Here is a 288,358-nt window from a genome sequence, read left to right on the forward strand (position 1 = left end):
CCACAATTGGAAACTGGGCATGATATAAAAAAGTGGATCCCAAAACCGGGGTCTGGCCTGAAGGCCAAGTGGGTTCTTGGATTTTTGTGCAAGAAAGAATTCAAGAGTAAGCCAATAGAGTCAGGCAAAAGCAAGTTTATCGAGGTAGAAAGAAAAAAAAAAAAAAAAGTGGCTGCACCATAGAGTAGGGGCTATTTCTCAGAGCAAGAGTAACTCTGTGTGAGTTTCCAGAGTCTATCTTATGTTTTATATTAAGCAGAAGAAGGATTATCCTTAAGATTTTTGGGAAAGGGTTGCAGAGTCCAAGGAACTGAGGTTCCCTCCTCTTTTTAAAGCTTATAGGGTAACTTCCAGGAGTTGTCATGGCAATTATAAACTATCATGGAACTGGTGAGTTTCCTTTAGCATGCTAACACATCATAAGCAGGGTATAATGAGCAGTGAGGGTAACCCAAGCTCATTTTTCCTGGCCATCTGGGTTCTGGCTGGTTTTGGCCAGCTTCCTTATGTCTTCCTGTTTTATCGAGACCTTGGTGCAGATCTTATGACTCTATCGAGTGGGGCTGTTGTTTCCCTATCTCAGGGAGCACATTGGAGAGTTTTCCATTTTTTAGGGTGTTTAGTCTGAGCGAAGACCACAGTTATCATTAAGGTGGGTAGCTAAAATTCTTATGAAAACTCTACAGTCTTGATGGATTGAAGAACCAGAAGACTAGGGCAACCACAGCTGCTAGAAAAAGATGAGGAAAATCCTAGAAAAGAGAGCACAAGAGAACATGAACCCCAGTTTAGTATCTGGGCCAGTAAGTGGTACATAGTGCTGGAAGTCCTAGCCAGAGCAATGAGGCAAGAGAAGGAAATCAAGGGCATCCAAATGGGGGCAGAAGAGGTCAAACTATTGCTCTTTTCTGATATGATCTTATATCTAGAAAACTGCAAAGATTCTGACATGAGACTACTAGAGTTGATAAACAAATTCAGTGAAGTCTCAGGTTACAAAATCAATGTACAGAAATCAATAGCATTCCTATAAGCCAAGAACAGTCAAACTTAGAACCAAATCAAAGACTGAATATCCTTCACAATAACAACAAAGAAAATAAAATACCTAGGCATATATTTAACTAAGGAGGTAAAAGACCTCTACACAGAGAACTACGAAACACTGAGGAAGGAACAGCAGAGGACATAAACAGGTGGAAACCATGCCATGCTCATGAGTCAGCAGAATCAATACTGTTAAAATGTCTATACTACCAAAAGTGACCTACAGATTCAATGCAACCCCTATTAAAATACCAACATCATTTCTCACAGATCTAGAAAAAATAATTCTATGCTTCATATGGAACCAGAGAAGACCCTATATAGCGAAAGTGATCTCAAGCAAAAAGAATACATTGGGAGGCATCAATTTGCCAGACTTCAAGCTATACTACGAGACTATAAATAACTAAAACAGCATAGTACTAGCACAAGAACAGACACATAGACCAATGGAACAGAACTAAGGACCCAGATATACAATCATCCTCATATAGCCATCTAATCTTTGACAAAGCAAACAAAAACATACACTGGGGAAAAGAATCCTTATTCAATCAATGGTGCTTAAAAAATTAGATAGCCACATGTATAACACTGAAACAGGATCCATACCTTTCACCTCTCACAAAAATCAACTCATGGTGGATAACAGACTTAAACCTAAGGCATGAAACTATAAACATTCTCGAAGAAAATGTTGGAAAAACTCTCACAGACATTGGCCTAGGGAAAGAATTTATGAAGAAGATCCCAAAGGCAAACACATCAACAACAAAAGTAAATAAATAGGACCTGATCAAATTAAAAAGCTTCTGCATAGCCAAGAAAACTATCACAAGAGGAAACAGACAACATACAGAATGGGAGAAAATACATGCATATTACACATTGAATAAAAGGGCTGGTAACTAGAATCTATATAGAACTCAGGAAAATCAGCAAGAAAAAAAATCAAATCAAACAACCCTATCAAAGAGTGGGCAAAGGACATAAACAGAAACTTTTCAAAAGATAGACTAATGGCCAACAAACATTTGAAAAAATGTTCGACATCTAGTCATCAGGGAAATGCAAATCAAAACCACAATGAGATGTCACTTATCTCCAGTGAGAATGGCTTTTATCAAAGTCCCAAAACAATAAATGCTGGTGTTGATGCAGAAAGATAGGAACACTCACACATTGCTGGTGGGACTACAAACTAGTACAACCTCTGTGGAAAGTAATATGGAGGTACCTGAAAGAACTACAAGCACTATCTATTTGATCCACCAATCCCATTACTGGGCATGTACCCAAAGGAAAAAAAGACATTCTATAAAAAAGACACCTGCACTAGAATGTTTATAGCAGCACAATTCATAATTGCAAAGATATAGAAAAAACCCAAGTGCCCATCAATACATTAGTGGATTAATAAAATGTAGTATATGTATACCATGGAGTTCTATTCAGCCACAAAAAACAATGGTGATCTAACACCTCTTGTATTATCCTGGATAGAGCTGGAGCCCACTCTACTAAGTGAAGTATCACAAGAATGGAAAAACAAGTACCATATGTACTCACCATCAAACTGGTATTAACCAATCAACACTTATGTGCACATATAGTAGTAACATTCATCGGGTGTGGGGCAGGTGGGAGGGTGGAGGAGGGGACGGGTATATTCACACCTAATGGGTGCAATGAGTACCGTCTAGGGGATAGACAAGCTTAAAGCTCTGACTTGGGTGGGGCAAAGGCAATATGTGTAACCTAAACATTTGTACCCCTATAATATGCTGAAATAAAACAAAACAAAACAAAACACAAATAAGACATGTTAAGTAAAGTTAGTTTATTTTAGCCACAGTTCTTCTAATATAAGCTGTACGTAAATACTGATACTGAGAAATATTTGGAAGAATTACTGTGAGAAGTCAGAACATCATGCCTTCCAATCCATCCTCCATGAACTTCTTATAAAGTGCCATAAATTTGGCCACAAATGCTTCCAAGTGATAAATGGCTTTGCTACCCAGCTGTAGACGATGTTCATAATAAGCTGCCATCTGGGCCACTTCTCCTTTCAGTTGCCCATCACAATTATGTAACAATTCAGAGAGAAGTCCCTAAAGAAAAAGAGTACTCATTTTTTAAAAAAATTAGCTCAACATGCTTTATTTCTCTCATTCACAAAAAGAAGTAAAACTTAAGTTAAAATCATTTTCATATACCTGAGATCTTTAATTATTGTATGTGAACTAGTAGTCTTCATCCAAAAGCAAAAAAGGTACTTTTTCCTTAATGTGAAAATGTGGTGGCTACCTACGACATTCCAAATTCCAAGTGCAAGGAATACAAAGATGCTTACCACAGCGCTATTTATAGTAATAATAATTATCTGTAGACAACCCTAAAGTTCCACCAAGATAGGTCACATTCAAAATACTACGATAGTCATACAATTGGAATACCACTCATCCACTAAAAAGAAATCTGGAAAATCTGTAGTCATGAAACAACATCCATGCTATAATGCTGAATGAAAACATGGTACAGAACACTTTGAAGTTTTGTGAAACCACACTTACATACTTGTTTCCATGTGAACAGAACTGTGGGCTGTTAAAAGTAGTTTCCCTTGTAGAAATGGAAGGGTGAACTTTCACTCTTTTCTTTGTATATTCATATCACTTAAATTTGTTCATGTATTACCATATATAACTTTAATAAAAAGAAACAAAAAACCATGATTCCCTAAATAAATAAATCGTGCTAGCCAGATAGTTGACATATCAAATCTTAAGCAACAGCTTAAAATATCCTATATAGTCTGGACTCTGCCTATCACTTTAACCCCTTTCCCCAAGTACGGAGTCTCAGTGTGAAATGCCTGTTCCTCAGCTATTTACATGGTTCCTTCCTTTTAATCTTGATCTCAGCTTAAACATATCTTCTTCAGAGAAGCCAACAATGGCCTTGCATAGCCCTGCCCTCCATTATTATCATTTTGCCTTGATATTTCCTTTATAGCACTTACAACATTCTGAAATCCTCTTACTTTTTTACTTGTTTCCCATTCCACCCCACTAGAATATAACTCCCCAAAGGCAGCCCCGCTTCTTCAGCACTCCCTGAATCATGTCTGGCACACAGAAGAGGCTCAGTAAATACCTGAGGAATTAATGAGCTAAAGAGAGAGATGTCAATGTATCTTGGTACTGTAAAAATCCTGTAATCACATAGCCCAAGTCCAAATCTATGGTCATAAACAGGTCAAGATGTGAAACTGGATTACCTTCATTATAATCTCAGGAGGAATACAATGAGTTAGAAGCTCATAGAGCCTTCCACGAACTTCAAGGAGCCTATATAAAACAAAATGATTGATATTTTATGAAAAAAGGGATATTTTTCCAAGTATCTATTGTGCTGCTTTATGAATTAAATGAACAATCCAATACACACACATTTTCTTAGTTTGTCACACTTAGGACACACATATAAAAGCTTCTCTCAATTTCAGTTCATTTTTCAAAAAGACAATCTTCAGAATTCTTTTAATGTGAGACATTTATATTCAGGGTTATTAATTATATCAAAATACCATGAAAATACCAGATAGAAATTAAGACTTCATGAATAGCAAGAGTTGAGCCTATTTACAACATGGGATTTAACAAACTTTAAAAAAAAATCAAGTAATTTATTTTTTTCTCCAGATAGGTAATACCTAAAACATCTAGAAAATGGTCATGAGAAGATTAAACAATTACTAGTCCATTACACAAGTGACAAAAGATAATATAGGCGTAAGATACAACATAATGTCACTGCTTAGACTGCACAGTAATAAAAGCAGTATGGCAGGGACACAAAGCTGTCCTGTCATAAAAGGGGCAAGACAAGTGGTTACAGGTAAGCACAGCACCAGGCTAAGTGAATATGAACATTCAAACTTCTTCTGACCCTTAACTCTAGGCCCTTCTCATCATTATTTTTGGGAGGGAAAAGGGTAAAGGAGGAAAATATACATACAACATTTTAAAACAGCAAGAAACAGAGGAAATTAAAGTTCCAAATACACATTAAACAAGTATCTTTATATCTTACTGTATCTTTACCTACCCCAAAAGGAAAAAACTGTTTTGAATTTTTACTACACTACTACAGATATTCCATATTTCAGATAAATCAGATTCATGAAAGATTTCTTAAAAGTAGAAGTTCGGACTCCTTTCCTGAGATTCCAGGAACATGAAGCCCTGCCACATTACAATTAAATAAACGTGAGCACCTACTATGTGCAAGACACTGTTAAGAAATAATTCAACACAGTCCTCGCACCAGCTCTGTGAACGGGGGATTATCCCCATTTTTTTTTAGCTGAAAAAACTAAGGCTTACATGGTTTGAGTAACTTGACAAAATTGACCACAGCAAAACATGATTTAAACACAGATTTGTCTTACTGCAAAGTCTACACCCTTTCCTATGCCTGCCAAAACATTTAACACCTTACTTTGTACTAGGTTCATTGTTATACACTATTAATTCCTCACAACTATGCTGTTTTACTGAAAAAATGTGAAGTTCAGCAAGGTTAGGTTTTCATCAAGACTCATGCAGTTGAGCCAGCATTTTAATTCAGATCTGACTCAAAAGCTCATGATTTCTCTGACATCTTAAAAATAGAAACCTAACTATTAAAGTATAAAGTAATAAAAACAAAAAATACATGGTATGCAATTATTTTAATATATGCATACAGCTTATTTCTGAAAAGGTGATCCAGGATCTATTTACCTACATAACTGTGATACAACCACACTGCATATGTCTGAAACATGTTACCATGTATGTCATGTCACTCTGAGTTAATTTCTTATATTACTTAGTTTCAAAAAATTAATATATTCTACATTTAATATGTCATTATTTCTTAATAAGCTTGCAAGTGATTACGGGTACAAATTCTTCTATTAGAGCAACATGAGTATTCTAGAACTACTTCTGTCTCTTAATAACTTGAATGTCCCTAAACAAGTTATTTAATCTCCCTAAACCTCAGGGTTCTTTTAAATTTACAAAGTATAGATGGTAATATTTCTTCATAGGACTGTTACATGAAGTAAATGAGATAACACAGTGTAACGGCTGACATAATCATTAAATACTACCTGGTATTCAAATTAGAAAATTATGACTGTTCTAAGATCAAACAAGAATCAAGACTAAAAATATTAGAGCAACACTAAGTGGTCAAAAATCAGAAGCAGTCATTTGGCACTATGTGGGCCAATAATCAGAAAGATACCAGACTTCCAGTATTTCTGGCCAGCCCCAAGGCTGGAATTGAGCAAAATGTGTATTTTTTTATGTAGCACAATGGAATCAATTCCCACAATTGTTATTTGAACAGGAAACAGCAGCACCTCTTCTTGCACAATTTCAATTATAAGCTGCCAAAATGTTAGAAAATTGGAAGAAATTAGTAAGCAGCAGCTAGAAGAATTAAGTAAAGCAATAATGAAAGTTTTAAAAATGTATGTGATAACTGTCAAATATTACATCAAGTACTTAAATCCCTTAAAAGTAGGAAAGTTCTACTACCAAGTTTTCTTCTTTAAAGTCGTAACAAAAAGGAGAAAGTCATCTTCAGTATGGAAATATTTCATAAAAGTAAAAGGCTCTTACGACATGCTTTGTTTGTATTTTATCTGTTTAACCAGTGAGATTTCCTCTGATTATTAACATTTAACAAAATGGAATGTACACCTTTTCCTAAAAATAAGGTTTATTTTCTGATGAGACTACTTATGTTTGGCACTTTTTAGAAAAATATGAGTTTCTTCAACTAAAATAATCATGAGAATTCAATGGAAACCCTAATAAAATACTAAGTACACATTATGTCTGATTCAATATCTACCAATAGATACAGTAGCCAAAGAACAGGCTATAATCCTTTTAAAGAATTTCTTATAAAAATCAGAATTCATCAGATCTATCACCCAAGAAGAGAAACACGGTATATTCCTCTCATCATTATTTTCATCGAAACCAGGGAAGCTTAAATTCTAGTGGTTACACTCGGTCTATTAATATAACCTAAAATGATCAACTATGCTAAGGTCCAAAGATGGTTTCTCAGTTCTGACAGGCAACAAGGATATGAGATTGCACTTCAGTGAGCCTGAAGCACCCTCTCCATACTTTCCAACGGTAGTGGAGCTTAACGCTGACATTCTTGGTTTGGAAGAAAGCAGACTGTCCTTCTTAATCAAAGCTGCCATAAATCAAACAACTAGTGGTTATTTTCAGTGTAGTCCACCACTGAATAACAGAGCCACAGAAGTAATGGAAACGACTTTGTAGCAAATGCACCAAAAAATACTTCCTAAGTACCAATGGCAAATACACAATACTATCCTTAATAGAACCTACTATCATCCGCAAATCTCTTTTCTAGTTTTCAAACCATTATCACACAATTTCCTTTGCTCTTCACAACGAAGGCAGAACTATCCTTGGCAGGGTAATAATATCTTCAATATACAAATGAAGAAGATGAAAATCTGAAATGAAGTTACCTGCTCAAGGACACTTAGCTAAAAATTAGGATAAGAACTAGAAGCTTGACTCATAGTCTGGTATCTTTTCAGCACATGATACATCAATTATAAATTATATATTGTTCTTTACTATATTAGAAAGCTAGGCATATTATGCTATGTGTTAATATTAAGTCATCTGAGATCCTGAAAGGAAAAATAAAAAATCCAAGATTTAATATAAATTCCACTCATATGCTAACCGCTTAGGAAAAGCCATAATACCGCATACCAACAACTATTCTGAACCACTAAATTTCTGAAATTAAATTTTAGCTTTTCCTTAAAAGTTTAATACTTAGATTCGGGATTCAACTGGTGCCAACATAAAACAGTTTATGTGTGTACTATCTTGATCAAACCTTTATCAGCATCATTTTATACTGGTTACCTCTGCGGAGTTTGCTGACTGACAATAGCATTTGCAGTCTCCCTCAGATACACCTCCCAATCTGTCTCAGGGATTTCTTGATCTGCAGTAAAAGGATATCTACACAACAAAAAGAGGACACAAGAAATTAAACAGAAGCATGCTTATGTCCCAGAATGTTTTTTGTGGTATGTGACCCTTCCACTCACTGTTGTACTCTGCAGGCTTCACACATTAGCAGAGCTTTTCTGAGATTTCTACAGGACTTCTCTGCAAGTCTATGAGCCAGTTGTGAGGGAAGAGTCAGGCCTTCCTTCTTGCACACAGTAGATAATACATGACAAATCTACAAATAAAATAATTAACAGAAATGGGCAATCTGTCAAAAAGTACATTGAGGTAATTTCTGTTAACATCTTTATAAATCCATATAACTATATTACTCTCAGAATTTTTACAAGTGAAACTTATGTACTTGACCATTCTTCATCTAGCACAATGTCACATATTATCCCTACTTTGCAAAAAGTCTTCCAAAATGTATTAACAGCAGAAAACCTTTTTAATGTGAGAAATTAGAATTTTTACTGATAAGTGTTAAAAATGATAGAGAAAAAATATTTATATATAAATGTTAGATTTTGATTCCCCTCCTAGGGACAAAGTATTCATATTTCATCTCTTTGCAAAATCTATTTCCTTCATATTCCAGTCTCCTCCTCCAGCCAATTAAGTCAGCTTGAGGAGGAAGACACTAAATAACTAGCCATTACCTAGTTTAGAATTCATAATACCTACTTGTTTAAGGTAAAAGATGATTTAAAGAACACTTTCTATATATTGGTATATGGTATTTACTACTATATAAATTGGTTTGTGAATCTACTAATGGTTTGCATCCAGGTCCACAGATGATCCTGAATTACTTATGCACTTGACTATGTTTTTATAAGAATAAACGTGACGGCAATGTACATAAAATACTCAGAGAATCTGAACTGAATTTTTTCTGAAAAGTTTAACTTGACTTACATCTTCAATGCTGGGAGCAGGCACACGAACTGCCAGGCATCTACTACGAATAGGTGGTATCACTTTGGATGTAGAATTGCAGCACAAGATCAACCTGCAGGTGGACATATACTTTTCCATGGTCCTACGCAAGGCATGTTGAGCATCTTTGGTGAGTTTGTCTACTTCTGTCAATAATACCACTGAGTCAAAGGGAAACAAAATAAATTTTAACTTGAGTTCAAACTTCCGTTTGTCTCTTTTCCCTGTTCCTCATTATTCAGAGTGCAATTTTAAATAATAAGCCTACTATACTCTTCCCTTTGGAAATGACAAATTAAAGTTATATATAGTAAAATTAATGTATTTTTATTTTTAAAAATTCTATAGTCAAACAAGACTAAGAAACATTAGGTTAAATGAAGTTAAACAAGTTACTTTGTTGTAGAATTCATTGCAGGCATTTATTATTATTATATGTGCAAACTTACCAAGACAAGGATATACCATGCTGCATTTTCCCAAAATACTTTATCTCAGAAGCACATTTCTATATGACATTTTTAAATCTAAAATCTTAAATGTCAAAGGAATATAATTTGAAAAACAGTGGTAGAAGAGATGTAGGTCAACTAGGCATAAAGACATCAGGCCACTTGTAAAGTAAGATTCTGCCTGGCCAGTCAAAGATCGGCCTTAAAGTGGTTCAGGAATAATATGTAAGTGGGGACTAAATGCAACTGTTGTATTTTTCATTATATTAACAATTTTTTCTAGAAGACAGTAGTGGCAGAGTGTAGCATTTGAATCTCCCCCATAAAAACAAACAAAATAAAGATTTCAAGACCAAAGACCCATAGACATCCATATCAAAACTAAGTGACAAGCTTTACCTAAGAAATCCTAAACATGAGCAAGTGAGAATAAGCAGCTAAAACTGAAAAGGCCCACAAGGTATCAGCATCAGTGTGGGGAAGAGGAACAGAAATCCACTAGGTTTTTGACAGCCCCTAGGAAAGGAGAACCCACAAATTGCCCACAGGACACAATGGAAAGCATCATGGGGCCAATTTGAAAGCAAAAGTCTTAAAAACAGGAGAGAGATTGCAAAGAGTCCAATTCACGGGTGAGAGCAAGGGAACATTGATGCAGTATGGTTTGACAGAGCAGTAGACTCAGAAAATAACCAAATGAAGCTCCCTTTTAAGATGATGCTCTACAATGAGAAGAAACGGAACTCAAATTGAAGAGAATAGGAAAAAGAGAGACAAAGGACTGAATTCTAATGTAAGCAGTAGGAAGGAAGATGGAAGACAGAGCTCAGAACACAAACTCCCATATTTTATCACTTTGTATAAATAAAACAAGGGGCAGCTCTAGAGCCTTGGACCTTGAAAAATTCTCTGGCGTTCCCCTTTCTAAGATTATAGGAAAATTCAACTTTTAATAAAATGATTAACAGAAAAGTAACCATGGCTGAACTGAAACAGAATTATAAGAAAAAGAAGCACAGGAACAGAATAACATCTTTCTGAGTACAGAAAAGCCCAAGTATTTCCTAAACTGTTATTTATTAGTTATTGCTCTTTTTAAGTAACAGTAAACTTATTGTAAGAACACTTAGCTTTTTCCAAGATGTTAATCCGATTGTACCTGAGTGTTGAAATACTGTTCATTTTTAATGACCCTAAAAACATTTGATTTTTAAAAGTTTGTAATTATAATTAGGTGATATTAATTTTAATTATAATTTTAACCACAATTATTATAACAGATCTTCAACATTTTTCTTGTAACAGATTAAGAATAAGGGCACAATACTTCCTAAATATTTATATATATATATACCATTAATTTTATTTTGTGTAGTGATGCTAGAAAGAGTGACATAATTAGACAAGAGCAAGTATTTAGAGCTATACAAATTGGAAGAGAAAAAGTTATCTATTAACAGATGTTATGAATATATATCTAAAAAACCCCCCAAAAAACAATGGAAAAACTATTATCAACTATTAAGAGACTTTAATAACATAGCAGGACATAACATGATAGAAATGTCAATAACTCACACATTACATAAAACAGAAAATATAAGAAAATCTCCATCTATAGTAGCTAAAAATAAATTCATAAATTTAAATTTATTTTGAAATACGGAAACTGAGGAAAGATAAGAAATGGACTAGGAATATGCACAAGCAGTTCACAAAACAATAAAAATGAGCAATAAAAATTATCACATTCATTAAAGAAAAAACACTGTTTTTTCTATTCAAATTGACAAAGATTACAAATAATTATCTGCAGTATTAATAAATGCTGGGGAGAAATGGGCACTCACAAACACTGTTAGTGGTAGTATAAGTCTATACTACCTCTTTCAGATTCAGAATTTGGCAAAGTACATTAAAAGCATTAAATGTTGGAATATTTATCATCACAAAAGCTCACCTGTAAGAATGAATGTACAGAAAAAATATTGAAAGGCAAAGATCAAATTGTTAATAGTAGTTGTCTATGGATGATGGGATTATATCAGATTTTAAGGTTTTATTAATCTAAATATTTGATAACAAACATAAGAGGTCTGTCCGCAAAGTATCTAGCCACGTAATATGAAAAATAGAGGCATTTACTGAAGAAGATACAAGATACAAGAAACACTGTACATAGGACAATGAAACTTCCACCCCCTTCAAAGTAGGCACCTTGGGACCTCATGCAGTTCTCCCAGTGTCTCTTAACCTAACCCAGACACATTCATTCTCAGGTGTTCTGCTTGTTGCGGGCCTTCCAGAACGTGGATCACTTTCAACAGATTCTAGGCCATCTTTGAAGTCTTTGTGCCACACTTTTGTGTTGCACTCATTGCATTGTCCCTGAAAACCTTCTGAATCATCCAAATAGTTTCTGTGGAGCAATGTTCAAGCCTAACACAAAATTTGGTGCAGATTTGTTGCTCTACTCTCTCAGTCATTTTGAATGAATGGCCTCACAGCACACATGTTCACTGAACATGTTCACACATGTTCTAGCACTCCACTGACTAATATAGTGAATTAGTGAATTAATACAGTGTCATTATTGTTATGCACACGTATCCAAGTCCACTCTCCTTGGCTGCTAGGTTATACCCATGTCATGTAAACTGTTCTTGTTATATTAATGATGGCTGGATACTTTCCAGACAGTATAACTTAGGTCATAAGACCAATAATTTTAAAATCATGTGTATTCTTATTTTAAATTAAGTATTTTTCATTATTCATCTTGTTCTAAAATAGCAAATGAGTGGCACAAATAGTCCTCTTTTCCACGAAATTTAAATCTACTAGACTATTAAATTCCCATAAGCACAGAGATTATGCATTTCTTCTTCACTTTCATAACTCAAAAAAAAAAAAAAGAGCACTAATGTTTGGCAGACTCATAAAAAGAAATCTTTTTATCACATACCTTTAAAATCTCTTTGAGAGTTTGTTTCAAGTTGCTGTGATTGTGCCACTGTTTTCAACATCTCCTGAATTACTACCCGGTCACTATTTCCAGCATCACTACACGAAACAAAAATAAGGTGCATATATGTAAATATTTAGAAAGTATTATGCTCTTATTCCTAATCTACTATTATAAGAAAAATGCTAAAGATCTTAAGTAGTTAAAATCTTAATCAAAAGTGACATTACTAATTACAAATATAAACCTGTAAAAGTGAAATATTTTAGGGTCATTAACAACATTCCAATTGGATTAATATCACTAAAAACACTAAACATGTTCTTACATTAAATTTACTGTTAACATAAAAAGAATAATAACTGATAATTAGCTAACAGTTTGGCAAACATCTTAACATTTCTGTACCCACTACAGAAAGTTAATACCTAATTACAGTTATTTTCTGAACTGTAATTATCAAAATATAAGAATAACTCTTTGAAACAAATTCAATCCCTATTCCTTTTCCCTATCGCCCAATTAGTAAAGGTCTGAAAGAGAACAAATCTAGAGAAGTCTGTTTCCAGCACTGGCATGGAGTTGACTCAGGGACTTAGCTAGGGGATGGGATAAGCAAACTGCTCAAGATACAAAGTCAGAACTCTGTAAACTGTTGACTTATTGTAGCATCTGTACTTCACAGCTGCTCCCCATAGCTTGCATCCCTGCTTGAGCTTTGTCTCCTGCCCCACCAACCTACCCTGTGGAAAAACTATCTTCTGTGAAACCGGTCCCTGGTGCCAAAAAGGTTGTGGACCGCTGACTTACACCAATATTATTGCTCTGGCACTTAAGTATCTCTCAAACCAAGAGAAGTCACCTGGTCAATTTAGTTTGAATGGAAGTTAATTTCAAACAATGAGCTTATTCTCCAACTGGCTATTCACTTCAGAGGAACTCAAAATGAGAAAAAGAGGGCAAAGCAATCAACTTTATTTTCCCAAACCACCATTAAGTTTTTAACAAGTCACTATTATTAGCTCAACATACCTAGGATGTCTCTTTTATGATCATTTTCATAGTCAAGAATCCAAAACATTTTCCATTTATCTATAGAATTAATACTCCCTCTACTTTTAGGATTAGACCCATTCCCACCAACCTTATTTCTCTTAATTTTCTTTGACATACCTAGGGAAAATAATATCTGTTAGGGTTGTTTTAAGGACTAAATAGTAAAATAATCCAAGTAAAGTTTCTCACACATTGCTCACTACAGACCACCACATACACATCAGTTTATAAAATAACTGTTCCTTCTGCTCCATTCCATCTTTTCCCACTCCTTGAAACGGATGTTCCTTCTTGCCTCTATGCCACTGCCCACAATGTTGCTTTAACCTGAAAATGTCCTCGATTCTGTTCTCTTTCAAGAATATATCCAGCCCCATAGAACCTTGAAGCCTTATCTAACTTAGCTCCCAGAATAATTTCTGTACCACATAGTACTTAACTATTGTCACACAAGCTTTCAATGCCTCCCCAACAAGATCTTATTATATCACATACAAAAAAGAGACATTGTTTGGTGGATTATTATAACACCTTCTAATCAAGAAATTCAAACGAGGAGTGTGGCAAAGAAAGATCTGGCAACCCAAATTCAGTTTCTAAAAATTTACTACAGACATAAACTTTGTAAACACACTTTGCTCATCAGTATTGAATGAGTCAGTATCATTTAACAATAACTTATTAACAATTCAATGTGCTTTGTGTAAAACAATGACCTCTGTAGAGCAAGAAAATTTAAACCTATTGTTGAAATTATTTGACAGAGAAAACACAATGTGAAGGCTCTAGGCTCACTATTTCAAGCAGGGCAGCTATACTTTTATTTGTTCTATATACTCTGCTTCCATATATATGATTTTATTTCAAGAAAGGATTCTAATCTTTCTTATAACAAAGTCTGAACACCATTTTTCTAAATATGCTGATTTCTATATAGTAGCAGTTTACCTGGTATTAACTTCAAGGTGGTAATTACTTGCAATGGTGCTGATTTCGATTTTTTTTTTAGATGGAGTCTGTAGGGGGGAAAAAGATTTTTTAAACTTTTAATCCTTTTTTTATATTTTCATTGTTTTATTATATACCCAATTTACACTTGCTAAAAAAATAAAGCTTGAGACAACCACCATTAATTAACATTTTAACTTCTTTTAATCCCATTCTTTTCTTAATGTGCAGATAAACATGATTTTATGTAAATCAGGTCATATCACACATCCTGTTTTTATTGTGATTACCTTTTTCTTTTCTTTACATCCAGAAATCCCCAAATCCTCCCTGTCACCAGATCATCATTGTAAACAATCTGCATATACCCTTTCACAGCCTTTTCCATGTTAACACAAAAATAAATATATTGATATGGAGTATCAATGTTTCTTATAAAAAATAAAAATTAAAAAAAGAGGAAACCATATACATTTCTCTGTTTTGCTTTTCTTACTTAACAATGTATCTTGGCAATCCCTCTCCGACAAATGATGTAGTGTTATAGTTGTATATCAACCTATAGCATGGATGTTCCAAAGTTAGTCATATTCATGGACATTTTGTTTTTTGCTACTTAAACAATTCCACAGTTAACATCCTTATACATATGTTTCATGTACTGCTTTCATTTCTATGGAAAAGGTTCTAAGTAAAGATTTGCTGGATTGAGGGGGATGTGTTTTCTGAACTTTATATATGTATATAATATATACATGTTTGTACATATGTATAGACCAGTCTGTTTTCCAAAGAAGTCTAACAATTCACTTTTCCACTGGCAACACTGTTCCCAATCTTCCCCATTTATAGGTTTAATAATGGCATTCAATTTTTCCCAAAATTCCTCTCAAATATTTTATGACAATCTTTCATTTTTTCTATTGATTTTATGTTAACGTTTGTGATACCAACTTTTTTTTTTTTTCCGGCATATTATGGGGGTATAGATTTTAAGGTTTCAATAAATGCCCATTTCCCCCCCTCCCAAAAGTCTGAGTCTCCATCATGACCATCCCCCAGATGGTACACATCTCACTCATTATGTATGTATATACCCACCCCCCTCCCCCCTCCCACCTGCCCAATACCCTATTACTGTAGTACCTATGTGTCCACTTAGGTGCTACTCAGTTAATACCAGTTTGCTGGAGAATATATCTGGTGCTTGTTTTTCCATTCTTGGGATACGTGATACCAACTTTTAAAATTCGTATATCCAAGTATCTATTTCTTTTCTTCTATAGTTTCCATGATTTCAATTAAAAGGTATTCTTGACCATAGGCAGTTCACATAGTCTAAGAAATTTTACTCTGAGATATTTAGTGCTTTAGGTCTTTTATTAATCTGGAATTTGTCTTTAGAAATCATAGGTCACAGGGATTCAACTTTGTTTTCCTCCAAATAGATAACTAGTTATACTGGCACATTGTGCTGGCCTATTGTTTTGTACCAATTTGAAATAGACCCTCCATCATATTTCTGGGCTCTCTATTCAGTTCCCCTGGTCTAATTCTCTATTCCCATATCGATATAATATTGTCTTGATTACAATAGCCTCAGAATATGATTTACTATCTGGTAACACAAGCCCCATTTCACTAAACTTCCTTTCCATAATTACTTTAGCTATTCTCAGAAATGTATTTATCCATATGGACTGTAAGATCATTTCATACAATTATAAAAACCATTTGGATTTTAATTAGAAATGTCATTGAAATGTATACTATAACTTACAGCAAACATGCACTTTTAAATATTAAGCCACCTATCTGAGAACATATTGCATCTTTCCATTTGATCAGCTGTTTTTTGTCCTTTTATAAGATATTACAGTTTTCTTATCACAGATCCCACACCTTTCTTGTTAAGTTTGCCCCTACAAGAATTTCCACCAAGATGTATAACTGGCACCTTAAACTCAATATATCTAAACATAAGTTAATCAATATCGGCCTAAAACCCAGGTATCCTCCTGAAGATTCTCTTAATACAACTAACATCCACTTAGCATGTTTTTTTCAATGACTAATATGTATAAGACATTCTATCAGTGGCTATGAAGGATTTGAAAATGAGCATGACATGTTTCCTACATAAGTTCAAAACAAATACAATCTGAAATAAAAGATGTATAAACAACTATAATCAAGGCAAAACAAAACACATTACTAGAAAAAGTATTATATAAACTAGAGGTTGTGGAAGAAAAATTAATTCTGATGGGGTAGGGGGAGGAAGGAAACATTCCAGCTAGATTTTAATCATCATCCATTCAGAAAGAACATAAAAAACGTACTACATGGTATGAGGCTGGAAAGGTCAGACTGGGCAAGATCATGGGAAGCTTCTTCACATCCCGGAGCCTCATGCTTCCTGTCCCCACCAGTTGCCCAATCTTTATGAAGTCACTTGATTGCATGCTTAAAATTTTTCTCAAAACCATTTCCTTTCTTTCCATCTCCACTGTCACTTTCCGAACAATAAACTTTAGAAACTTGAGTTCTAATTCCAGCTAACACATCATCTTACTAGATAATCTGAAATGAATCTCACCCTTTGTATTTTACTCAAAACCACCTGTTGCTCATATTTCGTCTCCAACATAAATGGCTTTGGTCAGGTTATATATCAGTTCTATCTATGAATCAGTAGCTCCCAATCCTGTGCATCAGGATTACCTGTGAAATTCTTATTTAAATCATACACTAAGCAGCAACTGGGGGTGGGGGATAAGAGATGCATATAACCATAATTGAAAATCCCTGCAATAAATATTTGGAAAGCCTCAAAATGAAATGCTTACTGTGATGGTCTCATGTTCGATTCTCAATTTTTCCACTCCAACTCCATAAAGTTCACGTAGAATACACATAATTCTTGTTTTTTTTCCAGCACCTGACGGTCCATACACTAACAGATGAGGAAAGTCACCACATTGCACCTGGAAAAAAAAGGAACAAGGCATCTTTCCATAGTTAAACTGAATCTAGCTAGTACCAAACTACTTGTTAAGTATCAAATATTTTGTGTATCCATCTACATACAAAACTGTAAATTCAAATATATGTATTTTTTTAAATAAACTCTGAAATGTTGATCATTCCCCAGCGCTAATTGTATATTACTTACATACATAACATAGTACATGTCAAATACAACACTAAATTCTAGAAAATAGGAAATGCCAAACAAACCTGGCTATCAGAACCTCCAAGAGAACTTTTTAAAACAAAGGACTAATTGATTACTGGACACTATTAAGCATGAGATTAGGATTCTATAACTCTAAAATTGATGCCTTTCTTAGTTTAGACTCCTAGAAACTGGCCCTCTGATAAGAATTGAGTGTATATGTTTTACTTGGGAGGTAAAGGAAAACATCATAGGATGTGAAACAAGGAAAGTAAAGCAACCAATAGGACTGTGTTAGCAAGTTAAATACCACTCTAGGCATCTGGGCTTAATCCTGCTGGAGAAACTCTCAAAGTCTGCATAAACACACATCACAGTGTTAACCCACCTAACGGGCGGGGAAGCTGGAGTATGATACTCTCTCATAAGTCCTTTGTTTGAAGCCTGTTTAGGAAAGTGGATGGGGGAAGAGGGTATTAATTCCCAGATGTTTCAGGTCTGCTTAGGGAGTGTCAGCAAGAGAAAAGCCCTCAGGCAAAGCACAGGTGTAGAAAGTTGGAAGTTAGTACAATTAAGAGTTAAGAGCAAGGACCCAAAGAGGGGAACTGACAGAATCTGCCACATTACAGTACAAGACAATATGTTTTCCAAAAGCTTCCCAAGTGATTCTGATGATGTCAGGTTTGGGAAGCAGTACTATAAAGGATATAAATCTTGTGAGGCAAAAGTTCTATAAATAACCATTACAGACTAAATAAATATCTTAATAGAGCCACTTACTACAGTGCATTTTAATACCTTGTAAACTCATCCATCTCTGGCACTGAAAAAGAAAAATCTCAAGGAAAGAAGTGATTCACCTAATATAATGCCCAGAAAATAGTAGGTGCTTCACAAATACTTGCTGTTTTTGTTCTTAAAATTTAATCTAACCAAAGGAATAAGTTACACTCTAAATGTTTCATAGTTGTATTAAGTTAGAGATTAAACAGTAAACAGATGAATATTCTTAAGAGCAAATTTATTAACATATAAGACCAATATATTAAATTGTTGTCCAAAATATACATTCCAAATTCTCTTCAACAAAAGTGGCCATAGAAAATAAAATAAGATGTATTCTTTGGCTAAGAAAATTGAAGTCAAAGCTTGTGTTAGAAAATGCAATTTGTCTACAAATGAAGTATTTAAGTATACTGCTGTAATAGATTTATTTTAAATAAGTATAGGCATAATAGCAATAATTTTAAGAGACCCCTCCCCCCAAATTCTTCAATCTCACAACACTATCAACTTTTGTAATGACTTTTACATAGTCTTTTATTATTTCTCATTTTTAAAAAGCACTTAACAATTTCTGTAATTCTGAAAAAGGTCGATATGGGAAGACCACAGTGGTGAGCAAAAATATTTTCATCGGCATCTTATATTACTTTCAGATGTGTAAAAGAAGCAGACTAGATGGCTTCCACAGACACTAAATATTATTAACTTATTCTCAGGATGCTTCTTTCCTCTCTGTTCCCTATAAGATTCAGTTTGCTTTTCACAAAACACGGCCATCAGATACTTTTATCAACTACAACATAAAAGCAGGCATCAGGAGGGGGGTGATGTGGGAAAACCTTCCATAAAGTACTAAACTCAAGGACGTCCACACATTTGAGAATTAAAAATGACTTTGGCAATTAACAGACATTTACGACACCTTCCCGGTAAATGAGGACACTGACACCAAGAAATTTTTGGTAAGCCTGTTTAAAAGTACCTCAGATGTTGCTCTCTGCTAAAAATCCTCCAATGGTTTCCCATCTCACTCTATCGAGTTACTGGATGTGCACCCCCACTCCCACCTCAACACAACACACCCCATTTCCTATTACTCTTCCCGCTGGCTATTATCTGGCTACACTTGGATTCCTGAGGCTCCTAGGACCTGCCGTGCACACTACTGCCCCAGGGATTTTGCATTTGCTGTCCTCTCTACCACTTCCACTCTGCTCAGATACCTGTATTTCTAACGACTTCCTAACTTCTTCAAGTTTTGGCTCAGATGATACTTCTCAGTGAAGGTTCCTTTGTTTAAAACTACAACCCGCCCCTCACACTCTTTCCCCCTTTCCTGCTTGCCCTTTCTTGGCAGCATTTACCACCTTCAAGTGCGGGCGGACCCGCGCCGCACTGTTCTGAGAGCGCGAAACCCCCGAGCGAGCGCCGCCCTCTCCACCTCCCGGCCCCGCCAACTCACCAGGTTGCGCAACTGGGCCGCCTGCTCCTTGTGGTAGTCCAGCCGTCCCAAGGAGCAGGGCCGGTACTTGTCCACCCAGAGACTCATGCTGCTGGAGCTCCCGGGATCAGATACTTGAAAATCCCGCGCGCGCTCCCCGCTCCCGGACTCGGAGACGAGTTTCCAGCGAGCGCCAAATCTCGTGACGTCACTACCGCACGCGCGAACAGCTGAGGCGGAAGAAGTACGGAAACGGAATGGGGACATAATTAACCGCCGCGTTGGTGCCATGCAGGCATAATGTTCATTGTTTTATTCAATTATTTTCTCTTTGTTCTCACCTTCTGTGATATTCCAGAAACTATCAAGCAGAATTGAAAATGTGGTTCTTTTTCTGATCCTCTTGGCGTCAAATCCGGATACCTCAGAGAAACCACCTTCTCAATGTATTCTATTCATTCATTCATTCACTCAATTGGTTTGAACAGAAATTTACTAAATATCTACTAGGTGTCGAGCTCTGCCTTGGAACTAGAAAATATCCAAGTCGGAGTTTCTCTCAATACAACTATATTAAATAAAATATAAGATCTGATATTCATTATCTTTTGTTACTTCCATTTCTCAAGATTCTAGATTGAAAAGCAAAAGATTGAAAGCAAAATAATAAAAACAGCATGAAAAACTACACAAACGTGGACTGTAGGGTAGAAGACATGGGGTTAACATGCTATTCAAAGTCCAGAATATTCAAAATCCCTCTGATTAAAATGAGAAAACTGTAAAACCCTCAGGGCTTAATATCCTTAATATTCTGTGTATTAAGCTCATACACAATTTTTATAATGCCCTTCAAATTGCACTTCTCTGAATGCACTTTACTAGTTATACATAATATTAATTCCTTATTTAATTGATGCTTTTATGTGTTGTTCAAAACCCTAAATCCTGTCATTTTATTGCTAGGTCTTATAAGGGCAGGAATTGATTTCCAAACATGTTTAATAACCTTTCATTAAGGTACCTTTTCTTATTCATTTATTAATCAAGAATTTATTGTGCTCTTCATATTAAATGGGTTACTCCTGTGGGCAGGATTTTATTGAGCACAATCAATAATACCACCAAGTATAAGATATGGTCCCTGATCTCAAGAAACATTCTAAAACAAACCTGAAAGCCTTCTGCCTCACGATCTTTGCAATTACTGTCTCATTAACTGCATTTGTCCAGTGGCAACAGAGCTGAGTCCCTCAGCTCCTTGAGGATGTTTGCTCAAGTATCATCTGCTCACTGAGGCTTCCTTGACCATGCTGTTTATTTATTTATTTAGAGACAGAGTCTCGCTTTGTTGCCCAGGCTAGACTGAGTGCTCAGGCTAGACTGAGTGCTGTGAGCTAGACTGACGCTCACTGCTGTCAGTCTAGCCCACAGCAACCTCAAACTCCTGGGCTCAAGCAATCCTCCTACCTCAGCCTCCCGAGTAGCTGGGACTACAGGCATGCGCCACCATGCCTGGCTAATTTTTTCTATATATATTAGTTGGCCAATTAATTTCTTTCTATTGATAGTAGAGACGGTGTCTCACTCTTGCTCAGGATGGTTTCGAACTCCTGACCTCAAGCAATCCGCCTGCCTCGGCCCCCCAGAGTGCTAGGATTACAGGTGTTAGCCACCGCGCCAGGCCCATGCTATTTAATACTGCAAAAATTTCCATGTTTTCTTTGCTTCTCTCCTTTTGAATTGGGATGGAGGAAAACTGTTTGAAGTGAGAAGGTAAAGGAAGTCAGAAGCAATGACTGAAGTGTCATATAGGTGAATACTGGAATCATGAAAAATGACAAAGGAAATAATTACTGAGAGGACAAAAGAGAACCAGCTGCTAGAATGATCAATGATTTGGCAGGAATGACCATAAGCATGACAGACAACATCAAGGATGTATGGCTGATGGTGAAGTCTGAAGGCATGAGCTTCAAAGTTCTGGAGGTTCTAAGGAAGGAGAAATAGTGTGGAGGGGACAAAAAGGCACAGTAAAGATACGTAGGTCATCTAGGGTTACCATATTTTGCAAATAAAAATATAGGAAGCCCAGTTAAATTTGAATTTCAGATAACTTTTGATATAAGTATATTCATGACATATTTATGCCAGAAAAAATTCATTGTTTATATGAAATTCAAATTTAACTGGGTTCTCTATATTTCATCTGACAATCTTACTCCAGACTCAAATATATGGAATGTGAAGGATTGCTACACAGGAAGTAGACTCCTCACGAAAGAGCCAAAAGATGAAGGAAGTGTTCAGAAAAGAAGTTATGACTATAGAGCCTGGGTTGGTGAACTTTAATAACTCTGATCCTTGGGTTCCTTAGCTTGAAAATGGGGTTAAAGAAACCTGCTTTTCATGGTTCATTTGAGGATTGAATAAGGTAATGTAAATTCCTAGTACATAGCAGACACTCAATAATTTGTGGTTATATGTTATTGAGAAGAGACATATCCCCAAAGTTCCAGGATGAGAGGACATGAAAACAGATGGTAAGATGACAAAGAGATTAAATCTTCACTTACCTGGACAAAAATGATAAAACTGCCATCTTGTACCCACAACTATATTTTCCAAAGGTACTCAAGGTGCTTTATTTAGCTGAGCTCATCTGCTCCTAAACCTTGGCAGTTCATCCCACTGCACTTTTCTGAGGGTAAACCTGTAATTATTGGTTTTAGCTACAATCCAGAGTAAAACCTTTGCCAGAATTTTGGTTCTGTTAAGAGAAATAATGAGGCAAATAGTTCATGATCTCAAGAAGCTAAGAGACCAATGGGGGGTATGATTTTACATCCCCTTTATCCTGTACTTGAAACAACACTAAAAATAAAATAAAATTACCACTTTGGCTTCACTCACTTTGGCTTGTGAGTTTTCTTTTCTTTTTTTCTTTTTTGTTCATATCTGAGCAGATTTGGACCTCCCTTTTCAGGGAGCAGACCCAAAACATATTGCTGGCCTCATAGCCTCTTTTTCAAAGAAGGTGTTCTTGCTCTTTTTTCTTATAATTTATTCTATGATTGGCAATGACAGTATTCAATCATGATTCCATTCCCTCATTCTAGGCAGGACGAGTGAGAAGATTCCTCTCTACACATTAGAAATAACATTGAATATTATGTTGAGAAAAATTTTGAACAGATTTTTCATGGGAATTTTAAGTAATGTCACATTTCATTTGTGGCAATAGTATGAAATTTATCTTTCTGAAATAAGTGAGCATTGATCTTAATGCAAACAACTTAAAAACAAAGTGCAAAACAATCAAAGAGGGAAAGGATATGTAAAATTCATGGTAGTCTGTGGCAGAGGCAATGTTATGTTCATGAAATCTCTTTCCAGTTCCTCCTGGGCACCAGGGCACTTTTCCCAGCTTTGCCTATAGCTAGAGAAATTCCACATGGGCAATCATGAGGCTGAGCTCTGGCTAAAGGAGTCCAGGCTGCAGGAACAAATGACACACATCATTTCCACACCTGTCCCATAAAATCTCCTTGTGCTCCTCTGTACTTTCTTTGCTCCTTGGCCAGCTTAATGCAAAGACCCCAGCAGAGGACTCCAAGGTTCTGGGGGAGAGTTGAGGCAGAGTTGAGGCACTAGGAAGTAAAATGGGCTCCTGTGTCTTAGCTGGAGCTTCCCCTCAAAAGCAGAGCAGATATTTATTGGGTAAATGTTCACATGGAAGCACAGGGGGAATCTAGGGGAGAAGAAACAGATGAGGAAGTAAAGCCAGTGAAAGGGTTTGTGATCAAGGTCACCTCTGTGGGCAATACTTCTAGGAACTTTCTAAGGGGTATAAGAATACTTATTTGAATTGTCTACCATAAACTCCCATACCCTATTGGTTGAGGTTTTCCCTTGAGGATGGTAATTGCCTACAAACTCACATAATTCTGTACTGGGCTTATGTACTGAGCAGGGTCCTGCTGGAGCTCATGCCATCAAATAAGCCATCAATCCTAAAACTGTTTCTTATCCATTATCCATTTCTGTTATCTATTTCTATATCTGTTTATGTTTTCATTCTCTAAGTAAACAGGTAATACTGGGTTGGTATGCTGCATATTAAATTCATATATAATATTAAAATACTGCAAGATATTAAAGACTGACTTTTATAATAATAATTATAAAAGAAATAATAGCCATGATTTAACAGAGAAATTGACACATAGCAAACAAGTATTTTTCATGTGTAAAAACCAAAATGGCACCTCATTAAAATACGAGGGCCCTCAAGTTGAGTGTGGAGGCAGTTGTTCTTTGGCAGGTACCCCCTTGCCCCTCTGAAATTGGCAGGTGCATAGCTTCAAAAATGAAATCTAAGAATTCAAACCCTATAGGTCCAATGAGGGCAACTTCAGCCAAATGGTATCAGAATATTCTTTTGTAAAGTGTCCGTTCAAGAGTTTTTGCCAATTTTTTAATTAGATTGCTTGTCTTTTCCTTACTGATTTGTTCCCTTTTCAAAAATATGTATTGTAAATATCTTTTTTCTATATGTGGCTTGGCTTTGAACTCTTTTAATGCTGTCTCTTGATGATCAAAAGTTCTTAATTTTAATGTAGTCCAGCTTATACTGGTTTTAAAAATCTGTGCCTACTCCAAAGTCATGAGAATGTTCTACTGTGGATTTTTCTTTAACCTTTATTGTTTTGCTCTTCCATTTAAAATTTTAAATCCACTAGAATTTATTTTTTTGTATAGTGCATTGCATAAAAGATCAAGACACTTTGTTCCCCATGTGGAAATCCAGTTACACCAGCACTATTTATTAAAAGACCTTTTTCCACTGCATGTATGGTCAGGTCACCTTGTCCTAAATCAGGTGACCGCACATGTGTGGATTTGTTGCTGAACTTCCTGTTCTGCTCCATCTGTCTATTTGTCCATCAATGCGCAGATACCACACTATCTTGATCAGTATAGCTTTATAATAGGCCTTGGTTTCTTGTAGTTTGACTTATCTTATTCTTACTATTCAAGATTACCTTTGCCAGATTTTGTCCTCTGAATTTCTATATAAATGTTAGAATCAGCTTGCCAATTTTGCAAAAATCTTGTATGAGATTCTGCTTGGGATGGCTAGTTAGAGGCATTGAATTCCATATTTGAACATTGTGGATTTCACCTTGTTGGTTTTCAAAATCATAAACTATAAATTGTTCCACTTGAGCATGTGACAAATCTATCACCTATTTTACTCAAGGAAAAAAAGGGCCTCTATCCCCTTGGGACTCTGTGGCTCTTGTTACTGATATTACTATCATCATGTTTGAAAAAGGACTAATCTATAGCATCTGAGAGATGGGCCTTGAACACAGGAGATCCCATACTGGGGCAAAGCAAGAGGATTCCCCAGAGCAATGGTGACAAAATAGTCCCAGGCATGAGTGACAGAGCAATCTTGGAAAACAACCCATCCAGGCATAAGCAAAAGAACGACTGCCCCTGAGAAGATGAAATTAATACCTGATGTGCTTGCACATACTGAGATGAGATTTAGTTCTATGTAAGAGAGTTTGGAAATAAATTAGCAATAAGTATGTTAAACACTAAGCCAAAGAGAAAACAAGACAATTACTAACAGCAGGTAACATAAAAGGTATATAGAGTTGTCCCTTTATATTCATGAAGAATTGGTTCCAGGACCCCCACAGATACCAAAATTCATGGATGCTCAAGTCCTTTATATGAAGCGGCATTGAATTGGTATATAATCTATGCACATTCTACTGTGTATTTCAAATCATCTATAGAATGTGTATAATACCTAATAAAATGTAAATGCTATGGAAATAGTTGTTATACTGTATTTTTATTTGTATCATTTATTGTTGTTTTGCTATTTTTTATTGCTTTTTTTTCCAAATACTTTTGATCCATGGTTGGTTGAACCTGCAGATGTGGAACCAGGGGATACAGAGGGCTGACTATATAAGGAATATATAATATATAAGAAAGGAAATATTGTAACGTTATATCATGTGGCTCAACAGTGAACAATATTGACATAGTTAAAATAATGTAAACATCATATATTAATATTTATCTAAGCAGAAATTATGACATAAATGCACTGGAAAGATGAGAATAGGGGAAGAGTGCATGGTTGTGAGAGTGGAGTGATGTAGGAGGGGTGAGGCCTCTTCTTCATAGTAGGAAATCAATGGCTAAACTTTCAAAATCAAAACAAAGCAGTGTTAGTATGTTATTACACAATCAAAATATTATGAAAATATAGAATTGACACCAACACACACACACACACACACACACTGAAAGAATTGAAACTGTTTTCTCTGGGAAGCAGAGATGAATTGGCCAGAAACAAGGGGTAGGTGTTGGGGAATGACATTACACTTTCCTGGTTTAAGAATTAAATATAGTGAGTAATGTACGTGCTCTGCCCAAAGCGTTTGAGAGTAATGTGTTCCGGACATGGTCCCTGTGACAAACAAGGTTGCTGCCTAGAGGCATAACAAAGGACATGAGTTTCTGCAGCAAGGCAAGAGCTGCCCAGCCCCACGACAGTGGGGGTCTGGAGGCTACACAATAAATACATTGTTTCTTTGATTGCTGCTTAGCCCCATAAGATGGCTGGTTAGTCAATGATGGGTAAGATCCCTCAAGGGAGGGGCGACCTAAGACAAGCACAGCCGCAGGGGATCAGCCTAAGAAGAACTGGGGAGGAAAAATGCCGCCTGTGGCTGCCTTGCTCAACCTTGCTAATCTCGGTCTGTGATCTATGCCTGGTGCCTAGAGCAACCACCTGGAAACCTTGAGTCAGGGGACATCTGTATCCTTAAGGCTATGTGTTCTAGAATTTATGGCCATTGCTGTAATGCCTGGGTGGTCACGTATAAGGAACTAACTTTAATTTTTTAAAGTATAAAAATAAACAGACCTGGTGCATTCATCACTCGAGTCTTGTAACCATCTTTGTATGTGTCTGTGTGTTTCTTTATGTTCTATGTTCATCTCCCATTCTGCAAACGGGCCACAGCAGTAGGGAATGTCATTTGTTAATAAGAAGCCTTATGGAACCTTTTTGACTCTTTTTACTTTTGTAAAAAGAAAGTTAAGTAAAAAATTGAAAAAGATTAATTCAAAGTGAACCCAAGGAATATATCAACCTCTGCTGCCACATGTAAAGTTATTTATTTCAGTAAGAGGTTGAAAATAAGATTTGGAGAGAGCCCTACATAATCAGGTAGGTCAGGAAAGACTTCTTTCGGGCAGTAACATTTAGTATGAGGCTAGAACAGTGAAATGGACCATATAGGGAGGACAGTGTATTTTAGGTTTATCCTAAAAATAAAAAATCGCATAGGCCTGAATGGGGAAGTTGCTGGGCTTGTGCTGAAAGGTTTGAGAGCAGCACACACAGAGGAGGAAGGAAAGGGCCTGGACAGGCCAACAAAAAGATTGTGTTGGGTGGCTCTCCTAGGTTTTAGTAAGGATGTTTTAGCCTATCTCCTGGGTTTCCTCTTATTATTGCACAGGTAGCATCATAGGATTCAGCTAGTTTTTCCCAGCTTCAACATTCTACAATTCTAAAATGTTGATCATTTTTCCTAGGGATTTTACATGGAATTTCATTATAGCTCTCTGCCAGGAGTCAGGCCAAGGATCAAACCAGCCCAGGCTTTGTCCCCTGCCTCTTTGTTGGACTTTGGGCAAGTTCCTTTCTCCAACTTGTTTTTATTTCCATACCTTAGTATATGATATTTATTTCCTCTTTCTTGATTTACTTTTTACTCTTTGCCCATCCTGGACAGTAGTTCCTCTATGAAATCTCCTTCGTGCCCCCAGGAAGGCTCAGATGTTCTTTCTTATGCTTCTTGCACCTTCTACAAATACTTATGTTGTCATTACTACATAGATTCACAATCAATTATTTTTATGTCTAGCTCCTTTAGAAAATCAGTGGTTACCATGCCTTATTGAATACAAAAATATCTGAATTGCTTTTTAGAAATACAGATTCCCAGTTCCTGCTCCAAATGGTTCTAATTCAGTATGTCCAGAGTGAGGTTGCAGGTGTCTGTCTCTTTTAAAATCATCAAAGCCTTTCTGACCTGTCAGCAAAGTTGGAGCATCACTGCATTATGTTGTTGTCAAGTTCCTTGAAGTCCATCTTTATAACCCTAACATCTATCAGAGTGCCTGGTACTGTCAGGACTCAATTTATATTGAACAAATGGATGAATGAATGTTGGGCTTAATTGGGTTATGGGAATAATAATATTTTGATTAATAGAAATAGGGCAAACCAGAAAAGGAATTTATTGGGGCATGAGAAAAATAATGAATCTGCCTTTAGACTTGTTAGGTGGAGACAATCAGCAGGAAGCTGTGACTGTAGAGATACTGCTTGGGACATGTAGGCTTAAATCCATGCACATCAAGCAAATGGGTGAAGCCTAGGAAGTTGAAGAAATTTCCCAAACTGTGATTGTAGAGAAAAAAACAGAATCAGACTAATAGTTGAACCCAGGGAATCCTCACCCTTAGCAAGTGTGAAGGATGGAAGAAAATAATATAGCAACTAATACCACCATAATAACTAATAGCAATGATCATAATAGTAATAATAAGTCTAAAAATTACTACCTTTATGTAGTACCTATTTTTTTCCAGTCTTCTTGTCAGATACTCTGTATGCACATTAAATTTTCACTAAAAGCCTAGAAGGTAGTTTATTCTTATTCTCACTTTGCAGATGGAAAACTGAGCTTCAGAGAATTTAATTAACATGCCCAAATTCATACAGCTCACACATGGTGGAAAGGCAGAGAAGATGCTAGTTTTGATGTACTTTGAGGGACCAGTTTCAGAGATGTGATGGAGCAGAAACCAACAACACTGTGTCTTGGCTGAGTAGGCTCTAGACTCTCTGTGGCACCCCTCACCCACAAATTAATCTACAGTTGCTATCTATGTTTTGCATAGGAAAAGGGGGTCTCTCATGGACTTGGACAGAGGAATAAAAGTATAGGATATACTACGGAGAGGAGCAACAAGAGCTCAAAAAGAAAGCTCTCCTGAAAGGAAGCAAGAACCCAGCATTACAAATCAGGGCTAGCAGCCAAAAAGCCATTTTCCATAGAGCAGCAAAACCTGGTGTAGGTCATACAAGTAAGGAGTCCAACTCATGGCCGAAAACCTCAGTGTGATCATTCAGACCCAACAATAGGCAACGACAAAGCTGCAGCTGGCAGGCAGCATAGGGGCAGCTGCCCTCCCCACACTAGACTCCGTGCATGAACGGTGTGTCATGGTCTCTGAAGGGAGTTAAGGTCGAGGATACAAGCTAGTCTGGCTGTCCATGTGCTCACACCTTTCTGCTTTGCTAGCTTAGGCACCTCCATTCAGGGGCTTCTTTGCGGGGGGGCCTTCAGTCATGGCCCTCCTCCACTGAGACCCCCTTAATGGGCAGGAGGGAGAGAACTTTGAAAAGACTTTCCTTTTGGCTTACTATTTTATTCAACAATTCTGACACCTGGCAGCTCAGCCCTCTCCAGTTCAGCTCAGTCTTGACAGTAACTAGGCCCCATATTGCACACTCCAAAGCACCTAAGATGTAGCAAGGAGAGCAGAGTTGCAGCTTATAAGAATGTAGAAAAGGGGCTCTGCAAAAACACTGGACTTTTGACTGGAGTCAAGCAAGTGGCATTTGGATATTCTGGGTATAGTGTCATTAACATGTCAATGTTAACAGGATGATATGTCATGTCTCACTGTTACCTTGGACTGGGAGCTCCCCAATACAATGCAGCTCGGATCCTAGGGAGGAATAGGGCCTCATTCCTGGGTCTTCTGTAGCCTCCCTGAATGAAACACAAGCTTTATTCAGGCTGAAAAGGACCTAGCCCTAGACTCTCAAACTGCTAGGTTGAGCAAAATTTGTTTGCTTTTGAAGTTTAAACATCCCAGGGCTTGCTGCCCCAACCTTTGATCATTTGTCAGCTCTAGTGGAGTCAAGTTAGAGCTTGCTTTCAGTTATCCATGGCTTCTGCAGGGCAGAGCCGGCATGAATAATTGAAAGGCAGAAATAATCCAGAGGCTCTTTTTCAATCATTTGTTTCAGCCTCTTTCTTAAAAGTAGTAATGTTTAAATCATTAGCATTTTGTTCCCTTTCCTGCCTCCTGCCATACATCTGGTTGTAGCAATAAACAGTGACCAGGTGAGTTCTACAGCCATTTTCATTTCTTTCTTTCTGTAGGTGCTGGAGAGCAAGGAGGAGCCTGACTCTCTGCAGTCTATGGAAGTATATGGCATGATGCAGTACATGATCTTCATCCTTACATTCCTACCTTTGCCAGGTCATATTTCAACCATTCCAAAATTCTTTTTGCTAAATGTTAGGTGTTTAACCACCTTAACTCTTTTTGTATTTGGCAGGGTATGCATAAGTAAATACACACATAATCAATACATTGCCAATGCAAACAGAAGACAGCAAATAACTGGAAGAAAAACGTGGAAAGGCCAAGGATATGGCTCAGGTATCATCTTGGTAATGATCTCTTTTGAAAATGGGAAGTGATCGCTACATTTGATAGGAGAGGCCATTCTTCTGATGTGGAATTTTTAAGGTCATAATAGTCTGAAATTTTCTCAAATCGAATCATCCGTTTTCAGAAACTCAGTGATGAGCAGGCTGGTAATGGGAACAATGTAAATATCAATGTAGTTATTTAGACAATAAGAATTACAAAGTATTTAGAGAGACTGTAAATCTGTTGACACTAATTTTCTACTTATGATTTGTACTTCCTCCTGATTTGGAATTTAGAGATCCATGGTGAAAACTACAAAGTGATTAATTGAAAGATGAAAGTGTATTTTTTTCAATTTTTACACTTTTAACTGAACAAGACAGAAAGACCCTAACAAATGGGGTAGATGGAATAAAAGATAAATACATTTGTGCTAAATTAACAGTTGTTATTTCTTTGTCTCAGTATCTCTTGTCTACCTCATTAAAAAGGAAACCCAACAAAGACTTGAGGTATTTTTATGGTCACTTTGCAAACCAAAGAATATTTTTTATTATTTTTGGCAATCATTTCATCTACTGTGAATGATCAAAATTGTTATAATAAAAGATGCATATGTTTTGAAGTGATCAGTTGACCAACAACCCCAACAAGCTGCTGTGGATTCCTAATAGCTGATAAACTATCCGTAAGTCTGTCACTCTGGTTTAAAGGTTGGTAGGGTTTTGCTTGTTTTAGTTTTACAAAAAATGTGTAATATGAGAAAATGCGTTTATCTATGTTTTACACATTTGAAGATTAATCAAGTTTTTCCATAAAAAATACCTTACCCACAAATGATATTCAGAGATAGGAAGTAAAGCACATCAGACCATTTAAGAATTTATTTCTACAATAATCTACTATATCGAAATTAATTCTCTTTTCCATTTCTGAAGGTAAAGGCTCAGAAATCCCTTTAGCTTTATCCATTTTAAGAGGTAGACAGTATGTTTTGCAGCCAATAGTTATAATCCTATGAAATATGAAAGGCTTTTATTAAAAACAATGTGATTATACAAGTGAAAGTACAAAGATTAGTAATGACTTCTAACAGAATCTATTACTTTTCCTTGTATTCTTTATATTCTTCCTTTATAACTCTAATACTTTCCAAATATTCTGCTGAGTTTATTATCCCTCTTATCTCCCAATTTAGGAGTGATTAGATTTTGTAGAAACCACTTAACCTGTAGAGAGAATTTTGAATTGTCATATCGTTTCCTATGGTGCTTTTAAATATTAATCATTAAAAATTTAGTTTCAAAAAGCAGTCTATTTATTCAGCAATTTGAGGGCATTTTTAGATATTTTCGTAAGAACCCTTAGTATCTTGAAATTTACTGACTATATTGCTATTTGTCCAGAGCCGCAGCTCCTGATGGCTGCCACAACCTCACATAGCCAGCCTGAGATGGATGCCTGGTCATGATGGGAGACAGAAAGTGCATACTTTCTGTTCCTTTGACATGACGTAGCTCCCAGACCCTTTACTGCCTTCCTTATATGGTTATCCTTTGCCTCTTGCCCCCAGACCCTTTATTGCCTTCCTTATACGTTTGTCCTTTGCCTCTCGGAGAAACCCACCGAGCTACTGGCATATAAGTCTGCACTCTGTTCCTAATAAACGAGACTTGATCAGACTCCTGTCTTGTCTCCATTTCTTGTGTCTTATGCCTTTCCCAGGTCCCACTCCCTCCTCCGAGGACCCCACTAATAACTGGTCCTGCGGGTCGGGACGCTATTAATTTTTATAACAAAAAATTTTCCTACAATTTATATGTTGCATTTCATTGGTGAAACTAGATACATTCTAAATGTTTTTTATTCTGAAAAACAGCAACTATTCAATTCAGAACATGGCTTTTATGGTGTACAATTAGCCTTGTTCATCTACCTTTGAATATGTGTATTAAAAAAAAGAAAGTTAATTTAAAAGTAATTTATATTTAGACACATACATTTTTATAAACTGTTTTATTTAAAACCATTGAAAACCATAGCCAGTATAGCCAATTTAAAATAATATCGATCATGCACTGATACCATGTTACCCTTCTCCAAAATTACAAAATTCCAACGGCTTTAAGTAGGTTAGGCAATCTGCTATAAAAACAGATCCCACAAGGTATAATGGCTCAAAAATAATAGAATTTTATTTTTCACTTATATAAGGCAAAAATGATTCATCCTGAATAGCAGGTGCCTCTCCTACAAGCAACACAGAGTCACAGGCTCCTTCCAGTTTCCAAGGTCACCTGCATGCTTGTCTGTGATGGGGTTCAGAACATGCTACTCCAAAATATGGCACCTTGGCATATTGAATATTTTAAGCTGACGGAATTTGAGAAATGGCAGGTGCAGAAAGAACTCTTTGCTCTTCCCTTGGAGCAAGTCATAAGACCCTCATGTGAGAGGGGCCCTCTCCATTCCCGGAGCAAAGGAGCATTCTTATCTCCAAAGAGGAAGGGATGCTGAGAGGAATCTGAGCAAACAGGTCTTGCTAAGTTTCCCCAGTTTACTACTCTTAGTTCATCCTCCTCTTAAAATATCACATTTTCACAAGTTTCCCCTATTCATCAAATCTAGTATAAAAATGCTTAGGTTTAACCTTTTCTTTGGGTCTTCATTTCTTTAGAAAGGCTCCCACGCCACATACAATGTATACTGAATAAACATATATGCTTTTATCCTATTAATCTGTCTTCATCAGTTTTAGTTATAGTCAATTAATCTAAAATATGCACAAGGAGATTTTTGTTCCTTCTCTATATCTACATCAAGCCAATGGAAAGGCAAAGTGCACAGGGGATCACCTACAGAAAGTTTGGGCAAGGACTGGCAGGGGCATATATCATGTCCCCTTGTCTAGACTTAGTGACATGGCCACATCTTCCTTTCAAATGGAAGCTGGAGAACATAGTGTACCTACATGTTCCAGAATAAGAGAAAAAGGGCTTAGAGAACAGATAGCCAACCTCTGCCACACCAAATATTTGTAACTGTGCATAGAAGGCATGATCTTTGCAAAGACTTGTTTAATGCTCTATGAGAAATAAGACATCTAATAGAATACTAGATTTATCATCGGAAAATTCAAGCAAGAATGTGCTAATTTTAACATATAAGCACCAACTTTTAGTTAACATTAGAATGACCTTGATAGATCATCAGTAAGTAGCCCTTAGTCAGATATAAAAGTATGTCTATGTGCCTAGAGACCATTTTGTAACAGAAAGGCTTGAATTTTAGGTCAAACCCAGCTTTTCTTGAGGATCCTTGCAATCTTTAAAGGAACTAGCAGGCAACTATATATGAGAGACACTAAAAATCTGTGTGTGAGAGAAAAAAAATGTTACCATTAATTGCATTTTTATTGTGCCAGGCACTGTGGTAAACATTTTACCTCCATTGTGGGTAGGTATCATTTTATCCACATTTTACAGATGAAGCAACTAAGGTTTCAAGATGTCAATTAAGGATCCCGTAACTAATGATGGGTAGAACTTGGTTTCAAACTGAGGTACATCTACCTGTACAACTCAGGTGCTTAACCACTACATATTATCTTGGGAATTCAACTCAGCATGTGTTCACTCATATGCATGAATATTCTATACATGTATCTTATTTTTTTAGAGGCTCCAGAGCCATTACATTGCTTTATTTTCTTGATAATTCATATCTTCATATATGTAAGCCTGAATTTTTGTGGTTAATATTGGCCTTGAATTTTAGGGTAACCCAGGTGGAAACATTCCTGCCAAGGTGTCAATAGGGTAAAAGGAACCATGGCCAGGTGGAACTGGGAAGCTTATTATTCAAGAAATAGACATAGTTGAAAGGAGGAAAAACTTCACATGGGAGGCCCATGGTGTTCATCTTACCCAAAGGTATGCTTTTCTCCATAGTGGCTTCCTTGGGTGTCCCTCTAAGGCCAAACAACATTAGATGAGGGCCACATCAAGGTGAGGTCTGACACGCACTCTCCAATGCCTGGCCAAGACACTAACTGTGCTCTCCCTCTCTTGCTACTCATTTCCCCTTTTTGTCTCACCTTCATGGGTCTGAAGACAGAATTGAGTCCTTTGTCTTTTCTTTCAGATAAGTAATTTCATTTCTTTGAGGCAAAGTAGAATAATGCAAGATTTTAAAAGTCTAACTCCTTTGAGAGCCTGAGCCTTTTTTAAAAAAAAGTTGTTCTGTTCTAAATCCTACTGGGTCCAACCCAGTACAAGGGACAAAAGGGCAGCCTACAGGGCTTCACAGGAGACAAATTCCCACAAATTGCTTCTTGTTTTGCAGCTCCTTCTACTTCCTCTTGGCATACTTTCTGACCTTTCTACCCACTGATGCTAGCCTGATGTGCATGGATATTTTTGTTTTCTTACATCTACTGCCTCCTTTCCTTTTTGTGTACATACATGTGCGTATATATATATGCTTAGGCTAACTATAATTATATATATTATTTGCTGGTTTAAAAACAATTCCTTTAAATATTGTTTTCTTTCTTTGACTTCATAGATTATAAGTTAAAATTATTTTCAGACTTTCCTAAGGGAAGAGCACCTAAATTAAGTGGACCCACTGACAATTTCAGTTAAGGTTTAGATTCCAGACAGTCCTTTGAGGGAAGGTTACACCCCCTACCAGTAGGGGCATTGGGATAGAATAATCATTGGGATGAAGAAGTTGTGAAATGTATCTATGAAGTGGTGCCATTTGAGTTGGGTCTGATATGATATATGTTTGTGTAAACCCCGCACAATAAGGCTATAAACACAAAGGTAAGAATGATGATGTCCCAAAAATAAATTGGAGTTCTAAGAATAAGGACAAAGGAGAGAGGAAATATCCAGTAGGCAACTATCAACATCTGCCCAAATACAGAGTGAGGGTGAAGAGAGTGGGGTAGAAAATTAGGCAGGTACTGGGACAAAAGGTCTTTTGTACCTTGCTGGAGAATCTGGATTCACATGATGTGATTTGTTTTAGAAAAAATATAACCTAATGTGGGTAGATGACAGATTGGAACAAGTAGACACTAAAGCTGGGAGACCAGTTACATACTATGAACATCTAGTCGTATGATGACACAAGGTTTTTCTATGACAATGGAACTAAGCAGAGATATTTACAAGATACTTAGATGGAAACCGTAGAGTGTTTATGTATAGGGGAGGAGAAAAGTAATTGTCAAGAATTTTTCTAAAATTCCTTGTTCAAATGACTAAATCATAGTAAAGTTATTTACCAAGCTTCAAAAGGTCAAATGCATTTTAAACAGATAGAAATGCTCCTAAATTTTTACCTTGTGTATCATAAATTTAATATTATAGCCAAGACCTTTAGTTGAAGTTGTAAACACTGAAGAACGTGAACTATATCACCTTCATCCCTTTTCTACTTTCACTTAGGTTTTGTTTTTGTTTTTGTTTTCAAGAGATAGGGTCTTGCTATGTTGCTCATCTGGTCCACAACTCCTGGGCTTAAGTTGTCCTCCCATGTAGCTAGGACTATAGATGTACACCACTGTGCCTGGCTCTACTTTCACCTATTGGTAATTTGAATTTCAATTTTCACATGACACATTAAAATCAAAATATTACAGCACCACTGAATGTAGAACAGCTATGCCAAGCAATCATTTCAAAGAAAATTTGCTTTTACTCCCCAAAGAAGTAGTTACTAAATGATCATTTTTTCCCCAAGAATGTTAGATTTATTAAATGGGAAAGTAGAGTTTTCCATGGCTGTCACTGTCATTCCCCGAAGTAAAAGCTCTACTGCAGCAGAGATTACAGAACCTTTTATTAAGCATTCGAAGGCTACTTCCTAAAGATACAGATTATAGTGCCCCACAGTGGTCTGCAAAGTAAACTAGAAGTCTTCTGCAAACTTTTAGACACAACAAAAGAAAGCCCATTTATAACACTATACAACATTTTTTTCCCCTAGGACTGCCATAACAAATTACCACAAATATGGTGTCTTTAAACAACAGAAATGTATTTTTTCACAGTTTTTCTGGAGGCCAGAAGTTTGAAATCAAGCTTAGATGCAGTGTTGGATTTTTTTCTGGAGTTTCAGAGGCAAACTCCTTTCCCTGCCTCTTTCCCAGCTTCTGGTGGTTGCTGGCAACCCTTAGCTTTCCTTGGTTTCTAGAGGCATCACTCTAATCTCTGCCTCAGTCTTCACATGACCTTATCCTCAGAATCTTCTCCTATGTTTCAAATCTCCCTCTCCTTTTTCTTATAAAAACACTAGTCATTGGATTTAGGGCCCACCCAAAATCCAAGATCATCTCATCTTGAGATCTTTCACTTAATTATATTTGCAAAGGCCCTATTTCCAAATAGGCTTTTGTTATGCCTCAGGGGCCCAAGGCAGTAAGACCCAATCGTGAATTGATTGATCTAATCATGAATCGAAGAGAAGTAACAAACCTCTATTGAAAATGAATGCTGGAAACTCAGACTTGTGGGGAGAGGGGGAAAGGGCATTTATTGAAATCTTAAAATCTGTACCCCCATAATATGCCGAAATAAAAAAAAAAAAAGAAAAAGAAAATGAATGCTCTCCGAGTATACTATTCAGATATATTTTTTAAAGATGGATTTGTTTTTATATTTTTTTCTACATGCTGCATTTTTCTACCTAAAAAATTTTTTTATTAAATGGTTTAAAATATATGAAGGGTTTTGCAATTGTTGAATCATCATTAATTTTTTTATCCTAACAGCAATAAATCAAAGAAAGAAAAAACATTGCCCACCTTGCTTGCCCACTTCTCTTCGTTGCAATTTTATTCACTAGGTGACTTTTCCCTGAACAGTTCCATATTTTTAGTTAAATTTTATTTACAGTTTTGAGATAGAAACCTCTGAACCATGGCAAGGGCAAAAATCACCTGAAGTTCTTTGAAGACTCTATAAAGCAAATGTGTAGATCTGCTTGACAGCTTAATCATGTTAAACACACCACTAAAACTAAGCTTTAGCTTTACAATAAAAATTTAAAAATTCTTTTGAAAGGAATTAAAGTAAAAAAAAATTTCCATGTTGGTAACTTTTGTCTACGGATCTCTCAGTGGCTGACAATAACATACAACAACACAATTTTATATCATAAATGATTATTACTAATCAAAAATGTAAGTAGAGATATTTGAAAGAAGTTAAATGCAGATTTGGCATAACTGTTTTTAAAAAATTTCTTCCTATATTGTATAGTTAATTTTACTCCAAAATATTCCTAAAGTCCCCACTTGAGCTGAGTACTGTTTTCAGGATACTGTGAACAGACAGGTAAGTTCCCTTTGTCCATGAGAATGTCATTCTAGTGGGACAATACACACAATATATAAGCACCAGGATAATTTCACTTATCGATGAGTACAATAAAAGCAATAATATAAGGTAATAACATTGAATGTGACATGGGTGTGGGGTGAGAAATGTCTGCTTCAGCTAAAGTAGTCACAGAAGCCCACCTTGAGGGATTTTGCTAGAACCAAGACTGAAGGATAAAAAGACACTGTTAATACTGCTAAAATCATTCACGTGTCCTCAGTGAAGCCAAATTCTTTCACTGTCATACTAAGCACAAGCAACCTAAAGGAAGAAGCAATTATGCTTAATGGTTTCAGGACAAGATTTGAAGCCAGAAAATTTATTTCCGAGCTGATGACTCATCATAGTTCTGACTTCATTTTATTTGTATGGTCAGAAACCAAACAGGAGCATTCCAGCCCCCGGACTCTGGTCCTTTTCCCAAGGCTATTTTATCCTATCAGTTCTGGCTATAAGAGAAACCACATCTCAGAAGAAAATATTTGGAAGTATTAATAATAATTTTAACTAAAATCCTGGGGAACCCTTTCTCAAATCTGCCTTTGTTCTCTTTTTCTAACCTACAACCTGTATGTAGTTTCATATGTTACCAAGTCTTTTTGTGGTTCCTGAAGTTTGGAGAGATTGATTTAGAAAAGCTTGGAAGGCAGGGAGGATTTAAAACAGAGCCACATTTTTGGTAGAGAAACAGAAAGAGACATTCCAGTTCATTACCTCATCTCTCAGTTCTGGAAAAAGGTAGTCTGGACAGACCAATCCTGCAGAATAATTAACTTGAAGTTATTGCCAGGTTTGTACCTTATGTTGGAGATCACGTTTACTGTTATTTTTTAGTTCCCTTTCTTCTTACTTTTTAAAATCAAATACTTAGCTACAATTTACAGACCATAAAATGTATGCAAGGCATTCAGGGTTGACACATGTACACTTCTATATAAATGACACACAGTGAAGATATAACGTGTTGCCAACACTTTACCTTGTGCTTCTTTCTGTTCCATTCCTGTCCCTCATCCTCAGTGCCAAGAACACTGATCTACTTCCTATTATATAAATTTTTCTTTCCTACAGGATCATATAAACTGAATAATACAGTATGTGGTCTTTTGTATCTGGCTTTTTTCTCTTAACGTGATACCTGAAGATTTATCAGTGTTGCTTTGTGTTTCAGGAGTCCTCACTTTTAATAGCTGAGAACTATTCCATCGTATAGATATACTACAATTTGCCTCTTGATGGACACTGGGGTTGTTTCCAGTTTTTTGCTAATATGAATAAAGATGCCATTAACATTCAGTTACAGGACTTTTGTTGACATATGTTTTCATTTTTCTTGAGTAAATGTCTGCGTGGAATTGTCAGGTTGTAAGGTTAAGTGTATATACAACTTTATAAGAAACTGCAAAATAGTTTTCCAAAGTGCTTGTACCATTTTGCATTCTCACCAGCAATGTATGAATGTTCCAGGTGCACCCACCTTTACCAACATTTGTCATTGTATGTGTGTCTGTGTGTGTATGGATATATAGCCATTTGGGTGTGTAGTGGTATCTCACTGTGACTTTCATTCTCATTTCCCCCATGACTAATGATATTAAGCGTTTTTATGTGATTATTGACAGTTCCTATCTTCCTTTGTGAACATTCTAAAAAAATCTTTTGCCCATTTCTTTGGGTTAATTCTTTTTATTGAATTATAAGAATTATTTATGTACTGTGGAAACAGTCCTTTGTGCATATTGCCTCCCAAAATGCGGCCTGCTTTTTCATTTTAGAAGTCATATCAAGTATCTTCTCAGACCATAATGAATAATGCTAGAAATCAATATGAAGAGGAACTTCCAGAAAATATGCAAATACATAGAAATTAAATAACATGCCCCTGAACAACCACTGGGTCAACAAAGAAATTAAGGCAAAAAATGAAAACACAACATACCAAAACCTGTGGGCTACAGTAAAATCAGTGCTAAGAGGAAAATTTATAGCATTAAATACCTACATCAAAAAAGTAGAAATATCACAGATTAACAACCTACATTGCACCTCAAAGTACTATTAATAGAAAAATAAGAACAAACCAAATCCAAAGTTAGCAGAAGAAAAAACAAATAACAAAGATCAGAGCAAAGTTAAATGAGAGGCCAGAAAAGCAATACAAAAGATAAAAAAAAAAGAAAAAGAAAAGTTGGTTCTTAAAAAAGATTTAAAAAATTCATAAATTACTAGCTAGACTAACAAAGAAGAGAAGAGCCAAATAAACGGAATCAGAAATGAAAGAGGAGACATGATAATACCACAGAAATACAAAAGATCATCAGATACTATTATAAACAACTATACACTCAAAACCTAGAAAACCTAGAGGAATTGGATAAATACTGAGAAACATACAACTCTTGAGATTGAACCAGGATGAAACAGAATGCCTCAACAGACCAATAATGAGTAGCAAGACTGAATCAGTAATAATAAAAGAAAAACCTCCCTACAAAAAAAAAAAAAAAAAAAAATCCCAGGACCAGATGAATTCACAGGCAAAGTCTACCAAAACATACGAAGAATAACTAATACCAAGCCTTCTAAGATTTTTCCAAAAAATTGAGGAGGAGGGAATCTCCCTAACTCATTCTCTGAGAGCAGTAATGTTAATTTTCAAAAAACAGAAGAGTTTATTTTTTTCTATTATGTTGCTGATTTTTCACTTTTTTCTTGTCATATCCCTAATTTGTAAATATTAAGAAACTAAAAAAATATAATTTGCAGTAATAAATGTGCTAAATATTAAATGGTGAAAAAAATATAGCATTGAAGGAATGTTCAGTAATAACTGCCTGTTTATTAGTTTTCTGTAGCTGCTGTAACAAATGACCACAAATTGAGCAACTCAATTTCTTATTAAGAAATTAATTAATATTTCTTAATTAATAAGAAATTAATATTTCTTGATTTATTATTTAATAGTTCTGTAGATCAAAAGTGTTATCACAGCATGGTTCCAGTGGTTCTCTGGTTCAATATCAGAAGGCCAAGATCACGGTGTTAGCAGGGCTGCATTCCTTTCTGAAGATTCTGGGTATGAATCCATTTTCAAGTTCACTCAGGTTGTCGGCAGAATCCAGTTCAGTGCAGCTGTAGGACTCAGGTCTCTGATACCTTGCTGTTTGTTGTCTGGGGGTCATTCTCACTTTCTAGGGTGCGCCCATATTCCCTGGCCCATGACCTCCTTCCAATCTTACAATGGTAGTTGCATCTTTGTCAAGGTCTCCAAGTCCCTAAAGAGAACATCTTTAGAATTCTACCAACCACATTGCCGAAACAGTGTCTACAGTATGTGGAGAGAAAAAGTTAGATTCCACAACAGTTTGGAACTAGGAATCCCAAGAGGATGTTTACATTAGAAATGAGGACACCAGTGCTATCATAAATAATCACATCAATATTAAATATTAGCTTATAACTTAGAGACTGTGGAGGAGGTAACAGTTACAGACATTCTGCATAGGTATCTTATCAAATTGTCACTTTTTACTTCTCTTTAATTGCTGTCATATTGCATGTAAGAAAGGAAATCTTTTTAATTTGCCTTTTTTCCCTTAGCAATTGATTTGATGGATACTCTAAACAACTATTTGTTAATAATTTTTGTCTGCAAATAAATAGGCCTAATGAATCTAAGATATTTATTGAGAAATTGCTAACAGTAGTAATATAAAGAAATCATAACAGAAACAACTATTGAAATACTACAAATTGTTTCTTCTCTTTTACACTTTCTCCCTATTTTATATCCTTTCATCTATTTGTAAAGTAATGTAGTATATGTGAAAGGTGTAAGAAAATATATATGATGTTTTAATTGTTAAGTTGCTTTATTAGTCTGCTAAGACTGCCAAAACAAAATACCGCAGGACTGGGTGGCTTAAACAACAGAAATACATTAATATTTTTTCTCAGTTATGGGGGCTGGAAGTCCAAGATCAAGATGCCAATGGCATTGGGTTATGGTGAGGCCTCTCTTACTGGTTTGTAGATGAAGGCTTACTGTGTTCTCACATGGCCTTTTCTCTATGAGGGTATAGAGAGAGGTCTCTCTCATGTCTCATCTTCTTCGTATAATTACACACCAGTCCTATTGGATTAAAGACCCAATCTTTTGACCTCGAATAACCATCTTTACCTATTTAAAGGTCCTATCTCTGAATATAGTCACATCAACCTTTGAGGTCAAAACTACAATGGTAAACCCATAAATGCCTATGGGCTACTGTAATTAAAGAACTATGCCCTAAATGCCAGTAAACATTGGTGGTAAGACTCTGTTCAAATCATACCAAGAAAGCGATATCATGACAATTTCTGAGATAGTGTTCTAAATTACTTCGATCAAATAATGCTGGATTCCCATAGGATCCACACTATCCTGAACATAATTTGGAAGATACCAAAACTAAATATCATGCATTAATACTAATTTTAAATTTAAAAAAGAAGGAAAAGTAAGCATAGTCTAGAAGAATGCAATTACTTTTTAGAAAGTAGCAATTACTTTATAGAGCAGTTAGAAACTCAATACTTCAAAGTGCATTAGAACATAAAAGCGATAACTTCTGCCCCAGTCAGATGTCTCCAAGGGAAGCTCTCTTTAGTGTGTGTTCTTTATTAGGCACATTCATCTTCATGCCAATCAATGCCACCAGTTGATTTTAAACTCCATGGTAACAGTATTAACTATTAGAAATACCAAGAGTAGCAATAAAAATAATAATTATAATAAATGCCTGCTTGGGGGAAATTTTCAGCTCCTTCAGAAGTTTGATTTCTTCTTTGTCTCATGGAGGCAAATTATAATAATTGTTTTGTCAGTTGCTACTGGAGCTCTTTTAACTTCATACCACATTCGCTCAGAGATTCTAAGTCTAACTGCCACTCAGATAATGTTAATTAACTGTTTAGGGCCCTATAGGGAGCTGTTGCTTTCTGATTCCTTCCATTCAGTCATGTAAAATAAAATTCAGTGTTCCCTTGACACAGCACTCCTCCCATCCCACAAGGCACTGGGGTTATTTCTAATCAGATATATTGAAAAAATATTAACTGTTACAACAGCAATGAGATAGTAAAAACTGTATACATAAATGCAAGAGATTGGAGGAGTCTACATATAGTGGGTTTCCTATTTAACAATAATTGATGATTCTTATATAATTGAGAATTAAGTCTTTATCAGTTGATGGGATTCATAGGGAATAATGGATAAATTGTTGTAATTTTAAAAAATCTCATCTACCCTTTAAGCCAATGAATAGCTGTATAGAAGCAAGAAGTAGTAATATAGGTCAAATGGTAATAAAACAAAAAAAGAAACTTCTAGAAATTCCCTTCTCACTAGGAGCTTTGTAAAAACAGGGGCAGTGTCTTTCATGTTTGTCAACACTGTGTCTCCCGACACAGTGTTCGATATGCACTCAGCATGCAATAAATGACTATTGAATGATTAAAGGAAAGGTACAATAACTATCATAGAAAATATTTCCGTAGTGATTTTGACACAATCTTACCTTGATGCTTTATTTCCATCTGTACATTTTTATTATAGTAAAAAATGAAAAGATGGGTTAAAAAAGGATGAATATAACTGTTTTCTCTATTAATTACACATGGTATTTGGGAACAACACTGTGCTAGGAGTCAGAAAACTTACAGTGGAATGGCCCTATCCTTGTCATGATGTGACCTTGAACTTATCAATATGTGAAATCCAGTTGAACCACTGGCAAAAATGAAGAGAATAACATCTAGCAAGAGTTTATTGCAGGTGAAGTAACTTTAACAGAAAAATACAATCATGAAATACATATACTGCAATTAATAAGAGAAATATTATTAGACTATGTTGTGTTTGTACAGTACTCTAGCATTTACAAAATCCCTCCACTTTTTACCACCTGATTTACTCACAATACTATAAGAAAAATGTAACTCATCCATCAAAGAAAAATATTTTAGCCTTGAGTCATCTAAAAGAAAACATAGGCATTTTTATTTAAGTATAATTACATACCATATCATTCACTCATTTTAAGTGCAAAATTAATGGTTTTTAGTAAATTTACAGCTATGGAATCACTGCAATCCAATTTTAGAATATTTTCATCTCCCTGAAAAGATCTCTTTTCTGCTTGCAGGCACTTCTCGTTCCTACCTCCAGTTCTCAAAAGATAAAAACAACAAACAAGTTTTTAATATAAGTATGCTCCAGATATTGCATGGGACATACTTATATTAAAACATTTTTCATTATCTGAGGTTCAAATTTGACTAGACATCCTCTTTTTTATCTGGCCGTCCAGATAAAAAGCATGAAATTTATTTTTAAAGTATTGGTTATAAATTTATACATGCTTATTCACAATCTCTTTATTAGTAACCAAAAATAAGCTTTTATAAGATAGATGACCAATGACTTATGTGTTTACAATTTTTGCTACATAAACCACCATTAAGACAACCAAGGAGTTCTAAGAGCAAATATTTCTAATGAAACTAATCCTCACATCATTTTGAGATGTGAGAGGGTTACCAGAGGACTCCAGGCTGGAGGCCAGGTGGGGTGATATTATGGGATGTTGCAAATGTTTATGATTCTATCAGCGGTGCCCTGAGGCAGTACATTTCCATCTTTGGCATTCTTTAGGCATTTGTGCATTTTAGAATTAGCTGCAGCACACTGTATATTTGCCACATCTAGTGAAGGTATGACCTTCACTCAGTGAGGAATCTGTTCAGGGACTAGTGAGTGTCAAACCACATGAAAGTCACCAAGGAAAGAAATCATTCTGTTTTATTCTCATCACCATGGTACTGGAGACCTGAGCTCACAAGCAGGGACTGTTTAGTAGCCAGAGACCTGGTTTTTTTTATGTCCAATAGAAGCTTCAAATGAAACATGAATGTTAGGTTTGGAAAACTAGTCCAGACAAATGTGGGGTGAAGAATATTCTATTGTGGTAGAATTATTTTTAGTTTCTATCATGGGGTTCCTCTTGATTTCCCTCGTTTGACAATATCATCTAGTCATTCAGTCAATCTGTCAACAAATACTTCCTGTGGATATGGTTTGAGTGTCTACCATGTGCTAGCTGGTAGGATAGGGACACAGAGGTTCAAAGATTATGTTTGTTTTGCCTTTGTGGTCTCAGTACCTAGCTCAGTACCTGGTAAGGTCAGCATTTAATTCATGTGCCAAATAAATGAACACACTCAGCAATAAATAAGATGGAAGCAGTTCTTACCCTCAACAAGAGGACAGCCTATTTTATTGAACTTTGTCAGAAAAGTTTTGAGGCTCAACAGAGAAAATCAGGCCACAACAATCTCTGCAGTTCTAGCTTTTCCTCTCTTATAGCCTTTTGCTTTCATCTTGAATGCTAAACACTCTTGATTTCCCATTATAGACCTCTGGCCTGAAATGAGAAGCCAAAATACTAAATGTTTCCTCCTAAGATTAGAAGTCGAGGTACTATTTCAGGCTGCAAGGGTCAGTGAAGGTTTCTCTCAAGAAAGGAAAATTGTGCCATTTGTGGAGATGGAGCTGCAAATCAGGGCACATGATGCAAACAAAAATCCAGAGGCAAAAAGGCTGAAATCAATGAAAATATGATTTTGTTCTAGTATGAGGCATAAAGTGTTTTCGATAATCAGTTGGGCACATTTGTGTGCTTTATTTCTAAGTTCTCTGTTCTGTTCCACTGATCTATGCATTTATCCCTCTGCTGATAACTTACTGTCTTGATACTGCCATATAGTCTTACAATCAGGTAGAGTGATTCCTCTACTTTATTCTTCTTTTTCCAAATGGTTTTATCTAATCTAGGGTTTGTGCCTTTTCACATAAATTTTAGAATAAGCTTGCCTTTGTCTTTAGAAACCTTGCTGGATTTTAATAGGAATTACATTAAATCTATAGAATAATTTGAGCTAAAATGCTTTTATATGTATGAAATAATTTTATCTCCTGGAGACCCATGGTAAAGTTCCCATATTGATAGCACACACACACACACACACACACACACACACACACACACACACATTAAATGAGAGCTGGGCAGGTTTCTTCACCAAGTAAAGCAGAGATGGCTACAAAACCCTTTGAAACAAGGATGACCCAGAGCCATGGTTCATATCAGAAATGGAGTAAGAAATAAAGTATTATAATGGGATGAAATGCCACATCCTGGGAAGGGTGTCAACATAAAGAACTTCTTGTCTTGGCAGTAGGTTACAGCTGATCTCAAGGTGGCATGACCCACTCCATGGGGCAATCTCATCCTCCACAAGTTCACATCTAATTTTCCTCAGACTGAGGAAATCATTTAGAAATGGCAATTTTCTTTCTTTTCCCTAGCTTATAATTTTATTTGCACTACATGAAAGTTTCATTTAGATCAGTTTATGGTAGAGGAGTGTTCTGACCCTCTAAATCCATGAATTAAAACAAAACAAAACAAAACAAAACTCAGACAGTGGCAAAACAGCACAATACTAAATTTACTATTTCAAACTAATGCAAGCTACTGAAAACTCAGGTATATAAGAGTCTAAGAGTCTTAAATTATTGGTATTTTATTATTATTTCATAGTTACTAGTATCATTCAATATTTAGTTACTATTATCTGTCATGAAAAGGACAATAGCTTGGTGAGAACATAAAATGGTGCAGCTGCTATATATATATATATATATATATATATATATATATATATATATATATATATATACAGCTTCCTTAAAAAATAAAAAAAAATAGAGTTACCATGTGATCTAGCAATCTCACTTCTAGGTATATATCTAAAGGAATTGAAAGCAGAATCTCAAAGAGATATTTGTATGTCCATTGCAGCATTATTCACAATAGCCAAGAGATAGAAGCATCCCAAATGTCCATCCAAAGACAAACAAAAAAAATATGGTATATCCATATAACAGAATATTATTCAGCCATAGAAAATGATATCCTGTCACACACTACAACAGGGATGAATGTTAAGGACAATTAAAATTATCCCAAATGAAATAATCCTACTGAACTGCACATTTAAAATAGTTAAGATGGGAAATGTTATGTTATGTGTTTTTACCACATTTAAAAATATAGGACAACAGTAGTTATGCTGAGACTCAATACTTTCATAGTTATAAGAAAGAGAATTATTGTAGGTTTAACTTTTAAAACTTATCTCCATATACAGTAAGTTTTGTTGTAGATTGGACAAAGATTATTTCCAAATTTGCATTGAAGATTGATGCTAAACATACATCAGTATGTTCAAAGCCTAAAAGGGAGAGTTATTTAAAATAGATTAAATGATGTGGAATAAAATTTCCAAAAGCTGTAATTGAAAGTGTCAGAAATATTAGCTTTGAAACAAGTAACATTTAATCACATAGATTATACAGAAGCATAAATTTTTGTAGGTTGTTTTCTTCAATCAAATTTACATTTAATCTGCCAAGACCGTTCATCAGTTTGGCTGTCTGGTACCAAGCAGCTTGTCAGAACTTATAAATTCAAACTGCCTGCATTAGGAACAGGACATTTCCTTTAAGCACAAAGATAATGAAAGTTTAATTAGAATATTTTGTGATCACAAGTGTCTGAGAGTGGTAAGAATAAAATAAAGGGTATTTTGTCTATCTGTATTTCCTTAGTTACTAAGTTAAAAATTATAATCATTTATGCCCATAAAATGGCTTTAAGGACCACTAAAATGTAAAACTTTTCAGAGTTGGACACTTGCAAAAGGAGAGAATGTGACAGTCTACCCAGAGGGAAGCCATGAGATCCACAGGAGCTCTCCTCAAAGGGTGGTTTGAGAGAGGTCACTTGTGACCCTTTGGTGGACTTGCTAAAAGAAAGAACCCTTGTACGGATGCAGGCTTTGGCAGTTCCCTCAGCTTTGCATTAAATCCCAACTCCTCTTCCCAGCTATCCAGGGAATTTGTTTTCAATATGATCAGGTTATGAAGCGACCTCTCATCTTGACTTTATTAGCATCATAGAAGGCTGCTGCCTCAACAGCCACAAGTACAACTAGGTGTGGTGATTGATGTCATAATAACAAATTGTAATTTGGTATATGTGTATTTATTTGTGTTCTTTTTCATGATACAAGTGCTGCCAGGTACAGTGCAAATGTCATAAGGAATATTAACTGAGAAATGTGGGCAAATTTGTGCAAAGACAGAACCTTCCTAGAATATGCATCTTGGGCTAGTGATGACAGTGACATGGGTAAAATTGTCATAGTGATTAAACATTTGCCACACCCCGATGATAATACACTTCTGCAAAAATGCCTTAGTGGATTTGTGCCTGCATATGTGGGGTCAAGGCACAAAGTACTTGGCATAAATTGCTACCATTATTTGGTGGATGAGAAAGCATTTCCTTGGGAATGGCTCTGGAAGTGATCATGATATCACTACCAAGCATGCATGGTGAAGCCATGCACTCACGAGGCATGGTGCTATTCACCAAGTAGTCCAAACATAAAGGAAAACATCTCTGTCCTCCACACAGAGAAATACATACCTGAGGAATCAGATTAAAAGTATCGTGAAGATTCAAAGAAAGAATAAATTACTTCCTTTTGAAATTATTTCATAAAAAATCCCTGTATTATTCTTCACTGCTAGGAATCTGTGTCTTGAGCCAAAATATATGGTACTTACAATGCTTTACAAACATAAGAATGGTGATCAATAGTTCCCTGGTTCCATGCAAATTTTCTCTACTGACTGAGAAATCTAATTACTTCAGCACCAGGGCAGGAGAAATGTTATTCATAAGCAGAGTACTGTGTGGTGATAGTAAGGGAGACCAGGAAAGCACAATTAGAAAGTAGAATTCCTTGTTATTGTAACTGCAGAACCGGCCAAAACTGGGCCTGCTCTGTTGATAACAAAAGGTTGAGTTACCTTGTAGTTATAACAAAACCAAGAACTACAAGTCATGTAATCCAGGCATGTGCAAATAGAAAAAGCTTTGACCTCTAACGACACCTGGAACCAACAATTCCTTCCCTTGGAACCAAGAAGACGAGGACATGACTGGAGCCTGAACCCTGGATCTCTTTGAGAAGCAAGTGGTCCGTTGGCCTGCAAGATCCAGGGTTAAAATCTACTTCAACATACCTTACCATAAATGGCCAAATTTAAAGCCTTTAAATCAGATCTTGCCAAGTCAACATTCCTAAGTCCTTTCCCTTGTCCTGCAAGTCCGTAAATTTGCCCCAGATCCCAAATCAGGAAGACATATTTGAGTCTGCTCCTGTCTCCTTATTGATCATTTTTGCAACAAAGACTTTCTTTTCTCAAAAGCTGGTGCCACATAGTATTGAGTTCTGTACACGTTGGGCAGTGAGCCCATTTGCTCAATAACATTATTAAACATTGCTCCCCTGTTCCCTGTGCTCGAACAATTCCCTACCGCTCAAATGAAAGTAAGAGAATGAGTTTAGCAGATAGCTTCTCTCAGTAACAACGTGGGTCAGTCCAGACAATAATAGGCTTAGGGGTGGGTGCTAGGGTGGTTTAAAATGAGTTAAGTCCTGGTTGCCTTAGAGTCTAAGATGTCTATGTGCCATCCAAATGCAAATGCAGGGGAAGAGCTTGAATATTATCATCTAACCAATGGAGATCTGAATAGGAAGTATAGATTTTGGTACTGAGAGTAACTGATGTCACAAATAGTGGCAAGTGTAGACAGAAGTTAAATATTTATAGCTATTGTCAGAAGAGCTACCGACTGTAAGGAGACATAGTTTTCCATGAGGAAGGGCAAATGGTTGAAAGGTGGCATGGAGGTTAAAAAGTTTGCTGAGATTAAATCTTCCCCTGAATCTCTGCAGGTTGGAATAATAGCCCCAAGCCATTTTCAAGGGCCTGTTAAAATTCAGTATCTTCAAGGGAAAGTCAGTTTCAGTTAAGGTAAGAGGCACAAGGGGTTTCCAATAAAGAAGTTAAGAATGTGAAAGATTTCTTTTACTGCATTAAACACTCCAAGGCACAACAGGAGCCTTTCAAAGGGGAAAGGGGAGATGAAATGGAAGGGAAGAGAAGGGAAAGGAAGGACAAAAGAAGTAACATTTTTTAGCCAGGTGAAAGTATTCACAGGACAGCATGTGCAGTGAGATTGTGAGAAAGCAGGGAAGCCCAAAAGGCTTATAATGCTTCGGATGGCAATGTAAAGCATGGTGGGATTTTCCAGCTTCAAGATTGCCAAAAGAACTTGTCCCACCAGATCCAGTCTAAGAAAGGCACAGGCCTCTCTGGAAGGAGTTAATAATTTTGCCTGGCGGAGGTGTTTCAAGGGATTTGTATTTCAGGTGAGTGACAACCGGTTAACTTGTTTTTAGGACTTCCTCAAGCATCAAATACAGTAGCAGCCCTCAGCAGATGGGAGGTCTCCATGGAAGCCACCAATGGGTGGCACTCATAAAGTTCTGTCACAATGTCAACATTCCCTTCTCTTTTTTTACTCATCTACTTTGTTCTATTTATTAACACATTAACTGTCATGAGAGTTGTATTTAACTCACTCTAGTTTTGACAGCAGGGGCTCATGAAGCATATATAAAATCTTATTGATATTTTTACAATTAATATTGACAATTTAATTCTAAAAACATGGATTAAATGAATAGAAGTCAATGAATTTCATTTTTCTATTATTGTTTGCCCTTAAATTACACTTGAAATTTTTATTCTATTTTCATAATAAATCACTGTGGCCCTAGGGAAAAGTTTCTGATTTTTGTGTGGCAGCCAATATGTTAAATAATAAATTTTTAAAAGAAACAAACAAATAAATATTTGTTGAAAGTTTATAGTTCCAGGTAGCCATCTAGGGCTTGAAGATACAGAGATAAATAAAGCACACTTCCTGCCCTCCAGATGCTCAGAGAAAAATAATTCTAGTATAGTTGTATCAATCAAAAAAAAATGCTCCAAGACAGCCATGAAAATGAGTACTTGCTACCTGGAATAAATCAGAGCCAGTCAGATATCAGCTTTTGATAAGCAAAAATTTTAATAAAATTTTAATGAAAGAAATATCCCTTGGCACTATTCTCCACCTACTGCCTATCATCACTGTTCATTGTTGTCAGGTGTAATATTGCTAAGATATTAAGTGAGGAAAGGGCAGTATCCCATGGTGTTGGGGATAGAATTTAGAAAAAACATATGCATAAATATTTCACTCATGGAAACATCAGTGTTTAAGAACAAAACTTGCTGTTTTAGCACCTACTTTCTAGTCAGACCCTCCCTCACTAGGCAAGGAGAGATCATGTTCCTCCACGGAGGCCAGGCCCTTCTCTGCCCCTCACAGGTCATGCCTGCTCCATCCCCTGGCTCCATCCTATACCTGCTGTCTTCTCAGCAGCCAACAAGTGTTGGTGGAAAATCCAGCCTATGGGCTCACCTACCCTTCTTCCCAGGATGCACAATGACCTCTCACCAAAACCAGTTTCTCACTAGCATATGATTGCTCTAGCCTAACACTCAAGAAGGAGTTTCAGGCCTCATTACCAGGGCAAACATTAACTTGCTATAATTTATTCATTAGACATGATCTAGTGCCTCCCAAGGCAGGGAATTCAATATGTATAAGACATAGTTCCTTCGGAAAAAAATTGATGATGGGAAAGGATCAAATAGTCTCTGAGAGATAAAGAGTGTTTAGAGAGTAGGCATGAGACATGGAAAAAATCATTTGGTTTACTTTCTTCACCATTTAATAAAAGCCTAGTAGCTAATGACATAACCTTTTCCCTATCATCACTGACAAATGGAGCCTGGTAACTATAAACCAAGCTCTACTTGCATGATTATATATACAATATTTACCACATAGGAAGACACCATTCATTCATGTATTAATCATATGTATAGATATATTCAATTCTGAAACTTAAGAGTATATGACTATATTTCTCTTAATGAATATTTGTGTGGGTGGTGAGATCTGTTGCTACTAGTCTCTGTTTATTTCTTGCCTGTTTCTTCAGCATTCCCTGAGATTCTATAAGCTTCTCTATAATCTTCTAACAAATTAATTTCAGTCAGAGTCAGTTTCTGTTACTTTCAACCAAAGAATCCCAAATGATACCACAGGTAGCTTCCAAGGGCAGCTAGAGGACTATGTGGCTGCTAGTGGGAAGAGAAATGCCAAAAGCATTGATATATAGAAGTTTCAAATATGAGTCCCAAAGCATAAGTCTTTAGGACAGACAGTCTAAATGGCAGTCACTGATTTGTGACAGAGATTCTTCTCACTTAGACTCATAGAAGCACAAATTTAGTTACTTAATGATAGGTAATAATGGTCCTAAACATGAAGAAGTCAGGTACAGCATAATAAAAGGGAAATGAGGTCACTGTCACGAGAGAGGGACAAGTAAAGTGCTATGGAACTAAGGAAAGAGACTGTCTATAGTTGGAGAAACCAAAGAGACGTCTCAAAGGAGACAACATTGAGCTAAGTGATAAAAAGAATTTGCAGCTGAGGGAGTAAGATAAGCAAGTAAGTCACAGAAGCTTGAAAGTGGGGACATTGAGCAGCTGCTAACTCAGCTTTATGAAAGGTTAGGGTCAGTGATAGGGAGCAGTGGGAAGTCAAGGATGGAAAAGCTATTTGTTTCTAGAAGTAGGAGGCAAAGAGTTTTCATCTCTAGTGTCTACCCTAATTAAAGTCTTGGAATTGCCTGTGACACAATGTGCAGATAAAAACTCTGATGCTCTGTCCTAGGTCAGTGGAAAACAGTGTGAAGATTATTCATGGATTTCTGTAATAGGCCCCGAAGCAAAGTGGAAAAGGGAAGTGGAGGAAGGTGTGCTGTGTGTCTGTCCACCCAAGGACAGGTTGTGAGGAACCTTAAACATCAAGCCATGGCCTGGATTTTCTGTGACCCACAGGAAGTAACTGAAGGTTGTTGTATAAGGAAAGGCCTCTACCAGAACACAGCTGGGCCAATAGACTGGTAGTGGAACACATGACAGGTTGAAGGAGAGAATGCCAGAGGAGACATGCACACGTGAATGCATGTACCCACTCACATAAATAGACCAGTGGACCAGAATAGAGAACCCAGAAATAGACCCACACAAATATAGTTCGCCAACTGATCTGTGAATGTGTGTGTGTGCGTGCACGCGCATGTGTCACTAAAGTGGGCACAGGACTTTCCATGCCATTCTATTAGTTTTCAGTTTGATCTACTAAGCTTAGGTATCTAGCTTTAAAAAAGTGTAAAGGGGCTCTTTTCTCATGACAATATGCCTTTTAGGGAGTTTTAAGAAATATGGCATGGCTAATATTGGTTTTTAACTGCCCTCTCTGGAGGCCATTGGAATAGGGGTTAGACATCATATCCTGGAAGTGTGTGGTCTATGATAGACACCTGGCAGGTGCTCAGTAAGTGGTAGCTTCTTTCACCATTATTTCTATAATTAATGCTTTGGTGAAGCATTTCCACTCTCTTCAAGGTATAGTAGTCCTCCCTTATTCACAGTTTTGCTTTCCATGGTTCCAGTAACCTGCTGTCAATTGCCATCTGAAAATATTAAGATATTTTGACAGAGACAAGACAGTGATGACATTCACATAAGTTTTATTACAGTATATTGTTATAATTGTTCTATTTCATTATTAGTTATTATTGTTGATCTATTTTTTTTTTTTGCCTAATTTCTAAGTTAGACTTTATCATGGGTATGTATGTATAGGAAAAAAATAGTATATATAGGGTTTGGAACTATCTTAGGTTCAAGCATCCATTGGGGGTCTTGGATCATATCCCTATGGATAAGGGGGGGCTATTATAGTCTCATAGATCCCACATCTCCTGCAATTATTATTCTTGTCTTATTACAGAAATATTTGTCATCATTTCCAAAATATCTGATGTAAAATTTAGAAACCTAATTGGACATTTTATGGAAAGTTGGCACTTGTCCTTATGGCTGCATCAGAAAAAGGAGAACAAATGGTTTGAGAAGAAAGAAAGAGAAATTTACTATTTTTCCAACAAAGAAGAAAAAATGGTAGACTTTGTCTCAAAATCCAAATTTCCTGAACCTTAGCAGAAATACAGAGCTTATAAAGGGAGTGCCCTCAGTTCTAGGCTATTGTGATTAACCAGTCTAATCTTCCTATCTCCATCAAAGACAAAGCCCTCCTGGGCCCACCTTGGGGGCTGGTGTAGGCCTGGGATAAGAACATAAGGTCTTCTCCCTGCTCCTCCTAACCACTGTCCTGAGGCAGGGATACAGGTTTTAGCTCTCAAAAAGGAGCAGAGGGTATTTTAAAGAGACAGAAAATGTTTTTGCTATTTTTTCAGGACATTTCCTCTGCTATATATTCCTCACTCTCAATTTTACACTTCCATATCTATGGGAGGAGGGGTGACTACTCTGTTACAGATACAATATTCCCTAGCAGCAGACTATAATAAGTGGCTGGTCCTAGCCATGGTGCTATCAAAACTGTAAGGAGTCTCAGCCTAGATCCAGTTGCTTGTTTAATTATTGAGACAATGAGGATTGCCAAGGAAGAAAGAGATTTTAATGCAAAAGACATCTGTCAGCAGAACAGGAGAAATAGTCTTGAATTTGTCTCCCTGACCAACAGAGATCACCAGCTTTTTAAGGAGGGCCCATGTGCATTGGTGCATGTTGTGGGATGGTGATTCTTGGCATCAGGAATCTTGCTCAGAGGCCTCCGGAGGCTCAACTCCTTTGTCTTGTAAAAGTTCCACCATTTCTGGGAAACAACTCAAAAAGTTCAAGTAGTTAGTTAAGGGTAGGCATTATAAAAAAATATGGGGATCATGGAAATTTGTTCATAGAGTTGGTTACAATGGCAGGTAATAAACATATATCTCAGTGTATAGGTTCAGGGTACAAAAGATGTAATCATTTATTTTCTAAAATTTACCTTAATTTTTAACTTCCATTCCATCAGTTCCCAGCATGTAGTAAGTACTCGGTAACTATTCATTGAATGAGTATACGAATGAATGAATGAATGGATGAATTGTTTAGAGCAAAACTAAAGGCCAGCAAGTTCAACCTCCTACCCATTGCATTAATCCTCTTTAAACCATCCTAGTTTTTGTTACCTTTGAAACTATTTTGATATCTTACTGTAATTGTAGCTCATAAGAAGATCCTGTTTCCTGGTCTACCAAGCTAGTCTTGACTTTAAATTTTCTAACCTATTGTCAGATTTCAAATTACAATTTTTGTTTCAGGAAATACAATTCCTATATGTTATTTCTAGTGTTGCTTTCCTACCTAGCCTATGCTCATCACTTTTGCTTTTCTTCCTTACTTTTTTATCCTCTAAAGCTTTGGAAGAAAGTCAAGAGAGAAGCTGTCCCTGAGTGAATGCAACAGAGAGCAAGGAGAAAGAAATATCCCAAAGCAATCTTGAAAGACAGTTTTTGGAATAGCAGTGGTCCCCAACCTTTTTGTCACCAGGGACCAGTTTCACGGACAACAGTTTTTCCACGGATGGGGTTGGGGGGTGTTGGGGGTAATGGGAGTGCAGAGAAGCTCAGGTGGTGATGTGAGCCATGGGGAACGGCCGTGGCCTGGTTTGTGATGGACCAGTAGCAGTCCGTGGTCCCCCGGCAGTTGGTGACTACAGCATAGCACTGAGTACAACCCAGCTGTGCAGGGAATTGGGCCAACAACCTGTGTGGCCTCTGAGCTGGCTGCTTTTTCAGAAGATGGAAAAGCCCAAAAACGTAAGGGTTGAAGAGTCAGCACAGGACACTACACTGATCAGTGTATTGTATTGTCACAATAATGAAGTCTGTCATCCCAAGTCATAGGTCCTTACTGGGCAATTCAAACTTGATCCCTACACATCAAGATACCATATGACTTAAGTCTGTGGCCTTTGGCAGCCTTTGATTTGGAGAGGTCAAGTAATAGCAGGAATCAAGTCCTTGCTAATCTGAAAATATTGAATAACAAAAAAGAAGCCAGTTAACTTGAGGATAGTTTTTAAGAATTTTTTTCACAATCATTCTGCCATGTGGTTTAGTACCATGCTTTTTAAAATGTGTGAGTTGCAAATGAGTTTCTAAACTCAGCAGGAGACAAACTCTCCCCAGGTTCATTTCAAACAGCCTGAGAGTAAAGGCCTCAGATTTGAAGTGTTAAAAACTAAATTTGCCACCTGCCTAGGACCTCAAGGTCACGCTCTTTGGAAACTCTTTTTTTTTCTTTGAAATATAATCAGGACACATTTTATCCCCAAATTACAACTGTAGACACAGACTACAAGAGGTGACGGTACTTGCTCAATGTCACTGAGGTAGGCAAAGTGCACAAACTCTACCTAGACTTGCTGATTATGTGGTCTGTTTTCTCTGTATTTTTGAACTCAAACTTGTTTCCTGTAGCACCTCTTATCTCTCCCAGGAGAAGGGGTTGCAAGGATAAGGACAAATAGAGGAAGACTGTAGAGGAAATTTTTTCAATTACAAGTGAGAATGTCCTCAAATTTAGAAACATCTAGCCCTTGTGTTGAATAAAATGATCAAATTCTGGAATTTAAATTCTATAAACTTTTTCCTTAAGTCTGTTTGCAAAATAGGTAACCGCAGTTTTATACGCATCAGAGGGCTCTGAGTAGATGCTGTCAAGGTATTATTCTTTTTAAACCACCTATTTCCTGGTTTGTAGCACAGCGTTAAAATGATTGATTGAACAAATAAGTTCATAGTGGTTGAGGAAAAACAACACTTACCCGGCTGAACCAACTACAAATCATACATCATTTTCTAGCATTAAATCCTTTGCCTGTTTTGAAAATAAAATAAAATAAATAAAAAATAAAAAGCCACACACTTACAATTCTTAATGATAACACAGAGGGAAACAGGTGATTTTTAAATCAATCCAACACTGATTTTTTTTTTTCTTAGAAGCAATTCCCAACTCAAAGGCTTCTGTAATGGTGAGCTGTGGGCTGGATATCTCATTTCTCCTTTTCAGGCTACTCCAGCAACATCTGCAGTAGTACAAACACATCTTTCATCCTTAATACACTTACAACTGAAGATGAAAAAAAGCACAATGCACTGCTATCAAGATACTCGCATCATTTGTCTTGAAATGCTATTGAAGATCATGACTTTAGCCACCTTGTACAGAAGACTTTTCAAGTCACTTCCATACACATTCATTAAGGACCCATATTTTCAGGTTGTGCAGCAGAGACACAGAGATGAATGAAACTTAACACAGAGCCTGTGCATTTTATTTTACAGCTGGGGAGATATGAGAGATAGATATAAGGAAGAAATGACAATTCAGTGTTATAAATGCAAGAACAAGTGTGCATACAAGAGACAGAGAAGAGGTCCTGGGAGGCGGGGTGGTGGTGGCTATTACCTATTTGGAGAGCTCAGAGGAGACGGCCCAATGGCAGAACCGGACTTTGAAGAAGCAGTACTTCTCATGGTTAAGAATTTGGCTGCGGATGGTCTGGGCAGAGGAAGCAACCCCCACATGTTCAGCACCATGGCCAGAAGCAACTGGAGGTTGCTGGGATCTAAAGGAAGAAGATGCAGGATGTCAGTCCTGATGAAGTGGGAGGTGAAACAGAAAGGAGCATTTTAAAAATGGCATGAAGACTGAGACCTTTGTTTATTCAGATCTTCTAAAAAGGAGCCAGACTTTCTGTCTCCCTTTTGAAAATCTCCCTGATATTTATCCATCCAATGTCTCCCTGATATTTGGGCTGTGCCTACCAGATGGGAAAAACTACCAAATAATAAAGGCAGAATTGTTTTTCCCAATTACATATATTTTTATATTCCATCTTTGAAGACAGCCTACCAAACTGGAGGTTGGTGTGGCCTAGGGATAGAGTACTTCAGGCAGGTCTGAGTGCAATAACTGATTGTACCCTGTGAATCCTGGCTGGTTACTTAAACCTTTGTTTCCATTTTTCTACCTGTACTATGGTTGCTATGGAAATTAAATAACATGTAGTTACCACAGTGTCTGGAGTATAACATCAGAATACAATAACCACTGCTACAGTTATTATCTTTATTGGCAGTTTCTTAGCATATATTGCTTTAGTGTCAATAAATGAACCATCTCATTATAAATCCTCCCAAACAAAGCCAATGTCAAGTAGGTTGGATAATCCATGAGCAAGCAGCACCCCTGGGAACCCTGGAATGAACTAAGAAAAGACACAGGGTCCTGAAGAGAGGGCTTTACTCCCAACTTACTCCTTCACCTGCCTCCAGTGGCAACTCTCTCAGCCTCCTCAATGATTAAGTGACACAGCCCAGAGGTTAAACAAGTGTTCTCATAAACTCCCGACTGTGCATATGGGAATTGTGGCCTCTCCTGTCTTAGAGGCACGCTTGCTTTGAGAACATGAAGCCAGAGTTGTTGGGTCGGCTACCTCATACTGCCCTCTGCAGAGGCATTTGGTAAAGCCTTGAGCCCGAACTCCAGAATACCATGAAGATAGCTTTATTAGCAAGGACTGAGAATATTTATTCCCTCCAGAAATATTTTCTTAAACAACCTGAGCTATTTATTCAGTATTGCATCTTAGAAGCAAATTAGGTATCGAAGTGAAAGTACCCTAATGGGACTATCAGAGCTGATTTCCCAAGAATGAAGGATTTCTTCCGAGTAGAGAAATGAAAATGCCTCAGGCCTCTGTTCCAATATGAGAATCATATGTTTGTGGATGAGAATCTGTTTTCTATGAAATTGCTCCGGAGTTTTTATAGTGGTAACTTCCATAATTTCTATTTTGAAAAGCATGTCAGTCTTATTAACTAGAGGATACCTGGATATCTGTCAGAGATGAAAATGCCTTTATCATTTTTGAGTATATTCTGCATTGCCAAAATGTGTATCTCAAGCCGCCCCTGCCAGCTCTTTCTCATTACATTCTGGGGCAATGTTTTCCTACTGTGCTTGCAGGCTGGAAGCATGAGGTCACTGGAGAGAACCAAGCTCCAATCCCAAACTTCATTAAAAGTAATTTCTGAGTTATATACGGCATTGCTTAGCCACTAGATCTCTGCCTCCCTAGTCATAAACAATCAACAGGTATTTTGGGGGTGTCTTATTTGTGCACAGAACTGTTCTAAGTACTGTGCAGAATGCCAAAGGAAACTATGCTTTTTGAGATTAAGAATCATGTAGTGTTATTGGGGAAGGGAAGGTCACAGAAATTAGCATACCAAACCAAGTGCAAACAATAGAATCAAAGCAATGGCTGAGTAATGCAGCAAAAATCTATGAAATCTAGAAAATGCAAATACTTGCATCACTGAATTGGATTCCTCACTGCATTTGATCATATTCTTATGATTTTGATTTTGAGTCTCTAAGACCCAAAATATTCTTGAGAATTTGTTAAACCTAAATGTAACACACTAGTTTTGTAAAACTATTGTAAATTAGCCATGGACATCACCATAAGACTATGGCTTCAGAAGATCCAAAACCAGAAATCTAAGGAGAACAATCATAGTACAAACATGATTTTGCACATATGGATTTCACTTTTTGTCTCAGGAACATTTTTTTGTTTTGTTTTGAAAGCCCAGGCTGATTTTTCGAGCACTGTAGAGAAATGAAGGATCATGACCAAGTTCCATCAGACAGATTTGCACCTGCATCCATTTACAAGCAAACGATTCCATTTGCATGCACAAATTGAGTAATTAGGCAGCTAACTCCAAGATCAGCAAACGTAAATGCTTATTAGCCCACCAGCAAATTGATGCTCATAAAAATTTCCAATCATAGCTTATAGTCCAATTTCTTTTCACCTTTCAAATAATGGCAATATTCTTATAATTCCCAAGTTTTCATGGCTTGGGGTTTTTTTCCCCAAATAAAATAACTATCTGAAGTGTTAATACTCCATAAAGTTTTCACTGTTTCAAACAAGGATTGAAATAACTTCTAAAATTACCAAAAATGATAAATTTCCCACAAAATTCATTATTGTACATACATTAGTGTATATGTTCACATAGATACGTATATGTATGTATTTGTATGTGCATTATATAATATACATATATACACTATATATTTTTAATTGAACTTTATTACTGAAATGGATCTTACCACTTGCTCATTCCCTTATTTTTCATACTATAAAACTAAGAAGCAGAATAAGAAAATGCCTCTAGTTAGTTGCACAGCTAACTAGATTTGATTCTAGGTCTCCTGATGCATTCTATTCTATTAGTCTATTCCTTCAGTGTCTTCTTAGGAAAGACAGAATATCTGAATAACTCAGAAAGTTAAAATCAACATATGCAAACAATTTTCTGAAATTGTTTAAATGAATTTTTCCTTCTTATCTTTTAACAAGATAAACTAATTGAAAATTTGACATAATTTGACAGTTGGAACAAAGTTTAGCAGTTAGGGAAGTTGCAGTTGTCAGACTGTATGGATGTTTGGGTCTGTAAAATTTCATACAATGTGTTTCCAACCTTTATTTTGCCAATAGGGACACTTAAAAAAGTGACTATAATTCATTAACACCATAATTCCTGAAAGAAAGGATATTCTAGTGCCAAAAATAAAAAATAAGAAAAAAGTATATGATCTTAAAATAAAGGATTATTTTATAAATCAAATAAATTTAATTTTAAATAAAACTATGTAAATAAAGTTTATATAAACACATTTTTCTCAATCTGTTGTGGACAAGTTAGGACGTTCTTTCATATGTTGAGCCAAGACCTAACTTTCTAGAATTTTTACCCTTATTTGTCTGTACATTCTGGAAGAAATACTATTAAATAGTACCAATGTGGTACCAGTCACATACAAACAAGTCCACTGTCCGATCATCAGATACTTAGGTAAGCACAGCATGGAGGCAGAGGAAACCAATATTTGTAAAAAGAATCCATGTCTTAAAGGACAAAGAACAGACAAAAAGATCTAAATGATCTAAATTCCTGAGGATTTCAGAAAACTTCTGACAAAATTCCATGCCAAAGGCCATTTAAATAATCATGTCATTATGATTTTTAAAGTGATGACAAAAGCAGAACTACTTGAGCACTGTGTCACTGACAAAGGTAATTTTATACATATTATTTTATGTGTCATTAATTGTGTAGGGTAGGAAAATATATTTTTCCTCCTATCCATCTTAGGTTCTTTGGCTGGGGCCCCTGTAACAAAAAGACAGTTTAACAAAAGAAAAGCCTACAAATTTATTTTATGTAAGTTCTTTGTGCTAAGGAAATTTCATAGGGAAATTAAGACTCAAAGAAGTGGTTAGCTTTGACGAAGAGTGGAAAGTCATAGAAAAATGTGACAGGACAAAGGCTGTGAGTGAACCAAGGGAAACTCAGCCAGGCCTGTTTGTTCAGATTCCCTTTGTGTCCCTTTGTCTTCAGAGATAAGGATGCTTCTTTCCTCCAAGTACAGGGAGAGCACTTCTCACTCATATAAGGGAGTTATGACCTGCTTCAGAGGAAAAGAGTCGGGGAAAGTCACAAAAAGTCCTTCCTGCACATGCTGTTTCTCAAATTTTTCAGCTTAATACATTCCATATGCCAAGGTACCATGTTTTGTGGTAGGCTGTCCTGAATCTCATCACATACATGTATTATTATAAGAGTTACATATATTATTACATATGTTAGTTGGTAAATATTCTATGTATAGAGTCAAATCAGAACTATTTTTTCTAATTAGAAATAACAGGAAACAATGGGTTAAAGGAGTGCTTTTTGGGATAAAGTGAAAGTGTGAGATTCTTCAGATATCATAGATTTTAACCCATATGTCTTTGCTCTTGCTGTTTCGTTTGCCCAAAATGACTTTTATCTGCTTATAAACTCATGACAAGCCTGATTGTCACCCTATCAGGTCTAATTAATTAACTCATATCATTTGTACTTTACACATAAAATCATTATTGCACTGGCTGCTGAGTTTGGTTTATATGTTTCTCTGGTATACCAGGAGATCCTCAAGGGGTAGAACTGAATCTTACTATTTTATATATTTTTTATCTCATCTCAGGTTATATGGTACTTTCTTCAGGAAATCTTCCTGCTGGTTATCGTAAGTATTGGTACATTGTTGGGTGTTACTTCAGCACTCAGCATCATAGCCATCCTTATAACTCTTGTCAAACTCTATCGTAATTATCTCACTACTTGCCCTTTTTACCCACTAGAGAACAACATCTTCATGGAAAATAGTAGAAACTCATTAAATATTTGTGATTAGCAAAGTGACTCACACATAGAAATTACTCAATTTTTTACACATCATTGTTAATAGAAGTGCAATATTTTATGGATTTCCTGGAATTATTTCTGCAGGTACAGCTAAATGTGGACATTTAACTGTCACCTCAAGTCCAATGGTAAAATGCATCATCACCTTTCAAAACCATTTTCCCATTCAATTCTCCATTTCTGTCAAGATACAATCCTTCTCCATGCCACCTATGTCTTAGTGCTCTAATTTTCCTCCCTCTCCTCAATCCCTTCCTACTTAATCTACTTTATACACTGCTCTCCAATCAACCTTCCTAAAACTGCCACATTAATCACATTAATCCCATGTGCAAACCTTTAATAAATCCTCATTGTCTATAGGAAGTGGGGCCTGATTCAGACGGTCCTCCTTCCCTTTGAACATTATCAACTATTTCTCCTAATCTTGGTTTTTGCCAGCTGCTACAGTTCCAGTGGGCAGGAAGATGACAAAGAAGTGGCAGAGGGAAGGCATGGTGAAAGGGACAGGTGAACTACTTCCTCAAGGACGATGCCATAGGAGCTGTTAAAAAATATTAATTGGGACCCTTTAGGCTGAGATGGCTGCAAAGCCCTGGCTTCCTACTGATGCAACTCCATGTAAGTAGTAAAACAAAACCTAAGCTTAACCAATCAGAAACTAGGGCTTTCCACTTTAATCAAGCAAATATTTTCTTTGTCTTGTTTTTGCAGATACCTCATAAAAGTTTTCCCTCCACACCCCTTTGGTGGAGCCCAAACCATTTGTGGTTTGACACCACTGAATTGCTGTCAGCTCGAATAAACTTTTTAACATTTCAGTGTATCTAAACTTTAATGTGCCTAAGTCTTTTAACAGATTGAGGTGAAGATTTGGGGTTCCCAGTAGAAAGCTGGTGAGACACATTTGGGGTGAAAGTTAAGGTAAAACAGGAGAAGGAGTAGGCTTCCTCACACGCATGCACATATACGTGCACATGCACACACACATGTGTACACACACAGACACAATGATGAGCAGAGTGGCACTGGGCTGCGAGTTGAGAACAAAGCTACATCCATCCCATGTCAGCCAGTTAATCTTCCTGGTACACAACCAAAGGCAGAAACTAAGCCGCCTCATCCAGGAGTTGGGGATGGGGAATTCTGACAACTCAGGGAGGAGAGCAAGTGGGGCCTCATTGACCTGATCCACCTGCCCTTGTCCATCTGATCTTAACTCGTTTTTAAGCAACTTTTATACTTTAAATTGTCCAAATATTATATTCTCATGTAGACAATTTTAAAAAGAATAAACAAGAAAATAAAGATTCTTCAAATATATAGAGACACATATATGAATATATATCTTTTCTACATTAGAAAAATCATCCTAGACATCAACTTTAATGCTCCATGATATTCCACTAAATGTATTTAACTAGTCCTCTGTTTATTCATATTGATGTGAATATCTTTGTGCATAAATGGTCATTTCTTAAAGGTAGGTTCCTACAAGTAGGTCTGTGTTTCAATGGATGTGAAAAACTTTAAGATTCTTGATACATATTGTTAAGTTTCCCTCAGACAGCTCATACCAATGTATGAACCCACCTGTCTTCCTAGCACCAAGTGCTGTCAACTACTACCATATTAACTATCCCAACCCGCACTCACAAATAATATCAGGCAAAGAAGAATCAGTAGATATTTGTGAGAATAAATTTGCACAGAGGAGAACAACCAAGATAAATAAGCAGAACAACTAACTCTGGAGAAAACAGATGTAGTTCAGAGGCTAGAAGGGAGTTTTAAAATTTCTTATTCATAGCCTCAGAGAAATATGAGAAGATATTGAAACCACAAAACTATAGGCTGTGATCAAAAAGGAGCAATCACAGGAAAAGACATTTCTTGGTAATTAAAAACATGATTCTAAAATTAAAAATTTAATAGAAGTATTGAGGGATGCACTTGTAGAAATTTCTCAAAATATAGAGCAAGAGGAAAAAGGCAGAAAATCTGAGTGGCTTGTTGTTTGGTCTAGCCTGTCTTAACATGGAAAATAATAACACAGCTTTCAGAAACTGGGGTGGGAGAGGAGTGGGAAGATGGAGGGAAATATTAGGATCAGAAATGTCCACATCTTAAATCAATGGGGAAGAAAGTGATCAAATCAAAGAAGAGAGGCTTGAATATGTTACTTAGAGTTAGAAAGGAAACTGCCAGGAGAACCCAAACTACTGGTCATCAACAGAACTTGAGGTGAGCAGAAGAGATGGAGGAACATAAGTTAAATTCTCCTTTCATATCATTAAGACAAAAGATGTTGCTTGTAATTATGAAGAATTAAAGTGATTTTGTGTTCTTTGTTGTTAATAGCGGTAACTACCAGAAATGTTACAAACTAAAATTGTTTATTTTAATTTAAAATTATTGCTTGTTTATTTGTACTTTTCCAGAATAAAAGATGTATTATAGTCTTCTATACTGTCGGAATCTTTTCACCAGGTTCATGTAATCATATTATAAAAATGAAAACCACACGTTGAAAAGACAAGGTGACACACCAAGCTTTTCCAAACATGCAAGTCTACATTTATCCTGCATACAGAAGCTAAGGACCGGGTGTAGCTTAGGAGGCAGTTAGTGGAAAGAAAGTTGTGGGTTAGCCTTGGAAACCTTTACTCTCCATTTATTTGCAAGAGACCCTTTGGGGGAGCTTGGGAAGATGCTAAGAGAGTGTGAATCTGAGCTGGTGGGTATTCAAGTAAGACCTGCAGTTAGGAAGCATTATTTGAAGAAGGGGACAGGGAATACATTTTCACGGCACCACACAGAGGGGGTGATTGGAAGGAAGAGCAGATAGCATAGCAGCAGATTAAGCTGGAACTGTTTGGCAAAGGATGTTGAAAGTGACAAGAAGGTGGAGATTTAACTACAGGTTCTCCTGTCAAAATTTCTTGAAGAGAACATGAGGATAAATTCAGCAGATAAAATACTTTTAAAACATGGTGAGTGCGATGCATACCACCTGGAGGCTGAACACGCTTGAAGCTCTGGCATAGTGTCGTGGGGGAGGGGGGAAGGGGCAAGTTATGTAACCCTAACAATAATTGTACCCCCATAATATGTGGTAATAAAAAATACTTTTTAAAAAAAGTTGTCTAGCTTTCTCTCAACACATTGCTTATTTGTTATGTGGTCTTCTGATGATGACTTGCCCCCCACTCCTTCCCAGAAATAGTTATTCTTTTTTAAAGATATTATGGCCCATAAGACTATTCAACCACGATTTCAAATACACATATATATTCTGTGAATTACTCCTCCGCAGGAAGAAAAATCTCTGTCTACTGCCTGCCCATACAGAGCTATTCTACTAGTAGTTCAATATAGTGCGATCATATATGTAGGAACACTTTTTGTTACATATTTATTATGGTTATTCATATTATGGGAAATTTCCTATAGCATCAGTGTCCAAAGTAACTGAGGAGGAAACCACATTCTGGCTATCACTGTACTCAAAATATGTTATGTATACTTTGGACAAACATTCTCTTGCCTATTGACCAGAGCTCCCTTCTTTGATTTAGCTATCTTATTGAATAAATGAAATGGAAACAGTTTAAAAACATCTTATATCTGCTAGAAAGAGTATATCCTGGTAGAATGGGGAAGTACCTTCCTTGAGGAGACTTGGAATTATATTTAGAATCACTTCCCTTTTTTTCCCCAGCACCTGCATGTGTTGTTTTCACATAGTACCACCTTTCCTTCCTACACCCAAGGAGGGAGAAAGAGATAAATGGGAGAAAATGGGAGAAAGAAAAAACCTAGTAATTAGTTCTTCTGCATTTTCAAACAGGTATTTGCAAGCAACCAGAGGTTCTTCCTAGAAACTGTTGGCAGCAAAAGGAAAGGGCTCGTCCTCAGTCCTCATCTCAGAACTTCCAATGTCTCATTCCTTTACTACAGCTGCTATCAAACCCAAACACTTCTAAATAAAGCATCCTTTCAAAGTTTACTCTTGTACTGAATTAAAAATAATGAACTAGTTGTATAGAATTGTTTTAAAGGAGCAGTACCATGTGTAAGTAATCCAGAGAATAACAAATTCCAATTAACATGAAAATTTGCTAAACTACTGGGTAATTTCTTTTAGTTTGTTATATTACCTGGAAGACTCTAGATATATTAGGTACAGAGAAACCAGATAGAGGATAGTTTTTCAAGTACTTTGTTGGAGTTTAGAGTTTAGTTTCTTTGCTTTTATTTTTAGAAACAGTGTCTTGGTCTGTCACCTGGGCTGGAGTGCAGTGGTGTCAGCATAGCTCACTGCAACCTTGAACCCTTGAACAAAAGATCCTCCTGCTTCAGCCTCCCAAGTAGCTGGGCCTATAGGTCACCTATAGCCTATAGCCACCACACCTGGCTAAATTTTTAATTTTTATTTTTTAAAGACTGGGTCTTGCTATGTTGCTCAGGCTGTTCTTTGCTCTTTTATTAAGCATCTGTAACTCTGGAACATAGTGGTCCCAGTAGCCAAGTACTACTAAGAATCAACCTTCCAGAAAAATTATAATGAGATAAGGAATATCTGAGAATAGTGAAATTTGTAGCATGTATGTTTCTACCAAAATTGGCACCTACTGGGTCTCACCTACTGAATTTCTTTTGTTTCTTCACCACTACCTCTCAACCCTTTTTCTAAGATCTTAAATATTACATTATAAACTCGTTTCACCACACTGTACTCTTGTGGACCCTAGTGTGGCATCTGCTATAGCAAAAGTGGCTTTGGAGGAGTTTTCTTGGATCTGGGAGGAGGTAGCACTGGAATTGGTTGAATGGCTGAAGCTCACGTCAAGAAAATATTAACACGACAAGCAGCACAAGTCTCTGGGAAAGTGAATCCCACTACGGCCTGGAGAGCAGCAAATACGGGGGTGCCCAAGAAGCCAGGGCAGCTTGAAGGAGCTGAAGGGGAATCAGTGGAAAAAGATTGATGGTCAGCAACCTGGAAAGGCAGAAAACAAAGTGGAAAAGAAACACATGAAGATGATAAAGCACAAGATGGAGAAAATGAAGAAAAACAAAAAACAGTGAGAAGAACAGGACAGTGAAGTTAGTGAGGATACCAAATCAGAGGAAAAGGAGATGGAAGAGAACAAAGGAATCACTGATCCATGTAAAGAAAGGGTGGGTGATATCAGGAAGAAGAAAGTAGAACATGAAATTTCTGAAGGAAACATTGCTGCAGCCGCAGCAACTGCTCCTGCCTCAGCTACTACCAAAGCCAAGCACCTGGCTGCCATGGAAGAGAGAAAGACTGGTCCCTGGGAGCCCTCCTGGTTGAGACTCGTATGAAGAAACCAGAGATCAAACTTCGACATTTTGAGGAACTGGAAACTGTCATGGACAGAGAGAAAGAGGCTGAAAGTAAGGAATAATAATAATGCAATATAAATTATGAAAATATATTAGTATATATTAATATTATATCTTATATAATAATACAATATACAAAATAGTAACAGTGGATTTTTGATAATTAAACTCTGACCACTTTTCATAAAATACAAGTTAGACAAAATAAATGGAAGCCTATTGTGTTGGTCTCTGTAAAAAAATAATAAAATCAAATTCTGGAGAAATTGTCTTGAATCTTCAAGGAATATTATTGATCAATTTTTAGAATCACAGCATTCTCCTGTTGATACTTTTTATTCTTCCACTACTATTACTAAAAATAATTTGCACTGAGAGATTAAGTTTACACTCAAAGACTTACTAATGCCAATGAAGGGCAGAAAAAACAATTATATATTTAAACTTTTTCTTTTCTAGCTAAAAGGAGGAAGGAGTGTTTAAGAAAATAGGCTCTGGAAATGGACTGACTTGGTTCAGACCATGGCTCCATAGCTTATTAGCTGTGTGACCCTGAGCAAGTAACCTAACCTCTCTGCCTCAGTTTCCCCATCTTCAAAATGAAGACTACACTAGTTCCTACAGTATAGGCCAATTGGGAGCTAAACAATATAATACTGAAAAAATGCTTAGCTAGTTTCCTGTTCCTAACTGATATTATTTAACTATTTTAATCCTCCATTCTCTCATCTGTCAAAAAGAGAATACTTATTTTGACTAACTTAACATATTGATCTGAACATTAGAGAAGATAAAACACCACATTGCTTGATACATTATAAACCCCCAATAAATAGTAGTCATAATTTATTGGCCTAACTTTTTAACAAAACAGCAGTTGTAAATCCAAATATGGTGTCTTCCAAATGAACTTCAGAAACACTGCCATCTAGCGACGCATCTAAGGCTCCTCCCCACTCTGTTCCAGAAGCTAGTTCTATGACCTTTCATTGTTTCTGCCTTGTTGATGAAATAGGCTCTGCTCAGTCCTGTGAAGGTGCACTTTGAAAAGATCGGGCCCTGCTGGCCTCCACTGCCTGCCACAGGCTCAGGGAGCTGGGAACAAAAGGAGGGAAAACACGTGAGAGGCAGCAGCCCTGTGAGTACTTAGGTTCTAACAAGCCGTTTACTTCTCTCGTGTTCATGTTGACTCAACTGTGGACACAGTGTTTCCTTAAGCAAAATCAACGTGATAATAACGAAAAATCAACAAAACAGTGCAGCACACGAATTAGCTGGGGCATTACTGTGCAAAGCTATAGTATGGTAAGATGGGTTTGGGGTGGAGCGCAGTTAAAACAGCCAAGGAAGAGCCGTGGCAATTAAGCAGCAGATTACAGGTGGCTGGGGGCCAAGGGGCGAGGGATTATCTCGGCTGCCTCGACCACCGGCTTTCAGAGGCATTTGTGTGTTCCTGGACTAGAACAGAAATTGCCCTAAGACAAACTGAGCAGGTTGGACCTCATCTACAGAGCAAACACAGAACGGTGATAAATAAATGGTGATCTTTGCATCCTGTGCCTGAATATCACCTGCAATATTTTCTTAGTTTTGCTGCTTTTTGCAGGCAAGCACATTTGGGTAAAGTATTCCTCAGGCTTTAGACACTGAGGAAATTTCCCAGTTTAATGAGGACTCTTCAGAATCATTTGCTTCAATTACCCAGATAATGCCAGTAAAATTAGAGTAGGGATTAAGACACAAGTCAGGCCTCAATTGCATAGGTTTCTATTTCTACGTTCTGCTTGACCTTTTAGTTCGGACTCTGGTCTCCGAATCGTGGCCCCATTCTCACATCTTGAAGAAGCCTCAGCTGACCTTAATGAAGTCAGATTTTTCAGCATTGTTATTGAACCAAGCTTTGACTTTCATAGCACTTATCATATCACATTACATTTATGTGACTGATCATTTGATTCATGTCTCTTTTTCCCACTTGACTGTAGTAAGCGCTGTGAGAGCAGGGCTCTGTCTAACTAGGCTTTTGCATAACATCGCATGTCCACACTCAGCACAGGCCTGGCACCAGGCAGGTGCTGAATAAATGAGGAAAGCCGGATCATTCATTGCTGGCAGTAAGTGTTCCCCAGAGCTACATCAGTGACTGAACAGAAATGGATGTGCGATGTGGTAAAAGACCTTAGGACCCATTCACTGTCCATCTGCATACTAGTTAAAAAATGACTCTCTTGCAGAGGGATCAGGGGTCCTCCTAGGGAGAAAAACTGGAACTACCGTGCCAGAAGAGGGACAAAATTCATTTTGTCAGAACAAGGGAAAGTAATACCTCACTCCTCTTTCTCTCTAAAACCGGGCTTTATTTAGGGTTTATGTCAAGGGCAACGACTTATTTCTCCTCTAAAAGTAAATTTTGAATTCGATTTAAATGGTCAAAATTCAATTTTATATTTGTGGTATGAGATCAGCTGATATAGAGGCTTTAGAGAAAGGATAAGATCATTTTGCCACTTCCTACTACATTTCTACTTCTTATACATAATCATGGTCCTGAAAAATCATCTTACACATTAATTTGAATTGAAATGAAACTCCTTATCTGGTTTAGGAAAAAGAGCAAGATATGTCTTTCTATGTAATTATATGAAACAACCTCAGAAAATGCAAAGTCAAATAGCTTGATTTTTTAGAGTTTTCAAATTAAAGAAAAAGACAAGCTTGGTAAGACTGGGAAATATATTCACTGACAAGTCTATTTTCCCCCTGAAATTTAATTAAATGCCATTTTATAAGTCTGATATTAAGAAAATAGTTAATGTAGAACAAACTGCTTTCAGGTCAGCACTCAACATACGTAGAAGTCAGGTTTTTCTGCACTGGTAGAGGGAAATGGGATAATGAGGAACAAAAACCATAAAAAACAACAAGGAATTTCAAAAAATAAACCTCAACAAAATATCTATTTGTTTCAAGATTGCATATTACAGAATTTCAGTTGTAGCCTCATTCTTTCGATTTGCAACAATAATATTAGGCCTCTGCTATTCTTATCTGTGTTGCCCAAAATTCACCAGGTATTTTTAGTATGATAATATGGAATGGAGAAATCAAAGAAATGGTCCTTTTCTCAAAGAGATTACATTCTATTTCCATGAGCAGCATATTGCATTTGTTATTGCAGAAAAGGAAATTGATCTCTTACTCTATAAAAAGAAAATAACGTTTTATTTTCAGAATATTTTTGGTTAAGAGAATTAATTTAATCTGCTTTCATAAGTGGGTCAAGGGGAACGTGGAAAATATATACATATATACACATATATTCTTTTTAACAATCAATTTTCTTGATACAGTGGTATATTATAGTGCATTTTTGAGGGCTATAGTGTGTTATGGAATTTTTTAAAAAACTCTACTTCCTTCCAACTAATGAAATACTTATAATGGAGTCAGATAAAATTAAGGGGGAAATTAAACATCTGACAGCAATAGTTTTACACATTTTGTTTGATTTAAGGAGTACAATGATAGTCTGGTTGTCATAATCTAGTGGTTGGAGATTAATTTTAAACACTCTGGCAGCCATAACTAATAAGTAATGTCCAAAACAGTTCCAATAGGCTCCAACAAACATGATTTATATAGGCTTAGGAATTTTAGAAAAGAAATATCTATTGCTCAGTAATCAACACAGGACCTTGTACTTCACCAAGCCCCATTATATGTTGGTTTCTAAAAGATCAGATCCATGTAATCACTCATGTTCTTCTTCAACATGTTCTCCTGTAGAATATACACAGAAACAAGAATTCAATAAATCAGAATCTGTTCACTGAGGTCTAGCATTCTACCAATCTCACCTCTTACGTATGAGTTTAAGATCATTGTGACATCTCAATAGTATGCATTTTATTTCTTTTTTTTTTTTTGTAACTAGATTCTTTAAAAACTATGATGTGATGGCTTTTTAGATACAGCTAGGATTTATAGTCCCCTTGTAAAAAGTGTTTGCTAAGCCATATATCTGTACAATCTGCACTTTGAGATTAATGGTACTAATTATATGACTGATGTACTTTGCAGATTAAGTGAAATCATGTCAAAATAATGACTTTAGGTCATTCCTATCTGGCATGTTCTGAGTAATGTAGTTATTTCCATTTATATTTTATGTATATGTTTCATTGTCACCACATCTTGGTGCATCAATCACTGGTGCTGTCTTAGGGAAATAAAAGGAAATAGGTTAAGAGTCAATGTTGATAAAGGAGGTCTAAAATTAAGGGTCTTACAAATGTTATGGCAAACAGATTTCTGTTTCAGAAAGTCAGATTGACAAAAATAATTGAGGGGAGAAGATATTATAGAATTCACATCAAAGAAGAAAAATTATAATTACTTACTCACCCTACATTGGTGATATAAGTTAAATTTGAGTTCTTGCTAATTCCCTCAAGGACCAGGCTTTCTCTTGGTTACAATATACATAGATGTATTCCTAAGAACCTATATACTATATAATCTAAATCTGTACAATACTAAAATGTATCATAAATACACTAAGGAAGTAGGTTTCCCATCCTTCCCAAAATGATGTGATATGCTTGTGTCATTTGGGTGTTGCAATTTGTTCTATAGTATATCACAAGGAATTTGTTACTACTAACAGCTAAAGTATCAAGGCTTGTGAATTATATACTTAAAAAAAAGTTATGTGTATGCAATATTTTCCCCATAATAAAATCACTTCAATTAATTTTCATTTGACAGTGCTTCCTTATGTGGGACACCCTTTTCTGAAAATGTCATCCTTTTCTGAAAGAGTGAAATTTCAGCCACTTATTGGGAATTGTCCTAATCCATAACCTATGTTTGCCAAGGCTCAAGTGGTTGATTTGTTAGTGTGTTGTTTATAGTTATGGTGTAATACTTAAGTCATTGTCATGTTTCACAATCCCTATAAAATTGTTTTTGACTTTTTCAAGATCTAGGTCTACTCATGGGGGTATGCTGGGAATGTGAATGCCAAGGCTCATGTGCATCAAGGTGGAAAAAGAAATTGAAATGAATGCTGTCAAATAATTATCCATTCTTAAATATTTTTAAAATCACAGAATTTTCTCTGATCCCCAAGTGAGGATTAATTGGCCCTGGATGTGAATGTGTGCTCATATCTACCATGGCATTTGATCACTCTACCGTTGTAACTGCTTGTTGACCTGTCTGTGTGTGGATGGCAGCAGTGTCTTACACATGCGACAAACCCAATAAGTATTTATTCAGTTAATAACTTTGATAAAGTTTGATCAAAAAATTTATATATATATAATGTAGATTTATTCAAAAGCAAAATATGGAGTCAATTAACTTTACAAATTCCTTGACAGTATGCTTATCAGATGTGCTTAAACTTATATTACAAAAATTTGGTTTGAGGAGTCCACCCATTGCATGCACTCTCTTTTTTCTTAAGCCTAGTCTTTTGTATTTGTACTTATTATTAAGGAAGTCAAACTCTTTATTAACATTAATTCAATTTAATTTAACCAACTTTGTTGAGCTCCTACTTTGTGCAAGGTTCCATGCTGTATGATAAGAAAATATGATGAATTAGACACAATTCCTACTCTTAAACATTGTATGTACCAATAAATAATGATAAAATAGCATGAGAAGGGTAATGATATATATATATATGTGTGTGTATGTGTGTATAGGTATATGTTTGTGTGTATATATGAAATATGCAGTTAGCATAGAAGAGTGAGGATCAAGTCTACTCAAAGAAGTTCTGGAAGTCTCCCTGACAGAAGCAGCATCTTGGCTGAGGCTTCAGTGTAGGTGAACTGTAGTAGGTGACTAATGAACAAATTATGGGGAAGGTGGAGGAGAGTACCATCCTGGGCACATATAAAAGCATGGGCACAAGCTCTGAGACACGGATCATCATAGATGGAGACAGATGTGGAGTGGAGGTGGCAGTGTGTGGTTAGAGAGGCAGACAAGGTGCAGCTTACATAGGGCCAAATATGACCCTATGTAAAGAGCTAGCACTCTAAAGAGCTAGCACTAAAGAGCTAGCACTCAACTCCACAGCCAAGAGTTCTAAACATGAAAGGGACACAAGTATATTTCTGTTTTAGAAAGCCTATTTGTGTGGCAGGAGGATGGATGATCAGAGAATGAGAAGATGATAAGGCAGAATTTTTTTTTAATAAATGCTGGACAATGCCACAAGGAATACAGAGTAGGAGGTGGATTTAAGAAAGATTCATGGAGCAAATCAGCAGAATTTGGAGGTGAATGGCTGTGGGGCGTGGGCATGAGCATTATACCAGGCTAATAGCATCTTATTAACATTTCTGACATTCTCTAGACTAGTTCTTCTGCACCTCAGCTTCTCAAGAGAATCACCCGAGGAGCTGTTTAAAACTTCAAAGCCAGGCCGGGCGTGGTGGCTCACGCCTGTAATCCTAGCACTTTGGGAGGCCGAGGCGGGCGGATTGCTCAAGGTCAGGAGTTCGAAACCAGCCTGAGCGAGACCCCGTCTCTACCAAAAATAGAAATAAATTAATTGACCAACTAAAAATATATATTAAAAAAATTAGCCGGGCATGGTGGCACATGCCTGTAGTCCCAGCTACTCGGGAGGCTGAGGCAGTAGGATCGCTGAGCCCCGGAGATTGAGGTTGCTGTGAGCCAGGCTGATGCCACGGCACTCACTCTAGCCTGGGCAACAAAGTGAGACTCTGTCTCCAAAAAAAAAAAAAAAAAAAAAAACTTCAAAGCCCAGACACATGAAGTCAGAATCTATGGACATAGGAGCCCATGTCATTGTGATTCCAATGTGCAGTCAAGGATGAGAAGGACTCTTCCCCTAAGTTATATGTGAAGAAAATGAGACCTTGAGTGACCCATGGGCAGAAACTGACAACACTAGGAAATAGAAAATACTTATACTTCTTAAAACAGTGACACTCAAGATGATGACAAACTAATTAGAAAAACATAATACTTCTAAATGTAAAGTCAGAGAACATATACAATATAATTAATGCTAGAAGCACTTGCTGAGTCACAGGAATTCAGAGAAATGAGTTAACTCTGAAAAAAATCATTCAAGGAGGAGACAAGACTCAAAAAATGTAAACTTTAAATTATGAGTATTTTCAAAGGCAATGAATGACATTTCATAATCTTTTACCAACAATCCAATTAATTCTGACAGGTATGCACATAAGTTATTTAGTATTGCTTTTACTAGGGAAGATTTAATAGATTCAGAAGGAACTACAGACTTTGCACAATTTTTAGTCATAAATCAAAATGTAGATATAGTCATTTTACTCATGGAAAGATTAGGTCAATTGGAGAAAAAATCCAATTAACAGTGAAGCAAGATGAGTTATTGTTAACAAGCTCAGGCAGTTGTGAAAAATATTCTTTCAAAGTGTTTCTTCAGAAAGAATAGATAATCCATTTAACTGGCATATTGATAATATTCACTGTGCCTACACATAAATATCACAAAAGTACAAATTTAGTTGATACTCAAGAGTTTATTTTGAGAATCAGGAAAGACCAATTTTCCATGATAAAACAATCATTAATCATCCCATAACTATCACTCCTTCATCCCTCCCTCCTTTCTACATCCATTGAACTTGGATTTCATCTTTTCCTATGATATCGCCCACATCTAGTTTTGAGTTTTAGATGTCTAGGTACAATCCACTTCACTGTACACTCCCAGAAACACCCACTCTAGTTGAGAGGGTCCATGGTGAGTGGCTAAGGGCATGGACTCTGGCTCTATCATTTATCAGCAAGATGATCTTAAGCAATTTACTCAAAGTTTCTCAACCTCTGTGTGTTTCAGTTTCTTCATCCCTAAAATGAGAATAATAATAGGACCTACCTCAAAGGATTGTAGTGAAGATATTTCAATCAGTTAATACCTGCAAAATGTTTATAAAAGTTCTTGAATACAGCATGTACCCAATGAATATTGGTTATTACTATACTGTCCTATGCTAGAAAATATTCAATATATATTGGATGGAAGTATTGTTGGATAGACAGACAACATGGGAAAATAAGATAAAAGAATAACAATATTCACTACAACCAACAGGACTTGGTTTTTTATCTGATGACCTTCAAACTTGCAGTGAAATTCTACACAACTACTATAACCTCTCTTCAACCTTGATGGCTATAAAATAATCATATTAATACTTTCTTCCCCTATTCAAACTGACATGAAGATTCATTCTATAATATTTCATTGAAACATTTGAAGATTGTGTTTTGCAGGTGTAAAACATTATTTTTCAATATCGTAGTTTCTGTCCAAGGCTTTTCAGAAGGAACAGGAGGCGTGCTTCTGATGGAATCCTCAAAGACTATAAAGATAATACTGTATCCTTTGTTCAACTTGGCAGATTTGGAGTGTCATGAGTGCTAATTGTCTAATATTGAGTTTGGCATCTTCAAAAGCACATATAGTGAAGACAAAATGCAGAACTTGTCCGGAGACTGTGGTGAAAAGAACAAAGGATTGTGACAGTACCTTTTAAGGAAAGTGGCATTGTCCTGCCACATATTTAAAAATGTCCAAATACAACAAGCCTATCTTTCATGACATTGTTACCTATAAAAGCATCAAAGTGATGCCTGGTTGAATTCAAAGTGATCCCATTTCTAAGATCAAGATCTTCAAGAGAAATAAACACAAGGGTTGTGGAAGATGTGTAATGTACAACCTGGAGGAATAAAAATGTATGTCAAACATTGATTGATTAAGTAATTTCTGCAAAATCTGCACCTAAGAGATACATCACAGGAGCTGAGTTATTGGAGGATAATGTCCCAGACCTTGTGGAAGCTGCACAAGCTTTGTGAATTTACAACTCACTGAAAGAAAGAGTGGAAAAGAACTGCTGGGAGAAAATCTACCATTCCATTTATGTGGCTTGATAAATTGTGATTTGTGGAAAGTGTTTATTTCAAAGCCAGTGTGTTTTATTTTATGAATCTCTGGGTTTGCCTGTCACATTTAGCCACATGTTGTGCTGAGGAAGGTGAAGGGGAGCTGCAAGAGCTCTGTCTGTTTGCCTCCCTGATGCAGAACGGCCCAGCTAGTGCATTGCACACTGAGTGACTTATCTCCCATTGGAAGACTGCTGTCACTTCAGGCCTTGATCTATACCCCGAATCTTTGAAAAATGATATTAAATTATTCCAAATGACAGTTTCCATTCACTTCAAAGGCTTTTAAATCTAACAGGAGCCTTAGAGATCATCTAGTGACAACCTTATTTTATAGATAAAGAAATAGAGACTGAGAAAAACTATGAGCCTTGGCCAAGATCACACAGCCAGGTGGCCCTGGTCAAGTCAGGACTGGATTCTAGTGCCTTGGACCCAGACCAACATCCTACCCCTGTTTGAGCTAATGTCTTCTTCAGTTAGGTTAGATAATGCTATTCATACTACACTTGCTTGAGTACCTATACCTATATTTATTACCTGGAAACAACTTAGGGCATTAGGAAAACTCAAACACACAAACAAAAAACAATAAAACACTGACATGTGTGGCATACTTGCTTATAATAAAGATATGGGCAAAAAGCCTAAAATGTGGGCTGCTCTGGTAATTTGACCAAAAATGTTAGTTCTCTACATAAAACATTCTTGAGTAAGAAAAGGGATCAGTGTAAAAGTGATGTTTGCAAACATTTCAAACTCATTTGGCCTCATCTAAAATATTTATAACACATTTCAAAATCTCATTTTATTGGTATATCACTGACTTCCTTATGATTCAACCAGAACACATGCGTGGTCAACCACAAGTATTTCTTTCATGTCTATTATGAACCCTTTAACCTTTTAATCTTCTCTTTTTTTTGAGTCTCACTTTCTCACAAAGTCTCACTTTGTTGCCCAGGCTAGAGTGAGTGCCGTGGCATCAGCCTAGCTCACAGCAACCTCAAACTCCTGGGCTCAAGCAATCCTACTGCCTCAGCCTTCCGAGTAGCTGGGACTTCAGGCATGCGCCACCACGTCCGGCTAATTTTTTTTTCTATATATATTAGTTGGCCAATTAATTTCTTTCTATTTATAGTAGAGATGGGCTCTCTCTCTTGCTCAGGGTGGTTTCGAACTCCTGACCTCAAGCAATCTGCCCGCCTCAGTCTCCCAGAGTGCTAGGATTACAGGCGTGAGCCACCACGCCTAGCCATGAATCCTTTAATCTTATTCTCAGTGATAAGCAAAAAGATACTCTATGTGTGTGTAAACTTGCAATGCAGCTTTAGCTTAAAAAAAAAGAAAAAAATTTATAACCCACCAAAGATTACATTTAGGTGTCCACACAAAATGCTTATTAAGAGAAAGCATTGACTTTCTGGTTTCTCTCTCTCTCCATATATATATATGTGTGTGTGTGTATATATATATACACACACACATATATATATCTGTTTAGATATATAATATATATTACTTTCAGTTTCCGTGACATACTAAACTCCAACAATACTCTGTGTGTGTGTATGTGTGTGTGTGTGTGTGTGTGTGTCATCTCCCTTGACCTTAGCTTTGTTACTGGAGCACAAAGTAGCCAAGGTACCAAAAAGTAAACTTTTCTTTGATTTGGGAATCTTAATCCATTAAAGCTATTTAGAAGCTTAGAAACCCTTGGATGAAACAATCTCCCAAATAGTGAAAGAAATAACCTTTTGTTATTATTTCCAAGTTTCTTTATGAAAAGGCAATAGTAAAGTAAAATCCTAACAGTGTGGTCCACATATCACTGCTTCTCTCTAACCATTTTCTATTTTACTATGAACTCTATGTTTTCTATTTTGCTACTTTGAAACATAAATAGGCTCATCATTTCTTTCAATACTGCCAATGTTGGTTATTATTGTTTTGTTTTATCTTTGGCAATCCAACAGCAGGAACTCAGTGGAGGACATCCTTATATTATAGGTCCTCTTATCAAATGGAGCACTTAGTGAGTACTTATTTCTTAGAATGAGCACCCACTGTGTGACAACCCTGTGCTACATGGTTGGATATGACATGATTGCTGCCCCCAAGAAGCTTAAGTCAAGAGAAGACAGTGAAAAGCATTAAGCCTCCAGGGGATGAACAAGTGGGAGTTTTAGGAGAAGCTGGTTTTTTCTCTCTCTAAAGTATCAAGGGGGCAAAAATAATTTGGGTTACACGGATTGCTTTTATAATGCTTGAGTCATGATTATAAGTGTGCCTGTCACACAGATAGTATTCACTGTACCTGTGAGGCAGGTTTTCACCTCTCCCCTCCTCTTCCCTACCCCCTGCTTGATTTCCATTGAGTTTTGCAACAATTTGGATGGAACTAGAGCCCATTATCTTAAGTGAAGTATCCAAAGAATGCAAAACAAACACCACATGTACTCAGTATTAAACTGGAACTAAGGATGAGCAAACATGTGCATAGCGGGAAGTAAAACTCAAAGGAGAAGCTGTTTTAAAGAGAGTGAGTGCAAAATTCATGGTGAGCGAGTTTGTCTAGGTCAACCACAGGACCACATTTGTTTATACGAATGCCTTGGGCTTCTGTTACTTTTTCTCATTACTTGGCACTGCTGACCAGGCTGGCAGTGAGGCTGGTTCAATTTGTAGTAAATTGTCCATTTCTGCATAAAAGAACAATGGGGCAGTAAATTTCCTTCCTAATGTTTGGTTACCCCTGTCCTTTACATGGTAGGATAGCAGTAGGCTCTCTCCCATCCACATCTTGCAATGCTCCCTTCCCTCTCATGGAGGCCTCTGGCCTGTGCTTATGCAGCAGAGAAGATGTGCCTCTTTTTTGTCGAGTTGGGTCACCATGTTCTCTGTAGGTGTGTGGCTCATCACAATGCTTTATACTTGCACTGATGCCTTTTTTTGCACAAGATTAAAAATGCACGTGTAGCACATATCATTAATCCCCAGTGTCAGTTAACTGAACTGTGTGTGTGTTTATGCAGCTGCTGACTCCTGAGACACCCACTTGGAAAGGAGACAAAAGTTCTGAATGTACCTTTTTGTAATTCAGTAAATATACAGAGTCCAATTTAAAAAAAAAAAAGAAATTAAGGGTTTTCAACTCAGCAGCCTTGCCCGCAGGGGCAGTGGCTGTGCACACACAGGCCAATGAAAAGATGTCTGTTTCAAGTATCCTCTTGGAAGCAAGAACCAGTATTTGGAATGTAAGAGGCATTTGTTCTTTAAAGAAAACTGGAGTTTTGTGGAAATGTAATACTTTGTACTCATTTTTTTAAAAAAAAATTTACAAGTAGCAAAATCTGGAAATAATTTATTTTGTAGTGTATCTTTCCAACTGGAGGTTGCAGTATCTCCCCCACCCTAGGGACTTCCCTGTTCTACCCAGCTGCTCTGATCCCACCCACTTCCTGCCTCTAATCCTCCTGGGGGGCTTCCAGCTTCCACTCTACTTCCTCCTGCTGGCAGCTGGGTAACTACAGTTCACAACATCTCGACTGACTAACCCAATCGTCCTCTGAGGGAGATAAACATGGAGGAAAGGTCCCTATGACAGATGATGGAGTGTGGAAAATCCTACTCTAAAATATAGCGTTTTGGCATAGTGACTGCTTAAATCTGAAAGAAATTGAGAATACCTCAGAAGCAGGAAGCTCTCGCTCTTCACTTACCTTCTCCCACCCCTGCTCTCCTGCAGTGGGCCATAGAAACTGAAATCCCCTGTCCCTTCCTCCTCTGAAGTAAGCTGTAAAACCTAGGAAAGTCACTCCCTGAAGACCCTTGTATGACAGGTGTCCTACCCTATACCTGGAGGGAAGGAGTGTCACACGGAGAAACCAAAATGAGTCTGAACAAACAGGTCTTGCTAAGTCCCCCCTGCTTATAACCACCAAATCATTCCCTCTTGCCTCCAACCATACTTCTACATGACTGTCCACAGTTTCACTGGGTCTTTGGGTCTTCATTCCTGAAGGCTTCTATGTCACATAAAACTGATATTATTAATAAATAAATGTGTTATGCTTTTCTCTTGCTGATTTGTATTTTGTTATAGGGCTCTCTGCCATTTTGACAGGTGAGTCAAAAATACTACTTTTTCTCCTCTGCACAGATGAGGAAGCTGAAACTCAGCAAGAATCAGTGCCTTGTCCAAGAACCCATCTTTTATGAAGGATGCTCCAGGCATCCTGAGCACCCACGCAAGGAAAGGGGAGGCCAGGGTTCATGGTGCAGCCTAATTGGTAGGAAATGTGCGGAAGTTCCTCCAGGAACCAGTCAGCAGTGGTTGCAGGAGAACTCTTAGCAATAACTTCTGTGGCTGGACGGAAGCTTCTACCCTGGAGGTGGGGGGTGGGGGGTGGGGAGAGGCTGTGTGAGTGCTCCCACCAAGCTGGCCCCACACGGCCACCTCAGCACCAGTTGTCGCCTTCAGTCTTGAAAGAAGCTTCCAGTTTCTGGTTAGTTTGTTCTCAAGGATGAGGTGTGAGGGGAATTCTGTTGGCTGTGAAAGATCAAATCCATAGTCATTAAAATGTAGGAGCCTTGTGTGTTGGCGGAGGCTCCGGAGCAGTGTCATCCTCCCACCCTTGCTCCTCTTTAAGCACCTACTATTTGACAATGAATCCCGGAATTTCCTATATGGCTGCTTTGGACCCTAAACAGGTTCAGCGTTTCTTATTTTGCCCACTCTATAAACTTTTATTGAGCCTTTACTCTGCTGGGCACTGAGTTTGCAAAAAGGTAAATAAAGCACCATCTGAATCTCTTCCTTTCCGCAGTCTCTTCCCATGCCCTGAGAGCTCACAACTTAAAGATTTCTCTAGCTTTCTTTCTCCTTTCTGGTCCAGTGGAGCTGTCCTGGGGCCTTACCCAAGGAGGTGGTCCGGCACACGCCCTGATGAGACGGTGGAAGCTGAGTTTCTGTTCGTGGGGGACACGGCTCTACCCAGTCCGTGGGACATGCTTAGAGAGGGACGGGGCACGTGCCGAGCAAGCTACTGGCTGAGACACCTGGGAGGGCTGGAGCCACCAGGGAAGGGCCATTTCCAGCAGCCCAGAGTTGAGCTAATGCATGAGGTGCTGGAAGCATTTCTGGGTGAAGCTGGGGTGATTGGGCAAATGCAGGACAGCAGAGTTTGTACAGAGGAATTAGTCTTGGGCTTTCTGATTTCTTGGCCTGCAAAAAGGTTAACAGTGTACCACCCACACTTACTTACTGCATGACACCCTACCCAGCTGGGAGTTGCCTCCACTCCTATGCCCTAATAAGTCTCTTTGCCACAGGGCAGCCAGAGGAGCCTAAAAATGCACCAAGCCCCTCCCAGTACTTCTACCTGCTACTTGTTACACTTGGAATGAAACCCAGCTTTAACCTGGACACCACAGCCCTGAGTTATTAAATACTTGGCCCTCTTCAGCTTCCATTCTGTCTCTTGCCACTGCCCTGTCCCCTCCTCAGCTGCTCTGGGTCCTGGCTGCCTTCAAACAACCCTTGACATTTTCTTTCTCATTTCTTCTCCCTGCTACATGTTTCTTGGTTGGATTTAGGACTCGATTCAGGTCTCACCTCCTCAGGAGCCCTCTCTGACCACTGCACTCTATGATAATAGCCACTGCCCCCTTTGTCCTCTTCCCTGTGTCATTACATATTTCATAGCACTTATCACCATCTGAAATGCTATTCTATACCTGTTTGTTGCTTGTCTCTCATACTCGCTAGGATCTGAGCTGCACAGAGGCAGGGCCATCCTTCTTGATCACTGTTCTATCTTCAATGCCCAGGACAGTACTTGTGCATAGGAGGGGATCAATAAAAGTATGTTGAATAAATGTACAAGTTAACTAACTTGGAAATTCTGTGAGGCTATATTAAAAAATTAAGTCCAGTGAGAGATTTGGGTTTATACGTATGATCAATCACAGAACAACCCAATTGCATGTGCTGTGCTAATCCTGATGCCAATTTTACTTTACCTCTGACTAACCAGATAATCTAGTGAGATTAACTGTCTTAGTCTGTGTTGCTATAAAGGAATACCAGAGACTGGGTAATTGATAAAGAAAAGAGGTTTATTTGGTTCCGCAAGCTGTATGAGAAGCATGGCGCCAACATCTGCTTCAGATGAGGGCCTCAGGCTGCTTCTACTCATGATGGCAGGTGAAGGGGAGCTGGAGTGTACAAAGATCACATGACTAGGGAGGAAACATGAGACAGAGGGGAGAGAGGTGTCAGGCTCTTTTTAACAACTGCCTCTCAGGGGAACGAATAGAGTAAGAACTCACTCACTACTGAGCAGATGGATGGCTGGATGGCACAAAACCATTCATGAGGAATCTGCTGCCATAACCCAAACACCTCCCATTAGAGCCCACCTCCAATGTTAGGGATCAAATTTCAACATGAGGTTTGGAGGGTCAAATATTCAAACTATAGTATTAACTAAACAAATACTAGGAAATCAATTGATTCAATTTTTGGTAAGTACTAAAAAGGTGACTTATCATGTGTCATTAAATTCAATAATAGCAACTTTATCTCTTCTGGGGAGGAGAAAAGGCTTCCCTGAGGAAATGACTTCTAAGCTGAAGCCAGAAGGGTAAGAAGGGGTTTTCCAAGTCAGGGAGAAGAGATGAACCTTCCAGGAGGGGAGCAGTATGTGCAAGGGGACTGAGGTGGCTTGGAGTTTAGTATATTGGAGAAATTGAGAGATCTCATGTGGCTGGATGCAGAGAAAAAGCAGGTAGGACAGGCAATGAGACTGGTGAAGCTGGGAGGAGCCACTGGTTGGACCAACACAGCCCACTGAGAGATGTAAGGGAGGAGTGACATGATCAAATTTGCCTTTTCAAATATCCATTTGTATGTAGTGTGGAAAGTAGATTGGAACACGGCAATACTGGAAGCAGGAAGACCAATTAGGAGGCTATTGAAGTAATCAAGATGAACTATCATGACAGCCTGGAGAGTCAATAGCACAGATGGAGAAATATTGAGTAGATTCTAAAAATGACTAGGAGGTAAAATAGATTGTGTTGGTGACTGATTAGACATGGGAGAGTGGGCAAGAAGTAGGTATTAAGAATGATTCCTCTTTGCTATGAGTGGGATTGTGTCCACTCCCAAATTCACATGAGGTTCCAACCTACAGTCCTTCAAAATGTGAGCCTTTTTGGAAATAAGGTTTTTGCAGATGTAATTAGTTAATCTAAGATGAGCTCACACTGGATTTGGTGAGGGAGCCCTAACCTAGTGTGATAGGTGTTGTTATGAAGGGGAAATTTGGACATGGACATATCCCCACTGGGAGAACACTATATGAAGATGAAGGTGGGGGTGCGGGTGATGTACCTGCAAGCCAAAGAATGTCAAAAGATTGTCAGCACACCTCCAGAACCCAGGAGAGAGGCCTGGATAGCAGATTCCCAGTCCTCAGAAGGCAGCAAACTGGCAGTCACTTTGATCTTGGCCATCCAGCCTCTGGAACTGTGAGACAAAGGACTGTTGTTTAAGCCACCTGGTTTGTGGTACTTTGTTACAACAGCCCTGGAAAACTAATACACTCTCATTTTCCCAAACCACGCCTCCCACAGAGTCTGTGCTCAAAGACAGAGGACAGGCATAAAGATGCCTTTCTTCATCTCCTTCACTCCCCAAAATCTGTCCCTACCAAAGACCTTCAGCCAGCAGATTGAGGAATCAAAGGCACAGAGTGGAGTATAACTCATCTATTCATCTATTCCTTTGTCTAGAAATACTCATTCAACCAACATTTCTTTGGTATCTACACTGTTTCAAGTGCTGGATAAAACTTGAAGTATTGAAAGGAAGCACTTGTTTAGGGGTGGCCAGTAAAACTATAGCCAAACTCTTGGATTCAGATGGACAATGAGAATATTTGGCTGAACTTCAAAAAAGCATTCCTAATAGTAAAGGCTATTATTGTTCAAAGAGCTTCCCAGAAAATGTGGTAATAATCCCATAGTTTGAGTCAGAAGATATTTTGCTGGACAGAACATTCAATAGTACACTTTGGGGAACAATCTTAAATTATAAAGGCGAGAAGGCAGGACAGGATTACTTCATTGTTTCCATCCATAGTCACTATGAAAGCTCCTTATGGAGACTTCACGACATGGGTGGCCAAATTATAACCACTGAATGATACAGTGGAAGATGAATAGAAATGTCATGACTGTTTTTTCTATCCCTATTTCCAACTTTTATTTGCCAGCCTTCTCCTCTGGGCTTTTTTCTCCTTAGCATTTTTAGTCAATACTCTCCATTTTTCAGAGTTTTGTGTTTGTTTGTTTTTTAATTGTCTTTGTGTTTAAATTGCAGGAGTGTTAATTAAGATATAGAAGCTACAGACAGTCCAGTCACACTTATTTTGGTGTAGCTATAGAAAGCAGTCTTTCAGGTACAAACACACTGCCAAGAAAATCTGTCCAGTTCCTGGTGCCTTTAAATGTTTTAATAAGTGTCGCCTCCCATTGTTAAAACAGGAAATTAGCAACAAGATTACTCTCTTATATTTTCTTTTGAAATGCCTACATTTTGTGTGTAAGAAATGAGTTTTAGCTTCCTGGCAACTTTTAAATTGCTTCCTAATCTACTTCTGCATTTCTAGGTGTCTCATTGAATTGGAAGTGGAGGGCAACCTAATTAGTCCAAAGCAAAGAATGAGAAAGCTTTGAAAAGGTTGTTCTCTTCCAGCCAAATTGGCTCACCCTCAAATATCCATTGATGTCTGATGGGGCAAAAACAACCTCCTCCTAGGAGAGTGTGAAAATTGGTCCCCATCAAAGGGAGCCCAATACCGTAGTGCACACAAACTCAAATGGGACCAATCTTTATTTGTTCTCATGTCCATAATGGAGGCACCAGGCTTGTAAGACACTGGGTCTGGTGTGGTACCTCCAAAAAGGCCCCATCCTGTGTTTTCGGATTAAACGGTTATTTCTACCTCGTATGCACCCAGGACTTGGTTTAAGGGTCTCAGATTGCATAACACTGTATGAAGAACAGTTGAGGCAAGAAATCATTTCTTACGTAACTTTTGTTTCTGGGAAGACTATCCCCAATCCACTGACCATGCCATCAAACCCTGGTTCTTTTCTTCTTTAAAATCCTGATCCTCTCAGTCAAATGTCCAGCAAAAAAGTCCTTTCCTCCTTTTTCTGCCACTGAATACAGCAATTCATCAGATAGAGAGCATGAAGGAGGCCACAGAAAGCACAGCCCTTAGCAAGCGAAGTGAACAAGAAGAGAGAAGATTTGGAGCACATGAGTATCTGTATTTCTTTCATTGTTGTTTTGACTTAAGAACTTAAGAGGCTGCAGCAAGTCACTTTTAAATAGAACTATACATAAGGTACCATCATTGCTGCATAAATCTGTGGATTCCATTCCCTTCTTCACTCCCTCCAGACACATCCAATAAAAGGGATCATACACTTGTCTCTGGACTTTCATCAGCTATGGGGGAGGGAGAGAATCAGAGATCCTGGGAGCATGTGGACATTGGGGTAAAGGTATGCAGCAGTTTCCTATTGTTGATATAATAAATTGTCACGAATTTAGCAGTGTAAATAAATGTGTAAAAAATACACATTTATTAGCCCACAGGCCTGTGGGTTAGAAATTCAGGTTGACCTGGCTGGTTTCTCTGCTTAGAGTCTCACAAGGACAAAAGCAAAGTGTCAACAAGTTGGGGTTTTATTAAGAGGTTCTGGGGAAGAATCTGCTTTTGGTTCCATTCAGAGGTTGCTAGCAGAACTCCGTTCCATGTGGTTACAGGAACTGAGATCCCTTTACCTTGCTAGGGATTCAATGCTTCGGATCTCTCTTGCTTCTTTTTCTATCTTACGTCTCTTGCTTTCCTCTCTGCTGCATCTTCCTGGCTGATTATGCCACTTTACTCTTCTGCTTTTAAGTGTTTGTGTGATTACATCGGGTCTACCTGGGTAATCAAGCAGAATCTCCCTATTTTATGCTTACAGAGCATGCTTATGATCAGTTGAGTAGCAACCTTAATTACATCTGCTATATGCCTTTGCTGCAGTGCCTAGATTAGTATTTGATTGTACAACTAGGGTCTTTCAGGGATAACTTTAGAATTCTGCTTCCACAAGGTACACAATGGGGGCATGGCCTTGGGCCATGTGTATATAACAGGATGTCAAACCAACTCTTCTGCTGTCTTTAAAGATCAACAGAGGCCCCAAAGATGGAGAACCAAATTGTAGATGCAGAACATGAATTTTTGGGCATGTGTTAGGCAATTACAAAATGGGTTTAGCCCATCACCCATTCCTGTGAGAGATGAGTTCACTGGGAGTGAGAACTTGTTTTGGAGAGTGTTGTCAATGTGCTGTGCATTCTGAGCCCACCAGCAACCCTAATGAAGGGGTGAGACATGCTTCCTTCTACCTCCAGCTAAGGGAGTGTGGTTTCAAAATATCTATTCAGAGAGCCTGACACTCATCCCCTAGAACTGAGGAAGGCAGAAACAAGTATCTGAAGCAAGACAGAAAAGTCAAAGATGAGAGGCTTCCATGACCTGATGAAGAGGGAAGGGCCACAGCTACCTAAATGAACGGTCTGTACTTCCAGTGTTTGGTGGGACAAGGAAAGATACCTTGGGTTTCCCAAGGGCCAGGAGTGGACTTAGGGGAGAAAACCAGTCTTGGCTTTTTTTATTAATGAAAGGGTCTCTGTTCAAGAACACCTTTTAAAAGGGAGATGAGGTGGTCCAATAGAGGAAGCAGGTGATTGAGGGTAAAGAGCTTCAGCAGGCATGAGAACATATAGGAAGAGTCAACAGTCCTACTCTGCTGACCCTGAAGAAGTGGTAAAAGAAAAGCAAGAAGATGTGGTCTGAGCCAACATGAGCAGGAAGATGGGGGATATTTTGCCTTGGAGGAGAGTTTGTGATTATGTGATCATTATACTAGACTGCCCTGTACTAGAAGTACTAGGGTAATTCCCTAAGATTTCATCTAAGAGTAGGAAAAGAGCCATTCAACACAGGAAGTTTAAAAGAGAATGGTGATAAAGAATAAAATTGTTTTTCTACCATCTGGAATCTAGCTTGTTCAATAAAATAGTCACATGTTATATGTATCATTAATTATTAACATGACTTATATACTGGAATCATTATTTTGTGATGAGATCACGTTTTAGCTTTGTCTCTGCCTATGTAAATAATATCTGTTCATCTAACTGTGTGTTTTAGTCATCTTTGAGCATCTCCTGAAAATCATCTCTCTATTGCTTTGGGCAAGAGCCAAGATAATTCTATGTCTTTTGGCTCTAGATTTGAAATATGTAGTCTAAGGGAAGGTGAATAAAATGATCTCTACAGTGATTTCCAGCTCAACAGTTAAAATGAACCATAGATTTCTTCAAGGTCTCTTTGCCTTAGTTTGTAGGTTAGTTGTCTAGTTAGGTTTGAACCTGATAAATTCACTAATTGCTCTTTTCCCTTCACGGGGCACCTGGTTCCATATAGAGACAACTCAGGGAATAATCTCCATACTTAATCTCTCACACTCATCTGTGATCACTGCTTCCTGAAAACCATCTTTTACCAGGGTTCAACCTGCTTTTTTTTCATTTGCCAAGAAATGAAAACACCCATGCCCATCTCACTCGCCCATCTTTGGTAACACCCACGCTCATCTCACTCCCCTCCCCAATGCCAGAGGACTCACTAAGAGAGGATGTCAGTGTAGTCTTGTCAGAAACATTCTATCATTGCTGGAGATCCCAGAAGAATAAACTCTGGGTAAAAGAACACTGACATCAAAGTAAAGCTCAATTTATACACCATAGCAATTTTTAATAGCTATAAACCTGACATGCAAATAGAATATTTTATGGCATATCACTACATTTAAATTAAAGTGCTTTTAAATAGAATATGTGATTTAGAACTATAAAAGTGCATTTTAGTTGTCCACAAATGAGATTTTAAAGTACTTAGAAGTATCAGGAATATAAAATGCAAGTGATTAGATGAATTATGCTGGGAAAACTAATACTTAATTTAAATGGCAATAATTATATAAAGAGTAACTATGTAATATTAAGACAAAATTCCATAAACTATGCACAAAACCTATTTCCATAAAGTTGTATCTTGTATAGGCACATTGTTATGTTTTATATTAAATGGTATCATTACAAATGGTGTGTGATCATGCAATTGCATGTGACAGAGAAGATTTGGGATCTACAGCTGTCTTTGTCTTCTTCATATACTTCCTCACCCATTATCATACAAGACATTGTCATCCGCGGATCTCTGACTTTATACTCAGTGTGGACCATGCCTTTTCTAATTTGTTCATTGTCTTACTGGCAACCCATGTCTATCTGCTTCTGTTTTATCTGAGATCAAGAGCTTAAGGTTGAAATCTGGAGGGCCTTTCTCAGTACCTTTTTCTTGCTTTGGCCTTGTGTGAGCTCATCAAATGACCCCACTGCAAGTCTTTCTCTTGACATCAAGTTCGAAGGAACAAATCAGTGAAATTCCAAGATCATGGACCTCTCAAAAGACCCAACAGTGGTATTTTTTTCAGGAAGACAACAAGTCCATCCTGGCCATTGGATGTTAATGATGGCTTTAAAGGATGGTGTGAAACCTGCTCAAGACCATTATATTAGAAAAATGTCAATAACTACTGAAGTACTGTTGTCAAGCTACAAAGCAAGATTGAGACAATAATTTTAATAAATGCCTCAAAAGAAGATTACAGGGAGTCGTGAAAGTGTTTCATGAGGCGACTCAACTTGGTTTAGGGGGTCAAAAATGCTTCTCTGAAGAAAGGACATCCAATCTGAGACCTGGAAGATGTATAAGTTCTCCAGTATGAAGGAGAAAAACATTCAAGTCTTCTAAATCAAGAAAGGAAATGAAATGAGGAAGCTATAGGCTAGTAGGGCATAAGAGAGGGAGAGAATGAGTGTTAAGCTAAAGCAAGAGAGGTCAAGATGTTGCAGGGTGACAATTAGGATGAGGCAAGAGTGGATGTGGAGAGAGAGTTTAGAGGCCATTATGATAATTGGGGCAGATATGATGTTGTCTTAGACTAGGATGGTGGCAGAAGAAGACAGATGGACGTTTAGACGGTACATGTAACACTGATGATGGATTGTCTATGGTGGGTGGGGAAGAGGTGGCTCTTCCTGACTTACACATGAGTGGAGGGCAGCACCACTCATTGTGCTGTGGTCACTAGGAGAAAATTGAGTTCCTGGTGATGGAAGGAGGAGATAAGCTTTAGGTTCACTAAGAGTGAAGTACCTGGTAAGTATCCCAGTAGCAATATTAAGTCAAGTACTGGCCTGATGAAAGATCTGGACCAGGAATGTAAATTTGATGGTAATTAATTGAAAGATATTATGAGAAGCCCAGGATATATGAGGGACCCTAGAGAGAGCATATATAGAATGAAACAGAATTTTAAAAAAGAATAAAACCTCTTACCAAGGTATAAGGGGCTGCAGTGCTTAAAAGCAGGATAAAAGATCACATGCTGGGAAAATCAGAGATGGTTTTCCAGGATAACTGTTGTATCCCAGAAGCCAAGGAGATAGAGAGTATCACAGATGAGAAAAATCACTGGCATAGTATAATAAGGCAAGTGAAATGAAGTGAAGGCTAAAAAGGTCTTGTCATTTAGAGACATGGAGGTCTTTGGTGATTTTAGCAAGAGCATTCAGTGAATAGAATGAATTGCTTCATAATAGCATGAGTTATTAGTGCTTGAGAGCTGAGGAAATTCAGAATGTAGACAACTCTTGAGTTGCTGTGACCAATGTCCAATTTTGCCCAAGACAGGGCCAGTTTGCCCTGTTGTCCTGGAGAAATTATTAATTGCTCCCTCTTCCAATTGCAAATGTGGCCTGGCTCGAATGATAAATTATGCCCTATGTAAGCACTGGGGAAGGGAGGCAGTGGAGGAGGAGCTGGCATGGAGTAAAATCCTGAGTTCTCTGCTACAAGAAGGTGGCAGCATGGAGCTGGGAGCAAACCCACAGCCCTTAAAACAACTTCTGAACCTTGGGCAAGTTTGTTTAAGTCCTCTTAGGTTTTTTTATGTTAAGTACTTACATATAGTGCTCAGAAAATATGAGTTTCTTTCTCTTGTTCCCTGTAACTTGTTATTTTACCCATGTTGTATGGTATGCCTCATCTCCTTCCCTCCCTTTTCCTTTCCCTCCTCTCTCCTCTTCATCCTAAAATAACTAAAACACTTTGTGGAAAGTGTTTTATATTTCTAATGAAGTACTCTGTCTATGTGACCTGTCTCACTCTTGAGAATCACTGGTGACCTTGGTTTCTACCCTCTTATCCTAGCTGGGCAAACTTATTAATGCCCAACTCATTCATGTCAGTACATTTCAACTGGCACTGCTTTAGTGTTTCTTGCACCCCATGCCAGGAATGCTGAGAGGCTCCAGAGAAGGATATGATGTGATTATTTTTCTCAAGAGAGTCTTTTTCAGGAAGACAACACACTGTTCATAACACTCCTGCTGTTGCTATTCCTACTACTTCTGCCTCCGGCTGCCACTTATGGAGCATCTTAGATACCCTGGGCTAGGCAGCTAGCATATACAATTGCATGAAGCATTTAGCTTGTGCAAGGTAATGTTACAATAATTCAGTTTTACAAATGAGGAAAACTGAAGTTAAAGGAGTTTAAGCAAACTGCTCAGAATGACACAGCTTATAAGTGTCTACATGGAGGTCTGAATCTTGATCCCTCTGACACCAAAGCCCATGATCTTTCCATTTCTCAATGAAAAAAAAAAAAGCAAATGAAATGCCATTTCAATATTTCACAATTAAAAAAATAATGTTCTATCTGTATATACTGTTTAAAATGTTTAATTAGAAAACAAAACAAAATCAATTTCTCAAAAGGTAAAATTGGCTCTTATCATATGTCAAATAAGTAGCAACCATTAATGAAGTCAAAATGTGTACTTGCCGAGCAGACATTAAGTGCTAGGGGTGGGTGCTTAGGAAAGAGAGAGTACTCACCGCAAACCAAAGGCATTGGTGAAGGCCATGCCAAGAGGTGGGCCTTGCATGGCCTAGAAGATTTGGCCAGTACATTCATGCAGGTGATTATCTAAGATGGGCTATGTGTTCTACAAATTATTAAACTAGAAATGTTTCCCAAGGAATTGCATGTACATATTTCCAGAGTCCTTTCTCTCCTCAGCCATGACTATTTAAAGCAAATTTCACTTCAATGCTCTTGAAGTCAAATTGGACAGACTCAGCCTTGCTATATTCTAACAGCTCCAAGCTTACTGGACAAGAACTCTCAACTTCAGAAGCACAAACAGGTGCTCAGGGTTCAAAATGACAGAGTTCACTGAACATTATTTGTTTTCAGTTCCTGCCTCTAGCACTGAAATGGCACAGCCTTTAGCATGATTTAAAGTGTCTACTTAGGGAGCTTGCTGAATAATGTTTGACTTTCATCACTACTGAAAGGGTACTTAAAGCACAGCCCCCACAACTGTGTCATCTTCTGCAAATCAAGGTTGATTAATAACAAGATCTCCTCACCCTGGCATCGTGCCTTTCATCTGAGCAAGACTGAAGCTATTCCTGGAAAAGATCCAGCTATTTTTTGCTGCAGTGCTAGGGTGTACCAATATAGCAGGGGCAGGAAGGAAGGTCAAAGTTAGCATTTGAGTTTGGATTGTAGGAAGGGAGAAGATTGAAATCAGTCCTATGAAAATCCAGTGTGAAGGTTCTGCATGCTTGTGGCCCAGGGCTGACATGAGGGGTGGGGCCAACATCACGCTTTCTCTGTCCAGCCAAGCAGGCACCATTTCAGAAGCAGGCACCAGCAGGCTTCTGAAAACAACCTTATGGAAACTGTTGATATCATTAGTGGGTGTGGTTCCGGGCACTTTTCCCACCTTTCTTCTGAAAACAAGCAGGCTATTCATCTACATAAGAATTTCCAATCTATGCTCTGTGGAAGCATAACATGGATCTGCAGACTATTTTGAATATGGAGTTGAGGCTATAGGAATTTTTGTAAAGATTTTTTCTTCTTCACAATTTACATTGATAGTAAATGGACATTTTGAGGGTACATTTAACACTTTGCTGATGGATTGTCTATGGTGGGAGGAAGAGGAGGTTGTTCTTGACTTACATACACACTTGTGTGGAGAGCAGAACCATTCACTGCACCAGCAGTCACTATAAGATAATTGAGTTGCTGGGGATGGGAGGAGGATGGGTTTCAGGTTTACTAAGACTAAAGTACCTGGTAAGTATCTGATAGCAATACTGAGTCAAGTACTGACCTGGGGCTCAGATGAAAGATCTGAACCAGGAATGTGAATTTGATGGTAATTAATTTAAAGACACTATGAGAAGCCATCGGGTTAGATGAGGGTCCCTAGGTAGAGCATATAGAAAGAAAGAAATTTTTGTATAAAAGAAGGCAGTCTCTGACCAAGCCTTAAGGGGCTCTAATACTTAAAAGTAGGATAGAGGATCACAAAAGTAGCTGCAAAAGCTAGAGATAGTTTTGGAGGATAATTAGTGGACATCACTACTTTCTCCTAACTTTCACTTCACTGGGTCTTATATTAATTATAGCATTGATGCCTGTGTAAGAGCATTCCAAGGGTGTGCTATAAAGTAGTAAAACTTATGCAGAGTAGATGTTTTGTGTTTACTTGACATATACAGAAGTCACTTGTATTGCAGTGTCTTCAACTCAATGTTTTTCTCCATTGCTCTTAATATATTTATAATTATTTAGCCATTTGTCTAGTTTCTAATATTTTTCTACTCTACCACCCTATAAGCTCCCATGTGGGCAGGAACTGTATCTGCCAAAGTTGCACTGTATAGCTCCAACCACTTCTATGGTTTCTGGCATGTGGTACATACATTTTATATGTCTATGTGCCAACCCCACTCATTGCCCCCAGACCAACACAGGCTCAGGCTCAGAACTTTACAACTTGGTCAAGATTATTAAAAAATATTCAAATCTGAAAATGTTTATGTTTCAAAAACATTTAAAACATTTTTTTTTAATTTTTTTTTTATTTTGGCATATTATGGGGGTACAGATTTTAAGGTTTCAATAAATGCCCATTTCCCCCCCTCCCCCCAAAAGTCTGAGTCTCCATCATGACCAATTGCAAGGCTGTGGAAACAGCCCAAGTGCCCATAAAACATTTTTTAAAAAAACAATTACCTTTAGATATTGGTGGGGGTGGGGGTGGGGGATAAAAAGTTAACCCTCTTCTAAACCAAGAGAGGGGAGGCTGGCTTTTCTCTTGCAAACTTACTGATGATCTTGATGTAATTAGAAGCTATCTGAGCTTTCCAAAGAATCTTGTAGATATAAATTCACTAGTCAAACTACAAGGAATTTAAAGCTCTACTACTATCTCCTTGATTTGCATGGTTTTACTTTCAGAATTTGAGCCACTTGTTGTATCAGACATCCATATAATAGTTATTTAAGTCACCAACTCACTACAGCATGGGTAGCATGTTCTTTATCCAAATTAGAAGTCAACAAGCTAACATCAAACTCTTTATCAAAATGCACATTTGAACTACATTAAGTTAAATATAAGTCTAATAGTTTATAGAATTCAAGATACTAAGCAATGGAAAATTATGTCTTACTATAAAACTTAGTAAGAAAAATGGTAACATTGCTTTTATGATGAGTCTATGTTCTAAAAACTGTCCAAAATGCTTTTACATATATATTCCCATTTAGTCCTCAGATCAACTCTTCAAGATAGGAATTATTAATCACATCTTTTTATGGAAAGACCAAGTCTCAGAGAAGTTAAATAACTTAAAGTATGGAGCTAGTGTCTAAAGTTAAAATGGAAACAGATAATAGCATACAAGGAATGATCATATTCTGACTTTAATTCATTCCATGGTTTGGTTTTCTTATTTATCACTTATATAACACTTCAGCATACAAATGGGAAAAAAATTCTAGTTGTATAAATGGTCAGTAAAAGCATAATGTTTGAGATTTGGGGAAATAAACTACAGTAGTTAATAGGCATTTGGAAGCAAGAGATTGTAATTCTCGCTCTAAAACTTATTTTCCATGCTACATTATCAGAGCAGCATTACAATAGGGCTGTGTCATTAAACTCTTTTTGTGAATATTCAGCTTCAGTGATTTTTTGAAAACAAGTTACATTACCATCTATTATGGACTGAATCGTGTCCCCACTAAAAATCTATGTGTTGAAGCCCTGACCCCAATGTGACTGTATTTGGAGATACAGCCTTTAAAGAAATAATTAAGGTGAGATAAAATTATAAGGATGGGATCTAATCTGATAAGACTGGTGGCCTTACAAGAAGAGCAAGAGATACAGGAGTTCTCTCTCTCCATGTACATGCAGAGATAAGACCATGTGAGGACACAACAAGAAGGCAGCCATCTGCAAGCCAGGAGGAGAGCCCTCACCAGAAACCATCCCTGCTGGCACCTGGATTTTGGATTTCCAGCCCCGGAACTGTTAGAAAATAAATTTCTATTGTTTAAGCCACCCAGTCTGTGGTATTTTGTTATGGTGGCCCAAGCAAATGTAGGGGCCAACGGGCCAAAAAAATCAACTTGCAAAGGTCATATTAAATGGAGAGAAGGTATACAAATTTATTTAATGGGAAGCTTCAGAATGAAGACCCAAACCCCCAATGGGGTACAGAAGCTTATATCCCATCTTGAGGTTGCATTAAGAATGAGAGCTTGGATCCTGGCAAAACGAGCTATAAGATAGAGGAGAAGAGGATTTCTGTTGGGGGGCAGTAAATGACCACTAGGGAAAAGTCAGTGGGCCTGAAGAACATACAATGGTCTGTGGCAGTCTGTTGGGCTCACGAAGAAGACAATGGTTTGTGACAAAATTCTGTCCAGGTTTGTTGTTAGACTTTAGTCTTCCTTCCTGTGATAGGGATTCCATTAATGAAAACTCAGGGAAAAAAATGGAGGTAATTGTTTTTCTTCTTTGATAGGGAACTTTAGAGAACAGCTTCCTCCTGTGCTTTGGAAGAGATGATTACAGGGATGGTCAGAGAGACCTCAAGGCCCTTTTTTCAGTTCAGCATGTATAAAGCTCCATATTTTGGGGTATCAGATTCTGAACTCAGACTAAAACAGTCCCAAATTAGGCCACTATTAGTTTCTAAAATTATTCCACCATTCCAGAAAATTATTATTCCATTATCAACAAATAAGTCATTTCTTGTCCCCGGACCAAAAATAAAGAACATTAACTTTTACTTATATAACATTTTCTGAATCATTGTGCTTGCCCAGGCTTTTATTAATATATGTTTATTTCTGCTCTGCCATTTTCCAGCCACCTTTTAGATTTAAACAATTATATAACTTTATAGAACACAATAGTAGGGTGGTAGCAAATAGAAAGGTTTTTCAAGGGGATAGAAGTAACTATTTGCTGCTCCCAGTAGTGAAAATAAAGGCTTGGTTGCTACAGCCTGAGCCACCCCTTCTTGCCCAAGCTTTTGTCCTGCTAGAGGTAAATTCTCCCAGAAACACAACACAACACAAGGTGGTGCTGTTGCATTTATGCTAAGCCAGCTGCCAGCCTGGCCACTCAGGCTATCTGTAGGTTTGATCTGAAAGTGTTAAGTATGTGCCAAAGGCAGGGAGGGGTGGGTTTTGTATATATAAGTGTTTATAAAATCATCATCCTTTCAGATAAGAAAAGCTAAGTGGAAGGAAGGAGGAGGTGAGTAAATTTGTTCCATACATGAAAGCCTCTGGGAAAACCATCTTAACAAAAGAAAGGAAAGTGAAAGACAGTACAAATAGGTTTCTTTTGTTACTAAATTATAGGAACATAGAAAGTTAGATATAGAAGAGATAAGAAGATATTACCTAGCCATCTCCCTATCTGCAGACAGGATTTCTTTTATAAATTATCGGCAGTTAAACTTTTTCTCTTGGTTTTAAAATTTTCCAGGGAAGGAGATGACACTTGCTCCCCCCACAAATCAACAATCGGCTAGTGTTGTGTTTACTTCAGCAGCATGTATACTAAACAATTGCTAGTGTCAGGAAATTGTCGTGGACATATGTGCTCCTCCTCTTGTTCTGAATTCAGGGGGGATAGAAAAGGTTTGATCAGCAGCCAAGCCCACTGAGAAGCATAAAAGAACTAACTAAAACTCAAGGCTTGGATTGCCCTCCCTCCTTTGCTTAGCTGAGGCAAGGCAGCCCTCAGATGCTGCATCTGGAAAGTGAAGAGGTTGGACTAACATTAGTGGTTTCCACAAATGTTTGGATCACAAAATCACCTGGGAAGTGTTCTAAATAACTACAGATTCCAGGACCTCACCCATAAATTTGCACAGTTAGAAAATCCAGGGCAGGGCCCAGAAATTGTATTTAAAAAAAAATCCAAAGGAGTCTTTTCTTTGGAAAACATTTTCCCTGTCTGAAGATATGGAAATGAGGTATAAATCCATAGGGTGGTAGCCCAGCCTAGGTCAAATAACTGGTGGATAGATACCACTGGATTCAATATCAGTGATTCTCAAATCCCATCTGACTTTAGGATTTTCAGGTGTCCTTAACACAAAAGTCCTTGAAATATGAAAATGCATTATCCCAGGTCCAAAAGAATTTCCTTTCAAACTGTATTCCCCATCCTTTGAATAAACTGTTGTATTGATCTACAACCAAAAGTTTTCTAAATTTTTCAAACACATGAAATTGGGAACTCCAGAAATATCACTGTGGTTAATAATAATAAAAAAAAAACTAATAATAATCATTATATTCATCCTGATTCCTACATGCTATGCTATTTTCTTAGAACTGTAACTATGAATTAGTTGACAATTATGAAAATAGTATTGTGACTATTTATGATTTCATTTTTATAAAACTGTAAAGTTAAGACACTAGTCAAATACTTGGCAAGTGTATAAGTAGATAAGTCACATACTGACAAATTCAGCTGTATAGAAGTTACAAAAAATGTCTCTATTTAAAATTTTGGTTTTCTCTCAGACTTTGTCTAGCTTAACAATGTGAAATTCAGTTAACAAGGCAGTTGTATTCATATCCCAAAAGTCTTATCTGAAAGAATCAGATAATTGAAACATCGTTTGTTTACTATAGTTTATAGTATCAAGGTAATTCATTTTGCTTTCCATTTCCCCTTGCATTTAATGTAATGTGAGTTCAATGTTATTTTCTAAGTTAATCAATTATGAGATATGGCCTGCATTTCCAACTCTTGCACATGGGTAATTACACCAACAAACAGAAACTTATATACTCTTTGCAAACCATAGTTTTGAAATCACTTTCAAATATTTGGTTCTTCATATTTGTAGTATAAAAGCCATTTACAGGCCTAATTAATTTGTTCCTCAGTAATGTAAAGAGCAATGGATTGAATATATAAAATAATGCATAAAGCCAAAATTAGTATTTAGTTAAATATTAAAATAAGTCAGTGTTAGAATTAAACTCCACTAAATGCATTTTAGGTAATCTGTCCATTAGACCTTTTAAATCACCTCTCAAAATCTCTCCCAGCTCCCACTGTTTATCAGTTACAAATTTCCATATTCCTCTGCTGCTCAATCATGCTGTACCAAATTATCTCTAAGATCATATCTTGTGATTCTCCGTATAGTAATTACATCTGTATTTCCATGATTATCCATGAACTGTGTCGTCCTTTCAAGATTGTTCATGAACATATTTGTTCCCTTTATCAGAAGGACACCAGCACCATGGATCTTTTTTCTACGCAACTCCCAAGCCCCAGTGAATAAAAATAGCCTTGTGTCCTCTGGAATGCTCTGAACCATTTGGGGAGAAAGAATGTCTGTCATTGAGTCACTATCATTTGTAATGTCCTCTCTAAAAGAAAGCTGTGGTTAAAAAAAAATGCTAGCACTATTTATGACCTCATGAAATACAAAAGAAAATGTGCTTGGAACAATACAGCTTTTATCCTACTGTCCTGACTTCTTTAAGCTGCACTGATTTTTGGTACTGAACTTTGTCCTGGTCTTGTACAGGCTCTGAGCATGAGGAAATCAGTTGATGTCTCAGCAGTTTGTGAGACAAATTACTCTGTTTGAACCAGGCTGTCTGCTTTCACTGCCATTACCCCTCTATCTCTCAAAGACTTAGGATGCTTCCTCCCTAGAAACTGGAAACTTCACTCCTTGCTTACACATAACCTGCACTCAGTGTTGTTATTGAACTTTTGGCTATAAAGTAAGATTGCAATTCTTAGCTCTTTTTAAGCTTTGTCCTTAGTCAAATTACTGAACTTCTGCGAGCTTGAGATACCTCATCCATAAAATGGAAATTGTAGCCCTCACAGTGTTGCTTGCATAGAATTAATGATTCCATAAATAAAGCAATCTTTGCTGTGGACTGAATGTTTATGTCAACCCCCAAATTCATATGTTGAAATTATAGCCCCCAAGGTGATGGTGTTATGAGGTGGGGCCTTGGATAGGTAATTAGATCATGAGGATAGACCCCTCATGAATAATAAAATATTACTTTAAAAATTTGTATTTTATATCTATTAAATCCTTTTCAAATTAACTTTGAGATAATTACAGATTCACATGTAGTTTTAAAAATAATATAGAAACTCCATGTACCCTTAACCCAGTTTCCCCCAATGATGTCTTGTATAACTATACCGCAATATCACAACTGAGATATTGACAGTGATATGGACCTTATTCAGATTTTACCCATTTTACATTCATTTATGAGTGTATGTGTGTCTGTGTATGTATTGAGCTCCATGCAGTTTTATCACATACATAGATTTGTGTAGCTAGCCAAGTTACAGAATAATTCTATCAGAACAGATATCCTTCATTTGACCCATTTACCGTCAAATCTACCCCTGTCCTCTTCCTGCCCCCACCCTCTAGCAACCACTAATCTGTTTTCCATCTCTATAATTTTGTCATTTCAAAAACATTATATAAATAGAATCATTCAGGATGTAACCTTTTGAGACAGGCTTTTGTCACTCAGCATACTTCTCTTAGGGCCCATCCAATTTGTGGCATGTATTAGTTTTCTATTATTACTGTACCAAATTATCATAAATTTACCTACTTAAAACAACACATTTTTATTGCCTCATAGTCCTGAAAGTCAAAAGCCTGGGAAAACTGTGGCTCAGTCCTCTGCTTAGAATCGCAGGAGGTATAAACCAAGGCCTATGTTCCCTCGTGGAGACTCTGGGGATGAATCTGCTTCCAAGTGCATGCAGGCTGTTGGCCAAGTTCAGTGTCTCGCAGGTGTAGGACGGAGGTCCTCATTTCCCTGCTGGATGTCAGCTGGGAGCCAACCTTTGCTCCTGGAGGCATGTGGCCCACCTCCACTGATGGCAGATAGGGTCCACCTTACACCTGGGATCTCTCTGACTTCTCCTTTTGTGGCTTCTCTCCCCAACTCTAGCTGGAGAAAATTCTCTGCTTTTAAGAGTTCATGTGATTAGATTAAACTGGAAATCCAGGATTATCTCCCTATTTTAAGATCTCTAAATTTAATTACACCTGGCAGACTCTTTTGCCATATAATGTGACATATTCATAAGTTCTAGTGATTAGAGAGTATATATCTTTGGGGGGGAGGGGTAGAGACATTAGTCTGTCTACCATGTTGTGTGTATCAATAGTTTGTTCCTCTTTATAGCTCAGTGGTGTTCCACAGTGTGAATATAGCACAATTTGGTAAACCATTCACCCACCCATTGAAGGGCATTTGAATTTTTCCCAGTTTGTGGCACTGTGAATAAAGATGCTATGAATTTTCTGGTACATGGCTTTATGCGAACATAAGTTTTTCATTTCTCGAGGATAAATGCCCAGGAGTGTTATTGCTGAGTCATGTGGCAAGTGCATGTTTAGTTTTATAAGAAACTACCAAATCATTTTCCAGAGTGTCTGTGCCATTTTATATAACCACCAGAAATGTATGAATGATTCAATTTCTTTGCATCCTTGCCAGTATTTGGTGTTATTACTATTTTATTTCAGCCATTCTGCTAGATGTGTCATGGTATCTCATTGTGGTTTGTCTTAATGACTATTGATGTTGAACATCTTTTTATGTGCTTCTTTGCCATTCTATTCAATGAAATATACTTTGCCCATGTTCTAATCGGAGTGTCTTTTGTTTGTTTTTAACTGTTGAATTTTTAAAGTCTTATCTATTCTGTATTAGCTGCAAGTCCTTTGTTTCATATGTGGTTGGCAAATATTTTCTCCCAGTGTGCAGCTTGCTTTTTCATCCTCTTCACATGAACTTCATACAGCAAAAGTTTTTTTGTTTGTTTTTTTTTTTGAGACAGAGTCTCCCATTGTTGCCTAGGCTAGAGTAAGTGCCATGGCGTCAGCCTAGCTCGCAGCAACCTCAATCTCCTGGGCTCAAGCAATCCTGCTGCCTCAGCCTCCCAATTAGCTGGGACTACAGGCATGCACCACCATGCCCGGCTAATTTTTTCTATATATTTTTAGTTGGCCAATTAATTTCTTTCTGTTTATAGTAGAGACAGGGTCTCGCTCTTGCTCAGGCTGGTTTTGAACTCCTGACCTTGAGCAATCCACCCGCCTCGGCCTCCCAGAGTGCTAGGATTACAGGCATGAGCCACCGCACCTGGCCAAAAGTTTTAATTTTGAGTTGGTTCAGTTGATCTATTTTTCCCCTTATAGACTGTGCTTTTAATGTCAAGTCTAAGAAATTTTTTTCTAGCCCTAAGTTCTGAAGATTTCTACTATTTTTTAAAAAGTTTTATAGTTTTATGTTTTACATTTAAGTCTATGACCCATTTGAGATTAATTTTTGCACAAGATATAAGATTTGGGTAGAGGTTTATTTTTTTCTTTGGATATCTGGTTGCTCTAGCACCATTTGTTAAAAGGGTTATCCATCATACATTGAATTGCTTTTGCACCTTTGTAAACAAGTAGCTGGACATGTTTTTATGCATCTATTTCTGTGCTCTTTATTCTGTTCCAATGATCTTTGTGTCTATCTCTCTGCAGTAAACCTTAATGTCTGGTAGGGTGATTCCTCTGACTTTATCCTTCTTGTTAAAAATTGTTTTAGCTATCCTAAGGCCCATGCCTTGCCATATAAATTTAAGAATTCACTTGTATATATCTACAAAAACTTTGCTGGGTTTTTGACAGAAATTGCATTAAACCTATAGTAAATTTGGGGATAACTGACATCTTTACTATGTTGAATCTTCCACTCTATGAACATGGTATATCTCTCTGATGTTTTAGTTTTTTTTATTTCTTTCATTAGTGTTTTTAAACTTCCAGCATACAAATTTTTTATACATGTTTTGTGAGGTTTATACCTAAGTATTTTATTTTCTATGACATGATTGTAAATGGTATTATGTTTTAAATTTCAATTTGTGCATGTTTATAGTCATCGGTCAAATTTTTTAACTTGCATTTTTGTATACAGTTTAAATATTTATAATTTAGCATAAAAGTAGTGATGTATGTAATTTATAAATTAATATGTATTTTTAGAATGCTCATCCCAAGTTTTTTAAATAATTGGCCAAGTGCAAATTCTAAGAGAGACAGACAGACAAATTAAAGATGTCCCAAATTAGTTTGAGTCCAGGCTTATTTGCTTTAAGTGATGAGTTTGACTCAGAGATTCTTTGGTTTTATACCCCTATCTCAGATTACTAGATTACTCAATGATATTACTCTACCCTACCTGATATTTTAAGAATAACAAAATCACAAAGCCTTAACTGTCCAGGAGGATTTAGGTGATTTATTTAAACTCCTTCATTAGCAGATGAAAAATATTAGGTCCACAGATTTATCTTATAAATTTTTTCTTCCTTGATCTACTATGCCTCTACCCCTGGCTCAATCAATGGACCTTTTCCAAACTACCTTTTCCTTTGTGTTTAAAAAACAGTCAAGGAAGCTTGTTGACTTCATTTCTTTCTGGTGGTATCTTCTGAGAATAACCTTCCTCTAGTCTATTCTTCTCATTATTCTTATCCTTCTGTATAGTCCTGTCTGCAAGCTCTTTGTTACTCATTACTCACTTACTTGTAAGTTATAAGCTTTTCTCCTGAGCCCAGCCAGTCAGTACCTCTGTAACAAGACATTGTAGACTCATTTTCTTTCTTCCCCATCACTGAGTTATTGCACATTAGCATACACAAATATCGTCCTTTTGATGAAATGCTCAGCATTTTTTACAATCTCTACATAATAGTTAGGAACAATATATGAAGTACCAGATCATAACATTGTTCAGAGTTACACAGACAGAATTCACAATGGCATTTGTGTTATATTAGACACAGAGGTATTTCTTTGTGATCTAAATGCCAGTGTTGCAGTTTCATGTTCAGACAAGTGTTCACTGCAGAAATTTGATGCTTAAAGGATATCAAGAAGATTGTCTGAGAATTATGATTGTTTTATTATAAGCATGCTGTTCCTAGGTTGATTCCAAATCCAAGCCCCACCTTGGGCCTGCTCTTAAAAGGACTCACAAAGCACATATAGAAAATGCTTAGTAAGTTATTTGTAGATGGAATGAACAGATGACCTGGATGATAGCAAGCCACCTAAGATCAGATCTACATATTTTTATATTGTAGACATCAATAATTCCTAAAGATATTTTATTAACTCAGTCTCACAGCAATTCAGGAGAGTGTGAGCAAGGAACTTCCCTGGGATTCAGAATTATTCAAAGAGCTTTATAAAAATTTGCATTGAAATTGCAGTGGGATCCAGGAATCTGTATTTTTACAGAGTTTCCAGATAACTCTGATCCTCAATCAAGTAAGAAACTAAGATCCAGTTACAAAACAAAAGAATTGAGTTTTTTAAAAAACTTCATGTCCCCAATTTGTAGGTTGACAACTTCTCTCTATTTTTACTGTCTTAAAATGGGAAGAAAAAGAAGCAGAAAGAAACCCTGAAGGCCTTCCTAGATCTTCAATGTGATATAAGTTGATTATTCATTAATAATTCTTAGACAATACTCCCTATATGAAGGATTTTTTCCTCTTGTTATACATTGCACGGCTGTATAAAATCAAAAGCTATGACTTGAAATCTTTGACAGCCATAGAGAAGAGAATGTCCCATGATCCACCCAAGCCAAGTAGTGTCAAAAGGAGTTTTGTAAGAAATCATTCATTAATTCAATGAATATTTTCTTACATGTTCAATGCACCATGCTATAAATTGTGGCCCTGATATGTATAGTTCTTGTCCTAATGGGGGCATAGTATGTGAAAAATCCTGGTCAATAAATAACAGCAAAGTAGTGGAAAGTGTGATGCTGGAGGAAGGACAGAGTGATGTAAGCATGTACAGGAATAGTCTAGTCAGGAGTCATTTGGATGCAAGTAAGAGAAACTCACTAAGGGTAGCAGAAATTAGTAATATAACATATGGGTAACAGGTAATTCTTAGGAAACACACAGGTTACAAAGTGGAGCTGTCCAAAAGAAAGGCAGCTGATTTCTCATTCTTTATTTTCCTGAAGCCATATGATCTTGCTCATTTGCTTCTTTCTGGATATTTCTTTCATTCTCTGTCACCTGGTGTTTATGATTATGATCATGATTATTAATTCACCATGCAAATAGTGGAATATGGATGCTCCACATTGACACTCCAACTGAGTTTTTATCTCTCTTCTCATTTTTAATACTAACTAAAGTGGATTATTATTTTAGGTTCCAGTTGAACTCCCAGGAGAGACTAGAACTGGCCTAATTTGGCTTAGGTACTCTGTGAGCTAAGAAGACATAGCAAATTCAGTCTATTTCAAGGGATACTTATGCTGATTAAGGGATTCATGGAGAGAATTCTAAAGGAAATGTCAAGTAACTGAGACTGGGTAGAGATAACATCATCAAAACTCTCGAGGGAGTATTTGGATCACTGAAAGAAGGTCAGGGTAGCCATAACTTACTGTGGTGGGAGTGGGGTGGGGATGGCAGGTGAGAAGTTGAGGCTGGAGAGGAAAGAAGTGACCAGATACAAAGGATTGGGAGAGCCATGTGAAGAGGCTGGGTCTTGATAAGGTGGTCTTCCCTAATACACAATTCAGCCTTGAGAATGTTGTCCCCAACCCACAAATCACCACTTGTGACTATATTGACTCCAATCACATCTTTCATATGATAAAACTAAATGTTTCAGTTTGGTTGATGGCCATATGAATTTTCCCCTGTCTACTGCTTATAACTGTCCTTTTCTGGGTCTTCCCTGGATCTTGTGTAGCATGCAAATATGTACAGTCATGGTTTATCACAGAGGCGGAAACATGTTTAATTTGTATTCCTTTTCTAATGATGCTCAACATGGGCTTAAACTCTTTGATGCACCAAAAAAAAAAAAAAAAAGCCAAGCCCCTTGATTGAGCCATCTATGTTAATTCCCAGAAGAGGATATAAATAAAGTGAAAGCTAAACCAAGACATTAGAATAACTTACGTACTTTCAGTTTTCTTTCCTTTGAGATTTGTCCTCAGGCATGACTAGGAAGGTCATAATATGACAATTTAGAAAATCCCCTCTCAAAGAAATTTTCCCCTAAAAGAATACAGAAAAATAAGCACTAAGGGACACTGACTAAAGAGATGCCAGCTCAGTGACCTGAACTTGGTTTGCACAATGCATTTAATACAGGACATTCCTCTATTTTGAAATGTTTTATGACAATCCCCACTCCCACTCCATTTGTTAAACTATATAGGCTTTTCCAGGCTGTTTCTTAATGTCCATCAATCATGGCTCCAGAACTGAAAACCTATAACTGACTTTCTCCTACAAGTTCCCCCTCTGTCATCCACTTGAATATTTCTTTCAGTGTTTCTGGCTGCACTTTCTCATTTGCACCATTTAATAAGCCTTGCTTAGAGCTACCTTTCTGAATTTCTTTTGTACTAGTTTCTGATCATTTTGGTTCTGGACTGCTGAAAGGTCCTTCACTGGAGTCAGATCAAAGAGATTAAATTCATTGCTAGGAAGTGACTTGGAAAAAAAAAACACATTGTGTGGCTTTGAGAGGTGTCCTTTCTTCAGATACATATGACATTGAGGTACTTTCAGGGACTTGGGCCAAGTGCAAAGTCAGGTTTATGTGGGTGTTTGCTACTTTAAGACAAATGATTGTACACTAAGTGGAGGGAATATTCTAGAACTTCAGTCCCCAAGCCCTGGGCCACAGACCGGTACCAGTCCATGGCCAGTTAGGAACCAGGCCACATAGCAGAAGGTGAGCAGCGGATGAGCCAATAAAACTTTACCTGTATTCACAGTCACTCCCTATCACTCACATCTGGGCTCCACCTCCTGTCAGATCAGCAGCAGCATTAGCTTCTTACAGGAGTGTGAACCCTACTGTAAATTGCACATGTGAGGGATCTAGGTTGTGTGCTCCCTGTGAAAATCTAATGCCTGGTGATCTGAGGTGGAGCTGAGGTGGTGATGCTAGCACTGGGGAACAACTGCAAATACAGATTATCATTAGCAGAAAGGTTTGACTGCACAATAAATGTGATGTGCTTGAATCATACTCAAACTACTCCTCTCCTCACCTCAGTCTATGGAAAAACTATCTTCCATGAAACCATCCCTGGTGCCAAAATGGCTGGGGACCGCTGTTCTAGAGGATAGCATGAATGGTTTTCATCTCTTTGTTCCCTGAAGCCAAAGAAACATTCCCACCATGTCACTGTTTTCTGGGAGTGTGGCTTAGATGCATGTCTGGAAGACTAAGTGGGTGATTGCTGTCTGTTTTTTGTCTGTCTTCCTGCTTAGGACATGGAAAATAACAGTTAACTAACCCTCAGACAAAATGCCCGTCTTCTTTCTAGACCGATGAGTAAGTGTACTGTCTTTAATAATTCAACATGAAGGATAAACTCAAATTTAGAAAATCATTTGGTTCTCACTGAAATTTTAACCTACAAACTTTAAGAACTTGAATTCTAGAGTTCAGAAGCAGAGACACTTTTTAACTGCATAATAAAAATTTGAGGCTCTATTATATTGTAGCTTTCCTTAGCAAATTTTCTGATGCTGGCTCAAATCTATCATTGAGCTGACTTTTACCCAAACTGGCACTTCATGAATAATTCACACTTTTGGAAGTATGAAGTCCATAAAAAAATTATTATTTTTGCTACTGACTTGAACAGCCAAGATACTTGTCATCTCTCAACATTAATTTTTGATGGCTTACTCCTTGGATAACAGAAAATGAAGCCAAAGAGGGCTGAGAGGACAATAAATACTCCTCCTTTTGTACTTAGAGATGTACAGCTCTAGTTTTCTCTGACACATAAATGAGCATCTGAGAGAAAAGGAACCATAGCACTAAAGGGTAACAGACCCCCAACAGGTAAGACTAAAATCAAAACGCAATGGATACTTTGACATTAAGCAAGGGAATTAGTAAATACTTAAATGGTTATTAAACTAAATTAAACTTAGCATTTTAAAATAGTCAAAAGATTTAGAACTTAAATCCCAGTAATATTGCTCAGCAATTAGAACAAAAAATAAATTCAGGTACTTTTCACAACAAACCCACTCATTTTTAGAGATGGAGGAAAGAAGAGATTTAAGAACCCTTCATGTTTTCCATACACAATTTTGCATTAACTGATTTTCTGAACCTATGTGAAAGTTATTAATTAGAATATTTTTCTTCTTTTGCTCTTTTTATACACTTTATGACTACATAATGCAACTGATATCAAAAAAATTCTGCTTCATGTTGTTCACAGCACTTTCCCCCAAAGGAATTTGGGAGACTTTCCAGACCAAATGTGGGAAATGCAGCAAGCTTTCCATTGCATTATGAAATTACATAGCACACAAACATCATCAACATTAGATGTTGATGTAATGTGTGCTCTTATGCTTTCAATTGGAAAATAAAAAGACAATTAAAAATACTATGACAATACAGAATTTTTCTATCCTTTAGTTTATTTAATCAAATCACTCTGAAAATGGAACATTTAACCATTAGTTCCTTATTTAAAATATAAATACACATATATTTCTATCCTATAAGAAGTTGCAGAACTTGTCATGCTGTGACATATACTCATCTTCAGGGGTATGACCAAGGAGTTTCTTCCTTAAAAAATTAATTTTCAAAATCATGTCCCCAAGATGGCAAAATAGGAGGTAATATTCACATATCCCCCAACATAAGAATTCTGTGCCCATCTATAGTCAAAAGTCTTTCTGCAGAAGCCTCAGGATTTAAGTAGGAGTTTGTGAAATCCCAATAGAGCCCAAGACCTAGGAGGGTTGTTTTGAGAGTGCAGACTGACACCTAGGTGGCTGATCCACCCTGCTGAGCTTGCTTCTGGGTTTACACCCAGAAACGGCTCAGTCCCCCAATGGGCTTTGCTACAGCTCCCTTTGGTGTATGGCTACAACAGAAAGCACAGGCAACAAAAGCAAAAATAGACAAATGGAATTATATGAAGCTAAAAAGCTTCTGCACAGCAAATAAATAATTAACAAAGCGAAAAGGCAACCTACAGAATGTGAGAAAATACTTTCAAACGATCTATCCAACAAGGGATGCATGACCAGAAGATATAAAGAACTCAAGACAACAGCTCAATAGCAAAAAACCAAATAATCTAATTTAAATATGGGCAAAAGACCTGAAGAGACATTTCTTAAAAGAAGACATACAAATAGCTAACAGGTATATAAAAAATGTTCAACATCAGTAATTATCAGAGAGATACAAATCAAAATCACAGTAGGGTATCATTTTACCCCAGTTAGAATGGCTATTACCAAAAAGACAAAACATAAAAAATGCTGGCAAGGATCCAGAGAAAGGGGAATACTCATATACTGCTGGTGATAATGTAAAGTAGTGCAGCTATTGTGGAAAACAGTATGACATTTCTATTTTAAAAAGTAAAAATAGAACTACCATATGATTGAGTAATCTAATTGCTGGACATATCTCCAAAAGAAAGGAAATCAGTGTATTGAAGAGATATCTACACTCCCATGTTTACTGCAGCACTAATCACAATAGCCAATATGTGGAATCAACCTAAGTGACCATCAATGAATGAATGGATAAAGAAAATGTAGGATATACACAATGGAATATCATTCAACTGTTAAAAAGAATGAAATTCTGTCATTTGCAGCAACATGGATGGAACTGGAGGTCCTTATGTCAAGTAATGTAAGTCAGGCACAGAAAGACAAACATCACATCCTCTCACTCATATGTGGGAACCAGCAAAGTAGATCTCACGGAGGTAAAGAGGAGAATGGTGGTTACCAGATGTTGGAAAGGGAAGAGGGTAGGGAGAGGATGAAGAAAAGCTGGCTAATGACTACAAAAGTACAGTTAAATTAGATAGAAGGAATAAGTTCTAGCATTTGATAATACAGTAGGAAAATCATACTTAATAAGAATTTATTGTATATTTCAAATTACCTAGAAGTATTGTAATGTTCCCAACACAAAGAAAAGATAAATGTTTGAACATTCAATATTACCCTAATGTGATTAATACATATTGTATACATGCATCAAAATATCACATGTACCCCCAAAATAGGTACAACTGATATATAAATAAAAAATTTAAAAACTGATTTTTCAATCACTATGCTAAGAGCATTCCCTTAGGAGCAAAGAGGGGCCACAGTAAGGAGCAATGATTTGAAAATTTGCAGAATTCACACAAAATACAAGATTTTGAAACTGTCCTAAATGTTAGTTCCAAGCAGACTGTGTTTTGACAAGTAGGGTAGAGAAACTGATGAACATCATTTCTCTGGCATAGTGTTCTCAAACTTTTTCGAGTCCATATAAATGTGGATTTGATACAATAGTTTCCATCCATTCACCAGTCTCTGTAAAATTCTTCTTGTGCTTTAAAAATATTAGTCTGCTTTTCTTTTTTTTTTTTTAAATCACAATATAAGTGACACAAAACTGTGAAGTTTCCTCCCTGCACCAATGACAGTCTGGACATTACATACTTTGCTTTTCTAGAAGTTCTGAGCAAAACATGCTTGTACTTCTCAAACATAGCATTAGTCTCTTGAGATGAGGAGGAATAAGTCCTAGTGTTCTCATTTTCAATAGGGAAACAGGGACAGGGAAAAGTAATTTATTAGCTAGATCACTGTTTGCTGAAACAGAAAGTAAAAAAGAAAAAAGAGGCAATTTTCCAGATAATTGGTACAAAAATTATCTGATGTCTCAAAGAATAAATAATATGGGTATGTTTCAATACTTTGTATTTGCAATCCCTGTTTTAATTTAGGGACACAAAAGGATTAGAAGATTGAGCACCCAAATTTTATAACTCCATGTTTCAATTGCCAGAGATCCTTAAGCTATTGTAGGATAGAAATATAATCAGTGGTGGTGTCTTTAACTGAATATAAATTTACCTATTTTTTGACCTCTGAGAGAAAAGAAACAGATAAAATAGTGCTTCCCTCAAAAGAGTATTTTGTGAAAAAGAACAAATGTTCATTTGGGGGTTTGCATTTCTAGCTTGCTTTCCTTCATGGAACTCACAGGACAGATAATACTCTTTTTTTAATTTCAAAAATTTAGGGGGTTAAGTGTTGTGTGTTACGTGGATAAATTATATCATGCTGAAGTCAAAGTCAGGGCTTTAAGGGTGCCCATCACCAGAACAGCATACATTGTACTTGACAGGTAGATTTTTCTTCCTCAACCCCTTGGATCTCCCCCCCCCCGCTTTTTAGTTTCCAATGTCTATTACTGCTCTTTATGACCATATATATCATTCATTTAGCTCCTACTTATAAGTGAGAACATGTGGTATCTGTTTTTCCATTCCTGAGATACTTCACTTAGGGTAATAGTCTCCAGTTCTATCCAAGTTGCTGCAAAAGATATTATTTCATTTCTTTGTATGGCTATGGAGTACTGCCTGGCGTATATATACACCACATTTGCTTTATCTACTCATCATTGATGGACACTTAGGTCGATTCCCTATCCTTGCTATTGTGCTGCAATAAACATTCAAGTGCAGGTATCTTTTCTATAAAATGACTTATTTTTCTTTGGGTAGAAGCCCAGTAGTGGGATTGCTGGAAGAAATAAGTCTACTTTTAGTTCTTTGAGGAATCTTTATACTGCTTTTCATACTGATTATACACGTTATATTCCCTAAAAGCAAATACCACAACAACAAAAATAAATAAATGGGATTTAATTAAACTCAAAAGTTTCTACACAGCAAAGGAAATAGTCAACAGAGTAAATGGATATCTACAGAATGAGAGAAAATATTTACAAACTATACATCTGACAAAGAGCTAATATCTAGAATATATTAATACAATAATGCTCAAACAAATCAGCAAGAAAAAAAACAAATAATCCCATCAAAAAGTGGGCAAAAGACACAAACAGACTCTTCTCAAAAGAAGATAGACAAATGACCCAAAAACATATGAAAAAGTGCTCAACATCACTAGTTACCAGGGTAATGCAAATTAAAAGCACAATGAGATACCATCTTACCCCTGTCAAAATCATTATTATTAAAAAGTCAAAAAAATACACCATTGGTAGGACAGATAATTCTTTTGAAGCAGAAGTAAATAGGTAGCGAACAGAACCATCTGGCATCATTAAACAGGTGTGTCTGACCATCCCAATCAGCAAACTCCAACTTGGATAAGGAGAATTGTGGAAACAATGTGTGTAGTTTGCTTTCTAAATAATAAATAAAGGTTAATAAGGCATCAATCGTAGAACTAAATGTAAGCACTAAAGCTATGAAACTTTTAGAAGGAAACACAGGAGCAAATATTCATGACTTTGTGGTAGGCAATGAGTTCTTACAAATGACACCAAGACAGACTAATGGCAACCAAACATATGAGAAAATGCTCAACATCTCTAATCATCAAGGAAATGCAAATCAAAACCACAATGAGATATCATTTATCTCGCGTGAGAATGGCCTTTATCAAAAAGTCCCAAAACAATAAATGTTGGCGTTGATGCAGAGGTAGGAACACTCATATACTGCTGGTGGGACTGCAAACTAGGACAACCTCTGTGAAAGGTGATATGGAGATACCTCAAAGAGCTACAAGTAGAACTATCATTTGATCCAGCAATCCCATTACTGGGCACCTATCCAAAGGAAAAAAGGACATTCTATAAAAAAGATACCTGCACTTGAATGTTTATAGCAGCACAATTCACAATTGCAAAGATGTGGAAACAACCCAAGCGCCCATCAATACATGAGTGGATTAATAAAATATAGTATATGTATACCATGGAGTTCTACTCAGCCACAAAAAACGATGATGATCTAGCACCTCTTGTATCATCCTGGATGTAGCTGGAGCCCATTCTACTAAGTGAAGTATCATAAGAATGAAAAACATGCACCACATGTACCCACCATCAAATTGGTATTAAGAGATCAACACTTAAGTGCACATATAGTAATAACATTCATTGGGTGTTGGGTAGATGGTGGGGGGAGGTGGGCATGGGTATATTCACACCTAATGGATGCAGTATGCACCATCGGAGGGATGGACAGGCTTGAAGCTCTGACTCGGGTGGGGCAAAGGCAATACATGCAACCCAAACATTTGTACCTCTGTAATATGCTGAAATTTTTAAAAATTAAAAAAAACAAATTTGAATAAATAAATAAATTTGACAAAAATTTTAAAATAAAATTAATAATAAAATATTTTGTGTTTCAAAATGAATCATCAAGAAAGTGAAAAGATAACCCACAGATAGGCAAAAATATATGATAAGAGAGTTGTATCCAAACTATATAAAGAATTCTCAAAACCTTAACAGTAAAAGCACAAATAACCTAACATAAAATGGGCAAAACATATGAATAGACATTTCTCCACTGAAGATAGACAAATGGCTGTTAAATCCATAAAAAGACACACAATGGAAATGCAATGAGATACCACTTCACAATGACAATGAAACACCTCTTCACACCAAGTAGGATGGCTAAAATTAACAAGACACACAATAACAAGTGTTGATGTGGATGTGGAGAAATTGGGACCTTCACACATTACTGGTGGGAGAATGAAATGGTACAGGTGCTTTTGAAGACAGTTTTGCATTTCCTCAAACTGTTTCACATAGAATTATTATATGACCAAGCAATTCTTCCACTCCATATAAACTCAAGAGAATTTAAAATATACATCTACACAAAACCTTGTCCCTGAATGTTCATGGCATCATTATTCATAACACCCAGAAAGTAGAAACACTGAAATAATCATCAGTTGGAGGGTAGACAAATAAATAACAAAGTAATTTTATTTGTGAATTAACTGCTGTATAATGAAATTTTATTTGGCCATAAAAAGTAATGTGCACTACAACATGGATGAACCTTGAAAACATTATGCTAAATGAAAGAAGCCATCAGAGATCATGTATTGTATGATTCCATTTATATGAATTGTCCAGAATAGGCAAGTCCACAGACACAGAAAGCAGATCAGTGATCGCAGGGGCTAGACACAGGGAGGCATGGGAAGAAACTGCTGATGGGTATAGGCTTTCTTTTTGGGTGATAAAAAAAAGTTCTAAAATTAGTGATGATGGATATAGGACTCTTAATATACTAAAAGCCACTAAACTGTACACTTTAAAATGGTGAGGGTTGTTTTTTTCAGTACGTGAATTATAATAAAGCAGTTATTTTTTAAAAATTGTGAATAAGGAGTCCATTTGGGGTGGCTGGGAAGTGAAGCAGCAGGAGTGGTAAAACAGATGTGGTCTCGTTCTCTACAGGCCGTGGAGTCTTTACTGTGATTTTTTTGTTTTAAAATGTTCTGTCTCCATTGTGTTCCTCCATTCGACTTAAACTAATATATCCAAAGTATAAGAAGACAGGGTCACTCTTCCAAGTACCAGAGAAACAGGTGCTTCCAGCAGAAATCTGCAGCAGGTTCTACTGTACGGACTTTGCACAAGATCATGTTTCAAACCAAATTAAACTCCAGAAACCAAGAAAATTAGACTTCTCAAGGAAAAATGCTTAACTAAGGAGATAAAATTTGTTTCTTCCGTGATTTGATTTTTTTTTTCCTTTGCAATAAAAATCGCATTCATTTGAAATCAAAGACTTTGGATTAGCTGCATAATGAATCATGGATATTTTTATTAAAAATATAAAATCTCATTGATAATACCAAGTGTTGGTGAGAATTTGGAGCAATTGAAATTCTCATATTATGCTGGTAGGAGTGGAAAATGTTTGAGCCACTTTGGAAAACAGTTTGGCAGTTTCTTATGAACATATGCATACACATACCATATGACCCATCAGTCTTATGCCTAAGTATTTACCCCTGAAGAAGTAAAAACATATATCCACACAATAACTTGTATGTGAATATTTTTTGGCAGCTTTCTTTGTAATCACCCAAAACTGGAAACAATCCAAATGTCCCTCAGATCAGGAATAATAATAGTATTCCATATATAGTATTCACCAGTAAAAAGGAATTAACTATTGATTCATGCAACAACATGGATGAAACTCAAATGTGTTTTTCTAAGTGGAAAAAGCCATACTCAAAGAGCTACATATTCTAAGATACCATTTATGTAATATTCTTTCAAAGACAAAACTACAGGGAGAGAAAAAATATCAGCAGTTGCTAGGGGCTGAGAGTGAGAGATGGGTTGACTACAAAGTACAGGGGGCATATTGAGGGTGAAAGAACCATTCCACATCTTAGTCATGGTGGTGGTGACATGGCTGTATACATTTCTTAAAATTCACTAAAAAGATGATTTTTATTGTAGGTAAATTACACCTTAATACAGAAATGGAAAAAGAGAAAAATTCCCAATGTACTTACTTTGAAAGATAACAAACATTACTTGACTATATGGGCCTGGTATGATGATTAAATTAAAAGTATTAGTTTGTGAGCAAATAAAATACTGTTAATAAAAATGAAATCTGTGAGATTTCTGAAGGCATATATAATATATATAAAATTATATGTTTTATATATATATATACACATACACAAATACATATACACACAGATATATTATTAAAATCTCTAGGTAATTCCCAGTTAATAATCTGGACTTGCTTCAGACAAAGAATAATTATGGTTAAACTGGGGCTAAAAAAGATTTATTGAGTTTTTCCTTTGGAAAAGCATAATCATTGTACTTAACCAGAAAAAATGTTATTAATACAACTGTTGAGAATAAATTATCTCAAGATGTTTAGTTTATTCTTGTCCCTGTTGCAAAATTCTACAAGTCCATGCAAGCATGTTACCTTTTTAGTTATGTTCCAGAGGAGGAAAAAAAGACGTAGACAATTTTAGTCCTGAAGTGACATTGGCAAAGATTTCATAAATTTGGGAGACAGATGGTGTATGGTATTTATGAGCCCAGTTGTTGAATGCTTACAGAGTGACTCATGAACTGAGAGCTGTTTATTGAAGGAGAGGAAATGGTATTATCTTGTTTAAAATGTTGCTATGTTGCAGAGAGACTACAAATCTCACTCAACCTTGAGCCTGTCTCCTTTCCAGTTTTATTAGCAATAGGCACAGTTTCTTTTGTTGAAGTTATTTACCATATCTAGCTAATTCTTTTAATACAGCTTTTATACGCTGGGAAAAATTTTTATTCTAAATGACAGACAACTGCAATGTGTTTGCATGAATATGTTTTAACCTACTATGTTTCATGTGTAAGAAAGAGTATCCACATACATGGAGAAATTCATTAAATTTGCTTATGCATCATATAAGGAATTGAATAAACAAGAGTGTTCATGTTTTGTTTTTCCTTAATCAGAAAATGAAATTAATTAAAGGAAAAATAAAGAAGCATTTAATGGTATCTATGGATTTTTTATGGCAATTGGTGACAAGACACAATTGCTGGAGTAGGGAAAGTATTTTAGCAACTCTTAGTCATTTCAATTTATGGGCTGAATATTATATATAGGATGATGATGTGATTCAAATGTTTAACTACAACTGGTGACTACTGGAGGTTGTCCAGTGGCTTATGAGATATTTTGGAGTAGCATTATTACAAGCATTTAATAGAAATGGATTTTTTTCACTTTTATGATTATTTTTGATCATTGAACCCCTTTCCAGATTTAAACTGATGAGTGGGTTACAAACTTGGGAAAGTGAGGAATTAGGGAGTTCTCAGATCTAAAGTCTAATCCATTGGGGAGAAAGTATTCAAATACAGAGTGAAGATAACAACTTTGATGTTCAAGACTGAAAATTGGGCTGAGGTCTTTGGGTCATGGGGTTTTTCCTATTGCTCAAGAGCCTAAGCGTTTTATTTAAGAAGATGGGTTGAATACATGTGTCTGAATCTGATGGTTCCGCCTCTGCCTACTGTGCAGAGATGAGTTTTGGTCTGCAGAGAAGCTCTTGTAGCCTGCTGTGGGAAAACCTGCTTTATGGAAACAAGATTGTCATTCTTTGCCAATAGCACAGATACCTAGATATTTCTGTTAAAAAAAAATCCAAACAGCAGCAAAATTCCATTATTTGTCACTACCCTTCCAGTGTTCACCTCACTCTGGCATCCTCACAGTAGCTCTCTGACCCAGCCTGGATTCAGGGGAAAGGCCACTGTCACTAGAATCCATCCAGCTTAGACTCAGCTAGATTTTCCATTTTTTTTGGACTTTTTTTTTTGAAAGTGTGTAAGTATCATTACAAAATCAAATTTAAAATTAAGGGGAAAAAGCCAATTTGCTACCTTTATACTAATATGAGAGCATGTACTATTGGAGTTATTTCAGGCAAATTATATTATATTTTCTAAGATGTCACTTCCCCATGGTAGAAGATTGCATGAGGGCTCTAGGTCTGAGATCTAACAGTTACTATGTATTTTTGGATGAAATATTCTGAATTCCACTTTGTGAAACGTACCTATCAGGTACAATGAACACTATTCTGGTGATGGACACACTAAAAGCCCTGACCAGCAATATCCAATGTATCCATGTAACAAAAACTTTTATACTTCCTTAATATTTTTAAAGAAAAAAAAAGTATTTTCAGACCAAAGTTAAAGACCATGTTATCTGCCACCCAAGCAATGGAAATCCAGCCTTCTTGGGGCAGCAGACTGTGATTTTAAGGGTGGATCGGTCTGTAAATAATTTCCATGTTATTGGTTGCCATGGTTGATCCAGATGATCTAACTGAATGGATAGGGGTCTCTTTTCTTCCTGAGCACTCATACAGGAACTGCTCAAAGCTGCCTCAAAGGTGGTTATGAATGTACCTTTGGATCTGAAAGGGCCAGACCAAACAAAGGGATTGAAAACCTATTTCACCCTAGCATAGCTAACTAAAGTCAAAGAGTAATAGCTTTAGCTCTGACAATGCCAGTAAGATCAGAATTTCTGTTCCACTATGTTAGAAAACCAGATCCATATCTCAATTGCATCTCTCAATTCTGATTTGCTTCTGGTACATGAAGAGAGAATAGTGTAAGCGTAGTGTGCTCAGGGATTAAGCTCTGCCAAAAGTATCAACTTAAAAAGAATTTATATACAAGGATGCCTGGGCAAAGAGAATGCTTCTCCCTCACCCAATATGCTCTGCTTCTCAGGCATGGATAGAAAACAAACATCACTATTTTGTGTTCCATAAAATGGAGATAATGTAGGATGTGGAGAAGGATGACCTGAGCTGATGTATATACACCCTTACTGTGGTACATGGCTAATACAAGTGCTCAATAAATGGTAGCTCTTTTTAATTTCATTTTTGTTATTAATAAAACAGAGAAGAGCAACAATTCATTATTATGAGAAAAGCATTTGGAATAAAGAATCGAAGTGTATATAATCCTTTGTTCTATCCTTTGGCATTTTGTTGACTTCAGAATTAGTTGAGTCACTATTAATATATTCCAGAGTTATTCAATTTGATACCTAAAAGGCACCTTATTCATCTATTTATTTGTTTATTGAGTATCTACTATGTATTAGAGATGGAGAGGGAAAGATGACTTCGACACTGTCCTGTTCTCCAGGAATTCACACTCGAAGAGAAAAGACTTACAAACAATGATAAAACAAAGAATAAATGCAGGAGAGAGACTTGCAAAATGCATTATGAAAGCAATGGTGATGAGGACTTAACCTCACCAAAGATGTGAAGTCCTGGTATTTAGGGAAAGCTACTTGGAGTTTGAAAGCCAAACATTATATAGGTGACAACAGTATATTAGAATTTTTATTTATGGCTGGTTATCAAGACATGTAATTTGTCTAGTATCATGATAAGATGGGTTCAATTGAAGACAGGGAGGGATCCCAGGCCAATGGGAAGACCCAGTAAGCTGAGGTCAGGAAAGGCTGTACTCAGGAGAGCAAGGTATATGCATTGGGGGAATAAACCCACTTGCAACCGTTGGCTTCTATCTCAGAAACTATCAATGCTAAGAATTTCAATCTAGTAACTAAGACACAGAGAGTATTAATAATAAAATAAATATTAGTTTGTGGTTCTGAGATATCAGTCATTCATAGCCAGACTCTAACCAGTGATTGAGAGACTAGAAAATGTAATTCACCCCCTAGAAATGTCTGGAAAAACTCAGAAAGGATATCACAGCTCCAGCCAAGCAGGCTGCATTTTAGCTCAGGCTGCATTTTAGCTCAAGTCACCAGGGTAGATGGCATTGGATCCACAGGATGGGTAAAGGGGAGCAGGTTGGAGCCACTGCTAAGTTCTGGGTCAACATTGTGAGGATGTGGAGCAAGACAGGTGTGGAGCTCACAGCCCGCACCTGTCTCTGTATAAGATGATGCTCCAGATGCATTTCATCCCAGCTCTGGATGGTGGTGTGGGTTGATCAATTGATTGGTTGATTTACATCCTCACATTATTTTCAATAAGACTTAAGGTGACAATCAATGTGGTTTAAACCCACAGACCACTCAGAAACTGACAGTTTAGGCCAAGAGTGATGGCTCATGCCTATAATCCTAGCACTCTGGGAGGCCAAGGCAGGAGGATCACTTGAGGTCAGGAGTTTGAAACCAGCCTCAGCAAGAGTGAAATCCCATCTCCACTAAAAATGGAAAGAAATTAACTGGGAAACTAAAACAGAAAAAATTAGCCAGGCGTGGTGGTGCATGCCTGTAGTCCCAGCTACTTGGGAGGCTGAAGCAGGAGGATTGCTTGAGCTCAGGAGTTTGAGGTTGCTGCGAGCTAGGCTGATGCCACAGTACTCTAGCCTGGGCAACAGAGGAAAACTCTGTTGAAAGAGAAGAGGGAGGGAGAGAAGGAAGGAAGAAAGGCGGGCAGGCAAACTGGAAATTTATCCAGACTTGTTATTTGTGTTTAGATTACATCTCTAGTTTATAGGATGAGGATGCCACTGTAAAGGGAACAATTTGCATAGGTGCCTTATGCATGATGGAGAGATATGTGATGGGAAATTGGGGTACTTGACACTGCTAGCAAGTAATGAAGTCATGTCTCAAGAAATCACTTAGTTACAGAGCTTGGAGCTGAGTTCTTGGAGGCCCAGTTCAGGCTACCCAGGGACCAACAAATCTTCATCCAAGCCTGCAGACACTGGAACCACGACTGGTTTCTGCTATTCACAGGCACCCTTGCCAGCTACAGGCATGCCACAGCTGCTGCAGGACTGATCTGCCTTCCTATGGTAGATGGACATTCTCCCGTGCCTCAAGGACATGGACAATCAGAGAATCTGGTTAAGCCACTCATGGGCTGTGGCTCTCAGTCTCACCTATAGACATCCATTTATGCACAAAACTGCATATTCTTTCCTGGAATACTCATGTTCGACTATTACAATTATCAATATTAATACAAACTTCTACTTTAGTGAGAACATCTATGGCAGTCACAGTGCCATGTATTTAACAAATATTATTTCCAATCTTTGTAACAACCCTATGATATAGGTAGAATTATTAGCTATATATTTTTAAATAAATAAACTGAGGTTCATAGAGGTTAAAACAATTTTTCCTAGGACATAGACCAGGGAAGGGGCTAAGGTGCTATTCAAATCAACTTCTGGATGCCAAGCCCAGTGCTTTTTTCATCACCACCCTATGTCTCTATACTTTTGTCACAGGGCCTAACACACTGCTTGGGCAATTTCAGTTATGCCAACTTGTCCCTTAATGAATTTTCTGAGATATCTGGAAAAAGGAAGCAACAACAAAAAAAGAGAGATTAAACAGAAAAAGTCCAGTGAGAACAGCACATAACAACCCTGAATATATTATACATACATAGCAGATGCATATGTATCAATTATATGTGCATATACACATACTACACATACACACACAAGCTGTCAAAAGTTATCAAACTTCAGAATCACTGGACAAGAAAAAGTTGAAGATCTAATAAAAATTTTCAGCTCTCTGAGAAAAGCAATTTTTCACAAGAATAGTCTCAGAAGTGAGGCTCCAAGGCTAGGAATCCTGCCCTATCTTGTTCCTTCCACGCTGTTGGGCAGACTGTTGAGCTGCTGGTGTGGAAATGCAGCCATGGTCCCTTGAACAACCTATTTGGCAAATCCACATGTGAAAAGTCAGGGTGTCTTTCCCTTTTCAGAAGTACCTGTCTCACACCCAGGTAAATTACAAAATAAAGAAAAAAAACAGAAATGTAATTTTAGTATCCTTTTTTTTTTTCAAAGCATTTAAAAAATCTCTTTGTTGTGTGGCCCAGGCAACTTTATGGGTTCTTTATGAGAAGTCAGGGGGAAATCTGAATGACTGTTTCCTGGGTAAAAGCTAGAGCTGAGTAGGGATGGTATCTGTTATCACTCACGGAGCCAGGGCAGAAAGGAATATTCCATTGCATGCTGGCAGCTGCAAGAGATTTCACAGTTTCTGGTGTCAGAGGTGAAGAGCTTCAATTTAAGGGAGACTTTTGGTTGTAAGGTTTGCTACAAGCAATTTGTGCTGCTTTTGATATGTACATTTCGAAGTATGTAAGATCCAGAAATAGAAAAGCCCACTGGGAAAATCTCACAGATCATGAAAGCTAGTAGCCTGAAGGTGACTCCTCTCCCTTCCTTCTCCTGGACATACATCAAATATGTATATTTGAAGCAGACAGGAAACGTTTGTTCCAAATATACAGAGGGTGTGTTCTCATGGGGGGACCTGACTGGGGAGATTTCCGTGCCCTTTCTGTTGAAAGGTGTCTTCTACTTTGACCTTTATCCTGTTAAATATAAAAGTTTTGTTTTCTAGCTTTTCTGAGGAGGCAGAATATACCCATAGCAAAGTAAAGACGCACAATGCAGTTCCTGAGCCATGGAGGAGGGGCATTTTTTTTCCTAGATAACAAACCAACCTGTATGTGTGTGTTTGTGACTGGATTTGTTTTTTCTTTCTTCTTAAGGTGGGAATGCGTCACATTTAATGAGTGGCTTTAACCCTTTTTTATACCAAAATCCATGCCTTTCATGCCTGCTCCTTTAGGCCTCCAAGGAAAAGACAATATGGCAGAAAATACCAGGTTGGCAATAATTTATCACATAAGAGATAAGATTCTTTTTCTTATGAAGTAATGTGAATTTGTTCTCTCTAAAAACAAGGCTTTAGAAATGTGGAGGAAAGTACAAGGATTTCATAAAATCTGGTGAATTTTTAATTATCTCCTAAATCCCTCTGAACAGAGGGCAAAGTTACTTTTCATCCACAAGGAGAGCAACTAGAATCTTTCCAGGTCCCAAAGTGTTATAGTCAAAACTTTCACTCTTGGCCAGAAGGCCACAAAACTTCCAGAACAAAAATGAAATGAAATATAATACCATAATAAACCTCTTAGTCTTAGCAATGCTGAAAATATTAATACCATGAATGAGTCTCTTTGACCTGGGATCTGTATACTTAGAAGTTCTTGAACTATAAAATATCTGTGGTCAGATATAAAATATCTGTTATCAAACAATGCAACAAGCAGAGTTTGATCAGAGAAAGCCATACAGAAGTATCTAGTTTTGTAAAAGCTAGAATTGAGCCAATAAACTGATCTAAAAATGGCTACTTCTTCCTATGAGGCCTGGATCTCCCATGTCCTGAAGGTGGTAAGGACACATTGGGCTTCTCTAGAGTGTGGCTTTTTGACACTCAAGAGTGTCCTTTGTTTAGCTTGGTCTGAGAAGGAGTCACTCATATAGGGGGGAAGGCTTTGTGAAAAGTGAGAATTAAGCAGTGATTTTCGTTATGTACTTATTTGGGGCCAGGTATTTTCCTGAGGTGGGAGAGAAAGGAGCTAATTGCTAATAGCCTAGTGTAAAAGCCAGGGGAAGACATGGCTAATAGCCATACTTTCTCTTCCATCTACTGAACTCAAATTTCTTTTTACAAGTATTTTTTGTTTAGCACCTAATAAATGCCAAGCAGTGTGCTAGACATCAGGATACAGAGATCAGCATGAGAGACACACCATGGCCTTTGGAGCTCATATTGTACTAGAGAAAGACAGGCCTTAAGCAAAACATCCCCAAATTAATTATTTTATTTTATTTAATTAAGTATTATGAATGACTATAGGGTGTGATTAGTATCTAACTTGACTATTCATCTAGATGGAGCTCAGAAAGTTTTCCTTGGGAATTTATATTTATGTTGTGATCTGATTAATGAGCCAACATTAGATAAAGGAAACGCTAGGGTTAAGCCCAGGAAACAGAAAAGATGTCACATGACAAATGAGGCTTGAAAAATCCCATTGTAAGAGTCTTTCAAAATAGGGTACGATCTCATCATTTTAGGGCTAGTGTTCCTAAGCATCTAGTTCCTAAGCATCTAAGGAGAGGCTAGATTAAATAATCAGGATCACAGCCAGCTCGAACAGCCCAGTGATTCTAGTCCTCTAATTTCATCATTACAAGGCTTTCTCTTCTTACCAGTTAGACTGGAAAGAGGGAAGGAACTGGCTTAAGAGGACCAGAATAACAGTTTTCCTGAGCAGTGAAGAAAGCTCCTCCTCAAGTATGCTGGTCTCACAAAGGCAGAATGCCAGAAGTGCCCACTCCAGCAAATGGGAACTGAGGAAGTTTGTTCCTAGACCAGGCAAGGGCAAGCAAAAGCAGAGAGCGCTTGGGTTAAAGCAGAGTTACAAAGCACAGAAGAGAAAATAAAGCTTAGCAGGACAAATGACTTGGGGTTAGACAGAGAAATGTGTGGGGAGAAATCACCTAAACACACACAAGGTTGTATGGCTGGCCACTCAGTGGGTGAGCCCACAGTGCTAGAGCAGCTCCAGGGTTCCTCACGCGTGGGCCAGCTGGTTTGGTTCTCTGTCTGCACCTTTGATCCAGCTGGATGGCTTGCAAATGCTTGCTTTCCGTTACCAGAGGACCTTGTGAAATGGATGAATACAGCTCAAAGTTCATGCTCTCCTTGACACTGAATGCATGATGCCCTTGCATGTGAGGGACATCTTTTTACACCGAAGGTTCAGGTCCAAATAATGAAAAGCAGTAATAACAGAGTTGAAATAAATAAAAATAAGAGTCTTCTCAGGCTCTGTCACTTATTAGCTATGTGATATTGGGGAAATTACTTAATCTCTATGTGCCTCAGTTTCTCATCTATAAAATGGGAGTAATTATAGTACCACTTAATTTAATCCATTTAATTAAGGATTAAATGATCTAATACTCATAAAGTATTTGGAATGGTACTTGGTGCACCGTAAAAGCTATATTTATTTTTAAAATAAATAAACAAAATTCTGAATTGTAGCCCAGGCACTTCCCTGCTATAGATGCACTTCAAATCAAGATCTCAAATATCTTTTTTTTTTACTGTGTTAAATTTCAAGTACTTTGAACTAAATAAGAGAAATATAAGTCTTTGAAGAAGTTAGTCCTACAGGAAAATTAAAAACAAATGAGAACTTGAATAGAAAAATCAATACATCAATATATTAGAGGCTGATTATATTAGTGACTGATAAGTTTAGATAAAATGGAATTTATCTAGAGAGCAAACTGTAGAACACATGGAACATATACTTTCTCATGTAAAAATAATCATATTGAGAACTAGACTCAAGTATAACATTGAATTTTAGAAATTTCTAGGTGGGGCTGTACCCATCCCAGTGGAAGAATCCACGGGACCCATAGTTTTCTAATTTTCTGATTTCAAAACTATGGGAAATAGCCTTTGGATTTCCAAACACATGTTCCTAATCACCACACCCTGTGTTGGAAAAAGAAAAAATGTTTTATAGTTACCTTAGGATAGACAAAATTGGTTAAAGCCCTACAACAGGGTATCATTGTTCTATACATCTGGGAGCTGCTGTTTCTGCCTATGAGATCTCACTGTGTCTGTGAGAGCATTAGACAAGGAAGAGGAAAGGCTGGCTGCCGCCTCTTGCTCCTGTGTCTTGGGGACAGGCTGTGTGAAGAGCACTGCTGGGCCATCCAGGGAGCCCAGTGCAGCTGCTTAGGGAGACCTGCACTCTCCTGATGCACTTCAGTCCAGGAGGGTGAACTGAGGGAGGAAGGCATAGCTACTCTGCAGTCAGAAGCCAGCAGAGATCATCAGAGTTGCTTCCATGGCATAAGGACTATGAATCACAGACATGGAACACCAGTGAGGTGCCCTCTTCAGGCCTAAAATTGGGGGACACATTAATTCATAAAACCTCTTCATCTCCTCTGCCCAGAACAGAGTTTAGAGGGAGTAACTGTAGATGTGTTGTGAGAATTGCTGGTGGAAACTCCCTCATAAGCTGTTCAGGGAGATAGCAAAGCCTGAGAGTTTAAGGGTAGTCCCAGGGGAATGTCAGCAACCACTGCACTGCCAGGCCATTGACTACTAAGAGCATGTTTAAATTGAATGACAATCCTTCTAGCCTGGTAGTATTTAAAAAGGAAAAAGAAGAGCAATGGAGACGTTGGGCCTACATTCATTTTATTCGTTTTAAAATGTGTTTTCTGTTTCAAAGTCACATCCCTCACTCACATCTAACCTTTGGCACTTTCAAGCCCAGAAATTTCACCTAAAGTGCTTTACCTGGTCAACTCTGTCTGCCAGGTACTGAGTTGAGAATTCCACCCTCCCTTTGCTTGGCCAGAATTCCCTGCAGAATTTCAGACTCATTGGTAGCTCCCTGTCACTGTTTCAATTCTTTCTCTTTTATATATGGAGGAATTGAGTCTTGGACACGATCCTTAACAATATGCATACAAATACCATTCTTTAATTTCCAACCAGTGCATTAATCAGTACCGCTAATTCTGGAGGTAGGTTGTGTGTGCACAAGAAGAGGGGAGGCTCCAAGTGATCAACTTGCCAGTGCAGTTCAGAGTATCTTTAGACAGAGCTTTTTCAGGGTCATCGTTCTTGAGAGACAAAGAAATGAGCACATTGGCTTTTCTTTTGTCTGGCATGTCTTGGGCTTTAATAGGGAAGATTAAACTTTCTAGAAACAATTAGATCTCTCTTGGCTGCAAATAAATTTGAGAGCTCTCCTGAGAGAAAGGATCATGTCCTTTAATGAGGAGAGATGTTAGTTGGAAATGTCAGCAAAGTTTTTATGTTTCAGTAGTGGGTTTAGTTGCAGTTATACTTAGTTCTATGCCATTAGCCTCCACGGTCAAACTTCTGGATGGAGAATATCACTTCTCCCTGCCCCTGCACACTGGGGCCCCAGAAGGGGAGGGCGGATGTGCTTCCAGATTCCTTTCTCACTCTGTTCCTTCTGTGGACTCCTGCCAGACACCCTTTCCCTATTTGGAGCACTCTTGCTTTGTTGTGTTAGCCCTCCCTTTGCTAGTCAGATTTCCTGGCCCATACTTGGAAATCTTGTCTTATTTCTATATCCAATCCCTGAGAAAAATTGCCACACATATCTGGGGTTCAACCACCCCTTGATTCAAGCCCCAGCCTATCCCTCTACTCTTAGCACAACAGTGTGGCTAAGAGCAGGCCCTGTGGTCAGATCTTCTGGGTTCAAAACCTGACCACGACTGTCGACTTGTTGGCTATGTGGCCCGTACAAGTGACTTAACCTCTCCATGGGTCTCAGTGTCCTCATGGGTGAAATGGTGACACTGATAGTGCATGGGGTTATTTTGAGGTCTGTGAGTTAGATGCATGGAAAGCACTTAGAACAGTACTGGGCACATCAGATGTGCTCAGAAAGGTCAGTGGCTATTACTGCTGCTGCTACTACTACTACTACTACTATAATTCTACCTGGATGTCCTACATGCACCTTGAAAGCAATATTTCTTAATGCAATTGTGAACCAGGCAGTAATATTATATATTATGTGTCATTTGATCCTTACTATAGCTCTCAAAATAGTGTTCCAGTTATCTGATTATCTGGTGCTTCATAAAAAACGACCCCAAACTTGGTGGCATTAAACAACCACCACTTTATTATACACATGAATTCTGTGATTCAGGAATTTCAACTGGACGGTGAAAGTGGCTATTTTTCACCATGTCTATCTAGGGCCTCAGCTACGGGTGATGCACACGGCTGGGAGCTGAAATCAACCAGAAGCTTCTTTGCCTACATACCTGGCACCCTACATACTAGGTCTTGATTTTGTTTGTTTGTTTACTATTGATCTATCCCAATACTAGGTAGCACCTAGTATTTCCAACTATATACTGGAAATGTGGATTCTCTGGGTAATTCAGAACATACTGCCTGAAATTTGGGGAGACCTAGATACAACACCAGCACCTTCATCCCCTCCAAGTGACTAAGCTATTTCAAAGGAATTCTGATTTGAAAGGAGAGATTTCACTGCTCTGAGCAGGACCAAAATGGAATAGATGCATAGCAGGTATGTTTTGTGCCTCAGAGTTAAATCAAAAGAAAACCCAGATGGGCTTAGGCAGTCAAGGAATAACTTGAGGTGCTGGGCACCATGGGGAAGAGATTTAGGAGCACAGAGGATGGATGTGGAAGGAGCAAAGGATAGAGGAGCCCTGAAAAAAAAAGTTTAATTAATTGGTCATATTGATTATGGTGGGCCAGTAGGAAAAAGTCACTGTTCACCTTTTAAGATATACTCTGGGTTTTAAAAAAGATTTCCTGTGCAGGCAAGCAAAAGTCAGACAGGTCTCAGAACCCTGCTCACTTGCCATGAATAGCGCTCTTCAATTTATAGCAAATAACTACTTTCCTGAATTGGGCTTAAAATATGACTGGAGGTTTTTTTCCCTAGCTAATATGCAGTTCTATGCTTCTTTATACAAATCTGATCAATAAAAGGATTCACAGATGAAAGGTCAAGTGGTGATGGTTTTAATCACCACCAGTTTTGTTTAAATAGCAAGTTTCTTTAATAAACTGAAAAAGTATGATTGGATTTTTTTTTTTAAAAAAGCAAAAGCAATTTATAAGAAATCTTCTAAGAAAATAATTAATTCACAAAGGAACGTACTCTAATATTCACTCTTGAACTCATTTTTAAAAAACTAACAGACTTTAGTTTTTGGAGTAGTTTTAAATTTACAAAAAAAAAAATAAATAAATAAGCAGAAAGCACAGAGAGGCCCCTTATGCCCCATCTTCCTTCCCTCCCTCCCTGACAGTTTTCCATTCACAGCTTACATTTGTTACAACTGATGAACCAGCATGGAAACATTGTTACTAACCAAAGTCCATAGTTTACATTAAAATTCATTTTTTGAATTGTAGTTTTATGGGTTTTTACAGATGTATAATGCCATATCTCCACCTTACAGTAACATACTGTATCATACTTTTAAGGATGGTTAATAGTTTTGCCACCCTAAAAATTCCCTGTACTCCAACTATTCAAACTCTCCCTCTGTTACACTGAATCCTTAGCAATCAACAACAACAAAAAATACAAAACTTATTTTTACTGCCTCTATAGTTTTGCCTTTTCTAGACTGCCATATAGGTCATATAGGTCAATAGGTGGAATCATATAATATTTAGCCTTTTCAGACTGGCTTCTTTCATTTAGTAATATGCATTTGAGTTTCCTCCATCTCTTTTCATTGCTTAATAGTTCATTTCTTTTTATAATATAGCTGAATAATATTCCATTGTAGGGATGTACCATATTTTATTAATATATATCCATTCATCTACTGAAGAATATATTGTTTCCAATAAAGTTTTAGCAATTATGAACAAAGCTACTATAAACACTAATACACGCCTAAGTTTTCAACTCATTTGGATAAATATTAATACCAAGGAGCATGTTTGCAAGCTCATATGGTAAGACTGTGTTTAGTTTTGAAAGAAACTTCCAGATACTCCTTTTTTTTTTTTTTTGAGGCAGAGTCTCACTTTGTTGCCCAGGCTAGAGTGAGTGCTGTGGTGTCAGCCTAGCTCACAGCAACCTCAATCTCCTGGGCTCAAGTGATCCTCCTGCCTCAGCCTTCCAAGTAGCTGGGACTATAGGCATGCGCCACCATCAGATGCTCCATTTTTTTAAACCTTTATTTTAGACTTTCTAATATAAGGAAGGTCAATTCCCATCCATATATCAAGAAGAGCTGACAATAGACAACAGAATCAAATATGTGACCACATACTGCCCATTGAAGGGTAAAAAAGGGTAACTATAACTTCTATTCTTTGTGAATAAAGGAGACAGTGAGAACATCACCGTGATAGCTCTTCCCCAAAGATGGCTCCAGCATCCCACACTTCCCATGCTGAGTAGTTGCCTTCCAGACTGGATCTGGGCTAGCCTTGTGACCACTGTAACCAACAGACTGTGGCAGAAGTGACAATGTAACAGACAGTTCCAGGACTGAACCTCAAGAAGGACTGGCAACTTGTTCAGTGCTTGGGCTGAACCACCATTGGCTATCATGACGGAGAGGCCATGTAGAGAGGGAGAGGCCCTAAGAATGCATGAAGACAAAGAGAGGCCCACCTACCCCATGTCCTAGCTGAGCCAAGCTGAGTCATGGTCTAGCCATCCCTACCAAGGCACAGACATACCAGTGAATCTTCATGAATATTCCAGCCTACCAGCCCCCAGATGACTGCAGCCTTACCTGACATCACCTGAAGCAGGAGAACAACTCAGGTGGGCTCAGTCAACCTACTGAACCACTGAGATAAAATAGATGTTTTAAACTACTACATTTTGGGGTAGTTTGCTATGCAGCACTGATAACAGAAACAATCCCCTACGTTGCTTTTCCTTCATTTCTTTATTTCTCTCTACTCACCAGTTTCTCAGTTATAGAATATTGTGGTCAAAATAAACTTAATTCTGGAGAAATTGTGTTTAATATTTTTCTTTGTTTTTAAATTTATGGTGGTGGCTATCTCTAGTGATTTTTAGACAGTCTTATCTTTGGCCCCCAAGCTTTCATGGCAGTGTACACTGCTGCTTTCACCAGTTGCGCTGTAACTCTTCAGAGCTAAATGAATTCCCATCATTCCCTCTGTTGGATTTGTGAGAGCAATGTGAGAAGTGAAGGTGGCCAATTAATGTTAACCTTCAGCTGTACACTAATTATTGACCAAAGCATCCCCACAGATGATCATATAAACTGCAAATATTAATGAGAATGCTTAAAAAGCTCAGTTTATGGCAAGGGCAGATAAATATTGCAATGGGGAAAGCTAGAGTAAACATTGTACAAACTAAAAATCCACAATAGCATGAAATTGAAAAATTACTAACTATACCTTTGAGAAAATATAATCCTCACAGGAGAAAGCACTACATCTAAATATATTTTCTTACAAAGGCTGGCATTGTTATCACATTAATTTCTCCACATATATAATGCACATGCTACCTAAGTTATTAGCTCCTGGCTACATACTGATTCATTCAACCAATGTTTACTATCTTCTTTACATGTGACAAGCATGGATTATAGCAGCAATAAAGAAATGAGAGAGAGAAAGAAAGAGATCCCTACCTCAACCAATTTATAATTTAGTTAGGTAGACAGAAAATAGGTAAAAATTCAAAATGCAGTTTAAATACTATTCTAAGATAGAGCAAAATAAAGAAATAAAGGGTACCTATGAGAAAGGCAGTATGAGAGGTTAAGGGAAATTTCCAGGAATGAAAAGATCCAGATTGGACATCCTGTAAAAGATTAGAGCCCTACCCATCCTGGTCTTCTGTGCATAGTCTCTTTGCCAGGGTTCATCAGCCAGGGCAAAGATTTATTGAGCATTATTTGCAGGACTACAGCCTGGGTTCTCGGTGAGTCAGCACTCTTCACTCAACAATGATGAATCCCCCACTCACAAAATGGGATTTCCCTCCCAGCCAGAGCCTATTCAATGGCTCAGGAAGAACTGCCCTAGTCATATGGTTCAGATCATAAAGATGGAGTTTTCTTCATTGTAGTTTTGCATTTGATGTGGAATGAAGACTTAATTAGTGGACTTTGTTTTGCATGAATATCCACCATGCCCCAACATCTCTCTTTTATTCAGTAAGTCAATAAACCTTTCTTCCTCTCAATTCTTGAATGCAGCTACTTATCATAGCCCTGTCCTACCTTTTGCTTTTACTTTCAATATTTCAGTCCTGATATAAGGTAGTGGTACTGCATCTGGTTGGCTTATGTTACTGGAACAATATTTTCTTTTCTCCATAGTGTGGGTTATCATGCCATTTATCAGGTTCTTAGAAAGCTAATGATGCCATTGGTCTTGTACTCCTCCTTTCCAAGGGACATTGGCCACATGTGTTCATGGATCATGAGATCATCACTATGAAGTCCCCAACTTCACTACAAAATTATTAGGCTGGTTCTTCTTTAAGTCCTATTGTGGCTGCTCAGCATCCTGAAAGACAATTTCTTTCAGAGACTAATATCCCTGGATTATTTAGTTTCCTCCAGGATGAGACTCAAGATTATCTAGTCCAAAAGTCACAAACTGGTGACCTACAGGACAAATTTGACTGTCAAATAGATTTTGTTTGGCATTCATGGTGTTTTAAAATATTTTGTGTAAGTTACCCACATGTAAGGTTTAGAAGATTTCATATAAAAGTTCAAATTTCTAGCTTCTTTTAAAATATCTGAGGATCTGGCATAATGCAGCACATGTTCCAACTGGGAATCAGCTATCATGGAGTGACGGCTACCCCTTGAGATACAAACAGGTGATACCCATCTCCCCTGAGCGCCTACCGGGCGAACTGTACTCTGAACCCTTTTAGGCATTTAATCTTCCATCTCTGAACTCCCTCACCCTACAGATAAAGAAACTGAGACCCAGAGAGACCTCGAACCTTCCTGGACTTAAATTTGTTTGTACAATCAAAACCAGATCTTGAACCAGAACCAGGTGTCTTTTCTCCACTTTCTACTTCCTGGTGCTGTCTTTTTCTTTTATTTACTTTCATGGCTAACTGCTCACTGTGATGAACTGCTTCAGGCTAACTTCATGCCAGCAAGGAGGGAAGAATGACTCAACAACATCAAACTCCATGTAAACAGTAATCATGGCTTGTATCTTAACATTTTTATTTTGAAGAGGTTTGATTATTTTGACTTTCTCCCTTCCCCCACCCAATACCTCTTTCCCCCAATACCTCTTCCCCTTCCCCTCTGCCCCTGTGGCACATTTTGCCAGGGGGATAAATACACAGATAAGAAAGGAACAGGCAGATGTTTTTCTGGTCATTGCATATTTATGTCCCATGAGAAGGTGTGTACATTCTCTTCACAATGACTTTTAGTTACCTTGATGGGAAGAGTCCACTGGAAATATTGTGTCAATGTCACAGATTGATTTTTATAACACAAATGCAGTAGGTTTTCATTTTACCCTTTGGTCCTGGTGGGGCACAGTTACCAAATTGTTATTGTACACTCATAATCATGAACTTTATTCCAATAAAACATCCTGTCAGTTCTTATAGAGGAGAAACTTTTCTTAGTGGTAAGGCGGAGTTGTAACTGCAGATCACTCCTTCACACTATCCAGCAACAGTAGTAGAATTCCAAAAGATAAGCCTTCCTCTTATCTCAACCTATTGGTAGATTGTTAATAGTCTGTCTTGCACCTCAGAAAGCTAATTAACAGAAAATATTCTCTCTTTATTTTTAATGAACGAGAGGCACATCTCAACAAAAGCATGAAAACTTCAGATTGGCTAGAGCTTTTTATAACCTTTTTCTTCCCCAAGAAGTGCCCAGGACCTCACAGTGAACCTCACGCCAAGGTTAATTTGGCACCTCTGTCACAAAGAGCATGTGCAGATTGCGACAGGCTTTCAGAGAAGCCACTTCCCACGTTCTCTCCTGGTTCCCTCATTGGTGTTTGGGAGGAGGAGGCTGGCTCCTCGGGGGAACCGGGCGGTATGACAGATTAGACTTTCATGCAAGAAAATAAATCCTGCACATTTGATGTACTGCTTTAAACTTAAAGACCTCTTTGGACCTGAAACTGTAAGGTAAGGAGTGCTCAGACACTATTCTTGAACTCTGAAACTGTGAGTGTAATTTGAGGACGTTCCTTGAAACTCTTTGTTGTTTAATGTGAAACTTTAACATGTTGCCTAACCTCCTGCCTGTAAGAATAACAGCTCACTGTCAGACATGCACACATAGCTCTGAATTAAAGGGAAAACAAAGCACCACTGTTTAAAAAATAAAACGTCTTTCATAATGAAATAGTTATGTAGATTTATTGTACTTTTACACATGTGTGGAAGTGTGCTGGGTGGGCTGGGTTTTCTCTCTGAACTCAGTCAGTGGAATCAGTGTGGTTTAAAATGGGATCAAATTATTTTTGCCACTTAAAAGAGGGTCTGGGTGTAGAACCAATCTCACAGAGAAAAAACTCCAGTGAAATTGTTACCAAACATCAGTCCAGATCTGTGAGTCTTTATCCTAAATATCAGTTGGTGCTTGCTTAGGCATGGGAGGGGATTAGTGAAACCCTGCTGCTACAATTGTGTTGGGACTACTATGCAAGATGTGGAAAATCTGTTGGAATCAGTTGTTGGTGTGTGCAGGCCAGTTTCTTGTGATTGTGGCAAATTAAACTGGGAAGTTGTAAGTTATTATATTATACACTAAGAGCCAAGGATTTGTTAGACATATAATGATATAGACCAACTTCAACAGTATATGGGGCAATTATTTTTCTAATGTTGTTAACAAAATCCAATCTTTCTGTAGAAATTTAGAGGACCTTTTAATGTTTTTGTTCAAGTTTAACCTGACCCCAAAGGTGGAATACTTGATGCTTTTAGCTATCAAACTGATCTATCTCTCACAGGGGAAAATAAGATGTTGAATAGTCTCTTTGTGCTATGAAGACCTTAAAAAATAAGACATAGACTAGAATCAAACTGCTTCTATTTTCTTAAATCTTTGCCCACAAGTTCCTACTTTCCAACTTTGTCAGATATACAGGGACTAAGTGAATTACGATTATCTCAAACTTCCCCTGAGATCTCCAAACCGCTTTTCGTGCCCATTTCACAGAGAGCACCAATCTGCTTCCATCTCTTCCTCCACACAAAGCAAATCATATTCTTGTTCAGCATTGTTTTTCTCAGTCTTGAGAGCGGTTTATATTTATATATAAGTCCCCAGTGCATGTTTCTGTGACACAGCTTCTCTCCTACCTACACAATGAGAAGGTGAACCCTAGAGGACATTCTACCTAACGCCTGAAGGTATAGGGATAGCGGGGCCTTAGTCTGGAACCCCTCTCCTCTCCCCTGGCAATATTCCCTTCCAGGACTAAATTGCCTCATCTGACCCTAGGGATTTTCATGAGGTTTCACTCTGAACCACATTATTGATTAGCTGCACACTGTTTAGGTGAGGGACTCATTTACTCTAAGGATTAGAATGTTTGAGCTACCTTTGGCGTAGAGGGAAGAAAATATTCCCAACAGGCACATCATAAAGAATTTCTCTGGAACTGACAGCAGCTATCTGAGGATTTTTCTCCTTCTCTCATGCTCTGCTTCTTGCTAGTCTCAACATACATTTTTAAAATGGCTCTAGCAGAAAGGTGAGGGTCCTCAGGAAGTGAAGCCAGGGCTGTTTATTTTGTGCAGCTGGAACACCCAGGATGTGAGCTCTGCAGGATAGAAGGGGGCTTGGATTAGCATTCCAATGTGCCCTTGCCTTAGTGAAAGAATTATTTTTGACTTGACAACATATCTACACATCTGCAATCCAAATACTCTGTACGTGAGAATAAATATTTAAGCAATGTGTTAGTTTCGTTAACCAGACACGACAACAGAGGCATTCTCAGTAATTTCTTTTCTTGTTCTAATAAAATGAAAAGAAAAAAAAGGGAAACAAAAGTGAAATATATTGCCAATGTCAGCTCAGAAAAGAAAAAAAAAAAACAACAACTGCCTAATCAGGGTCCAGAAAAAAAAATTCGAGATTTCTCTATTTCTTTTATCAAAGATGACTTCTCTTATTGAAAGAGTCACTCAGGTCCTTATGTTTTTCATCTTTGACAGTCTGGGGTCTTTTCCTAGTGGCTGTCCTCAGACTCTGATTTGTCAGTGTAGGAATGCTTGGGGGACAGTCCTGAAAAGGTAGACAGAGGCACTGGAATTGTAAACTCTAGGAATGAGAATTTTCTCTCTATGTCAACCAAACCCTGATGGAATCACCATCATTACAGAACTCACATTTTAAAAATATGTCATTTGTCTCTAAAGCTAGTAGTCTCCTTTTTTTGTTATTTTCATTTTTAATTTTTTATTAAAGGAATGAAAGGCTGAAGGATTAGCTGAAATTAACTACTGTGATTTTATGTTCCATTTGAAAAATCGAAGTCTTCCCTAAGGTTACATGGGCATGCAATTTTATGTGAATAAACACTAAGAGAGGCAATTAGATAATTTTATTTCAAACAAACCCTAGGAATGTAAGGATTATGGTATATATTTTTTCTCTTTTTTATTTTATTTTAATTAATTTATTTTTTATTTCAGCATATTATGGGGGTACAAATATTAAGGTAACATATATTGCCCTTGCCCTTCTCCCCCCTCAAGACTATGGTATTAAAAGTTAATAATTCTCACTGGATCCTTTTGTAGACAAGAAGGAACATAATTTAGATATTCTGTCCTATCTAATGTGGCATATTAGGCAAAATCATGTAAAGCATAAGCTGCTACCTAAATGCCTGGAGGCAACATGGAGAAGACTCATAAAGAGTTTCTTAGCAATTTATAAGAGCTTTCTGTGACTCTTATACACCTTTGCTCTCAGATGGTCATAAATGTAGACCATGAACAAAGCCAAGCAATATTCATGGCCCATGGAATCACACTGATTTTTAAAATCACAGTTATAACAGTAAGATGGGTCAAGGGAAAATAACATTGGGAAACCCACAGGGAGAATGTTAAATATGTAGTATTCTTGAATTGATTCTGCAGAGGTGGCAGAGGATGGAGTAGAGCCATTTCCTTAAGAATCAGTCAGCGTGAAATCCTTGGAATAAAATTCATGGATAGCATCCCAGCTCAGCTTGTCAGTATTTATTTTCAAGTAGGAGGTTTTCTCCCATTGGTGCCTTAGGACAGCTTCAAAAGGAACTTGTAAATACTATTAAATTTTGCCAAACTGATAAGTTTCTAAAATGGATTATTAAAAGAATGGTTTGCAAAATATTGGAAAGAGATGCCAGTGGATCCCGAAGATCCAGAATAGATTCACTGAAAAGGAAATTGTCAATATGTGCACGTTGTTTTTTTCTTTAATGTGTTAGTAGCCTGGTAGATGGATAGCATATTATTTAGCCAAAAGTAATTGTGCCAAAGCAAATTTTGCCAAAGCAATACAATAAATTGGTTGAAAATAAATATCTCTTATCATTAGATGTTAGAGTATAAGTGACAAAACATGGGATGGCTTTAACATACTATAAGTATCTTTAAACATTATTTGATAGTTTTCAGAATTTTTATTATCATTATCAGTAATCATCTGCAAATGATTACTCTCTCTTATTGTAAAAAGTTTGAACAACAGAGGAATTGCTTAGCAGACAAGCTAAGATCCAACAATAGGAGCTAATTATTGGAAACTAATAGAGTGGTTGAATAATTGGCTACAATTACGATTTATGTATTGTTTTAGGCTTTTTAAACAACATATGTTTTTTATGGGAAAACAATAACTATAAACCAGAAAAATTTTGTCAACATAATCTCATTCAAGTAGGGCTAGCCAATGATTGTATATTAGTGCATGATAGTTTTCCATTTGTTTTTTCTATGACTACACATAATCTTTTACCTACCATATGGTATTCGGAAACTACCCACTTGTTGAACATTTACATTCTTCTAATTAACTGCTGAACATTTATACTGTTTCAGTTATCCTACATTATAAGCATTGCCTAATAGGAGTAACTGGCTGGAAATATATATAAAAAAGCAAACTCTTGAGAAAAAGCAGAGTATGAAAAAATATGGAAGATGCAAAATCAGTGGTGATTCTATCCAGTAGTACACAAAAATGACCAACTTTGAAAACACACTTGTTGGCATTTTCCCCTTTTAACTCAATCATTGTTTTGACAAAATTATCTTCTTGATCAAATTGCTTTTTGTCAAATTGCTTTTAGCCAAATTGAATGTAGACAAATTGGTGGGGAACAATAGTTCAAGGAAATGCAATAGACAAAATATGCTTGAACTTCAGTGGGGCATTTTGTAAATCTTTCATGGTATCATTGGAGATAAGATTAAGAAATATAGGCCTAGCTAATGCAATTAGGCAGATTAATAACTGGTTGAATGAACATACTTAGAGAGAGTGCTTATTAACAACTTGGGAGAGGGGAGGTCTAGTGACTTATAACTATGTTCTTGGTCCTGTCCTAATAAAAATTTCTATCAGTGTCTTAGATGAACGTATGTTTAATAAATTTCTGAATATAAAGCCAATAGGAATAATATACTCATGTGTTGACAGCATCAAAATCCAAACAGATCTTAACAGGTTGGAATAATGAGCTGGATCTACCTAGACCTATGTAACAGTAATAAATATAAGATTATTTACTTTGGTTTGTAAGCATCAATGCACAAGTACTTATTAGAAGAATTTGTACTTGTGAAATAAGACTTTAAGATTTTAGTTGACAGTCAATTCCATATGGCATAGACAAAAAAGGCAATGTGATCTTTGGTGACATCCTCTAAGTACATTCATTCAACAAGTTATTAATCTGCCCAGTTGCATTAGCTTAGCCCATATTTCTTAAATTTGTATCCAGTGATACCATGAGGGGATTTACAGCATGTCCCACTGAAGTTCAATGTGATCTTTGGTGACATTATTAGAAACACAGGGAAGGAGTATAAGATAGGATACAACTGTCCTTGTTTGTGACTATATATGTCATCCTTGAGCTACCTCTAGATCCTGCAGCCCAGATGATCAGCCAGTCCAGATAATGACTACAAGTCTTCCCACTCCAGAAATTCTTTTTATTTAAATGTTACTGAGGCATTTGTGGGTAAATATTGAGAAGAGGGTAGCAGTTGGCCTACTAGTGCAAGAATAATCTTTGAATCTATACAAGTGTAAAGAATAATGATTAGATTTTGTAACAAAGTATGGTTGGACAGTCAGGGTCCTTCAGGGCCAGGACCATGTATGAAAATACTCTTCTTATCGTGGCAGTTAGTGTGCATGGGCAGGATTCCAAGTGTAGGGGAATAAGATGTGGGGGCCCAGGAGCACCATCGGCATTCTAGATTGCATGCTGCACACTAAAGAAGCCAGGCCCAAGAGGCTTGAGCAAGCCTGAGCACACTCTGCTGTGGTTTAAAGACTCAGGAGGCAAGGAAAACCCCTGGCCTCTTCAGCCTGTCCCTGCTGCTAGGACTATGTTTATCTTTGTAGGGGAGGCTTCTGCATTCCTCTTCAATTTGTTTCTACAGGGTTCGTTTCCTGTGTCTGTGCTCCTTTTCATCCATCTGCATCTGCTGATTATTGGCTGGAGGCTGAGTCTTTAATCTTACTCTATAAGTGATTCTCAGCAGGGTCTGATTTCCATCCCTCTTAATCTGGTGCAGTGGGAAAGAAGGCAACACGGAGCTGGGGCTTAGAGCACAAGTTTAGATTAAGATGCAGACCCTGCCACTTGCCAGTTTGGGAAAATGCACTTAACTTTTCTCAGTCTGTTTCCTCAAGGGTAGAAATAGAGATATTAATAACAGTATTACCTGTCAAGGTTGTCAGAGAATTAAATAAAACAAACTACTTAGTGCAGTGGCTATTATTGTTATTGTTACTGCTTTTAATTAACATTTATTCCAGCCCTCTACCCACCCTGAGGCTGAGCAAACACGGATGTAAAGTAGCACCTTCAGATGTAAAGGACCTTCAGAGCTAGGTATAAGTACAAGGACTAGCCAACTCTCCCTGCAACAAAATAAGGTATTCAAGCAGAAAGTGAAAGACCAAGGATGAGCATCATCCTCTAATCATCTCCTCACTCACAGTCCCAGGAAACACATTCTCTTTAATCTATGTCAAAAACCCACCACCTTGGGCACAGAGATAACCTCCTGGACACGTGGAAGCCCACTCGTATTTCTAGGAGGTTCTGTCACCACTGTGCAGACAGTTCTTTTTTTTCCCCTGGGATTTTAAGAGAATAGTATAATTAGCCCCCATGTGCTTGCAATCCAGCTTGAACAATTGTCAATTCATAGCCAGTCTCATCCGTTCTGTCGCATGAAGCACACAACCAGATTTCTTGTGAAGCAAATCCAAGACATCATTATTTTATTTATAAATATTAATATATAAGTTTGTACTTTTTTTTTTATTTTCCTCCTCTCCAAGTATAAGTTTGTACTTTTAATGAAAGACCCAGGGCTTGATTTTTAGCAGTTTACTTTTTCCTTGGGCTCCATTTTCTATGGCTATTTGAAATAATTAGGTAGGTCCATAGTTTTTCAGTACAACAATCATTCAGCATCAGTTAAATGGGATAATTTTATAATGGATCACATGGAAAACATTTATACAATGAAGAATTTTCAGGCACTTTTTACATTTTTACATCTCTGATGCATTTTATAACTGATAGCAAGTGTTATTAATTGACAGTGTTATTTCTCTTTCTTAGTGGTACAGAATCTAATAGTGTATCTCCCAGAGGATGGTGTCTTAGAAGGGAAGAAATGAGATAGTTAGGAAGATACATGGACACACACATACACAAAAATAACACCTAAAACTTCCTGCTTAACTGCCTACATACCCATCCATGTGAAGAAGAAAATGAAAATAAATTTAGAGTAAATTGAGTATATAAGTTCTGAGAAAGCAATGGAGATATTTCTGAGCACTTCAGACTGAAAAGATAGAAAAACCATGTAAAAAACCATCCTAACAGGTAGAGAAGCATACTGAATATGGAGTACAAAGCTTGAAAGATGAAGTTGTCTCTCCTTTAATAATAGTTTCATGGTCAAAACCTTCTTTCTTTATCATTGCTGTTGTCCTCACTTATCATAACTTTCAGAACTTTTTTAAATGGAAGTAACAACAACTGGCATGGTGTGGTGAATGTGGCCAGAGAGGAAAAGGGGTTGGGGTGGCTCCAAGAAACTGGGAACATACATGATTTAGTCACATGTGGAGCAGCTGGTGCATTTGTGTGACTGCACTGTTTCTGTGTTAGCTAGTTTGACAGGCAAATACATCTTTTAGACATTCTTAGAACTGTACGGTAGAGAAGAATTTTTAAAGTCTGATGTGGAACTAGCCATGTGGCTTTGGGCAATTAGTTGAAGAGTCCTTGAACCTCAGTTTCCATATACTAAAGAGCTTGCTGGTTATAGTAAGATATAGGATGTAGCCTTCATGAGGGCAGGTTTCTATTTTGTTTTTTGGTTTTTTAGAGATAGCATGTCATCTGTTGCTCAGGCTGGAGTGCAGTGGTGCAATCGTGCAATCTTGAACTCTTGGTCTTAAGTGATCCTCCTGCCTCAGCCTCCTAAGTAGCTGGAACTATAGGTGCACACCACCATGCCTGGATAATTCCTTTTTATATATTTTGTAGAAATGGAGATCTCACTGTGTTGCCCAGACTGGTCTCAAACTCCTGGCTTGACTGGTCAAGGGATCTTCCTGCCTCAGCCTCCCAAAGTGCTGGAATTATAGATGTGAGAGCAACCACACCTGACCAGAGATTTTTTGACTCTTTTGTTCACTACTGTATCTCCAGTACCTAGAGCAGTGTCTGACACATGGTAGGTTCTCCATAGATCCCAAATGAATGAATGAACATATAGATGAATTTTAGGTCCCAAATTGTGGGACAAACACTGTAGCACAGAGAATTTACTTCTATCAACCACAAATGATCAAAGAATGTTCACCAAACACTGTGTAGACTGAATATATAATGTTTCCTATATATATATGATTCACCACTTTTCAAATATATATAGTTAATAATACATTTTAAAACCATATTATTAATATTATATAAAACTTATGAAATTCTTTGACAATATAAACGAACAGTACACAGCACTTAGTTTGTCAGACACTCTAAATATATTAATTTTATAAATGCTTTCTAATCTTCATAACACACAATGAGGTAGATATTTTAATTATCCTTATTTTGCATATGAGGACACTGAGGTAAAGAAAAGTGAAGTGATGGAACTAGCATTCAAACCCAAGCAATCTGACAGAGTCCCTACTCTTAACAACTATGCTCTGTTAATGTTACCATGGAGTCTCCTTCCTAGCTCAGTGTAGCAAGTCCTAGACTAAAATGATGTCTGAGTCCAGCCTATAAATGCTGTGATTCTATACGGTAAGCTCTGATCCACATATAAGTAACATTAAAACAGCCGTGCAAAGTGAATTTAGAGAAACATTAGCCATTTCTCCTAAGATCCATGGAGGTGATCTATAAATTCTCTTCCATTTAGAGATTAGGAAGCTGTGTCATGCCATTCCCAGAGATTCTGTAAGAACCTGAGGTTGAGGAATATATATACTTTCCCACGTGGCCTAGTTTCACTTTAGCAGCAGTTTCTCTTTCTTTAGGGGCCAGTCAGAGGTTATTTTATGCCTTGGTTCATTCCAGGTCCCTGTGGTCTAATGCAGAGTCTACTGACACATGTAGCCCAATAGCTGGCACTGAAAACAGCCAAGTGACATTGACTTATGACATTCCCCCTTGAGATGCTCATTAGCCAAAAGTTATGACACCCAGGAGACCCCTGGAGAGAATGAGGGCTTGGAATCCATTTTATTTTTAGCTTAATGATTCCCTCTTCTCACATTTCAGAGTGAGAAGTCCTTCCTCAATAGCTGTCTCTCAGAGCCAGAAAGCTTTCAGTTAGTTAAACAACATTAGTTAACCTCATTATTGGAAGAAAAATAGAAAAGCTGAAATAAAGATGCACTTTCTTGTATAAGACAAAAAAAATATATCCGAGGTAATAATTACTCCATTGTCTTTCCATCAAAATTAACCAGTACAAAGGAATTGGCAGGAGGAGGGAGCTGGTGCAATAAAATACTGCTTTCATTTAGTTGCTGGTCAAAAGAGATAATTTAAATGGCCTTATTTCTTACTTAGAGTTACAAAAGTGACCATTAATACTTGACCAGAAAAAGACTAAGTATCTGCATACTGTGTTTTTTTCTATTCTCTGATAGCCTCCTGTGTGCTTTGTAGCAATAGATCAAGAGTTTATTTGGATTTTTTTGGATCATGTACATCTTGAAAATATGAAAAATGGCCGCAAAACTGCTCCTTTGAAAATTTACATAAACTTCATAAAATGTCAAGGGCTTCAGATATTCTCCAATTCCAAATCCTACCCAACAACGGAGAATTAGATAAAACATTACTGAAAATCTACCTTAAATAAGAAGTAAGACTTTACCTTTGAGAAATCTGGGTTCTATTATTGGATGCATCATTGATACATCCCTGACCTTGAAATGCTGGCCCGATAACAAAGGCTCTGCTTCCTTTGTCCTTCCTTCATTCCATCATTGTGACACTCACAACATAGCTTATAAAAGGTTTCTCACACAGTCTCATTTTATTCTTTTGGTCAGGATGAGCAAGATGAGTAAAAGAGTCAATATTTTTTTTTTAAGTTTGGTAACTAAAGTTCAAGGCAGGCAAGTGACTTTTCCCAAATTGCAACAAGAATAAGAGATGAAGCCAGGAGCAAAATTAAAGTCTGTCAGATTTCTTCAAGGTGAGAAAGAACATTGCTAAATTCCACCACATGCAACAAGCTGTGAATGTGTTACAAGAAATTTTCACCAAATCCAAAGACAACTCAGTTCCATACTTTTTCAGAGAGCAATGGAATGTACTGTCCATGTGGAACCCCTGCTGTTGATTTATCCTTCTCACTGTGACACCAAAAAAACTCAACAATTGTAAAAACAAATTGAAAGTGTCTGCTACTAAATCCTTGTTTAATGTAGAGTTGTATGTGATCATGGACTACAGAAAAGAAGTAGAAAGAATGAAAAGAGCCTCCATAGGCAGTTCCACATGGTGGAAAGGCAGTGGAATGGAAATGTGAAGCTGAGAAATTAGTACCACTTCAGCATCCTTAAGTCCCCCCCCCCCCCCGCCCCCCCGGGCCTGAAAGTCAACTGGAAAGGATTTGTGACTGCTTGGATCAAAAGAAATTCCTGTGTTTTATCTCTGAAGGGACTAAGACAAAACAGAAACTAATACCCACTGCTGTTCCTGCAACCCAATTTCCACTCCTCCCTTCCCACAGAGGAACATTTAGACATTCCCCTTGCTGTTGGAAGCTGCCAGGCTCTCTTCAGAGTGGTGAGAGGTCAGTATTTGTCATCACTCAGGTTGTCAAAGGAACAGTGCCTCAGCGTTAGACAAATAGCACTGAAGCTGAACTCTGCATCAAAGGGAATTTAGAGCCTCTTGTTTTCCTATTTGATAAGCTTAAATTCTAGAAAGGTCCAAATCTGATCTGAGAGAGCATTTCTGCCTTACTCCCTCATGATCTGGTATGAGCTCTGACTGCTATACAATGTTTGGGCAATACAGAAAAGGGTAAAACAAAAGCAAAATCACTTTTTTTGTAATCAGACTCCCCTATAGATAACTTCTTAACATTTTTTTATATATCTTTGTAGTTCCTTTTCTGCTATTTTGGCATAAGTCATTCCAAACTAAATATAATTTCTGTTACTCTTCACTAATTAAAATATTGGACAAAGGAACTTTGAAAGCAGTATCATTTGATATTAGAAAATTATTTTCTACAAGGTTTGCATCAATTCAAACTACTCTCAGCAGTGAACAGGAAAAAATACCTCGTCTCGCTCTCACCAATACTGAATTAGATATGTTCTCAAAACTTTGCTAACTTGAAGAGAAAATGGTGTCTCATTTTAACTTGTATTATTGTTTACTGCTATTGAGACCAATTTTGGAAAGGATATTAATTAGCTTCTTATATTTCCTCCTTGAGAAAATTTTATGTCTCCTTACATATTTGAGTAATGGAGAGTGGCAATTTTCATATTAATAGATGTTACTTTAAAAAATTCTTTTTAACCCTTTGTGATCTCTTCTTTTGAGGCAACCACAGAGGAGTTACAGAGTTATAGAGGTTTTGTTTGCTTTGTTGGTATCTCAGAAAGCAGCTAAGAGCCTAGTGGCAGAGTCTGGTAAAGTGGGGGAGGTTTTTCTCAGTAGAACTAGATTGGTGAACTATGAAAATGGCTTTGAAAATGGCAAAAATATGAAGGGAAAGCAAAGGTACATGATTTGCTGAGGGTCACAGAGCAAATCAGAAGTATCTTGTGCCCTTGGCCAGCTACACACTTCACTTGGGCCTCCAAGCTTCTCTGGTCAAGGCTGTTTAAGAAAAGGTAATGCTTCCATTTCTAGTGGTCTTTTAATTACAACATTTTCAAAACAAAGCAAATTTTTACTTCATTTTTATACATGACATGAAATGTGTACATATAATCAAACGAACAAAAATATAATGACTCTAAGTTGATTGGGAAACTATGGTAGATAGTTTTGGGGTTGGATGAGAAATAAATTAATGATGAGATCTTTGTGAGCCTGTATGTATGTTATGACATAATCAGATTTGTTTTCTTGTTGGGAGATCACATCCCTGTTCTCTCATCCTCTCCTTCCCCTATGTCCTCCCCTAAATACATATATATCTATATCTATAATGTATACAGATAAATATATACATTTATACATATGTACACTCCCCAGTAGAGTCCCTATAATTTTTAAGACTGACAAAACTTAGTATGTGTCAGAGCCTGCCTTACCTTACTCTCTCTTCCCTTGACAGGCCTCACAAACCCTGCATTTCAGATTAATCATCAGGAAAGGTAAATTTTATCAACATCTACTTCCAAAGGAGAACAACAAGTTGAATGGAAAACCCTCACCATCTCTTGTCTTGTATCCCCAAGATCACAGTTTGGCCTCCAATTTAGTTCATTCCACATCACAAGGTTCAGACCCTATAATGATCGTAAATGGCATTTGTTAATGACACTAACTATGAAATCCTACTCTTTCAGTAGTGTTCCTAGAAGAAATCCAAGGAATAGGGTTGCCGGATAAAATATAATACACCCAATTAAATGTGATTTCAAATAAACAACAAATAACTTTTTAGTATAAGTATGTCCCAAATATCCCATAAGACATAAAGTGTTATTTGTTGTTTATCTGAAATTCCCCTTTATTTGGATGTCTTATATTTTTCCATGCAGTATTTGGCAACCCTACCAAGGAAGTAACACCATCAAGAAACTAACAATAGTAACATTGATAGGGTGTCAGTCCAGTGGGAGTGGGCAGGAGGGGATGGGTATATTCATACCTAAGGGGTGCAGTGCACACTGTATGAAGGATGGACATGCTTGAGGCTCTGACTCTGGCTGGGCAAAGACAATATATGTAACCTAAACATTTGTACCCCCATAATATGCTGAAATAAAAATTAAAAAAAAAAAGAAACTAACAGTACAAATCAAATCATTATTTCGTGTCTCACTTCCCTGACAGTGCAGAGAAAACCACCTACAAGTGTTACTATCCTAGAAAACAACTGTACATCCCAAAGGGTCTGCACCTGGTCAGAACCAGCAAGTGAAGGCCAAAGGCAAATAAGGCAGACAAACTATATGGTTTCAGATCTTTTCCACTGACAAGGAATTATTATGAGAGAGGTTTTAACAATGGGAGCAATTTTAACATTTAGAGTTAGAAATCTCTTTTTAAACAATGAGAAACTTTGAGAATTAACACAGATAATAACAGTATTTTAAAAAAACACAAAATCTTGCTTATTGTTATTGACACAATGAAACAGGAATACAGTTAAGAAAAACTGTACAAGCACAAATCAGCTAAAATAAAAATCACAACTCTGAGTGGGCTGGAGCCTCACTGGAAAGGGTCTTGTGAGCACAGAGAAAGTGTAGCTGGCCCAGCCACACCTGCCCACCTGGCCTTCACTCTCCTCCCTCAATGTTCCCCTGAAGACCTCTCAACTTTTCAAACTCTCTGTTCAGACACAGCATTGGCATCTCTGGAATTTAGTGAAGACTGTTATCTAAGAATGGCATGTGATACCATAACAGGTATGATTTAAGCCCATGCGTAATCAAGATGTAAATATTTTATTATGGTTGTAGACATGGTTTCCGAGCTTGTAGCATATACAAAGTTTGAATTTAATCACAAATGGTATAGTTGAGGGGTTGAAGGAGAGACTCAGTCTGGCTTAGCTAGCCTAGAATGTCATTTTCTTAGGAAAAAAGAAGCTGCAACTGATGCCTGAAAGATAAATTTTAAAACACACTTACCCCCCCCAAGTTATGGGCCTATTGATTTCATTTATCAAGTACAAGTAAAAGAAGACTTTTGATCTTCCTAATGGGAAAAAAAAAAAACCCAAACTCTGTAAAATGGTGTAAAGAAATTTATTCTGAGCCAAATATGTGTGACCAAGAGCCCAAGGAGCCATACACAAGAAGTCTTGAGCAAGTGGTCCCAAGGCAGTTTATTTTAGGGAGACAGCAACTGCAGGTAAAATCATAAATCAATACATGGAAAGTATACATTTGTTTGGCACCAAAAGGTGGGACATCTTGAAGTGGGAGCTTACAGATTATAAATGAAGTGGGAGCTTACAGATTATTATTCAAAGATTCTTTGATTTATAATTAGATAAATAAATAAAGCTATGTCTTAAAGGTTTAGATTGTTTTAAGTTAAGATAAAGAAGTGTGTTAATTATAGGGCAAGCCACAATATACTGACTCAAGTGGTCTGTTAAGCAAATTGTGACCTGCAGGTATGAATTAACCTTTGCTATACATAGCCTGCTAATAATTTAGTACCTTATTGTCACAAAGAGTCTGTTTTGTCAGTCTTACGGTCTCAGTTTTAACATTAATGCTGGTCAACTGTTGTATCTAAACTCCAAAAGGGAGAAGATATAAGGAAGTGTATCTGACCTCCCTTCCTGGATGGGAACTCAGTTTTAAGGATTTTCTGGGTGCCTTTGGGCAAGAGGAGGTCCGGTCAGTCAATAGGAGGCTTAGGATTTTATTTTAGTTTGCAATTTGCCCTCCGATTGCATGGCAATGAAAATATTTTTGCTTTTGTCTCCCTGTGTGAGGAAAAAACAAACTGTTTTTCCTCTGTTCTCACAAACAACAATTAACATAGAAGATTTCTGTGGCCAAATGTTTGGTGGATTTTGCCCACACATGAAGCAAACCATCAGTCCTACAGTAGGTGCCCTCCAATTCATCTCAATTCTGCAGAGTACCCTCCAATTCAATTCAATTCTGACACTGTCTACCTGAAGATAATGTAAAATTCCACAGATTGAGGATTCAGTCCCGCAAATGCTCCCACTGTCTATGCCAATTGCAAACCCCAGGTTGTGGCCTGTGCTTCTGACTGTCTGTCTAGAAATTGGGGTTCCTATGCCCCCCTCTTTAGGATCAATTAATTTGCTAAAGTGGCTCACAGAACTCAGAGAAACATGTTTACTGGTTTATTATAAAGGATATTACAGTTGAAGAGATGCATAGGACAATGTCCAAGGCAAGGGGTCCAGAGCTTCCATATCCTCCCCAGGTTCACCACCCTCTAGTAACCTCCTCCTCTGTTCATCTATCCAGAAGCTCTTGTAACCCTGTCCCCTATGGGTTTTTATAGCGGCTTCATTATATAGGCATGATTTATTAAATAATTGGCCATTGGTGATCAACTCAACCTTCAGCCCCTCAACCCTCCCCAGAGGTTGGGGGGTAGAGCTGAAAGTCTCAACCCTCTAGTCCTGCCTGGGTCTTTCCAGGGACCAGCCCCTCCTGAAGCTACCTAGAGGCTGCCAGCCACCAGTCAACTGTTTACTACACAAAAGATACCACTTTGGGATATTTTAAGGATTTTAGCTGTTGTATGCTAGGAAATGGAAATGAATATCAAATATATATTTTATAATATCATAATCTCTGATATCTTCAGCTGGTGAAGAATTATTGGGATGAAAAGTAAAAGGTATGTTGAGAAAAATATACTCCAGACTGAGTCAGAAACTGCCCCTAAACTGACAAGTAATTTGACTTTTTTATAATTTGAATTTCTTATCTACCAGAAAATGAAAATCCTATTTATACTCTCTCAGAGGGTTATATATATCTCATATATAACCTCATATATAATATATAATATGAGGTTATATGTAAAACCTCATATATATATATATTATATATTTTTATATATATATATATAAAACCTCATATATATAATCTCATATATGTAATATCTCAGAGGATATTATAGACAAAAAAAAAACACTTTGCAAAGTTAAAAGCACCATATAAACATAATATCTGTCCATCCATGTTCATGACAGCATTATTCTCAATAACCAAAAAGTGGAAGTAACCCAAGTGTCCTCCCATGGATAAATGGATAAACAAAATATGGTATGTACCTCCAAAGGGACACTATTCAGCCTTAAAGAGGAAGGAAATTCTGAGACTTGCTGTAACATTGATGAAACTTGAGGATACTATGCTAAATGAAATAGCCAGTCACAAAAGAACAAATACTGCATGATTCCAGTTAAGTGGGGTACTTAGAGTCATCAAATTTACAGAGACAGAAAGTAGAATGATCATTACCAGGGGCTGGGGCAGGGAAGAATAGGGAGTTGTTTGATGAATACAGAGTTTCAGTTTGGGATGATGAAAAAGTTCTGGAGATAGATGTTGGTGATGGTTGCATAACAATGCAAATGTATTTAATGTCACTGAACTATGCACTTAAAAATGGGTAAAATGGTATATTTTATGTAATAATGTATATTTTACCACAATAAAAAATGTGCACTACTCTATACACTGTGAAATAGAAAAACACTCATAAAAATCAGAGGCAATAGCAGATTTACTAGTATAAATGGTATTATTAATGAAAATATCAATAATTTAGGTAGGTTTAACAAAGCCTTCTCATTGATTAGGTTTATGTAAATGGAGTGAGTTTAGCTACTTACTTATTACATGAGGAGGCAAGGTAGCCCTTAGACAGCTTCATCTAAAAATTTCAAAGGATGTTAATGACTCTAAAGGAAGTTTATATACCTATGTTGTAAGAACAAGTTAAAGAACTAATTATGCTTCCCCAGAAATTATCTCAAACTTTTTCCCAAGTTCAGGAAAAAGTTTTGTATATTTCCATATTTTCTACAAATTGAACTTTCAATCTCCAGTTTCACAGACAAGACTAAGGTAAGTCCTCTGCTATATGTTTTGATACTTTCCTGTGTTTTCATATTCCCTGATACCTTAACAAGGATCATATACTGACTTCTTCAAAACCAATACACAGTAACCAGCACAGGACTTGACACTTATTGGGTGCTCAGTAAGTATTTGTTGAATGAAAAAACAGCTGTGTGTGTGGTGATGGGGAGAGTAATGGAATCATATTTTAAGAACATGTTAGAGCTGAGGCAGCTTCATGATTCTCTCACACTAATGGATGGACATGTCCTAATATACAGGGTTCAAGGTTCAGGACTCAGGGTGCTCTAGAACAGTGTCTGGGCCAGCCCATTCAGTAAAAGGTTTGTCTAGACACACCTGTTCCTCTCTGGGAAGTTCTGAGGAGCTGTGGTTTGAATGAGCCAGGCTTTAAAGGTCTGGGTGTTCTCTTCTTATTGGAAGCCTCCTAGGAATATGAGTTTCCACCACAATCTAAATTATGGTGAGGACTTCCTGTGCTACACATCTACAGTGAGATTCTCCAGGCTACTGAGAAAACCCAGGAATAATCCCTACTTTAGGATTCTTTCTCAATTAAGTCATGTCCCTACTACAGCTGCTGCTCAGGGGTACTTGACTGAGGAGGATTGGGAGTACAGACATAGTGTAAACACACCTGATTGTTTAGGAGAAGCTCATAACGCAAATTTTTAGAGAAAATTTCCAGATTTTTTAATTTTTAAAATTTCTGTAGCCAAACAAAACAAATATGAGCCAAGAGTTTACCTAAATATATTAAAAGTTGGAAAAAGCCTGGGCATGGTGGCCCTATAATCTTACCACATTGGGAGGCAGAGGCGGGAAGATCACTTGAGCCCAGGAGGTGAAGAGCAACCTGAGAAACTTAGCAAGACCCCATTCTACAGAAAAATAGAAAAAATTAGCCAAGTGTGGTGGCATATACCTGTAGTCCCAGCCACTTGAGAGGCTAAAGCAGGAGGATTGCTTGAGCCCAGGAGTTTGAGGTTGCAGTGAGCTAGGATTGCACCACTGCACTACATCCAGAAAGTGGGATAAGGAGTAGGGGAGGATGTTGCCGACTTAAGTAGTATGGTGGAGAGAAGAGCAAATGCATAGGCAGGAGAGTGGCTGGCATGGACCAGAGTGCTGGCATCATTAACTTGCTTAAATCCTTCAATACTAAGAATCTCTGATTCTAATATATTTCCCATTTTCAAGCAGATTCTTGCAAGTATATCAGTGTGGTCAGCAGCAACATTTCCCTTAGGCTTTCAGGCCTGCAGCACCACAGTAGCAGTTCTGGGAGCCCATTCCAGAACCCCCTTCTGGATGTTGATATCTTGTGCTCATGTGGGAAATTTACCAGCAATTTGCATTTGTGAAATCAGTCATGTCTCCTATGTTCCATTTACTATATAAAATGCTGGGGAATCACAGATTAAAAAGGTATAGCCTCTGCTCCCCAAAGGGCTTTGATCTAGTACTAAGAAATAAAAATATGAATAGGTGAAATAAAGCATCTAAGGTGATCAATAAAAATATATAGAAGAAGAACCTAAATGAGGGAGTGATCACTACTCTCTGCAGAGATCAGGGATGGAGTGGGCTGGGAGGGGAGAGACTAAGAATATCTTAGTTTGGAAGCATAGCAATGATTCGCGAAATCACCATTTATTATGGACTTGCACATCATTAAATTTTGACTGTAATATATGGGCCTTCTTGATTAATGTATTAGAATTGGTCATGGAAAAATATACCACCAATTCTTGCCAATACGTGTATTTCTACTCTGAAGGCACTGTCCATTGTCACAGTTCTGATTTTCAGTTGCATAATACATAACCAGATTTTTAGTTCATGCAATGCAAAAAAAAAGTCTATTACTGTTGTTTATGCCCATCCACTATAGAATGGCATTTAAATTCAAGTTAACCTCTCACTAATAATTATATTCTGAATTCAGAAAGACATTAGGGATTAGGTCTGCTTGTCCCATTAAAGTCCGTTCAAAGAAAGAAGGATTCCTAATACTAACTTGCATTTGGAATTGTAAAATATCATCCAATTATTTTGCATACCTTGTTCTCGGCGTTCTTCAAGGGAGCAAGAGGCAGGACAAGTAGACCCTTTTCAAAAGAGAGACATGAGTCACTCCACCAGGTGTGGCTTATCAATGGCCACAGGACCAAACAGTGAAGAGGAAAGGCAAGAAGGAACACAGACTGAGGCCTGAGTATTACCCTTTCTATCAAAGCCTCCTTCCATCCAATCAGCTACATAAGACTTAGTGGTAAACAAAAATCAGGCAGAAGTATTTCCAAAACCTTGCACCTCTGACTAACCCAGGTCAAATCATGAACTAGCCTAACAGCTTTTGTACCAATGGAGAATAGTTCACATAAATTTACCTGTTTTAATTTTTAATAAATTATATTTCAACCCTCTATCTTACTCTATTAGCATTTTTGAGATAGGATTTACTTTTTACAAAACTCACTTTTTAAAAGTGTAAAATCCAATGGTTTTAGTTTCTTCCCTACATTGTTAAATCATCACCACTATCTAATCCCACAGTGTTTTCATCATCCCCCAAAGAAATCCCATAGCCATACTCCTCATTTCCCTTCTCCAACTCCTGACAACAGCTAACCTACTTCCTGTCTCTATAGGCTTGACTACTCTGTACATTCCATATAAATGGAGTCATAAAATATGTAGCCTTTTGTGTCTGGCTTCTTCACATAGCACAGTATTTTCAAGTTTCATCCATGTAGTTGATATGTATCTGTACTTCATTCCTTTTTATGGTTGAGTTATAATTCCATTCTATGGATGGATATCACATTTTCTTTATCAGTTCATCAGCTGGTGGACATTGGGGTTATTTCCATTTTTGGCCATTATAAATATGCATGCACACTTTTTTGAATGAACATGTTTTCATTTTTCTTGTGTATATACTTAGGAATGGAATTCTTGGGTCATATGGTAACTTTATGTTTAACTTTTTGAAGAAGCCAAACAGTTTTTCCAAAGTGGCTGTACCATTTTACATTCATACCAGCAATGTATGAAGATTTCAATTTCTCCACATGCTTACCAATACTTCTTATTATCTGTCTTTTTAAATTATGGCCATTCTATTGCTATGAAGTGACACCTCATTGTGGTTTTAATTTGCATTTCCCCAATGATTAATGCTATTTGGCAATTTTTCATGTGCATGTTGGCCATTTGTATATCTTATTTAGAGAAATGTCTATTTAAATCATTTGCCCATTTTTTTTCAAGTCACCTTCTGCAAGTATACTTATTTTTAAATTGGTTATTTATCCCTTTATTACTGAGTCTTAACAGTGATTTTGCAAATATTTTCCTCAATTTTGTTTATTTTTGTTGTTGTTGTTGTTTATTTTTTTTATTTCTTGACAGTGTTCTCTGAAGCACAAAAGTTTTTAATTTTGATGAAGGCCAGTTTATCTATTTTTTGTTTTGGGGCTTGTGGTTTTGGTATCATATTGAGAATTTCCTAATTCAAGGCCATAGAGATGTACTCCTCTATGTTTTCTTCTAAGAGTTTTATAATTTTAACTATTACATTTAGATGTTTGATCCATTTTTAGCTTTTTTTTTGTACATAAAGTAGTTTTTCAACTTCATTCTTCTGCATGTGAATATACAGTTGTCCAGAACCATTTGTTGAAAGGACTATTCTTTCCCTATTGAATGGTCATAGCACCCTTATCAAAAATCAATTGACCATAGATGTATGGGTTTATTTCTGGACTCTCAGTTCTATTGCATTAGTCTATATATCTGTCCTTAAGCCAGTACCACTCAGTTTTGGTTAATGTAGGTTTGAAATAAGTTTTGAAATCAGGAAGTTTGAGTCCTAGAATTTTGTTCTTAGTATCCATGATTGGCTATTCTGGATCATGTGCATTTCCCTATGAGTTTTAGAATCCAGGGCTCTCAATTTCTGCAAAATAGGCAGGTCACAGTTTGATAGAGATTACACTGAATTTCTATATCAATTTGAGGACTATTGCAATCTTAACAATATTAAGTCTTTCATGCATGAACATGGACTGTCTCCCCATTTACTTAAGTCTTGTTTAATTTCATTTAGTGATGTGTTATAGTTTTCAGTGTACATATCTTGCACTATTTTTGTCAAATTTATTAGTAAGTATTTTATTCTTTTTGATGTTATACTCTTTTGCACATTATGGTCATTTTAATATATCAAAAAACTAAAGTTATAACTAGTGTCACTGAAAAATAGATACCATTGATTACTAGATACCAGATATTTGACCAATACATTGTCCCACTGGATCCACTCTACAACTCTTGAAGGTTGCTATTGCCATTCCAAATCTACAGAAGGAAAAAACAAAACTCAAAGAAGTTAGGTAACTTGCCCAAGAGACACCATGTCTGACTTTTCTCATTGCTGAGGTCTTCTAAAGCCCAGGCAAGTGCCCACAAGCCCATAGCTAGGATGTGTGGGAGTTTGCCGAACTTCCCAGAGTCTTTGGATTCCTTTATACTGAATTCATGAACACCCAATACTCTTCACCATATATCTACTATGCGGGGGCATATTTTTTTCTCTATGAGGGGACCACTAATAGAAAGATGCAATAAAAAAAAAAAGTAAAGTAAAAGAAAAGATAAGAACAACAGGATTACTTATTTCCATCATGTTGCATTGTAAGATTTTATATGAATACCATGGAGATTATTTTTCTCAGCCAAAAAGAAAAATGAATTGAGCAAGGATGAGTTGTGTTCTAGTGCAGTTATTCCAGTTATTCAATGAAAAAGAACAGGATCTAGCTGGCAGTACAGACCATGCACCAGGGACATGCTCTCTTCATGTGTACAGAATAATCAAAAGAGGTTTTACTCTTGCTACTGGACTTAACTGGACTCACCAATTTTACATTTGCTTTGCTAAGCTTTTTGTCTATTTAAAAAATCATTACTATCTCTCTGACAACAGCTGGTGTCCCTTATTACTCAGATGCGTGTTCCATGTATATTCTCCAGCTGCAAAATTACAGAATTCTCAATTACTTGCAATAATTGTCAGAAGAGAAAGAAAAGGGAAAACCCCTTTGTGATGTTGCTGCTGATACATGCAAATAAGATCCATCCTATGTGATACCCCAGCTTACAAAGAAGGCAACACCCACAGGCATTCCAGGGCAAGCTTTTGCACAAATCAGATAGCTACCAAGAGCCAGTTCTGCCATTCCACTGAAACACCATTTGCTTCTAGCTTTAGGAGACAGAACTGAAGGTTAAACCCTGTTCTTCCAATGACTTAACAATAAAATGGTTTTGTTTTGTTTTGTTTCGTTTCTGGCAACAAGTTCCTAACAAGTTAAGCTCTTTAGACTTTGGGTTCCCAAATTCTACTACTGGTTGGTTATGTTAATGAACCCTGCCCTGCTTCCTGCTGCACAGTTAAGAGTACCTGCTTACAGAGAAGAAAGTGGTATATCCTTGTGTCAGTGATCTAGTTCTGACATAAAGTCAGATCAAAATACCCAACAAATTTGTGGCTTAAACATACCATTTATTTGCTAACATTTCTGTCAGTCAGCCATTTGGGTTGAGCTCAGCTAGGTAAATCCTGGAGTCACCTATAGATAAAGCCATCTAGTCACTTGGCTATCTGGATTGTCCAAGATGGCCTCACTCAATGACAGTTGGTGCTAGATGTCATGTTCCCCCCTGTGGTCTTAAATCCTCAAAGAAGCTAAGCAAGTTCTCTGTGCATGGAGGTCTCAGGGCCACAGGAGGGCAAAAATGAAAGCTGCAAGGCTTCTCAAAGTGGAGGCTTGTAGATCATCCACCTTCACTTCCCCCACATTCTACTGGTCGATGTAAGTATGATGCCAACTATGGGTCAAGGGCAGGGGATGTAGATACTCCCTTAGTAGAGGGAACAGCAAAGTCATATAGCAAAGGCTTGCTGTGTCCATCTTTGCAAGCAATCCACCGCAAATAACTACTAGTAAAGTGTTTGTCATAAAGCCACAGCAAGATTCTGCCCAGAAAGGAAATTTCCATGTGTTTTAATTTACTATTTCTGACTTGAAAGTTTTATTCTCTAATCATACAAATGCAAATCTATCACATGCATATTGTTATAGTGGAGCCATCTGATCATTTGAGTGTGTCATTATTCCTAAGAAAGCTCATATTTATGCTGTTGTGCACAGCATAGAGAATATTGTTCATTGTCTGAAGTATTTTGGTGCTAAATAACTTGGGCAGTTTTACAGACACCATCAGTGTGCCTTGTCTTCAGATGTCTTTTGGTCAGGAAATAACTGTTTCTGCCTCCTATTTATTTGAAAGAATTTTTTTTAAGTCTGACCTCAAGAACAACTCAGGCAACTGGATGTGGTAGTCTCCAGAGTTCTGGTCACATCTATTAGCTCTATGTGTGACAGGGAATGGCTGTTCTCAGATCTGCCCAAAGAGACTCCCTAGAAGGGAGTAGGGCATTCCATAAGGCCACTCATTGCTTTAGTTGTGCTTTTCTTGGAACTTAGACTCATCCAAGTTGCCACAAGTAGTTGCTAGTGGGTTTTTGTTTTGTTTTGCTTTGTCAATTATAAGCTTAGAATGGAAGAAGAGCCAGAACTGGAAAGTTGTCAGCTGTCAGCACTAGGAATGACTTCTCTTCCTCTTTCATGACCCAATAACACCTCTCTACTTCTCTTTCTCTCTCACATACCCTCTCTCTCTGTCTGTCTCATGGCATCTCTGTTTTTCTCTGTCTCTTCTCTACCAACAAGCTTCTCAGAGCCATTTGAGCAGGTTTATATGGCACACCCATGTGGGGAACTATCACATCCCCATGTGATCATACCCACAGGGCCAGGGCTCTTCCCTCTAGTATGTAGTTTTTGCTCACTTGCAATAATTGATACTGAACACTTACTATGCACCGGGAAATGTACTAAATGTTTTTTAATAAGTATCTAAATGCATTCTTATTTTCCTCATTTTACAGATGAAGAAATTGAGGCTAGAAATGTATTAATCTTGCCCTAAGTCACACACCTAGGAAATGGCCAGACCAGGCCTGAATCCTGTACCGTGGGCCTCCAGAGCATTTGCTTCTAACCCTCTCCAGTCCTCCTTCACAGCCTTGTTTTGCACATGGGTATCCATTCTTGCCCTTCGAGCTCCTCAACTGTGCAGGTTTAGTTCCCACCCTTATGTAAAATATTGCTGACTGGGAATTTCCCTGTTGTCTCAGAATTTTAGCTAAATCCTCAAAACTGAGGCAAACAGAGAGTAAGAATCCCAGGGTTTTAAGGAGAATGTGGAGGAGCAGCCAGATTCCTGCCCTGGCAACCCTTACTAGTAGGTGGCCATACTAGACTTTGAGCCTTAACCCACCCTTTTGGTCTCTCTCAGCAGAGCAGACAGCTAGAAGCTGTTTGAAGAGGGGGACAAGGTTTGGAGAGTTCACTGATGCCAAAGGGTGTTTGCACGAGGAGAGTTGGTGGGGCTGTGTAAGAAAGTGCATAGTGTGAGCTGCTCATCAGCCCCTTACACTGACGGAGAGATGCTATGGGAGGAAGTGAGGGTGCCTGCCTCAGCACAGACTGGCACCCCCTACTCCACTAGAAGTCTACCGAGCTGCAGAACCAAACCAAAGCAAACAGTGTGCAGCAGGAGAGTTCTTGAGAAAGAATATTTTCAAAAACTATTTTCTTTCTTGTACCTCATGAAGAAACTGATTTCAAGTACATATTTCTCAATTCACGTTTCCCAAGAGAGAAAGTCTGATTGGCTCAGCCCTGGCTTTGTTCTGGGCCCCACTGCAAGTCTCTCACCAGCTGATGGATTGGCTGACCTGGCTGGGTGCCCATGCCCAGTACAGTCAGCTGTGGCCAGGACAGGGTCAGATGGAACCAAGGACAAGGCCTGAAGGTCATCCCTTTCAAAGGCATAGTGGGTGGGAGACTTCTCTTATGGAGGTTTGTAGGATACATAGACAAATAATCGGCATTCTGTCAGGCACTAGAGACAGCTAAAGCCTTCATAAGAGGAAACAAACAAAAAAGATGTTTAAGCTCTCCCTAAACACTCTCCATCTGTTTGTGTGTGTGTGTGTGTTGTGTGTCTGCATGTGTTTTGTGTGTGTTTGCACTGTTTAAAGTACCCAACTCCTTTTACTGGCATTCAAGAGAATGTCATGGTATAGCAATGCATTTTGTATGTATGTATGCATGCATATATATGTAGTGAGGACACTGTAGGGCTCTCCTTCCTCAGCCATTTGAAAGCAGTGATCCATTCCTCCCAAGCCCTTAGCACCAGGTAATTGCTTAAGAAATATTTATTCTCTGTGATAACTCTGTCCTTATGTGTGAGTTCATGCTGACCTCTTGTTTCCATCCTAACCTAGTCTTCCTTGATCTCAAGCAAGCAGGGAGTTTATATTTGTTTGTCCCTGGACCTCCTTTGCAGCATCTGGGGATCCCACAGCCCCTGCTGTCATCTAGTCACAGGCAGATCTGGGGATGCTGGGGTCAGCCAGATGTTGTTATTATACATTCTATCTGTGCCACCACCTGCTGTGTGATGTAGGGTAGTTCTTTAAGGTCTCTGAGCTCAGTTGACTCACATATAAATGGGGCTCCTGGGAATCATCTCATAGAATGTATGGAAGGCTTGAACAAGAAATAAGTGTCTGTAGGGTGCCTGGAGCACAGGAATTGCATGGTTCTTTTTAGTAACCTGCCAGAGCTGCCATCCATGTTCCTGTCACAGACTCACTGTCCCTGGCCAGAAGTCTTCTGCAGGCCCACAGACTTTTGCTCAAATCCTCTCTAGCTCTCTTCCAACTTCTCTATTATCTTTCTCAAATTGGCTGTAGCATACAGCCTTCCCTGCATTGCTAATCACACCTCTCTCTCTTCAATATTTTCTAAACTTAGGTGTTTATTTTTTAAGGTCTAAATTTATTTATAATTCTTAACTCCCAAGCCTCACCCTCTAGACTGTTATCCTTCTCTCCTGTGTAACCATCACACACACACACACACAAAAGATTGTCTAAAGTAACCTGCATAAATCCATTAATTCAATCATTCAGAAGTAATTGACCAAATGAGATTTACTTGACAAATAATAAAACTATCTGCCAAATCCACAATTAAATGGCAGAAGCTCTGGGTCTCTTATGCTAAGTTAGAGAAGGAAGGGTGGTATGTTTCCCGTGGAATACAGAATGGAACTCCAGGATGGCTGGGGAGTGAAGAGGGATGGACCATTGCTGCTAATTTCCTTAGCTAATTCATAATACATTAACACCCTCATTTGCATGGGCTATTACAGGTTATTTATATTCTAATTACAGGGTATTCGAATATTGCATTTATATTCTAATTACAGGGTTTGAGGAAAGCTTATTTGTTTCCAAGAGGGGATTGTTGTGTAAGGAGAAAGATACGGGCAGCTTGTAAGAGCCCTGGACCACCAGGACCTCGTGTGCAGAGATCAAAGTGAGAAATGGTGCCTAAGAAACAGAAACCACTGACACCCTTATGGGCCAGTTAGGGGAAAATTAGGCAGAAGCAGAAAGAAAAGGGCATATCTGAAAACAGCAACTCATGATAGACTGTACAACAGCTTTAGGAAACCAGCCATATGACCCACCAGTTGCTCTGCTAGGGGAGATTGGATCATTTCCTTCTTTCTGCTGTGAGGGTGGTGCCTACTTGGAGAATTTTGCTATCTTGCAATGACTAGCTCACACATCATGTTTTCTTAACCATTCAGGAGTTCCTTGGAGGCAGGAACCTTATCCTCCTACAGACAGTAAACTTCACAAGGTCAAAGACCATAGTTGCTCTTGTACAACTTTGAATCCCCCATCTCCAGGACACCATTGGCAAATAGCAGATGCTCAACGCTTTGGACCTGCTTCTCCCCAGCCCAACATGGTCTTTGCCCAAGTATTTCCATGACTGAACTCCCCACTATTGTCTTTTCAGGGAGACCTGGGACCACTTTGTCCTGAGCAACCTCCTCAGGATCTTGACTAGTTATTTAACTTCTCTCTGTGTCTCAGTTCCTCCTCTTTACAGATGATGACAGTACCTACTGCAGAGGTTTGCTGTGGGGATTACATGAAGTAATGGTGTCTGGAACATAAAACACTCCTCGTAAACATGAGTACCTTTACTATTCATTCTTTCATGGTGCTTTCAGGAGTAATGTATTGTTCACAACCTAAATTGAATTCTACTTCCAAAAGAATACAAAATGCAAAATCTGAGTTTAGAAAAGACAACACTATTAAACTTTTTACATACTACTCTTCCAGGATACTGAAAAAAATTCTAAACTCTTACAGATTTCAGAGGTCCCCTGTGGCATAACTTGGCCCCAGGCTGTGATATATCAGCTGCCAGGCAGGGCCATGGCCCAGGATCCTAATGACCCAAGCCAGTGCTTCTGACATGGGATTATCAAAGCAGAAATGATGCTTTGCTGTTGCAAATCACTTTTTAAAAATGGAGTTTCTGGATAAAATTGCAAGTGCAATTATCTCCTATTCTTCTGGAGGTACAAGAATAGACTTTTGAAAACACTGGCACATTAACTCCTACTTGTGCTTCAGACTTTGAAACAGGAAGAAGGCTTAGGATCTCAGTTTCCTAAACAGTCATTAGGATGACAAAACTCCAAATTTTCTTGGGACAGTCCCAGTTTGTGCCTGTTGCTCTGGTGTCCTATTGGGTTAGCACTCCATTACACTCTCAGAAGTGTCCTAGTTTGGATGATGAATTTTATGTGTCCCCTAGTCAAAATGTAATCTCAATAAGAGAAGCAGTGAGAGAAGTTGCTGAGCCTCCAAGTCTCTCCTTTCCAGGAGAACAGAGAGAAAGCCTATTGCTCATGCTCTTCAAAATAGAGGAAAGCATGTGTTGGGGGTTACAATAATCATATAATCATATTTACTACCATGTACTGAGCACTTACCATGAGCAATGGCCTGTGCTAAGCATTTTTATATCCATTTTCTTACAATTCCATGAGGTAGGTATTTACTTTCCACTTACATGAGATGGCATATGGTAGAAATGGGGATTTGAACCAAAGGCAGTCTGGCCTGTGGTCTGTGCCCCACTCTGCTGTACTATTTCTCTGTACACCCTATGTATGGACTAATGGGTCCACAAAGTGGGCACTTTAAAAGGTTTCTCTGAACCTAGGGCAGCATTTTCTAAAGCAGAGGAAAGAACTGGGCTTAATTCTTAAGCAATCATACCTTCTTTGTTTGGTTCTATAATTTATGGTAGAAAATGCCTTTAAAAAGAGCTGAATGTATCTCAAATATTCCCCCCTTTGGAAGTGTCTCCAAGAGAGAGCTGGCGCAGCTGCTTTTCCTGGCCCTATTCTGCAGATTGTCCCTAGTCAGGTACTGGCATGAGGACATCCTAGGAAAATGACAAGATCAGAGCTTTGGCAGCCAACAGAGACCATGTCCGCTGGTTTACCACCTCACATCATCCTGCATTTGCAGGTACACTGCTTTTCCTGGAGGCCAATGAAAATTGTTTTTCTCTTTTTCTCTCTGTCAGTGGGGTAATCCAACCAAGTGAGAGAGAACTAGGAGAAGGGAAGAGTGTGTGTGTGTGTGTGTGTGTGTGTGTGTGTGTGTGTGTGTAAATAAAAGTAACAGTAATTTAGATCATTCAGTCATGGTTTCACATAGAAGTGGTGAGGTGAATTGATTTACCTCTCTGGGATCCTTTCAGGATTTTAGAGCTATAGAAAGAAGGATTTAGGTGACACAAAATGGCTTTGATGCATGTGTTCAAATCCAATAACTTCTGCAATAAAAAAAAAAAAAGCTTCAGAATAGAAAATCTTTTAGGTATCTATTACTTTTGTATATGAAACTTTGAAAATACTATAAGGCTAGAAACAGTTCTGAAGTTCTAGGAAATGCTCACTGAGAACAAAGATAAATATTCCACGTATTTACTGAACAGTTTCTACCATTGGATCATTAAAGCATATTTTAACTGTGAGGAAATTGATGTTGTGTAAGTCTAGAATTCATGGGGTGATTTGTTCCTTAAAGGAGTTCTGACATGTCTTTGGCAAAAGCTTTCAGATGCAATGGATTGATGCCACTCAGAACTGTTAGCTCAGGGATATAAATCAGGTTGTGGCATGAATAAGGTACATTAGAAGTCTAATGTTCTGATATAAGGTAAGAAGAAATGACGTTATTTAAACAATTCATGTTTATATGGTGGCCATCTTTTAACAAAAAATCTTTTCAAGGTATTAAAAATGATCATTGAATCCTCAAATGTAGTTTTGTTCTCAGACAAAAGAGTAGTGTTTAGGCTGTCTGAAGAATCCATTTGACTGAAAGATACAAACAAATGTGGTCTTGTTTTCATCTCTGGGTCCTTCTGAGAGCCCAATGTACAGGGTTCAGACAAGAAGCTCAAAGTGGTGTTAGGAGTGAAAATGAGCTTTTTGCTATGTCTGCTCATTTATAATGCCACCCTGGGCTAAGAGGCAAGGCCTGGGGTGCTGCTCCCAAATTTACAGCACCTTCTTCTGTGACCTTGGAAGCCAGGCTGAATTCATCTATTCTGCAATTGGCTTTCACATAAAATGGTTGTGTAATAAAACTCAGAACCAGCCTGAGAGGAAAGTACATAACAACATCTGCTTTTAAAACTTTTTTAACATTATTCTGAAGATGCAATCAAACATAACCTGGCTGTTATGTGCAGCAATTACATTTTAAAAGTTGTGCCAATCATTCACGTAGAGCTCAATACAGAAAAGGAGGCTGCAGATGCAATCTATGAAAGATGTTCAGCAGCAAATATGAATTTTCTTTCACTTTTCCCCCACAATTTAACATCCACTAAGCTGGATAATGACTAAGTAATAGATATGAAAAATATGTTATTAAATATATATATGTGTGTGTATGTACATATTTAGAGGCCAGTATATGTTGTTTCTTTGTGTTAGGTACACCTGGAGTCAATCTTATGAATAAGGCAGATGGGGGATGATTATGATTTTGATTACAAGAATCTGGTATGAGGCTATAGTACTCATTTAGAACTTCCATTTATGTGCCATAAAAAAGAGGGTGTACTGTGAGTAAAGGTAACCATCAAATCCTTTCATAAATAGCATTAGGTAGCATTTGGATGACAAGAGGAATTTAAAAGGTAAGGACTTTCTAAATGCCCAAAAAGGGTTAAATTAAATGAGTGGCAGGCTGAACAATATAGCTGACATTATCAAGCACTGCTTATCATTATTGTTATTTACAATTCAACACATACATCTTAACAGAAATTAAATACATTTTTTTGGAGAATTTCCGGATAAATCCATCACACAAAATGAAAAATAACAGTTCAGACGAGTGACACTTTTGCCCTTTTGAAGTGATGGGAGTGACACTTTCCAGCACTAATACTATGTTTATTCAGGTCTTGGATTATCATTTCATTGATCATTATTCAGTTCCATGAATTATCACTATTCTCTTAAAAGAAATTATGTCTTGCTCACTGTATCTTAAAATAGAAATGCAAAAAAAAGTAGATAGGACATCATGGCATATTTATCAATCTTCAGGAAAACAGTGAGACTTTGTCCTTGTAGAAAAGGAGGTAGCTGACTGATTTGTTTCTTTCTGAAATACATTTTTTTTAGCAAAGTAAAACCTGCAAATAAGGTTAGAAAATACAATATATACCAGTGATGAGAAATGATAAAATCTGGTGATCATTGTTTTGCCAACATTTTTTTCCCACAAAAGCACCAAAAAGTTTTTGTTCTCACTTTGATTCCAACCCATTTTCTAGACTTGAGGGATACTTTGAAGCAAAATTTCTTCTTGAATACATCAAAGTTGATATAAAGATATGTAAGTAGATTGAGATACAGTGGAAAGAATGCTAACCTACTAACGATTTTATGAATATGATTCATAATTACATTGTAATTTACATCAAAATATAATTCTGGAAAAATATCATAGACTCACTTTCAATGTTCTAAATAATATATATGGTCAAATTAGTGCTGAATATTGGTGAGGAACCAGCTCACTAAGGCTAGAATGTTCTAGAACATTTTCCAAAGACAGCAAGCAATAGGAATGGCCAGCCCAGAAAATGATTACGTGAGAACTCAAGAGTTGATGTCTTAGCCTAGCCTCAATAATTCATATTCGGTCTTTGGCTTTAAGTAAATTGCCCACAATGTGTTTGATTATGTATATTAACTGCAGATGGACAGTATCACTATCAACCTGTATCAATTAGTGTCATTTGCTAAATAAAGCTAGAAAATGCAGTGATGATTCCATTGAATGACAAAAACTGGTCTCCTTCTGCAACATGATGATCAGGAATTTTTATTGTGACCATTACCTAATAAACTCTATTTAAGCTTTTATGATGGATGATTTTCTTTTTATTTCAAATTTAGTAAAAGTGTGTTGCCATGACAGCATTCTTTATTTCCACTATTGTAACCATAATTTTTATGACACATTACTTTTATATGCTCACTGGACATCATGAAAACATTTTAACTTGATCTTTGAATATGCCATTTTGAATACTGGAAGCATTCATGTTTACAGACATTTAAAGAAATAAGGTAAAAATTAGCAGCTTATAGCACCTTGTCATGCTATTCTAGAAATCTAAAACTTCAATTGATCAAAATGCAACAAATAAACTGTGATAGAGGTTTGATTAAAATAAACAAACAAACAGAAAAATTCCAGGTTATTTCTTAGCTTCAGCACTTTTTAGCCCAAAGCTCATAGCTGCATCTATATACCTAGTACAATAAGCTATAGGAGTCAGCATTATGGCTAGGAATGCTAGTATTTCCTCTACCATCAAGATGAAATCATATCTTGTGTACACTATTAACCAATGTAAGAACATGAAAATGATATTCTAAGTGCTTTTAGAAAAGTAAGCTGAAATATCTTTTCAATATCTATATGATTTTATGAACCTTCCAGATAACTGTGGTTTTAATTTAAGAACTCAGTAAATGTTTAGGATCAACAGGTGTCACCCGGCATTCCCTCAAAATGAGAGTGATGTATTTTTTCTTTCATGTTGCTAGAATTTGTGACAGTGTGATATATTTTGGAATATCACTAAAAGTACACACAGTTTTATAAATCCTCACTGCTTATGCTAGTCAAGGATTATAGTGTAAGAAAGAGACTACCAAGGTAGGTCTTTCTCTAATCTCATAAAACTGTGATTTATTTAAAGTTCCCTGGGCTGGACAGAGCACTGATCATTTCCACCAGTATATAACACCCACTGGGGGGACAGCAGGAACTTGGGATCTCATTTATAAAGACTGGAACATCTTTAAAAAACATACAGGTTCATATCTCAAAGGGATTCATAATGAATGCCAACTGAGTTAATTATTGCCTAAGAAGATCTGAATCTTTTTACCTCAGTGACTCTACAATAGTAAGACAAGAATGGGAGAAAAGTTAGGGAAAAAAAATTATTTTCTTGTATCTACCATATTATAGCTAATGAGGTGATGAGGGAAGGCAAAGAAAAATTAGGATGGTGGGACTCACAGAGTCTCACTACTGAATAGGTACAAGAACACTTGTGTTTTGGCAGGCAGCTCTGCCAGCTAAAGCATACTCAGAACTATTATATGAAGAACAAGATACAATTCCATAGCCTTAGATTTTTACAAAAATTCTTCCTCTTTATTTTATTTAATTATTGGCACCTTTTATCCTTGGATAAGACTATATTAGCAAGTTAAAGTGGGTCACTGGGGACTCAGTGAAATGCAGTTCAGAATGCAGCATTGCATCTTGGAGAATGGATATGTTGAATCTCTATAGGCAAAGTACATAATCCACACCTCTGAAGAGAAAATCAGTATGCAGTGGCAGCCAGCGGCAGGCCAATTTTGAATAAGTATCAGCAAATTAACTTGTCCTTAGGCTTTAAAGGAAATCTTTCCTAGAGGCTTGGAGAGTGGTGGAGAAGTAGGAAATGGGTGTGAAAGCCAGCCAATAAAAGGTCTCAGGGGTCTCATTAAAATAAGCAGAGGGTAAGAAGCAGTTGAGGATGCAAAGAAATAAGAGGGGCTGGGACGCAGTGGCTAATGAGTGAGGGATCAAGGGACCTGAAATTTGCAATCTGAATAAGCAGCTGCTTTGCTAGGCTCTGGGAAACCCATTTCATTTCTCCATTCCTCTGGCACCTTGCCTTTAAAGCAACTTATCAAACTTACCTCATGGGGCAGGTGTTAGAAACAGATCACAAAAGCAAGCTTGAAGATTTTTGCAAATATACAAAAATTACATAAAAGTAAAAGAATAACAATGACTGTTGGAACATATTATGTACATTATATTGGATTCAATAAAAGGCTTTTATTTGCCTTTGACATGCATTTTATTTTTTTAATATTTATAAACCAAATGATACTGAGATCGTATTACTTATCTAAAATACTCTACAAACCTTCTAAGATTGTTGCCACATTAGAAGCAAATTAAAGATTTATAATATGAGACAGTGTTTCTGACAGAAAAGGACCAGGGAGAGATGCAGTGAGACAGTACTGATTTTTTTGCCCAGCAATTCCTTGACTCTGGAAGGTTGAAAAAAATGATGTTAAAATTCAGCAGTATTTCCTTTCTGTTTGCTTTTTATTCTATCCCATATAAAGGTTGATATCAGTTTATATGGTATACACATATGACAAAGAATACCACATAGTGTCATTTATAATTCTCATATATATCACATATCTAATTTAAAATAGATTTAACCTAGAAACTATAGTGTTTTTCTAGAACACATGTATATTAGTTTCTAGACTTTGACAAAGTGAAAGCCCAATAAAAATCCTTATGAATCACCTGAATGTTTATGTTAAGGCCAAGCCACAAAGTTGGCTCTATCTAGAAACTTCAAACAAACAAGCTGGAATATTAAAAAAAAAAGTTATGACTCGTGGCAGGGTTGTTTTCACTTCTAAATAAGACAACATGTAAGGGCAGCCCTTGGCAATTTCATTATTAGTTTAAACAATACACTTATAACTCTCTTCTAGAACATTTGAAATAATAGTAACCAACAATTTCCAGTTAGAGTGTTGATTATTGTTGATTTCCTAATGAGCTGACATTGTTGTTATTTTATCAATGAAGTATAATTTGAAGTGCAATCAGCACTTCTAAACATAAAGTGTGCTTTCCTGTGGTATTTGGCCAGCAGAGTTGTAGTAGGCTAACATGGAGTAGGAGTTGAGTCAAGAACCCCACCTGCAACCCAAGGCAGGCCAGAAGCATAACTGTCCATTTATACCATTTAGGCCCAGACTTCTGCCTTCACACACAGTCTTAAGCTTGACAAGGCTAAGAAGCTTCTAGTGACTCTCTTTTTGAAAGAATCGCACAATAATCATAATCATGAACAGTTATTGTGTATTGACTATCAGCCCTGAGCAAACAGTATTTCATGTAACCCTCAATGTCATTGTAGCTGTTTCCACTCCCAGTTTATAAAAGATGAAACTCAGGGTTGGGACTCAGGCCATAAGTTACATGATTTTCCCAAGGTCAGAAGCACATAGGAAACTGATCTGGGATTTGAATGCAGGTCTATCTGATTCAAATGTCTGTGCATCCCCTATACTGCAGTGTCTCCCTAGGGCAGATGAATGTGCAGCCAGTTCAGTAATTCCTGTCTGCCTTGCCATGGAGATTCAGGAGCCTGTTACAGTGAAGGAAAAGAGTTAATCAGTGTACATTCTTTTCAGTCTTCCTACTTCAGTCCTTCAAAGAGTTTTGATTTATCTAAGGCATCTCTTCTTCACATAGACTGACTATGTTTTTACCAAATTCAACTCTGATTATGTGAGATTCCTGCTGAGTGAAGTCAAAGTTAGTTGCCTTAATGCATATTAGAACAGGTTCATTTCAATATAATTCTGAGAAAAGAGAAAGGATCCATTCTAGCTCAAACTTCACAGCTCAACTTGAACTTTGAAGTTGCTCAGAAGGGTTCTTTCTGATCTGGAGGGAAAACATGATTGGAACAAAGGTGACTAAGCTAGTTATGAATAAATAAATGTATTAGTATCATGCACAAAGGAGAAAGAATAAAGGAAGGGACGTCTCCAGTTCAATTTCTGGAATAAATAAAAGAAAAATATTGGAAGTGTATGTTTGCACAAGTGTGTGTGGGGTGTGTGTGTCTGTGTGTTTATGAGAGAGAGAGAGAGAGAGAGAGAGAGAGAGAGAGAGAGAGAGAGAGAGAGAGAGACCAGGAATAACAAAATATGTATTCACCCAAACTCATTACCTTGTTAAACAAAGATTACTGTCTTAGAAACAGCCTAAATTATGCAAAACAAATAAATCTAGGCTGATTTATACTACAGTGGTGGGACTCTGTTAAATAGCTTCAACTTTCGTCTCACTGCTATGGCTGCTTAGCACAGAAAAGGAAGGGGCCCCACAACGGAGCCCTGGAGATTGGGCCACAAATGACATGAAATATATAAATTAAGGTCCTGGCCAATTGGTAGCTTTGGGTCCTCACACTCAGAAGAGCTTCTCCACCTTTTGGACCATGTCCATAGTCATGAAGGACAACCTCAGCTTTTTATCTTTAGGTAGAAAAGAACATGATATCTATCTTATAGCATAGAGGTACCTATCTACAAATGGATAGATGAATCCTACCTGAATTTTGAGGACAGACACCTTACAGTTTAGCACAATGCTTTATACACAATGAGTATTTAAATAATGTTTGTTAATAAAAGAATAAATGCCCTTTATGGTCATTCAAAATAACAATAATTCCGCCACTTGAAAAAGTAAATGACAAATTAACACTTTATTGATTTCAGCAGAAAAAATACAATGAAATAATGTTTGTGGGGAAAAAGGTGGCTTAATAATATGAAAATAGAGAAAGGAATTTTATTCATGAAGGTTGCAACAGGATTATTCTATTTCCTTTTATCAGAATCAATTTTGTAATGATATTATTCAAAGTTTGTTAATTCTTTGGTCTTGATGTTCATGTTTTGTTTTCTTTTGTTTTTGAGCTAGGGTAAGACCAATCTCCTAATTTACACATTGGCAAACATGTAATCAAAGTGTAGACATCTCAAGGTAGATTCACAGACAGGTGAACCTCCACTTTCTAGGCTTGTCATTCTCCAGTTGGGATATGTGTTCACACCCTTTCATACAGTAATGATGACACTCAGCCTGCAGCCTGGAGCATACAAGATGAGGAAGGAAGTGGGTGACAGGTTTCTTAGGTTGGCTTCCTAGAATAGGCAAAGGAGATTACATGATCTTGCTGATAGAAAATACTTCACTACACATTCTAAAATGGAGGAGGTGCTTGCAGGAATAGCTTCTCCTCAGAGATGTAAGTAATAACAGCTTTATTTTCCTTTAGATTGTACCAAATGTTTTCTCAAATACTGTAGGTTAAGCCCATTTATTGATCATTCATGCTTTATTGTCTATTCTACAGTCAGATCCATGTGTAGTTAAAGATTAGGTAGAAATAATAGAATATTTGATTGGGAGATGGGGGTAAAGCTTGAGATACTGAAGGAAAAAAAAGATCTGTTTAGTTGAGAGGATGAAAAGACTAGACAGTTCCACTTATGTTCTTAAACTAATCTCCCCTTCCTCTCTTTCTCCTTCTGCTGTCTTTGAGATGGTCACCTCTGTTTCTGAGACAGGTATGGGTGTGTGTATGTGTGTGTGTGTGTGTATTTGTGTGTGGGTATCCATGTATTTCTGAGATAGTGACAGTCTATCCACAGACAATGCCAAGAGCCTCTCATGTAAAATTTTCTTGTTTACATTGTATAAGAAGCAAAATATAAGGCCATATCAGAGTAGAATATTTTAAATGAGATTTTTAGAATGATTCTGGGAGGTATATACATTTAAGAATTCTTTTAGTACCATTAGGTACCATTAGTAACTTCTTTTATTTTTTTTTTGGAGACAGAGTCTCACTCTGTTGCCCAGGCTAGAGTGCCATGGTGTCAGCCTAACTCACAGCAACCTCAAACTCCTGGGCTCTAGCAATCCTTCTGTCTCAGCTTCCCAAGTGGCTGGGACTACAGGCATGCGCTACCATGCCCAGCCAATTTTTTCTATATATTTTAATTGGTCAATTAATTTCTTTCTCTTGTTAGTAGAGACGGGGTCTCGCTCTTGCTCAGGCTGGTTTCGAACTCCTGACCTTGAGCGATCCTCCCACCTTGGCCTCCCAGAGTGCTAGGATTACAAGCGTGAGCCACCACACCCGGCCCATTGGTAACTTCTGACCAAGAGAATTAACAAAATCTCTAAATGTGTTCTTAGACACTATTGTCAATTTTCTGTGTAAGACTAGATGCCCAATTTTGGCCTATTTCCTAGGGCACTGCTAAGGTTATCCTTAAGGATAGGCTTGGCTCCTGCCCATGCCCATATCCCTGGGAAGATGATCTCTTAGCATGAAGAGGCTAACATATCTCCTCTACCTCATCCCTCTTCTGCTCACTCCTGTGCCCAGGCCATCTCCTACTCTATTCTCAGAAAAGGAGCTCTGCTCTGCCCCTCAGAAGAGAAGGGCCGAACTATAACCAAAAGTAACAGAACAGCCACTGCTGCCTGAGATGGTGGTACCCACCCCACCTCCCACTGCTGCCAACATACTCCAGCTGAACAGGGAAACATTCTCACATGGGTCCTGACAGCCTGAACTTGCTCTGCGTGGAAGGAAATGCCACTTTTAGGCACTGAGGCCACTGAGCATATCATGAGAGGAGGTAGTTGGAGTGAAGTAGGAAGAACAACCAGTTAGTCACCCAAGTCCCAATTCTGACACCTGACCAGCTGGGTGATCTCAAGCAAGTTGCCTTGGATTAAACTAAATTGTCCATAACTAATCTAGACCAACCGTTGGTGAGATACAAACCCTATCCAGCCCTCTAATTACTTGCATTCAAATAATGAGACTCACTTAATATTTCACAGACATTATTGAATAACTACTGTATTGACCTTAGGAGATTAAAAAGAAATAAAAGCTGCATCTGAGAGTCCCTTTGTTCTTTCACAAATATTGAGTCTGTACTACATGTCCAATGCTGAGCAGGACATTGGGGATTCAGAGACGGATTATTCTGGCCCTGTAAAACGAATTGAGAAGTGTTTCCTCTTACACAATTTTCTAACAAACTTAGGGACCATTGGTTGATTTTCTTGTATTTATTAGAATTTTGATAGAAATTGCCAGCGAAACCATCTGGGCCTGTAATTTTCTTTATTGTAAGGTTTTGAATTCTAAATTCAATTCCTTTAACATATATAGGCTTCTTGGATTTTCAATTACTTTTTGAGTGTATTTTAATATGATGACTTTTTCAAAGAATTTGTTAATTTTATCTAACTTATCAAATTTATTAGAATAAAATTTTAATAATATATTGTCATTATTCTTGGATATGTACCAATAGTCTCTCTGTCACTGCTGATGTTAATAATTTGTATTTTCTCTGTTTCTTGCAAAGTACTTATCAATTTTATAATTTTATTATTCTTTTCAAAAAACAATGTTTGAATTTGTTAATTTTCTTTATTGTTTGTACATTTTCTAATTTATTTTCTTTGTTCTTTGTTACTATTCTCTTTCTTCTGCTTAAGTTTAGTTTGCTCTTCTTTTTCTAACTTCTTAAGATGTAAGCCTAGCTTATTGGTTTTGCATATTTTTCTTCTCTAATATAAACATTTAATGTTATAAATTTCCTTTTAAACACTTCTGTAGCTGTATCTCACAAATTTTGATATGCTATGTTTTTATTATCATTTAGTTCCAAATATTTTTTAGTATTTCTAGTATCTTTCCTTGGGTTTATTCTTTGATCCATAGGTTATTTAATGAGGTCTTTTAGTTTTCAACTATTTAGGGGCATTTCTATACATTTTATTATTATTGTATTTTTCATTGTATTTTGTGTTTATTTTATTATATGTTGTATTTCTTATATATTATATCTTATTGTTATTTCTATTTTATTTTTATTTCTTGGTGCATTATTATTTATATACTTTATTGTTATTTATTTTTAATTTAATCTTTGTACGATTTTAATTACTTAAAATATATTGACAAGATAAGGTTTATTTTCATGAATGCAGCATGTGTACTTGAAAAGAATGCATATTCAACATTGATGAGTGTACTGTTCTATGAATATCTAGGTCATCTGGGTTGATAGCATTTTTCAAATTTGCTATATTATTTACTTATTTGTGTATATTTGTCTATTATTTACATAAATTACAGAGAGAAGGATATTAAATTCTCCAATTATGGTTATGTACTTATATTAATCCTATTAATCACTGGCTCATTGATTTTGAAAGTCTGTTAGTATATGAATGAATATTTAGGATTTTTTCTGATCATTTCACTCTTTACTATTATTTTGATGATTATTTCTTCAAATTATGAAATTCCCTCTTTATCTCTGATAATATTCCTTGCCTTAAAATCTTTTGGATGATACCAATATAGTCACACCAACTTTCTTATGCATGTTATTTCCACAATATATATTTTCCACTCTTTTACCTTCAACCTATCTGTCTTTCTATTAACTATGTGATTCTTGTTGACAGTATATAGTTGAGTCTTACTTTTTTATCCAGCCTGACCATTCTAGCTTTTAATTGAAGGATCTAGCACATTTACATTTAAATATGATTTTTGATATGGTGGGCTTCAAATCTATCTTCCTATACTTGTTTAACATTTGCCCCATCTATTTTTATTTGTCTGTTTGTTTTGTCTTCTATTCTCTTTTTTGTAAAAAAAAAATAAAATATTTTTAGTACTCCCTTTTAATTTCTCCATTGACTTTTTATCTATATCTATACCTTTGGCTAGACATCTTTTTAGTGGATGCTGTAAGAATTACAATGATGTAGTCTTAACTTATCAAAAGATAAATTAGCATTAATTTAAAATTAAGTTAATTAAAATCAATATTACACTACTTTACTTAAGATAGTATATATACATTTACCACTTCATCTCTTGTATCAGGTCATCATATATTCATATCTGTGAATATTATAACTCAATTTATACTGTTACTATTTTTTTAAAAAGTCACTCTTAAAAAGAAATTAAGAACTAAAGATAGTTTTATAATTATCCATATATTTGTCATTTCCAGTTCTCTTCATTCCTTCCTCTACATCCAAATTTCCATCTGGCATCATTTCCCTGCAAGGTGAAGAACTTCTGTTGGTGTTTTTTGTAAGCAGGTCTGCTGGCAATGTACTCTCAGCTTTTGTTTATCTGAATATCTTCATTTACCTTCATTTTTGAGAATATCTTCACTAGATATAGAATTCTAGGTTGACATTTCTTTTTCTATTAGCACTTAAAGATGTCATTTCATTATCTTTTGGCCTTCAATATTTCTAATAAGAAGCCAGACATCAGTTCACATCATTGTTTCTCTGTAAGTAAACATACATGTACATAGGTAGTATTTTTTCTGGCTGTTTTTAAGATTTGTTCTTTATATTTGACTTTCAGCAGTTGGCTATGATGTGTCTAGGTGTCATCTTTGTGTTTATTTTTCTTGCATTTCACTGAGTTTCTTGAATCTGTAGGGTGTTTTTAAAAATTTTGGAAAATTTTGACCATTATTTATTTTTATTTCTGCCTTGTTCTTTCTTTCTCTTTTCCTTCTAGCATTTCTGTTACAAGCATGCTAGAGAGCTTGATATAGGAAAAGCTTGACTATATAGCTTGATATAGTCTCATAGGCCCCTGAAGTTCTTTTCATTTGCTTCAATCTTTTCTCTTTATCAGATTGGATAATTTCTATGGATTTATGTTCATAGACCCTTTCTGCTGAAGTCTACAATCTGTTTTGAAGCTCATCTAGCAGGTTTTTCCTTTCAAACATTACACTTTTTAGTTATATGAATTTTCATTTTTAACATTTTTTATTTCTTAGCTGATATTCCACATCTGTTGAGTCATTAATTCTACTTTGTTCTTTAAGTTCTTAAACATATTTATATTATGTGATTTAAAAGTCCTTGTTCTCTAATTCTAACATGTGGGTCATCTCTGGGTCTGTCTTGACTGTTTTTTTCTTGGGTTTATGCCATATTTTCTTTCTCTTTCTCATTCATAGTAATTGATTGTACACTTGACATTATAGATAATACATTATAGTTAGTTTAGTTTATAGTGTCTTTCATTAAAGGAAGTTATAGTTTGTCTGGAAAACAAATAAATTACTTGGAATCCTCTCTGTTCTGTCAAACTCAGTTTGGTTCTTTATTAGGGCTGGTCTAGTCCGGTTTTGTCTTTAGATCATATGTATGGCCCTTATCTGGGGGTGTGGTCTTTGCAAATATGGTGTGGTGTTTTGGGATCTGAACTAAATGTCTCAGAGATTCTTGGCATACTAACTTGCTAGAATTCTGTCTTCTAGCTTTACAGGGCTTCTAATATCTCCTGTACTGTCCTCAGCCCTAATGTAATCACTTTCTTCTAGGACTCACGGAAGTTCTCCCTCTGGATGCCCAGTATATCCCTCAGCCAAGGATTCACAGGAAATATACATGCTGATTCTTAGAGCTCAGCTCTCTTCAGACCCCTCCTTTCCAGTAACCTGCCCTGAGAGTTCCAGATGCCTTAGCAGTCCTGAACTTTGACCTCAGCCTTCTTAGCTCAGCAAAAGCATTGAATACTGCTTGGCCCCATCTCCCTGCACTACCGTTCAGAACATGCTCCCAGTAAGAAGCTGGGATGAACATGGGGCTCATGTCATGTTTCTCTATCTCAGTTTTCTCTGATATTCAATGATGGAAAAATTCATATTTTTCCCCAGCTTTACAGTATTCAGAGAGCAAATCTAGCAGTAGTAACTCTGTCATAGCTAGAAAAGGAAGTCTCACAATTTATTTAATCTGTATCCCCAATATCTGGGGATACAGTAAGTAATCCATCAGTGTGAGATGGATGGATGCATGTATGAAGAGATGCATGAGCAGTTGGATTAATGGAAGGATGGGCAGAAGAAACTTACTAAGTCTTTTCCCAACATTTTGTTTCCTCATTAGCACTTCTCACAATGTGACATACTTTATATTTTACTCTTTTTAAATTTTGTTTTGTGTATCACTCCCACTAGAATGTAAATTCCATGAGGATGTGATGTTTTGTTTTGTTCACTGGTTTATTCCTAGTACTAAAATAGTTCCATTTGGAACTGTGCTAATGGTGCTGATAGCATGAGGCAGTGTTGCGCTTATTGACAGAAGTACCCTATCTCCACATCTGGATCCACAGTTCCTGAGTCTACTTACTCTTACTCCTTACCCACATTCCCTTGCCTGCTTCACTTTCACTTATCATTCAGAGTCTCAAATGAAACAACATTTTCTCCAAGAAACCTTTCTTGACCTATCCTTTCTCCCAGACCCATGTGAGGTCCTATTGTTATGTATTCTCACTGTACTATGTACTTTCCCTGTGGTGGATTTTCACAAATAAATTAAAGAATATGTCTCTAGTTAGGTATTTTATTACTTATTAATACCCAGGTAATTACTTATTTAATTACTAAATCATGAACAAATTTAAGGGCAAAGGCCATATCTTTTTTCTTCATAAGCATATTTTCAAAACATAAAGTGTATGGCTTGTGGGAGGCACAATACAGATATTTCCTGAAAGAATGAACAAATATCCAAGTGCCTAAGACAGTGTTCACCTGGCATATCATAGACTTTTTCTATGCCTTGCTTCCACTAGTGGTGAAAATATTTCTTTCTTGGTGAATTAACAGATAAATATATAAATGAATAGATGAATAATTCTCAAAACTCCCTCAGTCCAGAGTTCTGAGACTGGTATCCCAAGAATGGTAAATGCAGGGAAGAAAGAGCAGAAGGTCTTTGTTGTCTAATAATATCCTTTTGTTGCTGACTACTAAAACCACCACCACACTGTTGTCTCTATAGATCTCACTTTAGGTAAGATTGCTAGGAAGGGTCCTGCTTTCTTCCTTTTTCCCTTTCTTCCTTCATTTTTCTTCTTTTCTTTCTTCTCCCTCTTTCCTTTTCTCTTTCTCTCTCTCTCTTTTTCTCTCTCCCCCCAACCCTTTCCCTCTCTCTCTCTCCTCTCCTTTCTTTCTCTTTCTTAAGCAAATCTAATCCTTGTCAGAAATGTGTCTTTAATATATTTGGCATGACTTCCTCTACAGAGCTAGCAAATGTTAAATAATACAACACAACATAAATAATATAACTAATACAAATAATGATGGTACTACACTGTTAACATTAAGCTGATTCATTTAAGGCTGGCAACATGAAGCATTATTTCAAAGAAATTAAACACTTGGAGATACAATAGATACACAGTAAGTATTAATTGGTCTCAATAGTACTTACAGCCCAAGAGTAATTTATTTTCCCATATAGCTATTGAGGTTAAATACAAACCACATTGAAAGGCCTCTTTGTTCTGGTGCAGTGTGATGCTATTAGAATGGTACCTACATGTCATGATGGTATCTCTAACACTGTGGATTTACATAGCACCATGCTTCACAGAAGCTTAATTGTATTGTTGTTTTAAAGACAGATTGTGCCAAAGGTCTGGCACTCTGCAAAGGATGCCAGATGGTTATCCTGGAAAGTTTCTTCTAAGTAACAGGTGGGTGTTCCATCTCACTATCTGCGCCAAAGGCACAGCCCCACTTGGCTTTAGCTCTGTTCTATTCTGAAAGCCAGTTCTCAGTAGGGAAGTACTTTTCTGACAGTAGAAAATATTTTTGCAGTAGAGCCAAGCACATACTAAGCACTCAAAGATATGCATATTGATCTTGTAAGTTTTAAAATCCATATCTCCAGCCCAACTTTCCTCTGAGCACCAAGTGCCAACTGCCCACTCAGCATCTTCTCTTGCATCTCTGCTCCTTAGGAGCCAAAACAGAACCACTGATCCTACCCACAACCCCCAACAGTAGGCCAAATTCTCTCCTACCCCCAAGCCCTCCCCATCTCTGTAAATGAAAACACCATCCACAAAACTGCCCAAGACAAAAATACAGGGCTTCTTGTGGATTACTCATGTTCTATAACATCCCATTTAAATATGCTAGTAAATTCTGTTGACTCTACTTCCAAAATGTACCTCTAACTCTATTCTCTTATTGATTCAACTGCAGTCTAAGTGAGCATCTTTTCTTGCCCAACTGGCTTTCTCCTTCTAGTCTTGTTCTGTTAAAGCTCATTCTGCACCTAGAGGCCTGGGCAACCCCTACAATGTCAACCAGATCCTTTCCCCCACTGACAGCTTCCAAAAATATTTAGAATAAATTCCTAGTGGTTGGCCCTGCCATAAGGTCGCATGTGTTCTGTCCCTGCCTAATGACAGCCCATCTGCTACCCTGTTCTCACTCACTTACCCCAGCCTCACAAACTTGTCTTTGATCCTTTGACATTGAGCAAACACCAGCCTCATGGGCTTGGTGCTTGCTGTTCCTGCTGTTTAAAATGTACATCTGCCAGGTCTACTTGGGACTTTCTCCTTGTTGAAAATCACAGGTCAAAAATTATCTCCTTAGATTGCCTGGTCTCCTTCACTCTCAATCACATTACTCCATTTTATTTTTTTCATAGCACTTGATTGTATCTAAAATTACTATTTGCCCACATGTATATATTGCCTGTGTTTCCCACTAGTATGGAGGCTTCTTGAGCTCAGAGACTTTGCCAGTTACTGTGGCATCCCCAGCATGCAGAAGCATGTGGGCACAGTGCTCAGTGAGCACCTATTGACCTCCAGCTGGCTAAAAACGTAACTTAAGGCTAACATTAGTCTCAGTGGAACCTGGCATCTTCCTGAGTCCTGAAACAACATTGTGAAACTTTTACACAGTATTTGGCTACAATCAGTCACAGAGAGTATAAAAGAATCTAATTTCAATTTTCCAGGACCAAAGGAAGAAAATAGAGACAATGATCCATAGAGAGATGGTACCTTTAGGTAGCCTTTGGGGCCCCCTGGAGTGCTGATCCCACTTTTGGCCTTAAGAGCATCTGGAAGGTCTCTGCCTCCTCCCTTATCCCTTCTAATAATCCCTTCTTTACCCTGCTGCTAAATTCACATTACTCTCCCCGCAGCACAAATCTGAGCTTGTCACTTCCAGTGGCTCCCTGTGTCCCACTGACCTCCTTTCATACTCACAGCCTGGCCTGTGGGGACCTCTATCCTTTCACTCCTTCAAGAGCTCTACAGCCTGAAAATCTCCATGCCACGTGCACCTGGTTATTCACTCAACATAAACCAAGCCCTGCATTCCCCCTGCTGATTCATCCTTCTGTTCTGACTTGACAGTTGAAACCCCACCTCTGAGTCCTCAGATCTCCGTGTTTCTCTCCCCAACCTTACTGCACCCTCGGGGAGGTCTTGTCCCTCTCCTTCAGTGCCCACAGCTTTTTGTTTGCACCTCTATGGTGACACTAGTCATGCCATTTTCCTCTGCGGACTACCACTTCAGCCTGCACTCATGGAGAAAGATAAGATCTAGAACAGAGGAAACAGTTTCAGGTCCCACTTCAAATCTTATGACTGTGTAAGTCTAGATGCTCTGAGACTCATCTACTTCACCTGTAAAATATATGTAATAGCATCTCCCTCTCAAGGCTGCTGCAGATAAATGATAAAATATATATGAAAAGAATCTAGAAACTATAAAGGTGAAGTATTTTTATTCCTATTGGCTGCTTGAGGGCAGGGACTATTCCATTCATCTTTGTCCCTAACCCCAAGCCCCAGTGTATAGCAGTATCTAGCAGAGCCCATTCATTTCCATGTAGTTCTGAGAAAAAGAAAAAGGACCCATTCTGACTCAAATTTTATACCTCAACTTGAACTGTGAAGTTGCTCAGAAGAGTTCTTCCTGATCTGGGGGCGGGAGGGAATGACTGGAAGAAGAGCTACTAGACTATTTGTAACTGTTTTTATTTGCTTAATAGATTATTTGAGGGTGGATCCAGGTGAGCCTCTGACAAGACATCTTGTGAAGTTAGGACGGTCCTGGGTCATCTGTGTTCTCTGAGCAGTCTAGCCCCCAGAAGTTTATAATCCTCTGGCATTTTCTGTGACATGTTCAGAGATGTCTGCTCTATCCTAAATTTGCATGGGGCCTTTGAGACAGAGCTTGAATGAAACATTTGGATTGACATGTACAGGTCTGTCTGATTGCTAGGCTGAGTGGGTATATTCCCAGAAGGGGGCTAGATAGGAGGAAAAGAAAACAAACTCCCTGAAGGGATGCTGTGTGGAGAAGTCTTGAAGGATGATCTGCTTTTGCAACAAGCCTTGGATGATGCAGGGAGTAGGGGCTTCAGGGGAAGCTGCGCCTGGCTTTCTCTTTCCCATCTCGAGTGCTGGGTCACCATGTCTGGTGATCAGACAAGACAGGTCAGGTTGTGCACTAAACAAAGGCACACACAAGAAGGCACCATTCACATTGTAGACTTGTGCATATTTTCTTTGCATTTTCTGACAGAAAGTCAAGTGTCTTAACGAAGGGGTGACTCTTCTAATTCTTACCAAGGCAATATTTGAGCTGGCAGAGGCACCCTTGGAAGAATAGAGCTATTTATAGTAGAAAGAACTATGTCATTAAGAGCCCATTAATCAACAGTAAGTTTAGGCATACTTTAAAATAACTAAAAGAGTGGAATTAGAATGTTTTTAGCACAAAGAAATGATAAACGCCTGAGGTGATGGATACCCCAACTACCCCAATTTGATTAATTCACTTTGTATGTCTGTATCAAAACATCACATGTACCCTGTAAAGATATATAAGCATTATTTACCCATAATAATTTTTTAAAAGATAAAAATAAATAATAAAATAAAGTTTTAAAAAAGAGCCCAAAAGTTCTACTTTAGAATATCCCTGCAGAAGAGTTGGTCTTAGGAAGAGGAAGGAATGGCCCTACTGGCTGGGGCTGGGGAGGCAAGCACCAGAGGCCAGTGGTCCAGAAGTGATTGACATGGCCTGTAGGCTGCAGACACAGGTTGGTGGGGAGAGTGGAGGTTCCCAGGGCAGAGCAGTTGGTCTGCTCTCCCTGCCCTCTGGCAAGGCTTACCTGCCGTTATCACAGCACAAACATGATTGGATCATCTCTAGTTCTTCTTACCATTTAGCCTGCTCTCTCCACATTCTTTAGGGTAAGAACTAGATCGTAGTCATATTTATTCCCTGAGACTCTAGCCTAGTAGATAGTTATTCAGTAGGTCTGATTGATGTTTAGTTTAGATGTTTTTAAAGTTTTATCGAGGAGGCTTCATAGATCTCATTTTTTCATTTCTTTTGTATTTTCTTCCCAGACTTGGGGTTTTGTAACAAGGAGATATTTTCGGCAAACAGTATAAAACCTTCCCTCAACACACAAGTTATAGAATATCATGGTGGGATCCATAGTGGGGAAGTCGGGTGACTTCTAGGTCCAGGTCCAGATATTTCTGCACCTTCCTCCATCTCCAAGTAATCATAAGTATTTTTCTCCACTCTAAAATGCAGGACACTGATCAAGTCAGTTAAGAAGCTTTTATTTCAAGCCTGCTGGGCTTTACAAAGGACTGCATTTGACTCTGGGCATGGATTCAAATTCTTTCTGAATAAACGACCTGCTTGTCTAGCTTTCAAAATGTGGACCTCATTGGCACTCTTAACATAGCCCTAACTCAAGTTTATGTGCCAGAAACGGAACTTCTGCCTTTCAAATTCAACAAGGTTTTCAGACCCTGGCTGCCCTGCACAATATGGACCTGCTATTATAGCAACTAAGGGTATTTACAGTGTATTTAAATAATGTAGTACAAAGAATAGGAGGTTTGAAAGTCTGGCAGGGAGTTAGAGAATTGACTTCCATAAATCTGGGGCCCTAAAAATACCTTTTTTGTTTAAATGTTGGAAAGAATGTTGTCGACCTTTTTGCTTCATTGGGATTTCTTTACGTTTTCCTGGTAACCAGAGACAAGTTTCACAATTTGTGTGGCATTTGGCTCCTGGTTCGGAGAGTGAGGGAGCTTGCTGTTATTTTAGCAAGCCCAGCACAGCAGAGTAGGAAGCGTTCAGCACTGTGGGAGCCTGCCAGCAGCCAGCCCTGCCAAACCAAACAGGAATCAGTGCGGACAAAAGGAAGATTATGTGGTGGAAAATGGATACCCTGAATTAAGGCAAGAAAGCCACGTCAATTATATTTAGAAGCGGTGTCTTTCCCCAGGGTTACAAAGCCACTCCTCTAAGAGTTCTGAAGGTGTGTTGTTTCACAGAAAGCTCACCCACAAAAGGTCAATGGGTGGAGTTGAAACAAAATGCTTTTTCATTTATAACTTTCTGTGGGTCTTGATATTAAGCCTTAAGTCTTTTTGCCCCCTATATGTCCTTTCATTCACACCAGTTGCAGCCAGGAGGAGGATGCAGAGGGGTGAGCATGCTGTCCTACCTATAATGGGAGGTCTCTCTGCAGCAGCCCACGATGGACATGCAGAGCACTTGTCCTCACTTCCATCCTGACCCGCAGGGGCAGAAAAATAAAAACAAAAATCTAAGCCAACAAAACACCTGGGTTTTTGTGGTCACCAAAGCCCCAGTGAGTGCCTCCCGGGGTTAGCTCTTACTGACTCCTCCTGGTGGCCACAGGCTGACTTCTGGATGGTCACTATTGGACACTGAAGGCAAAGAAAGTCAAGCCCCCTGGTGACAGCTATTAATAAGAGCTCAGAAGAAGCTCAGGAGAGGGTGCATGGGGCAATACCACGTGTAGTGCTGTACCTCTGAGCGGCAATGATTAATTACTCCTTACCTCTCCTTTTTTAACATGCAAAATAAAATGAGTAATTTTATTTTTACCAATAAATGACATCACCAAGATGTTTAGATGTTACTATTATTGGGAATAGATCTTGTTTTTTTCTTAAGTAAAATTCTGAAGAAACAGTAAAGCCTCACCTTCCCAGAGGGAACATCCTTAAGTTGGCATATATTGTTCCCAAGTAGTTTTCTGCATTTTTACCATGTATGGTTTTATTAGAAATATACATATATGTAAATGAACTTGCATTTTAAACTTATCTTTAAAAAATTTCTTTTAATAATATGCCACTTTCGAAATTTGTTGATGTGATTATTAATAAATCTAGCTTTAAGATAATATTCCTTTCAATAAAAAGAATTCTTTTTTAAAATCCATTCTCCAATTCAGAAGCATAAATTTTTCCCCACTTTTTTAAATTACAAATAACACAATCAACCTGTTTGTACACTTATCCTAGTGCAGATGTCTAGTGTTTATTGGTTAATAAATTAGAAGTCGAATTTCTGGGCCATAGTTCAGTTCATTACCAAATATTGGAAAACAAGGTTGTACTAATTTATAAGCCAACCAGCAATTTCTAAGATTTTCATCAAAACTCCATGCCACCAGATTAACTGTATTTTGATGATCTGATGGTTTCAAATGGTACCTAGATGTTTTACTTTTGAATTCCCTGAGAACTAGTGAAGTGAGCATATTTTCGCATGCAATTTGCCATTTGGGCCTCCTGCCTTTTAAATGCCTGTTAATCACTTTGCCCACATTTCTACTGTTATTCTACAGTTTTTTTTTTTTTTTTTTTTTTTTTTTTTTTTTTTTTTGAGACAGAGTCTCACTTTGTTGTCCAGGCTAGAGTGAGTGCCGTGGCGTCAGCCTAGCTCACAGCAACCTCAAACTCCTGGGCTCAAGCGATCCTCCTGCCTCAGCCTCCCGAGTAGCTGGGACTACAGGCATGCGCCACCATGCCCGGCTAATTTTTTATATATATATCAGTTGGCCAATTAATTTCTTTCTATTTATAGTAGAGACGGGGTCTCGCTCTTGCTCAGGCTGGTTTTGAACTCCTGACCTTGAGCAATCCGCCCGCCTCGGCCTCCCAAGAGCTAGGATTACAGGCGTGAGCCACAGCGCCCGGCCTATTCTACAGTTTTAAAAATAAATTTGGTATTTATATGTGGTTCCTACAGATTTTCCCAGTATATGACTTTCATTTTTACTTTGTGATGTCTTGTAATTTTTAATAGAGTTAAAATTTACTTTTTAATGAACTTAAATTTATTAATCTTTTTCTGTATGTTTTATGGGTATTTTGTGATGCATTAAAAAATAAATTCTCCTTTAATTCTATATTCCGAAGATTCCTCCTTGCTTTACTCTGATTTTTTTAAATTTCAGTCTTTAAGTCTGAATCTGAGAATGTGAATTTGTGTATCATGAAATGGAGATTTAATTTTCTCTTTTTTCATATGTATTATCAACTGTCCCACACTGTTGAAGAGTCTACTCTTTCTCCACTGATTGTTGATACTACCTGTTATAGTCCAAGTTTCTGTATTTTATGGGCCAGTTTCTAGTTTCTCTCATTGATCTATTTTTCTATCTCTGAATCAGTACCATATAAATAAATCAGTACTATTATAAAATTAAAATAATTTTATGGAGAGTTTTATTGTAATAAATTATATCTTTTTTTCCTATTGTTCCTCTTCCTATTTTTCTCTCTTCTAGGTTTTTTTGGCTCTTCCTGGCCACTTTACTCTTCCGTAGATTTCAGGATCAGCTTGTCCAGGTCCTCAAAAAATCACAGTGAGAATATTACTGCAATTATATTGAATTTATGTATTAATTGGGGGAGAATTAGCATCTTCATGATATTGAATCTTCCTATCCATGAAAACAATCCATTTCTCCATTACTAAGGTCTTCTTTTATGTCTTTCAAATAACCTTTTAAAAATGTTTTCTTTAGAGATATTGCCTAGATTTCTTTATAGGTAGCTTATAGATTTCATTACCATTAATAATATAAATTATATTGTTTACAAGTTATATTGTCTGATTATTTGTAACTTAGTTATATAGTAATACAAATAATATTTTATATTACATCAAGTACCTAGATCCAATCCAAATTTTTTTATTTGATTGTAGCTATATGCTTTTATTTCTGGGTTCTCTATTCTGTTACATTGGGGTCTATGTCTCCACTTTTATACAAGTTTCATGCTGTTTTGGTTACCATAGCCTTCCATGCATCCTGATTGATTTGTCTTTTTACTTAAGATTGCTTTGGTTGTTTGAGCACTTTTTGGCTCCAAATGAAAGTTACAATTACTGTTTCCAGATCTGTGAAATATGACATTGGTATATTGAAGGAGGTTGCATTGAATCTGTATATCATTTTGGGCAGTATGGACATTTTAACAATGTTGATTCTACTGATCCATGAGCATGATATGTTTTCCTATTTGTTTGTGTTCTCTGCATTTCTTTCCTAAGTGTTTTGTATTTCTCCTTATAGAAACCTTTCACCTCCTTGGTTAAGTAAATTCTTAGGTATTTCATTTTCTTTGTAGCTATTGTGAATGGTATTAAGTCTTTGATTTGACTCTCAGATTGAGTGTTATTGGTATATAGAAATGCTACTGATTTGTATTGGTTTCATAACCTGAGACTTTGCTGAATTTATCAATTCCAGGAGACTCTTGGTGGAAACTTTGGGATTTTCTAGATCATCAGAGAAGAGCAATAATTTGACCTCTTCTTTCCCAATTTGGATACCCTTTATTTCTTTCTCCTGCCTGACTGCTATGGCTAGGACTTTCAGAACTATGTTGAACACAAGTGGTGACAGTGGGCACCCTTGTCTTGTTCTAGTTCTTAGGGGGAATGCTTTAAACTTTTCCCCATTCAGTATGATGTTGGCTACAGCTTTGTCATACATGTTTTTTATAATTTTGAGATATGTTCCTTCTGTGCCTAGTTTGTTGAGAGTTTTTATCATAAAAAGGTCTGAATTTTGTCAAATGCTTTTCCTGCTTCTATTGAGATGATCATATGATCTTTGTTTTTGGTTCTGTATATGTAGTTAATCACATTTATTGACTTGCATATATTGAACCATCCTTGCATCCCTGGGATGAAGCCCACTTGGTCATAGTGTATTATTTTTGTGATTAGCTGTTGAACTTGGTTTGCTAGCATTTTATTGAGGATTTTTGCATATATTTATAAGTGATACTGGTTTGTAGTTTTCTTTTTTGTTGTGTCCTTACCTGGATTTGGTATCAAAGTGATATTGGCTTTGTAGAATGAGTTGGGGAGAATTCTCTTCTTCTTGATGTTATGGAATAATTTCTGTAGTATGGGTACCAGTTCTCTTTGTAGGTATGATAGAATTCAGCTGTGAATTCATCTGGTCCAGGGATTTTTTTGTTGTTATTGTTGTAAGACTTATTATTACTGCTTTGATCTTACTCTCATTATTGGTCTATTCAGGAGTTCTATTCCCTCCTGTTTGAGTCTTGGGAGTTTGTGTGGTTCCAGAAATTTGTCTATTTCCTCTATGTTTTCTAGTTTATGTGCATAGAGATTTTCATAGTATTCATGGGTGATGTTTTGTATTTCTGTGGTATCAGTTGTAATTGTCTCCTTTTTCTTTTCTGATTGAGCTTATTTGGGTCCTATCTCTTCTATTCCTGGTTAATCTAGCAAGTGGTCTATAGATTTTGCTTTTCTTTTCAAATAACCCACTTTTTGTTTCATTGATCCTTTTTTGCCCATTTTCTTTAGTTCTTCTCTGACCTTTGTTATTTATTTTCTTCTGCTGGCTTTGGGTTTGATTTGCTATTCCTTTTCTAATTCTTTGAGATGTGGCATTAGGTTTTTAATTTGTGATCTTTCTGTCTTTGTGATGTAGTCATTTAAGGCTATGAATCTTCCACTGAGGATTGATTTTGCTCAATCCCATAGATTTTGATAGCTTATGTCCCTGTTGTTGGTCAGTTTGAGGAATCTTTTGATTTCCATCTTAATTCTTGACCCAATAATCATTCAGCAGCAGGTTATTTAATTTTCATGAATTTGTGCAGATTTGAGTGTTTCTCTTATAACTGATATCTAGTTTTATTCCACTGTGGTCTGAGAAGACACACAGTGTGATTTCAATATTTTTGAATTTTTCAGACCTGTTTTGTGGCCAAAGATATGCTCCATCTTGAAGAATATCCCATGTGCTGATGAGAAGAATTAATATTTAGTAGTTTGGGAGTAGAATGTTCTATAAATGTCTGTTGGTCCATTTGTTTGAGTCCCTTTTAAGTCTATTGTTTATTTATTTTACTTTGATGATTTGTCCAGCTCTGACAATAGGATATTGAAGTCCCCAGCAATTATGATGCTGCTATTTATTTGTTTGCTTAGCTCTAGTAAATTTGCTGTATGTATCTGAGAGTTCCTCAATTAAGTGCATATATATTTAGGATTGTTATATCTTTTTGTTGAATTGCTCCCTTTACTATTACATAATGACCATCTTGTCTTTCTTGACCTTTGTTTGTTTAAGTCAATTTTATCTGACATGAGAATAGCTACACCTGCTTGCTTTTCATTTCCATATGCATGGAATATTTTTTTCCATTCCTTTACCTTGAGTCTGTGAGAGTTCCTTGTGAGTTAGATAGGTTGCTTAGAGACAGAATATGCTTGGGTTGTTACTTTTCATCCATTAAACCAATCCATGTCTTCTAAGTGGAGCATTAAGACTGTTCATGTCATTGTTATATTGACATGTGGAATATTGTTATGTTTATAATTTTGAATGATAATTTGTTTTGTTTTCCCTCTTGTGCTACCATTTTATATGAGCTGTGGAATTTAACATTCAAATGTTTTCACTCTGGTGGGTGTCTATTATTCTGTTCCACATATAGTGCACTTTGGAGCATTTCCTGTAGGGCAGGTCTCGTAGTGACAAATTCCCTTAGTGTTCACTTATCTGGAAAATTCTTTATTTCCCCATCACTTATGAAACTTAGTTTTACAGGATACAAAATTCTTGACTGACAGTTGTTCTGTTTTAAGAAGAGTAATAATGGGCTGTAATCCTTTCTGACTGTTATGGACTCTACTGAGAAGTCTGTTTTCCTTTGTGGGTCAGTGTTACTTTTTTCTTGTAGCTTGTAGAATTTTCTCCTTCATTATGACACTGGCCAGGTTGATAACTATGTGTCTTAGAGATATCTTATTTGCTATGAATCTTTCTGATTTTCAAAGACCATCTCATATCTGGATATGTGAATCTCTGGCAATACCATAGAAGTTTTCTCAATAATTTCCTCAAATAGGTTTTCCTTCCTTTTTGCTTTTACTTCCTCTGCCTCAGAGGTACTCATAATTCTTATATTGGCTTGTTTTACATAGTCTCATATTTCTGTCAGTGATTCTTCATTCTTCTTTATTCTTTTTTCTGCATTTTTGACTGACTGGGTTAGTTCAAAAGCCTTGTCTTCAAGCTCTGATATTCTTTCTTCTGCTTGGTTTAGCCCACTGTTGAAGCTTTCTTCTGTATTTTGAAATTCCCTAAATGACTCTTTCATTTCCTTAAGTTCTTCAAGTTCCATTTTATCTTTTCTCATGTAATCTATCTCTTTAGTGACTTTTTCATTTTTTCCATATTTTCCATTCATGTCCTAAACTATTTTTTGGTATCTTTTTGTTCCTTTTCAACTTTAACATCAATCTGATTGATCTTATTTGCCACTAATGTTGTAAATTCCATTTCTGACATTTTGACAATTTCCTTTTGGTTGGGGTCCATTGCTACAGAGCTATTATGATCCTTTGGAGGTGTTAAACTAGCTTATTTTTCATGTTGCCAGAGTTCTTTTGCTGGTTTCTTCCCATCTGAAACCTGTTCTCTCAGTTCAGGGCAGATAGTCTTGCAGTGCACCTGTTCTCCTTTACAAGGACTTAGTGAGAAGGAGAGGTCCCTAGATAGCACATTTTTGTCCTATTCTGGAAGATTGATCTGGAAGGAGAGAGGTGGGTGCACTGAGAGCCTATAATGTAGCTGTTCCATTTCCCTGTGGTTGCCATAAGCCACACCAGTGCTGGGTGATCTTCATGCTGAGTGATAGGTTAGTCCCCAGGCCACTGTTATAATCTCAGGCAGGGGACTGGGTGAGTCCCTCTCCACAGCAGTGGGCATTTCAGGAGATTGCTCTGCAATCTTGGGGCCACATGTAGCCTTCTGGATCCTTGAGTGTGGCCCCAATTTTACAGAACACATCCAAATTTTATAGAAAAAAATCCTTGAAAGTAAAAATTCTTTTCTTAAAATAAAAAACCCACAATTCTGGTACAGTGTCTGCTGGAGGAAAGTGTGGAGCCCTAGCATTCTCTCCTCTGATCTTGCCAAGTGGATCATCCTGTCTCCCTCTCCTACACTCTAAGTGTCTCCCATTGCCTCTTTGATGACTTACAATGCTCAGTCCTAGAAGGTCCATCTATAGGTAAGCATCTACTTGCAACTTTTGATCTTCTCCTTGAGAGCAGTGTAGGTGTACTGTTTCCAGTAAGCCATCTTGACCTTTTATCCTTCACTTTTAACTTTTTTGATTGTGTTCTAAGTGATCTTTTTGTAAGTAACTTAAAGCAAAATGTATTAAAATCCAATTTAAATATCTTTGTTAACTAGTGAGTATAGTCTGTTCATAACTGTTGTGAATATAAATATATTAAGATTTTCTTTTACTATTTTAGTTTTTGCTTTTTCTACTTACTACATTTGTGCTTTGCTTCATGATTCTGTCCTATAGTTGGTTAATTGCATTCCTTATAAATGTTATAAGATCTTTATAATATTATTTTCTTTCATTTAATTTATAAATTATATTCATATTACTACTCTTTCAGATCAAAATTAAAATTTAAGCATACATGCTCAAGTTAATAATTTATTAAAGTTCATCAATATGTCTACCTTCTTCTTGAACAAAAGAAGCATTTTTAAGCATCTTCAAGCAACTTAAAATTCTTTATCTTTTATTTCCCTCCCCCCTTTTTATGTGTTACTGTTGCAATTTTTTAGCTCTTCTATTTGTTTTATAGTACCAAAGCCAGTCATTATTAATATTGTTGTTTCATTGTGTCAGTGTTAGAATCAATTTTTCCAGGTGTTCACTAATATTTTGCTTATTAACTTTTGCTTACCATTTTTTGTTTTTGCATCATATGAATTCCTTCTGGAAAAAATTTTCTTCTTTCTAAAATACAACTTTGGTGTTTATTTGAGCAAAGGTCTATGAGTAGAAAACTACATTTTTGTCTGGACATGTCTGAATTTCAATCTTATTCATAGATTATTGTTTAATTAGATATTGAATCCTAGGTTTTTAGATATTTTCTTTTTATATTCTTGATGTATTCTATTCTTTTCTGGCCTCTACTATTACTTTGGAGAAGTCTGTTGTTGATAAAATTTTTGGTTTTTTTCTTTCTGGTTTCTCCTAAGATTCTCCTTGTCTTTGGTGTTCTACGATTTCACTATCATTTGTCTAGGTGCATATTTATTTTTATCATGCTTAGCATTCATACTATATGAATCTGACATTTATAAATTTCATCAATTTTTTCATCAATTTTCTCTCTGAATGTTTTCTATCTCCCAGATAACTACCATTTCTTTCTGGCATTTCCATTAGACATATATTGCTAATTTTCATTCTATTCTCCATGCTTCTTGACTACTCTGTGTTTCTTTGTATGCCACTCTGCATAACACAATATATTCAGACTTATTTTGTCATTTACAAATTCTTTCTTCAGTTTTGACTTTGTTATTTAATCTGTCAATTTAATTTTTAATCTAATGATTCTTTTTTCTCAAAACTTTACTTGGCTATTTTTAATCTACCTATTTTAATCCACCTAATTTTAAGAGTGCCTTATAATTTCCTTGATGTTTTATATACCTTCAATCATTTTAAAAATTCTTAATTTCTAATCTACAAGAATACCATGTTATCTAGGGCTTTAGGAACTCAGAATGTGCTGTTGCTTTGTTTTTAACTCCTTCTATTGGTAGATTATTTCCTTCCTAAAACTGTAAAAATTGGGATTATGAGATCACACAGCACACAGAGGTCTGAATCAAAAAAAAACAACTGTAGGATTTTAACTATGGAAATCCAGGGCAAAATTTAAAAAAGAAAATTTGCTTTTGCTTCCAAAAGGCACCCTTCCAGATTTTTGCTGGGCTGGCATCAATATTTTAAAATTAATTGGGCAGCTTGGGGGTTTCCTGATGCTCAGGAGCCAGTTTGCACCCTAAACCATGAGACCGATTCTCAGAGTAGAACTTTCATACTTATACCTGGAGCTTAGGCAAGACAAGAGAACCCTTCTTGAGTGTACCCTATGCTGCTGGGTAGATATTTTCTAGTTTGCCTTTTGTTGTGTGTGTAGCCCTTCATGAGTCCTAGCTTCCTAACATGTATGTTAGGGGATAGGAGCTTGTTCACTTCCAATCCTCCACCTTGAATGTGTCTAAGTCTCAACTGCTGTCCTTAAATTGACATTGACGCTTGAACTGGGTTAAGAAACTGCCATCCGCTTCCTAAAAGTAGCAAACGCATGGAGTTCTAGCTATGTGGCCTGGTTTTCTTGTCCTACTTTGCTCCTGAACCTTTCTCTTTCAGTCATCTGAGCTTTGCTAGACATTTTTTAAAAAATCATCTGTAGGTGATTGTCACAGGAGGTTTTAGATTATATAGTCCACAGTATCACTGAGACAAATCTTCCTATTCTCAGGAATAAGTTCTCAAATGCTCGTGGCCACAGAAGAAAAAGAATTATTTTTTTCCATATGACTGCTTAAAGAAATCCATACTCTCTGAATGGAACTCAGAGAAACTACTGTCAGTTGTCATCTAGAGATCTCAGCATTCTCAGGAAAATATTTGAGGGCCTCCAGTCTTAACCTGCACTGCAACTCACCCCTCCAGGGACTACTGCCCTTCAGAACGTAGGAGCTCCGAAACATGGTACAAGGAAGGACTAGGTGAAGCTTGATGAAGAGCAACAGAAAGTGTTGCATAATAGAAAGAGATTTAGAGTTAGGGAACTCAGTTTCATCTCAGTCTTGATATTTATGAGCTGTGTAACTCCAAGCAAGTCACTTCTCATAGATTCAACTTTGTTTGATTAAGTCAAGGCTTTTCAGATTCCCCCTCCCATGAAACATTGTCTTCAAAGGAAGCCTAACATTAAAGCAGATCAAAGTGGAGTTGCTTTGCTTGAAGCAGTGAGGGGTTTTGCCCTCTGCCTCTCTCCCTCTCCCACTCCCAGGAAGCCCCTGAGGCACCTCCACCAGGCATTCAGGGTTTGCCTTGAACCTTCTTTGAGTTGGCATCAGGTAAAATGGCCAAAAAGAGTCAGCCAGAGTGATTGTATTAAACGTGGTTTCCATGAGGACTAACAGTGCCTTCCAGGTTTCCTAGCAACAGAAATCAAGGTCTGCTGGCCACTGCATGAAAAACAACATTCTTTGAAACATGGGAAAAAAATGGTTGAGTTTAACCCTTATGCTCTATCATGATGCAATAACAGACATGATCATAAGCAGACAACAGTGTCCTAATCTTCCACCCTCTGGGAGCACATGCCAATCATCCAGCAAAGGCATGCGTAATAGAATTCCCATTCTACTGAAAAATGAAAGCTGCCAGTAACATTTTCCTTTTGATGCAATTATTCCTCCAGAAAGGAAAGCAGTGAGGGTAGAGTGGTAAGAATGTGAGCACTTTTCCCTTTCATACCACAGTACACAGGAGGAGATACACAAACACAGGTGTTGGGTTCCTCTTGGTATCTTAATCCTTTTTTAAGATTAGTATCATTTCCTCATTTTATAAATTAGAAAATTTTATTCAGAGGTTAAGTAGCCCATCTAAGGTCACACACCTATGAAATGGCAAAGCCAGGAGAAATCAAACTATTTTTAAGCTGCTTTATAATTTTTATGAAGGTGTTAACTAACATACAGTGCTTCTGGTAAAGAGTTTATATCCCATTTCTTGCTTTTCTCCTAATTTTTACTTTGAAAAAATTTAAGCCTACAGAAATATTGACAAATAGAATAGGAATACTGTATACCTTTCATTTGGATTCACAAATTAACATTTTACCCATTTGCTTTATTTCTATGGCTATGTGCTGATGTATATGTTTGTATATATGTGTGTATTCATATATGTCTAAAACATATAGATAAGCATGTGCATAAAGAACTATTTGTACTTAAGAATTAACACTTTCTATATAACCAAAATACCACCAACTATTCATGAGAATTAAATAAATTATCAGTCTATATTTATATTTTTTCAACTGTCTTTTATAGGTTTTAAAAATCTTAGATCCAATCAAAATTTGCACTCACATGGTTGTTTTGTTTTATTTTGTTTTGGTCTGTTTGATCACTTTTCTCAGGAGCAGACTTCTCCCTATTTTGTTTCTCATAATGAGTGTCTTCAAGAATATTCCACATTCTAGATGTGTATGAGTATTTCTTCACAACTTAATACAGGCTATGATTTTCAGCAAGAAAACTCCATAGGTGATATTGAGTACTTTCTGTAGCACATCAGGTGGCAAATAAGTCTGATGGTTTCCCTATTAGTAAGCCTAAGGGTGAACACTTGGTTAAGATGGTCATTGCCCAATTTCTTCAGTATAAGATTGCCAGATTTCTTCATTATAAAGATGAATTTTTCATTTGTAATTTGTAAGTAAACTGCATTGTGAAACTTTGAGACCATGTGAATATTCAGTTTCACAATAAACTTTCAGCTAATGGTCATGATCCACTGTTGATCTTGATCTTACCTGAATAATTTATTAATATTGAGAATTACAAAATGGCAATTTTTTAGTTCTATCAATTACTTTTATAATTGCTAGCTGGCATTCTGGTTATAAAGACATTCTCCCTCTCTCTCTCTCTTTCTCTCTCTATTATAACTAGTTCAGCAGTCACTATACACAGCCTCTTTAAACTTTGTTGCTTTTGACCTAAATTTCTTCTTAAAAAGGCCTTCTTGGGGAAAATAATTGCTGTTGGCAGGCACAGTAAGTTAGGCCTTTTTGTCCATAGTGCCTTCCCAAAGCTTAATGAGGAGGAGGAGGAGAGAGACAATTCACTTTGCCTAATCTCCTAGGAATTATTTATTTATTAATAAGAAAATCAATAATCAATGTTATTAAGTAGCTAAGGAAAATACATAAGTGTTAATAAAATAAAAAAAGGGTAAGAATATCTTTTTTAAGGATGCCACTGAGATCTTCAAACTGTTCCTTTGATTTTAGGCTAAGAAAAGAATTTGAGATGTTCTTCTTCGGAAGCCTCTGAGTTCCATAAAGGAAAGGATCTAGTTCCAGTATTATAAATATAATTAGTGCAAAAGGAGTTCATAGAACCTGTCAAAAGTTTTCAGGCTGGGATGTAATGTTTTCTCAATTATAGCTTTTCAAATAAACTAATGAAGGCAGAAATAAGCTTTGTTTGAGTCAGGATACTTAAAATAAAACCAAGCACATGATAAGGATGGGCTATTTCCCAGGGGATGCTGGTAGAGAAACTGCTAGATGCTATTTTTTATTGAAGTTCCCACAATTGAAATTCTGTCCTCATAGATATTGCTCCCAGAAAGTTTCTTACATCATGGCAAACCATGAATATTTCTTTAGTCTGTCACAAAGGAAAGAAAGCTCTTGAGATCCAGATTTCTTATGACCACGAATTTTTCAGGAAATATTTAAGGAGAGCCTATTGCCTTCTTGGCACAGATTTATATGTTAGTGATCCAAAGATGAGGAATGTCAAGCTTCTGCCCATGGAAACTTCAAAATTTTTGTCTAGAAGTGGAAGGATTATAATTTAGGAGCTAAGGGATTTGTCATGAAGCTGTGTTCACATTTCAATTGAAGTTTCTTGTTGTTTTTACTTAGATCAGCAAAGTTTTCTGAAGATGTTACTCATATTTTGCCTAAAACTGAGAAAATATCATCACTTGTATTAATACCAAAAGGTGAGGGGCAGTTACTGATAGAAATTATGAAAAGGCTATGAAAAACTTTTTCTCTCACATCATATGATACCACCACTGTTTCTACACTTGAGGACCTTGGTCTAAATAAGAGTTATGTTGTGGATGCATAAATAATAATTATAATGAAATAGAGTGTTACCGGGATAGATGAATGAACAACGGGACAGTTAGGTACCCAAATGGGGCTAAAATCATTCCTCTTGAGGAAGAGCCTAAGAGACAACCATGAGATTTTTCTTCAGAAACATTTGAGAACAATTTCATTCAGAATTTGATCTTTCTATCCTCAAATCAGATGTTCCTAGGGACCACTCACAATCATCAAACCAGATTGTTCTTTGGCGGCGCAATAGTTCTAGGAGGACTAAGTTCACAGGGGGCCACATCAGTGGGCTATAGGGTACCAAATATCTATCAAGAAATGGTAAGGCTACTGGCTTAGGAGAAAAGGACATTGATGTCAGGGTGGAAAAGATCAAGAGCTCTTGATGGCCATGTCAGGAATGCCCTAATGGCTGTGGCTCAGTGGTAAAGATGGCATGCTTAATAGTCAAGTTCTTGAAGAAAATCTGTAGAATAAATAGCATCATTCAGGCACTCATTTATTTTTCTGTAAGATATGTCATAGTTCAAATTTATCAACTAACAGCCATCAACATTCACTCAGCTTCTGTCTAACAAGATTTTGAGCTTTCTGAAGGCAGAGATGCAACCTTTTTTATCTATAGTTCACCAATGCCTATTGTTTCACCCTCCACATAGTAGAATGTAGTTATATGACTAAATCAGAAGAGTACTGATAATTCTTTTAACCAAGAATGTAGACACACAGTAGAGTAATAGTTAGTAATAATACATATGTTGAACAACAAAAACACCCCAAACAATTCCATTAAAAAGTGGGCAAAGGATCTGAATAGACATTTCTCAAAAGAAGACATACAAGTGACCAACAGCTGTATGAAACATATGATTATGTTTAACAACACTAATCATCAGCAAACTGCAAATCACAACCACAATGAGATATTATCTCACTCAAGTTAGAATGGCTATTATCAAAAAGACAAGAAATAACAAATGCTGGCAAAGATGCAAAGAAAAGAAAATTCATACAGTGTTGGTAGGAACGTAAATTAGAACAGCTATTATGGAAATGAACCATGGAGGTTTCTCAAGAAAACTAAAAATAGAACTACCATATGATCCATCAATCCCACTACTGAGTATTTATTTAAAGGAAAGGACATCAGTATGTCAAAGGGATAGCTGAACCCCCATGTTTGTTGTAGTACTATTCACAATAGCCAAGATGTGCAATTCATCCATTCAATGAATGAATGAGTAAAGAGAATGTGGTACATATACACAATGGAATACTATTCAGCCACAAAAGAGAATGAAATCTTGTCATTTGCAGCAATGTGGATGGAACTGGAGATCATTATGTTAAGCAAAATAAGCCAGGCATGAAAAGACAAATACCACATGTTCTCACTCATATGTGGGAGCTAAAAAAGTTGATCTCATGAAGGTGGAGAGTAGAATTATGGTAACTAGAGGCTGGAAGGGGGGCTGTGAAGAGAGACTGATTAATGGGTACAAACATACAATTAGATAGAAGGAATAAGTTCTAGTACTAGAAAGCACAGAAGGGTGACTATAGTTAACCATAGTTTATTGTCTGTTGGAGTACTGCTCAGCTATTAAAAAAATGATAAACTAATACTTTTTGTATTAACCTGGATGGAACTGGAGACCATTCTTCTTCTAAGTGAAGTATCACAAAATCAAAAAACATACACCAAATGTACTCACTATTGAATTGGAACTAATTGATCAACGCTTATGTGCACGTATGGAAATAACATTCATTAGAAGTCAAAAATGTAGAAGTGGATAGAAGGGGATGGGTAAATTCACACCTAATGGGTACAATGTTCACTATTTGAGGGATTGGCACACTTATAACTTTGACTCAAACAGTACAAAAACAATTCTTGTAACCAAATGTTTGTAACCTTATAATATTCTCAAATTTTAAAAACTTTCAAGTACACAATAAAAATAAAATAACTAGAAGAGAGGATTTGAAATGTTCCCCCACAAAGAAATGATAAATGTTTGAGGTGCTAAATATCCTAAATACCCTGATTTGATCATTACACATTGTATGCATATATCAGAATATCACACATATCCCATAAATACGTATAATTATTATATATCAATAAAAATGTATATATATATTGAATACATTCCAATTATGCCATATAAATTGTGGGTTCATAACCTAAACTATGTAATAATTGAATCTGGTAAAATAAAGTACTTTTTTAAAGGATATAAACATAATTTGATCATTTAATCCTTTGACTTGGGGCTTTTTGCCTATCACAGGAATGATGAAAACACTAAAAATTAATCTTTGGAAAAAAATGATTGAAACAAATATAACTTTTCAGTTCTCTATGCTGAATACATGCTTTTTCCATACATAAGCAATGTTTAATGATAACAATAGCCATCAGCATAATAAATCATAGGTTAGAACAAACTAAGAAGTCACACACTAAATAATGATTTGCTGATATCCCTTGGACTTTAGTTAGTTCGTTCATATTTGGAAGAGCATCTGATTTCAAACTCAGGCTACCAATCTCAGAGGTGAATACAATCTAAATAGTGAACAACACAGGAATAAAGGATTTGCTGTTCTCCTGATGGTAAGTTTCAGGATATTATGTAGAAATCAGGTTAGAAGCTCTGTTTGTTTTTTTTAACAAAGCTATCTTGCAACAATTTGTAAAAAAATGTTTTAGGATATAATTAAATCTCTGGAATTTAAAATCTGGCTATTTCATAATTGCTAAGAACTATGCCATGCTAACACAACATGAATTTTTCAAATTGCTGATTTATTATTCTGGAATAAACTGCAACTTGGTAATTAGTTTCCCTGAGTAAATCTGTTCCTTAGGGTGTATGATAAGTCATTTTTAAAGTAGATTTCACCAATATATGCACATCTCATTTATCTTAGATTGAATATTTTCACTATGTTTTTAAAATGACTTAGATATAATTGAAATGAGGGTAACTTTATATATTAACAACTTCTTATAACCTTATAAAGTTTGCTCTTCTTATAATTTAAATTGCCTCTTTTAAACAATTATTTAAACTCGGTTTTCCATTTTATTTTCAACTCATACTATCCTTACCTAAAGTGTTACATTATACTAGTGAGATAGTTGGGAAAGCCATTTACTGGATTGTTGCAGCTAACATATTCTCTGGATGATCCACATAGTTAGGTCTTACTAGATACAGACTTTTTTAACTTTCTAATAAGCTCTAATATACTTTCATTTGCCCAAACTTCAACACACATAAGCTCTCTTTCAAAGATGATGAAATAACATTCTCTCACAACCCAAATCAGCATGCATGCATTAAAATTGCTTTTACTGTTTTCTCTGAAGTACATATATATATGAAGAGATTGGAATTGTAAGATGTTTTTGTTCAGTCTATGTCAAGTTTAAAACATAATTCTAAAACAGTTCGGAGGTTCCTTAGAAAATTAAAGATAGAATTACTATATCAAAATGTAACCAAAGAAGTGAAAGATCTCTACAATGAAAACTATAAAACACTGATGAAAGTAGTTGAAGAGGGCACAAAAAAATGGAAAGATATTCTATGTTTATGGATTGGAAGAATTAATATTGTTAAAATGTCCATATTACACAAAGCAATCTACATATTCAATGTAATCCCCATCAAAACACCAATGATATTCTTCACAGAAATTAAAAAAAAATCCTAAAATTTATATGGAACCACCTATGATAGTTATATGGAACCACCAAGATCAAGAATAGCCAAAACTATCCTAAGTAAAAAGAACAAAACTAGAGGAATCACATTACCAGACTTCAAATTATACTATAGAGCTATAGTTACCAAAAATAGCATGGTACTGGCATAAAAAGAGACACATAGATCAATGGAACAGAATAGAGAACCCAGAAATAAATCCACACATCTATAGTAAACTTACCTTCAACAAAGTTTCCAAGAACATACAATGGGGAAAAAGACAATCTCTTTAATAAGTGGTGCTTAGAAAACTGGATATCCATATGCAGAAAATGAAACTAGACCCTTATTTCTCACTATATACAAAAATCAAATCAAAATGGATTAAAGTCTTAAATCTAAGACCTGAAACTACTAGAAGAAAACACTGGGGAAACACTTTAGGAAATTGATCTGGGCAAGGACTTCTTGAGTAATACTCTCAAAGCACAGGCAACCACAGCAAAATTGGACAAATGGGATCTCATCTAGCTAAAAAGATTCTGCACAGAAAAGGAAACAATCAACAAAATGAAGACACAACAACAGAATGGTATAAAATGTTTGAAAACTACCCACCTAACAAGGGGTTAATAATTAGAATATAAGAGGAGCTCCAACAACACAATAGAAAAAAATCAAACAATCCAATCAAAAATGGGCAAAAGATCAGAACTGTCATTTTTGACATCATTAGTAATCAGAGAAAAGCAAATAAAAGCTATAATGAGATATCATCTCACACTGCCCCCCACCACTCCCCAGTTAAAATGGCTTTTATCAAATAGGCAGGCAATAACAAATGCTGGCAAGGACGTGGGAAAAGGGGAACTTTTGTACACTGTTGGAATGTAAATTAGTGCAACCACTATGGAGAACAGTATGCGGCTTCTTTAAGAAACTAAAATTAGAACTATCATATGACCCAGCAATCCCACTGCTAAGTATATAAATATCCAAAAGAAAGGATAGAAGCATATTGAAAAGATATCTACACTCCCATCTTTACTGCAGTACTACTCATAATAGCCAAGATTTAGAATCAACCTAAGTATTCATCAGTGGATGAATGGATAAAGAAATTATGGTACATATACATAATGGAATATTATATAGTCATAAAAAGAGTGAAATCCTGCCATTTGCAACAACATAGATGGAACTAGAGAATATTACGTCAAATGAAATAAGCCAAGCACAGAAAGATAAATCTCGCATGTTGTCACTCATATGTGAGAGCTAAATATTAAAACAATTGATCTAATGGAGACAGAGTGTAGAATGATGTTTACCAGAGGCTGAGAAGTGTAGGGGGGTAAGGAATAAAGTGTGGATGGTTAATAGATGCAAAAGTATAGTTAGAATGAATAATATTTGATAGCAAAACAAAGTGACTATAATCAATAGTAAGTTAGGATATACTTTAAAATAACTAGAGTGGAATTGAAATGTTCCTAACAAAAAGAAATGAAAAAATCCTAAGGGATGTACTCCAATTAGCCTGATTTGATTAATATCAATTGTATGCCTGTATCAAAACATCACATGTACCCTTTAAATATATGCAACTATTATGTACCCATAATAATTAAAAATAAAAATATAAAAAAAGAATTACCATGTCATCCAGCGATTCAACTTATTACTATATACCCCAGAGAATCAAAAGCAGAGACACAGATATTTGCATACCCGTGTTTATAGCAGAATGATTTACAATAGCCAAAATGTGAAAGCAACTCAAGTGTCCATCAACAGATGATGAATGGATAAACAAAATGTGGTATATGCATACAATGGAATATTATTTATTCAGCATTAAAAAGGAAGGAAATTTTGACACATGCTATATAGCATGGATGAACCTTGAGGATATTCTACTGAAATAAACCAGTCTCAAAAGACAAATACTGCATAATTCTACTCATATGAGGAAACTACAGTAGGCAAATTCATAGAGACAGAAAGTAAAATGGTGGTTTCCAGGGGCTGCGGAAAGGGGAGAATTGGGAATTAGTGTCCAATGGGAACAGTTTCAATTTAAGAAGACAAAAAAGTTCTGGAGATGGATAGTGGTAATGGTTGCACAATAAACAACATGAATGTACTTAATATCACTGAACAGTTAAAAATCATTAAAATTTTCTTATGCACATTTTACCACAATTTTAAGAAAATACTTTTGAAAAATAATCTAGATGTTTTAGTAAGATCTAGTGAAAAACAAACTCTAAAGTTTATAGTTTTAGCAAATTATCCTCCAGGAGCTTTTGTGGGATCTTGTGATGCAACCAGCAATGAGATGATTAATTATGGCAGAAACAGCTTTGGCAAAGCTAGTCCTTTGAACAAGATCTAGAGCAGAGTTTGGTAAACAGCTTTAGCTGAATCCAAAGTTCATGGTCTTTCAGCAAGGCTCAGTGTAGTAGGTATCTTCATGGCTAGATGGAAGACACCACAGGAATTAGATACAGGTGCTAATTGAAGAGCTTCAGCAACTACCACCAGAGGACTCTGTCAGCCCTGGGTAAGGCAGACAGGGACTGATCCCATCTCCAGAGAGATGAAATGTCCTGTGAATACTGAATACAGGTGAATACTGACATGGGAATTCAATTCAGATATTGAAACACATGTGGGGATGTGGCAATTTGGGAGGGATTGATCTCAGGAACAATGTTATTGGTATTTGAAGCCCAAGGTAGAAGAATGTCTCCCCTTAGAATTGAGCATGGCCTTTTAAGTCCTTCCTAATTTGGGCAGACTGGCATGGGGCTGAATCTGCATGTGGATGTCAAGTGGGTTATTCCAGAGGACAGACTTTGGAGGTTGTGGATGGAAAATCTCAAGTTAGGTTCTGAGAGTTTAAAGGTCAACTGATTCCACATCTTCTACTCCATACTCTGGCTTATAGAGACATACATATAAGGTCCTCATCCCTGGAGTATTGACCTATTACACTTGTTGAGTATCTCTGGAGCTCTTCCCACCCCTCAGTCAGTTTGCATACCAGTGGCCTTCTAGCCTCCTCTGGTGATGCGTTGGGCTTTCACATCCCTAATCTAGTACTCCTGCAGGCTTTCCAATCCACTTCAGCTGCTTTCTAGAACTTTTTGGGAGGGCTTGGGCTTTAAAGCTGCCTTAGCCCTACTCTGTAGAAAGTACTTAATAAAACATTTGCTGAAATACATGGAAAACTTTCTCACCAAACAAAACAATTTCAACCCATTAAGTTGCTTGAGTTTTCAGAGTATCCTGGTGTCAGAAAATTGGCCTGGAAAGGAATCAGGAGCTAGCTATGAACAAGCCCTATGATCTTAAGCAGGTATTTAATCTTTGTTGTTCTCCTTATAAAACACAATGATCTTTTTTTAAAAGCTCTCAAAGGAGCACTCTAGTTCTAAAATGTTAGATTCTCAGGGCTCACAACTGCACCTGACCTCTGGAGTCTACCATTTTCCTGTAAACAACTGGTCCCTGGCAAGGGAATGAGACCCCAGAATTCTCTCCCAATCATCAACCTCCTCAGCTGTGTAGTGTCTTCTTCTGATCTTCTTATGTCTCCAGTCCCTCCAGATAAGGACTGAAATAACCTGTTGGGTTTTTAGTAAATTATGGTTAAACAAATGAACTAACCCTATGATATAATCCAATGATTTGAAAACTGGTGCAAAATAAAGAATATTTTTTATTTTTAAATGCCAAAGGGGATTTAATTCATGTGCATTGAAAAACAAAAATTCATCTTTTAAGGCAGAATTTTAAAATCGACTACTGGTCTCAAAGCTAATGAAAAGCAACAAACCATTTGGCTTTGTTGCTTTTTAGCTAAAATGACATGGACTAATTCTATTAATAATTAAGTTTTGGGGGAAAAAATCACAAATGACAAATTATATGCCAGATTTCAGCTCCTATGATTCAAAACTATGTTGCTAAAAAGCAGGCTGCTGACAGATCTTTAATTACTAATATTAGTGCTATGGGCATACAAGCCTATAATAAGTAATGCATAATGTGAATATGAAATACACAATTAATATAAAATGCATACTAGAATTTTAATTAATGCATGAACACTACTATTGCATTAGCTTTCTTGAATAGGTTAAAACTGAAAGCTGTCCAAATAATAGATTTTTATGTTTCTTTTCTTTTTTTCCTCCATATATCTCGGGGCAAGAAATTTAATTTTGCCCTGTTCCAATGTCATCACTAGATTAATGACTGTCATGTCTAGGGCCTAGTTACAGAGAGCTCCTCAAATGCACAGCCACATGTCGCTCCTGAACAATGAACGGAATCCTTTTTCTCAGAGGATGTGATTACACTGGGATATCAAATAGAATATTTTATTCTCAGAAAATAAGGAAAGCTAAATTTGTTCTGATGACAGTTATGAAATGAGACTTAGAAATAAAAGTGCCTGTCCCTGCATGCCTAGCTTATACGGTTGTAGATACCATTTCAATTTAGAAACTTTATTGAGCACTCTGTGGGCAATATGATACTGACAAAGGCAAGGCCCCTTCCTCCAAGAATCTGTATCTAGCAAGTGATTGATGATCCCCTCAAGATCCACTGATACATGCTTATACCACAAGCGAAATAAACATTTTTTATTGAAATGAGTTTTCAAACTAGCATTTCATCCTTTAAACATAAGGTAAAGTTCCCACAGAGAGACTTTTCTTTAATAAATATGACTGAAGACAGTCGCAGGACCTTCCCACCTGAACACAAGGTAAATGGATGCATTGTGAACAACAGGCCTAACTCCCCAGAGACATAGACTGTGACTGTGCATCTGCCCTTGCTTCATAAATTCTGCAGCTCCCAGCTGGATAAGGTGAGAATATGTAGCAAAGCTCTTGAAAGAAGATGTTACTAACAGGAGCCAGGCATGTCTTAAAGATGAAATGAACACAAAATCCCAAACTTTATTGGCATACAAAAAAATGCATATGTAAAATTTTAAGGGACTCTTTTTCATAACATTCCTCCATTATACAAATACCATGAATCTATTTAACTTGTAGGTTGGGAAAAAATAATTTTAAGTCCTCAAAGCAGGTAGGTTTCAAGGTTAAGTACGTTTAAAGCCCCTTTAAAATTCTTTATGTAATGATACTAATGTATGAATGATTGGTCAGAAAAACAAAGCCCACTACCAGATTTAGTTCAGAGAGCAGTAGACAAACAAGATAGTCTGGAAACTCCCTTTTATTTAAAAAGTTGTATGTGTCTGTTTTTTCCATTGTACTGCCTTATGTATCCTGGAGTCACCAGCACTTGGCTTATCAGAGGTGCCCAGAAAATTGCTTGTTGAAGGAATGAGTCTGTAAGTTAAGTGAGAGGGTGAGTAAGTGAGTGAATAAGTAAATGAGTGAATGAAGATGTAGCAGGAGGTACATTTAATACTAGAAGGCAGTGATCCTTGAACCTCAAATTGAAGATAAGTAAATGCTTCTTAAATCCTATTTGACATAACATTTGTGATGGGCCCCTTACGTCTCGCCAAGGGCATTCTCAAGTTCCTCACTTCAATCAAGACAATGGTATTGAAAGAGAAGCAGTCACCTTCTTTATTTTTAAGCAGTTCTCTTTCAATAAACTTTTAATTATCATGAAGGACCAAACCAGTGGTGCAGATAATCCCCAAATCTTTTTGGAATGCATTAGATGATGGTATTTTGCAGTAGTTTGCCTTTCTAATTATGTTTTGATTAGGTTTATATTACAGTTATTGAGAATTCCTTTAGCAGAGAGGACAACAGGTCGGGCAATCCATAAACACTATGACTCATGCATTGAGGTTGGCTAGGACTGACCCATGCCTTAATCTAGGACCTCCTATTTCTAATTCATTGTGCTAAGCACTTTGAGGTATACAAAGCCATAGCAGACTTTTAGGGCTCAAAATTTATTCAGTGGTTATCATCAAGAATCTGTTAGAAAGTAAGTACTTTTTCTAGGGGCTAGAGACACAAGGAGGAATGAGATATAGTCTTACACAATGAGAAATGAGATATAAGCTTGGAATTTCAGGAGCTCACTGCATAGCCAGCAAGATATCAATATATGACCTTTAGCAACATAAGGCAGTATGTGCTAAATGATAAATAGGTGGAGAAGATTCATGAGGATTCCCTAGTGCTGTGATGCCCAATAGAAATATAATATCAGTTCTATAAGCAAATTTAAATTGTCTAGTAGTCAATTTAAAAGGTAAAAAAATAGGTGAAATTGACTTTAATAATACATTTTTTAACCCAATATATTCAAAATATTATTTTAATATATATTCAATATAAAAATTATGAGATATTTTACATTCTTTAGACTAAATCTTCAAAATCTTATGTGCATATTACACTCTAAGCACATCTGACTGGTACATTTCAAAGGCTTAATCACCACTTGAAGCTGGAGGCTACCATTTTAGGAAGCATAGTTAGAGCCTTGCTTCTCAAGCTATGTTCTAGGAACAGCTACATTGGCGGTATCTAGAAAAATGTTAGAAATGTAGAATCTTAGGCTCCATCTCAAATGTAATATATCAAAATCTGCATTTTAGCAAGATACCCAGGTGATTCCCATGGTCATCAGGGTTTGAGAAGCACTGCTCTAGACAAGCAAAAGGTTTCATTGATGACCTAGAGTTAGAAATGTTGAAAGAATGCTTAAGGACCAGCAATGATTAGAATGTGTGAGAGTTAGAAGAACTTAAGGGTACATGGATAGTTGTTTATAAGGAATTGAATAAAACCACTTTCATCTGAATGTCTGTTTCTCAGTATTCAAAATGAAATGAATCCTACACATCTTGCAGGACTAATGTTAGGAGCAGAGACAGTGTGAGCACAGAAACCTATATGAAACCTGGCTCAGATGAAGACTTTAGTGCTGCAAGATTTTAATTACAAATGCCTGAAACTATGAGAAAATTGACTGAATACCAATACTTGCAGAATATCACTGCTGTCACATACCAGTGTTCTTCATGATTGGCAGGAGTCTCCAGTGAGAAGCAATGTAAAAGCAGGTTAACCCAAGGTAGGATGGGGTGAGTGAGTCCCACGGAGGTGAGTCCAGGGGCTAGGATTCATAGATCAGTGTCATAAGCCTACTGTGGTCACCTCTCATCAAAATATTCTGCAGGACTTTGGCCATTCAGTTCAATGAGAAATTAACAGGACTGGAAATAACTGGTCCTTATGCTCATTTAACATCTGGCTCATTCACTAAGTTGGCATGTGGGTTAAAACACCTTATTCCAGCTGTCAAACTACGTCGGCCTGTCTGGGAATATTATCCAGCTGTAAGTAATGCACTACTGAGAATTGGAAACCCACTAATGTTTTTATTAGAAGATTAAATGTCAACTATCACCTAAAAGAGGCTATAGTTAGCCTATGGCCACCCTGGAGCTTTGCAAGAAGGCTGGGACTCAAAGTGGCTATGTGAAATAAGCCACTTAGCAGGAAAGGGAAATAACTCTGGGAAAATGGAAATACCCTGGTTAGGGAGTCTTAGAATCACAGAGTTCTAGTTTTAGCTCTTTTATATTAACTAGTTATGTTTCCTTAACTCAGAAGTTTAATCTCTTGTGAGCTCAGCTTCTGCACTGATAAAACAAGGAGCTTTAATATGTGAATCTTCTCAGTCATTTATAGTTGTATTTTTACTTGATTTCTAAAATTTTATTATATTTTTATAGAAAAATATATATAATATATAAATATATATACTATATAGTATATATAGTAGTAAAATATATATATTATATATGTATGTATATATATATATATATAGCACTAAATTTTAAGCATTCTTAAGTGTAAAGTTCAGTGGCACTAAGTACATTCACATTGTTGTGCATTCATCACCACCTTTGTCTCTAGAATTTTTCATTGCCAAACTGATCAAACAATAACTCCCCATTCCTCTTATGCCCTGTCCCTGGCAAGCACCATGCTACTCTCTGTCTCTATAAATTTGCCTATTCTAGGTACCTCATGTAAGTGGAATAATGCAATATTTTTCTTTTATGCCTGGTTTATGTCATTTAGTATGTTTTCAAAGTTCATCCATGATGAGGCATGCAGCAGAATTTCTTTCCTTTTTAAAGCTAAGTAATATTCCATTATAGGTATACTACTTTTTAAAAATCTAATCATCTGTTGATAGACATTTGAATTGTTTCCATCTTTCAGCTATTGTGAATAATGTTGCTATGAACAGGGGTGCATAGGTACCTGTCTGTGTACCTGCTTTCACTTCTTTGAGGTTTATACCCAGAATCTGAATTGCTGGATCATATCATAATTCTATCTTTAATGTTGTGAGGAATTATCTTACTGTTTTCCATAGCGATTGCACCATTTTAAATTTCCACAAGCAATGCACAAGGGTCCCAATTTCTCCATCTCTTTGCCAACACTTGTTATTTTGTCTTCTCTTCTTTTTTATAATAGCCATCCTAACAGGTGAGAAGTGGTATCTCATTGTGGTTTTGATTTGTATTTCCCTGAGGATTACTAATATTGAGCATGTTTTAGTCTTTATTCAATTTTAAATGTTATCTTTAAGCAATAGGGATTGTTCCAAATTACCAAACCAGGCCAAGCCCACATATATCTTCAGACAGACAAGTTTCCTATTTCTCATGATTTTTGGTGTCTTACCCACCACTGTGGTAAAAGGCTTCATATCTCTATGTATTACCGTTTATTATGATGATCAGTACTGGTCACTGGCAGAATTCAAGGACTGTGGATAGACTCAATTCGGGTATGGTGGCATGTGGTTTGGAGATATGAGTTGCTAAAATCCACTGCAGTGATGCCTGAACAGGGGAATGGATGCACTGGTCAATTTTCTGTGGCTTCTGGGGTTAATGGTGCCTTACCCTAAACATCAACAAGGGTCTTAAGGAAGCAGGCCAAGGTAGTGACTTAGCATGGCCAGAGACTGACTAAGGCCAAACTACAAAAACAGAAATGCAAGGACAAAATGCATTTATCAAAATGCAAGGACAGTGTAGATTCAAATATTGAGCCACCAAAAGAAAGGTCTAAGATGGAGCTGTACAAAGACTAAGGGGATGCGGAAGCCCCTCCCAGAGGCTAAAGGAGAATAGGAAAATTATAGGCATATTTTTCTCCCAAATGAGTATGTCATTCAGAGTTACTTTGGCAGGATAATCATCCTTGCTTGGCATAAAATTTTAACCCTTATGCAGGTAAGTTAATCAGGGTTCAAAGGTTTACCCCATTAACAGCATGTGTTTCTTTGTGCCCCATTTGGACTATGATAAATCTGTGGCTATCCCTGAATTTGTGAATTAGTAAAGCTGACTAACAGTGACAGTTTCTGTGAAGTAAGTCTACTAACTTCTACAGCTCATGCCATTTCCAAGTAGGAAAAGAAAACGTAAAACAACTGCAGCCATTTTCTTGCTACCATTAGGTCTATGAAATTAGTTTTGAACAGCTTTCCTAACACATAGTTCACAGAGAAACTTTAGGATGGGAGAAGTGGATTAGAGAATACTAGGTGGAAAAAAATACTTCTGCTCATCCCATTATTTTGATTTTTCACAAGAAGTTAGATGAATTGGTAGAAGCTAAAATTGGACAAGGGGCATAAGAAATATGATTCTATTTCTTATCAAAAATTCACCTTTCTGTTATGTCAATTAGAAATAGATTCAGGTTAATAAGTTTCTCTTTGAAATGAAAATATTTCTCATAGCTTGGTTGAAATTTTTGTAAGATAGAAGTTTGGTCAGTGGCCCATCTCAGGGCACTCTGGACATTGTAGCATATCTGCTGTGTTGTACCAAAGGGTAGGCTCTGCAGTATTTTAAGGACTGTCAGCATACTCTAAATCCTACCATCTCCTGTTAGGCAAAAAGCACATTCCAAAACTTGAAGATGAGAGGACATCAGGAGGATGTCATGATTTCAAATTTTCAGATCTCAGCACTCACCTCTCTTAGGCAACATAGAATGAATAAAAAAGTAAGAAATGGAGTCAAAAACATTCCAGGTTTGCATTCCAGCTCTGCCACTTCATAGCTGTGTAACCTTGGGCAAGTTACTCAGCCTTTCTTAGTTACTCAGCCCCCTTAGTTTCTCATTTTTAATTATTTGTATAATGATAGCTTGCTGTGCTGTTACATGATAATGCATAAAGAGTGCCTAGTACATAGTAGATTCAATAAATGTTAGTAATCTTCCTTTATTATTTTAAGTTCAAGAATGTATATTCATTCATTCATCTAGCCTTTCATTCTACAAGTACATATTAATATGTATATGCCAAGCTGTAATCAAATATAGCTCTCCATCAAATCATTTATTTTCACTATATGTTATCATCTTCTTCTCGAAGTGCTTTAGCATTAAAAAATAATAATTCCTCCTGAGTTGTTCTGTAACATAAATAAGTTAGCTAGTATTTATAATATTCACAATATTGAGAGTTTAAAATTAAATAGGTGCAGTCTCCGTAAATAAGATACATAAATTAAAATACCAGTTTTAAAATGCAACAGAAATAAAATCCCACTGAGGACTAACAAATCCAAATGGATATTATTGGCCAATCCTTATTTTTTTGTGTAGGATACAGTAGGGTTACTCTAACTATAATAATAATTAACTACCATGACAGATTATAGAGTTGACCTTGGCTCACTGGGAATTCATTCCACCTTTAAAAATATGTATTGTTTTGAAATTCTTCAAATGTTTTTATTTAGAATTTTACAGATCTACTATAGCAGTGACCCCCCCACCCCCCCAGCCTTTCTGGCCCAGGGACCTGGTCTCATGGAAGACAATTTTTCCAGGGATGTAAGTTGGGTGTGGGTGCAGTGGTGGAGCTCTGCAGCCCCATCTCCAACAGGACACTGGACTGGGGATGGAGACCACACTACTATAGGATTATGGTGAGAAAGTTTTGGATGACTGTCTATAGGGGTTTTCCTCTATAATCATTATATTTAAGGACCAGAAGGATTGATAAATATTGAATACTGAAATATTCTGACAATTATGTTCTGTTCTCAAAATCTAAATTATGGGAAAAATAAGCATGAGGGAAAGGCTAATTTAAGAATTAATTGTCCAGAAAATTTTTTCATTGTGTTTGTGATATAGCTAATAAATCAAATTATACTTATTTAAACTGGGTTAGCAAATACTAAATTAAATAGCATAACATAAACATTAATGTATTTAAAGCAATTGAAACTGTAATTTTATAAGAATATTCTGAATCTATATTGGAGTTGGGCTGTAAATTGAGTTTCTTAAGTACTGATTTAATTCTTATAATTTTTATACATTTTTGTATTCCCTTCGGAGAGACCAAGAAGTGTATATATGTTTGTGTTTTCTAATTTTGAATAGTGATGCTATAATAAGTCTATCATGCTTATAAGTAGAGATAAAAATTTGGGCCTACCTGGCCTTGAATTAAGTTGATTTCCTTCCTTTGATTCTTACAATTCATCTACCTTTCTCAAACTTTTTGTAAATCTGGAACTCTTTTTAAAAATTTTTTGGTTTACATGTGGTTTAAAAAATTTTTTAGTTATCAGCCCTTTATCAGATGTGTAGCTTGCAAAAATTTTCTCCCATTCTGTGGGTTGTCTGTTTGCTCTCTTGACAGTTTCTTTGGCTGTGCAGAAGCTTTTTAATTTCATTAGGTCTCATTTGTTTATTTTTGTTGCTGTTGTGATTGCCTTTGGGGTCTAGGGCTGATAACTAGACTCTATTTAGAACTCAGGAAAATCAGCAAGAAAAAAAATCAAACAACCCAATCAAAAAATGGGCACAGGACATGAACAGAAACTTCTCAAAAGAAGACAGAATGGCCAACAAACATATGAAAAAATGCTCAACATCTGTAATCATCAGGGAAATGCAAATCAAAACCACAATGAGATATCACTTAACTCCAGTGAGAATGGCCTTTATCCAAAAGTCCCCAAACAACAAATGCTGGCATGAATGCGGAGAGAGAAGAACACTTCTACACTGCTGGTGGGACTGCAAACTAGTTCAACCTCTGTGGAAAGCAATATGGAGATACCTCAAAGCGATACAAGTAGATCTACCATTTGATCCAGCAATTCCACTACTGAGCATCTACCCAAAAGATCAAAAGTCACTTTATGAAAAAGACACCTGCACTTGAATGTTTATAGCAGCACAATTCACAATTGCAAAGCTATGGAAATAACCCAAGTGCCCATCAATTCATGAGTGGATTAATAAAATATGGTATATGTATACCATGGAATACTACTCAGCTTTAAGAAACAATGGTGATATAGCACCTCTTGTATATTCCTGGATACAGCTGGAACCCATTCTATTAAGTGAAGTATCTCAAGAATGGAAAAACCAGCACCACATGTACTCACCAGCAAATTGGTATTAACGGATCAACACCTAAGTGGACATATAAGAGTAACATTTATTGGGTGTCGGGAAGGTGGGAAGGGGGAGGAGGTGATGGGTATATACAACCACAATGAGTAAGATGTGCAACGTTTTGCCTTTTCTAGGATGTCATATTATTGGAATCACACAGTACATAGCCTTTTCAGATTGACTTTGTTACTCAGGAATATGTATTTAAGGTTTCTACATGTCTTTTCATGGCTTGTTACCTCATTTCTTTTAATCATTGAATAATATTCCATTGTATGGATATACCACAGCTTACTTATCCATTTACCTCCTGAAGGACATTTTAGTTACTTCCAAATTTTTACAAATATGAATAAAGCTGCTATAAATATTTACATACAGCTTTTTGTGTGGACATAAGTTTTCAACTACTTGGGTTAATACCAAGAAGTGTAATTGCAGGATCTTATGATAAGTGTATGTTTAGTTATGTAAGAAATTGCTAAACTATCTTCCCAAGTGGCTGTACCATTTTGTGTTCCCATCAGCAATGAATGAGGGTTCCTTTTCCTCTATATCTTCACTAACATTTAGTGTCATCAGTGTTTTGGATTTTAGCCTAGAATGGAAGAATATTAGAATATAGGTATATAGTGGTATTTCACTGTTGTTTTAACTTGCAATTCTCTAATGTTATATAATGTTGAGCAACTTCTCATATGTTTATTTGCCATCTGTATACTTTCTTTGGTTAGATGTCTGTTCAGATTTTTTTGCCCATTTTTAATTGAGTTGTTTGTTTTCTTATTGTTTAGTTTTAAGGGTTCTTCATATATTTTGGATACCAGTCCTTTACTGGATGTGATTTGTAAAGATATTTTGTCTTGTCTTTTAATTCTCCTAATACTGTCTTTCACAGAACAGAAGCTTTAAGTTTTTAATGAAGTTCAACTTACTAATTTTTTCTTTCATGGGTTTTGTATCTAAAAAGTCATCATCAAATCCAAGGTCACCTAGATTTTCTCCTATGTTATCCTCTAGGAGTTTTATAGCTTTGCATTTTTAATTTAGGTCTATAATGCTTTTTGAATTAATTTTTGTGAAAGATGCAAAGTCTGTGTCTAGATTCATTATTTTGCATGTGGATGTCCACTTATTCCAGTGCCATTTATTGAAAATACCATCCTTTCTCCATTGAATTCCTTTCATTTCTCTGTCAAAAATCAGTTGACTGTAGGGGTCTATCTTTGGGCTCTCTATTCTGGAGCTCATTTTATTATTAATTATTTACTAGATTTTGATAGTACTATTGGTTATTAATAATTCTCATCATTTTTTTCATTCAGGCAAAATTTATATATAAGAAAATGTAAATTCCTTTCCTTTTAAATATCAGATAAAACTCTTGATTTTTAAGTGCAACAATATGAAATAATTCACATTTTATATTGTGACATTTATAACTAAAGGAAAACACTTTAAAAAATGAAACCACATTTTACAGTGAGCTTATTTATCTATAGCGTAGAGGTTGTTGCCATCATGATCATCACCATCATGATAAAATATGATATAATAGTATTTGACTCAGAGTTTAGTTTGAATCCAAGGTCTCTGTTACACGAATCTGTAGTGGATTATGCAAACCACTTAATCAAGAATCAGTTTCTGCAGTAAAGACATGAAAATAATTATTCATACTAATCAGAATTGTGATAAAGATTAAATGATAAAATGTATTTAAAAAGTCTTTTGTAAAATGTGAAATCCTAAAGAAATGTTGGGGTCTTATGTTCACTGAATAATAAAACTTGAAGGGAGCATTTTAAAGATCAGTACATCTGGCTGCCATCAGACAGATGATGGCTTTAAACTAGGAATTAAACATTAAGATATTAAAATCACTAAGAACACTGTTAGTGGAATGTAAATTACTGCAGACACTATGGAGAACAGTATGGAGGTTCCCCAAAAACTCTAAATAGAACTACCATATGATCCAGCAATCCCAATACTGGGCATTTATCCAAAGGAAAAGAAATCTATATAGCAAAGAGACGTCTGCAGGCTCATGTTTATTGCAGCATTATTCACAATAGCCAAGATATGGAATTAACCTAGGTGTCCAACAACAGATGAATGGATAATGAAAATGGGGTATATATTCACAATGGAATACTATTCAGCCATAAAAAATGAAATCTTGTCACTTATAGCACATGGATGGAACTGAATTCAACTTAATGGAACAACTTCATGCAATACTTCAAAGGAAAATATATATTATTCAATGGTTTTGGATGAATCAGCTGATACTACTGACTCAGCCCAGGTGTATACTTCAATCAGGTCATAACAGAAGATTTTCTTTGCTACGTAGAGTTACTCACTTTGGGAACTCTAGAAAACAGAACACAGGGAATAGATATGTTCAAAAACTTTCAAGATAAATGTCATGAAGTTAGACTGAATTTGGTAAATTTAGTGAGTGTATGTACAGACAGTATACTTTCCATGACAGGAAAACGTGAAGGGTTTATTGCACAGATAAAAAAAAAAAGTATTAACAGATCCAGACACTCTCATTTCTTTTCATTGTATATTGCATCAGCAAAATCTCTGTGATAAAGCTACTATTTTAAGTGACACTTTGGAGCAAGTTATAAATATTGTTAACTATATTCATGCAAATGTAACAGGACATCATCAGTTTCATAACATGCTAATGTTGAATGATGAAGTATTTAGTGTGGATTTGTTGTATCATTCTAAAGTATGTTGGCTATTGCAGGGAAAGATGTTAGTCAAAGAGAACAATTAAAGTTTATGAAGAACAGAATCAGCCAGGTGAATTATTGAAAGAAAGATTTCTATAGGAATGCAGCATTTCTGTGTGATATCATGTCAAATCAAAACAATCTGAATATTTCTTTGCAAGGTCAATCTAAGTCTATAGATGATATGTGGCAAAAAACCAAAGCATTTTATTTAAAAGCTATCTTTTTTCAAAACACTTCTTCAGAAGTAAATTTCAGATGAACATTTTCCCCATTTAGCAAAGGTCATTGATGAGTGGAATGATATATGTGAATCATCTGAAGAATATGCAGCTGTTATAAACCTATTAATTGAAGAATACAATGAAAGTTTCACTGACTTTGAGAATCATGAAATCACACTCAAATTAGCATTTCAGCCTCACATAGTTGATAACACCTAGGCACCTAAAGCACTGTGGATAGAATTGATTGAGCTCTCAGTAGATGACATTTTAAAATCATTGTTTGATGCTAAGAAAGATCCAATTGAAATGTGGAAAAATGCAGTAGAATACCCACGCCTTGGGCAACATGCCCCCCAAATACTTCACTTTTCAACCACTTATTGCTGTAAATCTACATTCTCCTACCTAGCCCAAATCAAGACACCCTTAAGGTCACAAATGACTAATAACCATCTAGAGGTCCACTAAAACTGTGGACCTCCATGTTGCAACCAAATATTCAAATGTTTTCCAACCAAAAAGCACATACAATGAAGTCATTAACAGTTTAGTTAACTTTAAAATTAACAAATAGTTTTCATTGTTTGAAATTATTAAGTACATAGTAGTTAGATTTTTATAAAATAATGTGTATTTTTAAGTATGTCTAATTTAAGTTTCTTGAATGCAGCCTTATTTTATTACATCTAAATTTATGCAGCCTTCCAACATGAAAAGGTTCCTCACTCCTGATTTTATACAGTTGTCCCTCTGTATTCTTGGGGAAATGATACCATGATCCCTGTAGATACCAAAATCTGCAGATGCTCTACTCCCTTATATAAAAACAGCATAGTATTTGCAGATAAGCTACACACATCCTCCTGTATACTTTAAGTCATCTCTAGATTACTTATACTATGTGACACAATCCTACACATCAGTCCTTCTCACGGACTCAACATAATACTCTGTGTGTAGCAAATTCTAGGTTTTGGTTTTTGGACCATTGAGAAATTTTTTAAAAAAATATTTTCTATTCCCAGTTCATTTAATCCATGGATTAAGAACCCACAGATACGGAGGGCTGACTATATTTAGAAAATAGTATAAAAGATATCTGAAAAAATAGTTTGTAGTCCAAAGCCATTTGAAAAAGTAAGTTGCGGTATATGTAAGAAGACCTGGTACCTGGAAAGAGAGACTGGGGACAATTGACAGTTGAAGATCAGCATGTTACTCTGTAGGCAAGGAAAGAATAAAAAGATCTTTTATACATTTGCTTATTTAAGCAAATAAACAATCCTTTATCTACTATTCAATTTAATTAATTTACCAGGCCTTGTTGTTTCCCAGCAGGCTGCTAACTTAACATTCTTAAAACACTGGCCTGGCATTCCCTTCCTTCTTAGCTGTCCTTGCAGTGGGGTTTTGTCAGTATTTCTTGTGCTCTCTGAAGCCCATACACTCTTACCCAGAAGTGGCGTGTTTTCAGATCCTTTTAAATATTCTCCACTCCCAGCATTCTGTCATGTATGTAGTCAAAAGGTTAGAAGTTATTTCTGTGGCTGGCAGGCACCTGATGTAGAGTAGGTGCCATCTTATTTCTGGACATTGGTATAATATCCTCAACTCTTAGAAAGAGGGATAAGAGTATTTAAGAGTATTGAGCCCACTCTCCTACATTAGAGTCTGTTCAAGTTTCTTTATCTGGTGAACTCGAATACAGGACAACTACTGGCAGCAATGGGGCAACAGTATAGTCTTGCTGGCTCACAGGAGAAGGAAGTATGGTCCAAGTCCCTTCCAACCCAATGACTCTCAGAATTGTGTATTTGAGTTATGTAACTAATATATAACACAAGGTAAGCAGAAAATACTGGCACTCTAAGCAACCACTATATTTACTTTTTAACTTTCGATGCCAGGAATTCTCAAACTTTTTAAACAGGGGGCCAGTTCACTGTCCCTCAGACCATTGGAGGGCCGTTGGAGAGTGCGACACACATTCCACACATGCGCACTGTGGGCCCAGGACGAGTTGGCTGCTAAGCAGGACAGGCAGTGGAAAAATGTCCAGGCAGGCCGGACGTGGCCCGCAGGGTGTACTTTGAGGATGCCTGATCTATGCAGTAGGTATTTCTTTCATTCTTGAAAGCAAAATAAATAAAGTGAGTTGAATTTGTGATATTAATCTTAGGGACTGAAAGAACTTGGTTCACTTTGTGAGGAGTTCCTCCCCTGGGTAATTGTGAGGGGGATACAATGTGAATCATAATTGCCAGGCCAACTTGAAATTAAGGTAATTCTACTTGTCAGTCTTAAATGGATAAAAGGCATTGCCACAGAATCTCAATTCTTCAGAGAGAAGGAGATGTCTTCCCCTCATGGGTCTGCTAAGTGACCAGTAACTTCAATATGTGTACAAAGGAGCTGTCAGACACCAGATTGGGAATTCCTGCCAGTCCATGGGAATTGGAGTCTCTACCAAAGGACTCCTCCTGAGGTCTACACAAGGTGCAGTACAATACCTCTGACTCTCAGGATGCCTGATGGTATGAGCATCTTGAGTGACAGCAAGAAGCAGCATCTCATGGGAACCACATCATTTATTGACATAGGACTAGTTGAAGATAATACTTGTATTTCCTTCCTCAAGCCATGTCCCTCCATACATCTTTCAAATCCGAACTTCAAAGAAAAATCCAAAGCAAATCCTAAACAAAAACTCAGCACAATATTTTTTCCTAACTTTGCCCAAATTACCATTACTGTTGGTAGTGAACTCAGTCCATGTGATGTAATAAACACTTCATTTGATCAGTCTGGAGAAAAGAGAAGAGTAGGATAGTGATGCTTGTACACAGCAGCCCCTCCATGAAACATATTTAAAGGAACCTCAGTTATGAGCTTTCCCCCTAAGTGAGCAAACTGTGGACTAACAAGGATTTGCATCATTAAAAGAGTTTCAATAAATATGTTGGAAACAAACCAGAAAAGGGCAAAATCGAACAAAAAGCAATCTACCTAGTGGTGAGTTAAATTGTTATCTAATCACAGTGGGAATGATCCTTTGAGTGATGGCTATTTTGCATTTCCAGTTTAAATAATAATATATTACAATGCTCTTGCCAAAAAAAGTGAAGAGAAAAAAGTTCATTAGCAAACCTTTGAATGGGGGTCAAATTGCATTCTAAAGTTTAAATTCTAAATTCTAAACACAGATTCTAACACAAATTTTAAAGTTTAAATCATCTATGAGTATCTTGATAAAGTCTAAAGTTTTATTTAATCAAATCCAAAGCATCAATGGTATTCCACCCAACTGATAGAAAAACCAACTCCTTAAATTATCTAACTTGCATGTGAGAATGACTAGCTAAATTTTAGGGATTCTGAGTTCCTATACACTTTCATAGATGCCTTTATTGATGTACAGTGTCAGGGCTATCAATATCCAGAGAGTCCTATCTTTAAATGAGTCAGATGGGACATAATATTCACTACTTTAACTGGATTTGCTTAGAATATAAGCCACATGCTGCTTTTCCCTTTAGATAGTAAGTTTTTAACACAGCATAACTTTTTTATTAATTTTATCTATGTATTAAAACTATTAATCAAAGGGAAAATTAATATTTCTGTCTGAAAGCTTAGTTAATAATGTACTCTGTTGCCATTTCATCATAAGCAAAATAAATATAGTAGAAAAATAATCTGAATAATCTATGCTTTATATTATAGTTCAAAAGTCAAATTACAATTTAAACTCAGAATGAAACACTACTACAATTATTACTTTCTAACCCATGTAGGTCTTTTTTTAACCTCTTTTTTCTGTTCACTTTCTCCTCACTTAGTGTATTTTCCCTTTGATTTCAAGCCCTAATTATTACATAAGATTATTAAATCCTTAAAATATCTTTAAAATTACTCTCAAAATTGAAATAAACCCTCCTCTAATTACAAATAATTCATCTATTTGGAATGGAACATTTGGCACAGGCAAGGGGTTAAGGGAAGGCTTCCTGGAGATTTTTTTTTATTATTATTAATTTGCATAAGGTCTTCATGTTACAACATTTATATATATTTTTTTATTTCAGCATATTATGGGGGTACAAATGTTTAGGCTATGTATATTGCCCTTGCCCTCTCGTCTCCCACCCCTGAGTCAGAGCTTCAAGTGTGTTCATCTCCTAGACAGTGAGCATCACACTCATTATGTATGTATACACCCTTCCCGCCTCCCCACTCCCATCCGCCTGATGCCTGATAAATGTTATTCCTATATGTGCACTTAGGTGTTGATCAGTGAAACCAATTTGCTGGTGTATACATGCGGTGCTTATTTTTCCATTCTTGGGATACTTCACTTAGTAGAATGGGCTCCAGCTGTATCCAGGAATATACAAGAGGTGCTATATCACCATTTCTTATAGCTGAGTTTCTTATAGCTGAGTAGTACTCCATAGTATACATATGCCATATTTTATTAATCCACTCACATATTGATGGGCACTTTGGTTGTTTCCACATCTTTGCTCTTCAAAGTATTCAACCAATTTTCTTTTACCAAGGAGGTGTACATTGGAATTATCACTGAAATTTACATTATCCTTTTTTACTTTTTCACAAAGAATAACATTGTTACAACATCATATACACTTTTATTTGGTGTCTCCTTTGGCCAAGTTACAGAGGAGAGTTTCCAGGCTGAAAAGGTGGTCCTGCCTCTTGCCTTTGTCTCTGGCTGTTATCATGGATTTATCTCCCCTCAGGCACTCCCGTGAGTTGAGGCATGGACAAGTCTCCTGCCAGGAAACCCAAGATGGTGGTAAAGCTAGTTGTCCACCTCGATCTCACTTTTTCCACTGCAGAAATTGTAAGTTGGAAGAAATTTTCCATGCTTGGTGCCAGCCAAACTTGGGGAGAAGTGTCTTGGAAATAGAAATCTCATTCTCTTATCATATGCTTGGAGTTTTTTCACTTCCCTGTGGCCCTCAGAACTGAATCATCCTCATATTTGAGTTCTGGGATATTGCTGATATTAGTCTCAGTGCTATATTATTTTTTTCTCCTTTTTTTTTTAATTTTGGCATATTATGGGGGTACAGATTTTAAGGTATCAATAAATCCTCATTCCCCCCTCCCCCCACAAGTCTGAGTCTCCAGCATGACCATCCCCCAGATGGGTGCACATCTCACTCATTATGTATGTATATACCCGCCCCCCTCCCCCCTGCCCAATACCCTATTACTGTAGTACCTATGTGTCCACTTAGGTGCTGCTCAGTTAATACCAATTTGCTGGTGAGTATATGTGGTGCTTGTTTTTCCATTCTTGGGAAACTTCACTTAATAGTATGGGTTCCGGCTCTAACCAGGAAAATATAAGATGTGCTATATCACCGTTGTTTCTTAGAGCTGAATAGTACTCCATGGTATACATATACCACATTTTATTCATCCATTCTTGGATTGATGGGCACTTGGGCTGTTTCCACAGCCTTGCAATTATGAATTGTGCTGCTATAAACATTTGAGTGCAGGTGTCTTTCTTTTTTGTAGAGTGTCATTGGATCTTTTGGGTAGATGCCCAGCAATGGGATGGCTGGATCAAATGGTAGATTCACTTGTATCGCTTTAAGGTATCTCCATATTGCTTTCCACAGAGGTTGAACTAGTTTGCAGTCCCACCAGCAGTGTAGGAGTGTTCCTCTCTCTCCGCATCCACACCAGCATTATTGTTTGGAGACTTTTTGATAAAGGCCATTCTTACTGGAGTTAAGTGATATCTCATTGTGGTTTTGATTTGCATTTCCCTGATGATTAGAGATGTTGAGCATTTTTTCATGTTTGTTGGCCATTCTTCTATCTCCTTTAGAAAAAGTTCAGTAGATGGCGCTTGCTTGGAGGAACAGGCTATGCTGTTGTTTTTGTGTCCTGTTATCAGCTCTTGTTTCTGTAGGGAGGCACTTTAGTGCCTCAGGTGGTCAGTGGGGCCCTGGTACTTCCAGGTGTGTCCTTTTCTCCCCCTCAGTGAGGACTGGTCTAGGAGTGAGTCTGGGTGGAGCTGGGTTGGGTAAGCCTGCCCGCAGGCACCACCAATGCCATTAGCAGGGGTCAAAGTTCTGTTCTCTGCTTCCAGGAAAAGCTGTCGGGGAGGGGCTGGAATGGCCCCACTCAGCCAGAAAGTCTGCGTGTGGGGGTGGGGCTGTCTGAGACCCGCAGTCTGGAGCGAGCCTGGTTTCTTTCCACCCTCCCCAACTCCACAGCTACTCCTGGGCCTCTGCCAGCAGGCCAGACCACACGCCACCAGGCCTCCCTGGACTGTGATGCCGGCAGGGAGGTTCCCTGTGCAGGAACGCCACCTGGGCTGGGCGTATGGCCTCCTTTTGGGAGGAGGGTTGCCCTCTAGGACGCTGATCTGCCCCTGAAGGCACACACACCTCAGTAGGCTGTTCACGTATATCCCTTCTGTGCCTCGGGCAATGCAAGACCTCAGTGCACGGGATCTGGTCTGCAGGTCCGACCTCTGGGTCCCAGAGTTCAAACTGTATCCCCACCAGGGAGAGGAGTGCCGGTCCCAATTCACCCACAGGGAGCCCAAGCTGGGTCTATGTCTCTCAGCCTCAGGGTCTGCCCCGTTCTCCTGGGATCACTGTGCCAGCAGCACCTGGGAGGGCTGGCAGGTAGGGAGCTCACAGTCTGAGTTCCCCTTAGTCGGCTGTAGGGTCCCAAAAGGGAAGGTCCCGTTCCCTGAAGGTGCCTCCGGCTGGTGGCTATATTGTCTCTTTGGGCAGCTGCGGGTAGGGTCGGGGGAGGGGAGAAGGAGGCAATATGGCGCCTGCCGCGTGGCTCGGGTCTGTGCACACAGAGGTGCCCCGAGGGATTTGGGAGCCTGGTGCCACGTCTGCTACAGGCTCACCACTAGCTGGCAGTGGCCGTCTCTGGGCTGGTGTCTGCAGGTCTCTCCACCTGCTGGGGAGCCCACCAGCAGTCCCAGATGCAGGGAATGGGAAACGGCATATCCACCTACCCTTCCCGCTGGTCTCTGGGCTGCTCCAGCGGTCTCAGCTTCCAGTTCTCCTCCGTAAGCTCCTCCCGTGGAGTCTCCCGGGGTCTCAGGTACCCCTCCTTCCAGCCCTCGTCCGCTGTATGCTCGTCTTCTTGCTTCTTTTTTCTAATTCCTGCTAGAATCTGTCTTTTCTGCAGAGACACTTTGTCTGGCCTTGTTTCTTGTCCGCCATCTTGATCCTCCCTCAGTGCTGTATTATTAATACTATTTTTTGTTTTGTTTTTTGTGAGGCAGAGTAAGACCAGCTTGTGTATACACTGCCATTTTGGAACCAGAAGTCAAAAAAATACATCTTTTTAAAAATCTTTTTTAAAGAACTTGACCCAAAACAACAAAGCTACTCATTTTTAAATTAAAGCAGTATCTTACCATATTCATTTTTAGATCCTCCAAAAGCTTATGCTACATGTAATTTTACCTTAGTGGCAAGGGTTTCTTTGGTATGTTTTATTTTTCTTCTCAACTATCATAATAGGAAATTCTCTGTTATACAAATATAATTTGCTTATAATTATTGATATTTTTCACATTATATAACATATTTATAAGACATGTTTTTTTAATGAACCATTTTAGGTAAATTTATCCTTTTGCCTCTAAAATTAATGCTGTTTTGCTATATACCTAATTTTTTATTTAACAAACATACACTGATAATTTACTTGGTACTCTAGGGCATACAAACATTAATAAAACAGGATCCCTAGACCTTAGAGAGTTTAGTGGTATGTACATTTTTAAAATGTGTCTAATTAATAAGTATGCAAAGTTAAAAGTATGTATAAAATACTATATGATTTCAGAAGAAAGAGACTTGCTATTGTTTGTTGAGAATTCAGGAAGGCTTAATAAAGGAAGTGTTATTTGATCTGATCTGGGCTTAAGTGGTAGATAGATGTTGAATACATGGAAATGGAAAGTTATTCTAGGCAAAAAGAAAAATGTCAGTAGGGTCATATAGGCAAAGATGTATAAGCAGCCTGACTGGAGAATAAACACTGTTTTAGAGTCCCTTGAGGACATGGCAATAAAGAAAATTAAAGATGACAGAGATAAACTTTTTCAGTTTTTAAAAATAACAGGCAGGAAATAGCTAAAATAAAGATTCAACTTTGTATCTTATATTTTTAAATATTGCCACTTACATATATTAAACCAATACTTACACAGGATCTGTATCTCATAAAAAAAAAGGAACATTTAAATGAAGTTCAGACCCAAGAAACATTCAAGATTATAACTTATCCATTATCTTCAGATAGCAAGGGAAATGTTATATCAGATATGAATATTTTTAAAAAATTATAGTGAAATAATAAGCTGCTAAAGTTGAAACAGATAACCAGTTCTCTCAGGCTGACTGAGAAAACTGAAGGCCAAAATGTGCTACTTTTCAACTTGTGGCTGCAGTCTAAGCAGAAAGAAATGACAGCACATTAGTCATATTATGTGGTACAATAATGGCTGTAGGGTGGGGTTATTATTAAATGATGGTATCTTTGGAATTGTTTGACTAATGCTGTAAATTATCTCTGTGCTGTACAAAGTGTTACAGTGTAAAAATTTTTTATATCTTTGGATTGCAAAGGATTAGCAATAGCTCTACAAAGCAACTAATTTAGAAGGATTTGAAATGAAGAGCAGACTGAAGTTATTCATGGCTATTCATAGTATTAAACTTGATACACTGATAGAGGCAGTAAAGAATTTTAGACAGGTACACTTGCATAGATCTCTAAATCCAATTTGTAATATACATCTAAAGTCACTCACAAAGACATTTATAAAACAGAAATGCAATGAAGGAAATGAAACATTTCTAAGTAACACAAAGAAAGTGAGAAGACGGAGTATTTCTATCAGTGATCACAGGGACCACACATAAAATCTGTCATGGGAAAACATTTCCAGTTTGGAAGAAAACAGTTGAAAAATGAAAATAATAAAAGAATTCAAGCAAATAATTTTGTCAGTGTGGCTTAAAAGAATAAAAAAAGACCACATTTTTCACAAAGGTTTGAAACTCCTACAATAAATCCTATACACTTTTGTTTTCTTTCCTTTTTTTTAACCTAAATCAATAACATTTGTTATTTCATCTTAATACAAAGCCAACATTTATGTTTTAGAAATCCAGAAAAGAAAAGAAAAATCCTTCTGAGTTATTTGGATTGATAACTTTACAAGCTTATAAACTTTTATAGCAAATTTAAAAGAAATGAAAAGGTTAAGGAGGTAATATAGAAAGACAGATTCTTACACATTTTTTTAGTGTGACGCCGGCAACAGTTGCTTCTAAGAGATATAACACCTTTCTAAAGCTTATTAATGCCTACACTGAAGGCATTAAAAATATACTATCAGTCTAAAGAATGTAAGTATGCTTCCTATTGTCAACATATAACACAATAAAGAGAGATGGAAATAACTTAAACCAAATGCAAGATGGCATTTAATTATGTAGAGCTTTGTTTGAAGGGCTCTGATTATGTGTGTCTGCAAATCCTTTCAGTCTAACCAAACCTAAGAACAAATAGCTGAAACTTACTTGATAATATTACTGACTCTGACATAATTTTAAATTAAAAATGGGTGATGAGATGTTTTAAGAATTTAAAAATGGTGGAGAGCTTACAAATGAATTCTTTAGTTCAGCAGTCCCCAGGCTTTTTTGGCACCAGGGACTGGTTTCATGGAAGACAATTTTTCCATTAATGGGTGGAATTGGGGGAGGTGGAGCTCAGGCAGCCCAGTTTCTAACAGGCCACAGACTGGTACTGATCCGTGGCCTGGCGCTTGGGGACCTCAGCTTTAGTTGTATATTCTCGAAGGTTGTTGATTTTCTCTTGCTGTTGTTGCCAAGATCCATTCAAGTTCATATGGCAACAATGTTTATGATGCCTGAAAAAGCCCCTTTATTGTGACCCAAGGTTTGCAAGATTCATTGCGTTTATTCCTTCCACATTTTTAGGTAGTATTTCCCATGTTCTTTGCCATCCTAGATTCTGTGGAAAAACCAAACAAGCTCAGGCCTTTCTTCTTTTGAAGGCTAATCCTTTTCCCCTTAAAATAATTTCCTGTTTCCTTAAGATATTTTACCTTGCAGCAGTCAATATAAGGATTTTTTGGTTTTAAAACAAGTCTAAACTAAGACCTATGAATTTAAATTTCAAACCAAGTTCCATTAGAGAAAAAACAATCTGTTTCAAGTTAAGAAATAATATTTAATATCCTGCTTGTAAGTATAAGACAACAGTGTGGTATAGCTGTGTAGATAGCTGTAGGTAAAAATATAGACTATCCTTAGAACATTGCCTACCATGTCAGTAATACTGTATTATTTCATATTAAGTTCTCAGAGCCTGAAAATAATATCCAAATGAATGTCTTAGCTCAGGTTGCTATAATAAAATACCATAGACTAGGTGGCTTAAACAGACATATATCTCTCATAGATCTGGAGGCTGGGAAGGCCAAGATCAAGGTGCTGGTGGATTCAGTTCTTGGTGAGGGCACTCTTCATAGTTTGTACAATGCAGCCTTCTTGTAGTACCCTCACAAGGCATAGAGGAAGCTCTGGTTTTTCTTCCTCTTATGGGCATAATCCCAACATGGGGGCTCCACCTTTGTGACCTCATTTAAACCTAATTACTTCTCCAAGACCCCAACTCCTAATATTATCACATTGGGGGTTAAGGCATTCACATATGAATTTTGGAAGAACATAAACATTCAGTCCATAACACCAAATATATAGTTTTGAGGCTCCTTAACTTCTCTATTCTCCAAATTTATTGTACTCCAATAGCATTCAAATCTAAGGTGTATCTGAATTTTATGTTTTCTGTTTAAATGGAATTTTGAATAAAATAGGTGGTACTTTGGGGAAAAAACATAATATTATAAAGAAACATTATAAATAAATGTAGCAGGTTAATGTAATTTAGAAAATAATTATCTAAAAGTATTAGTTTTCAAAAATATTTTACAAACCTCCCCTCTAATTTCTTGACAAAGAGAGCAAATCAAGAAACTCAACATTCTTTGCTAATCATTTAAACAGATTATTTTTCTGGAAAACAGAGAATTTATATGACAGATTTGTTAAAAATTATAAACATGTCTATCATATGTCTAGAAACATTAAATTGAAAAGTCAATTATTGTTACATTTAACATTGTATTGTTTTTAATCCTTAGGATATGTACTATTTTCCAGATAAATGAATTGGTTAGAAAGGGATGACTCTGAATCTGAAGATTACTGACAGCTAAAAATAAAACTCTAATACTGAGTGAATTCTGTGCTTGATATTGACAGCAGCTTTATATTAGTAGAGAGTATATTATTATAATTACTTTGTCAGACTAAATATTCAGAATTATGTGGATATCACTTTTTATTGTATCTATGATCATTTTCAGGCCCTGGAAAATCAGATAGCATAATAAAAACAAGAAAGTGAGAAGAATCAGTGTAATATTGTCTATGAGCAAGGTCAAAATGTTTATCCCTTTTATTAAGGAAAACTTAGTAATTCCTTTTATTTCTCTTCTATCCTTCATTTTCTCTCTCTGTTTCCTTATTACCCTTCTTTCTATCATAGAGATAAGCTGGCATTTTTTTTAAATTTCAAGAAATAAACACAAATAGTTAAAAGCAAGTTGGGAAAAATATCTTACCAATAGGGCCACATTTGAAAACAAAATATGTAAATGTGCTTTAGTAAGAATGTTTCTTTTTAAGTTTTATTTAACAAATATTATTGTCTCTAGTATTTTCCAGGTTCTAAGTGTTTTTAAAATATTGACTCATTTAACCCTTATAAGGCCAACAACATTATTATCATCCCCAATTTTTAGACATAAGGAAACTGAGGCATAGAGAGGTAAGTACCTTACACAAAGTCACAGAACAAGCAAGTGATGGAAAGAAAGATTATAAATGAGAAGATTTGGGGAGAATTTGGAAACTTTTTTTCCTTTTTAAAGTTCTACTTTGTTCTATAAATGAAATTACATTTCAACCTTTATTACAAAGTGATTTTTTATTACACTTGGCTTTTTAAAGTTTTAAATTTTTTATTCTCATAAAATAGCATATCTATTAGCTTAAATTACAGGGCAGCTCACTCCCTGTGCTTTTCTGTCATCCACACTTGAGAATACTCTGACCCAAAGAGGGTGAAACTCTCATGACTCCAGTTTCCTTTAATTTAGGAACCATGGTCATATCGGTATCTCATTCTCCCAAACTCCCTACTGTCTCTGAAAAATCCTTCTATAGGAACAACTGCTGGCCTCAGCGAGGGCTTACACTTTGGCTTACTTTAACTCCTGAGAACTGAAAGAGTGGTGGGGATAAGGCAGTGGGGTGGGTGAGGGGAAATAATTAAATCATTTTTATAAAAGTAGCACACTTCACAAAGTTTCCTATTTTCAGTTTCCAACAAAGAATAAAAATAGCAGCCTCCCCCCCTCCCCCAAAAAATTTACATGGTACCTCCTACATAACAGGTACAATGCTAGTACTGGAATTACAAAGATAAGTAAGATACAATTACTGTCCTAAAGGAAATATAGCAAACAACAAAATACTAAATCTTATGAAGAATTTATATTCTTCAAAAATTTCTAAAAGTAAACAATAATTTCTCTGAATATGATCATTTCAAAACTAATGACTGCCAGACTTTTAAAAACATATTTGTAGAATACCATATAAAAATTCAAAAGGAGATTTTTTTTCCAGATTTGTACAGGATTATTATGCTACTTGGAAATAATTTCTTGGAAATAATTATGAGTCATTAAAATTTCTGGGTGAAGTTTGAATTGTTTTAAAAAACCAAGTTCAGCTTATTTACACTTCTAAAAAAGCAACATATTATCCTAATTGTAAACAGAAAAAGGTGAGGGAGGAGGAAGAAAAGACAAGGAGGGGAATAGGGAGGGGAAAATAATATTCTCTCTGATATAAAAGAATAAAGGAGCAACAGGAAGGATTTGTTTACATAAAATATTGTATCTCATTTTAATTTAGTGCACTCCGTGGTACCCTACAGACCTGAGAGAGGTAGGATGATTTCATCCGGCTAGGTGTTGCTTTGATAAACTGTTTTCTCTTTTCAAATCAGTGAATTACCAAATGTCTGTTTCAAGTAAAAAGTTGTATTCTTCCCTTACCGAAATGAATCAGGGCCTTCCCTATATCTCTAATACATTATCAGAAAGGTAACTTAAGCCTGGGAGACCAGTTGGTAGACCCACCATATATCCAAAATGTTTAAAATGATTTTTATAAAAGTAAGTTTATTTCTAGAATGGGAAGAAATATGTGAGAAATAAGAGTGAGGAAGGAAAAGGCCAAAAAAGAGAAGCAGGAAGTAAATGAATAAGCATTGAAAGTATTCTTTATGAATATCTAAACATTATTCTAAAATAACAATTAAATATCATCTTAATTTATAATTCATATTATCTTATGAATTTCTTCATAAGAAAATCTGGTATATTGAATATCCGTTACATTAGGCAAAATGTCAGTCTTAGCAGCAAACGTGACAGCATTAACCTTCATGTGTTATTACTCTTGCCAGTTCTTGCATCACCACTTAAGGATCCCTATGTCTATGAAAACTGCATAGCCATGTTTTGTCATTTATTTTTCTGAAGAAGAAATATAATTTGGGCCTTAGGAATGGATAATACAGCCACATCGGACTGTAAAACTAGGTCTAATACTAACTAAAGAGTGAATATCATAGAACAGTTAACAAACTCTTTTAACCTAAATTATTTAATGTGATTTTCACAACTCTGATGGTAAGTACTAATATTGTGTTATCTCAATTTTTTAAGTGAGGAAATTGAAGTTTGGGGGGGATCAAGGACTTGCCTAGGTTCACTTCACTAGTGAAGAGCAGGACAACACTCAACTCCCATTTCTGGACTCTAAGCTGTTTGCTCTTTCCATCACATCACCATCCACCCTCTAAAAAATATATGACTACAGAGGAACAGCTGTTTATGATGATTGGCAGCTTAGAGAATAGCACTAGTATGTCACAAAATTTTACCAGGGTATTAAAATTTGTAATAAAAACAAACCTTCCAAAATTGCAGAATAAAAAAGTTTACACCTAATAGGGAGACACTCTTCCAAAAACTTGATGAAAAGTTTATGTAGACAATTGGAACCTTCCAGCTCCTCTGATGGCTTGACCTCACTAAAAATAATCAAGCCCTCTCCCCTGCAGATGCTTTGCTGAGGCCCAACTGGCAGTTAGAGAAATAGCAAAACTGGGCTTGGCTGATTTAGTGCTGGGCTAAGAGAAAACCCGGGTTTGAGGTCATTGATGTGGGAAAGAGGAATGGATTGAGAGTCAGAGCACTCAGGTCCTACTCTCAGTTCATATACCAACTAGCTCTATATGACCTCAAACACATATTAAAACTTTTTATGATTTTGTCACTAACTATATCCTTTCTTAATTACCTCACAACATGACGACTTAGTGAAGAGTCTTTCAAATTATGGTCCTCAGACCGCTAGTCTCAGAATCCCTGAGAGGATCTTGTGTAAATGCAGATTCCTAGGCCCATCCCAGACCTACTAAATGAAAGTGGCCTGAGCTGAATCCAGGAAAACACAGATACACTTTCAATGTTTGCACACTTAAAATTTGCAAACCACTTTGAAGATTTTTGGAATAAACCATGCATAATTTTGACCCTAATCCCAACATTTATTGGAAAATTACTTTACCTTTCTCTCTGAGGAAGTTACAAGCACAAGCCTTTTCCTCGTCACACCCAGCCAGCTCAACCTCTCTGGAGCTTACTTTTCCAACCTGTAAAATGGGTACGGCAACTTGTAACTTATTCGGTGGATATGAAAAATAAATGAGATAATGCATTTATATCATCAATGTGCCTAACAGACTTTCCTAATACATAATAATAAATATTGAAATTTTTGAATATTGAAATATCAAAAATACATAAAAAATAAATTTCCTTTGTAATAACAGATAATTATCATAATGATAACAGATTTTATTCAACACGTAACTATATGTAGTACCAGGCACATTCCATATATTAATTCATATAATTATCATAATAATCCTATGAAGAAGATGCTATTATTATCCTAAGTTTCTCTCCAGAAGATGATTCTGGGGCATAGAAAAATAGGTCACTTGTATAAGGTCGCACAAACAGTAAATGATAGCATCACAAAGCCCTTAGTGTGATTCTGACACAAGATAAAGTTTGAGAATTGCTGCCTTGGATCACTACCATCATTACTGCCTTCAAGAAATATGTGGCAGAGATTCATTCCACTAAGTCAGAATCTATGGAGTGGGGGCCACATGATTTGGTACATACCACATTTTGAGATTCACTGCCAAATTCAGAGACTAAAAGAATTATATTCCCTAGGTATTTTATTTAATTAATGTTATCTCCTCCTATGTCAGTATTAAACTATTTTAATTATTACATGCTTAAAATATGGTTAAATGTCTATTCGTATTCTTTGGGCCAGATACCTGAAGGTGAAGAGAAGAAATAATTTAAATTCACAAACTCATGAAATGGATAAGCACTTAGCATATTCACCAAACTCTCAGAATAATACAACTAGAATCTTAAAAATAAGGTATAATTTACACACAAAATTTATATTTTAAGTATATAATTCAATCATTTTTAGTAAATTATAGAGTTGTTCACCACCTCTACAATCCAGTCTTAGAACATTTCTATCACCACAAAAACATTTTCCCGTCTGCTGGTGGTTTATGGTTTGTTACAGAGAACATATGAGTACTTTACATGATTTCAGTCCTTTTAAATGTATTCAGATATGTTTTATGACCTAGCATGTGGTCTATTTTGGAAGCTGCTCCAAGTGTGCTTGTGTACTATGGGACTTCTGCTTTTGTTTGGTGGAGTGTTCTATAGAAGTCAGTTAGGTTTAGTTGGCCAATAGTGTTAAGTGATACATAAGATATCCTTGCTGATTTTCTACCTAGTTGTTCTATCAATTATTGAGATTGGGGTGTTGAAGTCCCTGACTATTATTATTTGTCTATCTCTTCAGTTCTGTTATTTATTACTTCATGTACCTGGGGAAATCTGAGTTATATATATTTTTATAGTTGTCTATTTTCCTGTTGAATTAACACTTTTATCATTATTAAATGTTACTCTTTGTCTCAAGTATCTTTTTTTGTCTCAAAGTATATTTTGTCTCATATTAATATATTCACTGTAGCTCTTTTATGGTAACTGTTTATAAGATATATCTTTTTTCTACCTTTTCAGACTATTTGAGTCTTTGAGTCTAAAATGTGTTTCTTATAGATAGCAGATAGTTGCATCTTGTTTATTTTTCTAAATCCAGTCTGACAATCTCTGCCTTTTGGTTAGAACATTTAATCTATTTACTTATAATGAAATTACAAGTTAAGTATCCCTAATCTAAAAATCCCAAATCTGAAATGCTCCAAAATCCAAAGTTTTTTAAGTGCCAAGACGATGCCACATGTGGGTCTTCATTCTGAAGGCTCCTGTGTATATACATTAAATAAATTTGTGTTTTTCTCCTATTAATCAATCTGTCTCATGTCAGTGATTTTTCACCTTTAGGGGGGCCAGGGGGATTGCTCCCTACAATATCTACTGGAAAATGGCCATTTTTGTGGTAATATTTAAAAGCCATATAAAAATATCATCATATTTTACTCTTTCTAAAGTATTAAATAATTGGCACTGCTTAACTTAGTATGATAAACATAGATATATTTTAATATTTTATTAAACATTTAAAATATTTTATCCATATCATGCATTGAGGGCTTAAAATGTGCTATTCCAAAAAAGTATAATCTGTATCAGTACTTATACTTTAAGAGTTGTCATAATTTATTCATATATTAAACATAAAAATTATTATTGGAACATTTACAATGTGTTAGTCTTCTATTTAAATTCATCACAAATGAGGAATATTAATAATCTGACAAAACAATAAACTTATAAATTTACTTCACCATAAGGTAAATGGCCTTTAAAATGAGAATAATTCATTTATTCAAACTTATTTCCAATGAATAAGTTGGTAGAACTCATAGGTAGTTTGAGATTTAAAATGTTATAAGCCAAAAGATTAAAAGTCTTATAACTGTAATTATAAAAGTCTGATAACTGTAATTCACACGCTATTATAAGGCAGTATGGAGGCTACAGAGATTCAAATGCCAGTTGACTGACAAAAAGATATATACTGCCAGTATACAAAGAGTAGAAAAATTGGTCCAATACCTAGTCAAAATGTGAATATCAATATTGTTAACATAAAAAGTATTAATAAATCCATTAATTATAGCAAAAATACTATCAAAAAGATATCTATGACAATTAAGAAACCTGTAACAGCTGAATCAACTTATTTCTCATTTCTCCCTGGAGAAATGCTTGTTTCCACAGATGCTCATTACCCATCCATTTACATATTATTTTCTTAGAAAGAAGACCAAAAAAAAAAAAAAATCAGAAAAGAGGACTCCAACATAATTAATAATAGAAATTACTTTTGAAAGCAAATCTGACACTGGAGTCCTAATCTAACACTTTATCAAACTCCACCAATTCTTGTTTGAAGGTAAACTGCAACATCATTTCATAGAATGCTTACTAACAAAATTAGCTAGGATAAATGGCAATGTTAATAGCCATAATAAATAAATAAATATCATAAATTGCTAACTACTTTCTGTCAACAAAATAGGGTTATTTAATAATTGTCTTAGTATGGTTGTGTTGCTGTAAAGGAATATCTGAGACTGGATAATTAAAAAGAAAAAAGTTTTACTTGGCTGACAGTTCTTCAGGCTGCACAAGAAGCATGGCACCAACATCTGCTTCTGGTAAGGGTCTCAGACTGTTTTAATTCATGGTGGAAAGCGAACCAGCATGTGTAGGGATCACATGGCAAGAGAGGAAACAAAAAGGAGAGGGGAGAGGTACCAGGCTCTTTAACCACCAGCTTTCATAGAAACTAACAGAGTGAGAACTCACTCATTACCATGAGGAGAGCACCAAGCCAATCATGAGGGATTTGCTCCTATGATCAGAAACATATTCCACTAGGTCCCACCTCCAACACTGAGGATTAAATTTCAACATGAGATCTGGAGGGGTCAAACAACCCAAACTATAGCAATAATGCTCCCAAAATACAGTAAGTAGTATCAGTAATGAGTTGTGCTTTACATCACATCACCCAGCTTCATTAGAGAATTCATTACAAGGTAGGTTTAAAACTAGGCATAGAACATGCACCTTTCTTTCCTTGGTTTAAATGGTTAATTAATATTATAATTACTCAAACGAGTACTCAATCTATTAAGGCAATGCCATGATTTTAGGACTGCTGTTGTTCTCAACTTTTTTTTTTCTTTTCTTAATGGAGGCTCAATCAGGTTGGGTTCAGGGGGAACTGAACCCAACCAATCCAGTGAACCAAATAATGTTTAGTGACTTAAAAATAATTGAAAAACCAAAAATAACAGCCAAATTATAAAACCTAGCAATTACAAAAGTACAAAACAATGCACAATGTAAAACCTCACATAATTCTAAAAATGTAGTAAGTAGAAGAATAGCAATAATTAATAATAATTAACATCCTGATGTAACATTGGTAATAAACTGTCAGGAATGCAGCCTTCTTGAATATTATGGGAATTCCAAAAGCCTGCATGTGTGCATATAGAACAATAGTTTACAAAGTTGTGAAGAATTGGTGGCCCTAGACAATTTAATGGAGTACTGAATGGGATCCACAGTTATTTGTAGTAATACAATAATTTTAGTCTATGAATACCAAATTTAGTAAGCCTTAATAACTCACTCAGCAGGTTACTACCAAAAAACCTTTAGTTGTCAGTAAAAATGAGTCAATAAAATTGGGTTTATTCATATGTAAGTACAGAAAATGAGCCTTGCATATTTCCACGAGGAGTCTCAAAACCCATGAACTTGCTTTAGAGATAAAATGATTTATGGAACGCAGCATCTAACATAGAGATAAACAATCTAGTGGATGGACCTACAATATACAGAAAGAAAACAAGCAAGTGTGATTAATATTTAATTTTTAAAAAATATATATTAAATACAATCTCACTCATCTGATATAATTTGTGATAAACTACTTATACTTTTAAACAGTATGGATTCATTTCTTAAATCTCACAATGAATCTATTCCCTTAATCACTTCAGTGAAGTTATTTAAATTGCTTTAGATTAATGGAAACCTCCCTAAATTATCATAAAAGCACCATTTCAGTTGTCTTCATTGATTTTTAGATACATTAATTTGTTAAATCAAGGATACATCAGTTATTTTTATAAGTCACACTTAAACATTCCAAATTTTTTATCAATTTTAGAAATAATTTGAGTTATAAACGTAACAAACCTATCAATATTTGTATTTCTATTAGGAGAAAGGATAAAAGTTATAGTGTGTGGTGCACATTGTTCACTGTGTTAGGGTCAACTAATGCAGTAGCATACTCAGAATTTGATAGACTCTTGAGAAAAGGCCTGCTGAAAATATGAGATAAATAAGTTTTGAGATAATCACTTTAGAAATGAAAGCACTGATGGGTACCTTTTTTTTTTTTTTTTTTGAGACAGGGTCCTGCTCTGTTGCCTACACTAGGAAGCAGTGGCATCTTTAGAGCTCACTGCAACCTCAAACTCCTGGGTTCAAGCGATCCTATTGCCTCAAGCCTCCCAAATATCTGACACTGCTATCACATCTGGCCAATTTTTGTACTTTTTGTAAGACAGCGCTATGGTGCTCAGGCTGGTCTCAAACTCCTAGCCTCAAATAATCATCCAGCCTGGGCCTCCCACAATACTAAGATTACAGGTGTGAGCAATCACTCTCTGCACACTGTGCATTTTAAATGGCATGGTGGGGTTGGGAGTGGCTCAGGGATAGAGGATTCAGTGAAACAAGGGAAACTGAGTGTAAGGAATTTCAGCGCGGTGAGAAGAAAAGACAGAGAGGGAGAGAGTTGGGGGCCAAACCATGAGGCTTTATTATACACTCGTGGAGGAGGTTCTGGGGTCAAAAGAGAGGAGGGCCCCAGAAGTCACGCCCCTTTGAAGGGGCTGAGGCCTTTTATATCCTTTGGGCCTGGGTAGAAACTTTTGGCGGGAAGAACTGGGGATTTTCCATTGTGACCTTTCATTGAGGAAAGGAGGGACTGGAAGTATTTGTGGAATCCAGGAGCCAAAACATTCTTATCCAGGTGGACATCTGGGTGTGGATCCTCTCAGTGGGGCCTGGCAGTTTTGTCCTTGGCAGGTCTGATCTCAGGAGCCTTTTCTTTTTTTGAACTAGGGAAGGGAGGAGGCCTGCCACCAGCCTTACACTGAGGAGATGCAAAAGGAGATTGAAAAAATTCTGGCATCTTCCAAAAGGCAACATTAAAGTATTTGTTGAAACAATTTTATCCTTAATTCTAGTCATTTCTGATTTACTGATTTTTAACAGGTAACGTGAAGAATAGAAATTACTTCATAATCATTGAAATATACAGTATACTTTGTATTACAGCACCCTCTACCACATGATCATATACAGAATACATTCATATTGACCAGTTACTTTAATGTGTGAATATTCAGTTATGTAGCTCTTTCCGGGATTTAGGACTTAGTTTATTACTTCCCAGCCATGAGGGTTAAAAATTTTCTTGTTTGTCCAGTTTAAGTTTCATCAGTATAACTTAGTACTATCTTTCCTGCGACAGCAGAGACATTATTGACAAAGCAATCCTGAACTCTAAATTATTCCATGTGTGGTCCCAGCATCAACAACATCAATATCACCTGAGAACTTACCAGACCTATAATTATGTAACTCTACTCCAAGACCTTTCCTCTCAGTTTTAAAGTCGGGGGTTGAGGCTCAACAATCTGTGTTCTAAGAAGCCTCCCAGAGAATTTTGATATGCACTCAAATTTGAGAACCACTGCTATAAGAGAAATGCCCAATGGAGCAGTCAAGTAAATATATGTTAATATCTGAATACTCAGGGAAATGTCACTAACTTTCACTATATATTTTGATACCCAAAGCACAATTCCAATAAAACACTGGAAACAGTACCTAATATTGTTAGGCCTACAAACTACGAGGAAAATCTAAGTTTACAAGCAAGAACTCATTAGAGTAAAATTTATGTCCATTTTACTAATTTGTGGGGGAATCATTTACTATCTAAAAGAAATATGCCATGCAAACATACTATATTTAGTTGGAGCACTTCTGAGGCTACTTTCCCGGTTTTTAGCTTGTTTTAAAGTAAACTTCCTACTAAGTTCCTGCCTCTCAATGGGTTCCTAACACCACTTTCATCGGTGAAAGGAAACAAAAAGCTTTTGCAGCAGAGGCCAATCTAAGTCACAAAGCCTGTACCATCTTTCTACCAAAAGAGAAATGGAGGCTCCCAGTCCCCACAGACGAAAGAGTCGATGTGGGGATGACTGGGAGTGGTCCAAGAAGAAAGCATAGAAGAGGGGACCGTTTTTCCCGGGCTTAAAAACCAGAAAAAGAATGCGCTTTCCCCTCCATTTTGGGCTTATAAAGCTCCTCATATGAGCGGCTTCCGCTTCTGAGTCAGCGCAGAGTACCTCCCGCGCGGGAACTGGGCTGGGCGGAGACTCAGGTCCCCCTACCCACCTCGAGGGCGGGAGAATGGAAAGCCCGGGCCGCGAGTTCTCTGGAAGGTTCGGAGAGAAGGGCGCGCGCCCCCTTCGTGGGCGACGTGAGACTCGGCACCAGATGGCGCTACCGCACCGAGAGCTAGAGCCTGGGCCACTGGGGAGAGGGAAAGAGGCGTAACCGGATCCTTTCCTCTGAGCCCGTCGCCGGAAATGCTCGCAGGCGCCAGCCTCTGGTCCCGGATATTAAGACTTCTGGTGTTTTCCCGCGTGAGGGCGGGGCTAGAACCGGAACCGAGCGGCAACCGTCCGGCCTCGGGGCGGAAGCCCGGGGCGGCGCCTGCGGGCGCTGGTTGCTGGTGCGCGCGCCTTGTGTGGGCGGGAGCACAGGAGTGGGCGGGGGCTTCACGAAGCGCTTGCGCACGTTGGGGACGTAGTCACGGCCAGCGTGTACGTCTGTCTCCATCTTTGCACGTTGGCTGGCCCGGCTAGGCGGAAATGGTGGTGTGATGGGTTTTGTCTTAACTCCCGCCCACAGGGTTTGGGTTACTGGCTGTGCGTCAGTTTTCTGGAAATCTTTGTGGAAAGTTAATGGTATATGAGGTAAAAACTCGAGCTGTATTTTCCTCTTAGTCGTAAGTGATCCAAATGCTTGCTGGGCGCGGTCCCAGCGCTGGCATGGACCCAGCCTAAGTCTTTCTGAACCAGCTTGGTCCACCAGGTCTGTTTGTTTCTGTCAGGCCGGCAAACAGACTATTTGTGTGGACCCGGCAACATTTTATATTATTTAAGGAAGCATGTCTTCCGGGTTTTTGTTTTTAGCAGTGACTCTGTTAAGAAAATTTGACTTTTTATTTTTGTCAGAATACACAATTTTAATTCTGCGTTTTGTGGTGTGGCCTTAGTCTTTTAAAAATTTTAACGGAAGGTCGCCTGTGCAGATGTGTTCCAAAGGAAAATTTTGTCCCTTTACTTTTACAAGATAGAGGAAAATCACTTGTACTAGATGGACCATAGTAACTTGTGAAAGTGCGTTAGTTTTGTTTTGTTTTTAGATACAGCATGGAAACAACCAAGTATATTGCAAAAATAAATTGTGTCTATCTGTATCCACACTTTAATTTTAGACTAATTCTAAAATTGTCAGCTGCACGAGGTGGTCATTTCTCCCAGAAAGTTTCTTCAGCCTTTGTTAACACTTTTATCTTTGGATTTCAGAGCTTTTTGCAGACTGTGGCTTATATAAAAGAGTACTTGTGAAAGCCAAAGGGAAAGGAATAGAGACTTTTAAGCAGATATTCTGAGAGAAACAGCAGTGGACCGGGAAATACAAGAAAGATTGTCAGGAGTAGCCAAGTAAGGACATTTTACTGTTTTTTGGTAAAACCTTTTGATGGTCTTGGTAGTAGATGTTGTAAAGAAAGCTGTGGCTTGAGGATTACCATGACATATATTTATGTAAAAGCTAAGGGGGAAGTGTGGGCAATAATGCAGTGTCATTAAAGACTGATCAGAAATAGGACAAGAAGGAAGCAAGATATTAGAAAACATGTGAAAAAGGTCAGCGTCATAGCCTCAATAGATCTGGAAAAAGGCTGATTTGGAAAACAAGGGCCAAATGGTTTTTAGAGCTCAAAATAAATATGTGGAATAAGGAATAAGTTTATTTCATCATTACATATTTCGGTTTTGGCTAGATCCCGTTTAATTGGTTTCTTTAATTTTTCTCTACGACCCCATCTTCCCTGTACATGATGTACAACCAACCTTAAATTGGGATATTGCTTCATTTTGCCACCATTGTACTAACAACTTAAACTAACGTTGCTCTTCACAATTTAAAAAATAATATATGTATTCAGAAATAGTGGCATTTAAATCAGTCCTCTGCAAATGTCCTCAACTGTTATCCCTGACTTCTAGCACTTGGCCTGGCAAAACCCAAACCATGGATTAATGCCTCGATGCATTTATGCTTTCTGTGCTTACCCCCAGTAGGTGAACAATTAGGTGAACTAGTGTGCTCTGACACCTAACTTGGCTCTGCGCATTGATCAGCCCTCCTACTCCTTTTCTCTAGTTTGCTCTCTCCCTCTGTAAGTCATATATTTCATTCTTTTCTTTCCTCAATCACCACTTTCTTTTCAACTGTAAGCCAAGAATTCTCTCGTGTTCCCATCGTTTAATCTACCTGCATCTGCACTTCTTAAACATCTCCCCTCTATAACAGTCCCCTTATCCATGGTTTCTCTTTGCATGGTTTCAGATGTCCTCAGTCACTGAGGGCCAAAAATATTAGATGGAAAATTCCAAAAATAATTCATAAGTTTTAAATTGGTGGAAATTCTGAGTAGTGTCATTAAATCTCATGTTATCCCACCCAGCACATGAATCATTCCTTTCTCTAGCGCTTCCCGCCCATGTGTCACAGTTACCAGATCAATGTTGCAGTATTGCAGTGCTTGGGTTCAAGTAACCCTTATTTTTCTTAATGGCCCCAAAGTGCAAGAATATTGATGCTGACAATTTGAATATGCCAAAAAGGAGCCTTTAAGTGAAAAAATGAAAGTTTCCAATTTAAGGAATTAAGCCGAGGTCAGGCACTAAGATCCATGATAAAAAAGAATCTACATCAATGAAATTGTGAAGAAGGAAAAAAATTTGTGCACAGTATGTATTGGTTTCAGTGCTATCTGAGGTTTCAGGCTTCCACTGGGAAACTTGGGACATACTCCTGGAGGATGAGGGAGAACTATAGTTTAAAAGGGTGATGAGCCTTTTTATCAAATGCCTACACTTGGTGTTCTCAGTCTTTAGTTTTAGCCATTGAGTAGGTAGGTATATGGTGTTATCTCATTTTTGTGAAGTCTCTTCAAAACTTGCCCATTTTTAAACCAAGTTACTTGCTTATAATTGAGTTGTAGGAATTTACATATTAATCTGGGAAAAAAAGTGTGTATGTTATGACTATTTTTCTCCCAGTTTGTGGCCTGCCTTTTTCTTAGTAGTATCTTGAAGAATAGCTTTTATAAGTTGTATTTTTCTAGGAATTTTTACAAATTATCTAAACATTCAAGTTCATTAGCATTTAAGTTCATAAGCATAAAGCTGCTCATAAAATTCTCTTATTTTTTTAATCCCAGTATGTTTTATTTGTGTTTATGATCTGGTTAAAGTAATTTTTGTATGATATAGAAATGGGAGTTGATATTCATATTTTTCAAAATGAAAATCTAGTTGTTCTTAGCATTTGTTGAAAAGATTATCCTTTCCTTCATTGAAGTATCTTTAAACCTTTGTCAAAAATCAAATGATTTTCTGAATTTCTATTCTTTTCAGTTCCATGGATAAATATATGTCTGTTCTTAAGCCAATGCCACACTATTGATTATTGTAGTTTTATAAATCCTAAAATCATGTAGTGAAAGACATCCAACTTTCTTTTTCCTCAAAATTATTTTGGCCATTCTAAGTCCTTTACATTTTAATATAAATTTTAGAATTGGCATTTCAATTTCTAAAAAAGCCTGCTGGGATTTTTAATGGGATTCTGTTAAATTTTTTTTTCAACGGTGTGGAGAGAATTGACTTCTTAAAAATTGAGTTTCAATCTATGAACATGGCATATGTCTCCATTTATTTTGGTCTTTAATTTGTGTTTCTAATTTTAATCATATAGGTCTTGCCACATATATTGTTAAATTTATTCCTAAGTATTTCATAGTTTGTATTTTATCTTAGTATAAATGCATTTTTTAGTTTAAATTTTCAGTTATTTATTGAGTCATTGTATTTTTCAGTTCTAGAGTTTCATTTGATTCTTGTTTATAGATTGTACTTCTCCAGTGAAATTCTGTAGTTTTTGCCTGATAATTCTAATATTTGGATCATCTATGTATCTTGTTTCTATTGTCTGTTTCCTTATTCTTATTCCTGTTTTCTGGTATGTCCAGGAATTCTTAATGGAAATGTTGTATTTATTTATGAAATATATATATAGATTCTGAGCAATGTTTTTTACTTCTAAAATAAAGGATTTACTTTTGCTTCTTTTAGGAAGCTAGGCTAAGGGCAGGGCACCTTAATCTAATATGGGATTGAGGTGGTTTCAAACTGGTTTTTAGTTTTTGTTAGGTCTGGTCTATTTCAGGTTCATTCTTACTCCTGGGGTGGCCCTTTTTGTGTCCCAACTAAAAGGCTGGGGTGTTTTCAAAGGCATTCCCTCCTTGGTGGGCCCTGAACTCAAATTTTTACTTTCTCAACCATGATACTTCTGACACAAGCTCCGTGATACAAGTTCTTCTCAGCTTCTCTGCTTCTTAGCTGCCATTTTCTGTTTGACATCTCACTCTCTGAAACTGCTTCCAAATTGGCAAATGAGACAAGGGGAAAAGCAGTTGGATAGGGACATACTTCTCTGTACCTTTCTTCATATCTTGCCCTCTTAAGATGCCATAAAAAAGATCCTTTTTGTATTTTACCTATATTTTCTAGTTCTTCACAGTTAAGAGGATGAGTCTGATTTTTAAGAAGTCCATTTAATTTGAGAGTATCAATGATGGTAATAAAGGCAGGACCCTTTTCTGAACCAGTGTCATGCTTTTTGTCTCCAGACATCAGAAATAACCTAGAAGACACAACAGTGATGTTCTGTCTTGCTTCTAGAGGTGTTTGTGAATCCTCCTGGCAGTGATACTCCCTTGCCCAGATGGATTCCTAGAAAATGCTGCTCATTAGAGTTTGCCTAACTTTGTCTTCTGCAAGGTGAAGCACCCTCTGCTCCTTTTGCTGAGCCACGTGACAATACTATAGCTGTAAATTCAGTCTGTCACCTTTGGTACTCTTATTAAAATACAAGCACATGTTCTAGTCAGGCAGGAAGAAATATATCCTTTTATTTTTTTAATGGATACCAGTAACAAAATATACACTTCCCAGACAGAGAATGTATTTGATTTCTTATCATAATTTCAAGGAATAATTACATAACCCATTGCCTACAGGTCTCTGTGTGTGTGCCATAGAAAGATCTGAATGACCAGGACTTAATCCCAGATCCCCTACTTCCTGCATTGGTTGAATTGAACAAACAATTTTTCTGAGCCTCAGTTTCCATAATTTGTCAAACAAGAAGATGTCTACTTGCCAGCGTTGGATTTTAAAAGGATATTGTTTGTAAAATATCTGATACATAATAGATTCTATTATTCATAACATTATTTATATAGGATGGCAATTTTAACTTTAGGAGGAATAGTCATAACTTGTCTACATAGCAGCAGTATTTCAGAACCAGTGATATTTCCAGATATCTGTTCACATACTTTTTATTATTCAGTGAATATTGTTTGGGCTCCTATTAAATATTGAACTAATTGCACTAATATACAAGGATGCAAAAAAACAATGAAACAATAACCTGCCTCACAGCTATATAAACAACTTGTCTATGTTATTGAAAACCCTGGTCAGGCCTGATCTGAGTTTTATCATCCCTAGTGTTCAAGTTGTGGTATTTGTTCTCTTGTTATTTAATGAATCCTGAAATAGTTTATGTAACCTAAAATAAAATTTACTTATTTAATAGAATGATCTAGGACAAAATTTAATAACGTTTATTTAACTTAGAATAAAATTTAATATACAGCAACTCTAATATGAATAACATCCAGGAGGATTTTGTTACTAACAAACCAATAGAAAAATATAAAGAGGCAGTTTCACTAAGGCTGTATGACAAAATGGAAGCTGAACTCTGATCCAGTGTATTAATAATCAGTCTGACTTTTACAGAGATTTGAAGATAGGCTGTCATCAGATACCACAGAGAAGTTCTCCAGTGTGCTGGTGGAAGCAATTTCTTCTTTCTTTAAAGAGAAAAGCTAGGTTGTTTTATAGTTGAATGTCCATGAAAAGAGCTGTCTGCCAGTTTTTCCTTTTAACTCTGCTCTTCAAATTGTTGTAGCACAGATAAAATTGTAAACTCCTTGAATTCAAGACACTTGGCTTTAGTTTTTATGTCTACTCTAATACGCATCCCTAATATTTACCTATGTCCTACCTTGCCAAGGGAGCATAATAGTTATGCAGTAAATAGAGAATGAGTAATTTTACAGCATTCTCAGATTCAGGAGACTCTCCTATAAGAAAATATATTTCACAATCAAATATTCTGTTTCCTGAGCTTGATTTTCTTTATTATTTTGTGGTTTCTTTTCAGTGAACAAATTGAGCTTGGAACACATAAAATAAAATGTTTCCTACAGTTCTAGTCCATAAAACAATCCAAATTATGTTACCCTGTTTAAATTTCCTTTAAAAATACATGTGATATAATGGCATGTTAAGTAATGACAATACAATTTAGTCATCTTATTCCCCATGTCTGTCTTGCCTTTACCATTTTGTTTTCCACCTTTGAGACTTCACTTCTCTAGCTGTATCACTGGGGTTTGACAATCATATATACTGAATTTATTTACATGCATACATGCAAAATGAAATGGCAAATCTGAGTAGCTTTCCCATAACCCTGCTCTATTAATATCTCAAAAATCACCAGATGCTCTTATTCCAGAGCATGTTGAGGACTAGCTGGGGTGTTAAGTCTGACCTCTGCATGTTCTATAAGGGATTGCTCAGTCCTCTTACATTCCAGTAGTTTAAGTATAGATTTTCTGGCAGTGATCTTGCCTTTTATAATGTGCTTAGATGGAATCAGTGAAACAAATGTTCCTTTTATTTCCCTGAATGGGGTTATTGTAGAGAAATAAGAAGAAGTCATAAATAAGGGTGCAAAGTTCCCTTTATCCCCAAAACACAAATAGTCACATTTGAGAGCTGGAACATATTTGCTTCAGCCTTTGTGATAAGAAGAAGAATGGAAGTTTTTTATGATCAAAATAAAGTTCACCTTAGTGCAAAACAACCAATATATTCTAAGAACTTTGTTCCTCTTTGGAGCAGGCCTGTGTTATATCTCTTTAATGAATATAATTAAGGGTATTTTTGGGTTTTCCAGTTTTTGTTGTTGTTGTTGTTGTTTGTTTTTCTGAGACAGGGTCTCACTTTTTCGCCCATCCTGGAGTGCTGTGGCACAGTCATAGCTCAGTGCATCCTAGAACTCTTGGGCTCACGTGATCCTCTTGCTGCAGCCTCCTGAATAGCTGGGACTACAGGCATGCACCACCACACCCAGCTAATTTAAAATTTTTTTATAGCAATGGGGTCTCACTATAGCCAAGTTGGTCTCAAACTCCTGGACTTAGTGATCCTCCCACCCTTGGCCTGCCAAAGTGCTGGGATTATAGGCGTGAGCCACCATACCCAGTGTAGTTATTTTAAAAATCAAAACAATAAACTGACTTTTTTTTTCTCATCTACTTCTTGACATTTTATTTAAAAATTATTAGAAACAACTATTATCTTTCATTGATTGCCTTTGATTCTCTGTGGTAAAGCTTAAAATATAAGATGTCTTTTACTTATGTATGTTAATTTGAAATTGTTATTGTTCAAGAATAATTTTATATAACTCTTCTAAACTGCTTTTAAATCATCAATATTAGGTTTAAATGAGGACTTGGAGCTAAAATTTCCAGTTAGTGCTTTTTTACTTTTGTTTTTATTTTTGGCGCATCATATACAGATTTATGTAATAGAGAAAACCCATTTTGTCTGGAATTTGGAAAACATTAGATTAGAAAAGAATGGTGTCTCCTATCATCAAGAAACCAGTACATTTTAATTTTCTCTACTTTTCATCTTTGGGGTTAATGTTTCATTTGTACTGAATAGTTTGTATGGTAAATAACTATAACTTGTAGAATAGTGAAAGAATTAAGTTTTTATACAATAATGTAATAAAAGACACAATCTCTGCTCTCATGGTACTTAGAGTAGACACTAAGTAACTGGATTAAGAAGAAAGTAAATATATCCAAAGACCATTAAAATGTTCTATAACCATTTTTAACATTGTTTCAACCATGTATTATGTGTATGTAGGAAATAATACTTAGGAAAAGCAAAGGTTCTTTTTCTGGTAAATAATATTATACATGTTTATAAAATACAAGCATAAAAAAACCAAGCATGAAGCTTAAATTGAACAAACAATTTTTCTGAGCCTCAGTTTCCATAATTTGTCAAACAAGAAGATGTCTACTTGCCAGCGCTGGATTTTAAAAGGATATTGTTTGTAAATTAAATTCTTGAAATCAAGAATTACTTGACTAAATTAAGTATTTGATAAGCAAGAGACCTTTTTAAAAATGTTGAATTGGAAAGTCTGTTAAATTACACTTAAAACCAGGCAAACCATACATTTCTTTTCTGTCTTCTTCACCAGCTCTTTTCCTTGTCTGTGCATAACATTCTTATGCTGTTTAGAGGCAGCTTTACACTCAGCAGTGCATCATCCAGTTGGGTCATGTGGCTCTCCTTGAACTTGAATACCATTCTAAAGAAAATATTCCCAAAGTCTGATAACTTACAATAATACAATTTTTAAAGGCCTAATGTTTCATATTAGGAGACTTCAGGACAGAAAGATATTCTATGGATAATGAGAAATCTGAGACCATAGAGGAAATAATAAGTACACTGGGCTAATAGCAAGAGTGATTTCAGGGTTGCTGATGGGCTTTTCTTGCCTGCCCCAAAGCATTTTAATTGTGATTTCATAATACTACTTACCTACCTATGATCAGTTATCAATTATTTTTGAAAAATTCTAAGTACAAAGTTCTGGCCAGTAATCTGATGAATGAATGTAAAGTAAGTGTAAGGTATGTCCTTCCTTTCTAGGAAACTTTGAGAGTAGTTGGAGAAAAGAAATACAGTATGATCAACCATGCAGTGTTATCTCTCAGACTGTGATAGCAAAGACAAGCATAACAACAGCCAGCATTTGTTAACAGCTTAGCATGTGCCTAAATCTTTACATACATCATCTCTATTAGTCCCCACAGTCAGCATCAGGATGGCTGGGAAAGTCTCCATGGAAGAGGCGAGACTTGCTCAGGAGTTTGAAGGTTTGATTGACTTCAGATACTAGGAAATTGTAAACAAAGGCTTTGGTTTAAGTACACATATGATCTAACCTTGTATTTCTTAGCTTCTTTCAATTGATAATCAGCATAAATTCATTTTTGATGAATATATATAATCATTTTACTAAATGGAAACAACTTGATAGGGTGAACAAAAGTGAGCTTTGTTTTTGTTGCTGCTATGCAAGTCTATTCAATGGATTATTTTGTCTCCACTTTTTATATGATTTCTCAGATGGGTCCCCTGACTTTTCCAGTCATTCTTCCAGTCATTCTCAAATAATAAAACATCATCTGGTCACCTTTTGGCACAAGAACAGCCTCACTTTATATATTCAAAGCCTTTGGACCATTTATAATCACTCAACTCCATAATGTTACCTCTGTTGCAGGCTGAGGGGCCTACAGTGGTTGGCTTGTCCTTTGTTTTCCTATCTTGCTCTACTGCTCCTCACCCAGTGCCAAGTCAGCTAGCTTCAATTTCTGATCCTCCAGGCTCTGATCAGGGTAGAAAGGACTGAGGAAAAAGACCCAGGTTTACATGGTCACTCTTGTAACAGTCTACTCTTGTAGCATTTTGGGGCTTTGACTGATATTTAAGGCAGTTCTTTAGATTCCTCTGTCTGGATCTCCAATAACAGTATTCTCAGATTGCCTTTTTACCAGCTGGCCACTTAGGACTTCAACCAACACTTAGGTATGGGCATCTGATGTGTTCACCCACTCAAGATTCTTTCTGCTGGAATCCCATTGCTCCTTTATATGGCTCTATATCTCTTGAGAAAATAGTCCCTTTGAAGAGATGTCTTGGGTGTTGTCTTTATCTGGAAGGTATCCATCTGGTCCACAAGAACCACTGTACTTTCCGACCCAGCTGTGTGTAGAAATACAGTAACCTCCTAATGTAGCCACTGCTACACCTTTACATTTCTCGTGTCTGAAACAGACACTAGATATGAATCAGACTAGTTCGTAATTCCAGGAGATACAAATAAATAATTGCTCAGAACAACCTTTTTGGTACCGAAATGCATAAATTTCTCTCCTGTTTTCATGAAAAAACTTTTATACACACTATCCCAGGGCTGTTAACAACATATAAAAGCGAAAGTTAAAGCTTTAAAACTTTCAGAATAAAATAAGAATGGTTTCATGGCCTCAAGATAGAAGAATTTCTTAAAAACACAAGGAATAAAAGAAGAAAACTAAATCAAGGGACCAAAAGAAATGTTAAAAATTATAATTCACAAAAACTTTTCTAAAACAATAGAGCTCGAACTTGCATATTGAAAAAGTTCATTATAAACCTAAAAATATCAACCTGGAATTATTAATACCAAGATATTCTAGTATGATTACTGAATTTTAATAAAAAATAAAATATCCTTTGTATATTTAATGGAGAAAAGAACACATGATTTATAAGGGATTATAATTAAATATCAGACTTTACAATAGCAACGTTTCATGCTAAGAGAAAATAAGTTAACATATTTAAGATTCTTAAGGGAAAAAAGTATGAGCCAAACATTTGATATCTAGTAAAACTTACTTTGCAGCACAAGGACTCATGAGCCTATTCTGAAGAATCTGTTAGAAAATGAGCTTCAGGTAACCAAGTGACCAGAGTGATACCAATGTAAGGACTGATGCTGAACTGTAAATATAGATTCCTTAGCAGATAATGACTAAATGAAGGCTAAAAGGAAGAGAGAATAGTATATAAAAATATACTAAAAAATATGGGGGATAGAGAGAGAATGGGGACAACATATGCAAAAACTTCCCTGTTTTCATTACTCATGTTGGTGGCAGTATTAGGATTATTTTGAGACTGTTAAGTATGTAATATGAGATAAAAACAAATGAGTAATTATGGGATATTCTAATTCTGTCATAACCTGTGTCCTTGACAACCAACATTCTCAGTATAGAAGAAAAGGAGATACAAGTGTAGTAGACTAAAGGTTAAGTAAGATTTTATACTCTTAAATCTGAATTGGATGTATCCATATGAGCTCATGGGGTGTCTCTCTGTCTCTATTGAAAACACCTAGGAACAGTGACCACCCACTGGTAATGACTGTCCCTATCCCTATGGCCCAGATTGTGTTTTTAAAGTTCCTCATTTAAAGAAACCACGGTTTCTAGGAGAGATTTCTAATTCTAGACTTAAGGAAGGAAATGTACAAGATGAACCTAGAACAGCTTGCCATCCCATGGCAAGGAAACTATCAAACACTACTTAGTTTTCAGGAGCCAAGTTGAAAAGGCCTCCACTAGCCAAAAATATAATTATTTGAACTTCAGTCCCAAGAATGGTTGCAATGGATTGAAATCTGTCAAATATGTTTAAATCCATGGTTCATAATGATATTTTTTTAAAAAGAGCTGACCACTTTTTGAGGGTGATGGAGAACCAATTTATCATCTTGAAAACTAATAAATGAAGTAAAGGAATCAAGTTTTTGTTCTGCTTACCTATATGAACTGTAACATTGGGTAACCAAATAATAAATGGGAGAAAATATCTCTGTATAAACATATTCCAACTCATAAATGAAAATATGACTGTGTCACAGCCACTAATGAATTAAAACATACAGGTATTTAGCATCAATAGCTGCTACTACCATTAAAAAGAGAGTTAGGCATTCTATATTTCTTGATGGAAGCACGCAACCCTACCTATAGTCATTCCAAATGGATTGGGCTCAAATCTATTTAGCTGCTGACTTTCAGAAAAACGGAAGACAGAGGAACAAGTTGAAATGCACTATTGAGCATGCGATTTGCAGTATTCAGACTAGAAACTCTTGGGTTTTTCAACAGGTAAACTAACAATATTAAGGTATAGATTAAAAGAGATTTAACAGATATATCAAAAAATTATAAAGGGGCAAGACTATACTTTAGCATCTAAAGATACACATTTGAATGACAAAATGAAAAATGCAAGGAAATAATTACTGTAAAAAGATAATGATTACTTATGGGGGAAAACGGGAGATTGCAATTGGTATGGGACATATGGAGGAGTTTGGGGAGAATTCTGGCAAAGTTTGACTTCTTGATCTGGTAGTAAAAAGGTTGTTCACTTTGGAATTATTTATTAGTTTGGTGCAAAAGTAATTATGGTTTTAGCATTGTTGCAATTTGCTACTTGATGTTGGAATATATTCTTGAATGTGGTTATTATATACATCATTTTAATGCACATTTCTCACTTTGATTTTTTGATAATGACTTATTACTTGCTGTTTATATTTATTTTAGACTATGGCAATGATGTTAGACAAAAGGCAAATTTGAGTGATTTTTTTTATTTGAGTTCAAAATGGGTTGTAAAGCAGCGGAGAGAACTGACAACATAAACAACACATTTGGCCCAGGAACAGCAAACGTACACTGCAGTTGTGGTTCAAGAAGTTTTGCAAAGGAGATGAGAGCCTTGAAGATGAGGAGTGCAGTTGTCAGCCATCAGTAGCTGACAAGGACCAATTGAGGGCAGTCATCAAAGCTGATCTTCTTGTAACTACACAAGAAGTTGCCGAAGAACTCAAGGTTGACCATTCTATGGTTGTTTGCCATTTGAAGCAAATTGGAAAGGTGAAAAAGTTCGATAAGTGGGTGCCTCATGAGCTGACCAAAAATAAAAAAAATAGTCCTTTTAAAGTGTCATCTTCTATTATTGTATGCAACAACGAACCATTTCTCAATTGGATTATGATATGCAATGAAAAATGGATTGTATACTACAACCAGCAATGACCAGCTCAGTGGTTGTACTGAGAAGAAGCTCCAAAGTGCTTCCCAAAGCCAAACTTGCACCAAAAAAGGTCATGGTCACTGTTTGGTGGTCTGCTGCCGGTCCAATCCACTATAGTTTTCTGAATCCTGGTGAAACCATTACATCTGAGAAGTATGCTCAGCAAATCGATGAGATGCACCGAAAATTCCAACGCTTGCAGACGGCATCAGCATTGGTCGACAGAAAGGGCCCAATTCTTCAAAACAACGCTCGACCTCATGTTGCACTACCAATGCTTCAAAAGTTGAATGAATTGGGCTACGAAGTTTGCCTCATCCGCCATATTTACCCGCCCTCTCGCCAACCGACTACCACTTCTTGAAGCATCTAACCAACTTTTTGCAGGGAAAGCATTTCCGCAACCAGCAGGATGCAGAAAATGCTTTCAAGAGTTCCTGGAACTCTAAAGCATGGATCCTTATGCTGTAGAAATAAACAAACGTATTTCTCATTGGCAAAAATGTATTGATTGTAATGGTTCCTGCTTTGATGAATAAAGATGTGATTGAGCCTAGTTACAATGATTTAAAATTCACAGTCTGAACCTGCAATTACTTTTGCGCCAACCTACTATTAAGCCTTGCATCTGGATTGTGTGCTTTTCTGTATTTCACAATAAAAAGGATACTTTAAAAGAGCATTCACACAAAAAAAACAGGCAAGGTATAAAGTTAAGGTCAAATTTAAAATGTTAGGATACTGGTGACTTGTGCATGTTTATAACTCTTTGATATTTATATAGGCTTGCTATCCTTTTTAACTTTCTCAGTTGTAAAGTACAATATAAAAATCCACAGGGTTCCAATTACCTGCAGCATAAAATCAAACTCCTTAATACATGGCTTCTTATCTGGGGTCCCCATTTACCTCCCATACAGCTGCCAGTATTCCTTACGTACCATCAGACAAGAGTATGATAAAAATCATCACCGTTCTTTAAACATGCTGTGTTCCTCTTGTGCTTTCATGTCTTTGGGATTCTCTTCCCCTGAAATACTATGATTCCTCCTGCAGAACTTAATTTAAAGAACATTTATGAACATTTCCTTTTCCCTTAGGGATAATTAATTGCTCTTTTGTCTGTGTTCCCATATCATTTTGTACATACTTTGGCTTAAATCCGTGAAATACTATTATCTGTCTACATGACTCTTTCTCCATAGATTAGATGCCATCCAGAAAATGTATTGTATTTATTTATTTTTTCTCAGTGCTCAGACAATGCTTGGCATGTGAATGAATGATGGTCTGGCTGGATGAATGAATGACTGAAAGAGACAATAATTGAGGACTTCAATGATACACTTTGCCTAAGAAAACCATTGGGTGCAGGGAAAGATACAGATACCTACATCAACTATGTATAAGTAAAAAATAAAAGCATAAAACTACCAAAAGCCTATTCTTTATATAACTATTTTAAGTAGAACTGGACATCATTGTGATTTCTTCTGTGTTCTCACATCTCATGTTTTGTTCCATTAGTTCTGTATCCATCTTCAGTGGATCACATCATGGGATTTTGAAGAGGCATTTGGGTTCTTTCATCAGCATGGCACTAACTTTCTTCTTAATCTGTTATGAGACTCTGGTGTCTTTTATTTTGCAGTACTCAACCTATAGGAAAGGGTATAGTCATAATTCTCATAGAGTATATAACACAATTAGATCTCTGACTTCCGCAAGCCTTGGCAATATCTGGGTAAAATACAGGCAAAAAAATCAAACAAGAAGTAATAAAACTCAATGAGTAGATCTATTAATATCACCATTTTATTCCAGTGAGACAGCAGAGACGTTGAGAGGTTAAGTAAGTTGCTGAAGTCACACAGACAGTAAGCAGAGGAATTATGATATGAATTTAGGCCGCAGCCCATTTCCACTACACTAAATATAAACACCTAGTAAATGATAGTTATTGTGATGGAGAAGAGAAATATTGTGTCCAGCAATAAGAAATATGAAACACTGGAAGGCCTTTTATTTCTCAGATCTGGATTCAAGTGGTGTTTTTCTTAGTCATTTCTAGGATAGGTAAATTAGTATTAGTTACAGGAAGAACTAAGATTATAAACATTGTCAAAGATAAAATCAATACAAATTATTTTAGCTAATCTTGGGAAAACTTTCACATGTGCTTAAGTTTCTTCATCGTGTTTTTAGTGTTCTCTGAAGATTAATTATACAAACTTTTATTTTAAGATATAGCACATCTACTACACAAAAAATAAATGGCAAGGACAACTTTCAGTCTATGCTAAGTGCTGACATTTAGTTCACTTATATTTGGGACCAAACACTAATGTTACATTATGGATATTGGATATTAATGATCAGTTAACTGAATAGTAATAGTATTACAAAGCTTTTAAAATATGGATATTGCTTTGTAAATGTTATGGTTTCCTCTAGAAAATTAAATGTGATGGTCTTCAATTTTTAAATCAGTTAATTAGTAAGATTCTTCTTTGAAAATGAGAAATTGAAATTGAAACATCATGCTATAATTTTAAATATATAAAAATTAAAATTTGTATAATCATTTTAGAAATGTCCTAGAATTTTTTAAATAAAGAGAATATGTGTCCATATTTTCTTTTTTTTTTTCCTGTTATGCTGAAAATAGGAGAATGAGTAAAGAAATTTGCTCTTTATCTGTCCTGGTGTGGACAATCAACCACCTGATTCTTTGGTATATTTGCATACATGTAAATAACTTAGAAATTTTTCCTAAGCTGTCTTTTTTAGGCAAAGATTAGAAGGAACTTTATTATTTATTGGCTTCCTATAATTCATAATTGATTTCCTGTCATGGCTCAGTTGTATATAGTAGAAAATTTTCAATTATGTTTATTACTTCATTGAAGTTGACTATTGTAGGGCTAATACTTATTCATAGCACTCTTAGAGAATGACTATAAGGATAGCATTTTTAATATATATAGATTTTTGGTCTGGGAGATGAACAAATGAAGAGGCATTGTTTGAACTACGGAAACTAAGTAATAGATAAAGACCCAGAAAAAGTTAGAAAAATCAGAGATTATACCCCAAGAAGCAATGAAGTCTCAGGGAACATTTTTGTTCAGTTATTTTGTAATACAAAGATATTAAATTAAGCCCTTAAAACTATATATTTAAAATGGTCTAGTTGTAGAAGAGGCTAGAATATAAGAGAAAAATTCCACTAAGTAACAAAACTTAAAATATTTTTTCTGGTGTGTCACTTTTTTTTGGCCAAAGAAGAAAACAGTTTTATTTCTTTTGATCACCAGAACTTCCCATTTGTAATGATTCTAATAAAACACTTCAAACTGTTGTCATTATTTAAAACTCACACCACATGATCCTCAGAACAGCCCCTAGGAAGAGAAAGTATTGTCTTTGTGTTCTCTGTTTTTACAGATTTATTATTCTTTTATCGACTTACCTGTCATATACTAACATCATGATAGCTAACATTAATTCATCACTTACTATGTGCCAGACACTTTTTAAAGTGCTTTGCATGTATTAACTCCCTACAATCCAGGGAGTACAAAGCATTATCACTTCTAGTTTTACACATGAGGCAACAGAGAGAGAGGTGAAGTAATTGGTTTATGGTCACACAACTAGTAAGTGGCAAAGCCTGACTTTGTTTTTTGGTGTTTTTTTTTTTTTTGGAGTCATGAATGATTTTATTATCTATTCTTGCTTTTCTATATTTTCTAGATTTCTTTCCATGAACACATATTAAATTTTTAGTAATATTAATACAAAATGATAAAGATAATTTCTAAACTTTTGTCCTTCTTGTCCACTGGAAAGGACATCTCTCCCAGTGGTCCTTCTTTTCCCTCACCACTGAACTGCCTGGAGGCTACCAAAGGGTCTTCAAAGCCCTCTTGGCTCCATGGTGTCCTGTACACAGCTGCCAGGTTAAAACATAGCTCAGACCATTAACTGCCCAAACCAGCCACTGCCCAAGTAGTTACTCTCCTGGGCCGTAAGTCTACGCACACTTCTCAGGTAGGAGAGGTCAGGGATCCCAATGACCAGGTGTGCAAATGCTGGGTGGTTTCCATAGTAACTGAGTTTACAACCAGGACAGAGCTAACCCAGTGCTCTAGCTCCAGAGCTGGCATTCTTACCCACTCTTGCTTTCTTGGGATGGTAGCTATAAAAGTCAACTAAAATATACAGTCTTAGGGAAGAGACAGGCAGAGAAAGCCATGGAAACAAGCAATTACTTTCTTTAGCAAAAATTTATTGAGTGTTCACTCTCTTTCAGACACTGCAAAGTGCTTGGTGGTAAATTAAACCTTGTCTTTACCCTTATAGAGCTTCCAATTTAATGTAGTAGCTGATCATTAAACAAATAATAATGTGAGACAAATGCTTTGATAGAGGAAGTACAGGAATCCACAGAAACATCTACCAGGAATGAAAGAAGGCATCCCAGAGGCAGTGATGATTAGGCTGAGATGATTTAGAGTTGACTATATTAAATCTAAAGCCTAGGCTCTTTCTACTAAACAACATAAATAAAATTAGGAACAAGAGGTCCATAATACCAAATATAATATGATTTTAAAAGTGCAAGAGTCTACATAGTTCTGCTAATAAATTTGTAGGATAATATTATATTTAAAATGCATATTGTTAAAATTCACTCAGGAGTTACATACCAGAATTGCACAAAAACCAATGGGAGAAATTAAAGAAATTATCAAAAAAATCAGCTTTTCTTGAGGGCCAGTTTTGCCCTCAAATTTTTTGAAATTTTCAAAGAATGAATAATTCTTATGCTATATTAATTTTCTATATCTTATTTGTAAAGATGCATAGCCTCCATATTTATTTTATGAAATTAATATCTTGATAGGAAAACGTAACAGAAGATTTAAATGAATGTGGATGCAAAAATATCAAAGAAAACCAAGTTCAATGAGATTGAAAGGAATTGTTTATCACACCAAACACAGTTGATATCACAAATATAAGGATGGTTTAATAATTATAATGATTGTAATAATAATTATAAATCTATTACTGTAGTTCATTGATAATTCCAATTATCTAAAGGGAATTTTATGAATTCTAATATATTAATAAATCTTTAAGACTAGAAGGGTACTTTGATAATATAATATTGGAATGCATGGCTGGTTTAGCATTATAAGATTAATTAATATAGTTTATAAATTAAGAATCTGATCATCTTAATAGAGGAAAAAGCACTCAGTAAAATTTAACATCTTTTCATTTTAAAAATTTTGATCACAAAATGGAACTACCTGATTAAAAACAAAAATTAAAAAAAAACTGTATCATGCTTAAATGGAGAAATATTGACAGCATTCTCCTTAAAACCAAAAATAAGATCAGGATGTACTTTCTGACCACCTCTAGTCAAAACTGACTGGAGGTCCTATCCAGTGTAACAAGGAAAATGAAAGAGAAAAATACAAGAAATAGCAGGGAAACAAAACTGTCATTAGTCACATATGTAAGATTACAAAGACAACTTCAAAAGAAAAACATTTTTTAGTGTATATATTTAAAATTAATAAAATATTTAAAATCATAAAAATAAGAGGGCTTACAAGTACTTATGGATTCATCAATTAAGATAATCAATTGAATTTCTATATACTAGCAACAGAACATTAAAAAATGCAATTTCGAAAAAGGATACTACTTATAACAGCATCAAAAAAATAAAGTGCCCTACCATATTTTCAGTAAGTACTGTGATTGTGCCTGTGCCACGGGTGTCTTAGAAAGCTTCTGGGTCATAATGGTCAATTTTTTCCTGCTGATTCAGCTCTATTTTCCAATCTCCACAGGTATCCGTCATCTATGGAACTAATAATAAGCCTGTTAACCAGTTGAATGAGGGTCTACTATGAAAAGACTCTTGCTGGGATTTTACACAGGGGAGTCATGGAAGTGGGAGTGGGGCCAGGAACAAAGATATGCCGGAGCAGAGAAACCACTGAGCAGAATCAGGAGATCTAGCTTTCACTTGCTTGCTGAGTCATCCTAGTCAAGCAGCTTATCCTCCTTAGGAATACTTTCAGAAAATCAGACCAACAAAACCTCACAGAGTTGCTGAGAAGAAAAGAATTAGTTAATATTCACGAGAATATCATACACAGGATCTTGTGTCTAATATTCTGTCATTGAGTATTATTATTTCCTGAATTAAGATACAGTCTCTAACTTCCCAAAGAAAAAGAGGAATACCACTGACTTGCTATATTATGACAACAACAATAACAGCAGCAGTACTCCTGGAGCTTTTATGCAGTACACAGCCATCTATTGAAATAGGTTCCAGAATCATCTTCATTTTACAAATGAGCCCACAGCAGGTGTTTAGGCACCTGTCCAACTATTTCTACACCAGCTGACAGAAATGGGCATTAGCAGTAATCAGAAGAGCGCAGTACTAATTGGTCAACTCAGTGCCCAACTCCTGGCTCCCCTGGCTGGTTGTTCAATGTAGTCTAATTCGTCCCTGTTTTTTTCTAAATTTAAGAACCTTCATACCTTTTAAAGCCACTGTGTACTTGTAATAATACACAGACCCATTAGCTTCCTAAAGACCTTGACTTTGGTGTCCTTCAAAGTCTTCCCAGATATATTTTTGAGCTAGTAAATTTCTATGAAAAAAAGAAAATTGAGAGATTCAAAAAGAGGTAAATATATAAAACACATAGCACAGTACCTGTCATAAAAATTAGCTACTATAATCATCATCATATCATTATCACAATCATATTCAATTCTTTTCCCCACAGGGAATTTGCTGCAAGCATTAAGAGTAAGAGAAATATAATTTTTAAGTAGCAAATTTAAAGATTCTGCTCAGACTTGGCATATTCCTATCTATTCACATTCTGGCAGAAGCCAAATCTACCAGGTACAAAGAAGTGTTGAATAGGCCAGGCATGGTGGCTCACACCCTGTAATCTCAGCATTTTGGGGAGGCTGAGGTGGAAGGATTGCTTGAGCCCAGGAGTTTAAGACCAGCCTGGGTAATGTAGCAAGATCTCCAACTTTACAAAAAAGGGGGTGGGGGGAAAGTTAGCTGAGTATGGTGGCAGGCACCTGTAATCCCAGCTACTCAGGAGGCTTAGGCAAGAGAATTGCTTGAGTACAGGAGTTCAAAATTACAGTGAGCTATGATCACACCACTGCACTTCAGCCTGAGTGACAGAGTGAATCTTTTTTAAAGACTCTGCCTTTAAAAAAAAATGAAATAAAAATAAAAAAATGTTTAAAAGTATGTTGAATTAATGCCAAAAAGTATTGTTTTACAGGCTAATTAAGGTTCTAGGAAATTAAGGCCACCATTATGTATCCAGTATTTGCCAGTGGTAGATTCACATAGAAGTCTGTTTATTCTAGATTTCCCCTCTAAAGAACAACTTCATGATCTATGAGTAAAATTTTAGTTACATGAAAAATTTACATTTCCAAACTTTCCTACTTTTGTAGAATCTGATACCTTTTCCAGATGTAATAAGCCAGCAGAGAACATTGTAATAGAGGCTTCTAGATAACTTACATAATTTGGACATAGAGATATGGAATATTTCCAAGCAATGGGAAGAATTTGTGAAGACAAACTTAATTATTTCAATGTGATAAGGATTTTTTCCAACATTCTGGAAAAGAACTGTTACTGTATTTGGAAGGTTTAGGATTCTCTTAATGGTAATATATTTGTATATCATTTTACTTGCATAGCTAACCTTCAGAGATATAATTTTATAATTTTTTCTGTTATCTATTTCATTTAGTTCTGATCTTTGTTATTTCTTTTCTTCTGCTGGGTTTGGGGTTGGTTTGATCATCCTTTTCCAGTTCTTTAATCTAATGATTCATTAGATTATTTATTTGTGGTTTTTCTGTCTTTTGGATGTAGGCATTTATGGATATAAATTTTCCTCTCAGGACTGCTTTAGCTGTGTCCCACAGGTTTTTGATAACTTGTGTCTCCTTTATCATTTAGAGATATATTCCATATCTCTATGTCCAAGTTATGTAAGTTATCTAGAAGCCTCTATTACAATGTTCTGTGCTGGCTTATTAGTTCAAAGAATATTTTGATTTCCATCTTAGTTTCCTCCTTAACGTAATAATCACTCAGCAGAAGGTTGTTTAATTTCTATGACTTTGTGTAGAGATGAGAGTTTCTGTTGAATTTGATTTCTAATTTTATTCCACTGTGGTTTGAGAAGATGCATGGTATAATTTCTAATTTTTAAAATTTGAGATATGTTTATGGCCTGGGACATGGTTAATCTTAGAGAATGTCTCGTGGGTGGATGAGAAAAACATATATTCAGTGGTTTTTAGTTAGAATGTTCTGCAAATGTCAGTCAGGCCCATTTGTTCTAGAGTTCTGTTTAAATCCATTCTTTCTTTGTTTATTTTCTCTTTGGAGGATCTGCCCTTATGTCATAGTGGTGTTGAAGTCCCAGCTTTTTTTTTTTTTTTTTTGTTTTTTTTTTTGAGACAGAGTCTCGCTTTGTTTCCCAGGCTAGAGTGAGTGCCGTGGCGTCAGCCTAGCTCACAGCAACCTCAAACTCCTGGGCTTGAGTGATCCTTCTGCCTCAGCCTCCCGGGTAGCTGGGACTACAGGCATGCGCCACCATGCCCGGCTAATTTTTTATATATATATCAGTTGGCCAATTAATTTCTTTCTATTTATAGTAGAGACGGGGTCTCGCTCTTGCTCAGGCTGGTTTTGAACTCCTGACTTTGAGCAATCCGCCCGCCTCGGCCTCCCAAGAGCTAGGATTACAGGCGTGAGCCACAGCGCCCGGCCTGAAGTCCCAGCTTTTATAGTGTTGCAGATCATTTTGTTTAAATCAAGTAGGATTTGCTTTATGAATCTGGGTGCACCTGAGTTAGGTGCATAAATATTTAGAATTATTATGTCTTCTTGTTGAATTTTATCCTTCACCATTATATAGTGACTATCTTTGTCTTTCATTACTTTTGATGATTTGAAGACTAAGTTCTCATAACTACTATGCTAGCTTTCTTTTGGCTTATATTGGCATGAAATATTGTTTTCCATCCCTTCACCTTAAGTCTGAATGCATCCTTGTGGGTTAGATATGTTTCCTGAAGACAGTGAACCCTTGGCTTGTGTATTTTTATCCATTAGGCCAGCCTGTAACTCTTTAGTAGGCAGCTCAAGCCATACACATTTATTAGAAGAATTGATAACTGAAGCAGATTTCTGTCCATACTGTTGAGTGGAACTTTGTTGCTTTGTTTTCTCTATTGAGCCATTGTGGTATCTGGTCTTTGACCTTTAGCTTTTGGATGATTTTACACTGGTGACTGTTTATTGTGCTGATCTCTGTGTAACACTGTTCTGAGTACTTCAGAAGATTAATAAAACGAAAAGTGGGTTCTTTGAAAAAATAAATAAAATTGACATGCCTCTTGCTAGATTAACAGAAGCAGATAAGAAAGGACTCTAATAAGCTCAATTAAGTATGAAAAAGGAGAAATTATAACTGATACTATGGAAATACAAAATGTCATCTATGAATACTATAAAAACCTGTATGCACATAAACTTGAAAATGTGGTGGAAATGGATGAATTCTTAGAAACACACAGCCTCCCTAGGCTTAATCAGGAAGAAATAGAATTCCTGAACAGACCAATATCAAGTACTGAAAATGAAGCCCCAGTAAACAATTTTCCTAAAAAGAAAAGTCCCAGACCAGTTGATTTCATACTCAAATTTCACCAAATCTACAAAAAAGAACTGGAGCCTATCCTGCAGAAATTATTCCACAACATCGAGAAGGAAAGAATCCGCCCCAACACGTTTTATGAAGCCAGCATCACCCTGATACCAAAACCAGGAAAGAATTCAACCAAAAAAGAAAATTACAGACCAATATCCCTTATGAATATAGATGCAAAAATCTCAAAAAAAAAAAAAATCCTAGCAAACTGAATTCAGTTGCCTATCAAAAAAATAATCCATCATGATCAAGTGGGCTGCATCCCAGAGATACAGGGATGCTTCAACATCTGCAAATCTATAAATGTAATTTACCACATAGATAGAAGCAAAAACAAAGACCATATAATGCCCTCAATGGATGCAGAAAAAGCATTCCACAAAATTCAGCACTCTTTTATGATGGGAACACTTAACAAAATAGGCATAGATGGGACTTCCCTAAAAATAATGAAAGCTATATATGACAAACACACAGCCAACATCATACTGAATGGGAAAAAACTGAAAGTATTACCACTTAGAACTGGAACCAGATAAGGTTGTCCTCTATCACCGCTTCTGTTCAACATAGTGCTGGAAGTCCTAGCCAGAGCAATCAGACAAAAGAAAGAAATCAAGGGCTTCCAAATGGGGGCAAAAAATGTCAAATTATTGCTCATTGCTGGTGATATGATCTTACATCTAAAAAACTCCAAAGATTCTGCCATGAGACTACTGAAATTGATAAACAAATTCAGAAAAGTCTCAGGTTACAAAATCAATGTACACAAATCAGTAGCATTCCTATATACCAACAACAGTCAAACTGAGAACCAAATCAAAGACTCAACACCCTTCACAATAGCAACAAAGAAAATAAAATGCCTAGGAATATATTTAACTAAAGAAATAAAATATCTCTACAGGGAGAACTATGAAACACTGAGGAAGGAAATAGGAAAGGACATAAACAAGTGGAAAGCCCTACCATGCTCATGAGTCGAAAGAATCAACATTGTTAAAATGTCTATATTATCCAACGTGATCTACAGATTCAATGCAATCTCTATTAAAATACCAACATCATTTTTTGCAGATCTAGAAAAAATAAGTCTATGCTTTGTATAGAACCAGAGAATACCCCATATAGCAAAAGCAATCTTAAGCAAAAAGGACAAATTGGGAGGCATCAATTTACCAGACTTTGACCTATACTACTGGGCTATATAAACTAAAACAGCATTTTATTGGCACAAGAACAGAGACATAGACCAATGGAACAGAACTGAGAACCCAGATATAAATCCATCCTTATATAGCCATCTAATCTTTGACAAAGCAGACAAAACATACGCTGGGAAAAAGAATCCTTATTCAATAACTGTTGCTGGGAAAATTGGATAGCCACACGTAGAAGATTGAAATAGGATCTGCACCATTCGCCTATCACAAAAACCAACTCATGGTGGATAACAGACTAATGGACTAATAGTGGATAATAGACAAACCTAAGGCAGGAAACTATAAGAATTCTAGAAAAAAGTGTTGGAAAAACTTTTATAGACATCAGTCTAGGGAAAGAATTTATAAAGAGACCCCAAAGGCAATACAGCAACAACAAAAATAAATAAATAAATGGGACCTGATGAAATTAAAAAGCTTCTGCACAGTTAAGGAAACTATCATGAGAACAAATAGAGAACCTACAGAATGGGAGAAAATATTCACATGCCACACATCTGATGAAGGGCTAATAACTATAATCTATATAGAATTCAGGAAAATCAACAAGAAAAAAAATCAAACAACTCTACCAAAAAGTGGGCAAAGGACATGAACGGAAACTTTTCAAAGAAGTTAGTCTAATGGCCAACAAACATATGAAAAAATGCTTAACATTTCTAATCATCAGGAAAATGCAAATCAAAACCACAATGAGCTATCACTTAACTCCAGTGAGAATGGCCTTTATCAAAAAATCCCAAAACAATAAAGGTTGGTGTGGATGTGGAGAGGTAGGAACACTCATACACTGCCAGTGGGACTGCAAACTAGTACAACCTCTGTGGAAAGTAATATGGAGATACCTTAAAGAGGTATAAGCAGAACTACCATTTGATCCAGCAATCCCATTACTAGGCATCTACCCAAAGGAACAAAAGACATTCTATAAAAAACGCATCTGCACTGGAATGTTTATATCAGTACAATTGTAAAGATGTGGAAACAACCCAAGTGCCCATGAATTCATGAGTGGATTAATAAAATGTGGTATATGTGTACCATGGAGTTCTACTCAGCCACAAAAAACAATGGGGATCTAGCACCTCTTGTATTATCCTGGATAGAGCTGGAGCCCATTCTACTAAGTGAAGTATCACAAGAATGGAAAACAAGCACCACATGTACTCACCATCAAATTGGTATTAACTGATCAACACTTATGTGCACATATGGTAGTAATATTCATCGGGTGTCAAGAAGGTGGGAGGGGGGAAGAAGGGATGGGTTTATTCACACCTAATGGGTGCATTGTGCACTGTCTAGGGGATGGACAAGCTTGCTCTGACTCATATGGGGCAAAGGTAATATATATAGCCTAAACATTTGTACCCCCATAATATGCTGAAATGAAAAGTAAAGAATGAAAAAATAAAAAATATATTTCCCCACTATTACAACATATGGACTGAGATCATGCAACTTAAAAGAATAACATGTCTCCATAGGAACCACATTTTATTATTTCAGTTTTTAAAACAACTTTGGTAGTCAAAGGATACAAAATGTTACTTTAGCAGGAGGAATAAGTCAAAAGATCTATTGTGTACAACATGGTGACTATAATTAATAACATTATAACATACTGTATACTTGAAAATTGCTATGAGAATACATTTTGTGTTCTCAACACAAAAAATGATAAGTATGTGTGGCAATACATCTGTTAATTAGCTTGATTTAACCATTTCATAATGTACACATATTTAAAACATTGTATACCATAAATATAAATAATTTTCTCAATTAAAAAATAAATGTTAATAATAAGTATATACAATCTCTTTGGTTTTGAGTTTTAAAAAATTTTATATGTCAATTTTTTTAAAACTTAACATTAAGATGGACTGGTTTTTCATCACAACATGAGGAAGTCTATAAAGAAAACATATATATCTGTTCATTTTTACAAAATTGGGAAAAAATGCTTTTGTGCTTTTGCTGTTAATGCAAAATGGTTAGTCCATTGTGGTATGTAGAACCATGGCTGTGGGTTGTATGCACTTCAATATGCCAATTCTATGCCAACATAGTACTATATTTTACCTTAGTAGTTTAAAATTACTTTTACTTTTAAACTTATATTGACAAGTTTTCAGCCTTTACTACAGCAGATCTCACTAAGCAAAAATGCCTTTAGAAACATTATTCATATTTAAGAATATTCTTACACTTTTATATTACTTTTCAAAACCATTGAGGTTTTAAAATGTATATTGATGTAACAGTAATTAATTGACTTGAATTATTGCCTAAGAATTGTTCTTTATATGTGGAAAAAAACTGTTAAAAAAATCTTTTTATAGGATTCTATAAACCTGCAGAGTAATCTTTCAAAAATATCATCAGAAGAAAAGAATTTGTAGAAATAAAACTGGAAACCACCAGAATCTTGATGATGTGCTAAACCAAATGTCAACTGGAGCTCGACCAAAATCTAAAGTAAGTAGCTTTATTACGGACAACCGTGATGTGAGCGTCGTGCCTCATGAATGCAGTGCTATTCACCAAGCTAAAGACAGCACCACATTCACACATTTTCTATTTTTCTTGTTTCTTTAAACTTAACATAAAGATGGACTAGTTTTTCATTACAACATGAAGAAGTCTATAAAGAAAACATATATATCTGTTCATTTGTACAAAATTGGGAAAAAATGCTTTTGCTGTTAATGCAAAATGGTTAGTCCATTGTGGTAGGTAGAACCATGGCTGTGGATTGTATGCACTTCACTTAATTTCTCTACTATCAGTAAAAATGTATGCTGTAGTTGCAAAGTTCCTGGAACCATTTTGATAAAATCATCCTATTGGGATAGTCTGTTTCCCACTGTCAAGAGATCCAGAAAAGAGCCATAGGAGTGGGGAACACATCTACAAAACATCAGCTACTAACATTAAATACATTTTGAGTATTAATAATTGCCTTTGTTATACCATGCTTTAAATAAAATATAGTACTTTGTGTTATTGTTGTTGCATTTTTGGTACATCTAATGAAGAAAAATTGACAAGCCTTTCCTACAGATATTTTACAACTTTTAATCATATTTATAACTTGTTTTTGAATCTTTTAAATTTTTTTTTCACTTTTCAAAATAGAATCCAAAAGTAGATCTTGCTAATTCCTGGCTAATACTGGAAATAGAAGGATATTAAGTAATAATTTTATAAGATTTTATATAGTTGCTTATAGTTTTTGATTTTATGATGCCCTGTCTGCTTTATGATATAAAAAAGAAATAATAATTTTATGAGTAAATATAAAAGGCATCATTATGTGTCCTCCTGATAGAGAACAGAAGAGTCTTTTAGAATTTCCTGAAAAGGGATAATTTAAGAGATTATTTACAAAGATATGGTCAGGGTTAAGGGAAACCAACAGCTCTGAGATGGCTGGTTGCCCAGCAAGATCTATGGCCTTTACAGAGAAATGCAGCTACAATCACACTACAGCCTGAGAAAGAGGCTAAGGGAATAAACACCCAATCTCTCCCTCCTCCCTAATCTTCTGAGACCTGCTGAAGCCACCCAGAAATCAGAAAAGGGTGCTCAATTGATTTATTCTTTAGAAATTGTGCTCCACAGAACAAGGTGAAAAAGAGGAGAGAATAGTTTCAGATAATCACATAGAAAATATTTGGCACACATTATAATAAAAAATAACATTGCTAACTACCATTACTGAGTATGTAGTATGCTTCAGGCACAGTGCTAAACTCTTCACACACATTGTCTATTTAATCCCTACAACAACCCTACAAGAAACAAACATGATCTTCACAACATGGAATAGGTATTAATGTTATCCTTAATTTTTTTTTTTTTTTTTTTTTTTGAGACTGAGTCTTACTCTGTCGCCTGAGTAGAGTGCCATGGCATCATCATAGTTCACTGCAATCTCAAACTCCTGGGTTCAAGTGATCCTCCTGCCTCAGCCTCCTGAGTAGCTGGGACTACAAGCTTGTGCTACAACACTTGGCTAATTACTCTATTTTTAGTATAGATGGGGTCTCACTCATGTTCAGGCTGTTCTCAAACTCCTGGCCTCAAGCGATCCTCCCACCTTGGCCTCCCATACTGCTAGGATTACATAAGCCATGCTCCTTGCCCTGTTATCCCCAATTTGCAAATGAGAAAACCAAGGCCTAGTAAAGGTAAGTAATTTGCCTAATGCAGCAGAACCAGTACCTGTGCTTGCGTCTCCACACTCTCTGTCACTGTACCATCCCAGTATATGAGGCTTTGGGGAACAATGCATATTACTAAATGAAGGAAGGCAATCTGAAAAGGCTACATACTGTATGACTCCAACTATATGACATTATGGAAATGGCAAAATTAAGAAGACAGTAAAAAAATCAGTGGTTGCCAGGTGTAGGGGCCAAGGTACTTGGTTCACTGATAGGTTGCTGAAAAATCAACTTATAAAAGGCAGATTTATTGGGGAAAAGACATACAAATTTATTTAATATATATACACAGGAACCTTCAGAATGAAAACCCAAAGATATGTATGAAGTTTTTTATGTTTATGCTTAGATTCAATAAAGTATCGACAGTCATATAGAAATGTGATTGGACAAAAAGTGTAAGATCTAATGCTAACTGACTGAGTGGGGAAACCTAGCTAGGTCTGCCTGTCTAGATTCTTCTTGGCCCCTGGGAGCAGATTCCTTCCTTCTGGGTGTGTGGCAGGACCCTCTTTGGAATGGGGGTCTTATATTACCTATGGTCAAACAAGGTAGGTCAGATAATTTCTTTATGGCCAGTTTTTACACAGAATATTTTTAGGTTTTATGGCTGGCTTTTGAGAAAAGGGGTTTTGATTTCTATGACCTGCCTTGGGGAAGAAGAATTTTAGTTTCAATGGCTAGGCTAGCCTCGGGGAAGAATGGACTGAGAGACAGGAGGCCAGGAGAAGGTCAGAGTAAAACTTTTGCTTCTTAAGCTGCTTCTAAGGCCTTCATATTAGGGTAATGTTTTATGAGCCCCAACATGGGGTTAGGTGGAGAGAAGGATGAGTAGGCGGAACACAGAGGATTTTTAAGGCCGTGAAACTCCTCTGCATGATACTATAATGGTGGAAACATGTCACTATACACTTGTCAAAATCTATAGAATGTGCAACACCAAGAGTGAAACCTAATGTGAATTATGGACTCTAGGTGATAGTGATGTCTCAATGTAGTTTTATCAATTGTAACAAACGTGCCACTCCAGTAGGAGAGGTTGATAATGGGGGGGGGGGGGCTATGCATGTGTGGGGACAAGAGGATATATGAGGAATCTCTGCACTTTCCTCTCAGTTTTGCTGTAAACCTAAAATTCTCTATAAGGTAAAGTTTAGTTTTTAAAAAATACTTTCAATTTAAAAAAAGAGAAAGGAAAAACATCTAAATTATATATTTTCTGTGATCCACATTTTGTTTTGTTTTGTAAAAAAAATTTACACAGGCTTCCTTTTTGCAGCTTTCCTTAGCAAAAAAGAAAGTATTTATTACATATTGATTGTGTTTTATTTAAGTTAACAATGGAAGTTAAAAAGGAGAAAGCCATTATCTTCAGTGTGATGCTATAATTCATTGTTGCCTCTGAAGGAAATGTAATTTATTAAAGAGGCATGTGGGACTTGTCTTTTTAGCTGCTTTTCTAACAGTATTTCTTTTTCATTCTTCTTTCTTGTTTTTACAGTAAGCTCTTAATTATCCTTGGGCAGATAAGTTATTTCCAAATTAGCTCATTCAGAACAGGACAAGATAACTTTATAAATTATTATGTAAGAAATGTGAAAGTATTTAGTTGTCTGGCCCATCACAAAATTCTGATCTGAGTCCATTTTTAGTGACACGGGTTGTGGAGAGGAGAAATATCTATCCTCAGATGTCAATGCTGGAATCTATGGAGCCTCTGAAAACCTTTCTCTGTTATCTTCTTTCATCACCACTATGTGTCACGGTCATTCCTCCAAGATGTTACTTTGTAAACAGGCACTGTGCAAGCTGGGGCCCACTTGGCAGAGAACCCTTTTGATGCTGTTGTATCTGTGAATCTTTAGGCAGGTTGTCAATGGATTCTGAAAGCTTCTCTTGTTGTTTTCCTAGTCTAGGGAATAATCTCTAAAGAGTCAGCTCACTTCTAATTCCTCTGAATATGTCCTGAACTCAGAGGATCCATCTAAGAGAATGTTTGCCATTGGCTAAATTCCAAGATAGGACACAAATCCTTCAGCCTAATGTGTGTATGTTCATTCATCTGACATTATTATTTTCTTATTTTCTCAATCTAGCCTGTGAGACCCAATTCCACCCATAAAGTACCTGATATATAGAATTCACTACCCTGTAGAACATGTCTGAGCAACATGTGCTCATTTCTGTAGGTAGCAGTGGTTGACAAATTAGTGACTCTCGGTTCTTGCCAAATACTGAGGGCAAGGCCTCTCCCAGCTCTAGGCTATGCTCATGGTGTTAGTACTGTGCAGAGGATGGAGAATAAATGGGTTTAACCCTTATTACTTATCAAGATGTCTATGTACTTTCAGTAGAAAATTCCCAAAGTTTGGAATATGGGCTTCTACTTTGTCTAGTTATGTCTGCTCCCCTCAGATATCACTTCCCTAGGGACAAAGGAATCAGGTTGGCTGTTGATGGTGGCTGCCAGTGTAAATGAGAGAGAAGAGCAGTTCAGGACTCAATCTGGACTTAAACACACTCACTAAATGCAAGAGCCAAATAGGTCAGTCCAGAAGCCAGGTCAGAGCTGCCATATACAAATGGTACGCCTTACACAGGGCCAGTCTTTTTGATTTGCACAAAGATATATTCTGCTCAAAAATTATGAGTCCTTAAGACAAGTGAACTCCAGAAGAGTTTTTTCTAATCTTTATGACAAACCTCATATGGGCTAGCACAGGCTATGACCTTGCTAAGGTGATGACCCAGAGCAGGTTGACAGAAACAACAAAAAGTCCAAGGTCCAAGCTGTAAATATTGGCCAGGTTGCCAAGACTAAAAAGGGCATTTAAAAGTAAGCCAAGGCAAGGTGTGGTGGCTCATGCCTATAATTGCAGCACTTTGGGAGGACGAGGTGGGAGGATTGCTTGAGCCCAGGAGTTCGAGACCAGACTGGGCAACATAGCAAGAGCTCATCTCTATAAATAAATAAATACATAAATAAAAAGAAATTAGCCAGGTTAGGTGGCACACACCTATAATCCCAGCTACTCAGTCTGAGGTGGGAATCTTGCTTGAGCCTGGGAGTTAGAAGAAGCAGTAAGTCTTAATGGCACCACTGGACTCCAGCCTGAGCTACAGAGCAAGACCCTATCTTGAAAACAAAAAAGAAAGAAAAAAGTAAGCCAAAGCCCAAGAGACCCCAGTTGAAAATCTAAAGCTACTCTAGCTCTCTCTGTCCTCATTTCTGAATCTAGCCACTCATGAGCAGCTTTTTTTTCTTTGAAACAGACTCTCACTCTGTCACTGTGGGGGTAGAGTACAGTGGTTGAGGTAGCTCACTGCAACCTCAACCTCCTGCCTCAGGGATCCTCCTCCCTCAGGGATCCTCCTGCCTCAGCCTCCCAAGTAACTGGGACTACAGACACAGGGCACAATGCCCAGCTAATTTTTCTATTTTTACTAGAGACAGGGTCTGACTCTTGCTCAGGCTGATCTCAAACTCCTGAGCTCAAGTGGTCCTCCTGTCTTGCCCTCCAGAGTGCTATGATTATGGGTGTGAGCCCCTGTGCCTGGCCAGTGAGCAGCTTTTGATTTATGGTTAGTTCACGGACTCACGGGTGAGTAGGAGGCAGTAGGATGGCGTGATGTGGGGCATTATATCCTGGCCAGAGAAAATCGATGGGGTGTGGCCTGGTCAGCTCCACCTAAACTATACTTTGTAACCTGTATCTTCAGTCCTTATCCTCCTCTTGAGCCCAGACCCTTTTATCTGGCTGTTTTGGCCTCTCACAGCACAAGGTCCAATGCACCCCACACTCAGTATATCAAGTCTTGAACTTTGCCATCTTCTCCTGTCTTAGTGAAAGGCATTTTCAGTCAGCAGCTCATCATTCAGAGAGGAAACCTAGGAGTCACTCTAGTTTTGTTCCTCTTCCTTAAACTCACATTAACCATTACCATGTCCATCTTGTCTACATTTCTAAAAACACATTAGTGTGTTCCTTTTGCATCCCCCAATGCCCCTGCCCTGGGTTAGGTACCTCTCACCTGAAAGGTAGCCTGTTAACTAACCTCCCTGCATCAAACACCTCTTATACATTATCCAAAATGGAATAAAGTGATCTTTTAAGACGTTAAACCTGATCATGTCTCTGTTCTATTGAAAATCCTTCAATGTCTTCACACTGCATTTGGTAGAATCAAATTTCTGTGTATGTGAGACAAAACTGTTCATCATCTAGCTATGCCCACTGCTGTAGTTTCTCCTCTCTCATCAACCCCAACTTTTACTCAGTGCTCCAGCCACATGAAACTACTTTGGATCCTTATGTCCTTTCTCCTTGTATTTGCATCACTTACTCCTTGACCTGGAATTCCCTTTCTGTCTTCTTCACACTGATTCACTGGACTAGGTTCTCAAGACTCAGCCTATAGAAGGGCCCTGTTCTTCCAGCATTTATCACACTAATTCCTTTTATGCCTTTATTTTTCTCCTTGATTGGACTTGAAGCAATTTGAGGTCCAAACTGTGTTACCTATCTCTATAACCTCAGTGTTTCAAAAAATAGTAGACACTCATGAAATATTCCAGCTCATAGGAGCTCCTTTTTGTTGTGGGGTAGTGGCAGGAATTGCTACTCAGACACTTATGAACTGATGTTTTGGCAAAATTTTAATACTGGAAAGGAGGATGGATATATGTTCATACCACAGAAAGTTAATGGGTTTCAGGATGTCAAGACCTGAAGAGGTGTCAAGAATGAAGATTTTCTATCTAGCAGAAATTTCTGGAAGAAATTTTCCTAGATCAAACTTCTGGTCACATCCCATCCCCTTTTTTTTCTGAGAGAACCAGAGTTTGGGCAGCATGTTCCCTTTCTACTGCCACTGTCTTTGTTCTCGACTATTATTTCTTTTGTTCTTTGACTCCCAAGAAATAAGAAAAACAGTCCCAGCAAAGACATATCTTCCCTTTACAATATTTCTAAGAGTTTCACAAGAAATTGTAAAGCATAGTTAATGAGCAAAAGAGCTCCATATAATATCCTCCTATCAATACTCTTTATTTTTCCCAAAAGAGCGCTAAAGAGAGATGAGACAGAGAGGTGATGGGTTTTGAGTAATGTTTAGCTCTCTTTTGGAGGCCACCTGTGTTCAGTGGATTTTCTGGAATCTAATTAGAGAAGCTAAGGAAGAATTAAGGAATATCTGGGGCCTTGTAAGAATTGGGATGACACGGGCCTGGAGATTTGGCAGATGAGTCTGTACCTTAGCTGGAGGAGAGGTAGCCACAAAAATGGGAGAGAGGAAAAGCTTTGGGCGGTGATGTTGGGGGAAGGCATCCTGCTTCATGTTACTTCTTCCTTGCTGTCATTTCCTGCATGGCCACCACATGGGGGAACTTCAAAGACCTTCTGTATGGTCAGAGAGACCAGAAGTGTATGTGAAACAAATCTTCACAGCAGCAGCTGCAGGGGAGGCAAAATTCCTTTGGCCACCAGGCTTAGGCAGCAGTTCCCAAGGAGCTATGTGTATGTACACAATGGCCCAGCATATATAAGATAGTGACTGCCATTATTGTTTGAAAAACAATAATATTGTTTGAAAAAGTAATATCTTAGAGAATAAAACATAATACCTTGTATTGTATTCTATCATCAAATCATGACTATTCTGGGATGTTTAGGTCCTTCCTTTTGTTGCCTGCAGACTTTGGGAGCATTTGCCAGAACTAATATGTGCTAAGCCATGTCTGTGTAAAACAACATCTGTCTCAGGAACACAGCCCAGTTGTGTGGTTGAAAATATGCAGTCACAAGCCCCATGTAGCCACTGCATTCTTTAAGCCCCAACGAGATGTATCTACCCATGGAATCACCCTAGCTACCAAGCAGACATATTTTTCCTCTTAATTAATAAAAACTATGTTTAAACATGTCATCTCTGAAAGATTCAAGGCTTTCATTTGTCTTATGGCCTTTACTGATTACACAAGTTTCCTCTGTGTCTTGAATGGATAGCAGCATCACTTATTGTAATAAATTCTACACTCTGCAGACCTGTGCAGCACATACCTGTGCCAGAAGTTATGTGCCAGATGGCAGCTGAAAAATGATGGGATATCATTGGTAAGAGGGTATTTAGATAAAATACACATTTATAAGTAAAGCAGGATATACATCTTGCAGTGCTTAAAAAACCACATTGAACAAGCCAGTCTGCAAATATTTATTGAGTGCCTACTCTGTGTAGAACCTTCCAAGAGTTGCTGTTTTTGTGTTGAGTTGCCGGGATGTAGGGCTTAGAAGTATTACTAATGCATCATCTCTTACAAGAAGATTGGAGAAATAATGATTTCCTAAAGTTTCAAGGTCTCTCCATGATTTATTTTCTGTGTTATGGATTTGGAACAGGGATTAAGAACATTTTAGCCATCAAGGATGTTTTCTGTGGCTTTTCTTGATTGGGCACTGTTAAAGGAAAAATTATTTAATAACACTTGTTAAAGCACTTCAAGATAAATATAGGGACCACTGCAATGGGATTTTGCAGTGGGGGAGAGATTGGGCTCAACTCTGGAAGCAGCATGGGCAAGGGGGAATTTATAGAGCAGGCAGGGGTCAGTGTATGGAAAATTTCTAAGAGGAAACACCAGTGGGAAGGGGGATTCTGGTTAAGCTTATGTAATAGGATTCTTGCTGAAGGCAGGCCTGGGGGATCAGACATCACCCTGGGGATGATGGCAGATGAGGAAACTGATCAGGTATCGAGGGTGATCAGATATCAAGGATAGGGGAGTTCTCATTAAACTGACTTAGCAGAGTTCTTGCTAAAACTGGATTTTACAACGAAGTGATCAGATGGGCCTAGGAGAAGGTTCAGGAACCTGACTAAAGTTTGGTCAAGCGGAGAATCTTTGGCAACATGTACCATGACCTTAGGTGAGCTGTGGAAGACAGGATCCACTGAGATGGCCTGACTCAGGGGCAGGATCTGACCAGGTGATAGAAACAGATTTGGTCCATGAACAAGTAGCAGGGATCTACAGACTTTAAAAACATCCAGAAAAGCCTCCGTCAAGATATGCAGAGTGCAGACCTGCCTGTGAATTCTGGCCGTCAGTGTCAGCATCCCGAAGTTCAGGTTATTTAGTGATAACACATCTGTTCCTGCAGAGTGAGTGCAACAGGTGAGTTAGTGAGCTGTGGTCACTGGTCACTTGCCTCTGCTCTGCTTAGTCATCCTCCCAAACAGCTGTCACCAAAGAGGAAATTTCCTTTCCCACAGTGAAGACCACAGGACCATCCCACCTCCCACCGTCCGGTAGTGAAAATCTCCTTAGTCTTCCTAGTTTTCAAATCATTTTGCTGGAGGAAAATTGAAAGGCAGTTTGACACATCATTTTTAGTGGCTAACATGTTATTTTGGTGGATTTAAGGAGTAGCAACATGTAGGCAGCTATCTAATCCTTTCTTTGTGATATTGGACTTCTGTCTTTTTTGCTGAAGAAGACAAGCAGTGAGTCCAAAGCTGAAAAGCAATTGGATTGAATAAACCCACACTAACGTGTAAATTACCAAAAGCCCTTTAGCACTCTCAGAAATATTTGCATTTTTAAAAGATTCTCTTTTAATCCAAATGAGTCTGTGGTGGGGCTAATTCTTATAGTGTAGCACAGTGAAATAAAAGCAAATCCAGCAATACACCAGAAACTGTTTCAGAAGCAGGGACATAACACAGGCTGGCCAAGAAGTTGTTCTTGCTTTTTCACAGCCTTTTAATCCCCCTACTTCTAATGCCCTTGATTCTCTAAAAGCTTCAAGTGTTTTTGTTAGTTTGGTTTTTAAACAATGACTCCCAGAAGCAGACCTTAAGGACAGAGAAAGAAAGTGTGGCAGGGAGAAGCCTGTAGGGAGGGAGGGCACAGCCACAGAGCTGGCGATTCAGAATATATTCTGGTCATTGTGAGTAAGGTTTGCACACATCAGGGACCGACAATGGTTTCTCTTATAAATGTGTCTGTGTGTGGATTGATTTGTCCGTAAAAGTATCAGAAGTGTAAAAATAATGGCAAACCACAATTGAGGGAATAAGTTTAGCTGTTGATGTCAAACCCTTGGAAACTATCCAGCCCCACTGCTCCCTTGGGCTGGGTTGATACTGCCTATGAACTTCCTTCAAGAAAAACACAACTGGTTTTACCATCCATTTTTATTAACTCCACATTCTCAGAGGAACCTTTATGTACTCCCTTGAATAATATCAGGGCTAAATTTGTTTCACACCATGTAGAACTGTCTTACTGGATGTAATTTTCCAGGAAGTCAATTCTGCCTTCCAATACAAGTAGAAATATCTGTGAATATTTTGCCCTTGTTTTGCCTACTTTAATTCTCCAGACATTATTTCAGGAATAAGGAAAACAGGTTGTTTTTTTTTTATTATTATTATTCCTAATGGAATAGCTTCAGGACCAGCATTGCATGCGGTATGAGTGGCATCCAGGTCCTACATCTAACCCTCAACACATGTGGGCTAAGGAACTTTTCTTTGGCTAAGGTAGAGGTAATTGAAAGGAATTGGGTTTTAGCTAGTTCAATGGTAATATTATTCCCTATTAGGAACAGAAAAGAAGTCAGGAGATTTGGGTTTAAATGTGAGGTGGGGGGTTCTTTGTGAAGATCTATGGTGCAAAGTTGAAAGCTCAAGGTCAGCACTGCCTATAGAAGCATAATATGAGCCACAGATGTAATTTAAAATTTTCTAGCAGCTATTGAAAATAAAAAAGGAAAAGGAACAGGTAAAATGAATTAATTTTAATAACATATTTTATAGCAACCAATATATCCAAAATGTTATCATTTTGAAATGTAATCTGTACACAAAAATTATTAATGATATATTTACTTTCTTTGGGGGGTTCTAAGTCCTCAAAATCTGTGTGTATTTTATACTTATAGCATATCTCAATTTGGACTAGCCACATTTCAAATGCTCAGGAGCCACATGTGACTGGTGGATAGAGCAGCTCTATAAGCATCACCGTAGGGTGATGACATTATGAGGACAAATGCTGTAATTTATTTATTTCCAAATAAATAAATAATCTTATAGAACCTAAGCCAGAACATTAAGAAAATAATGAGAGAAAATTAAGTAAATTGCACAAACTTTGGATAGTGATTCCCAAGAACTAGACTGCTTAAGGAAGATTTATTTGACCAGAACAGAATTTACTGAGTAGGCTTCAGATGGATGTAGGGGGATCTGTTTTTACTTTGAATTAAAGGTAGAACGTTGTGTTCATTCAAAAGTGACCTTTGTTTTGTTAAGGTAAGCAAGAAAAACAGCTCTTTCCTTGTTGCAAGGACAGACAGAAGTAAAGATGAACACCAAAGGAGATGACTCTAAACCCCCATGAATGTATGATCCTAGAGGCAAAAGCAGACATCCTGAAGCATCTCCTTTCTGCCATAAAGTAACTATACACACACACACACACACACACACACACACACACGTATATATAATGCTTTGTAACAGTGAAACTCATATACATACCTGGTACATACATGGGTTATTGTCATTGGCTGAAGAAAGTCTATTCTATGGAGATGAGATATCATGAAAATCCATCATCCCAGAAAATGGGAAAACTTCCTCCCCTATGTGAGTGACTGAATTAGTGGAGGGAGGGCTTCCTTACTGATGGGGGTATATCTTAGATTTGTTTTATCAAAACATTTATCACCCTTCTTTAGAGCCTTCAGCCCATTGCTTTCATTATGTATTTAGTGTGAGGACATGTACTGCTCAATAATTAGTCTTTTTCCCTCAATGTGGGCTTTCAGTGGCTTCATAAAAGTGATAAATGGCTCTTCTTGGACACACAAAACAGAGATTGGCAGGCAATTTAAAGTTAAGATTTCCCGGTAGAACCATCACTACCAATGAGCTCACATACTGACTCTCTTACATTCTGAGAGATGTTAAAATAAGGCCATGATTTTTATGGTCCCCACTTTCTAGTGCCCTTTTCTGCCCTCCGTTTCTCCTGTGCCAGCTTTCGCTGCATTTTCCTGGCCGCGTCTCCTTGGAGTACACAGACATACACGGATGCTCCTAAAATCAGTCATTTCAAGCCGCTCTACGTTCCGCTGAGACAATAGTGTATGTGAGAAAAAATTGCTTTCTTGGGGAATGGCTTAGGAAGACACAAAAACATTTTCACACCAGAAGACAGGTGAATTACTTGACAGCAAATCCTATAAATCAGTGCACTCAAAAGCTTTTATAAATAGCCTGTTCGGCATTATTCCATGTAATTATAATAATCACACTTTATTGAAGTAGAGGGTTTTTTTTTTTTCACACATTTCAGCTTCCTCGTGACCTTGTCAGGGTATTTGAAAGATTCCACTTTTTTGGTGCAAGAACTGAAGCCAGAACATTTGAATGACTTGACCAAGGGCACACAGCTGATGTTTAACACAACCAGCTTCTAGTGCTCTGGCCTCTACGGCTGTATCATCTCCTCTTCTATAATACATCTTCCACGCAACCTGGAGGCAATAATTGTAACAACACACTCTTTTTTAAGGCTCTGTTCCCATTTATTATGACTTTGTCTCCTACAATTTCTGCTCACCAGTTCTAGGAGTCTCAGGCCTTTTCTCTTCAGAAATCTTGGAGGGAGTGGGGCTTGGAGGACAGGGGTTCACCTAGGTGTGGGACTTGGATTTGTTGGTTACATTGTGGCAGGCACCTTTGTTTTGCTTTCTTTATGATCCAGTTTGGAATCCATGATGTCAACAATCCTGTCCATATTGTGGAGCAGCTAAGACTTTCCAAAGATACTGAAGCTGCCCTGGTGTTCTGCTCTCTCCTTGTCTGGTCCAGCTCCAGCTCACGGCTGTTCCAATGTGCAGGTGTAAGTGTAACCCCAGAGTAGGAAAGTGCCCTTTGCCCTACTCTGCCTCCAGCGTCCATTGTTGCACCTGCTGTTAAACACTGCCCTCAACAGAGTCTTTAAGGAAACTGCTCCTTTCACTTCTCACTTCTTATTGCAGTCTGTTCTTCCTGAGCAGTCCGCGGAAACTAAGGCAAAGCTAGGGAAACTAAACAAGCTCCACTCTGTTCCTCCAATTGCAGCATACCACCAGCAATGGCCCATTGTGTCCTTCCTTTGGATGAGCTATTTCCCTGCTTATCCTTATATCCCTCCAGCCAACTGACCCTGCTGAGCCTACCTGGCCATCCTTCCCATAAGCCAGACATGTCCCCACTTTAGATTATTAAGCTGAGACCTCTACAGTTCTCCCCAGACACTGTCTCTGTTTTCTTAGTTACCCTTTGTGAACATGTGTTGAATCAAAGTCAGATTTTTTTGCCTGAATGTCAAGGTCCTTTCCCAACTGGTCATTTAATCGTACCGTCTTTCGTGATGTCAGAGAGAATATGTGTAATGGGTATTTTCCTTAAATATCAATGGCTTAATTAAATGAATGACAAGCTACAAGTGACAGGTTAGAGTCTGACTTTTCTTTCTCAGGTATATTTCTAGATATTTTTATTAGTGATTAAAATATTTTTCTTTCAAGCTACAAAGCTATTCTTCATTATCAATGTCTTTTTCATTTTCAAAATTATCTTCCTTATCAATTTACATGAATAAAGTTGTTGGCACTGGATTAGTTGGGTCTTCATTATTAATGGAAGAACATATTAATTAGCACAGCACTGTGTTGGTTGTTATTAATAAACAAAACAGATCTCAAATTAAACTAAAATCTGCCTATAAGCTCTTACTAAGGGGGATGGGGTTACAGTAATTTAGATCTATTCTATAGAAGAACATACATGGCTCACACTTGTAATCCCAATACTTTGGGAGGCCACGGCAGGAAGTTTGAGGCCAGGAGTTCGAGACCAGCCAGGGCAACAGTGATACCTTATTTCTACAAAAAATGAAAATAAAAAAATTATCCAGCCATGGTGGTACATGCCTGTAGTCCCAGCTACTTGGGAAGCTGAGGCAGGAAGATCACTTGAGCCCAGGAGTTTGAGGTTGCAGTGAACTACGATGACACCACTGCACTCTACCCAGGGTGACACAGTGAGACGTTGTCTTAAAAAAAAAGTACCTGGGCTGAAGGAATGGTTAAAGAGTGGAAAAAAGTATTAAATAAAAAAAATTAAAAAAAAACACTTTCTTTGCTCTAAGGACTCTAACACTTCTCTAAAACTCTGATATTCCTGAAAGCTTTGTTATGCCTTTTTGACAGTACTTATTACTCCCAATCTTGTAAGACTTTCATTTTTATTGTAAAATTTTTCTCACCTATAGAGTTTTTAGTGTACATTTTAGTCAGTAATCTGCTTTAAGGATCTGATTTTCTATAATCAATCTTAGTCTTTAGTTTCCAGCAATTTGCTGTACAACTTTTATTACAAGCTTTTATGAGTCAACTTATATTTGTTGTAATGTCTTAAGGGACATGCCACACTTGCCTTTCTTCTAGAATACATTCTCCAAGATCTGCTCAAATATCAAACCACCTGACTAAAAATAGCATGTGTGTGCTTCCTTATTTCAAAACTCGCTTCCAAATTGCCTTCATAGATTTACAATTTAACAAGGGCCTCTGAGCTTTAATTAAGGGTCAAATTTTTCTAAAAGAGCCATAAAAAGACCATTTCTATATCTTTTGTGGAGCTTCTACTAAAGACTTTCCATTTTATTACATGGTGCTCATGTATGAAGAGCTAGGTAATAAGATATTTTTAGACCTGAGTGCTAGAAACAAGATCATCTCTCCTGATGAAGTATTTCCTGCAGTTAAGAACTTTTTGATATCCATTTCACTTTGCCTTTTCAGAAATTCAGAGACAGGTTTTGTAATTGACTCTAGTAGAGAGACCTCAATCTGTGATTTTCAATTCAACTTTCTCCTCCCTCACTTTATTATTTGAATCTTTAAATTTTTAATTTGTGGTTTTATTGCATAATGCCTTTTACTGAAAGGAGACACAAAACTTTTTTTAAAAATAAGTAGGATATAAATAACAAATAGTGAATGTTATTGGCTCTCATCACTTTGTCCAGGAGGATTAGCTACCTTTTAATGCCACCTCAGGTTAGTGATTCCCCTCCCCCCACAGATTTTTAAATCTGTACTGAGATGCTATATTTGTTAAAGAAACAAACTCATATAGGACTCCAGCAAGACATCAGTTTTTAAATAGAAAAAAATTTTAGGTGACAGTTCAATTATTTCTCTTTGAAAGAATTAAAATTAAATAAAAATCACTTTAGTTAGCTATGTTTGTTAGGATTTTTTGTTAAAAGTGACAGAAGCCCGTTGCAGTCTCATATAAGCTCAAAAATGTATCCATTGACTCAAATAATGTGGAAAAACAGGACTATTGGTCTAGCTTTAGGAAGGACTAGATCCAGGATCTCAAAATAAGACAGCTTTGTTCATCTGTTTACTTACTAACCTAGGCGTTGGCTCTATTATTAGGCAGGGTCTCCCCACAATGTGGCGAAAATTATTAGCAGCAGTTCTGAATTTACATGGTACTGGCAGCTGACATTTCTAGTAAAAAAATATATATATATTTTTCAATAACTCCAACAAAAGTTCCAGGGAGAGCTTTTATTGGCTTGCCATTGGTCATGTGACCATCCCTGGACTTAGTTACTGTGACTAAGGAAATCCAGTACTTCATTTTCCAGGCTGTAGTGATGTGCCCATTCCTAGAGCCAGGAGGTAGGATTGTCCCAACCCAAAACCACTTGGCCTATGGTTCCTGAAGAGATTCTGGGCTGAACAAAACACAAGTTAACCACATTTCTCATTTTCCCTTGGTTGCCCAGCATCCATATGTACCTTCTTTCCCATTTATAAAATTCCTAAAATGGCCCTTGCTAATATAATGCAAATATACCTCCACAAGGAAAACTGTCCTTCCTCCTAAAGGAAGACTATTCTCAGGCTTCTCTGGTTACTGCTTTCAACTTTAATTCCAGAATCTCTGAGTTATGACTCTTTTTATTTTTTGGTTGGGTCTTAATGTAGCTCATCATGGTTTGGCAACCTCTGGCTAAAGGATAAATGTAGCACTGGCAATTCACAGTGGTAGAGAGAAAACACTATTGCTGCAATAAAACTTCCATTTGGAAGAAGGAAAGAAGGACAACCGCTAGATAGTGATCTCAGGTTCATATTAGTTGTATCATGCTGCTGGGCAAAGAGAGCAAGGACTCTCTGGCCTGGCTGTGGAGGGAGTCCTTTGTTCAAGAAACTAGCTGGCCCCTCACTTCCTTCTGGAAGGACTCCCTTTTCCATTGTCCTGCATAGCTACCTGACAGATAGAGACAGGGGAGGCTTTCCTTCTAACCGTTAGAACATTTTAGTTCCTGTAGCAGTGGGTTTGGGAGTTGAAATGTGTCTTATAAGTTGGGCATCCTAAGGTCTGTCCAGTGATCCTTGGCATTTCTCTAGCCATGCCACAGCCTCTCCTGACAGACCTGTTGGCTGTTGGTCTGTTTATTTCATGGATACTCCCTGCAATGGTAACAAAGCCAGAGCTCTGTGGAATCATAGCCCATCAGCCTTCCTCCAGCCCTCAGTGATTGGCCCTCTTAGCAATCGGCCTCCATGCTCTGCCCCTCGCCCTCGCCATCTGGACCTCGAACTGGGAGACAATGGGTTGAAATCTCACAGATCCTAACCCCTGGGTGATTGCACTCCTGGGGGTGGCTTCTGCAGAGCAGGTGTCCTGTTCTCTTTGCTAGTCAGGGAATGTAGAGCAGCAAGTGTTGGAAATGGTCCCTCAGGTCCCTGGTTCACCAGGATCCCAATCTCTTCCCTTTTTGTTTCTTGCTCTACTGACTTAGCATGGGGCAGAGATTTACACATCTGCCATCCCAGAGGCATAAGGTTATATGCTGTTGGCCATTGCAGAGTGCCTGGCACAGGCAGAAAGGACGATTCTTAGACCCCTTTCCTCTCTTCTTCCAGAATTGCCAGATGAAGCTTCAAGAATCTGATACTTTTCCCCCAGATTCCTTAAAACTCTATCCTTGATATTTACAGTCATGTACTGAATAATGATGTTTTGGTCAACAGTGGCCTATATATATGGCAATAGTCCCATGAGTTTATAGTACTGTATTTTTACTTTGCCTTGTCTATGTTTAGATATGTTTAGATACACAAAAACTCACCACTGTGTTACAGTTGCCTACAGTATTTAGTACAGTCACATGCAGTACAGCTTTGTAGCCGAGGAACAATAGGCTATCCCATATACCCTTATAAGTAGTATGGTATCCCATCTAGGTTTGTGTAAGCACACTCTGTCATGTTTACATAATGACAAAATTGCCCAACAACACATTTCTCAGAACTTATCCCCATCATTAAGTAACGTGTGCCTATATATGATTTGACTTCTATTATACATTAAGCATCTTTTCACTAGCTGCTCTGCTATCAAATAATAGCTTTTGCCTTTTTTCTAGACTGCAATGGGGGAATCCTCCACCTCACCTTAGCTCAACCAATATCACATTTTAAGGTCTATTATTTGCAGTAATCCACTTCCAGGTATCAAATACTATATTAGTTAGGGTTCACTTCAATGTAAGTAATAGAAATTCAGCTCATAAATGTTTAAATGGTCACCTGTCCATTTCCCAGGGGATGTAGTACTCTAATTAGCAGTGTCTGCAACACATGTTGACCTCCTGTGGATCCAGGGAGTAGGATTGGCCACTTAGACTGAAGATGGTAGGGGAATGGTTTTCTTGAAGGAATGCTGAATCAAAAAGTCTGTGTCCCTTACATTGACTAAGCCACTTTAAAGATAGAAAGGCAGATACCTAAACACAATTTATTGTTAGTTATATACCATTATATATAGCTTATTGTTGAACAACACAGGTTTGAACTGCATGAACTGCACCTAACTCCACTTAGGTGTGGATTTTCGTCTCTCTGCCTGCTCTGAGACAGCAAGAACAACCCTTCTTCTTCTCCCTACTCCTCCTCATCCCACTCAACATGAAGACAATGAGGATGAAGACTTTCGTGATGATCCACTTCCACTTAATTAGTAGTAAATATATTTTCTCTTGCTTGCGATTTTATTAATATTTTCTTTATCTTTACTGTACAAATACAGTATATATACATATAACATATAAAATATGTATTTATCAACTGTTTATGTTATTGGTAAGGCTTTCAGTCAACAGTGAGCTATTAGTAATTAAGTTTTGGGGGAGTCAAAAGCTATACTTGAATTTTTGACTGTGCAGGGGGTCAGCACCTCTAACCTCTGCATTATTCTGGGGTCAACTATAATCATTGAACATATATTATTTCTATAGCACAGTGGTTCTCAAACATTTTGGCCTCAGGATCTCTTTAACTCTTAAACATTAGTAAGGACCCCAAAGAGCTATTGTTTATGTGTGTTATAGCTATTGATGTTTACCGTATTAGACATTGAATTAGAAATTTTAGAATTATTTTCATAAGTTTATTAAAAAATAATAAACCCACATGTTAACATAATTAGAATATTTTGATGAAACATTACTATATTTTCCAAAACAAAAAGAAATTTAATGAGAAGATTTTTACATTTTTTTATAAACTGGCTGCTTTGCTACTATTTTTTACAGTTTTGAACATTTGTTTACTCTTTGACTTAATAGACAGCAACTGAATTTTCATATCTGCTTCTGTTTCAGTTCATTACTTGTTTTGGTGGAAGAAAATCTGGCCTCACTGTTATGTAGTTAGAAAAAGGAGAAGTATTTTAAGAGTCTTTTAAGATAATTGTGTGCATTCTTCTTTTATACTACACCAAAACTCAATGACTGGTAATTTCTTCATATGTAGAATCTGAAGCCATATGAATGAGCTTTTCATATTCTATTACATTCAAATCCATTGGTCAGATCTGCACTTTGAATGTATCTTTTACCTATGCATGATTTTGTAACAGCTTGCTTTGGTTATTTAGAAAATTTTGGTTCACTGAGTTATGCAGATCTTCCAAATGTTGATGCATTTCATTATATTTCATATAATGTCAAAAAAAATCACATTCATTTACATTATCACCATTCTCAAAAAAGTCTCTAAGTATTTGGAAGCCATCAAGCTCATAGTAGTGGATACAAGTTTTCCAAAATTCTTGAAAGCTGGAATTTTATCGTTGGCAACAAATATTGTCAGTTTTCCTTTGAGTGGCAGGCTCTCTTGTTAATTTTTGAGAAAATGTCTGCCAAATACCCACGTCTGAGTAAGTATAGTTTGTCTGTCACTTGTTCATTCAAGTAAAAATGGTCTTCCATGAAAATAGCATCTGATTCAGCTTGCAACTCAATCACGTGCTTTTCCTCAAACACTTTTCTTTGCAATGAAAGTGCTTTATGCTTACTTCCTATGTTGTCATACAGAATATTAAAAATATATGCACTTGAGGGTTATGATTTACAAAAGTAATTTTTTACTGGTTCATCAAGAACATTCTTAAGTAACACTTGCACTTTGTTTTGCCCTGTGAGTACATGTCAGTGAAGAGTACAATGATTATGGGTACAATTTGGAGGCACTGCTTTGACTTGTGCTACATGATACCAACAGTTTCACCCATCATTGCTTTTGTGCCATGATTAAATATACCAACATAGCGAAAAAGGAAAATCATATCTCAGTAGCATAAAGAAAATAAGTTTGACCTTACAACTGAGGTCAAATAAGTTTGACCTCACAACCTTACAAACTCCTGCCCCCTGAAAGGGCCTCAGAGTCCCCCTGGAATCTGCAAAGTACCCCTTGAGAAGCACAGCTATATCTTGTTAGAATTGAAATACATTTTGGGGGGGGACCCACCATAAAAAAAAAAAAGCTATAAGCATGAGCTTCTATTTTTGCTTGTCCACTAATTTTTATCTCTCATTTTTACTATTGTAATAATACATGTCAAACTAGACTTTGAAATACTCTGTTCTAAATTTTCTATGAGAGTTGGGGGGGGAGGAACATCAATTTAACAGAAGATACAGTTAAGTCAGAAAATATTGATCTTCTACAGCTTCTTTACCAGACAAATTTAAAAACTCTCTTTCTTTTAGGATGTTTTGTTGTTTAAGAATAATTTTAAAGGATTATTATTTAATTTTAAAGGATTATTATTATTATTGTTTGGGTATTATTTTTTATGTTTACACAAAACCATGTATAGTTTTTATGGGTTATAATATTTAATTTTCTCTTACTATATATGAAATTTCATATTTGTATAACTTCTCTTTAAAAATTGTGATATAATTCTATAATAATTTTAAATTATTTATTGAATTATATACTTAAGTATTTTTTAGGAGTAGAGAAACCTAAGGTTGGATTCCAGCCATGACATTTACCAACAAATTGATCTTGGAGTTTTAACCTCTCTAAGCCTTAGTTTCCTCAATTTTAGAATATTTAGGACATTTTCTAAGAATGATATAATGGTATAATAAATGTGAAACTTAATGCTTTGCTGGCCACATACAGGACACACAATAACTATTCATTTTTTCTCTTCCATCCCTTAATATTCCCAGCCATTACTTGCAAGAGCAACAAGCACTGGACTGTATACTGTCTTAGGAGGGCAGTGGTGTCTTCCTCCGTTCCACTCTCACGCAACACCCACGCTGCCCTGAGCCACACGTGGGGAGCAGGCTTTCAGGCTTTTGTTGAGGCAGAGTAATATGAGGCTGTAACTGAAGGACTTTTTGGCATAAGTAGGAACTTTCTATTAAAAGTAATGTCTCAAATAGAACAACTCTAGTTGCCATCTTTATGATATAATTTATTTTTTATAAGAATACATGGACAATTTGGAAGGGAATTAAGGTGAGTGGAGGAAAAAAAGGATGATGTGGTGGGAGTTTTTTGGTTATTTTTTTCAGGTTTTTTTTTTTTTTAAATCACACATTTTTTCCTAATAGTTAATACTGTTTTCCCTTAAAGAGGAAGCATCCTATAATTATAATACGCATATTGAAGCATTATTTTGTAATCCTTAAAACAAATTTGTTATCCTCATTGTATAAATTTAAAAACAGAAAGAGAATCAATGTCTCCATATCATGAAGAGTTAGAAAATTGATTCATGGTTAGAATTTTCTATCTCACTGCTTAACTTCCTAAATGATGCTGTCCTCATGATAGAATTCCTGCTGTCATCGATTCTGCTTTAATAATACTTGGCAGCTCTTGATTCCTTTTACTGCTAAATATATAAACAAAATGTTAGAAGTCATCATAGTCTGAGGCAGAAAGGATTTCATCAAGCACTCGATTGTGTCTGAAGAAAGAACAAACCAAAGAGACCTCAGAATGGATTTATTTAGCAGAAAGAAAATTTTTTTCATTGAACATCTCTGATATATTCTGTTCAAGTATACCAAAGCTAATTATTAAAAAGGCACATAGCTAAATAATATGAGATAGACGCTAGATGGCATGGACAAATTTTTATACATGTACCTATATATACTGTTGTATATGTGATATATAGTATATATATACTATATATACTGTTGTGTTTGTGTATATACATATTATGTATGTGTATGTATACATACTACATATATGTACATATATATGTGTATGTGTGTGTGCATATATATATATATATAGCTGGAAATTGTCTATCTCGTTTCCCTTATTTGGTTGTTTTCTAATCCTGAGCTTTATTTCAACTGTTTTTTTAAATTGTACAAGTAATTTTAAAAGTTAAATAATGTAAATAGAAATCAACTGGCGATTTGGTCTGAAAAGATGGCTGGCCAGGGTTTCAAGAGGCCTGGGTTCTTGTCCTTACTTTCACTCTAAAATTTTGTAAATTCATTCTTGTTGACTGCATGTTTATCTCCCCACCTCTCCCTCAAATCTACATTCTGTGTTGAAGCCCTAACATCCAATGTGATGGTATTTGGAGGTGGGGCCTTTGGAGGGTGATTAGGTTTAGATGAGGTAATTAGGTCACGATGAGATTAGTGTCCTTATAAAAAGAAGAGAGGGAGCTCCTTTTCTCTCTGCCATGTGAGAATACAGCAACAAAGCTGTCTTCTTCACTGGACAGGGCTTGCACTGTAGTGACACCTTGATCTTGAATTTTCCAGACTCTGGAACTGTAAGAAATAAATTTCTGTTGTTTAACCATCCAGTTTATGGTATTTTGTCACGGCAGCCCAAGTTGACTAATATACTATTCAAAAACACTTAACTTCTCTCAGCCTTGGTTTTGTCATCAATAAAAATATGTATCAGATTAAATAGTTTCTGAGGTTCCCTCATGTGCTAGAATTTAAACTTCAGTGTGCTCAAAATAATTTAGTTGGAGTTGGAAGAATTTGATATTTTTCAAGGTTCCTCTCTCAGTTAATTAGTATTTCTGAAGCATTGCATTTACCTTATCTCTTGGCTATTACAAAAATGCAAACATTTAAAAATGCACAATTCATTACCTTAGCAATTTTCTGAAAATAAAACGGTTCTAAAAATCTCAGAAATTTGAATTTTCATCTATTTAACTCTCAGTGGTATCATTTTCATTAAAACCTTTTCACCAACATTGGGATAATACTTCAACCCAGACTACAAACTTAGCAGAGGAGAATTCCAAATTCCCACAACAATTGAAACTTATCAGCTATCATGCTGTGCTTGTAAATATTTTATGTTGGCTTAAGACTTCAGAGTAAATGTGTTATTTTTCTTCATTTACAAAGGACTAGATGCTTTTAAAACTTTAGTTCAAATATGTGGAAGTATCAGTGGCTTCTAATTGGTCTTCCTGAACTCAGTCTATTGGTGCCACTGCTCATTTTTATTAGCCACTATGCTATGTTAATGTCTTGTATTATATTATGCCAGTAAAAATTTGGTTGTCATTGATGCACACAATGAAAGGACTCATCATTTCACATTACAGATAATTGTATATGGATACTTTTCAATTCCCATGGTACTAAAGTAAGATACTAGAACCACTAAAGTAACCACACATCATCAAATCATTTATCATTTCAGAATTCTAAGAGTTATACACTTGAGGAAACCCTCATACATTCAACTCCATCTTCACCAAACTTTGTCCTTTCCACAGTGAGTAGGACTCACTAGACCTGTGAAAAGTCACAGTGGTATTTGGCATACTGGGCACTTGATGGATGTTGAAACTATGGTAATTAGCTCTAAATAAAGGGGAAAGATTAATAATGATCTTTAAAGCAGCTAGTAGGTAAAATATATAAATTGGCTAATTTGGCCACCAAATAAACTTGTTTTCATATAAAAAAGGCATGATAACAAGACTGATGTCAAGATAAATAGGAGTGGTTTCACTGTGACTTAGAACTAAAGATTTGTACTATGGCCTGTTTACTAAATATTTTTATGATCTCAGAAAACCTTTCTCTCATATTTAGCAAGATGGAGACTGCCAAAGGTTGACATGATAATAGATTCAACTCTGTTTGCTGACAGAGGAAATGAAATTTCAGGCTGAGAATAGTCTTGCAGGCCAGCGGTCCCCAACCTTTTTGACACCAGGGACCACTTTCCATGGAAGACAATTTTTCCACACACCACAGGGTGGGGGGAAGGTTTCAGGATGATTCAAATGCATTATATTTATTGTGTATTTTACTTCTATTATTATTACATTGTAATATATAATGAAATAATTATACAACTCATCATAGGTTGGTGACCTCTGTTGTAAGCAGTACTTAAGATGACTCATGTTATTTAAAGAACAAACTAACAAACTGCACATTTAGTCTTTGTGGAAAGGAAGTAGGCTGTATGTTTTTGGTTATATCTTAGTATTTAGCACATAATATTAACAACATACATCTGAGCATGAAGGAGCACACTAATTGTTTTTTCAGGACGGTAATTAAATTAATGATTTTGGAAATGTAAAGGTCTCAGAATATGATGAGACTCATTTGAGATCATTCTCATTAAGCTAAGCCTGTCTTTTGTTCTTCTCAAGATTTGTAAGGATAGCCAAGATCTATTTTTCTGACCATAAAGAATAACCACAAAGGAAGTCTGGTGTGAAAATAAGCCAAACCAGATTTCCCTTACAAAACATCTGTTTCTTATACATTTAGGATTCAGTTGAGAAAAATGATACTTGTAGGATAATAGCAACAAAACAGAGAGTAGCTTACCGCACAACCAAAATTTATCCTGAAATGATATAAAGATTTTTTAAAAATTAAGGCTCTCATAGAATTTGAAATTTGTCATTTGCCATTGAGACAAAACAGCTTAAATTTCTTCTTTATTTAAAAATAGCGGTGAATATGTATCCTCATCATTGTGAAATTTAAAAGCATTCATTATATGTGTCACTGTTTTAATATTATATATTATAAGGTATATATAATATATATTATATATTATAAGAAGAAGAGAAATTGCATACTCAAGTTGGATGATGAGTTAGAGAGAGATTTGTATATTAAAAATGAGATTATGAGGAAATTTTTGCCATGGAGATATTATTGGAAACTGACCAATTATTCTAAGTAAAAACAATTGTAATAATGATAATTATAATAGTAACAATAATAATGAAGCACTCTAAGTGCAAGTGTACTTACTATGCTATTGTAATTTCTTATTTTACAACTTGTTTCAAAGACATTTATCCTTGTCTGGAATAAAAAGTAAATTATATTAAATGTAGAAAGCTAATTAGCCCAAGATGAAACCTGATTTAAATCATCCATTCTAAGAGAAGGGTAGAAAACAGATATTAGTACAAAAACAATTCACAACTATTTACAACATCCCTCTCTTTTCTACCAGCTTTCTTCAAAGGGAATATCTTCATGACAAGTATTTCTATCCTGTTTAGAAGATGGGAAATCTGAGATATAAATATTTAAATATTTTAGTCAAGACTAATAAGAAAGTAAGTGATCCCCGTGAAGAAAGGGTTCAAGCTTTTCTATCCTTTAGCTTTAGGTCATGTTGTCCTGTGTAAATGTTTACCATTATCTTTGAGGGTTTCTCAAATAGTACCATGTATAGAGGAGCTCATATTATTTGATAAATTAGCATTTTCTTAACAAGTCTTTAATATAAAAGACAAGTAATTTTTTGAAATTTCCAAAGTTTTAGGTGATGTTAAAGAAAACCTAATGTGATAGAGTTCTGAATAGTTTTTTAATTGACAGGTTCAACTATAAAAATAGATGAAATTGTAAAGTAAATTGGTTTCTGATTTTATTCTCACATGTTGTATAGTCTCTGTCCAATTTGTATGGTCTCCTTGTAGCTGAGCTATACGTATCTGGCATTGCTATGCTTGACAGCCAAACTCACAGTGAGGCCCAGAGCTAACGGAAGTGTAGGCAGGAAATAGTCACTGAGTCATGTCATGGGAACGCATGGCTAGTGGGGTTTGATAACATTCAGATAGACCGCACTGTTGATTTTGGAAGATTTGTCGTGGGAACCCTAAGTAGAGTCCTTTTGGGGTGCATTTTTTTAATGTTTCCTACTGAGTTTAAACAGTTTGGGCTAGTTATTTCTTTTTTTGGTGCAGCAGCAAAGAATAACCTGACATAGTGACCTCTATAGAGTGTATCATATAAACTCCCTGTTGGCAATTGTCCTAAATGGCCAACTGATCACTCTTATTTTGCTAGCTATAGGAAAACAAAGCAAAACAAAAATTTCAACAAAAAAGCTATCTTGCTCAAGCCTCTGTGTAGTTGCATTGTGGTTATAATCCCAATCCCAGTCCTGTTGACCACTGCTCTCTATCTTCAGCAATCTTCTCATTGATAGTAAACAATGACCCAATGCAATGTGTCAAAAACTGTGAAAGCTGATGCACGAAGGAGGAGGTAGAGTAGGAGGGCCTTAAATGCTGATGGTTTTAAGTCCTTTTCACATACACTGTGTCTTCCAAGTGTTGGTTCATTCATTCAAATCAAATCTTTATGGGAGACAGACTAAATGCAAGGTATCATTCTAAGGGCTGGGGATACAAAGGTAAAAGCAAAACCTCTGCCTTCCTAGAACTTAGACTATTCAGGTGAGAAAATAATACACAAAACAAGTAGAATATGTTATATGCTTAATGGTGATAAGTGTGTGTGGGGGGGCATTTTCCCAAGATCTGGTCCCCGTTCATCAGTTGAGCCCAGCACAGAACTTGCATTTTAATCTTTACTACAAACAGGCTACCCATCTGCCACTGGTGAAACCTGTGTCATGTCATAAGCATGTCACATGGCCAGATAGTATAGTAAATACCTACTATCATCCTTCAATGTACAATTTCAAATGAATTTCCCCAGAGCAAAATAAGCATGTGGAATTCCTTAAAACAAAAGCAGACTTTTGAAATAAGATTGTGAACTATTGTCATTAAAGTCAATTTACAATGATATCAGAGGAAATTATGTTCATAATTATATAAAAGTTATTTGAAAGTTTAAAATAGTTTATTTAATGAGCAATATTGTTACTTTATGTCATGTCCATTCCTTTCTTAACACAAAGTTCTTCCTTAAGCTCAAGATTATTGATTCATTTGATTTTTTTTCTTTTCATCAATGTTTCAATTTTCAGAATGACCTCAAAGATGATTTTTACTCCCTAAAGAAGGAGAAATACAATAGGTTACATTTCTGGTCTGATAATTCTCTGAGAGTCCTTGTGCAAATAATGAGAACTAGCAAAATGGGCAGAAAGAAGAAAAGAAAGTAAGTGGAAGTGATTAGCCTCATGACCCATGGCTGTTTCCTGAGCTTTTTAAATGCAAAAGCACCCTTGTTCAGATTAAAAAAATCAGCACATTCAATTTTGGCCCTAGAAGAAGTGGAATAAGTAAATTACTTCATACTTTCAACCAAACTCTAAATTAAATACATTAAAGAAAGTGTAAAGGAAAGTTTTAATAGGTAAATTATCTTTAGATGTCTGTATTCTGTTTTTTCTTAGTTGGAATACATACAAGTAACATTTAACTTCTCTAAATCATTTATTAATAATTGGTCAGAGAAAGAAAATGAACAATAATATGATGGCTTATCATAAATATGTAGATTATTTATTATTATAAATATGTAGATTATAAAAATGTCTGAATACTGAACCACTAAATGAATTTTTAGTTTGGTTTACCAAGCTATAACTCCCCAAAGACTTTATTATAGTGAATTCCCTTATGGAAGTTTAAAGCAAAGAGAAAACTATTAAAGGCTAATGACTTACATATGGATTATACAACTTGATGTTTATTTTTCTAAACTGAGATTTGGTCATTTTTTTATTAGCAATTCTAACCAAATGATTAATCAGAGGAAGGAAACTAACAATAAAATAGGCTGGTTTGAACTATTTGTTCATAATGGAGGGTGAGATGTGAATATATTAGAACGATATTTAGAAGGCAGAATTGTTTAGGCAGGTGCAAGATTAGAAGGAGATGGAAGAATCGAGGCTGACACTTAGCATTCTCTGTGATTGGGTGCACAGTGGGAAGGCCAAGTCCAGTCAGCAGGGATGTGTTCAAGTTGAGTGTCTTGAATTTGAGGGGCTGAAGAGATAACACAATGGAGATGATTATTGGATAATTAAATATGAGTCTGAAATCCAGGTAGAGAACAGGTTAAGTAAACATGACCTAAATGTTTTAAATAAGTGTTAAATGATCACAGTATAAAGAGGGATTTTTCTGTGAGTATCAAAAAAAGCTATAGAGAAAAGGTGGTATTTGAACTTGAAAGATAAGATAGGATTTCAGTAGATGGAAAAAAGGCAAGAATATTCCAGTTTGAGATGATATCATGAGCAAAGATTCAAAAGCTTGGAAGTGTTTGTGTTATCAGGAAATGGCTAGTAGAAGAAAAAGCAAAGACTTCATGAAGGAAGAGATTGAAGTCCAAAAGATTGTTGCCTAGTAGTGGTAATCTTTTGATCTCATTCTAAAGAATTTTCATTCTATTCTCTAGTGGCAACTGGGATCCCTTGAAATTTTTTGAGGCATGAAGAGCCATATATTGGAAATGAGACATTGCGGGCATAGAAGTAATTGATTTGGTAGTTGATTTTATGTGAGATTGGGACTCAAATACAAATCAAAGATGACATTGAGATTTCTACATTAGAAGGGTAGGGTTAATGGAGGTGCCATGAATGAAGAAATAAAGCTCCAAGGAGAAGCAAATCTACAAGGAAGGACCCTCAAGTGTGGAGCACAGCAGACCTCTATGGTGGCTGTCGAGAGGCAGCTCTGGAATTGTGGTGACGGAGATAGAAATTTGATAGTTTGGGTCTTCGAAATAGAGATAACTGTAGTTATAGGAGGGGGTGATGAGAAAGAAGAGGACTA

At 36.8% G+C, this 288,358-nt stretch overlaps 1 protein-coding gene and 1 long non-coding RNA gene across 2 annotated transcripts; both read right to left on the reverse strand.

Annotated features, from left to right (window-relative positions):
* Positions 1-2,872: 2,872 nt before the first annotated feature.
* RFC3 (replication factor C subunit 3) lies at positions 2,873-20,123 on the reverse strand. Its single transcript, XM_012751548.2, has 9 exons — positions 19,916-20,123; positions 17,339-17,476; positions 14,490-14,557; positions 12,486-12,583; positions 9,048-9,229; positions 8,225-8,361; positions 8,037-8,135; positions 4,331-4,400; positions 2,873-3,161 (listed from the first exon to the last, which is right to left on the reverse strand). Exons 1-9 carry the CDS (start codon positions 20,000-20,002, stop codon positions 2,970-2,972), a joined length of 1,071 nt encoding a protein of 356 aa, XP_012607002.2. The 5' UTR covers positions 20,003-20,123; the 3' UTR covers positions 2,873-2,969.
* A 32,687-nt stretch (positions 20,124-52,810) lies between these two features.
* LOC142874900 (uncharacterized) lies at positions 52,811-234,081 on the reverse strand. Its single transcript, XR_012922480.1, has 5 exons — positions 233,862-234,081; positions 226,852-226,936; positions 160,375-160,468; positions 57,326-57,485; positions 52,811-56,942 (listed from the first exon to the last, which is right to left on the reverse strand). It is a non-coding gene; the product is annotated as an uncharacterized LOC142874900 (long non-coding RNA).
* Between the last annotated feature and the right edge of the window lie 54,277 nt (positions 234,082-288,358).

The sequence above is a fragment of the Microcebus murinus genome, chromosome 13, assembly GCF_040939455.1.
Source record: "Microcebus murinus isolate Inina chromosome 13, M.murinus_Inina_mat1.0, whole genome shotgun sequence".
Lineage (NCBI taxonomy): Eukaryota > Metazoa > Chordata > Mammalia > Primates > Cheirogaleidae > Microcebus > Microcebus murinus.

What these genes read in the sequence shown, in the direction of transcription:
- RFC3 (XM_012751548.2), bottom strand. Translation starts at nt 20,002, where the DNA reads ATGAGTCTCTGGGTGGACAAGTACCGGCCCTGCTCCTTGGGACGGCTG. An exon ending in GAAGCCTGCAGAGTACAACA is followed by an intron (nt 8,136 to 8,224) that starts GTGAGTGGAAGG and finishes TTTGTTGTGTAG; the next exon opens with ATATCCTTTTACTGCAGATC. An exon ending in AGTCAGCAAACTCCGCAGAG is followed by an intron (nt 4,401 to 8,036) that starts GTAACCAGTATA and finishes TGTTTTATATAG; the next exon opens with GCTCCTTGAAGTTCGTGGAA.